The sequence below is a fragment of the Microplitis mediator genome, chromosome 3 (assembly GCF_029852145.1).
Source record: "Microplitis mediator isolate UGA2020A chromosome 3, iyMicMedi2.1, whole genome shotgun sequence".
Lineage (NCBI taxonomy): Eukaryota > Metazoa > Arthropoda > Insecta > Hymenoptera > Braconidae > Microplitis > Microplitis mediator.
The window spans coordinates 18559771-18848128 of record NC_079971.1 but is presented as its reverse complement, the minus strand read 5'-3'; the positions used below and the strand labels follow the sequence as shown (position 1 = coordinate 18848128).

Genomic DNA, 288358 nt, shown 5'->3' with positions numbered 1-288358 from the left:
AAATATAAAATTAGCCGATTAGCCGGTTTAACCTTTAGCTAATTAGCCTAGCTTATTTCGGTTAACCGGCTAAGCCAAGCAGTCAGCCAGCTAAATAGCCAGGTTAACTTCTTTAACCGGCTTAACCGGATAAATTGTACAGCTCTACTAATTAATAATTTAAATTAATGTTTCAAAAAATGATTTTTGAAGACCTAGTTTCTAACACTCAAAATTTCCTGTGCTGTAGTTTCTGACACTGAATAAGCCTAGTTTCTGAATGCGATATTAAAGTTGTTCTCAGACAGCACCCCCCACTTTTTAAAAATTTTCAATGACTTTCAACTGTCATAAGTGTATCAAAATTTTATCAATTAATTAAAAAACAATTAAAGATTAAATGAAAAAAGGACAATTTCGCTGAGAAATAGATTTTTGAAAAAATTACTTACAGTTGTTATCAATTAGGATTTAAACTAAATTTGTTTATTAAATTTCGTTTAAATCCTAATTGATAACTGTAAGTCATTTTTTTAAATTCTATATCTAAACGAAATTACGACTACGTTGTCCTTTTTTCAATTACGGTTTTAATTTTTTTTTTTTTAATTTAAAAAAGTTTAATACAGTTATGACAGTTGAAAGTCATTGCATATTTTTAAAAAGTGGGGGGCACTATATCTGATAATGCCCTTAAAAATATTTATTACTTGTCAGTTTAGATGATATTAACTCTAAATAAATTATAATTATTAATTGAAAAAGAAATTAAATATTTATTATGAACAAACACAGTTTTTTAAAGCCAAACAATTTCAATATTAATTAATATAAATATTCATGTAAACAAACGTATTATTACTAATATTGAAAATTATGATTGTTGACTTTTTTTTCCTTACTTTTTTATTCTTCGTTTATTTTTTTAATTTTTTTCAGCTTCTTTAATTATGTTATTTTTCAATCTTTTTGCTTTTTTCGATTCTTTCTCATTTACCAGTTTCTGTCCCTTTGCTTCTTTATTCTTATAATATTCCAGCCACCCTTTAAAGGTATAGGCAGTCCCTGATTTAACAACTGAATTCGACCGAATTAAAAATTTTAATTCTGTTATATTCTGTCGAATTCTGCAAAACAGAATTCAACTGAATTGAAAATTTGAATTTCAATTAAACAGAATAAAACCGATTTAAAAATTTCAAATTCGTTTTAATTCAGTTTAATTCGGATTCTGAACCAGAAATTGGAGAATTATTTTCGAATTAATCAGAATTAAACCGAATAGAATGATTTAAGTTCGTTTTAATTTGGACAAATTCTGGTTTTCCTGCCGAATTAGACAGAATTCATATTTAAGTTAGGTACCGAATTAACAGAATTTATATGAATTAAATAGAATTAAAAATTTAATTCTGTTTAATTCGATCGAATTCAGTTGTTTAATCAGGGGTGGGAACTTTTTCCTTATCTTTTCATTTTTTAAAGTCTTTATTTTTCGAGGGACAACAAAAAGTATTTTTGAATAGAGCCGGTACATTCGGAGGTGTTAGTTTAGCACTTGGAGGTGAAGATTTATTTACATTTCCAGATGAAACTTGCGGGCTTACTGTCTTTTCAATTTGATCCCTTGAAGAGATTTCCATAAATTAGTGATCTGCAGGTGTCAAAACTCCATTATCATTTACGGTGTAAACAATAACTACTTGGGTTGGCTGTGATTCTAAAAGAAATTTATCAATTTATCCTCTCTCTCTACACTCTCTAAACTGTTTTTTACAATTTATATACAAAAAATTATGTTACAAAAGTGAAATAAATTCAGTAAAATCCTTGGCAAAAATGTAGTATTATAAATTGTGAATATTATTTATAATAGAGTTAATTACAAAAAAAAATGATTGGCTGAAAAAAATAGATATAACGTTGAATTTTTTTCCAAAAGTAAGGTAAGTGATCCCCTTATTGACCACTTAGTCGAAAAATCGATATATTTCCATCATAAGTACGGATTCATGCGTGAATAGTTTTTCAAAAAAAAGTAAAATTAATCTAGTTTAGATGAAACGTACTTTGATTATTGTAAAAATTCATTTTATAATTAAAAAAAAATAGTGGTGCGTCAGGTGTGATTTCTTATCGGGTAGATTAAGGTTTCTTGTTTTTTCAATAACCGATTATTAATTAAAAATAAAAATTAGTCCGATTTTTCGTTGTAATCTTATTAGCTCATTTCATCGTAATTCTAGGAGTTAAATATTTAATGATTTTTGCCTAATTTATATTAAAAATAGGGTGGCCGAATATAGATACAAGAAAATTACCTCTGTATGCATTATCGGCCACCTTAGTTTTATTTTTTTTAAGGTTATCAGTATTTATATGCAAAATATTTATATAATTTACTTTGTTAATGTCAAAATAAATAAACAAATTGATTGAGTTATATTTCAAAATAAATATAAATATTTAGAATAGATATAAATAAATTATATACATCTAAGCAGCTAAAATTTTATCTATAAGGTGGTCAATAAAGGGGGTCTAAGCAGACCTATAGAGGGGACAGCTAGGCCGATAGAAGGGACATCAGAAATGAACGTTATTTTCATTTATTGTTTAATTTGTGGTAAATATTTTTACATATATTTTTTTTAAATTTGAAGTTAAATGTATAAGCTTCAACGTTCTGTCATTGTTTTATACATGAATTGGTTTTTTATATTTTAAATCTTAATTCGAAAAAAAACTACGCTTAACTGGCCGATAGAGGGGTCACTTACCTTATCAACAATCTGTTTCCATTGCTTGTATATTTTCAGATACATCGCTACTGTCCAACGGGACCGTGTTTTTTGTTAAATTATTACAAGATGTCATTTGTTTGATCTTTTGCCAAAACAAAAACAAACTAGTGTCTTCTAAACTCCCATTCCATTGATCTGATTTTTCTTGAGCTTTGAACTGTTCTAGAAGCTCATTCTCAATGTGACTTTCAATAAATCTTAAATGTTCAATTGTTTCATCATAAATTATCGCAGGTACAATTTCTGCAGTACTTTCAGGCTCAGATGATTCAAAAAATTTTTTATAGTCAATAGCGTCAGGAGAGAAAGGATGTAGACCCGTCGACTTGAACTCGTTTTGTAAAATTTCTTTGACATCCAACGTCGCCAGAGACTTTTCTAGAAGTGGTGCAAAGTTTTGACGTTTGATAGCTTCACCGTTATTTTCCATCCTCCAATTCCGTACTTCTGTGCTCCAAGCAGCTTTCAGAGGACGAAAGATCGCGACGTCCATCGGTTGAAGGACGTGAGTAGCATTGGGATACAAAGCAATCAATTCAATGCTCTTCTCTCTGCAGAACTTTGTCAACGGATACGACAAATAAGAAGTATGTCCATCTAGATATAAAATCACTGGAAGCTCCACGTTATTCTTTAATAACCAAGGATGAAACACGTTGGTTATGTATTCATAGAATGTTTCTGCAGTCATCGATCCACTGTCAGAGCATCCGATTGCCCAATCCTCTGGCATACTGGTTGCAATGTTTCGTGGAACTCGTTTATAAGGAAATAATACCATTGGTGGGGGCATTTCTCCAGCTGCATTTCCACAAATCAGAGTTTTTACGCACTCTTTCTCATCATTATCAGCGATATTATCAACAATCTTATCGTCTTTTGACGCGAGAACTGAATTGCACTTTGGATTGAGCTTGAAGGCTGATTCATTAAGGTTGAACTTTCGTGTTCCATCGATGTTCAAAAGATCCAATGGCTCAAGATGATCCTGGACTTCTTTAAACCAGGCTCTGATTTTTTCTGCTGACACTGCAGCTCGGCTGTTAGTAAAATTTTTAGCTATTTTGTCTTCTATTTCTGGATGACGACGACGAAAAGCATTGTACCAGTGACGACCAGGCATATTATTTGGAAAAACAGTTTTTTTCTTCATCGTATTCAACAACATTCGTACACTATTTAATAGCTGTACTTTAGTAATAGGGAATCCATGGTTTTTCATATAAAAGATCCAATCGACAAGATGTTTTTCATTGTCTTGCCCTAATACACATTCCGGTCCAGGTTTATCAATTTGTGACGATAATTGTCCACGGCTTTTGTATATTAAAGTTGTTCTTGGAATATTAAACTTTAAAGCAGTTGTTTTTACAGGCTTACCAGCTTTTACTTCTGCCAACGCTTGCTTCAATTGTTCATTATCATAATTTACTCTTTTTTTTTTTGAACTCCTATCAAAAAAATTAGGTATTTGTATCATCAATGAAAATTATAATTCCATTAAAATAAATAATTATTATATGAGTATGAATGTAGCAGACATCAGGCTAATTTAAAATTATAAATAAATAGAGTAAATAATTTAAAAAATAACATTTATAAAAAATGCACTTATTAATTTTTTAGTTTTTTAAATGCGTATTTTTTTTAATGATCCGAAAGTTAGCAGACAATTCAAAATTTTTGGATTTTTTTTTTAACAATTAAATTTGAAGAAAAAAAAAAACTAAAAATATGCACATGTAGAAAATTTAAAAAACTACAGGTGCAATTTTTTCAAATATTTTTATTCTTCTGGTTTATCGTCTAAAAAAAAAATCCAAAAATTATTAGAAGTCTGCTAACTTCAGTATCATTTTTTTTTTTAATTTTATTTTATTAATTATTTACTCCATTTATTTATAATTAAAAATAAGTCTGATGTCTGCTACATTCACACTCATAATTATTATCGATATAAATATTTAAACATTTTATGGAGATATCAAAAAACAAATAACCTCTTTTGTAATAGGTTAGAATTTGAGGGTCAATAAACTGCGACATACTTATAAAATTGAACCGAGTTATTGACACTCACATTTTAATAATAAATTGTTTTTTAATATGATACATTTATATTTAAAAAAAAATTAGAGTTAATTATTAATCTATCTATTTATTTTCTATTATATTTTTATACTTACATGGTGATAAGATTACAGGTTCAATTCTAGAACGCTCTTACGTACACTGCTTACACTATAACTAAAAAATGTCTTCCACAGCCACGCCGGCTTAAAAAATTTTTTTATTGGTATTTTTTTAAAATTTTAGTTATTGATATTTATTAGGTACAGAATGACTTTTTTAAAATTAAAAACGAATTTATTTATCTATTCGAGTCAATTTTTGTTTTTTTTTTTATTCAAAATAAAAGTTGAAAGTGTCAGAAACTGGGACAATGTCAATAACTGGGCCCTTTACCTGATATTGACATATTAAAACTTCTATGTACTTTATGATTACATTAAAAAATTGAAATATTATTAAAAAATTTTGCCAAAAGCCGAAAGAAAGTTTTCATGCTCATAAATAACTTGAATTTTTCGAAATCTTCGAAACCCTGATTAAGGAAAATGATTTAATCCATGCTTAATCTATATATTAGTCGATTCAAATTGTTTTGAATCATTTCAAATCATTTTTCTTAATCGGGGGATTCATGATACTGAAATTAGCCGAGATTTAATAATTTTTGAATTTTTTTTAAACCGTAAATTATAAAAAAAAAATATTTGAAAAAATTGCATCTATAGTTTATTAAATTTTCTACATGTGCATTTTTTAATTTTTTTTTTAAATTACGTCGTTAAAAATAAAATTCAAAAATTTTTAACTGTGCTAAATTCAGGATCATTTGAAAAATTGTACTTATAGTTTTTTTAATTTTCTACAAATGTATATTTTTTTTCGTTTTATTTTTTGTAATTGATTTGTTGAAAAAAAAATCCGAAAATTTTTAACAGTCTACTAACTTCAGGATTATTCAAAGTTCAACAATAATAATTATATCTAATATCGGTTAAATCGGGGTCTAATTTGAAAATAATTTTAAGAAGGTGTTTTTAATTTTATCATATTTTGAAGTCAGCTGGTTTAATTGATAATTGACTTCCGCGCCGCTATTATAAATAATACTGTCCTCAATTCCTTGGACAGTGAATTAAAAATTGTTTAAGAATTGTAAACACACAATAAATTTTGAAACTATAAAACTAATTGTACGAATTTATTGTAATTACATTAACTAAAGACATGCTAATATTTATAAAATGGTAAAATTAGCATAAAATTTTTTTTTAAATTGATGATAATGAAATTAAATTTTTTGAAAATTTTAAAAATCACAAAATCTTGAAAAAAGTTTTTATTCTTAAAAGAATTTATTAAGTATTCATTTTATGATATCTATAATAGGGTGGGTTGAAAAAAAACTTTTTTTTTGTTTTTCTTAGCATGGGGGTAGAATTTGTACCTTATAAAAAAAAAAAAAATTTTCAAGAAAAAAAAAATTTTTTTACTCAACATTTTGAGGTGGCCCACTCGTTTTCAAAATAAATAATTGATCAAACGGGGTAGTCCCAACGAAAAAAATTACATGGTGTTCTAATCTGTAGGGTGTCCCCTTGAAAGCTAATTGAAAGTCAGGAGTTGAAAAAAATTTTTTCCTATTATTTTTGTAATTTAAGTAAAAAATCCAAAAATGAAAAGCATTTTCTTTTGAATTAAAATGAAAGTGAAGTAATAAAAAATCACATTCGGCAATTATTAGATGTTTTCCACGATTTTGGACAAAAAAAAATTTTTTTCGTTGGAACTACCCCAACTTTTGTGTGTGTTGATTCGCGGTTGAACTGTCCGCGGTTGAGTGGTCGTGGCACCGTTTAATCAATTATTTATTTAAAAAACGAGTGGGCCACCTCAAAATGTTGAGTAAAAAATTTTTTTTTTTTATAAGGTACAAATTCTACCCCCATGCTAAGAAAAACAAAAAAAAAGTTTTTTTTCAACCCACCCTAATCTATAATGTTAATAAAAATTTTTTAGAAATAAATCTTTTATTTAAAAAAAAAATAATGAGAATTGATTAAATTTAAGAATTAAAATTAAAAAAATTTCTTTAACAATGCAATTTAAAAGTAAAAATTGTTTGCCTACGAAAAATATTTTTTAAAATCTTAACAGTTTTAAACTGAAACAAAATATTTGTCTTGACAAAAAAAAAATAGTTCAAAGCATACGGAAAAAAATAAACTATACAAATTGAGAATGACAAGTGATATAATGATAAAGCTATCAGTAAATACTATCACTCTAAGTAGTAATTTTTTTATTTATGATTAAAACGTGAATAGTTACAGAATAAGTATGAAAGAAAAATTGCTATTTAAACTTAAAAAATCGTAACTGATACTTAGAAAATTGAAGATACGTATTATAAAATTCATTGTTTGGAATGTTATAATTCCCCATATTGACACCCGGGTTCCGGGTTATAATTTCAAACACTAATTTTTAAAATTTATTTTTTTCCGTGTAAAATTTTTCATTCAGGAAAACAAGACTAGGATAAATCGACCAATAAACGAATGTCCCCCAATAACTAGACGAAAAATATTTTAATTATTTTAACTGAGAATATCTCTGTTGCCCAACTTCAAAACACAGTAGGGGAGAAATTTTTCAAAATTGATATTTTTAGTTCCAGTGGAGTCTTGTGAACATGATTCACTTCATAATTCAAAAATTTTATTTTTATCAGTTACTGAGATTTTAAAAGTTGGGCAGCTGATCTTATAATAAGAACCCTATTTCTAATTAATTCTTATAAAAAAAATTGTATGAGAATTTATCGAAATAATTAAACAGGGCGTGTAGTAAAGTGTTCTATCTATTTAATAAGAATATTAGTTTTCTCTTTTTTTAAATTTTTATCGTTCTTTTTTTAAATTCCTTATGAGTTTCATGTAAATACAAGATAACATTGCAAAATTAATCAATATTTTATAACATTATTCCTTAAAAAAATCACGAGGAGCAGCTTAATCATCCATTTATTGGTCAACTTTCCCTTACTCTATCATGCGAAACAAAAAAAAAGTAACAGCACAATTTGTTGCAGAATGATCCTTTCGAATGAAATTTATATTAAACGCTAATGAAGTTAAATTACGATGATGGAATGATCCTGAAATTAACAGACAATTAACAATTTTTTGATTTTTTTTTTTAACAAATCAAATACAAAAAAAAAAAAAACTAAAAATATGCACATGTAGAAAATTAACAAAACTATAAGTGTAATTTTTTTAATTTTTTTTTTTTTAATTTACCTTTTCTATAAAAGTCCAAAAATTATCACACGTCAGCTAATTTCAGTATTATGATGATGGAACGTTTCATTCTTCGATATAAATTTTAAATTCCTAGTAATCTTTGTTCAAATGAAATATTAAATCAAAACAAATAATAATTAATAGTTTTTTAATTATACACATTTTTTATTTAGTAATTTAACTATTTCACTTGTCATCATTACAATGTTTTCATTAACAATAATATCATTTAACATTGAAAGATAATACTTTACTAATAGCAAATAATCAACTATGTAATAGTATTTCATTCTAATGAATCGGCTAGATGACAATTGTATTCGTTTAACATGAATTTTTTAATTATTTATAATATCCTACATTTTTTTAAACACATTCAAATTTATGGATTTATTTAGTATGTATATTATGTAGTAGTCTAAACATTTATTATTACTGATATAATTTTTTCAATGATTGATTTAAATAATATTCATTAACTATTTTTAAAATAATAATAACGTATAAAAATGACTGATGCAAACAATTTTCTATATAAAAAAATTGATATAATTAAATAATTAATATGGAAATATTTGCAATAGTTACACATTTAATTACTATTTTATTTAATTTACAATTTTATTTCAGACGACACATCCATCAAAATATTTGCACTTTTTTTAAAATTAATTGCTTTCTAACATCAAATTTACATCGTGAACAATAATGAGGCCTTTTTTTATTTTACTTCATACTGGTTGTAATTAACAATAAAAGAAATCATATAAAAATAATAACATTAATCAAGTATTATTTATATTGCTCCGATATGTTTTATCGTATTGTAAGTTCATAAAAATTTATTCTTTTTATTTTTTTCAGACCATAGTAGTTTTATTACAGAAAAAATAATTTGTCTTCAAGGATGACATTTATTTATACTTTTTTTTTCTTTTTTAATACTTTCGTAGCTGAAAATTTGTCAAATAGTAACAATTTTATAGTTATTAAAATTAAGTATTACCAAACATTGTAATGTTTTGCCTTAATTTATATGAATTTACACCGAAAAAAATCATTTCTTGGCATTCAAAATTTTTACTCGTCCTAAGAAATTTTTTACATTTCAAATTGGAGAAAAAAATTTTATTGGGGCGAGAGAAAATTTTGTTGAGCTGAGAAAAAATTTTTTCTAGCCCAAATAAAATTTTTGTTTTCATTTCATACTGAAAATTTTTTCTTGCGCCAAGAAATGATTTTTTTCTGTGTACAATGACAAATTTATTAATGATAACCAAATTGTAATATACATTAAATTATAATATTATATTTAATTGTTTATAATAATAATTATACAAATGAACTATAAATTAAAATATTCTATAAAATTGAGTACCACTAGCTAATTATGATTAAGCCTTCAATGACTTTAATTTATTAAGCCTTCTAATGAAGTAAGTAAATAATATTATTTAATGATTTGAATTTTAATATCAGTCTCTACAGATTAGAGCTGTAAAATTTTGTTGGTAAAACGGCTGGTTAATTAGATTCGCTGATTTCACCAGTTAATCATTAGTCTGAATAACAAACTATTAGCTAACGGCTGTATGATTCATTTAATTGTTTATCAATGAACTACGTACAGTAAATAAATAAGTAGTATAAGTCATGGTTACTTCATTTTTTAAACTGAGAAAACCATTAAAGGATAACTCATTTCACCGCCACAAAAACTAACAAGTAGTTTTTATTATCAGTACACAGAAAAAAAGATTTTTTTGGTGCAAGGAACCCAGGAAACCAGAGTTCCAGCTCAGAAATTTAAATGAAACTTTTGACATCTCGATGACGTACAGAATATCAAAAATTGTAGTTAAAATTTTGAGCTCTATATACGTAAAATAATATATAAATTTGACGTAAAATTAAAGCTGATAATTTACATCAAGTTTATATATAATTTTACGTGCGGGAGAGAGCAAAAAATTGAAATAAAATTTTTTATGTGTACTAGAGATCAGTGAGATGTCAATGTTTCATATCAATTTTCGAGTTAAAATGTTGATCATCAGAGTTCTCGTGAAAATTTTTTCTTGACCCAAGAAAATTATTGTTTTTAATTTATAATGCAAAAAATTTCTTGAGAGAATTAAAAATTTTCTTAAGGCGAGTAAAAATTTTTTTCACCAAGAAATCTTTTTTTTCTGTGTAATAATATTTTCTAATGTTAAAAAAAATTGCTCAGACGGTGTACTTGATGCAGGAATAGACAGAAATCTTATAAATTGGGATAGCACTGAGAATTCGTGCCGTTTTAAGTGCCACCGGAGCAAAGAATCTTGCACCAAAATAAGTTTTATTGATTATTCTAAATTTAAAAATAAGTTTAATAATAATGTCAAAGAGAAAAAAATTCAAGAGTTGATCCTCGGCTTTCACTGGTTTCTTTAGCTTAAAAAATTAAGTAAATATAATTTATACTACGTTTTTATTTAACGTAAATAGTCAGTAAATAATTAAATTTACCATTTAGTCAGTTTAGCTGTTGGCCAAATTAGAAGCCGTGAGCTAATGAGCCCATTTAACCCCTTTAGTCAATTTAATCGACTAAAAAGTATAGCCCTACTATTTACCTTGACTGACAATGAGATTTTTTTTCACCATGAAAAGATCCAAGTATATATTTATTATTACTTGTGAAAAATGATTCCATTTAAATAAAGACAAAAAAAATGATCACAAACACTTTTAAAAATATTCGAATAACAAATTAAATTATATTTTAATATATAAAACATAACTTGAGGAAAACTTAAAAAACATTGTAGTCTTTTGTTCTTAATAAATATTAACGTTAATGATAAACCTAGAGAAATAACGGAATGCAGAGGAAGAAAATGCTGTTGTTATCAATATGGTTTTTCTTTAAAATTTTTTTTTAGAAATTCTAATAAATTTTAGAGTCAACTAATATTCAACTAACAGAATTTAAAATAAAAATATTTAAAATTTACAAAAAAGTTTTGGCACGCTCACTCGTTGTTCTTAAAAAAATTTGAAAATATAGTAAGTTACAAAAAAAAAACTCATGCTAAATTAAATTGATGGTTTTTAAATTATTTGTAATGTTCCATTTAATTTTACTCAGTAGTGAACTTGAAATTTTAGTATTAATTTAAAAAATTTTAATCGTAATAATTTTTTTGGCATAATTACTATTGGAAGATATTATTATATTTAAAATTAATAAAAAGTAAACATTGTTTTAAAAAAATGTAACTTAAAAAGTACAAAAAAACTCTTATCGAGATGACATCAAAGTAAATTAATTAAATCTGATAAATTTAATACAAACAAAGATCAGCGGTTCTCAGAGCATTAATGGAAATAAAAATAATAAAAATAAAAATCAAACAAAAAAGTTCTTAAACGTTAATTTAAATCTTTTAACTCTGAAATAATTTTAGTTTAAAAATTTTCTTCGAATGATTTGTGCCATAAAAACAGGAAATTAAATGTAATGGACGACTAGAGCAATAATTTAATCTATCACGAATAAAAAATTTTATCGTTCGTCTGCATTATCAATTTTTTTTTTATCACCAGAAATAAAATAAGAGCTAAATAAATATTTACTGTTGAACTTTTTTGTTCTCATTCATTCCTTTGCCTCCATTTATACATTACGTCTATCTGATGCTTAAAATTACCGCAACATTTTTTTTATTTTTCAAATCATCAAACATTACTATCAGATTTAGATGTAAATCCCATAGGCTCTGCATTTTCCACTAAATTAGACTTCATACTAGATGATGGTATTTGAGGATTAACTGCTGCTGTTCTCATTTCATCAATGGGAGCCCTAAAAATATTAAAATAAATTTATTAATTTATAAAATTAAAATTAAAAAAAAAACATGCTTCTAAAATTTCAATTAAATAAAATTAGTATAAAAAAAAAAAGGAAAAAAACCTCAATATTAATAGTATTATTAATCTAATTATTGTGGCCGTGAAACCAAATTTAATATAAATAGATACTAATTTTTATAATTTGATAAAATAAAGACAATTGTAATTAATATCGTGTGTCACTACTGTACTTAAAAAAAAAAATTATAATATCAATACAACGGACAAAATATCTACGACAAAATATTTCGCGACAAAATATTTGTGAATAAAATATTCACATTTACTAGAGAAATTTAAAAAAAATACTCATATTTTAATATAATTTTGGAATTTAAATTATCTGATGTCAATAAAAAATTGGCATTTCAATACATAAATGTATTTTTTGATTGATAATTGATCCCTAATTTACTATTCTATGAAAACTGATCCCCAACAAGTGATCACACGACAATAGATCTCACAGCAACTCCACTTACAATTTCATAAAATAATTAATCATTAGTTAATTACTATGATATGAGTATTCAAAATTCTGTTATAAATATAAAAAGTTAAATTATGTAAATTAGTTGTTAATAAAAATCAATTGTCAATGGGATCAGACGTCGGTGGGATCAATTTATAGGGATCATTTGTCGTGGCATAAAATTGTTGAAATTAGTTGACGGCACACCCTAATTTACACTCATACTATTGTTATATATGATTATTTTACACACATAATATTATTTTATTTGGTTACTTTGTCTGCAGACATTTCGTTTTGTTTATATTTTGTCCGTAGAAATTTTTTTTTTTTATATTTTGTCCGCAGATATTTTGTTACGGAACCATAACTATTGTTATTACCAAAATGTATCTTATTTGCTAATTAAAATGTAAATCTTATCTAATCAAAAAAAAAAAAATTTATTTGCCTCAGTCATGTTGTCTTAAATTTATAATTTATTTGAATTACGACTAGTACACACAGTGCAAGCAATGTGATATCCACCAGGAAATAAATAAAGGAATTGATAACATTTAAAATACATGCATAAAAAAAAAGAACTAAATATATAATTAGGTTTATTATTGCCTGATTAGCAGAATAGAAGAATTAAATGGTAGTTTATGTTGGTCTCCAGACATCTGGATCCTCCATCAAAGTAGTATGATGATCCGTTGATGGAACATTAGCTTGAGGAGAAGCCATACCTGATGGTGATGCCATTCCAGCTGGGTCTGGCCTTGACCCTCTGTTATTTATTGTGTCAGTATATTAATTATCCGTCCACTTACTTTTATTTTTTCTCTTTTACTTGATTTTTAGATATCAATTGTTACGAAACACAATAAAACAAACGTGACAATTTCATTTTAAATAAATATTTTTTTTTGTCAACCAAAAATTTAGTGGGCATTTGAAAATAAAAATATTTAAATTTGTGATTTTAATATAATTGATAATTAATAACTTAAAAACAAATATTAAGTAAATAAGCAGTGAAAATAAAACACAAAAAACACGTTCACCCTCAAACATGTAAATTTGTATTAGTGTTAACACATAAAACCATATTTTATCCCAATTATTAGTATTTTTTAAATTTATTATACTTCTACTTACTTTTTGCCAAGTGACATAAGACCATATATTATTCCCGTTGTAAATATTAAACCACAGCCAAATATACTGCTCAGTGATGGGCATAAGAAAATTGACGGCAACGCTATTCTATAAAATAAAAAATAAATAAATAATATTTAAGGCCATTCTCAGACAGTGCGCCTCCACTCCCCACTTTTTAAAAATTTTTAATGAAAAAAAAAATTAAAACCTTAATTGAAAAAGGACAACGTAGTAATTTTGCCGAGGTATAGATTTAAAAAAAAATCACTTAGAATTTACATCAGTTGGGAGTTAAACGATATTTGAAAAATAAATTTCAGTAAAATCTTCATGTCAATCTTACAGTCGACTACCCGTCCTAAGCCTGCTCTAGGGGATGTAGGGGAAATTTTTCTGGAAATTCCAATCTTCCCACTACCGTGCGTTTAGTTTTGTTCTCGACTATCTGTTATAAGCCTGTTTTATTTTAGATGATTTTAAACGTCATACTTATGTTTTGTTACAAACGCGACAATCCCGATTTTTCTGGTACTTTAAGCGCTAAAATAAATACTTATCTTTTTACACAAATAATAATTATACTGCAAAAAATTATAATGATATTGGTATTGATTACAGTAATAATAAAAATAATAATTTTATTGATAAACATAATGCTCAATAAAACTTTTCAATTGTAACAGAAGCTTTAAATTTCATTCATGATTATAATTATGAATAATAAATTATTTTTTTTTAAATTTTATTTATTTAAAGTCGCATCAACCAGACGGTCCTTAGCAACTACTATACATAGTTTTATCGTAACATGATCGAAAATTCAACTAGAATAACTGGTCTTATAACTTTAAATGTCTTGTAAGTATTTGAAATGCTTGATGATATCCTTGATGGGTGTCAGGTATTTCTTGTCATTAAGTAGACTTCGTAGATCTGGCGGAAGCTGTAGGATCCTTCTTTTAATCTCAAGGTAGGTACAGTCAAGACATGTGCGACAGTTACCGTCTCATTACATGCTGGGCAATGGTTGGGTTCAGTTTTGTTCATGATGTGACCATCCGAAAAGGACGTGTGTCCAATTCTGAGTCTCGTATAAATACATTGATTTCACCTAGAGTTGAACTGCGGTTCAGACTCCCAGATAAAGGTGCGGATGTTACTTAGTTTGGAGACAGTGGAGGGCCATATTGAATTCCATTTCAAATAAATTATATTTTACTTAATAATGATTAAATTATTCTCCACGAAACATATATAGTAAATTTTCATCATTAATTTGTCTATTTTTTCCTATTGTTAGTTTATAATTTGGACAATTTTCTTGGAGGCTTATAACGGGTTCTCTGGTACGAAACTCCTTAGAGTGGTTAAATGGGGGAAGCAGTTTGGACTCAGTAACTCCCGATTGAGGGAAGAGGCTTATAAAGGGCAGGCTTATGACGGGTAGTCGACTGTAATTTGAATTTTTAAATTTTGTATTTCAAAATTTATTCAAATTTTGTTTAAGTTCTAATTGATAAGAGCTGTAAGTAATTTTTTTTAAATTCTATCTCGGCGAAATTGCTACTGCGTTTTCTTATTTTCAATTAGGTTTTAATTTTTTTTTAATTAATTAATAAAATTTTAATACAGTTGTCATTGCATATTTTTAAAAAGTGAAGTATCTGAGAATTTCCTTGAATTTAAAAATTCCAATATACATTTTTTTACAATACTGAAGGTTACCCGACGTCTAATAACTTTTGTATTTTTAGAAACGATAAATTATAAAAAAAAAAAATCTAAAAATTGCACCAGTAGCTTTTTTAATTTTTTACATGTGCATATTTATATTTTTTTATTTTTTGTAATTGATTTGTTAAAAAAAATCAAAAAATTGTTAATTGTCTACAAACTTGAGGATAATTTTGTTTTATAATTAAAATATAAATTTACTTACATACAATAACCAGCAGCACGATTCCAATAAGGTCTTTTTTCGACCCAATCACTCAAGTTTTGTACAAAATCAATAAACATACAGCAACAAGGTGCTTCAATAGTCACGACTAAAAATCCAGCAATCATTTGTAGAATACCACTAATAAAACACATCACAGAACCAAACACTATACCAATACAATTCCATGCTCCTAAAAATATTGCAACTAAAACAGATCAATATAATTATTTAAATATTTATTTATTTGAATTAACAGTAATGAGTATAAAAAAAAATTGTATTTATGGAAATAAAAACTTACTAAGGCTTCCAACTGTACCCAGACCTCGACCGGCATACTTCATCCACCAGGGAACATCGTCCTTGGACACAGGATCTTGACCAGGTCTCTCCATTATGGAGGCTATTTTTTCTCCGAACGACTAATAAAATTATGTTTCATTAATGTTTATTTAATGGGTGTAATGTTAAAATAAGACATTCAGAAGATTTAAATAAATAAAATAAAGCTAAAACTATAAATTAATATATTTTATAAATACCATTATTGTAATAATCCGAAAATAATCGGATGCTTGTCAGCTGACACTTATACTTCAATTTTCTGACACTTCGAAACTAAAATCAGAGGTAAGAGGATTGAATTCTATCCTCTCTTTTTTACTCGAAAAAATTTCTGGTACGAACAGAAAATCGACCCACAAGCTTTTCGTTTTTATCCCTAGAGGACGTTGTTGTCTCGTAATATGACCGTAGTGAGGTAAGAAACAGAAACTGTACATGAGGAAATGAAATTGAAAATGTTTCAGTTTTAAAAAAGTAATTTAATTTTGCTAATTCTTTATTAGATTTTTTTTATTTGTAAAAGGAAAAACGATTTTTGAATTTATTTATACAGTAAACTTTTAATAAAGTTACAAGGATGTATCTTTTTTTTTCGAGTGACTTATAGAGAAATTGAAACATAATTTGACTAGAACTTTTGAAAGTTTACTGTGATGTAAAAATTTAAAAAATGGAAAACTCGAAAAAATTTTCTTTATTGGTGTCCATTTTTTAAAAATCAAAACAACTATTTTTTTAAGGACATCGCAGGGTCTGCGTATTTGGATCGAAATCTCGAGAGAAAAATTTATTAATATTAAAAATTATTCTAAACTGCAAAGATCTAATAATTTCTGTAATCACAAAATATATTTGAAATTATTATTTATTTAATTGGCATAAAACGCAAAAATTGTTAGCAATTTAAAAACAAAATTAGATTTGACAATATAGCAAATTAATGAATTGAATTTAATCGATTTATTAACATCGATCGATAGAGTAATTTCTGGATTATTAAAAAATAAACTATAGAAGGATTAATTTACAGGGTGATTGGTCCAGTGAATAAATCCGACCATTGATTTTAATCTCAAGTACACAAAGAAAATACTATGTACAGTTTAATTGACAACTTTTATGACTTCAATTGTAATTTTGTTGCATCCTTCTATATTCAAATATTTATAAATACGGCCGTTCATTCACTGGTTAGCGTTTATTTACTGGCTCAGTCACCCTATCTCAAAACTTATCGATTGCGAAATTGAATCTAATGCAAATCTTAGATAAAAAATTTTTGTAATTTAAAAAAATATAATTAATAAAATATTCGTAATATCATTTTATTTATTTAATGAAAATTAGAAAAATAAATACGATTTCAGTAATCGTAGCAATCAAAAATGGTTTTTTATGACGATCATATCATAAAATTTTTTAATTATTTATTACGGAAAAAATCTTCAGTGGAACCAAGAAAAATGTCGACTTTTTATAATTCAATTGAAAGTTATTATTAATTTATTAAATTGAAATCCACCCCAAAAATAGATGAGGAATTGAAAAATTTAAAACAAACACACGGATAAAACAAACGAGAAAAATTACAGTTTCATATAATATATAATACCCCAGTAGACAGACAGTTAATAGTGGGGTATAAACACTGATTTTTGACACTACACCTAAAGTGAATAATTGAGATAATATTGACTACTATTTCTTTAATTAATTCCTATACAGTTTTAAATTATCATGAGAAAATTGATTATGTTTTGGGCATACTAAGGGACCACTTTTTGAAGGTGTCCTAAATTGCTGGTATAACTATAGATACTTTTATGAACTTTGAAGCATTTTTTGAATAATTAAAATCAAAATACTATTTTTTATGTATTTATCACAATCTTTATACATTTATAGTTTTATTATATCTATAACTATATTAAATAAGTTATCAATTTCCTTAAAGTGTCTACAACGGGTGATTCTACCCTAAACTATTTACAAATTTTAAACAATTTTTACATCAATATAGAAATCCTTGATTAAAAAAAACAATTTACTCAATAATGAATGTATATCTTATATAGTATTAAAATTGAATTGTTTTGAGTCATTTCTAATCACCCTGATTAAAAAAATTCATTGAAAAGAATTGAAACTAATTTAATACTTTTGAATTCATTTTAATTCTCAAAGCATTTACTGATTGGAATGAATTGAGAAGAATTCGACGTCGTGAATTCATTTTAATTATTTTTAATTATAGAAGAGACCAGAAATTTAGTTTTATTTACTGATTGAAATGAATTCAGAGAAATTTAGAATTTTTAATATATTTTAATTTTTTTTAATTTTCTACGAGACCACAAATTCAATAATTATTTAGTCATTGAAAAGAATCGAGGTGAATTAGTTTCATCGATGCAGAGAAAAAATCGAGGAATTGAAATGAATTCATATTTTATGTTTTTCAATTCTATTCAATGAATTTTATTAATCAGGGCATTTTGAATCGTTTCTTAAAATCAAGGATCGTATAGACTATCGCTGACATTAATCTTTGAATGATAGAAATGTTAAAAAAGATATTAATTGTCAATATTTAATCATTTTTATAACAAAATGTCTATAAAAAAACAATTTCTATTGAAATTAATGTGTACCAAAATCACATGTTATTGCATAAGTTATACAAACTTTCATATATTTAATTATAATTATGCGGTACACGTTGAATGACTGATGGCTGTCCAGAATCTATTCATCAAGTGTATAGTCAAGTATTGGAAGGCAAAAGGTGTAGTGATGAATGCTGAAGATGTGAAGACCAGTTTGGGGATCATGAAATTATCCGAAAGACGCGTACTAACTTTTACCTTCTTTTTCAAGGCAGTAAACAATATGATTGATTCTCCAGAAATATTGTCAGATATCAAGTTCAACATCCCGAATAAGAATCTAAGGGAAAATAGACTTTTAGAAGTACCATACTCCAATAAGTCATTTATACAAAACAGACCCAGGAACAGAATATTTGGACTAGTCAATGAATACTCAAAAACTTTGAATTTCTTTGGTGGGTCTCTTAATTCGTTGAAAAAGTCAATTCAAGTGGAAATGGAAACCAGAGTGAAAGCCGACTCCAACAATTGAGAATAGTTAGAATATGCAAAATGATTTATTGTTATTTTTTTAATAATTTATTCCTCAAGATCATCTGTTATTTATTGTAGTTTCTTTTTTGTTTTATTCGCACTGTGATAACGCAACCCGGGAAAAAATGATTTTGCCTAATCATATATGATCATGCATAATTGTCTATATATGATCAGATCCAAAAATTGGCCAGGTCTGATCATACATAACTTGATCTGTTTATACATGATCATATATGATTATATATAATCATGCATGAACGAATATAGTCATTTTTAGAATCTCATTTAGAATATCTGTAAATTATTAATTAAGTAGTTTAATTAGGATTTATTGTCTTCATCAATATCAATGTTGGTTAAAATTAAATAAAAAAAAAAAAAAAAAAATTATTAACCATCGACAATTATTTTACTACGAGGTCACCCATCCAATTAATGACCAACGCCGATGCTGCTTAACTTTGGTTATCGATGGTTTGTAGTCTGATCCTCTAGTCTGTTATACACTTACAATTAAGAAAAGTTTATGGCATTACTTAACTCAAATAATCAAATTGATACTTTATACTTTTAAATTACTGCCGAAACCTTTGAACATTTTTTAAGTATTGGGGATTTAAGTTTGATTGATAGTTGACAGAATAAAAATTTAATAACATTGATATTAAAAAATTGTCATATTATTTAATATATATATATATATATATATATATATATACATTTAAATATTTATAGGTTTCATATCAATGAAATCTGATCAGATTTAATCATAGACATATATAACTACATATAGGTTTATATCAGTCACGTCTGATCAGATCTAATTATATATAGGCCTATATCTAATTATATATGGGTTTGTATCAATCATGTCTGATCAGATCTAATCATGTATAGACTTATATATGATCATATATGGGGTTATAACATCTAGGTATGATTATATCTAATTATATATAGACTCATATATGATCAGACCTGATCATATATAGACTTGTACATGATTATATATGGGGTCATAACAGCCAGGTATGATCAGATCTAACTATATATAGACTTATATATAAATAGATCTGATCATATATAGACTTATGTATGATTATATATGGGGTCATAACAGCCAGGTATGATCATATCTAATTATACATAGACTTATATATAATCAGATCTGATCAGATCTAATTATATATAGACTTATATATAATCAGATCTGATTATATATAGACTTATATATGGGCTTATAACAGCCAGGTATGATCAGATCTAATTATGTATGGGGTCATATATAATTATATATGACCCCATATATAATCATGCATGATTATATATAACTTCATATATGATTATATATAATCATATATGATCATATATATGAACATATATAATCATATATGATTAGGCAAAATCATTTTTTCCCGGGTAAATGTAACTGTAAAATTTTTAAATTGCTGAAAGCGTAAATTAATTTATTAATTAATAAATAATAAATAATTATCTTTCTTATTATAAAAATTCATGTCAGCGATAGTACATTATTCAAAAAACAAAATAAAATAACAATTATCCCGCTATTTGACCTTTAGCTAATAGTTCTATTACCATAAATATTTTATAAATAAAAAATTAATTTTCTCAAAAATTTTGAAAATAATTTCCGTCTTCTTACCTTTTTACGACCATGTCCACTAAAAAGTCCCTAGATATTTTCCAGTTCTACCACTTTAGTAATTAAAGAAAATAAATTTTATAACTACATATATATACAAATATAAATATATGTAGTTGATATGTTCTATTATCAAAATCAGTTCGTCAAATGAGTTAAATAACAAATGATTAAAGATTAAACGCGCTTGCGTTACTCGTCGGTAGCATTTATCTGTCAAAACTTGTTGCGAGTCGTCAATGGTCCTCGATATATATCACACGAGAGAAAACGCGAGTGTTTCAACCATTTTATGTTCCATAAATTATAATATTTATAAATAATAAATTAGTTATACATTAATCAACTTGTCTACCTAAAAAAAAAAATTTAACTCGACAAGTACATAAATAAAAATATATAAATTATATCAAGCGTATATTTTTTACCAAATATATACTTTTATATAAACATTTATATCATTATATTGGAAAAATCTAGTTTATATTAACCTCAAAAAACTAATTTTGACTGAATTTAATAAATATCAACACAATATCACGTCAAATGCCTTAAAAATTCATTATTATTATCAATAATATGCTTAAAGGTTATGTGATAATTTTTTAAAAAATTAATTTAGAAAATTTTGAAAAAAAAAAAAGCTTTTCTAATTACAAAAACTAAAAATGTTAAAATTATCCTGGTTTGTTATTCTTGCCCTGACATTTGGAGTTAATGCTCGTAAGTAGATTTTTAATTTATAATTTTTATTTTAAATTACGCGCATTTTTTTGGTAAATTATTTGTTGAACTTTTTTTTGTGACTGAAATATTTATGATAGAATAGAATTATTTACATGATCCTGAAGTTAGCTGACGTTTAATAATTTTTGAATTTTTTTTAAAATGATAAATTTAAAAAAAAAAAAATATTTAAAAAAATTCCACTTATAGCTTTTTAAAATTTCTATATGTGCATTTTTTTAGTTATTTTTTTTTTTTGCAACTGTTTTGTTGAAAAAAAAAAACCTAAAATTGCTAATTGTTTTCAAACTTCAAAATCGTATTATTTATGAGTGTGAATTTATCAGACAATTGGAAATTTTTGAATAAATTCAAGAAATGTACGTAAAATAAAATAAAATATGTACTTAGACAATTGAAAAATCAGTACACAAATTTTTTTAAATTTCAATATTTCAATTAATTAATTTATTTATTTAAAATTTAAAATTTGTTTGATGTCTGCTACATTCACACTCGTTTTTATACACATTAAAAAGTATAAAGAAAACATTAATTGGAGTATATTAGAGTATCAATGATATTTATAAACATAAATGACAAATATTTGTTTTTAGTATGATTTAAAAATCAAATTTTATAAATAAAAATGACGATAAAGTTAGCAGATATTTTGAGCTTTTTTTAACAAAAAAATAAACATTAAAAAAATATTTTGAAAAATTGCACGTATAGTTTATGAAATTTTCGACATGTGCATTTTCTTAGTAATATTTTTTTTTCATTATTTATCTGTTTAAAAAAAGTTTTTTATTTCAAATGCCTGCTAACTTTACTATCATAAATAAGAGCATTTTACAGTTGAGCTATCGATGGAAAAAATCCGATATATATTTAATAAAAAAAAATTTTATAATTGGAAAATAATAAAAATAAAAGATTAGTAAAAAGAAAGAATGTAATGATGAGAAGAAAATAAGAACGATTGTAAATAAAAAAAAATAAGTAATAGACAAGTAAAAGCAATTGAAATCGTGAGCAGCATTAACGCGTCGTCAATGGTAACAATGTGATTCGTCATTGGTTGTCGTTGTAAATATAAAATTGCTTTGTCCGTTTATTCACTCTACCGAGTCTCGACCCCTATTTATATTACATACCGACATTACTATCATCTAACATCCCCTCAAACTCAGCCGTACAATCTAACAATATCCAAGGCCTTTTAATATACAAGCTAACACAGGCTCAATCGTCCAATCATCCACTTCCGTTTCTCATTGCTTACACCGATAACTATAATTTCATTTAATTATCATCATTTTTTTATTATTCATGTATTTTTACTATTTTGTTTAATCATCTAAGAGCTTTTCTACAGTTTATAATAAAAACATTAGATTTTATCGGAGTTTATGTTATTTTATAAAAAAATACTTCTTTATATTTTAATTAAAAAATTTCATCTTGTTAGAGTATTAGATAAATTCAATGGTCAAAATTAATGAGAAACATTTTCTGAAAAACAAAACTAATAAAGAGAATTTGTTGATAAAATAAAAAAAACAATGAGAAATACTTGATAAATATTTATTTAACCTTTTGAACTTGTAGTGTACCAATAGGTTTAGCGTTGAGTCCACATGTTTATTATTAAACTGCTCAAGTGAATATATATATATATGTTCTGCTTTTCTGAGTACGTTTGGTTGTGTATTATTATGACTATTACTTTGACTTATCAGTTCAAAGTAACTTTGAATAACTGATGATTCATACAAATTATGATACAAGACTATTAATTTATTTCAAATAATCTGTATTATCTAGATTAAACGCAATTATGAAAATTGAATTATTCAGAAGAATATATTTTTAAAAATCTTAAAACTTTTTAACGAATTTTTTTTTTTAGGTAAATTAGTATTTGAAAAAAAAAAAATTTAGACACTCTAATAGAACGTCTAATACTTTTTGGATTCATTTTAAATCGATAAATTTAAAAAAAGAAACATATCAGAAAATGGCACCTATAGTTTTTTTAGTTTTCTACATGTGCATATTTTTATTTATTTATTTTTTTTTAATTAAATTGTGGAAAAAAAATCCGAATTGTTGTTAATTGTCTGCTAACTTCAGGATGATAAGAAAAATTTATAATTGAATTTTAATAACGAGCAACCTGCAGTCACTACGTGACTGCCCAAATATCATTACTAAATTTATAGAATACGCAGAAAAAAGGATTTCTTTCCGCAAAAAATTTCAATTTGCACCAAGAAATTTTATGCATTATTAATTAAATACAAAAATTGTCTTGGAGCGAGAAAATATGTTTTTGGTCAAGAAATAATTCCTTGCACCAAGTAATTTTTTCTAGTTCTAAAAAAATTTTTGTTTTCAATTCACAATGCAAAAAATTTCTTGGGGTAAGTAAAAATTTTCTTTAGGCGAGTAAAGATTTTTTGTGTCAATGAATCCTTTTTTTTTCTATGCACACTTTTTTGGCTTTGAGAAGCTCCTAAAACCAAAAGGGAGTATAAAACTCTGTCATTTTGGAATAAGTAACGCGATATAAATAATATAGCTATAGATTCAGTGACATTCAGTCATATTTAGTGACAGAATAATTAAAGTATTAATTTATTTAAAGAAAATAAATACGATCGTCTTTTTTCTCGCGTAATTTAAATGTAATTCAAATGATATAGATAAATCTATTTATCTTAATACTTGGCAATTAAAAAGAGTTTAAACTATGAAAAGGCACAAATTCAAGTCAAGACCTATCTAATGAGACTATTTTCAATAACATTAACTAATTCTATCATATAGATATGGCGGGAATAAAATTTTCATTATTCTCTTAATAATATAGATAATTTTGAAGTAGATAATTTAATATTTTAGATTGATTTATTTAATAAAATATTTTTTTTTCTTTTTCAAGATAATATTACAAAATTAGGAAAAAAATGTGATGCTAATAAGTTACCCGTTGATTGTGGAAAAAATCAAGAATGTGTTGGTAACATAAATCAAACATTCCACTGTTACTGTGCACACGATTTTGTGGAATCCGATGGTGAATGTTTAAAAATGTCAACAACTGCTGCTGCGTCTATTGATCCAACAGATCAACAATCTAATAAATCATCAGGTATAATCATCATCCTATCTTTAGTATTTATAATTAGAAATAATTGAATTTTTTTTATCAAGCAACTCCACTTGCTTGGCCCTCAAAATATAAAGTCAGTAGTGGGTGTGTGTTTTTTCTAGCTCTCCATTTTTCTTTCGTTGCAATAAATATTCGGTGTTGATATGAATCAGTAAATAAAAATTCTAGAGTTCTACAAACACTGAAAATTGCATAAAATCGAAATAACTTTTGAAGATGTTAAAAAAAGTTATATATAAAAGTAAACAATTGAAAGAATGAAGTGTCAATAATTAAATCTATAAAGAAATTTTATAAGGCCATTATTGCTCCGTTGCAGTTTAAAAAAATTTTTTTTTTTTCGGGCCACTTAACCTCAAATTCTCATTTCTGTAATTAATGATATATTACACACCAAGAGAGGAAAGTAGGGTATTCCAACTCAGATAGTATACAGTCCTGTCTTTAGCAGTAACCGTTGACATCTACAGATCAACACACGTGCCATCCGCAGATAGTATCTTGTAATATCTTGGAAATGCACCTACACTGATAGAAAATTTATATTGACTCAAGAAATATTTTCTTGAGCCAAGAATTTATTTCTGAAGAAAACCAATTGTCTTGCTTCAAGAAATTCTTGTCTTGATTTAGATTTTCTTGGCTCTAAAGATTTTGTATCTTTGATGGATAACTCTCGTGTCTTGACCCGAAACTCTATTATCTTCAATCGATACTATCGAATTCTTCAAGCAAGACCACTTGTCTTCAACTAAAAATGTCGTATTATTATTTTAAAAACTTTAAATTTTTAGTTCAAGTAATAATTCCTTGATGGATGATGTTTTTAAAGTAATGAAAAAAAAAATTTTTTTAAAATAAATTTCTACTTTAACATATCTGAAGTAAATGAATGTAGTCCTAATAAATCACTTTAAAATTTTTTATTTTTAAAATAAAAAAAAATTTTTTTTTTTAAGCTGAGTAAATTGATATCTTGATTTAAAAATCACGCCATTCTCAAAACGAGTCGATAATGTCTTAAACCTACATTTTGCCTATCTTAATCCAAGAGCAAGAAATTCTTGAACGAAATATGTCAGAATTTTGTTTCAAAACAAAAAAGGCTTCATCGAAAAATCAAATTCTCAAACAAAGAATTTTTTTTCTCCATCCGAGAATTTCAATTTTTTGGTTCAAAGACATTTCTTGAATTAAAACAATTAAAAATTTTAAAACAAGAACCACATTTTGAAGAAAAAATTTTTCTTGAATCAAGATAGTTTTTCTATCAGTGTATACTTTCTGGCAGAGTACTCATTACTTTACATATGCCACTGACTATGATCCAAGAGCGTACTATACGAGATGTTATTGGTTACTGTCTGGGATAGTACTCAGTACTATTCAAAGTGTAGTGGATACAATCTAGATAGCATACAGTACTTTCTGAAATTTTTTTTTTACAGAAAGTACTCAGTACTATCCCAGAGAGTTGCCACTACTATATTGTTTTATCCGTGTAGACTATTAATCTGTTCTTTTATTCATAAACGCGTATCAATAGACGATAGGCATAGAAATCCAGATACCAATATAAATTTCTCACAAAGAAATCCATATATCCAAGTTCCTACGTCAAGTTCCAATGCACAGAAAGAAAAAATTCTCGACTGAAAATAAATATTCTTGATTCAAGAAAATATTTTTGTAAACCTTAATTTTCTCGGATAAAGTAGAAATTTCCTCTGACCAAGAAAAATTCTCTGGGTTTAAGAAAATCTTGACTTGGTTCCCGAAAACGGTTGTCTTCCAAAATGTATTCTTGACTCAAGATAACGTTTTTTTCTGTGTATGGGAATCCAGATACTCAGGGCTTCGAACATGCATTCTTATATAAATTTATACACTACTATATTAATTCCTATGGATTCTTACATAACTCCATATTTTCTTATATGGATTCATATGGGTTCCCATGCAATCCCACATGGATTGTTTTCATAGGGTACACAATATCCTGGCTAAAAAAAAATCGTTCCAAGAAGGTACTGAACAGTGAATTTTCGAATTCGAAACAATTTTAAACTTCGAGGAAGATTTTTAGAGCTTGAAAAAATTTAGAGTAGAAATTTTCCTTCTGATCTCGTTCTTGAACAGTTTTAATAAGAGTAAAAAAAACCCACAATTGGCTTTAAAGTCTTTTTTTTTTAATGTACTCCGAACCATCATTTTCAAACCAGATTATTTTCGCTTAAAAAGTTTCGAAAAATCTGCCAAAAAAGAACTCACACGGAAAAAAATAGATAGGAATGGTTACTGTGCTACACAAGAATGATCGTAAAGTATGTAAAAATTAATCTTAGCACATTACTAGTTTTCGTTATAATAGGAACGGGTCGTTTTTACATACGACTGAGTACGATCTAACATACCAACCATTACTATGTTACACATTATGTCGAAAACATGACTGGTTATCGTGTTCACAGTCACCATTCGATTTCCAGATAATACAGGCTCCTTTCAGCAGTCGATGTGTTGAGATGCGAGACTCCCTGGACAAATGCGTTCCATTATTTTTCAGCACAGTAACCATTCCTATGCTGGACAGGAACTGTTGCTTTCAGTCACATGTCTGACTACTGTTTAGCGGGAACTAATGTTGTAAACAGCACTCTGACATGTGACTGAAAGCAACAGTTCCTGTCCAGCATAGGAATGGTTACTATGCTGAACGACAATGGAACACATTTGTCCAGGGAGTCTTTCGCATCTCAACACATCGACTGCTGAAAGGAGCCTGTATTATCTGGAAAGCGAATGGTGACTATGAACACGATAACCAGTCATGTTTTCGATATAATATGTAACATAGTAATGGTTGATATGTTCGTACTCAGTCGTATGTAAAAACGACCCATTCCTATTATAACGAAAACTAGTGATGTGCTAAGATTAATTTTTACATACTTTACGATCATTCTTGTGTAGCACAATAACCATTTCCTATCTATTTTATTCCGTGCAGTTAAAATTGTTTTCTACACTTGAATTTTTTTTTAAGTTTGATCTTTCTTACATGGAATATTATTACACTAAATGTAATGTTAATTTGTATAAAAATTATTTTCAGTTATACTAAAAATTTATCTTATTATTTTAGGTAGTTCGGTTGCCATTGGATTATTAATACCAACATTTTTAATAATTTTTGGTGGAATAGGATTTTGCTGTGCAAGACGATATCGACTATTACCATGCCGACAAAATATTTATGGTAATGTTTTGGTAACAAGAGATGAAGATGATGATGATGATCCACCGATCGCGTAAAATAAAACAAGACTGATATAATTAATATGTTTCGAATTCTTTGTATGTATCTTTTAAATTTTTTAAATTTAATTAATTCTTATATTTTTTTTAAGTCGAACAAAGTAAAGTGAGTATACTAAGTAAGATAATGGATTAAAAGTTGGGCATTTTTTTTAACTAAAAAAAGTTTGTTAGTCACTTACAAGCCATTTTTATACAATTAACGTAAATAATGTATAAATAAAGTGTGTATATGTAATAATTTTTTATATGATTATAAAATTGAAAAAAAAAGAAAAAAAAAAGAAAGAACAAGGCCAAATGTGTAAATAAAGGATTAATAATGTTCATATTTATATACTTCATTACATTAATGATAATATAATAACTATAACGATAATGAACTGAATAATACAGACTAAAATTTATAAATAAAAAAATTAACTGTGAAAAATTTTTTCATGCGCATTTAATATGTGCAATTATTTTCGCTCAAATATAAACATATTCAATATATCACTGAGATTAGAAAATTTTTTACTGAAATTTATTCTTGCCAATTGTAAAACATAAAAAAAAAATAAATGTTTTTTTGATATTTATTAATATAATTTTTATTTTGTTTCTTACAACCGATTTTTGGAATTAACTTATGTTTATTTGATTCAGTTAAGTTATGAGCGCAGCGTTGCAATTTTTATATTTTTATTAACCCTTCGTCGGTCACGTGCATTTTCCAGCTGAGTTAGATCGTATGGCGAGCGTGGCGCCACCGTGTTAAATTAGCCGCGCTGTTGCCAAACATTGATTCGTTTGGCACCTTAATAGGTCTACCCGAAAAATCTCTATATATCACATTTAAAACTGTATCATTTTATCATTTATTATACTTTCAATAATGTTCAGTTCAGTCACAAGTTTTATTTACTTTATATTATTGAACAAATAAAAACTTAACAATAATAAAGTCTGATGTACGGCGCTCACATTACTCACACAGATATTATATATTTCACTACACAATCCTTGATTACTGAACGCGCAGCAATTTCATATACAAGCATTTGAATTTTCAAATAAGTATTATGAAATTTCAAATGGAATTATTAAAATTCAATATGTCTTAGAATTTTCGATACTTGGTTTGAAAATTAAAAAAACAAGTATAAATTTTAAGTACGTTTATTAAAATTCATATTTTTTATCTTAATTTCAAATGCCAGCTTGAATATTAAATTACGTATATTAAATTTGGAGCTTTTTTTTTATTGAAAATACAATTCAAATATCAAGCTATGAAAATTTAATACCTTTTGTATTGTACTTTTCAAATTATTTTTAACAGTGAGTATTAAATGTGATATACAATGTTAAAATAATTGTTCGAACTTTCAAAACATTGTATATAACGCAATAAACACATACAATGGTGTTTGAAATTTCATTGTAACGATCGTATAGAATTTAAAATACATGTTTTTGAATTTTCAAATAAACGCTTCAGATTTTCAAATACATTTATTTAAAAATTAAAAAGAAAGTATTTGAAAATTCAAAAAAAAGTATTTGAATATTAAAAAACTTGTATTTGAAATTTCAAAAAGAAGTATTTGAAAATCCAAAGTGTTCATTTGAAAATTCAAAAACATGTATTTTAAATTCTATATGAAATTAGTAATGAAATTCCAAGCACAAATGTATGTGTTTATTGCGTTATATACAATTTTTTGAAAATTCAACCAATTTTTTTAACAGTGTATACCTTACGACAACTGAACCATAACCAGGCCTACTGCAAGTAACTGTACCACACTAACTATTCCACATAACTATACCAGTTTCAAACACTACCTGGGAAAACCTCAACCAATCAACAATTCTAACACTTTTGAAGAGATTTTCGCGGGTAGTGTTTGAAATTGGAATAGTTGTTGTGTGGTACAGTTACTTGTGGTAGGTCTAGTTATGGTTCAATTGTCGTAAGGTAGAGATTTTTCTGGTAGACTTATTAATGTGCCATGCGCTTACCCAGTATTAAAATTTCTTGTTGTTTAACAAGAAAACTGTTTACAATTATTTAATATAAATAAAATTAGTAATATTAAATAACAATTAAGTTGTAAATAAAATAATAAAAGCAAACACTAACCTGAAAAATCACTTTACTTTTATTAGGTGTACCCATTCCACATACGATAAAACAGGCTAAAATAGTGGCGGTAAAGAAACTTGGCGACAGCGCAGTTTGAAAAGGACTCGGGTACTCACTCGCACCGGGCGGCGTAGCACCGTAGTTCTTAAAAGTTGTATATTGTACTTTAATTAAAAAATAACTTTTAATTCGTCTCACCAACGTTTCGGTCTCGTGTCAAGAGAGTGAAACGAATTTTTTTTTAGTTCATGGAGGAGGAATGTCTCCAAGAGAAATATAAGTCGACGGACTCATAACGAGCAGACTCATAACGCGACTCGACTGTAAATCGGTTCATGCATTAAAAAGATATGAGAGGTTTACATCCACACCCACACACATACAGGCATCTCTCTGAAAATGTCAGAATGGCATCCTAGCACCTTCAAACGTTGACATATGATGAAGACCCGATTTTTGAAAATTGGGGTGAAACCAATAACTTTCCTAACTTTTTGAAAATCGTCGGTTTTCTTAGCAGGAAGTTAAAACTTTTTTTTTTCTTAATTATTGCAATAATTTATTACTTATCGTCACAGACTATCTCGGGATCAAATTAAGATACGAATTTAATTCAAATTTGTGTTTACACAAAACGCGATATTGAATATTTTACGTAAGCGATATGTCGATCGCGATTTTTTCTGAATTATAAGCTTTTTTAATTTTCATGCAGGTGTTTATGACCGCAGTCAACTCGTAAAGCTTATCATGGTAATCTATTGTCACGATTTTTGTTAAAGGCGTCCGATTCATATAAATTTGGTTTCTATATCTGCGAGACTCTGAGTTTTTACTTTTCTTCGGTTGCTTACCAAAGGCGCAGATTCATTTCAAAAATTTCCCTAAGTATTTGCTTAATTTTCTGACCGTAATTATTATAATGAACAACATAACGAAATACAGTTTCCCAGGTATGTTTGAGTGAGTACGCTCATGAACTACGTATCATTTTCAAAAGGTTTTTAAGCTTGTGAGCGTCATAGTAGACTAATTGCTCTTGGTCCTTTAAACGGTAGTGCTTACAAGCCCCACTACTTGTTTGTTGACTAATGACCTTAATTTTATCCCTCCTATGCATCCTCCAGAGGAAGTTTGTCCTTAGTCCCTACAAAATTATATACAGTCAGTCTAACTTTGGTTACAGTATAGAGAGGATCTTGAATTATTTTCAATTTCATACACCAATTTCCCAAATAATCTAACTTAAAGTGTATTTATTTAACTATCTATAGTCTTCAGTGAGTGATATTAGAAATTTTTTACATCGAAAGAACAGATATTATGGAAGGTAAGTCAAACTATTTTTTTTTTCTAATATTATTTGTATAATTAAATATAATAATGATAATAAGAATGATGAATTCTGAAATCTCTGATTTGATTCTATGGTTCAAAATATATTTTTCGTTTCGAGTTTAACTTTTTCATTTAATGTGATCATAATTTCAATCAAAGGCATCATTTTCACAGTCTAATACGAAATTTATTATCAAAAATATGTTTATCGGTATATATTATATATTTCTTCGACCATAATTTTATCAAGAAGTACTCAAATCTCGGATAAAACAGTGATTTTTCAAATTTTGAAATATGTAATTGGATTTGTCTTGAAAACTACTAGCTCTACGGTAATGGCTTACATACCTTTTTTTGTAGCAAATCGAACCCCCTTTAAAAAAGTCCTTTACGAATTTTTTTTAAATTTAGTGGTTTGCAAGTAAAATTTTAAAACTATGAAATTCGAGAAAAAATTGGTTTTAAGATTTTTTATCATTGACGTCGTTTACAAAACATAAATAAGCTACAAGCACTTTTAAAGAGAAAAGATTCCTCTGAAATTTCCACCTATTGCTGATTAAATATCATGAAATTCCGCGAAGATATAGATAATTGAAAAAAAAAACTTAAAATTTACGTAGTAATTAAATGGGAAAATTTTAACTTCATTAAGCAAGTACTTACAACTAAAATTAAGAGGTCATCTTTGATGAGAATTTTTTTTTTTTTTATATGTTTAGGACATTATTCCGTGCAATGCGGAATCTCTTAATGTTCATAGTGAGAGCTCTACTTATCACAGGTGTATTTTTATATCTAAATGATACTATTGAACCTATTTCCTAAAAAAAAAATTTGTTTCTTTTGAAAGACCCTAGTACATATATTATATAGGTCTATAAATCAAGAATAAATATTAATAGCAAAAATAAAAAAAACTTTTTTTTTCGCAACTTCAGAGCTCTGTAACTTCTTTCTTAGCTCAATGAGAATCACCTTATAAAGATCATTTATGTAATCAATTAAATTTTCGATAAAAGATCTGATTGCAGAATAAAAAAAAAAATGTCTTGTTGATTAACGAATAAATAGCAAAAAAAAAAATTTGTTTGAAAATTTGATTTTGTTTTTCCATAGTTTCGTCCCTTGTAGCTTTATTTCTAATATCAACTCTTAGCATATATGACCCAATAGACCTTTTTGTAAAGAATTTTGATTTCCGATAAGATCGAAATTCAAAATTGGAAAAAAAATCTGTTTCATAGAGTTATTTATAAAATAGAAAAAAAAAATTTTCCAATATATTTTAAACGGGAGAGCCCTCCTCCCCCTTATATTTTTCATTGACAACAAATACAAGTTTCTGCATTTTAAATATTAAAATAAAATTGTTTACTCATTTTTATTTACATAAATTAATAAATTTTATTATTCTGTTTAAGTATATTATATTTATTTAACATAATAAATATTCAAGTTTTCACTTACTAATAAATAGATTTTAACCATTGAAGGAAAAATAAATAAAGAAATAAATACAATCACAGAATCTTTAACAAATATATTTTATTTCAATTTATTGGGTTATTTAAAATACTTAACAAATTACAAACCATTAAAAATCGTTTTACTTTCAAAATTTTAGCTTAGTATTGCCTGTTAGTTATTGAAAATTCAGTAATGACCCAATGCATTCACCTATAATTACTTTCACTTTCACATTGAACTACAAGTATCTTTACCCTTAAGTTGTTGACCATAAACAATTCATTTAAATTGTCAAGATTTAGACCCTCATCTTTAAAAGATTACATACTTACATTACAATACTAATTGCTAAATTTTATTCTTGTACCTTGACTCTTTCTAAATGTATAGCTTTAGATAAACTTAGGATTGCCGTCATGTTTAAATTTAATTTAAAATACAGATTTGTTATAATTGAATAAAGAATGTAAAAAATCAACATTTAAAAATGTTTGATAGTAATCAGATTTTGAATTGACAACATTTGTGACTAGAACTTAAATATCACAATTTAGTTAAAATAAATTACTATAAAACTTATTAATATTTTAAACTATACTATAAAATTTAGTATACTAGATGAAATAAACAACGTTGGTATACCCTGATTGAAAAAATCGATTTAAAGGGATTCAAAAAAAAATTTTTTCAATACTTTTTAATACTTTTGAATGCCTTGAATATTTTTGAATTTCTCTTCTTATGAGCATTTAACATTGCAAATTCCTTTAAAACGATTTTTTTAATCAGGGTAGAGTAGACAGTTTGTATTTAAACACAACGGAAATGTCACTTATAACTTAACTTACGCTATCGGTATAAGTTTATAGGGGAGGGTGGGGCAGAGCGGCCCCCCTAAGCCAATTATTATTTTTTGTGGCTTTCAACCATAAGATCACTTTACTTTTGTCCTATTTCGAACAAATTTATGGACATTTTGCCAAAATTCTGAAAAAAATTTTTTTTTTTTGTGGGGCAGAGCGGCCCCCCTCCAAAAAGTGATAAAAAAATTTTTTTTTTCGTTTTTTTTTTTTTTTAAATTGTTTTCATCATTAAGAATGTATTTCTTTCTCTTGACAGCTATTTTTGGTTTTATATTACTCAAAAAAAATTTTTTAAAGTGTAATAAATCGTTCACTCTCGATTACCTTAATTACTAATTGTTATTTAATAAAAAAAAAAAAACAAGTCTATAGTTTTACTCTATTTCAAAAATTTATCAACTAAAAAAAAAAATTTTTTTTTTATATATTTTTACTGACCAAATTTGCCTCTTACGTATAGAAACGGCCGAAAAATATGAAAAAATAATTTTTTCGGAAGTTTCGGCTGGTCCATTTTGCCCCAGGTGTTATGCGTAGGGCTAGAAATGTGGGATTATAATAATTTTTTTTTAATTTGACGATAAAAATATGAAAAAATCACTTTTTCAAAATTTTGGGCTTGTCCATTTTGCCCCAAATGTCATGCGTAGGGGTAAAAATGCGCAAACATATCGGATTTATAGTAATTAGTCGAAAAAAAAAAAATTTTTTTTTTTATTAAAATTTCAGGGGGGCCGCTCTGCCCCACCCTCCCCTACCGATTAGTACATTGTAAAAGAAAAGCGGTTTGAAAATAGTCTTACATCGGTGCAGCGGTACTACTGACCGGTGTTAAAACATTGTACATGCTGAGTAAATTATCTATGATCGAATAATGAGGGTATAAGTATAAGTGTGATAAAATCTATACATACAAAACAGAAAAAAATCATTGTAATACCATTCTAATATTTCGTTATAATTACAAAATTATCGTGAGGAACAATACAATAATTTTTTGTTTTATTATTTTGATGTTTATCATAATAGGGTATCAACTGATATAAAAATGATAAACTAATCATCAATGATTTAATTTTGTTTTTCTCGCTTATGTAGTTTGCAAAGAGATTTTTGAATCATAAAAATCTGTTTCTCAGACCAATAGGTTGAATAGAAAAAAAGTTATGACCCGGGCTGACTGTAAAAACGTTGTTTCGAGATATATCGCGATATATGTTTATAAACTCGTTTAAAGTTTCAATAACATTCGACGCGCAACTATGAAGCGCTTATTGTCTTTCGAATTAAGCAAAGAAAATTTTTCGATTTTTTCAATCCCAGTTACCAGGCTTCTACCATAATCCGGGTTCGATGGTTCGGGCATTTCGCAGCCAATTTGCTTTTTAAAAGTTTCTGGAGTAATTTTACTGCGACTAGTTGCTTTTTCTGTATTGGTTCTGAATGTCATTTTTCAAACGATAATTTGGGAAATTCACTGTAAAAATGCGGTTATTCCACCGCCAAAACATATAGCTTTAAGAGAACTTTACCAAATTCACAGAAAACAGCCGACAAGTTTTAAACCTTTGTATAATTGTGTATTGTTATTTTGTTTTAGATACTAGAGACCATCGATTTTCTGCTAGTGAGAGATCCAGACAGGATCACAGTGGATCAAATGAGAGAGTGCCTAGAGGCAGTGATGAGTCGGATCAACGCTTGATGGGTCCCTGCGCACCTGATTTGCCGTCAAATTCGACAGGTTTGCCTGAAGAATCCGGGGAGATAGAGGAAGAAATAAGACCATCTTCGCCGCCATTGGAACAGCCAGTTGTGGTGGAAATAGTTAACCCGCGGTGCGGCTTTAGAGGAAGAAGGAATAGGAGAAGACGAAGGAACATGTTTGCAGGGCAGATTGATTTTGCTGAGGCCGAGATTGTAAATGGTGGATCGGCAAGTTCAGACGAGTCGGGAATTGATGAGGTCCCAGTGTTTGACGACCGCTTCATTAATGACCCAATCGATTCCGATGATGAATATGTGATGCATGATGAAGGAGTAGGCTTCGACGATGCGGATCTGTAATCTTCCCTATGATCGTCGTTAATATTTTTACTCTTTTTATAATATTATTATTTATTTATTTTTTAACGTCCCTGGCGATTTTACAATATAAATGACAAGTGTAAATTATTATTATTATAATCACCATTATTATTATTATTGTGTGCATTATTATTATTAAAACTAATAATTATATTTGACTATTAATAAATATAACCTTATATATATATATATATATATATATTTTTTTTTTTTTATTATATTGTTATATTATTCGTCTATATTTATATATATACATATACCGTAATAAATTTTATTTATAACGGTATATAAAAATTATAAATATATATACCTAAACATATATATCGATAATAAAAATATTATTATTGTAATTAATAGCAAGATAAAAAACCACAAAAATTCGAAGTACCTGGGATAATTTCCGATAATGTCTGTCGATTTATTGCGCAAGAATTTATTTAACAGATAAGCGACCCATTTATCTAAAAAAAAAAAATTGGCCACTTCTTGCCTCATCCATCCATTATGTAATTTACTTCTTAAAAATTAATTAAATTTATTGTCATTAAAAATACGACTCATTCATAGATAAGTAAAAATAAAAAATATTCCACGTCATCACCAAAAATTCCCATTGTTAGTTCTAAGCCACGTTGTCGTAGATAAGCGACGACTATATTTGATGCGTATTTGATACGCATAGTCATCATAAAACAAAAATTGCGTGCGTTTTACTTAGACGTAATTTTCGTTACTGAACGTATGTTATTTTTTTTTTCGATTTTTCAATTATCGTTTCTTTTAAAAACGTTAATTATTAATTGCAACGATGATTTTGAATAATTACTTAATATTTACAATATTAATTGTTGCGACCGCTGTAAGATCCGACGAATTAGAGATTACTGATTACAGTAGCATACAAAAGTTTATAATAAACGCTTTGGTTATGGAGTCGAGTTATAAATTGGACAATTACACTCTAAGCGATGTTGAAAAAAAAAACATCACTAAGGAAATATTCAATGATTCGTTAAATTTAATGGCAGAAGTAAATAAAATACCACGGAGCGTTTGGTCAATTCCTCATGGATCGGAATATTTGATATATTTTTTCAACAAACTGGACCAATATCAGTCTATGAAGAATCATTTTCGCTGGAGTCAGTTTTCACGTAAACTAAACACTATAATTTATATAAGTGAAGATATTCGTTGGTACGTCGAATATTTATTTCGCATCCGCGATAATCATTTTTTCGACGATGATGATCTGATGAAATACTGTCCGATAATTACGAATAGTTCAAGAGCAATGATATTACGTAAGAGAAAAAGTATAGTTGAAGAATATCAGGAACTTATTACAAATCTATGGGACGTAATGTATGTAAGTATTGGACAGCTTCAAAAAATTTGGGACATCTTATTTCCTGGGAAAAAAATCTCTTAGTATTTATTATTATAATAAATTTTTCCTTACAAAGCTCACTCGAAGCTTCAAAAAACGTTTATGTTATATAGGTCTAGCTATAATAGGGGGTAAGATAGGAATTCTTAAAGTTGAGGCAGTGATCCTAAAAAATATATATATATATAGGGGAAGGGGGGGCAAAACGGGGTACCCTCAAAATTTTATGAAAAAAAAAAATTTTTTTTTTTCGTCTAATTAGTATAAATCCGATATATTTGCGCACTTTTAGCCCTACGCATGACACCTGGGGCAAAATGAACCAGCCGAAAATCCTGAAAAAATGATTCTTTCAGATTTTTATCGTTAAATTAAAAAAAATTTGATATAATTCCGCATTTTTAGCCTTACCCATAACACCTAGGGCAAAATGGACCTGCCGAAAATTTTGAAAAAATGATTCTTTTATATTTTTATCGTCAAATTAAATAAAATATAATACATTAATCCATTTTTCGGCTGATTTGTTATAGCTGGGGCAAATTTGGCCACTAAAAATATTCGAAAATAATATTTTATTGTTTTATTGATAAAATATTTTAAATAATGCAAAATAATCTGCTATCTAAAAAATCAAAAAACACGTTTTTTGGGTTCAAAATAATGACAAATAAAAAATACAGAATTGTTTTTTTTTTTATTAAATAGCAATTAGTAATTAAGCTAATCGAGGGGAAACAATTTATTACACTTAAAAAAATTTTTCTTGAGTATTATAAAACCAAAAATAGTTGTGAAGAGAAAGAAATACATTCTTAAAAATGAAAACAATTTAAAAAAAAAAAAAAAAAAATATCATTTTTTGGAGGAAGGCCTCTCTGCCCCACAAAATTTTTTTTTTTTGCCTTCGTGTCCACCAATGATGTGAAATGTAATTTTTCTTTATGTATATTACATATAAAAGATTCAAGTAATAAAATTTGATCAATTTTCAGAAATTTTTTTTTTTCAACTTTTTTTAAGGGTACCCCGTTTTGCCCGCCAAAAATAAAAATTTTATTTTTTAACAGCAGCTAAAAATTTTGTCTATTTACCTCGAATATCATTAAAAACAAAAAGATTTAGCGTATTTTAGTCCTCGAAAACTTAGTATTTCCTTAGGTACCCTCTTTTGCCCCCCCTCCCCTATTAGAGTAATCATTAAGTATTATAAGTAAGAAAATAATAAAAACTAAATAATCGGTTGTAGAGTGAAAATGCGAATAATTTTTGTGGTCAAACATGGTCATTCAATTTAGGGATCTATGATTTATATCGTCAAGTTATGATATCAGGTCTATACGAATTTATAATATTTCGTTATATGGACGTACTGAATCATCGATGTCGCAATCGTAAGTAAAAAAAAAAATTTCGATCGTAAAGCACTCTCTAATGCTTCGCATTACGAGTCGTGCGATTTCAATAATCATTCAGTCAAATTAAAAAATTACGCTAATATAACAATTTATGGTCTTAAGATGATACCTTGAATCAGAGAGGAACTGGAACAACAGATTTTATGACGATAATACTAAAAACTAAAGACTTGCTCGCCGATACGCGACATTATCTTCATACATGTGATATCGGAGAACCTACGTGTAATTATAATATTACTTATTTGTATGATTAATTGATACCAGTTATTTAGATCATAATTAATTCGCCCTAGCGGCTCCGAATTACGGTAAATTACCATAATTTACGGTATCCGGAACAATTACGGTATTATACGGTGTTTTACAGCAAAAGTATTGTATTTAAACTATAAATTTGCAGTAAGAGACCGGTAATTTAACGTAAAATTGCGGTATTTTACCGTTAAGTGAAGTATTGCAGAGTCAAACTGTAAAAAAAATAAAAAAGCATAAGGGGCTTACGGTAAAATTGCCGAAAATTGCTGTATTGTACCGTTATTCGGTGTAAAATACCGTATATTTGCCGAAGAAATGTCGCAGTTTATGGTATATTGCGGTAATTTACCGTAATTCAGACCTGCGAGGGCGTTGATTGATTGAAATTTCTTAGATGGTGAGGTATCTCATTATGAATTGAAGCGGATGATACAGACGATAATAATCAAAGAAGAAGATTTAACAACTACTGAGTCCTGTAGTCATAATTGTAATTTAGATTACATAGATACGATTAATACTACGGAATGTGATGAATATTACAATTGTCAGAATGTTGGTAGCAGTTATGATATATGCGAAGCGGTAATTATGTTAATTACTCACAAATATATAGATAACTATTAGAGTCATGTAGTGCAAATGTGTGCACACTTGCCTTATGTGATAAGGATGCGTTCCACTTGACGTTCACAACGCCACGCTCACGAATATTTAGATAGGATTTTGAGGCGTTTTGAGCGTTTTGAATGCTTAATGGAACGCACCCTAAGTAGAACATGCAGATACTTCTTGGCATACTCCAACACCATCTTGCTTGCGCGGTAGATAACTAAACATTTATATTATTTCAGAAAAGTATTTCAAGACGTTATCACTGGTTTCATGACAGCAATGGAATAACTTATGGTAACGGAACTGGAGGATGTGATTCCCCCATGAAATCAGTGTCCAGTAAACTGGCATTCTTTAAATTCCGTTACTGTGATTATTGCATGTGCACTTGTCGTAAAAAGACAGACGATAAAGAAACAATTACTGCGATGAGCTTCAGAGAACAAGTTTCCGATATCGATAATAACATGTTGAGTATTTAATATAAATATGAAAATAGATAGTGAATTTAATGTCATCAAATTGCTTCAATTTTACTTTCAGGGTTGTTGTAGGTGTCAGATTTATTGAGAGTAATCATATGATTCATGTTCAAATAAAAGAGAAACAAATAAACAGTTCTAATGATTATTATCACCAATATCCGTGGAAAGAATTGGAAAATATTCAATACAATGAAACAGGCAAAAATTTTTACAATTCTGATAACACTGTACTTAAACCGGGAATTGACTATGGGCATCCTAAGATTGTTAATTTTGATGACTTAATTGCACCGAAAAGTTATGTTATAACTGGGATAAGAGTACGATTTGCTGATGGTGGATTCAAAAAGCCAGACTTAGAAGCTGCAGCTATCGAACTGAACATCCGCGTCACGCCTTGTGATTACAACACAGGAAAACTTATTAATCTGACCCAGACTCACTGGATTGTTCCAGAATATACCTTGAGGTTTGTATATTTACGTCACCTCTTAGTCACTCAAGTTAACTCGTCCCTTGTCCGAGAGAGACTGAACCTCGGCATTCCCCCACTACCGAAAATCATTAGACTGCGCAAGCGTAACGGAAAGTGGGGGAATATTCCGTATACAGAATACCCAGAGTGGGAGTTAAAACCGAAAATGCCCGAGGTCACTCTTTTGCGGGGAGTATTTTAACAACTAAGTAATTATTGTAACCTCAGATCATGAGTATTCATTACTTTTAGGAAGGAATTGATCCTGACTGAACCAGACAATCCATTGAAATCACCAGTTAATGTAATTGATTCCAAAAAAGATCAGTTTATAAGATTCCGTAATTCGGATTTAAAAAAAGATGCTGGACAATCAACAGTACCGTTTTTTGATGCGCAAGGAGTAGAGGGCAAACGATTATATCCTTTAGGTGGAATAGGAGTAATTCATCGCGGCCGTGAGGGTTATGGTGGATTTTTGGCATTTAAAATTTATGATATAAATTTGGCTGAAGTATTAGATTATGAGTATCATTAAAATTATGCCAGAAAAATAATAAACCTCAAAATTTGCTCCTATTCCCGGGCATTTATAAACTGCGCATGCGCAAAAAATGTGGGGGAATTTGTAGTGCTCGGAATACCTAGAGTGGGAGTAAAAACCGAAAACACCCGAAGTAGATTCTCGTGCTTGAAAAATTTTTATTTAAAAAATATTGTACTTTTTTGTCGTTGTCGATAATAAAAAAAATTATTTCTTCATATATTTTTGATTCATTTATTAACAGTGATTATGTTTAATTACAAATTGTAGACTAAGACACAGTTACTGTAATTAATAAAAAAACTATTATTATTATTTTCATGATTATTATAATAATTAATAGCAATATAAAAAACCACAAACATCCGAAGTACCTGGGATAATTTCCAATAATATGTCTGTCCATTTACTCTCTGGAAAGACTTTACGGGCGTGTTCAGAAGAAAAACTCTCGATCCACAAAAGACTTGCCAGATGATTACCAGATTTGCATATTTTTCTTTCAGAGATAATTTCTAGGCATGTCCGCTACCCAATCATCTAACCCTGGCGGTTTTGAATCGCCCTGGAAACACCCTGGGAATGGAAACACGGTGGAATCACGGTGGATCCAGGGTGGTTACACGGTGGGTTTGTGCCATTTTACCACCGTGTATACACGGTGTTTCCACGATGGTTACACGGTGTACCCACCATGATTCCACGGTGTATTCACCGAGATTCCACGGTGTATCCACAGTGATTACGCGGTGTACGTGGAATCACGATGGGTACACGGTGTACCCACCGTGGAATCAGGGTGGGTACACCGTGGAATCAGGGTGGGTACACCGTGGATCCACCGTGATTCCGGGGTGTTTCCAGGTTGATTCAAAACCGCCAGGGAAAAAAAAAATTGCTTTAGTTTACTATTAAAAAATTAATTAAATATATTGTCATTAAAAATATGACTCACTTATAGATAAGTGGAAGTAAAAAAAACTCAATGTCATCACCAAAAAATTCCACTGTTAGTTCTAGGCCACACTGTCGTAGATAAGCGACGACTATATTCGATGCGTAGTCATCATAAAATAAAAATTACATGCGTTTTAGTAAGACAGTAATTTCCGTTACTAAAAACATTTTATTCTTTTCTCGAGTTTTAAATTTTAATTATTCTTGAAAACGTTAATTATTAATTGCAACGATGATTTTTAACAATTAGGGGAGGGTGGGGCAGAGCGGCCCCCCTAAGCCAATTATTACTTTTTGTGGCTTTCAACCATAAGATCACTTTACTTTTGTCCTATTTCGAACAAATTTATGGACATTTTGCCAAAATTCTGAAAAAAAAATTTTTTTTTGTGGGGCAGAGCGGCCCCCTCCAAAAAATGATAAAAAAATTTTTTTTTCGTTTTTTTTTTTTTTAAATTGTTTTCATCATTAAGGGTGTATTTCTTTCTCTTGACAACTATTTTTGGTTTTATATTACTCGAAAAAAATTTTTTAAGGTGTAATAAATCGTTCACTCTCGATTACCTTAATTACTAATTGTTATTTAATAAAAAAAAAAAATCAATTCTATAGTTTTACTTTATTTCAAAAATTTATCAACTAAAAAGAAAAATTTAATTTTTATAAATTTTCAGTGACCAAATTTGCCTCTTACATAGAGAAACGGCCGAAAAATATGAAAAAATAATTTTTTCGGAAGTTTTGGCTGGTCCATTTTGCCCCAGGTGTTATGCGTAGGGCTAGAAATGTGGAATTATAATAATTTTTTTTTAATTTGACGATAAAAATATGAAAAAATCACTTTTTCAAAATTTTGGGCTTGTCCATTTTGCCCCAAATGTCATGCGTAGGGGTAAAAATGCGCAAACATATCGGATTTATAGTAATTGGGCGAAAAAAAAAAAATTTTTTTTTTGGTCAAAATTTTAGGGGGGCCGCTCTGCCCCACCCTCCCCTACTTATAATATTTACCATATTGTTTATTGCGACCGCTGTAAGATCCGACGAATTAGAGATTACTGATTACAGTAGCATACAAAAGTTTTGGTTATAACCATATATGGGGTCGAGTTATAAATTGGACAATGACACTATAAGGGATGGTGAAATAACCCTGGTCAACAATAAAACTTGGTTTAGACTTGGTCGTCTTAAATCGTGACTAAGTAAGACCACTTAAGTCGAAACCAAGGCGAGTTGCGTGTGTTCTCCTTGGTTTCGACTTAACTGGTCTTACTTAGTCACGATTTAAGACGACCAAGTCTAAACCAAGTTTTATTTTTGACCCGGGAAATAACATTACAAAGAAAATATTCAATGATGCTCTCCCTAGCAGATCCGAATTACGGTAAATTACGGTAATGACCGTAATTTACGGTATCCGGCAGAATTACTGTAACTTACGATAATATGCGACAATCTACCGTAAATTGCGGCGTTTTACGATAATTTGCCGTAAATTATGGTAAATCCCAGAAATTACGGTAGAATACCGCAAATTACGGAAAAATACCGTATTTGACCGTAGTTTACCGTATATTACCGTAAATTAGGTAAATTACGGTAATTACCGTAATTTACCGTAATTCGGATCTGCTAGGGCTGAATTTAATTGCAAAAGTAAATAAAATACCACCCTCGCGGATTCGGGGTTACTGTGAAATCACAGTGAAATCACAGTGAAATCAATTTTACCGTAAGTTTACTGTGTATTGATGGTAATTTCATAGTGAATTCACAGTCGTTTTGTGCCATTTCGTCACTCTGGTTATATAGTAATTTTACAGTAATTTTACAATTAAATTACCATACTTTCATGATAATTTTACTGTCGATCAGCTATCGATTTATGGTAACTCAACAATGGTAACACTGAGGCTTTATCATGGGTTCACAGTCAGTTTATCGTGATTTCACTACGAATTCACTGTGATTCCATAGTAATTTGATAGTGTTAACTCTGTGACTTTACAATAGTTTCACAGTCAGTTCATAGTGGTTTAACCATGAATTTACCGTGATCCCATGACAACCTAGTAGTATTAGCACTGTGACTCTATGATATTTTCACAGCAAATTATTAGCGTTTTCTCCATGATTTCACTCTACTTTGATAGTGATCTGATACGGTACATCTATCATTAATCCAATTTCAAAATCAAAAATTTGAATTTTTAATGTCATTAATCGATAGAAATGGAATTAAAAAAAAAATAATATCAATTATTTCATAAATGCTCCTATAATTATTTGTAAGTTTAGCAAATACTTGGGCACAAATGTATTTTATTTATTATAAATTTAGCTATTTTAGGAATTTCCGAGCGAAACTTTATCTGTAATTGTCTAATTTAGTTAATTTTATAAAAGCTTAAGACGGTAAAATTCTTCAGAATTATGAAAAAAAATAAATAAATAAAAAAATTGAATAACTTTTTTTTTAAAACTGTATAAATTGAATTTAAACTACTGCAAAAAATAAAGAGAATATCATTTAGATTAATATTTCAATAGTAAATATTTATTATTTATCATAATTTAAAATAAAATATTCTTAAATTAAGAAAACTTGATGATTTACAAATGAAGGTAAAAATTTTTTTTTGATAAATATCGAATTCTTTTAATTTTATAGTATTTAATAAAATAATTTTTCTTATAGCTTAATCTTGAGTATATATAGTATTGAATAGCATGAAGTAACAGATTAAATATTTAGTTCCGAATGCGTGTGGTGGCCGAGTGGGCTAAAGTACATGACTTAAGCTACTCTCAATCGAAGGGTCGGCAGTTCGAATCCCATCATGCGTTAAAAAAAAATAAAATTCCTTCTTTACCGAGGGTAAAAAAATAGCATTTAATCCTCCAGAGGAATAATTACATGAAGTCGTACAAAGGGGGATGGATACTAAATAATTTTTTTAAACAAGAAAAATTATTTATTGAAAAACCAAGATTAGGATTATTGTTGCTATTATAATATTATTATTAATTTTATTATTATTATCTTTGAATCAATAAATATAGGATCTCAATATTGCCCCTAAATCTCGATGAAAACTAAGCAGATCCAGGATTAAATGATTAAGAAATCACAGTAATATTACTGTCAATTCACAGCGATATTATTGTGATTTCACGAAGAATCTATAGTAAGACTGCTGTGAAATCACTGTATGATCACGGTATTATTACTGAGAAAGCATGACTGAAGCACTGCAGATCCAGCATAAACTGATAGTGAAATCACTGTAAATACACAGTAATACTACTGTCAACTTACAGCTATACTACTGTAAATTGACTGTTATGCTATTGTGATTCTACTATGAATCGATGGTGAAATCATCATAAAATTACCATCGGATGATAATTATCACACAGTAAGCAAATGGCACAAAGTTACAGTGATTTCACTGTCATTTCACTATGATTTCACCGAAATTTCACCATGATTTCGGAGTAATCCCGAGTCCGCGAGGGCACGGGGTATTTGGCCAAGTCCTTATGGAACGGAATATTTGATAGATTTTTTCAACAAACTGGACCAATATCAGTCCATGAGAAATCATCTTCACTGGAGTCAGTTTTTACGTGAACTAAACACTATAATTTATATAAGTGAAGATATTCGTTGGTAAGGGAGCGCGGGGTCGTCCCGGTCAGCCAAATTTTGAAAAGTCTATCATATAATAGATTTTGAATTTAATTTTATTTTATACTCTCATTGAATTAAAGGTAATTAATGAGCCTTAACGTTAAAAATTAATTACTTATTAATAATAATTAATAAATTAAAATTTGATCGACTTTTGATCTAAAAATCAAGGACATTATCATAAGGTTTTTTTATATATTTTACGACTGACAATTCGTGTGTTTGTTTAATAAAAATATTAACCAATATCTTATTTAATAAGCAAATAATTAATTAAGGTAAGCTTTTTTAAAATTTAAGCTAAAAATTTATTTGTTCATCAGGGGCATTTTCTTCTACAAATAAATAAATTATAGATGCCTCGTAAGCGAGTACGGAAAAAAAGTTCAATGTTGTTAATTATTAATTTTACATTTTTTTCTTTACCCGATGAAAAAAGATTTTGTCTAATCATATATGATCATGCATAATTGTCTATATATGATCAGATCCAAAAATTGGCCAGTTCTGATCATACATAACTTGATCTGTTTATACATGATCATATATGATTATATATAATCATGCATGAACGAATAAAGTCATTTTTAGAATCTCATTTAGAATATCTGTAAATTATTAATTAAGTAGTTTAATTAGAACGAATTGTTTTCATCAAAATAAATGTCGGTTAAAATTAAATAAAAGAAAAGAAAAATTATTAACCATTGACTATGATTTTACTACGAGGTCACCCGTCCAATTAATGTCCCACGTCGATGCTGTTTAACTTTGGTTATCGATGGTTTGTAGTCTGATCCTCTAGTCCCCTGATTAAAAAAGTGATTTGAAAAGTATTGAAAATTATCTCAATTCTTTTCAATCCCTCGGCGGTTTTGGAAAGTATTGAATGGAATTGAAATTTCGATCGTTTGAATACTTTCCAATTCCAAAATGGAATTCGAAAGTATTGAAAAGAATTCAATCTTTCATCATTTCAATTTAGGTATTGAGAAGGATTCGGAAAGATTCAAAAATTTCAATTCATTTCAATCTTTTTCAATCCCACTCATGACCCGAAATGTGAAATTATTTAGGTATTGAGAAGGATTCAGAAAGATTAAAAATATCAATTCATTTGAATCTTTTTCAATTCCTCGGAAGTTCAGAAATTCTTTTATTATTTTGGGATTGAAAAGTATTCATTTTATGTCAAAATGAATACCTTGGGGTATAGAAAGTATTCGAAAGGATTCATTTCTCATCATTTTCAATACTTTTCAATTCACTTTTTTAATCAGGGTCTGTTATACACTTTCAATTAAGAAACGTTTTTGGCATTACTTAACTCAAATAATCAAATTAATACATCCTACGTAGATAATGCACCTAATGATAAATTTGGTTTTGCACATAAAATACAGTAGAATTCATTAGATACATAAAATCAAATCTATTTATTTATAAACTTATAAATATTCGTATATCAATCGATATCGATTTATACTTTTAAATTGCCGCCGAAACCTTTGAATATTTTTTAAGTATTGGGGATTTAAGTTTGATTGATAGTTGACAGAATAAAAATTTAATAACATTGATATTAAAAAATTGTCATATTATTTAATATATATATATATATGTATACATATATATATATTTTTCATATCAATGAAGTCTGATCAGATTTAAACATACATAGACATATATGACTACATATAGGCTTATATCAGTCATGTCTGATAAGATCTGATTATATATAGGCCTATATCTAATTATATATGGGTTTTTATCAATCATGTCTGATCAGATCTAATCATGTATAGACTTATATATGATCATATATGGGGTTACAACAGCCAGGTATGATTATATCTAATTATATATAGACTCATATATAATCAGACCTGATCATATATAGACTTGTATATGATTATATATGGGGCCATAACAGCCAGGTATGATCAAATCTAACTATATATAGACATATATAAATAGATCTCATCATATGTAGACTTATGGATGATTATATATGGGGTTATAACAGCCAGGTATGATCAGATCTAATTATGTATGGGGTCATATATAATTATATATGACCCCATATATAATCATGCATGATTATATATAACTTCATATATGATTATATATAATCATATATGATCATATATATGAACATATATATTCATATATGATTAGACAAAATCTTTTTTCATCAGGTACTTCTTATAGTGTTTGTATTTGGTAGTGTTCCATTTAATCCACCACCACCTTCCAGCACTTCAAACAATTTTAATAACGATCCTTTTGAAATAGGAGAATTTGCAGCATTTTCAGTTTCTAATCCAAGCCAACAAGAACTTGAAAATGCAATTGGACTATTAGATAAAAGATTACTTGAAATGAAAGTGTTGATAAATTATTTATATTTTACCCGTGTAAAAAAAATTCGTTCCAAAAAGATTCTAAAAAGGTTCAACACGTGGAATTGAGGCTGATTAGAACTTCGAGTGAAACTTTTGTAATTTTGATAGTAAAAAAAAAGTTTATCGAGGACTTTATAGAAGCAAATTTTTGAGTGAAAAAAAAAAATTTTCAAAACATATTTATACTATTTTACCCTCGTTCCGAAAAAAATTCTCATTAGAAACCAATAGCTCCATAAGAATCAAAAAACGTTCATAAAAAGTCCCGAATGGGAGGGTTTTGAACTTTTTCGAAACGAGGGTAAAATGTAGTAAAAATTTGTTGTGTGAGGTATGTTTGAAAAACTTTCTTCTTTGACTCAAAATTCAACTATATAAAGTATTATACTACACTCAGAAAATTAAATAATAGAAACTACTATCTAGTCATGGGAAATCTTTTACCATCAATCCGATAGTAGTGAATATTATCTAGATGATTGTCTAGATCATTTAGATTGTAATAATCACCATATTGCACGCCTCATAACGCGAAGCGTTTGAGGTTGTGCATTACTCTCAACATGTCCCAGTCAAGCAATTTGCCAGACTTAAATTGCGTGTGTTCCATTCATTTTGTATTTGTAAGGTAATACAAGTGTACTATTATCAAGATAAATGCTCTAATTATCATACTCAATGTGTTTAAAACACACATATTTTGTTTAACATTAATAAAAATATGATTAAAAAACTTCGACGTGTTTGTCCGGATGTCTGTACGTGTGGATGTGCCACAATCACGGCCGACAAACTTAACGTTTCAGGACCATTCTTGTTTTATTAGCTTCAGAACGACTCCGGATTTTTTGCTATTTAAAATGACTTTTTAATTCGCTGTCGTTTAATAATAATTAATAAATAATATTGAAAACACTGGTCTTTTATATATCTATATATATGGGTGTATTTCTATGAGTGTACGACTTCAGCCTTTGGCCACGTTCGGGCGCTGCTAGCCAGGCTGATAAATATGTACACGCATGCGCTGTACGTTTCTCATCGGACGCCAAACCCCCGAAAGAATGAACCCTAAAATTCAAGTAACTAAAAGTAATATTTAAAAAAAATATAACAATAAAAATAAAACCAATATCATTTATTTTTTTATTTTTTTTTTATTTATTTAATTTCAATTCCTTCGGTAGGATACTTAAATAATAAATTATTTTGTATTTTTGAATAAGCGTTATGAGGCGTGCACTTTTGGATTTTCCAAACTTTTTATAATAATTGATACAATTCTGTATGTTAACTAGAGTTAATTATTATTATTATTCTAAATAGTTATATTTATAATCCAGATGGTAACAGCTACCATCAGAAATTATAATTGTTACCATCCTGATAGTAACTGTTACGAAATTTATTGCAGAAGTTATCATCCAATAATTATTAATTCTATTAAAAAAAAAATTTAACACTAACTATTTTTAGATTGAAAAACGTTCCAATCATTCTAGATGATTGGAATTAAAAACTTAGCATATAATAAACAAAATTACTTAATTTTCTGAGTGTAGATAAATTTTTGGTTTTCAATCAGAATTACAAAAATTTAAAAAAAGTTCCACTCAAAGTTCAAATCTGTCTCAATTTTAAAAGTTCCACACGTCGAACTTCTTTAGAATTATTTTTACACGGGTATTCTTTCGTGTATTTTATTTTACATTAACAATTAAATTTTTTTATTTTCAAGGATGGATTTAGTCGAGGATTATCAATGGGTACTGATGATTTTTCATTAGAAAGCCCGGGAAAAAATGATTTTGCCTAATTATATATAATTATATATGATCATATATGGAATATATATAATTATATATGGCATTATATATAATTAGATATGGTTATATATACCTATATATAATTATATATAGCCTTATATATAATTAGATCTAATTATATCCCGGGACAAAATGATTTTGCCTAATTACATATGATTATATATAGAATATATATGGTTATATATAGACCTATATATAAGTATATATAGCCTTATATATAATTAGACCTAATTATACCGGGAAAAAAATGATTTTGCCTAATTATATATGATTATATATAGAATATATATGGTTATATATAGACCTATATGTAAGTATATATAGCCTTATATATAATTAGATCTAATTATATCCCGGGACAAAATGATTTTGCCTAATTATATATGATTGTATATGGAATATATATAATAGTATATACCCATATATAGTTAGACATGGGTCTATATATAATTAGATCTGATTAGACCTGACCTATTTAGACCCATATACAGTAATTTTTATTATATTTTAGATCTTTAGATCTAATAAATTAATTATTTATATATATATAAGTTAATATTTTATTTATAGAATATATTTAATATTTAGTTTTTCTTATTTAATATATTAGATGCTCTATGGTCTTTATTGATATTTAATAATCAATACTCGTTAAATGCATTATAGTTTTAGGTGTATATTTACAGAAATAATGATTACAATTTTACTATAAATTATAATTTTAAAATATTTACGAAGCGTTACATTATATTTTTCAGTCTGTTAAAAAAGTAATAAACTTATGTATAGTTAATAATACCCAGTTACCAAACAGTTTTTAAAGTGTTTGGTTTTTTGCATACATAATTTTCAACTCTTATGAGTTGTGTTAATATTTTAACATTGGAATAATTAATCAGCATTCTCCTATCACTTTCTTTTATAGGAATTACATGCTCAATAATAGATTTGGTTTTGATGCGATATGACATATATGTATTATACATAATCATATCTAATTATATATGAGTATATATAACTTATATATGATTATATATAATTAGACCTGGCCAATTTTCAGATCTAATTATATATAACGTATTATATATAATCATATATAACCTATATATAATTATATATAATTAGACCTGGCCAATTTTTAGATCTAATTATATATAAGGTCTTATATATAATTATATATAATTAGGCAAAATCATTTTTTCCCGGGAGTTTAGATCGACTACGAAATTAATGATCATCAAAATTTAATTTAACAAAAAAAAAAGAAAATTCTGATTTTACGAACAAGAAAAAATTTTTTACATTTAAAATAATTAATCAAATTAATTAATTTTACTAAGAGACGATTGAAAATTTTTATAATCAATCGTTTATATAAACCAAAATTAGTTTATTAACTTTTCGTAATTATGGTGTTAAAAATATTTTTGTTTATAAACATTGCGTAAGAATAATTAATATAAATAATAATTATCCATAGTAACATTTTTTTTTAATATTTCATCAAAAAATTTACGAAAAATCATTATTGTTATTTATTGTTTTTTTTTTTTTTTTCTAAAGCGATGCGGAAATAAACAAATTAGAGAAGAGATAAAAAAATTGCACAATTTTGTAATTATTTTCATAATTTTTATCTTTTTTTTTAGCCGGATATTTTGATATACTTTTAACTTGTTGACAATAATTTAATTATTATGAATTATTTTTCTGATAATATAGAAAGCGATAGTGAAACATAAGAAAAATGTAAATATTTATAAAATTTATTTTAATAATATTAATTATTAGCTTTTATTAATTAATTGTATTTGTTGCTACATTATTTAATTACATTATTAAACAGACATTAAATATTATACATAAATAAAATATAATTAAATAGTGTTTTTTTTCATTTAACAATCAAAATCTATGATATGATTATTAATGATACATTACTTTTAAGAAGGTACTGATCTTTAGGATAATAGTACATTTTTTAATTTCCCGCCATGAAAATTGAAAATTTTTAAATAACGGAAAGTTATTGCTTTCAGTCTGATTTTCGAAAAATCGAGTTTTCATCAGATCTAGAGATTTTGAGGTCCTAGGAAACTATTCCGACTATTTCCGGATGGACGTCCGTGTGTGTGTGTGTGTGTGTGTGTGTGTGTGTGTGTGTGTGTGTGTGTGTGTGTGTAAGCCCTTTTTGTTCGACGATATCTTTGGGACGACGATCACAAGGAAAATTAAAGGTCCGCGTCGTCGAGGCCTACTCCTTCATCATCATGCATCACCAATTCATCATCGGAATTCATTGGGGGGACATCAATGGAGAGGTCATCAAACGCTGGTATCTCTTCAATTCCCGACTCGGGTGATTTTGGTGATCCAGTCGGACATACCCACTCGGCGTCGGCCCAATTAAATTGCCTGTGAAACGTCTTCCTTCGCTTTTTCCTGTTTTTCTTCCCTCTATACTCGCGCCACGGGTCTACTATTCCCAGCACATATGGCTGTGGCGGTGGTGGCAAAAATGGTTTCATCTTTTCCTCTATCACAGCTGGTGGAGAGACTCGAATCTCGAGTTGAAGTTCTTCGGAGGGACGACTATTCTCCCCGGACTCTTCTGGCAAACCTGTCGAAGTAGACGGCCAATCAGGTGCGCGGTGATCCGCCAAGCGACACTCTAGTTGTCTGGGCGAATGAGCTACCGCGCGGGGACCCGTCGAGCGTCGATCACTGCCTCTGTGCAGTCTCTCATTCGATCTACTATCATCCTCTCGGGATCTCTCAGAGGCATAATATCGATGCTGATGTTCATCAGAGGGACGGCTTTTCTCCCTGGACTCTTTTGGCAAACCTGTCGAAGTTGACGGCCAATCAGGTGCACGGCGACCGGCCAAGCGATACTTTGGTCGTCTGGGCGAATGAGCTACCGTGCGGGGACTCGTCAAGCGTCGATCACTGCCTCTGTGCAGTCTCTCATTCGATCTACTATCATCCTCTCTGGATCTCTCAGAGGCATAATATCGATGCTGATGTTCATCAGAGGGACGGCTTTTCTCCCTGGACTCTTTTGGCAAACCTGTCGAAGTTGACGGCCAATCAGGTGCACGGCGACCGGCCAAGCGATACTTTGGTCGTCTGGGCGAATGAGCTACCGTGAGGGGACTCGTCAAGCGTCGATCACTGCCTCTGTGCAGTCTCTCATTCGATCTACTCTCATCCTCTCGGGATCTCTCAGAGGCATAATATCGATGCTGATGTTCATCAGAGCGACGACTTATCGCCCTGGACTCTCTTGACAAACCTGTCGAAGTTGACGGCCAATCAGGTGCACGGCGACCCGCCAAGCGATACTTTGGTTGTCTGGGCGAATGAGCTACCGTGCGGGGACTCGTCAAGCGTCGATCACTGCCTCTGTGCATTCTCTCATTCGATCTACTATCATCCTCTCTGGATCTCTCAGAGGCATAATATCGATGCTGATGTTCATCAGACCGATGGCTTATCTCCCTGGACTCTTTTGGCAAACCTGTCGAATTCGACGGCCATATATCGCTGGAGCAGATCCCAGGAGCACTCCCAGTGATCCGCGTCAGTGCCACTACTTGTGGAGTAGCCACGTGATGCCACAGTTTAACCAGCTCCGGTGTCATTTTTCCATTATTAGCTTCCAGAAGCGTTTGGTATTTCCGGGTTCGGAGTTCGTGTCTAATCAAGTTTTTCTTTTTTCTCTTATCAGACTGACACTCTGGTTGCCTGGGTGGATGAGATAGCGTGCGGGGACCGCTAAAGCGTCGATCCGACTTATTACTGCCTCTCGGCACTCTCTCATTCCATCCACTACGAGTCTTCCTAAATCTCTCACTAGCAGAAAATCGATGGATCTTAGTATCTAAAACAAAAAAAACAATACACGATTATACAAAGGTTTAAAACTTATCAGCTGTTTTCTGTGAATCTGATAAAGTTCTCTTAACGCTATAATACAGATCTTAATCTAAGCATTTTTGTTTTTTATCAAAGCGTTATTTATCGTCTAACTTATTACTTCCTGGTGGATCCTAATTACTGTGAATTTATAGAAAATTAACGGTATATTTTTACGGTAAGTTTACCGTGCCTTTACGATAGAATTACCGTGTTTTGGCGGCGGAATAACCGCATTTTCACAGTGAATTACCCAAATTCGTTTGAAAAATGACATTCAGAACCAATACAGAAAAAGCAATTAGTCGCAGTAACATTACTCCAGAAATTTTTAAAAAGCAAATTGGCTACGAAATGCCCCAGCCATCGAACCCGTATTAAGGTAGTGTCTGGTAACTCGGATTTGAAAAATCAAAAAATTATCTTTCGCTTAATTCGAAAGACAATATATTAAGAATATACTGTGAAAATTTCAAACTGAAACTCGAAATAGGAACGGAGTTACAACGAGTTTTCGAGAGCGCCTCATAGTTGCGCGAAGTTGCGCGCCGAAGGTTGCTGAAACTTTACACGTGTTTATCTTGATACAAGGTTTTTACGGTCGGCCCAGGTCATAACTTTTTTTCTATTCAATCTATTGGTCTGAAACTTAAACTGGTTATTCTACACACTTTTGTAGTTCTAGTCGGAACTGCTATCTAGTCATAAAGTATTGACCCTAAATTTAAAACAAGAATAACTTGAGTTTAAAAACATCGCATTAAAACGTGAAATATATAAATCGGTGTATTGAAGTCTCTTCTACTGCTATCAGAAATTCCCTATCTCTTCTACTCCTATCATAAGCCAGAAAAATGTTTTACTCGAAATAAAAACAATTGAAGGTTGAAAAAAGTGATTTTTGGGGGGTAGGGGAGCCTGGGGCACGAAGGCCCCCTTAAGCCGGTTTTTCCTATTTGTGGCTTTTGACCATCAAATTCGTTTATTTTCCGTCTGTTTCGGAAGAGTCAGTCGAAATTTTGCAAAGACTCGGAAAAAACAATTTTCTTCTGGGGCACGAAGGCCCCCTCCCCAAAAAATTATAAAAAATTTTTTTTTTATTTCCTGTCAAGTTATGACCTCTGCAATGTTTTTATTATATTTTAGGTGAACATGTGATATATGGGGTAAAATGGACCACTGGAAAAAAAGAATTGTAACGAAAAAATGATTTTTTTTTTTCATTTCCCATCAAGTTATGACCTTTATATTGTTTTTATTATATTTTAGGCCAATATGTGATATGTAGGGGAAAATGGACCACTCAAAAAAAAAGTTCTAACGAATAAATCAACTTGACGGAAAATAAAAACAAAAATAATTTTTTCGTTAAAATGTTTTTTTCAAGTGGTCCATTTTGCCCCACATATCATATATTGGCCTAAAATATGATAAAACATTGTAGAGGTCATTATTTGACAGAAAATAAAAAAAAAATTTTTACCTAATTTTTGAGAGGGGCCTTCGTACCCCAGGGGGCCTTCGTGTCCCAGGCTCCCCCATATAAGTTCAAGCACCAACTTTGATTGCTTATAACTTTGTAAATAATTTTCTGTTGCTACGCTGATTTTTTTGTTGCATAGTAAACCCTTTCCGAATAGAATTCACGAAAAAAAAACTATTTTTTTTTATAAATTATTGCAATGATTCATAATTTATCGTTACAGACTACACGGAGAAAATTTTATAGTAAAAGTTACCATCAAGTTATAGTACAATTTTTAAACTGAATTATATGATTGATAATATCATTTAAATTATTAAATAAACAATCTGAATGGTAGTGTGTACCATCGATATGGTAAAGTTTACAATTATTTATGATAACCAGAAATTATAACTGTTATTATCTTAAATAATTACTACTATTATAAAAAATCGTAATTCAATAACAAGAAGTAAATTTGAGTGCGAAAAGTTTACTTGTCGCACTCAAATTTACTTGTCGCACGCAGATAATCGTTTAACGCACACCAATGTCGTGGAAACAGTTGAATGGGCAAACAGCTATTTGGCGAACAAAAGAGCGTGCGCTAAGATAGCACTTATATTTCATGAATGATAAAAAATAATTAATTTCTCTCCGTGTAGTTTGGGATCTAATTAAGATACTAATTTGATTTAAATTCGTATTTACACAGAAAGCGATATTGAATATTTTACGTGAGCGATGACTGAGGCCGATCGCGATTCTTCTGAATTATATAAGCTTTTTTAATTTTCATGCAAGTTTTAAGACCATAGGCTAAAAAAGTCTTAAGATCATAGGCTAAAAAACTTTTTGAATATGATACGTAGTCCGTAGGCGTACTCACGCAAATATACCTGAGAAACTGTACTTCATTGTATTGTTCATTATAAAAACTATCGTCAGAAAATTTAGCAAATACTTAGAAAAATTTTCGAAATATATCTGCGCCTATGGTAAACAAACGAAAAAAAGTAAAAACTCTGAGTCTCGCTGGTATGGAAACTAAATTTTTAAGAGTAGGCGGGCGCCTTTAACAAAAATGGTGACAATAGATCATTATGAGAAGCTCTACGGGTTAACTGCGGTCATAAACACCTGCATGAAAATTAAAAATTTATATTTCGTATCTTAATTAGATCCCGAGATTAAGATAGTCTGTAGCGATAAATTATAAATTATTTCAATAATTTATTTTCAAAAAAAATTGTTTTTTCGTAAGTTCTATTCGGAAAGGGTTTACCATACACCAAAAAATTATCGTAGTAACAGGAAAATTATTTACAAAGTTATAAGCAATCGAAGTTGGTGCTTGAATTTATACCCCCTAAAAACCACCCCGAGTGAAAATTTAAGAATCCCACTCAGATTAGTTCTTCTTGTTTTTTTTTATTTTTATCCGTTTTGAAATATTTGTTTGATAATCTGTAAGAAAATGATCTTCTAAAACTACGTAACATTCCATTGAATTTTAATTTTTTTGTAAACTTTTATAAATGTCATAATAGTTCAAAATATTAATAAGTATTATAGTAATTTATTTCAACTAAATTGTGATATTCAAGCTCTAGTCACAAATGATGTCAATTCAAAATCTAAATACTATCAAACATTTTTAAATGTTGCTTTTTAAATTCTTTATTCAATCATAACAAATCTATATTTTAAATTAAACTTAAACATGATGGCAATCCTAAATTTATCTAAAGCTATACATTTAGAAAGAGTCAAGGTACAAAAATAAAATTTAGCAGTTAGTATTGTAATGTAAGTATGTAATCTTTCAAAGATGAGGGTCTAAATCTTTACAATTTAAATGACTGATTTATGGTCGAAAACTTAAAGGTACCTGTAGTTCAATGTGAAAGTGAAAGTAATTATAGCTAAATGCATTGGGTCATTACTGAATTTTCAATAACTAACAAGCAATACAAAGCTAAAGTGAAAGAAAAACGATTTTTAATGATTTGTAATTTGTGAAATATTTAAAATAACCCAAGAAATTGAAATAAAATATATTTGTTAAAGATTCTGTAGTTGTATTTATTAAATTACTTTTTTTTCTTTGTTAAAATTTAATCTTTCGGAAGTGAAAATTTAAATATTAATTATGTTGAATGAATATAAATTACTTAAACAGAATAATAAATGATTTGTTAATTTATGTAAATAAAAATGACTAAAAACTTTTTATTTTAATATTTAAAATGCAGAAACTTGTATTTGTTGTTAATGACAAATATAAGGGGGAGGAGGGCTCTCCCGTTCAAAATATATTGGAAATTTTTTTTTTCTATTTTGTAAATAACTCTATGAAACAGATTTTTTTCCAATTTTGAATTTAGATCTTATCGGAAATCAAAATTTTTTACAAAAAGGTCTATTGGGTCATATGCTATGAGTTGATATTAGAAATAAAGCTACAGGGGATGAAACTATGGAAAAACAAGATCACATTTTCGAAAAAAATTTTTTTTTGCTATTTATTCGTTAATCAACAAGATTTTTTTTTTTATCCTGCAATCAGATCTTTTATATAAAATTTAATTGTTTACATAAATGATCATTATAAGGTGATTCTCATTGAGCTAAGAAAGAAGTTACAGAGTTCTGAAGTTGCAAAAAAAAAGTTTTTTTTTATTTTTGCTTTTAATATTTATTCTTGATTTATAGACCTATATAATATATGTACTAGGGTCTTTCAAAAGAAACCATTTTTTATTTTTTTAGGAAATAGGTTCAATCGTATCATTTAGATATAAAAATACACCTGTGACAATTAGAGCTCTCACTATGAACATTAAGAGATTCCGCGTAGCACGGAATAATGTTCTAAAAATATAAAAAAATAAAAAAAAATTCTCATCAAAGATGAGCTCTTAATTTTAGTTGTAAGTACTCGCTTAATGAATTTAAAATTTTCCCATTTAATTAACACGTAAATTGTTTTTTTTTTTTTTTTTTTTTCAATTATCTATATCTTCTCGGAATTTCATGATATTTAATCGGCAATAGGTGAAAATTTCAGAGGAATCTTTTCTCTTTAAAAGTGCTTGTAGCTTATTTATGTTTTGTAAACGACTTCACTGATAAAAAATCTTAAAGCCAATTTTTTCTCGAATTTCATGGTTTTTATATTTTACTTGCAAACCACTAACTTTACGAAAAATTCATAGAGGACTTTTTTTAAAGGGGGTTCGATTTCCTACAAAAAAAGTTATGTAAGCCATTACCGTACAGCAAGTAGTTTTCAAGATAAATCCAATTGAATATCTCAAAATTTGAAATAAATCACTGTTTTATCCGAGATTTGGGTACTTCTTAATAAAATTATGGTCGAAGAAATATATAATATATACGATAAACATATTTTTGATAATATATTTCGTATTAGACTGTGAAAATGATATCTTTGATTGAAATTATGATCACATTGAATTAAAAAATTAAACTCAAAACGAAAAATATATTTTCAACCATAGAATCAAATCAGAGATTTCAGAATTCATCAGTCTTATATTTAATTATACAAATATTATTAGACAAAAAAATAATTTAACTTACCTTCCATAATATCTGCTCTTTCGATGTAAAAAATTTCTACTATCACTCACTGAAGACTAAAGATAGTTGAATAAATACACTTTAAGTTAGATTATTTAGGATATTGGTGTATGAAATTAAAAATAATTCAAGAGATCCTCTCTATACTGTAACCAAAGTTAGACTGACTGCATAAAATTTTGCGACTAAGGACAAACTTCCTCTGCAGGATGTAAGGAGGGATAAAATTCAGGTGATTGGTCAACAAATAAGTAGTGGGGCTTTTAAGCATTACCATTCAAAGGACCTATAGGGGAGGGTGGGGCAGAGCGGCCCCCCTGAAATTTTGATCAAAAAAAAAAATTTTTTTTTTTGGCCTAATTACTATAAATCCGATATGTTTGCGCATTTTTACCCCTACGCATGACATTTGGGGCAAAATGGACAAGCCCAAAATTTTGAAAAAGTGATTTTTTCATATTTTTATCGTCAAATTAAAAAAAAATTATTATAATTCCACATTTCTAGCCCTACGCATAACACCTGGGGCAAAATGGACCAGCCGAAACTTCCGAAAAAATTTTTTTTTCATATTTTTCGGCCATTTCTCTATGTAAGAGGCAAATTTGGTCACTGAAAATTTATAAAAATTAAATTTTTTTTTTAGTTGATAAATTTTTGAAATAAAGTAAAATTATAGAATTGATTTTTTTTTTTATTAAATAACAATTAGTAATTAAGGTAATCGAGAGTGAACGATTTTTTACGCTTTAAAAAATTTTTTTCGAGTAATATAAAACCAAAAATAGTTCTCAAGAGAAAGAAATACATTCTTAATGATGAAAACAATTTAAAAAAAAAAAAACGAAAAAAAAAATTTTTTTTATCACTTTTTAAAGGGGGCCCCGCTCTGCCCCACAAAAAAAAAAATTTTTTTCAGAATTTTGGCAAAATTTCCATAAATTTGTTCCCCTATAGGGGAGGGTGGGGCAGAACGGCCCCCCTAAGCCAATTATTATTTTTTGTGGCTTTCAACCGTAGGATCACTTTACTTTTGTCCTATTTCGAACAAATTTATGGACATTTTGCCAAAATTCTGAAAAATTTTTTTTTTCTTGTGGGGCAGAGCGGCCCCCCTTCAAAAAGTAATAAAAAAAATTTTTTTTTTCGTTTTTTTTTTTTTTTAAATTGTTTTCATCATTAAGAATGTATTTCTTTCTCTTGACAACTATTTTTGATTTATATTACTCGAAAAAAATTTTTTAAAGCGTAAAAAATCGTTCACTCTCGATTACCTTAATTACTCATTGTTATTTAATAAAAAAAAAATCAATTCTATAATTTTACTTTATTTCAAATATTTATCAACTAAAAAGAAAAATTTAATTTTTATAAATTTTTAGTGACCAAATTTGCCTCTTACATAGAGAAACGGCCGAAAAATATGAAAAAATAATTTTTTCGGAAGTTTCGGCTGGTCCATTTTGCCCCAGGTGTTATGCGTAGGGCTAGAAATGTGGAATTATAATAATTTTTTTTTAATTTGACGATAAAAATATGAAAAAATCACTTTTTCAAAATTTTGGGCTTGTCCATTTTGCCCCAAATGTCATGCGTAGGGGTAAAAATGCGCAAACATATCGTATTTATAGTAATTAGTCGAAAAAAAAAAAAATTTTTTTTGGTAAAAATTTCAGGGGGGCCGCTCTGCCCCACCCTCCCCTAGTCAACAAGTTCAAAATGACGAAAACTCTTGATAAAGCTCTTAAAAATATGAGCGATAGCTTATTCGTTTCGGGATGACGTCTAGAAAAAATGTTTTCGAGGATGTATTAGCACACAAAAAATTGCAATAGTTATTAACAAATTAAGAAAAAAAAAGTGGCACTTAGTTTTTTGTTAATAACTCAAAAACTATTAACATTTTTGAAATTAAAAAACAAATTCTTATTGAGCTCTGTTTGAAAATTTGATTTTGTTTTACCAAGTTTCTGCATTTTAAATATTAAAATAAAATCAAGTTCTCACTTACTAAACTATTGATTTTAACCATTAAAAAAAAAAACAAAGTAAATAAATAAATAAATACAATCACACAATCTTTAACAAATATAATTTATTTCAACTTCTTGGATTATTTAAAATACTTCACAAATTACAAATCATTAAAAATCGTTTTTCTTTCAAAATTTTAGCATTGTATTGCTTGTTAGTTATTGAAAATTCAGTAATGACCCAATGCATTCAGCTATAATTACTTTTACTTTCACATTGAACTACAAGTATACCTTTACCTTTTAGTTGTTGATCATAAATCAGTCATTTTAATGGTCGAAATTTAGACCATCATCTTTAAAAGATTACATACTTTTATACAATACAAATTGTCAAATTAGATTTATGTACCTTTATTCTTTCTAAATGTTTAGTAAATTTAATTTAAAATACAGATTTGTTATAATTGAATAAAGAATTTAAAAAATCAACATTTAAAAATGTTTGATAGTATTCAGATTTTGAATTGACTGCATTTGTGACTAGAACTTGAATTTCACTATTTAGTTGAAATAAATCACTATAATACTCATTAACATTTTGAACTATAATATAAAGATCAGTATAATAGATGAAATAATAAACAACGTTAATATAGAGTAGATAGTTTGTATTTAATCACGATAGAAATGTCACTTATAATGCTATAAGCTTATACCGATTAGACACTGTAAAAAAAAAGCGGTGTTAAAATAGACTTGCGTCGGTGCAGCGGTACTACTGAGCGGTGTTAAAACAGTGTAGATGCTGAGTAAATTATCTCCGATCGAATTATGAGGGTAGAAGGATAAGTGTGCTAAGATCTATACATATACTAAACAGAAAAAATCGGTCTATCGGTTGACCCTGCGGGCCAGCCCCAAAACTTCCCGTTGTTTTCGAGCTCAAGGACCCAGTCAACAAGTTCAAAAAGACGAAAAATAGAGATAAAGCTCTTAAAAATATGAGCGATAGCTCATTCGATTCGGAATGACGTCTAGAAAAATATATCTCGAGAGTTTATTAGCACATACAAAATTGCGATTGTTATTAACAAATTAAGAGAAAAAAAAAATGACATTTGGTTTTTTGTTAATAACTTAAAAATTATAAACATTTTTGAAATTTTGAAAAAAGATCCTTAAAGAGGAGGAAAATTCCAATAAAAAAGTCTTAACTCCCCGAACTCTACCTCTATTATTTATAATTTGAATTTAACGCCGAAATTAGAGCTTCGCGCGGCCGTTACGGCTTGGGCGCACTGCCGCTAAAGAGAGCGTACCACATAAAATAATTTTTTTATAGTAACAAATATAAATTTAAAAATTTAAATAGATTATGGTATCATCTAGACACTTGAAAGAATAAATCCCCGTTGGAAAAAAGTTATTTAGTCAATTTTTCAAAAAGTTGTACTTTTGTTGACTAACTAATTTTTTTCTAATCTCCGTTCTTATATATAACGACACAAAAGTTTAAATAATACGCCTATAAATTTTTAGCTTCGTGGAGCCCTTCTTATATATATACTTAACAAGATCAGCCATCAAAATTTATTAAAGTTTATTATTTTGTTTATAATAATTTTTTAAAGTTAGCAAATAATGAAAAATCAAACAAATGTTGTTAAAAAATTTTTTTTCGACAAATTTTATGTTATTGCTGTTTTCGCATCTAACAACAGCATAAAATTATGGTCGAAAAAAATTTTTAACATTATTTGTTAAAATATTTTTTATAAACAAATAGACAAATTTAATATTTAAAAAAATTTGTTTTTTACCATTTCATTGTCTTGGCAAAATAATGATTTTTAAAACAAAAATTTTTTCTTAAATAACTTTTTTAATTGTTTATAATCGTTTTTTTTACATTTCGATTGTTTAAATAATTAGTTAAGAAATTATTTTTTCTTTAAAAATCATAATTGGTGTTTCTTTATAAGTTAACAAAAAAAAAAAATTTTTTATAAATAATTTCATCGTTTGTTAGCTTAACAATTTGTTATAAACAAATTCCATAAACTGTTATATTTTTTTTGTTGAGCAAACAAAAAAAACAAAAACAGACATATGTATGACAGTAATAAAAAAAATTTTTTTCTATTTTTTAAAACACTTTAAAATATTATACGAGACCGAAGTTGAATCGCCCTCTTGATTTGTCAACTAACAAATTGATATAACTTATAAGCTATAAGAGATACGATAATGAACATTCAAGAGGTTTTTAGAAAGGATTAATTTATCTTTTAAATAAGCGAATGACCAAGTTTCTAACTATTATTTATCAGCCATTATATGCATTTGTTTGTAAAAATTTGAGATTTTTTTTACTTTTTCGTATCTTTTATGACTTTTAATTTGTTGAATAATAAAATTACAGCTTCGAACCTCAAAACAATTTTATGTAGTGATAAAATATCTACCAATGAACCTTTACATCATATCTGTATCTCATATAGTTAAAATTATATACGTGTTTTATTTATATTTATCGAACTTGTTTTCTTTTATATATTATAATTTTTTGTTTCTTTATTGCATCACTTACCAATATTTTTAATTTCTATATATTATATTAAGTTATTATAGCTTTTAATTCGAGGTACTTTTATTGTTTAAATTTAAAAAAATAGTTTCTTTGATCAAATCCCAACGGGGATTTATTCTTTCAAGTGTCTAGATGATACCATAATTTATTTAAATTTTTAAATTTATATTTGTTACCATAAAAAAATTATTTTATGTGGTACCCTCTCTCTAGCGGCAGTGCGCCCATGCCGTAACGGCCACGCAGAGCCCTATTTTCGGCGTTAAACTAAAATTATAAATAATAGAGGTAGAGTTCGGGGAGTAAGAACTTTTTTATTGGGAATTTCCTCCTCAGGATTTTTTTTTTAATTTCAAAAATGTTAATAGTTTTTAAGTTATTAACAAAAAACCAAATGTCATTTTTATTTTCTCTTAATTTGTTAATAACAATCGCAATTTTTTATGTGCTAATAAACCCTTGAGATACATTTTTCTAGACGTCATTCTGAATCGAATGAGCTATCGCTCATATTTTTAAGAGCTTTATCTCTATTTTTCGTCTTTTTGAACTTGTTGACTTAGTCCTTCGGCTGAAGAGGAGATCCTGTATACGTTTTGTTGGCACCGGGTAAATCCAAGCGTTTCTTACGTATTTTAGGCCAAGAATCACGAAAATCGGGTTCATTTTGTTCAAAAGTGGTGCAAACAATTGTTAATAACAATTCAATTACATAAATCTAAATAACTCCCGAACGGCTGGTTTGTTGGGACAGTGTACAGAAAACAAAATGTTCAGAATGAAAAAATACACAAAAAAGGTATCACATGTTTTTTTTGTATCTCAAATATTTCGCGAGATATAATAAAAAAACGAGGCGGCGCTCGGACCTCTCCCTCTCGCACTATCAGCTGCCTATGCGCAAGCTCTCTCTCCGCCGAATCGCGTCAGATGCTTGATAAGCCGGAATTTTTCTTAGTTTTTTACATTAAAAATGACAGAAAAAAAAAAATCGATAAAATGTCGATAGTACCAATCGACTGCAATTTTTCTGAAACGAATTTCTGTCGTATCGTCCAGAGACGTTTTTTTTTAAACTATTTTTATAAACAAATGGATTTTTTCAAAGTCCAGATTGGGTTCAAAAAAGTTTTTTGTTAATAACTCAAAAACTATTAACATTTTTGAAATTAAAAAAAAAATCCTGAGGAGGAAATTCCCAATAAAAAAGTTCTTACTCCCCGAACTCTACCTCTATTATTTATAATTTTAATTTAACGCCGAAAATAGGGCTCTGCGTGGCCGTTACGGCATGGGCGCACTGCCGCTAGAGAGAGGGTACCACATAAAATAATTTTTTTATAGTAACTAATATTAAATTAAAAATTTAAAAAAATTATGGTATCATCTAGACACTTAAAAAAATAAATTCCCGTTGAGAAAAATTTATTAAGTCAATTTTTCAAAAAGTTGTACTTTTGTTAACTAACTAATTTTTTTTCAATCTCCGTTTTCATAAATGACGATGTAAAAGTTTAAATAATATATCTATAAATTTTTGGCTTCGTGGAGCCCTTCTTATAATATATATACTTAATAAGATCACGCCATAAAAGTTTATTATTTTGTTTATAATAATTTTTTAAAGTTAACAAAAAATTAAAAATGCGCGAAATCTTGTTAAAAAAATTTTTGTCGGCAAATGTTATGTTATTGCTAACTTAGCATCTAATAATAGCATTGAATAACGTTTGAAAAAAATTTTTTTACATCAATTGTTAAAAAATTTTTTATAAACAAATTGACAAGTTTAATATTTTAGAAAATTTTTTTTTTACCATTTTATTGTCTTGGCAAAATAATGATTGTAAAAAAAAATTTTTTTTCTTAAAAACATTTTTTTATTGTTTATAATCGTTTTTTAAATATTTTGGTTGTTTAAATAATTAATTCAGAAATTATTTTTTCTCTAAAAATCATAATTCGTATTTCTTCATAGGTTAACAAAAAAAAAATTTTTATAAGTAATTTCATTATTTGTTAAGTTAACAATTTGTTATAAACAAAGTTTGTAAACTGCAATATTTTTTTTCTAGAGCTAAAAAAAATTTCAAAAACAGACATATACAGGAACGTACTAAAAATAATTTTTTTCTAGTTTTTAAAACACTTTTATATATTACACTCGAGAAAAGTTGAATCGGCATCTTGATTTGTCAAGTCATAAATTGATATAACTTATAAACTATTGGAAATTCGATAACGGACATTCAAGTCGTTTTTATAAAGGATTAATTCATCTTTTCAATAAGCGAAAGACCAAGTTTGTAACTATTGTTTATCAGCTATTATATGCATTTGTTTATAAAAATTTGAGTTTTTTTACTTTTTCGTGTCTTTTATGATTTATAACTTGTTAAATTATAAAATTACAGCTATAAACCGTAAAACAATTTTGTTTTCCCGGGTCAAAAATATAACTTGATTTAGACTTGGTTTACCAAGTCGATATTTGGAGACGTTTTTCACAAGACAAACTCGACTTTTTTTACGGAAGTATGAAATATATTAAGTTTTCGCCTTGGTTTCGACTTAACTGGCTTACTTATAGTCACGATTTAAGACGAAAAAGTTGAAATCAAGTCGAAATTGACTTGGTTTAGACTTATTCGACTTAAAATGTAAGGCGAAAAAGTCTAAATCAAGTCGAAACTGACTTGATGTAGACTTATTCGACTTAAATTATAAGTCGAAAAAGTCAGAACTAAGGTGAAATAATTTTTATATATTACGGCGAAAGTAAGGCGAATGAATGACTTTTTTTCGACTTGGTTTAGCAAGTCAAAAGTAATGTAAATGACTATCGTGCTCAAAGTAAAGACGAATAAGTTGAAACTAAGATGAAAAAAGTTCAAAAAGTTGAAAAAAATTAAATTTCAGTCAACTCCTAGAGCACTCGGCGCGATAATGAATTGGTCTGGGTTCGATTCCCAGTTCGGGCTATCTATATTTTTGTCAATTTATCTATAAATTGTCTTATTGAGAAGGTTATTTGCATGTTTGCATGTTTAGGTTTCCACTATATTTAAATGGTTCCATTTAACTGGATCACTAGTTGACTGGATCACCAAAATTACCCGAGTCGGGAATTGAAAAGATACCAGCGTATGACGACCGCTTCATTGATGTCCCCCCAATCAATTCCGATGATGAATTGGTGATGCATGATGATGAAGAAGTAGGCCTCAACGACGCGGTTCTTTAATTTTCCTTGTGATCGTCGTCCCAAAGATATCGTCGAACAAAAAAGGCTTACACACACACACACACACGGACGTCCATCCGGAAATAGTCGGAATAGTTTCCTAGGACCTCAAAATCTCTAGATCTGATGAAAACTCGATTTTTCGAAAATCAGACTGAAAGCAATAACTTTCCGTTATTTGAAAATTTTCAATTTTCATGGCGGGAAATTAAAAAATGTACTATTATCTTTAAAGATCAGTACCTACTTAAAAGTAATATATCATTAATAATCATATCATAGATTTTGATTGTTAAATGAAAAAAAACACTATTTAAATATATTTTATTTATATTTAATATTTAATGTCTGTTTAATAATGTAATTAAATAATGTAGCAACAAATACAATTAATTAATAAAAGCTAATAATTAATATTATTAAAATAAATTTTATAAATATTTACATTTTTCTTGTGTATCACTATCGCTTTCTATATTATCAGAAAAATAATTCATAATGATTAAATTATTGTCAACAAGTTAAAAGTATAACAAAATATCCGGCTAAAAAAAAGATGAAAATTATGAAAATAATTACAAAATTGTGCAATTTTTTTTATCTTTTATCTAATTTGTTTTTTTCCGCATCGCTTTAGAAAAATAAAAACAATAAATAACAATAATGATTTTTCGTAAATTTTTTGTTGAAATATTAAAAAAAAATGTTACTATGGATAGTTATTATTTATATTAATTATTCTTACGCAATGTTTATAAACAAAAATATTTTTAACACCATAATTACAAAAAGTTAATAAACTAATTTTGGTTTATATAAACGATTGATTATAAAAATTTTCAATCGCCTCTTAGTAAAATTAATTGATTTGATTAATTATTTTAAATGTAAAAAATTTTTTCTTGTTCATAAAATCAGAATTTTCTTTTTTTTTTGTTAAATTAAATTTTGATGATCATTAATTTCGTAGTGGATCTAAACTTTCTAATGAAAAATCATCAGTACCCATTGATAATCCTCGACTAAATCCATCCTTGAAAATAAAAAAATTAAATTGTTAATGTAAAATAAAATACACGAAAGGATACCCGTGTAAAAACAAGACTAAAGAAGTTCGACGTGTGGAACTTCTAAAATTGAGACAGATTTGAACTTCGAGTGGAACTTTTTTTAAATTTTTGTAAGTCTGATTGAAAACAAAAAAAAAATCATCTAGTAAAATACTTTATATAAGGTAAAAGCCCCTATACCTGCTCACTTTTCATTGGAGTGAGATTTAATTACTCAATATAAATGATTAAATAAAATGAAAATCCATATTTTTTTTTATAGTTATTTTTTGTAGTTTCAAGTGAATCGTTCATTTGAGATACATAAAGTCATGTTTTTTACGAAATTCGGTTTTTTGAATTTTTGGGTTCTTAGGATGTCACTCTATAGAAATCAATCAAAATATGCATCAAATCGGCGTTTAAAAAAAAAATTAACGGGGTGACAGCATTTTCATTTAATTGAGAAACCCCATAAGTCATTGACTCAAATAAACATATTATGCAGTTTTAGTTTTACAGAAATTATTATTTTTTTTTTTTAAATTCGCGCTTTTTGGGAAATTTATTTCAAATATTGTTTCATTGTTGACTGTTATATGACTGATTAAAACGTTTAAATTAATTATAATTTTTCGTAAGTTCTGAGTTTCAGAGTTCAAATACATATTTAATACTTCATTTTATCAGTGTAATAAATGATTTGGGTGGAAACATTTAAAAAAACAATGATTTTATAACTTTTTTTTTCCGTTTGGTTGAGAAACCCCATAAGTCAATCAACTTTAAATAATTTTTTTAAGTAGTTTTAGTTAATAAATTAAATTTTTCTTGTTGGAATCTTTTTCAAAGACGCTAACATTATTGTATTCAACTATTTATTTATTACTTGTATGTCAAGTTTTTCCAAAAAAATTTTTTTTGTGTTTCCTGAAAAATTTTGTTTTCTTGACTTATGGGGTTTCTCAAGTAAACGATTCAAGTATTAGATAAAATTTCAGTTTGAAGACTAATGTTGATAATTAATTATTATTTATTTTTTAAATAAGCTCCTTGAGTATACCCCTAGTCGCTCACTAAAAGTTGTCATGTACCATTACTCGATTAACACATGGCCCTATAGTCGCTCAAAAACAATATCAATTGAACTCTATGATAAATTTATTGATTTGGAAAATAATTTATAAATTATATTACTTTATTGTTTTATAATATAAAATTTCATGAATTTTAAAAATATATTTAATAAGATATAGTTACCAGAATTCTCAAAAATTTGATATAACCTAAATTTAATCTAACGAATGAACGGTCAAAGTAAAAAATGCCCGGCTGAGCGCGATTTTGAAAACAGTCATTTAATTTAAATTTATAATCTATTATAAAAAAATTTGATACATTATATTTTCATACATATAGATTCACAAATAATTATTTATCAATAATAATTTTTTTTAGCTGAACTTTGTGTTTATAAAAATTATAAAAAAACGCATTAAACAGTTAAAGTGAGCGACGAATAATATTGAGCGGGTATAAGGGCTTTTACCTTAGTTGAATTTTGAGTCAAAGAAGTTTTTTAAACATATTTCACATAACGAATTTTTACTACATTTTATCCTCGTTTCGAAAAAGTTCAAAATCCTATAATTTGGAACTTTTTACGAACGTTTTTTGATTCTTATGGAGCTACTAGTTTCTAACAAGAATTTTGTTTGGAACGAGGGTAAAATAGTAAAAATTAGTTTTGAAAAATATGTTTTAAAAACTTTTTTTTCACTCAAAAATTTGCTCATATAAAGTCCTCGATAAAATTTTTTTTTTACTATTAAAATTACAAAAGTTTCACTCGAAGTTCTAATCTGCCTCAATTCCACGTGTCGAACCTTTTTAGAATCTTTTTGGAACGAATTTTTTTTACTCGGGTAAAATATAAATAATTTATCAACATACCTTCATTTCAAGTAATCTTTTATCTAATAATCCAATTGCATTTTCAAGTTCTTGTTGGCTTGGATTAGAAACTGAAAATGCTGCAAATTCTCCCATTTCAAAGGGATCGTTATTAAAATCATTTGAAGTGCTGGAAGGTGGTGGTGGATTAAATGGAACACTACCAAATAAATCTTCTTTTATTCCGTTATGACGTCGTGAATCCTTAACTTTTGGTGGTGGCGCAACTATAAAATAGTTAATCAATTAATTAAATTTTTTATTTTTTATTTTAAGAAAAAAAAAACAAGATCGCCACAAATCTGGAATATCGAGAATTTAATGCAACCGGGGAATATCATGCAAATGTCAGAAAATTTCGAAAAGTCTCAAGAAATTTAATTGCGGGACACAAAAACCTTCAAATTTTAAAGTGATTTTCAACGGCTTGTAACTCAAAGGAAAATGATCGTACAACAAAAACAAAAAAGGAAAATTGTAGCTTTAAGTGTCTAGTTATCTGATCTGGTCTTGAAATTTTTTTATTATGCGCGGCCCCGGAGTAATCCTAAGAAAACCATTGAAAAAAAAATTTTCTAAAATTTTGCTTGTCTTACAAACGGTCTACGGGCTTCAATAAATTTTTTCCGATAGTTATTATTGATTTTATTATTATTCCAGGACCGTGGATAATTAACAAATTCCAAGACCAGATCTGAAAACTATAAACTTGAAGCTTTTGTCTTTTTTGTTTTTGTTGTACGACCATTTGCCTTCGAGTTACAATCTGTTGAAATCACTTAAAAATTTGTAATTTTTTTAATATCCCTTAATTTTTGTGGCTAGTGTATTTTGAATTCATGTCAATCATAAAATTTTTTATTAAATATTTTAACTTATATAGAATGAATAATTGTTCCAGTGTATAGCCGCATGTACGACCTTTTACACTTTTTGCCTTTACATCGCAACTGCTTCCTTTCTTTATCTGCTTTTCATTGTGCGGCTGTGGCCCGACTTGTGCTTATACTGTACTGTACCATTACGGTGATACCCTATCCTCCACCTTGGCTGTGGGGGTCTAGGGGCAAGGAAAACCACAGAGAAAACCATTGCCAGTACAGTTCGGTTTGGGTGAAGCTCCATTGGTCGATAAAATTCCCATTTTACCGATCACTGGATCTTCATCCCGCGCCTAACGGTCAGAGACCTTCGTTCGAACCCAACGCGTGGCTAAACGGTCACCCAGCCAAGTAATGGCCATGCTCAATGCTACTTAACTTCGGTGATCGCCCGAGCCACGCGTGTGCCGAACGGCTGCCTCAGCCGCTTATTTTAACTTATATATTTTTAATATCGAATAATCAAAAGTAGGCGATATTAATTTATTTTATTGACTTTTTTTTGGTTCCTCGCATGATTTAATCATCAAATTTAATTATTGGCAATGAAAATATAATGAAAACTTTGAATATCTTAATGATACGAATAAAATTTCTGAATCAGGGAAAAACTTTACTGGAAAACCGAGAAATATCAGGGAATTTTTAAATCATTTTTTTGCGGCCACTCTGAAAAAGTAAAAAAAAAAAGTACATACGAAGTGGTGGAGTTGTGCCATTCCCATTGGATGATACAAATGGACTAGTAGATTGTCCATTTGATAAAGAATTATTATTTTGATGATTCCCAAAACCATTGGCAGTAGTTTCATAAGCTCGTGGATTAAAATCTTCTTCAAATTCGTCCATAAGTAAACCTTCAAGTTTAGTACCGACAACTGGAGATTGAATCGATGGAGATGATTCGTTATTACTCATAAAATCATCATCAAAAGTTTTGTCAAAGTTTCTCGGTGGTACTGGTGGTGGTGAACGAGACTCATTAGCATTGTTACCATTTGTATCATTCTTATTTTGTACGTGACTAGTGCCATTCAGTCGTGGTCCTTCAGGAACTCCATCTGAATTCGTTGGCACATGCAGAATATCTGGAAGATTGTGATGTGCTAGATAAGATTGAACATCCGCCTGAAATAATAGAAGCCATTACTGCATTTTAGTTATTTATTTACTTATTCAAATAAAGTATATTTTATTAAAGAGATTTTGTTGACTACATAAAAAATTTTTGTTATTATTCACGGTTTTTAAAATATGATTTGGCAACATCATGATAAATGTCAAGTTCTTTTTGGCAATAAAATCAACTAAAAGCCTGAAGGTTAACGTGTAAACTTAAACTATAATTTATTTTTTTTTTCAATAATTATAAAAAAACAAAAACAATAAAAATAGAATATCGATGATTAAATCCCAAGTAGCACACTTGACTGTGAAATCTTTAAGATAGAAGTGAGGGTGTTTTTTGACTTATCGATAAGGTACCAAAATGTTGATAATGCGATCAGAAATTTATATCACCAAAATAATCTATATTATTAAGAGAATAAGGAAAATTTTTTTCCCGTCATATTTATATAATAAAATAAGTTAATGTTATTGAAATTGGTATCATTAGATAGGTCTTGACTTGAATTTGTGCCTTTTCATACTTTAAACTCTTTTTTATTGCCAAGTATTGAGTGAAACAAAGTTATTTATATCATTCGCAATACATTTAAATTAGACGCGAACAAAAAGACGATCGTATTTATCTTCTCTAAATAAATTAATACTTTAATTATTCTATCACTGAATATAGCTAAATATCACTGAATATACATCTAATATGTATATTATTAAGAAAAAATAAGAAAAATTTAGTCCATGCCATGTCTCTATTATAATAATTAATGATTTTGTAAAATTATGGGCATAAAAATTTTAAAAAACATTCTGAGATTAGATACTGGATTTTTTTCGTATCAATAAAAGACAACAGCCTTTTGGTAAACCCACGAAATTTAATCAGTTTTTTGTATTTTTCATCGTAGTTGATATATTTTAGAAAAAAAAAAAATGTATCGATGACATACAAAACAAATTAGATCGTGTAGATTTTTTTTTTAAATCCTATAATTAACACATTTTTGAAATCGATTGGTTTGCGAATTAATGAAAACATCTGAAAGTAAATTGTTAAGACCTTAATAAACGAGCAAATCAAATTTACTAAATTTGGTAGTGATACTCGGGCAGTCACGTAGTGACTGTGGGTTGCTCGTATCTGCTTAAAAGACTTGACACAAGTGACGACAAAATGTAAATTACAAATAATTGTCAAATAAGTCATCTAAACGTTTTTTTTAACTGAAATGACTTTTTTAAGACGGAAAAAAGAAGTCAAATTTCCTATGACTCTTAGGACCAACATTTGTACGCCTTATTTATTCAAGAAAACTTGGCTTTAAGACAGAATAAAGTTTGTCTTGTCCTTTTAAAAGACATCTTTATGAAATCTTAGAGTTATCTCTGTGCTACTTGGGAATTCGTTAAATAAAAATTTTATGTTGGAGTTTGAACCGAATATCCGGAATTTAAGAGCATTCTCAGACAGCGTCCCCCACTTTTTTAAAAAATATTCAATGACTTTCAACTAAATGACTGTATTGAAATTTTTATAATTAATTAAGAAAAAATTAAAGCATTAATTGAAAAAAGAGCAACGCAGTTACAATTTCGCCGAGATAGGGGAGGGTGGGGCAGAGCGGCCCCCATGGGGCAGAGCGGCCCCCCTGAAATTTTGACCAAAAAAAAATTTTTTTTTTTTCGACTAATTACTATAAATACGATATGTTTGCGCATTCTTACCCCTACGCATGACATTTGGGGCAAAATGGACAAGCCCAAAATTTTGAAAAAGTGATTTTTTCATATTTTTATCGTCAAATTAAAAAAAAATGATTATAATTCCACATTTCTAGCCCTACGCATAACACCTGGGGCAAAATGGACCAGCCGAAACTTCCGAAAAAATTTTTTTTTCATATTTTTCGGCCATTTCTCTATGTAAGAGGCAAATTTGGTCACTAAAAATTTATAAAAATTAAATTTTTTTTTTTAGTTGATAAATTTTTGAAATAAAGTAAAATTATAGAATTGATTTTTTTTTTTTATTAAATAACAATTAGTAATTAAGGTAATCGAGAGTGAACGATTTTTTACGCTTTAAAAAATTTTTTTCGAGTAATATAAAACCAAAAATAGTTGTCAACAGAAAGAAATACATTCTTAATGATGAAAACAATTTAAAAAAAGTTTGGAAAATCCAAAAGTGCACGCCTCATAACGCTTATTCAAAAATACAAAATAATTTATTATTTAAGTATCCTACCGAAGGAATTGAAATTAAATAAATAAAAAAAAAATAAAAAAATAAATGATATTGGTTTTATTTTTATTGTTATATTTTTTTTAAATATTACTTTTAGTTACTTGAATTTTAGGGTTCATTCTTTCGGGGGTTTGGCGTCCGATGAGAAACGTACAGCGCATGCGTGTACATATTTATCAGCCTGGCTAGCAGCGCCCGAACGTGGCCAAAGGCTGAAGTCGTACACTCATAGAAATACACCCATATATATAGATATATAAAAGACCAGTGTTTTCAATATTATTTATTAATTATTATTAAACGACAGCGAATTAAAAAGTCATTTTAAATAGCAAAAAATCCGGAGTCGTTCTGAAGCTAATAAAACAAGAATGGTCCTGAAACGTTAAGTTTGTCGGCCGTGATTGTGGCACATCCACACGTACAGACATCCGGACAAACACGTCGAAGTTTTTTAATCATATTTTTATTAATGTTAAACAAAATATGTGTGTTTTAAACACATTGAGTATGATAATTAGAGCATTTATCTTGATAATAGTACACTTGTATTACCTTACAAATACAAAATGAATGGAACACACGCAATTTAAGTCTGGCAAATTGCTTGACTGGGACATGTTGAGAGTAATGCACAACCTCAAACGCTTCGCGTTATGAGGCGTGCAAAAAAAAAAAACGAAAAAAAAAATTTTTTTTATCACTTTTTGAAGGGGGGCCGCTCTGCCCCACAAAAAAAAAAAAATTTTTTTCAGAATTTTGGCAAAATGTCCATAAATTTGTTCGAAATAGGACAAAAGTAAAGTGATCGTATGGTTGAAAGCCACAAAAAATAATAATTGGCTTAGGGGGGCCGCTCTGCCCCACCCTCCCCTATAGAAATTTAAAAAAATTACTTACAGTTTTTATCAATTACGAGTTAAACGAAATTCGTTGAATAAATTTTAGCTTACAAAATTTGAAAATTTTAATTATAAAATTGACATGAAGATTTTACTGAAATTTATTTAACAAATTTCGCTTGACTCCTGAATGACATCAATTGTAAACAATTTTTTTTTAATTTTTCTTGTAACTGGGTTGCTCTTTATTCGATGAATGCTTTAACTTTTTTTTAATTAATTATCAAAATTTTAATACAGTCATTACAATTGAAAGTCATTGAATATTTTAAAAAAGTCGGGAGTACTGTCTGAAAATTAATGGCCTTAATCGAATAATGCGAAAATTTACGAATAATTCGAAAACTTACGAATAATTCAAACTATTTGATTCGAATACTATTTACACACCTCCCATATTATAAACATAATGTACATTTTGTGCGCTTTATTCTTATTTTTATTTTTTTTGCAAACAAAAAACAAAATCTTTTTTTTTTTTTGCAAAAAAATATTAAAACTATTAAACTTGTTTTTACCGTTTCAAAAAATAATAAATTCTCTTAATAAATCAAGTTTTATTTACTAGTATTTCTGTTACTTTACAACTATTAGTGTTTTGTATAAAAATTTATTTAGTACGTCTCTATTTAGACCGAAACATAGAATATAGCAATAAAATAATTTGCATATATAGGCTTAAATTTAATACTATCGTAAATGGTTATCAATTATTGAAATAAAATATATAGCGGGACAACAAAGATGTATTTTATGCGCAATGTTTTTTTTTATGTTATTGACAATAAAATAAAAAAACATTACGCATAAAATACGTCATTGTTTTCCTGCTATAATTTATTTCAACTCCATATCAAGATGGGCGTAAACAATATAAATAGTTATCAATTATTTTTATCATACAAAATTTGAAGAATATTCTGTAAAAATTCCAGTCGACATTTTTCAGAATTTAAATTTCAGAGCTGCGTAATTATACCCGCGCGACAATAGAAGTCAATAGAACCCCATCAGCGACCGATCATTTTCACGGAATGGTTTTTTTTAGCCCAGGCATCAGTGAAATATTCATTTTTTAACCGGTCTCTAAAATTTCTACAGAATTGTAGTTTTCATTAGAATCCGCTATCATACAGCGCATCGATTTTCAATCATGAAATATCTTTTTATGAAAATTAATGTAAAAAAAAGATAAATCGTTTCAACACTTTTTTAAACTTGCCCTATCAAAAAAACCCATATGGGATTACATGGGAATTCATAGGAATGCATACAGGAAAGTGTGAATTTATATGTAAGAATCTGGAAGTGTATGGATTTATATAAGAATCCATGTAGGAAACCATGGGTTCCTGGATTCCCATATAGGAACTTGGATAAATGGAATTCTTTATGGAAAATTCATTTAGGAATCTAGATTTCTATATAAATAATTTCTATAGAATTTGGATTTCTATGTCTATCGTCTATTGATACGCAAATATGAATAAAAGAAGAGATTAATATTCTATTGGCAAGATATTTTTTAACAAAAAATTTATTTATTGATGCTCTTTATATCAGTATTTGTAATAACTAATTGATATATAAATTATCTCAAGAAGTATTACATCCTTTAAGAAATTACGAATAATTTTGATAAAACACTAAATTAGGAATCGTACAAAGATATAGTACTCCGGGAAAGTTTATGAAAACACATACACTTTTTATGGTATTTGTATCAATAACGCGACGTTTATTGTTAATTTTCCTATTTCCTAATCCGTACAAGATTTTCATATGGATTTTGAAATGGTGCAGATTTCCATGGGAAATCTTCGAAAAAATTTACATGGGAATCCATACTAGATTCCCATATGGATTTGGCATGGTGGGGATTCCCATAAGAACCCATGTGAGGATCAATATTAGGACCTATGTTGAATTCCCATATGGATTTTTTTGATAGGGTGAGTTTGAAATTACTATAAATTTTTTTTGCTTTTTTATTTTGTGGCGTGATCACTTAAATATTTAAATAATTTTTTAAATTTTTCCATTGAAATATTTCTGTAATTCTTTTGTTATCTTTATGAAGATGTCACTACCTCATTTAAATATTGATAAAATATAATTAAAACAATAAATTTCAAATACATAAATTATGCATCAATGGTAACCAGAAAGTTATTTTTAAAAATGTAGTGCTACTGAAAAAATTTTCTTATTCTAAATCAAGTTGTTATTGATCTAACGTTTTAATAAAAAAAATCTCTTCATAATAAAAAATCATAATTTTATAAACATAAATAAACTTACTGAGCCTTTAATAGCACAAATATCTTGTAATCTTTGTCTATATGTATTATTTTCATGCTCTAATCGGCGTATTTTTTGTTGAAGTACCATACAACGTCTTTGTGTTTCAAGATCTTTACCGGATGTTTCGAGAAATCTTCTGTAAGCTAATCCGAATGCTTGCCCAATCGTCAACGTTATCTCTTCAGCTAATTTGTCGCTTACGAAGACAAAACATGTATGCCGCTCAGCGTCTTCTTCTTTCGCAATGAAACTAAAAAATTTTTTCTCGCCTTTATCATCTGCGCAGTAAGATATTCTGTGAAGTGGATATTGATGTAAAATATGCTAAAAATAAACAAACAAAAAAAATGATAAAAAAAAATTATCATATTTATTTAGTAGAAATTAACGTTTATTTAATAAATATATATGTGATTTGACTGATTAAAAAAATCGACTATTTTCTTTTGTCGAAACCCCCTATTTAATAGCTGCAGGCAATTGAAATAAGATGTCTGTTAAAAGATGAGCTCTCAATATTAATATTTAAAGGTCACCTCGCAATTTTCTATTCCCCATTTAAATAACGTGGGAAAAAAAAATTTTAAGTTTGGAATTTTATACCTCGGCAATCCCTCATTGTAGATATAAGCTCAGGATCGAATTTTATAGAGAATTGAACGCTTTACAAAAAAAGTCTCTTATCATTTTATGATGAATTCATCTGTTCAAAAGTTATTGGAGCCTGAAGTCAAATTTATAGTAAATTTCAAGATCTTTTTACTTTTCCGACGAAACTATCAGACTTATCGCAAAATGTCATAGGGTATTTTTTGTAGAAAATTTTATTCCTTATAAATTATTCTTGATAAAGTTTTACAAAATTCCGTATTGTTTTCTAGTTATTCTCATTTTAATCTCAAGCTCTTGAAATCGATCAGAATACTATGTTTTTAAGAGCTTGACATTAAAATAAAAATAATAAGAAAACAATGCGAAATTTTGACAAACTTTATACAAGATAATTTGTAAAAAATAAAATTGTCTACAAAAAAGATCACATGACATTTTGTAATAGGTCTGATAGTTTCGTCGGAAAAGTAAAAAGATCTTGAAATTTACTATAAATTTGACTTCAAGCTCCAATAACTTTTAAACAGATGAGTTTATCAAAAAATGATAAGAGACTTTTTTGTAGAGCGTTTAATTCCTTACAAAATTATATCCTGAGCTCATCTGTATAATGAGCCATTGCCGAGGTATAAAATTCTAAACTTAAAATTTTTTTCCCATGTTATTTAAATGGTAAATAGAAAAGTGTGATGAGCGACCTTTATATATTAACATTACGAGCTTATCTTTTAGCAGGCATCTTATTTCACCTCCCTGCAACAATTTAATAGGAGGGTTTCGAGAAAAAAACAACAGTCGATTTTTTTGAATCAGTCTAATATATATACATCTGTACGTAAGCATGTCCGCTGTAATAAATCGGGAGTGAATACGCGTTTTATTTCAATCTGAACTCATTCTGTCACTCGGACTTTCGAAGTTTTTAAAAAAATCACTTCGTATACGAACTGAATAGGGAGTTTTTTTTCAGTGGAACGATTTCAGAGTGATGTGAATTTTATTTCAATCCGCATCCACTCCAATCTGAAGTTTTAATGTCAAAATAAAATCCGTTTCGGAGAAAATTTAACTCCAAGGGGATTAAATAAATAAATAAATCATACGCTCCGCACTCACTCCGCAGATTTTTAACAGTGTAGTACTGTTGGTTTTAGAATTATTCTTCAGAATCCAATTAAATTCAACAAGTAAGTAGACAATAATAAAAAAATCAAATAAAATTCCTGAAGAGCTACAGAGTATCAGTAAAATTTCGATTTCCCATTAAATATTGAGCTTGGTACTAAATCACAGGATTCATCGAATTTGTTAGTTTCTTGTGGTTCTTCAAAATTTGAATTGAATCTTTTTCTTTGCATTATTTACTAATATGCTGAATTCTATTACATTCTGAACAGTAGTTTTAAAACCAGCAGTAGTGCTTCAAATTATTTTATTAAATTATTTACCTTTGGTGTTGTTTTTGTTTTTGGCTCTTGTATAGCAACACCGTCAATACTTATTGTTAATTCAACTTTTGGTGTCTTAGTACCCTCACTTTTACGTAACTGCTGATTAAATTTTAATTTGCATATTGCTTCTTTCACTACTTCTATTCCTTTAGGTTGATCTACTTCTGTACTTCCTAAATACTACAAAAAAATTTTTTTTTTTAATTAAAAATGCAATAATATCGATAATTATTAATAACGCATGATATATTTTTAGATATTGTCCGCAATTTTCCGATTTTCAAGGATAATTGTCATGGATATGTAATAAAAGTTATTAGTTTTACATGACTATTAATTTGTTCACAAATTATAATTTAAAAATTATAAGATAAATTTTGAGCATTGCAGATAAAAATCATAATTAATAATTTTTAAGGATAGATAAAAAGGGTGTGGTGCATCCCTACAAAGAATTTCACTACATTATAAAACCTCACGTTTTTCCCTACACGAATCAACTCTACAGATAAATTTTTACATCGCAACAACTCGATCAACAGAAGATTATTTTCACATCGTTCCATCTCTACATGAGAATATCTCTCATATTGAAAATCTCTACACAGAAAAAACAGATATCTTGAGTCAAGAAAACATTTTTGAAGACAAACGTTTTCGGGAACCAAGTCAAGATTTTCTTGAGCCAAGAGAATTCGTCTTGGTTGGAGAAGATTTCTACTTTATCTGAGAAAATTTAGGTCTCCAAAAAAATTTTCTTGAATCAAGAATATTTACCTTCAGTCGAGAATTTTTTTTTTTGTGTGTACAGCGATCATTTTCACAAAGCGCTAAGTTCAAACAGTAGAATTTTTGTTTTGACTTTTTATTAATAAAGTAGGTTAATTATATAAAAGAATGAATGAATAAAAGGGAAATTGAATTATTCAAATATTACAAAAGTGATAATTCACCCCAACACAAATTTAGAAAATCTAGCGGTTGCTGCACGGAGAAAAATGATGCTCAAAATTTTAATAGTTTGTAGTTTATTTTTGACTTAAAATTAGTACATTCGATACTAATATCAAACCAGGATCATTATATATATTACATAATGGCTAGTATTTATACTAAAAATTGATACACATAGAAGAGAAAAATTTGTAATTTCGAATATTAAAATTAATATGAAAAAGAATCGATAAATTGGTATCTACAGTTATTACTATTCAAATAAAAATAGAAAAATTTACAAAATGAGGAACCGAAAAATTAGTAAACATACATATTAATATATAAAGATCTAGTATACTAATTTTTCATTTTATTATTTACCACTTATTCAATATATGTATATAATAAATTAATTTATAATAACGAATAAATAACATTTTATATTTATTATTAATCAATGGGATAGAATTTATAAAATAAGAGTTAAAAATTTTCGGAATTTTTATGAGCAAAAAAATCAGTATTTAGTATACTAATTTTTCATTTTGTTGTTTACCACTTATTCGATTTATGTATATTGTAAATTAATTTATAATGATGAATAAATGATATTTTAAGCTAATAATTGATTAGTGATATCGAATTTATAAAATAAAAGTTGGTAACTTTTGCAACTTCGGTTGAAAAAATCAGTATCTAAGATACCAATTTTTAATTTGACAAATCATTACTTTTTAATAGATTATGCCATAAATTAATTAACTTTCACTAATAAGTCACGTATTATGCCTAAAAGTAATAATATTTGCTTACTTTTTGAAATAATTGATAGTAGTTTTTAGGAATCTACAAAAATTAGTAAACTACTTTGCATTAAGTGCATACTAGTACTAATTATTGATAACAGATTCCACTTTTTACTATTATTTATTCATTTTTAATATTCTGTTTTTTCCGTGTGCTTGTAAACTGTTGGTCTTGTGTTAATTTTCTGTATCAATTATTATTTAATTAATATTCTTTGTTGTCTTTATACTTTTATTTTTAATAAAATATTAATTGTCGAATAAGACAACCGTAGTAATATTAAAAAATGATTTAAAATTAGTGAAGATACAGCACTTGTTGCTGTATATCAACCAAAGTGGAAATCAAGTTCACACAAAAAAAATCAATTCACAGAAAAAAGTTATCGAAATTGATATGAAAAGTTAAGACGAGACCACCAGTTTAAAAGCAGCAATCGCTGGTTTTTCTAAATTTGCGTTGGGGCCAATCATCACTTTTGTAATATTCAAATAATTTAATTTCACTTTCATTCATTCTTTTAAATAATTAACCTACTTTATTAATAAAATGTCAAAACAAAAATTCTACTGTTTGAACTTAGCGCTATGTAAAAATGATCGCTGTAACGATTTTCAATATGAGAGATATTCTCATGTAAAATTGGAACGATGTGAAAAAAATCTTCTGTTGATCGAGTTGTTGCGATGTAAAAATTTATCTGTAGAGTTGATTCGTGTAGGGAAAAACTTTGTGAAGTTTTATAATGTAGAGAAATTCTCTGTAGGGATGCACTACATCCGAATTATTTAGCAAGCTATTGGTTATTATTATTTGTATTATTTATATTCTTTAAAATAAAAATGCTACAACTATTAAATTTAACACGAGGTCAAGAAAAATTCTCATGCGTATTTATAATTTTTTTTTTCATGTAAATATTATGTGTTATAGCTATTGTCATTTTTATATTCATGACACACTGATTGCTTTCACGAATGTTTTTACAATTGTGAGAAGTGGGACAAAACATCTTTCGTAAATTATTTTTATTTTTTTTTCAACGAATTTATGTTATAAATCAGCAAATATATCTTGTGAATAGTATACAATAAATAATAAAGAATATATTTCGTAAAATTTTCATTACCTTGACTAGGTATGCTATATGACCTTTCTGAAGAGCATCCGGTGGATGAATCCAATTTCTATTAGTTCCTAATTTAAAATCGTATTAATTAGTATGATATGTATTTATATTTTTACAATAAATATTTACTTTATTTTTATGTTAATTATAATAAATTAAAATTACCTCCATTTTTACTTGATTGATTTTTATTGTTTGTTGTTTGGGCCCATTTTAATAGCGTTGAATTCCTCATACTTAGTTATTTATCAATCACCTAAAAAATTAATAATAAATTATAAACTCGTTGTCTACACATGCATTATTTTTTTTTTTAATAAAAATAATAATTCTTATAAATTTTTATTTTTATGGAAAATTTTTTCCATGAGTAAACGAGTCTCGTAAATATTATAATATTTAATATACTTTAGTTAATAAGTATTGATAAAAATCAATAAAGTCATTACTTTTACTACTTATTATAAAATGTATGATAAAAATCGCAAACTGGTAATTAATACTATATGTTTATTTTTAAATCGAGTATATTTAAATATTACTAAACATTTAGTTATACCCTTCGTTATATGGTTTAACGATTTTTATTCTGTAAATATATATACATATATATATTAATTAACTATCACGAAAAAAATTCCACTATGTGGAAAGTAACTCAAAATCATTAGTGAATCTGATAGTTTTTACTTTCGGCATAAGTGAAAAATTACTATTCCTTAAGGGAAAGACACAAACACTTATTAAAAAATACAAATGCTTAGTAAGTTTTAATTTTTGATAGGCTATCATAAATTAAATATTACTAAGCATTTGTATTTTTTTTACTAAGTGCTTGTATCATTGATAGCATATTTTATTTATCAAATAGTAATTTTTTACTTTTGTCAAAAGTAAAAGCTATCGGATCCCATCAGTGGTTTCAGGTTACTTTCCACATAGTAAATTTTGTTTACTTTTTTCCGTGTAAAAAAGTATGTATAAAATGCTATACAATATGCAAGAGTTACTATCTGTCTATAGTGATTCTTCTAAATTGGGAAAAGTAATAGATTTAAATATTATACAGCAATCAACAAATTACTAAACACTTGCAATTTTTCAAAGTAGAAAGATAAAATTAATCAACAATTTTTAGAGATAGCATATAAAAATATATATTAGGAATTCAGAGATTTTTGTTCAAAGGAGACATCAGACTAACAGACTGAGGACAGAATGGGTGGAAGAAATACGATCGATTTTAGATCATTTCGAGCGATAGGTTTTTTTTTGAAAATATATCAAACTGCCGAAAAAGAATACAGTATACAGTAGACGCTTTCCCGGGTCAAAAAAATAATCAAATTTGACTCTTTTGACTTAAATTTAAGCCGACAAAGCTAAAAAAAACCATTTCTGATTTGCTTTTGGCTAACTTGATCTACTTGGTATTTATTTAAGCCAAAAAACTCAAATTTGACTTGGTTTCGGCTTATAGCTGATTTAAAATTAAGCAAAAAAAAATCAAATTTACGTGATTTGTTTGACTTGGGCTACTATCAACTTTAGGGCCCACCGCAAGCGAATATTTGCTGAGTCATCTCGTTTTGCTTTTTAAAGCCTTCTTTTCCTCAAAAACAGAAGAAAAATGACCGATTTGAGATCATTTAGAGATGGGTTTTTCTTCTTCAAATATCAAACCGCCAAAATTTAATCCAGTGGATGCACTAACAACGAGTCTGAAGTCGAATAATTTAAAAAAAGAAACTGACTTCAACACTAATACAAAGGCCGGAAATAATTATCATATTAATAATAAAAAGTGGAAATGTGATAAAATTTTAATTTTATTTAATTGTATTCTAAAAAATTAAAATTTACTTTATTAAATAGATAGTCAAGTTTACTAATGGAGCTTACATTTTTGTTGCATACCCGAATAATAAAAATTACTAAATTGCCGAAGTGAGGCGAAAAAAATTTTTCGATCGTACAGCACACTCTGATGCTTCGCATCATGAGTCGTGCAATAAATAAAAAAAAAATCCTCAAGATAGTGAAAATTATACATTTTTAACTTTTCAATACAAATTTAGTAATTTTACTCCATATTTTCTAGCAAAATTCTCTAAATATTTTTCTCCATAGACTACAAAATCTATAATTAAAAAAAAAACGAAATGAATAGATAAAAACAGTTTTTTAGTTTAACTAAAAATTTTTTTAAAATTTGAATATATTATTGAACTATAAAAAATAACTTGACATTAACTTAAAATGACTTTTAATAGCTCTTTTAACAGTTATAATAGTCTTATTGTAAAATGTGCCATTTAAATGATCAATACATACTAGGTCAATTCCATAAAGCACAAATCTAAGTCTATTCATGAGTCAATTCTATCACTATCTACATCGTTATATAAACTATAGAAAAAAAAATTTATCAAATAAAAAGTAGAATAAGAATTAAAGTAAAAAAATTTTAATAGTACGATTAAAGTTCTATTTTTTTTTTTGTAATTAAATGGAAAATTTTGCTTAAATATTTTATTTTATTCAAATGTATTCGTTATTATAAACTCATAATTCTAACTAATTATATCGTATGTAAAATAAATCGGCGACTTGATATGCGGAGGAAAAAGAAACAAAACAAAGAGGTCGGCCATGTGGGTTGGTCGTGTCGTGCGAAACATACACCGTTAACAAGAGTACAGAGACTATTCAACAGGTAATGCACAAATAAAATTACATATGTGCATTATATTTCATTCATACTATTCATAAATGTACATATAAACTTTTAAATTTTAAAATTTATTTTTTACTTCCATTCCCATCTCAACAATCTTTTAATTCTTTACTTTGTAACTTATTATTCTTACGTTATACCAGAAATTATTCTATAGTTCAAAGTTCTTTTATAAAAAAAAGGCAAAAAAAATGTATTTCTTCTATACTTGTAATTAATGACTTTTTTTATAAATTTTTTTCGACTTTTAATGAATGAATATAAAATATTGTAATAAGAAAAGTAACGCTAATTTCTTAACTTTTTAAATGAAATTAATTAAATACTTTCTTTTATTAATTTCCGTTTCGATAATTTATTAATAATTAACATTATTGTAACTGTATCAGTAAATAAAATAGGTTGTTAAAAGTTAATTTAGTAATTATTTAAAAAATTATAATAATTCAAATTTTAAAAAATAAATTTTTGTTATGAAATTTTCAACTGATAAATTTTATGTTCATATAATTATAAGAACTTATTTGTTATTAGATTGGAAGTTGCAATCTTCACAGGGAAATTTATGAAAAAGATTAACTCAGCCCAGAAAAAAAGGATTCTTGGCGCAAGAAATATTTTGCATTATGAATTGAAAACAAAGATTTTTTTAGGACTGAAAATAATTTTTTGGTGCAAGAAATTTTTTCTTACCTCAAGAAAACTTGTTATTACACCAAGAAAATTTTTGTTTTTAATTTAGAATGCAAAAAATTTTCTTGGGGCAAGTAAAATTTGTTCGCGCCAAAAAATCCTTTTTTTCACTGAAAAAAAGATTTATTTGAGCCAAAGATATTGTATATTTAGATATGGCCAAATAAATATTTAATTGTAAAAAAGATATAATATATTTGAGAAATTTAATTGCGTGAAATAAGTGATTTATTTGTGGTAAAAAAATGGTCCAATTGCTATAAATAAATAAGGGCTTCAAATATATGTATAGTATCGCCAAATTTTAGGTTGCTTGTCACAACTTTAATATCTTTTAACACAAATATATCAATTACTTACCACAAATAAATAATGTATTTCCGTCAAATTATAAAATTATTTGAATCAACTGTCATATTTAGTTGTACCAAATATATTTATGTGTCATTAAGAAATATTTTCAAAAAAGCCACAAATAAATTGATTTATTTGGGCCAAATATTTCTTTTTTTCAGTGTTCTGTGTATGTGGATTTTTTTTTTTTTAGATGAATAATGTACAAAAAAAATGTACTTTTTATGAAACAAAATTTTAAAAAAATCATCTATCAATAGGATAAAAAAGTACGATCCGAAATCCTTTAGGACGAAACAGATTTTGAAATTGAAGAAAAATTTTCTAGTTTCATAAAGAAAATTAGACGAAATCAGGATATAGTGAATTTAAAAAGTTTGAATTTAAATTCATTTCATAATAAACTTTAATATGTATTACATATTATGACATTATGAATTTTTATCAAATATCTTCTCTAGGTAAATTAATAAAAATATACATTCTTTTAAATTTTTAAAAATCAAAATTTTTAATCAAAAATAAATTCGTTTAATTCAAGTAAATAAAAATTATTATTAAATAACTTTTGAGTAATTAAAGTATTTTTAATACTTTGGTAGATTTCGTTATGCTTACTTAATTTTGAAAATTAAAACTACACAGAAAAAAAGATTTCCTGGCTCTAGAACAATTTTGCATTATGAAATGCAAAAAAAATTTTCTTAGGACTGGAAAAAGAAAATTTTCGTTTTCAATTCATAATACGAAAATTTTCTTGAGGCGGTAAAATTTTTTTGCGCCAAGAAATAATTTTTTTCTATGTTCGTAAATATATTTACTCAATTAAAAACTTATTTTTTCGAATCTGCACTGAGAGAAAACATAACTTTTATAAAAAAAATCCATACTTGATTCAAGAAATTAATTTATCGAAAATTTGTAATATTTTTATTTGACTAAAAAAATTACAATTTATTTTACATAAAATTCTTTGTAAAAAAAATTTGACCCCGAAAGAGAATATTTTAGAAAAAAACTGCCAAATTCTTCTATTAAAATTTGAAACCTTTGTCGACACAAAACTTATCATGCATCTACATATTTTATTAGTTTCGATGATATAAGTTTTGATGAGAGAATTCAATAATTTTTTTTTTATATTTTATACTGCAACAAGTAAAGTTTTTTTTTTTAAAAACGACTACAAAAAGTTTGTAATTTCTTCAGTCTAAAAAAAAACTTTTTTGCAAGTTTACAATAAATTAATTGCTTGGATCAATAATGTATTTTTTTTTTTTTTATAAAAAGTAATTTTTTTCGCAGTGAACAATACAGTTGTGTTACGACATTTGTTAATTCTATTTATAAGAAATATAATATGCTTGGAAAAAACCCGAAAATATTATTTTTTAAACTACATCGTAAAAATTCATTCCTATCACGTTCCTTCAAAAATAATCGTGCAGATGAACAAAAAAAAATCAAGTCCCAGATCATATACCTTTCTTGTAAAAAGTTTTAACGTAAGTAAAAATAGAAAAAAAATTTTATTCAATTATCCAATTGATAATAAATATAAGGCCAATTACATAATGGTAATTTTATATACAAAACAAATTAGTTAGCAACTAAATTAGATACAACAGTTACTAAATAAGAAACTTGGTAATGACTCATATTAGAATGGATGCTTAAGGACAAATAAAAAAGAAAATATCATGAATAATGTAATACAATTTATTGCGTTGTAATTTAATTACAAAAATTAAATTTATTTTTCTAAAATTTAATTAACGAAATCATCGCCATAAATCGAGATCAATCTCTGATGTCAAAGAGAAGAAAAAATGATAAATGAAGAAAAAATTTTTAACGAACTTTGTAATTATTAGTAAGTAATGTTTTATATTTATCTTCAACTTGAATATTATTCTCAATTCCAAGTGCTAATCACAATGTTACCTAACAATATTCAAGGTAAAATAACTCAGTGCTTCACTGCAACTTTTCTTAGCCTTCATAACAAACCGTCCAATGCACTAGATTACTAATTTATAATTAAACAATTATTTTTTTCTTTTTTTTTTAAATCCATATACAGATCTCATATTTTATAAATATCTATTTATATTAAATCTTTGAACTATATTTTATAGATAAAAAAATGTTTAAAAATAAAACCAGTTTTCTATATGTTTGATATCTTATACCGGTTCAATGTCATTAACAGTTACATTAATACTTTTTAATTATTAATAGTGCATTAGTAAAAAAAAAAAATGATTTGAATAAATTTAAAATTGATAACATTAAAAATCAATTAATGTAGAAAACCTATTGATTGAAGTTATAAAAACAAAGCAAAAAAAAGAACTTAATTGAAATTGGAGAAAGATGTTGAGAAAGGAATCGGCATTTTTCCAAACGGATGCGGTCGATTAGAAAATGGCGGATCAGGTCAGAGCCCGAACTTTCTCTCTTGACTACATATATAAATTATAAACTCTTGCCTTGAAATATTTATCTAGTCACTCTATATTTATTTTTATCAAAAGTATAGTCTCGATCTATTTTTTATTTCATTTTAAGTTTAATTCAATGTCAAAGATTAGCGATAACCTCGTTATTAAAAATCATTAATCGGCAATTAATATCTATTTTAGCTGAAAAATTTGGGGTCTATTCGATTAATAATTCTTATCAATATTATTTTATATTTAAATTATTATTTTATGTATAAATTATAATTAGTAACGATATAATTTAAGTTATAATTTTAAATATTAAATAAATATGGTTATGGTCGAGACACTTGAGCCCCCTAGTTTAAACCGGTCAGCTCTTGTAATCGTTAAAGCTCTTTTATACTAACTTCACTTTAAATGACAAATTACAATCGACACGACTATTCAATTTAATGTATATTAATATACACACTTATATTCTTTGAAATATATGATTTGATAATCTCTGTTTTTAAGTAGATAAAATGGACAAAAAAAAAACAAAATATTTACATTGGAATTAAAATTTATGATGTTGAAGGTGACAGACATTAAGAAATTTGTTTACTTTTAGATGAAAATATTAAATACTGACAGAAATAATTGATTACAAATTCATCTGAAAAACTTAGTAATATTTCGCATATATTTTTGATAATTTATTTTAATAACAAATCTCTGATTACAAGAATCGATTCAAAGCGATTAGAAACGATTCACAACAATTCAAAAAGATTCAATTTTACTACTATATTATACATTCATCATTGAGTGAATCGTTTTGTTTAATCAGGGGTAACTCGTTAATAGAAACATGGAAATTTCAGATGTCTGCTTTTTTTAGCGACATAAGAATTTAAGTAATAAATAGTAGTTTATATATCGAGTGCAGTTGTGTATAGATGCAAGTTTTGACGATTCAATACCGAACCGGAGCTGAAGTTGTCAACATAACGAGCGTCTTTTACGGAGTTGTACTAGATTAACATATTAGTTTTTGTATGAAACACTTGAAAAGTGTTAATTAATGCCTATAGAAGGCAGGTAACAAAGAGCGCTAACAAATATGATGATAAATTTTGTCACAAAATTACTCAATGACACTTCGATATTTTTCGCACACTAGTTATAGTACATGCAACTAAAAAATAATATTTTTCCCACGGTTGACGTCACGAATTGAATTACTAGGTATCTCTATTACCCACTGTGTTATCTTATTTTCAGCTGCCGACTATAGGCGTTAAATAGCGTAAATTTCGAGTGTGTTACAAAAATTAATATTTTTCTGTATTCTTCTTGATTACTTATGGAAAATTTTAACAATTCTTAATGATTGATGTTTTTATAAAATTATAATTTTTTTGAATTTTCTATTTTAAATAAAAAATCTAAATTCTCTGTAGTTGTCTTGTTTCTCAACTATAATTTTTTAGTTTCAAAATATAACAAAATAATATATGATTTTTTAAAAATATTCGTTGCATAACTTTCATTGTATATACTTTTAATTTTCAAAATCTTTTATGTAATTTAACGACATACAATTTTAAATACATGACATTGTAACAATTAATTAATATCATTTTCAAATTATTTATTTTTACTATTTAAAAGTTAAGATAAACTGATATTTAAAACTGAAAATAATTTATTTTACTTATTATATTTGATTGGAGTAATTATTAAAAAAAATTGAAATAAATTTACAGTGTCGACATTATAAATAGTAAAAAAAAAGATGATAAATACAATCTGATTAAATAAATTGGTCTTAATTACAGAAAAAAAGTTTTTGTATTTTAAAATATTACTCAAGTTTGCCGATATCTAGTAGTTTTTTAATCTTTTTAAAAACAATAAATTATAAAAAAAAATTTTTTTGTAAAATTGCACCATTAGCTTTTTAAATTTTCTACACGTGCATATTTGTAATTTTTTATTTTTTTTAGTAACTGATTTGTTTTAAAAAAACTGAAAATTGTTAATTGTCTACGAACTTTAGGATCATAATTTAAACTGATTTTGAATATTTTTTAAATTGAAAGTCAAAATCATAAAATTTTTTTTCTTTCTAAAATTCACATTTGAATTATAATTTTTTTTTTTAATTTAAAAGGTTTCAATTTCTAAACAATGCAATCTTGGAAAAAAAGTTAAATGCCACATTAAATTTATATAAAAAATTAATGAATATAAAAAAATATAAATTCTTATGCACCCTAATGAAAACTCTAATGTAACAAAAATAATTAAAATTGCAATAGAACTTACCGATATTAATTGTTAAATAAATATATAGTTTTAATAATTTTTTACACCCGCCCGAGGCACAATGAGTATTAAAACAAATAATTAGTTTGTTAATAATTAACTGAAAAATTTATTAATGACTTTTAAAATTTTTTAAATATTTAAAGATAATCACAAACACAATTAATATCGAATCCAAATAATAAAAGTTAAATAATAAATTGCAAATTATTTTTACAAGCGTAATTCTGACATTTGCATACAGAGACCACCGAGACACTGAGAAAGTGTTTTAAAGCGTTCGTAGTCTGGGGAAGTGGGTTTTTACTGTCAGTGAGTAGGGGAAAGGATATGAGCAACAATTCTATTCAACAAGACAGACAAGAGACCAAGAGTTAAGTTTACCTGTTCATATCATCATTTTATATTTAATGTACGGAAAAAAGTCCTTTACTTAAATTAAAAAGGAAATTCCTAAACTTAAATCTGGAAAATAAAACTTTGACATGTATATATATTTATATACGTATAAGAAATTTTTTTAACAGGTAAAATAGAATTAGATTTTTTTTTTCTTTTTCATTGATGATGAACATGTATAAAGGACAATTTATAAAGTAAAGATTGAAAGAGAGAGAGAGAATGGAAGAGTGAAACAGAGAATGGTAGTACCAGTCACGGACGAGATCAGAGCGTGTACTATTACAAACACTAACATTCGATCTATTCTGTATGTTATCTATTTTATCTAGACAAAAATTAATCATCAACATCAGCTTTAACATTAATTTAAAATTTATTATTATTTTTTTAATTTTAATTCCGTATAATTTGATATCTTAATTATTTTGTTACAATATTCCTTAATATATTAATATTGTTAACATCGAGTAGAATTAAAATTTTTTTTGTTATTTTACAGTTTATATTTTTTTATTTGTATTAGGGTACGGTATTTATAGCTTCCGGTTAAATTAATGCTGGGCGAAAGTAGGGAAAGTATAATATCATTCTTGTGTTGTACTATTTGATATTTTTTTTTATACGACTAGTATAAATAATCACGTGTCTTTTTCTTTCACCTTTTAATTTCTTTACTTAAAAAAATTTTTTTTTAAAAACTTTTTTACAAAATGTTATTCGATATGTATTAATCAACTCAATTTTATATTTATATAATATACGTAGATAAATATAAATATATAATATTTCATTTTTGTTAAATTAAGATTAAAAGTGTTGAAATACAAAACCCAATTGATAATTTCGATTTAAAACTCATATAAATATAAAGTAATATAAAATTAATATATTAATATTCGATGGAAAAATGTTTTATATATTTTATTATAAATTTTTTAGAATTTCGAATTTCAAAAAATTAACATTACTCTTTAGTTCTCACATGTAATTTAAAATTTTTTTTATTTCATTGTATGAAAAAATGATTTTATGGATAATAAGTAATTATATGATTCATTAAAAATGTAACCATTGACTTCAACTCTTGGGAGCAGTCTTAGAAGTTTTCGCTCCATTTTAGATTTTTTAAAAATTTTATCTAATTACTTAAAAATTATTCGTCTCTTTATTTTTTTTCTTTACTTGAATGCTATTTGACCGATTGATCTCAAAATCTAATTAACCATAAGAAGCCTTTCAATTTAAATTCTAAAAGAACTATTTTAATTTATCTAGCTTCGAAACGTGTTGATGTAAATTTTGCGCACGCACGTTTGCGAATGTTTAAAAATTATTTTTAAGACTTCAAAGTAAGAACATTTGTTGAGAAATATTGTTTTTTTATTTCGTAATTAATAAATATGTCTTTAAACTATTAAAATATATATAATTTCCAGAACAAAAAATACAAATTCATTATTTTAATTAATTATCAAATAAACTTCTTATAATATAAATTTTTACAATAATTGTAAGGCAATTATTAAAAATAAAGCATTCAAATTTTTTTTTAAATTCCCGCTATAAATTTTTTTATTCATATTGTAATAAAAAAATTATTTAAAAAAAAAAAAAAACTTGAATTCATGATAGGAAAAAAAAACGATTTCTAAATTCAAATTACAATAATAATCACCTGTGCGTGAGTATTTAAAATAGTGTTTTTTTAGAGCGCTTATGAAAAAAAAATTATTCAAATAATCGGATTACAATAACCATTATTGTAATAGCTACGATTTAAAGAAATTTTTCTTTCGATCAATTATTTTATCTTGAATTTTTTTCTTTCAAAATATTTATGTTTTTCATTTTAAAATAAAATTCAACTATCAAAGTGCCACACGAAAAAAAAATAAACTATATAAATTGAGAACGACAAGTAGTATAATGATAAAGTGATCAGTAAATACTATCATTCTAAATAGTAATTTTTTCATTCATGATTAAAACGTGAATAATTACAGGATAAGTATAAAAATTCATTGTCTATGCAAGAAAAATTACTATTTGAACTTTAAAAATCGTTACTGATATTTAGGAAATTAACGTCACGTATTATAAAATTTATTAATTGGAATGTTGAAATTCCCCATATTGACACCCGGGTTCCGAGATATAATTTCAAATACTAATTTTTAAAGTTTATTTTTTTCCTTGCAAGAATTATACTTATATTATATTCTGAAGTTTTAATATAATAAAGAAAGATTGACATGTTCTAATATTAAAAATAATGATACGTAAACTGGTGTCAAATACGCCTACGTAATAATCAGAAGGCGAATAAATGATAAAATACGCCCACTTTGATAACAGTTGAAAGTTTATGTCTTTATTGCAATATTTTATGTCCTGTAATATTGGGAGTAAAGTTTAACCCATTAATTCATATATATCCATGAATTTTAATTGGAAATTAAATCAATTCCTCTATTGTTATTTTTATTATATAATAATTTTTTTAATTTTAGATTTCTATATTTTTTAATCTCGAGCATGACAGATCAAACACTTAGATACCAATAATTTTAAATACTGCAATAGAATACATAAATTTTTATATTATTTACAAAATAATTTCGCGAAGTAAAACTTTCGCGGGTCAAATGGCTGAAATACAGTAATATTATATAAGGTCACAAAAAATATCGTTTAATTATTGATACTTAAATAAGTCATACATTTATAATAGAGCATAAAAAAATTGTTTTTATTGGAAATGAATTTATTGCACGCAACGAACGCGAAATTTTAAAATTAAAACTTTAAATCGGAGTAGATGCAGATTAAAATAAAATTCACAGGACTCCAAAATCAATCTGCTGAAAAAAATACTCTCTATTTACTTCGTATGTGGAGTGATTTTTTTAGAACTCCAAACCAGGACTTAAAACGTGTCGACTACTCCGCAACTTCAAATCAACTAAAAACTATGTAGCGAATGATTCACTAAGTAAATAATGGAATTAAATGTAAACCGAATAAAATTAAAAAAATGCTCATTTATAGAATTTTAAAATCAGTGTGTGCATTTTTTCATATTTTTATGATTTTAATTGTTCAATTCGTATATTTGTAATTTGAAATTTTTCTCATATCCGCTATATTTACACTCATATAAATAAATAAACAAGAACACTGCATTCACATGTGACAGAGTGAATTCATCAGATTAAAAATTCACATCGAATTTTTAACAGTGTACTTTTTTTTCTTGGCTGTAACGACTATATTTTTTTTAATTATTACCAACTTTTTGCTAATTATAATATATGATAATAAAATTAATTAAATCTTACATTAAATAAGATCAGAAGCTTAGTTAATGATTTTGAAGTTAGCAGACAACTAGTAATTTTCGGATTTTTTTTTCAGCAAATCAATTACAAAAAATCAAAAAACAAAAATATGCACATGTAGAAAATTTTAAAAACTACAGGTGCAATTTTTTCAAATAGTTTTTTTTTTATAATTTATTGTTTAAAAAAAAATCAAAAAAATATTAGACGGCGGCTAACTTCAGTATCATGCTTAATTAAGTAAAAAAGACTCAAGTTAGTGTGGACCACTTAATAACTCTTTGATTTCAATTGCACATTTGCTTCTGCATATAGAATTAACGCGATCTTGAAAATAAATAAAAAAAAATTCACGTAGATAAAAAAGTTTTTCATTATTAAGAATTTAAAAAACTCAAGGGAAAAAAACCTGTTCAAACATCCCAATTACTAGGACATCCGGGATGTCCCGGATGGATGACAACCCTAAATCTAATAGAATTATAAATTTATTTCTTAAGAGTTAAGTTCTTATTCATTGAAAAACATTTCAACAAATAAAATAAAATAAAAATGATTGCAATTCGATGAATTTGCTTTTTTTTTTTTAATTTTCACTTTCCATTTCAGAAAAAAATATGATATTGAAGTTAGCCGACGTCTAATAATTTTTAAATTTTTTTCAAAATGATAAATTATAAAAAAAAAAAATATTCAAAAAAATTACATCTATAGTTTTTTAAATTTTCAACACAGAAAAAAAGTATTTCCTGGCATAAGAAATTTTTACTCGCTCCAAAAAAATTTTTACTTGCCCTAAGAAATGTTTTGCATTATAAATTGAAAACGATAATTTTCTTGAGTCGAGAAAAAATTTCTTACGCCAAGAAATTTTTTCTAGTTCGGAGTAGAATTTTGTTTTTATTTCACAATGCAAAATTTTCCTTGCGCCAAGAAATCTTTTTTTTCTGTGTACATGTGCATTAGGGTGAGCCAAAAAAACCAACCTATCGAATTTATGTCTTAAAAAGGACCTATAAATCGAGAAAAAAATTCTCCCATTGGGCAAAATTTTTAGCTCAATTTTAAAAGATGTCGGTAGCCATTTGAAATTTCCCATTTAAATAACATGCAAAAAAATTTTTTTTGATTAAAAATATTATAACTTTTGAACCGTGTGAGACAAAAATTCGGCTCTAGAATATTCTTGTAGGGCATTAAATTTCTTTAAAAAAAGTCCTGGGAGTCGAATTTGTAAACTTGATATTTCGTATACTAACAGGCCATCAAAGTCTAGAGTAAACAGAATCATACAAATTTAAGGCTTCATTATTAAAAATATCAATACTACGAGAAAATTTGTTCTACATTTGGTGCAATGAAATCACCAACAATATCCACGTTGTAACAAATAATATTTTGTTATCGATCACAATAAAAGAAAAGTATTTGGAAAATCCAAATAAAACCTTACATTTGTATGATTCTGTTTACTCTAGACTTTGATGGCCTGTTAGTATACGAAATATCAAGTTTACAAATTCGACTCCCTGGACTTTTTTTAAAGAAATTTAATGCCCTACAATAATATTCTAGAGTCGAATTTTTGTCTCACACGGTTCAAAAGTTATAATACTTTTAATCAATAAGAATTTTTTTGCATGTTATTTAAATGGGAAATTTCAGATGGCTACCGACATCTTTTAAAATTGAGCTAAAAATTTTGCCCAAAGGGAGAATTTTTTCTCGATATATAGGTCCTTTTTAAGACGTAAATTCGATAGGTTGGTTTTTTTGGCTCACCCTAATGTGCATATTTTTCGTTAAAAATTTTTTTTGTAATTGATTTGTTGAAAAAAAAATCCGAAAATTGTTAATTGTCTACTAACTTCAGGGTCATAAAAAAAAATGATCCTGAAATTGATGGACAATCAACACTTCGGTTTTTTTTTTTTTTTTTTTTTTTTTTTTTTTTTTTTTTTTTTTTTTTTTTCAACAAATCAATTGCAAAAAGAAAAAAACTATAAATTTGCACGGTTTGGAAATTCAAAAAATAATGGGTGCAATTGTTTCAAATGATTTTTTTTTATAATTTACTGTTTGAAAAAAAAAATTCAAAATTTATTAGACGTCGGTTAACTTCAGTATCATAAAAAATAACTTGTTCTTGTATTTATATAATTAACATTCATTGAAATTTGTATATATTTTTAAACTTTGATTGTCTGATAATTAACATGATAAACTTCAGTTGCACGTAACGTGTTTTTTTTTAATTTTGAAAACCTGTCTAACTGCAGAATAATTGCACGGAAATGAATACCAATTCCATGATCATCAGAATAATTATTAGTCGAAGGTCACACATAAAACTATTATATTATATTATAAAAAATTATCAACATCGTAAAATTTTAAGTCGTTAAAAAATGATTTAAAATTAATCATCTCTTTTTATCAGACAAATTATGAAATTATTTTTTGCGAAAACATTAATAATTTAAATCCTTCTTTAATTTTATATTTTTATCTTTTTTGTTTGTTGATGATAATAGTATACCGTTGTGAAATGTATAAATATTTATTATTTTCTTGGTAATGAGTACGTATATGTACACACATTTATTTTATTGTTTATTATTTACGTACATACATAAAGTCAGGAATTAAAAATATACACAAAGGATTTTATTCCGGTTCAGATTTCAATGGTACATTACAAAGAGAAATTCCGAAATAGAAAGTTTGTCTAGGAATATTTCTTATTGTCTATACAATCCTTCATTTATATTAAAATTTTTTACATTCAAAAACTTAAATGGTTAATAAATTTTTCTAAAGAAAAAATTTTACTTACAGAAGAAAATTTTCAGACTCCAATTTGTTACTTCTTGAAAACTAAGTAATTTAAAAAAATATTTATCACTTCTTTTACTGAACAAGTTTTAAACCACTTTATTATTGAAAAAAAAAGTTATTTACTTCTTGAAAAGAATATATTATTATCTTTATATTTTTAAAATTAATTTAAATATGATTCTGAAATTAGTTTTTTTTATTTGATTATTTTATTTATGTTTGTTAAAATTTTTACAATGTATTAAATTTTGTATCCGACACAAATCCCGGTTTTCACATACAACGAAAACTGAAGAAAAAAAAACTGTATTTAAAGGAAGAATAAAATTAACAAACTGAACCACCTCAAAGAAACGAACCTGTACCGGCTGATCTAAGTCGATGTATATGTATGAAATAGTGTTATAAATATATAAATAAGTATATATTTATGTATGTAAATCGAGTTTTTGATGTGTCTGTAGTAGTCGCAGATGTCCAGTCGTTTTTATTTCTACTAACTAAACTGTGCGCTCCATCTCTGTTAAACTATTCAACGGATTAAACAACTGTTGAGTTTTTAATAATAAAATAAAACAAAACAATAGACTGATATTTTGAAGGGGGCGTACATATTATTTTCCCGAAGACCAGAATGAACATCTTACCATTAAAACAGAATGCCAGGGAAGTTTAGAATTTTATTAACAGATGGAACTGTCAGGCAGATTGTGAAATATAATTTATAAGACCGGTGATCGTGATGATCATGACCGAACGCTCTAAGGCGTAAGACTTAGGTTTTTTTTTTTTTATAAAGTTTATTTGCCTTATTCAAATACAAGTAATACAATAAATGAAAAATATATTGTTTAATTGGCTGCAAATAACTTAAAAAATAGCCATTGTTTGTATCTATGAATTAAATACGAATTGTTGGGCTCTTTGAGAGCAGCTGGCAATCCTGGAAATCGTTTTGGAGATGTTTCTTCGATGGTTTATTGTAGTCTTTAGTTGATAGGCTCATTTAAGCTGGTGATGCCATTTTCGTTTAGTTTTAGTATCATGATGTAAAAATATAATAATTTTATAAAAACTCATCTGGGATTTTGGTCTTGTTGTTAATTTATATATTAATCTTATTTACAATATTTACATTATGGACAGTAGGGTGTCCGTTATTTACCAAATTAGATTTTTTTACTTGGGTATGATATAAATCATATATTTGTGATCCAAAAATAATAAAAAAAAAATAAAAAGTTTATTCTAATGCCGTTTAACCCTGCCTAAGTAATGATCCATTCTCATTTCAGTACAATGAGAAAAATGTAATTACTTGCTTAAAAATGAGTGCACAGTAATGACTAATACATATTTTTGTAGGAAATTTCCCGTATCTAACACTTTTTCCTTAAATCCAACCATTTGAGTGATATCGAAGCTCAAAGTTGATAGATTTAAAAATGAATGTTTTTCACACAAAATTTTGCTCTGATGATATAAAAAATTTCTTTTTTTTCGAGCTTAAATATCTCTTAAACGGTTGAGTTTATCGAAAAAATTACAGAGACCTTTTTTGTAGAGCGGTAAATTTCCGACGAAAAACTGTTAATAGCCTACGTAAATATTTGTTTGCTGAAGAGTTATAGAATTTTAATCGAAAAACATTCATTTTTAAATCTATAGATGATATATCAACTTTGAGCTTCGATATCACTCAAATGGTTGGATTTCGGGAAAAAGTGTTGGATACCTTTTTTGAAGAGCAATAAATTTCCTATAAGAAAGTTTATAGCGCTTAATTTTATGTCTAGGTGTTAGAGAGTTACAAAATTTCGAACAAAAACGCAAATTTTTTTAAACAAATCTAACTTTGACCTTCAATATCTCTTAAATAGTTGGATTCACGAAAAAAACATAAGAGACCTTTTTTGAAGAGCGGGAAATTTCCTACAATAATATGTATTAGTCATTACTGTGCACTTATTTTTAAGCAAGTAATTACATTTTTCTCATTGTACTGAAATGAGAATGGATCATTACTTAGGCAGGGTTAAACGGCATTAGAATAAACTTTTTTATTTTTTTTTATTATTTTTGGATCACAAATATATGATTTATATCATACCCAAGTAAAAAAATCTAATTTGGTAAATAACGGACACCCTAGTGCGCATGTGTACATGTGTGCGGGTAAGTGTGCGCATGGATGCGCGTGTGTGGAGGTAAGTGTGCGCACGTGTGCATATGTGCGGGTAAGTGTGCGTATGTGTGCGGGTAAGTGTGCGCATGTGTGCGGGTAAGTGTGCGACCCCGTATTTATGTACATGTGTGCGTGCATGTGCACGTGCGTAGATATATGTATGTATGTGTGTATGTGTGTGTGCGAGTGTGTGTGTGTAAAATTAATCACTTTCCCAGTTAATCAAATTACACATAGACAAGCGACGATTTGTCGCAGAGATATCAGCCTTCAAACAGAAAACGATCCTTTTGGCTTTGATCATCGATATTTAAGGTACCAATGATCGCACAGAAAGTTGAAGGGTGGCGTTGAAAACTTGAATAAATTCCCAACTAGACCCTGTCATCATTTTTTGGAAAAAAAAATTTTTTTTATTTTTAACATCCATTAGAAGTAAGTACAAAAAATTACTTTTTTTGGTTTTCTAGTAAATCAATCGCAACTCTGCAAATATCGATAAAAAAATTAATGTTGCCAGGGACTTTTTTAGCTTAATGTACCCCCAAGACCTCTGTAAATTTTTAAATTGATCTATCGAACCGTTTTTTGGGAATCATCGATCAGTTTTGCTAAACAATTAAAGGAGCAAGTTTTGTTCCTTTCATTGTGTAATCATAATCAAAATTAAAAAATTATTTCTTTAGGACTTTTCTCAAAGTTTTGCATTGGTGACTCAGCAAATGCAAAGAAATGAAAAACAAAATAAAAAATTTCCAAAAAATGTCAAAAAAAAAATTTAGAACACAAAAAAAAAGTTTCAATTTTTTATTTTTCTTCGATTTTTTTTGACATTTTTTGGAAATTTTTTATTTTGTTTGTCATTTCTTTGCATTTGCTGAGTCACCAATGCAAAACTTTGAGAAAAGTCCAAAAGAAATAATTTTTTAATTTTGATTATGATTACACAATAAGAGGAACAAAACTTGCTCCTTTAATTGTTTAGCAAAACTGATCGATGATTCCCAAAAAACGGTTCGATAGATCAATTTAAAAATTTACAGGGGTCTTGGGGGTACATTAAGCTAAAAAAGTCCCTGGCAACATTAATTTTTTTATCGATATTTGCAGAGTAGCGATTGATTTACTAAAAAACCAAAAAAAGTCATTTTTTTGTACTTACTTCTAATGGATGTTAAAAATAATAGTATATTACACACCTAGGGAAGTAAAGTAAGAAATGTCTCAGATCACATGTAATTGTTGGCCGAGGCGAAGCCGAGGTCAACAAACATGTGGTCTGAGGCTTTCTTATTTACTTCCCGAGGAGTGTATACTATTTTTCTCCTCGACGGAGGCGGAAAGCGGCAACTTCGTTTTGCACAGCGGGACGAAAGTTGACGCTTTCCGCCCGGAGGTGAGAAAAAAAATTTTTTTTTTCCAAAAAATGATGACAGAAGCCGTGTAGGGAATTTATTCAAGTTTTCAACGCCACCCTTCAACTTTCTGTGCGATCATTGGTACCTGAAATATCGATGATCAAAGCCAAAAGGATCATTTTCTGTTTGAAGGCTGATATCTCTGCGACAAATTGTCTTACGGGGTTAAAAAAAAATCAAATTGAAGCTGAATAAATTTGCTTAACGAGCTATGCATTCGTTTAGTTAAAAGAATTTTTCCGCGGTTCGTGGGCTCTTCGGAAAAAAAAAAAAAAATTTTGAAACTTTTTGTCTCGCGGTAATTCTCATGTTTGCGCAATAACTGGAGCTTTTAAAAAATTTTGAAAAAAATGCACCAAAACTAGAGATTTTAAGCTATAAAATGCTTTTTTTTAAATCTCAATATGATTATTTTTCACCAAGTAACAGCCTTCCAAAAATCACTAAAAAATTTATAAAATTTTTCTGCTCCTTTAATTTTTTGCATTAGTGTATTAAAAAGTATTGGTGAGTTCACCGTACCTTGTTGCAGCCTTTCATATATGTTAAAAGTTAAGGATGAGAAATTTAGCACGTCCCAGGTCTTGAAAGTTTTTCCCTGGATCATGTCATATGTTAATAGAATAAGCCAAAGGTTAAACACATCTTATCATAGTGAATGTAAGCCCTGTGAGCCATACAGAGTCGAAAGCTTTTTCCAGGTCTATGAGGACAGCAGCTGTGAAGTCATTAAAATGTAGTCCTTTTAGTATATCCGTGATAACCTTCTGTGCAGCATGACAAGTTGAGTGCTGTCTTTTGAACCCGTTTTGTTGGTCTGGGATAATTTTTTTTTTCTTCGCAGACCGCGACTATTAGTTTGTTTAGGTTTGTTTATTACAATTTCATAAACTTTGCTAAGATTGGCGGGTAAGTTAATGGGTCTGTAGCTTGCTGGTTTAGAAGCGTCTTTATTTTTTTTGAGTATTGGGAGTACCTTCACCTCTTTCCAGCAACTTGGATAGTAGCAATTATTTAAAGCGTTGTTAATGACGATTGTTAGTGCTAGTATCATGGAGTCCGGTAGATGCTTTAACGCAATAGCTGATACCTCGTCTGGGCCACTCTACAGCTTGTTTGGTAGACATTTTAGTATTTTTGTGAGTGAGTAAAAGTTGTAGAATTTGAGTTGATGTTCTCCCTGATTCAGAAATCTAATTTGAAATAATTCAAACACGATTCGAAACAATTCAAAGTTGGCAAAATTGACTATATATAGATATACACTTTAGCATGGATTGAATTATTCCAAATTAGATTTCTGAATCAAGACTTCGCCGTTTGAAGGGGAAGATGCTTTGTTGTTGAGATTTAACGTTGTGAACGTAGTGTTGCTATTGCTTTAAGTATTGCTCTAGCTTTGTTTCGATTTTTTCAGCTGCTGCATTGACTATTTTTTGTTGAGGGGTTCCAGTGTTAATGTACCGTGGGGAGTTAATGGCTTGGTAATGCTCGCCGATAATGTTGAGTTTATCAGCGGGGTCTGTTATTAATATTTTGTTGTTTGTTATAACTGCTCTTGTCAAATCAATTAGATTATTCGTTAATAGCTTTGAGTTAGGCTCAATTTCTTGAGCTTCTATTTCTAGAGTTCCTCTTGGACATATAGGAAATTGTTTAATTTGGGAACGAATTCGCTTGATTTACGATGGTTAATTTGCTTGAGTAAGTTTTCCCAGTAGCTGATTACTGCTTTGCTAAACTCTTTTTTAATTTCTTATATGCCCATTGGTTACTTTTTTTTCATTTTATTTATGCACTGATAGAAGGATTTCTTAGTATTTGAGAAATCATTTCTTAAACATCATTTTATTGTATTTAACAAATATTTCTTACTATTTAAGAAATCTGATACAGTCTACTCTGAGATATTTGAGAAATACGAAAAAAAAAAAAAATTTTTTTTTCGTTTTTTTTTTGGATATTTTTGAAACTGTTCAATCGATCGATTCCAAAATCTAATCAGCTCTAGAACTCGATAAAACCTTTCGATTGCCGCCAACAACGTCTCAATCAGATAATCCGTTCGAAAGATATCGTCGACGAAAGAAATAGTAGAAAACGGTTTTTTGTAAATATCGTCGAAACGACTGAACCAATCATTCACAAAATTTTATAAGCTCTAGACCTCAATAAAACGTGCCTATTGCCACCTCAACCGTCTCAATCGGATAATCCATTCGAGAAATATCGTCGACGAAGGAATGGAAAAAAATTTTTTTAACTTCCCGCTAAGAAAATCGACGATTTCCGAAAAAGTTATTGTTTTCACCCCGATTTTCGAAAATCGGGTTTTCATCATATGTCTACGTTTGAAGGTGCTAGGATGCTATTCTGACATTTTCAGAGCGATGTCCGTATGTCCGTATGTGTGTGTGTGTGTGTGTGTGTGTGTGTGTGTGTGTGTGTGTGTGTGTGTGTGTGTGTGTGTGTGTGTGTGTGTGTGTGTGTGTGTGTGTGTGTGTGTGTGTGTGTGTGTGTGTGTGTGTGTGTGTGTGTGTGTGTGTGTGTGTGTGTGTGTGTGTGTAAACCTCTCATATCTTTTTAATGAATGAACCGACTTAGATGCTTTTTGCGGCATTTGAAAGATTTCGTCTGAACTTAGGATTCCAGAAAATTTTAGATCATTTAGTCAAATAGACTCTGAGATATTCAAGAAAAACGAATAAAAAAAAATCTGGGCGTCGGTTGACCCTGCGGGCCAGCCCCAAAATTTCCTGTTGTTTTCGAGCTCAAGGAGTTTGAAAACATTACTCTGAATATATTTTCGAGCTCTTCTAGATCGAAAATGCTATTACCTGCGATTATTTTTTATGAGCTTTTCAAGCTCTACCAAGTTGCGTTTTTTGCTAAAGTTTGACAAGTTAAGAATCGAAAATTGTTAATGAAGAAGCGGTTGTTAAATTTTTATTCTCGATTATGTTCTCTGAAATAAATATGTTGAGGCAGAAATCAATGTCAGTGATCAAAATCAAGATTTGAATGAGTTTTGACTTAGGTCAGAGCAATAATATATGGAATATCCGAGAAAAACATTAAAGACTGGAGTTATAAAATTTTTACTGACAGTATGTTTAAAACTAAGGAACAAGTTATATGACATTATCTGATGATCGGAAGAGACTATAAAGAGAAAGATTTGGTATGATTTCAGACACATTTTAGCACATTATATTTTGATTTATCCGGAAAAAATAACATTTTATGTTATTTTTGTAACTTTTCAGCGCCGATATCTTTTGAACTAATGAACCGATTGTGACTTTCGAGGTGGCATTCGGCGCGTTTTATTGAGTTCTCGAGCTGATTAGATTTTGAAATTGATCAGATGAGTCACTTCAAAGATAATCGAAAAAAATCGTTTTTTATCATTTCTTTCGCCAACGATATCTCTCGAACAAATGAACCAATTGAGATGGTTGAGGTGGCATTCGACGCGGCTTATAAAGTTCTAGAGCTGATTAGATTTTGAAGTCGATCGTTCGAGTCGTTTCTGAGAAATCACTAAAAAGCTAAAAAAAAAAATTTATTTTTTTTCGTAATTCGCCAATATTTTCGAGTCTGCTTGATCAAATGATCTGAAATTTTCAGGAAAGTTGAGGGCCAACAAGCTCTTTCGATTGCCACTTCAACCATCCAAATCGATTCATTAGTTAAAAAGTTACAAAGAGTTTACACACACACACACATATATTTTCGAAAATCGAGTTTTCACCAGATGTCGACGTTTTGGGGTCCTAGGAAGCTATTCTGACTATTTTCAGAATGATGTCCGAGTGTATGTATGTATGTATATGTGTGTGTGTGTGTGTGTGTGTGTGTGTGTGTGTGTGTGTGTGTGTGTGTGTGTGTGTGTGTGTGTGTGTGTGTGTGTGTGTGTGTGTGTGTGTGTGTGTGTATGCGTGTGACCAGTCCATAACTTTTCAACTAATCAACCGATTTGGATGGTTAAGGTGGCAATCGAAAGAGCTTGTTGGCCATCAACTTTCCTGAAAATTTCAAATCATTTGATCTAGTAGACTCGAAAATATTGGCGAATTACGAAAAAAAAATTTTTTTTTTTTTAATTTTTTATTGATTTCTCAGAAACTACTTAAACAATCGACTCGAAAATCTAATCAGCCCTAGAACTTAATAAAATGCGCTGATTGCCACCTTAGCTATTTCAATCGGTTGATTTGTTCGAGAGATATCGCGGGAGAAAGAAATGGTAAAAACCAGTTATTTGCGAATATCTTTGAAATAACTCTTCCAAACAATTCTAAAATCAAAAATTTATGTGACCAGTGTATAGTGTATATACTTTTTTTTATCGGGATAAGAGCATATGAAAATCTTAACTTTTAGAGATCAGTTAGATATATCCGACAAACATTTAAAAGTTACGATTTTTATCGCTTGAAATCCAGAATATTATCTGAAAGATATCAGAAAGAACTCTTATATGAATGAAAACATGCCCTTAAAATTTTTTTTGGTGAATAAGAGCTTTTTATTAATTGATAAAATACATTTATAAGTCTTCACTGTAGTGTTATATTTTTTCTCCTGCTGTTACAGGGAGTAATTTGTCGTATTCCTCATTGGTTATGCATATACCTTGAGTATCTACAGTAAAAAGAGCGGTGTTAAAAATGGACTCATTTTAACTCCGCCCGGTGTTAAAATAAAATTACACCGGTGTAGGAGGCGTAATTTGGCGGTGTTAAACCGGTGTAAAAGCAGGGTAAACTGCGTCTGCTCGGAGTATTAGCTTTGGGAAGCTTATAAAACACAAAAAATATCTTGAAACACACACACGCACTCAAATACGCACACCCACACACTCACACACAAGAGGGCACACACACGCAAGCGTACACGCACGCGAGTGCACACATACACGAGTGCACACACGATCGCACAAATGCACACACACCACGCACAGACACGCGAGCGCACACGCACACTCTCACACACACACGTACACACAGGCTTGCTCGCACACTCACTCAAACATGCGAGTGCACACACGCACACACACACACACACACACACGAGCGCACACTCACTCAAACACGCTAGCGCACACACACGCGAGTCAAACTCACATCCACGAGCGCACACACGCGTACGTGCACACACACTCAAACACACATGCACACACAAGCACACACATATGCACACATTCCCAAAGTAAAATATTTTAACACCGGTAAAGAATATTTACACCAGCGGCGGCGTAATTTTCTCATCGCTTACGGGGTTAAAATTTACCGCCAATTTTAACACCTACACCGCTTGGACTTACCCCAGAGTTTTTTTAGAGTGTAATACGAAATGCATTTATGTCCTTCACAACAGTTGTTTCCTTGTGATGGATGGCACTACAGAAAAATTATAGTTTATTGAGAAGTCAAAACAATAAACTTTTTTCTATTAACTTTCAAGCATCGTACTTATAGGAAATTAAAATTAAAAAAAAAAAAAAAAATTAAGCCCTTAGCTGCAAATCGTTAAATTTGGAATTTAACAATTAATTAGGACTTTAAAGTGAAAAGTATGAAATATTCAAATTTTTTAGTCTTGCCCGAGATTTAATATCGACTGTAGTTTATTAAATGTTCAATTTGAGGGTTAAAAGGTAAAAACATAGAATTTTATCAGTTTGAAATTATTGATTAAAGTTTAGAGTTTTTCCAAATTATTCATGTCTACTTCTAATTTTTTTTTTCACTGTGTTATAATAATTACTTACCCAATCGCCAGGACATGCTGCTGGTACAGCGAGTAATTTGTCGTGTTCCTCATTGGTTATGCATGTACCTCGACGATACACTGTAAAAAGAGCGGTTTTAAAAATGGACTGATTTTAACTCTGCTCGGTGTTAAAATGAAATTACACCGGTGTAGGAGCCGTAATTTGGCGGTGTTAAAATACCGGTGTTAGACTGGTCTAAAAGCAGGGTAAACTGCGTCCGCTCAGAGTATTAGCTTTGGGATGCTTATAAAACGCAAAAAATATCTTGGCACACACGCACACACACACACACACACACACACACACACACTCACTCAATCTCACGAGCACACACACGCGAGCGCACACACACGCATATGCACACATTCGTAAAGTAATATATTTTGACACCGGAAAATAGTATATTACACACCTAGGGAAGTAAAGTAAGAAATGTCTCAGATCACATGTAATTGTTGGCCGAGGCGAAGCCGAGGTCAACAAACATGTGATCTGAGGCTTTCTTATTTACTTCCCGAGGAGTGTATGCTATTTTTCTCCTCGACGGAGGCGGAAAGCGGCAACTTCGTTTTGCACAGCGGGACGAAAGTTGACGCTTTCCGCCCGTCGAGGAGAAAATTTCTTTTAACACCGGTAAAGAATATTTACACCGGCGGCGGCGTTATTTTCACACCGCTTTCGGGGTTAAAATTTAACACCGCCAATTTTAACACCTACACCGCTTGGACTTACCCCGGTGATTTATTACAGGGTAATACGAAATGCATTTATGTCCTTCACAACAGCCATATCCTTGTGATGGATGGCACTACAGAAAAATTATATTTTACCGATTTTTCATTTTTTTAATAGAAATTGTTGTAGTTTATCAAGAAGTCAACACAATAAACTTCTTTCTATTAACCTTCAAGCAACGCACTTATAGGAAATTAAAATTAAAAAAAAAAAAAAAAAGTCCTTAGCTGCGAATCGTTAAATTTGGAATTTAACCATTAATAGGACTTTAAAGTGAAAATTATGAAATATTCAAATTTCTTAGTCTTGCCCGAGATTTAATATCGACTGTAGTTTATTAAATGTTCAATTTAAGGGTTAAAAGGTAAAAACACATAATTTTATCAGTTTGAAATTATTGATGAAAGTTTAGAGTTTTTCCAAATTATTTATGTCTTCTAATTTTTTTTCTTTTTCACTGTGTTATCATAATTACTTACCCAACCGCCAGGACATGCTGCATACGCACCAGAATAGATAACAACCAATACGAAAATTGATAATATTAAAGTTATTTTCGACATTTCGTTATTTTATATCTAGAAGCAAAAAAAAATAAAATAATTAATCAATTTAAATATTACAGCTAAACTATTAAGGTACCATAACAACGGTACTGTAATTGATTCAGAGATTATAAAACTTTTTATAAAATATATTTTACTTTTTTATTCGTAAATTCAATAGCACAAAAGTTATAATTAAAAATATATAAGCAATTAGTATTTATTACCGATTATTCTGCAAGCTTTTATGTGATTGATCCGCGGATTGCTGACTTTTATACATTGACTGTTATGTCTTCCGACATTTCCGATGATAAATATTTTTTTCTGATAAAATTTATCTTATAAACTAATAAATGTAAACTACTACTTTGCAAAATAAATTACGATGGAAAATTACAACACGGAAAATAATGTGTAGTATCATTTACTACAAGATTGCAGTAAATGTTTTTGTATTTAAAAATATCATATAAATGATAACAGTTACTAAATATGCGTCAAATTTTACTGTTAATAAGTTGAATTTACTCCTATCTTGCGGTTAATTCTACTGCACACTGCAGTAAAAAATACTCCAGGCGGGAGCTGAGAGTACTACAGAAGGAGCAGTTCCCGCTATTTCACCATTTCGAGGTTAATCTGTTGTGTATACTCGTTTATTTACAGAGTCTTATAAATAATCATCTGACAATTTATTGAAAATTAAATAATTGATTTTCAATATCTCAGTGAAATAGAAGATTTTTTTTATTCTGCTTGTTCTTATGCCGCATTTATGATAAAAAATTAACCATTCCCTCGCGGTTTTCATGATACGGTTTGAACACTGTATTAAAAGAGCATACACGTAGTCGATAACAAGTAGTTTTACCGTATTTATACGGTATGTTTGTGAAATTTAATTACGGTATTCCTACAGAGCTTATACTGCGTTTATACGAAGCTTATACGGCATTTCTACCGTATTACTGCGTTATTTCTACCGTATTAATACGGTACTTCTACTGTATTAATACGGCATTTCTATAAGATTAATACTTCATGTATATGATATTAATACGAAATTTCTACCGTAATAATATGACATTGTTAGCGTAATAATATGGCATTTCTACTGAATTTATACGGCATTTCTACCGAGTTCACACAACAATTCTACTGATTTAATGAGGTGTTTATACGGAATTTATCCAGTACATGGTAAAAAAAAACTATATATAATTATTAATGATAAATGGCTCTATATAATTATTTATATTGCTTTACAATGTATTATGTCACTCGTATATTTTTAATCATATAGTAGAGATTCTATAGACTTTTGATTAAAATATTTTTGTTAAAGCTCAAGTTCAAATTCAGAGATAAATTATTTATGGAAACATTGATAATGAATATTTTTGTCATTATGTAATATAGGTTGTACTATATTACCATCAAAAAAGGTACTTATCACTCTATCAAATAACGGAGGAGTACCCGCGCCAGAATGGTCACAATTTCGGAATATAAGACTTCTGAAATAAGTTTCTTACCAGGGACACTACAAATCGTAGGCGCTACCTAGTGGCGCGCACCGAACTATTCTCGCTGCTGCTGCCTAGCACCAGTGACTTCCCTCTCTTCCATATATATCTTTTCTCCCAAGAAATTTTTCTCTCGGTTTGAGTAACTTTTTTTTTTTTGGTTGGAGCATACGAAAATTCTTTTGTTAAACAAATAGTAATTATTCCAAGAAATTTTATTTTTTTCAAACAAAAAAATGCAATATTGCTACAATAACCTGGCACGGCTTTCTTCAATAAAATATCTCTTATTTTAAGAAATAAAAACTTTTAAAACAATTAAAAATTTTTCGACTAAAGCATAAAAATATGTTAACTTGAGGAAAAAAAATTTTGATTCAAAGTAAAGATTTCAAAATAATTATTTATTTGATGTAAAAAAATTTTTATTTTCCGAATCGTTAAAAAAAATTTTCTTGTATCAAGAATATTTTTCTTAGTTCAAGTTAACTGTATTTTCTGTGTAGAGAAACTAAAATTTAAAAGACGCGTGAAGGTTTTTATAATGTACAAATAAAGAACTTTATGAGCTAAAAAAAGACTTTTATGTCAAAATACCCATACGACATAAACACTGCAGTGTTTAGACATGTTTCAATTGAAGAATGTAATTTTTAATCATAAAATAATCCTAGTTATTAATATTGATCCTAAATGTATTTCAAAATTATCTGATGTTCTTGCGAATCATTACTACATAGAAAAAACAGTTAACTCGAATCAAGAAAACAATTCCTGATTCAAGAAATTTTGTTTTAACGATTCGGAAAAGTAAAATTTTCTTGCACCAAGTAAATAATTATCTTGAAATTTTAATCTTGAATCAAAATTTTTTTTCCTCAAGTAAACATATTTTTATGTTTAAATTGAAAAATTTTTACTAGTTTCAAGAGTTTTTATTTGTTAATGAGAGAAATTTTTTTGAAAAAAATTTTTTTGTGAAAGTAAAAATAAACTAGTTCATTTTTACAGCTGTACATTTTTATTGAAAAATTGAAAGCAGAACATAGTGAAGAGATGAGCCATTTAAGAATGCAAGTAGTAGTAAAACATATTGTATCTGTTATAGAATCTGAAGATTGTTTGTTAATAAAACTGAAAGATATGAAAAGTATTTTTCAGCCTGTAAGAGTGAGACGGCATAATTACTGTATAAATGCGGCATAACCACCATATTTATACCGCATAAATACCGTTTAAATACGGTGCGAACATTATATGAATACCGTGTAACCACTGTTTAAATGAGGTATAGCAACCGTATAAATACGGTATAACCGACGTTTAAGTACAGCATAAAAACCATATAAATGGAGTATAATCATTGTACAAATACGGTATAGCGAGAGCGTAAATACGGTATAAACATAGTATAAATACGATACAGTCCCTATATAAATTTGGTATCAACACAATATATTTACGGTATTAATACGGTAATAAAATTTCACAAACATACCGCATTTATACCTAGGGTATACCGTAATAATACTTATACCCAAAAAATACTCGGAAAATACCGTAGAAATACCGTTATGGCAATTCCGCGAGGGTTATGCCAAATCGCTTACTTGAAGGCTGATACTAATTGTATTTGTATGCATACAAACAAACTTAAGAAAATTGAAAACCTCAATTTTCCCGGATTGTTATTTTCACTTACATTCTTTTGTTTGAATAAGAAATGTGTGAACTAATATAATAAAATATAAAATTTTACATTTTGCACATTTTCGATGATTCTAAATGCAGAAGCGAACAAAACAAAACCAAATTTTTCACAATTTTTCATTATATCAGGATAAATCTGCCAAAATCGCAGCATATCTACGGTATTATTACCAAAAAAATACGATTTTATTATTATAAAATTATCGTATTATTACGGTATTTATATAGAATTTTTTCGGTAAAAGTTCGGCATTTTTATAGTTTTTTTACAGCATTTTTTTGGTAAAAGTGCGGCATTTTTATAGTAATTTTACTGTAGTAATATGGTAACTCTACAGTATAAGTACAGGAAAAAACTGGCCAATATAACCATATTACTACCAAATTATTACGGTAAATTTACGGCATGTGTATAAATGCCGAAAATTTTCGGCATTTATACACATGTGGGGTGGACCCCACTTGTAAATAATTACCATTATGTTTAGGTTTCCACTATATTTAAATGGTGTATTACCGTACGATGGACGGTGTGGCTCAATAAGTTATAGATCAAATTGAACGGAATATAGTATAGTGCCGGATAGCTCAACTGGTAGAGCACTCGGCGCGATACCGAATTGGTCTGGGTTCGATTAGTTTTATTAGAAAAATATTATAATAATTTAATTATTTATTGAAAATACATTTAATTAATATTTTGTTGTAAGTAAAATTATTAATTATAAATTATTAATATAGAGAAAGTCAACAATTATCTAAATTAAAAATATTAAATCCAGCGCTTTGGAATATAAATTTTTCCGTTTACAACAGTGACGATACGTGTGGTAGAATAACATTTTAAATCAGAATACAATAGACAATGATACTTGTCAAATAATACTTAAATTTCGTATGATTGATAATGTTCATTAAAATAATATTCATTGATATAAGTAGTAATTAAGATTAACATTTGTTACAATTATGGTCATGTCATAATTTATATATTGGACGTATATACTATATAGCAGAGCTTAATATTTAAATTGCTTTCACGCTATACAGCATGGGACTCAGTACCATTCTAACATGACTTTGATTACTATAATCGAGGTAGTTGTATATATTAGCAAAATACTAACAGAGATAGTATAGGAAATGTTGCCGTACGGTCATATATTTTATGTATACGTGAGCATAATCTTCACCTTTTTGGCTAAATCGTTTACGTTAAAGTGTATCAAAGAGTGTTCATCTCGAGATTTTTTAAAAATTTTTATTCTTGTGATTAAATTAGTATATGGCTTTTATGTTATCTCTCCCCGGGAAAAAATGATCAGACCTGATCAGACATGAACGTGCATGAGTCTTTAGGTCTGATCAGACATGAAAAATGACCATGCCTGACCAGGCATGTTCAGGTCTAATCAGGTCTATTCATGCCCAGCAGAGTAAAAAAATTGTGGATAAAAAATGGCCCTATATAATTATATTTAATTATGTATAACTATATACAATTGTATATAATTATTTATGTAAGAATTGAAAAAAAAAAAAATATTTCGGGTGTGTGCAGAATTCGAACAGTGGACCGCACGCTTGAAAATTTAACCCGTGACACGTTGACCTTAGAGACTGACTTGCGGAGTTGATTTCATATGAACGTCAAGTAATAAAAATCTTATACGTGATAGATTCTTGGTCAACAAGATTTTATATCTTATCCATGATAGATTTTTAGTCAATAAAATTTTATATCTCATTTATTATTATTGATTTATATTTATATGAAAATATATATAATTATAACTACAGTAGATATATATAATTCTTACTAAGTTAGTTATATTTTATTATAACTAAGATTTTAAATTTAATCCCATATTTCAGGCTAGATCATATCTGATCAGGCCTGAACGTATTTGACGATTCAGACATGAACAAACATGAATAGGTATGAACAGGCATGGACAGGTATGATCAGGCCTGATCATATCTAATTTCAGTCCTGATCATACATGAACAGGCATGATCAGGTCTAAGGTAATTGTTTACAATCACGGCTCCACCTATTTTTAGCCATAAAAAACCGAACAATTATGCGATCAAATTTTTTTTTTTCGAAAATATTCTACTTTTCGGCGCATTTAAGGATATGATTTTATTAATTCGTGAAAATTTCATTTTCTATTTAATGCCAAAAATAGGTGAAGCCGTGATTGTAAACAATTACTTTTTTGAAATATTTTTATTTATTCATATTTTGAGAAAATTAGGTTATATCTTCAAATACGTCAAATTGCGTCGAATATATGACTTATGTTTATTTAAATGTTTACAATGTATTAAATTTTGTATCTGACATAAATCCCGATTTTCACATACAATGAAAACTGAAGAAAAAAAACTGTATTTAAAGGAAGAATAAAATTAACAAACTGAACCACCTAAAAGAAACGAACCTGTACCGGCTGATCTAAGTCGATGTATTGGCAGGGAGCGCGACGAAAACGACATCTGATGGCTACAAAAAATCATGCTCGAGAATTATAAAAGATATATAAAATCAGTGTAAAAAATAAAAATTCGTTATAAAATCAAAATATAAAAATTTATAATGATATAAATAAAAAAGTGTAATTGTATTTTTGATAGAGAAAATTAAATTGAATATATTTCGATAAAAAAATTAAGTATAAAAAATTTTAATAAATAAAAACACTATTATTTTAGAATAGAATAAGGTTAACCGATAAAATCAAAACAAATAATATATGACAATTACAATGGTAATGGTTTAAAAAATAGTAGAATAGTCAATTGAGTTATTTAACAAAATTGAAGAAAATAATTTTATTTTAATTCATGATAATTTGCTTGTAAATCGTAACTAAAAAAACATAATGTTTTTTTAACCTTCCGTTACACGCGCTTTCTCTAGTGTCTCACTCATATTCACGCCAACTCTATTAGCTTAAGTAGTCTTGTACAGGGAATCACCGTATAGCGCGAGTAACGAAGGGTTAAAAAATAATTTTTAGGCAATGATAAAAATCATTATCCAAACCGGATTTGAATCAATAAATTATAAAATATTATTTTAACCTCAAGCGATGAGCAAAGGCAAACATTAACGACACAATAACTATTATGAACTATTTTTAAACTTAATTTTCATGTGTTTATATTCAAAGAGAGCATGATTTAACGAAATTGTATCCACAGCGAGCGCTGCGATCGTTTCAGTTGTCCCCACCATATACTGGGCTCCCTGCCAATATGTATGAAATAGTGTTATAAATATATAAGTAAGTATATATTTATGTATGTAAATCGAGTTTTTGATGTGCCTGTAGTAGTTGTAGATGTCCAGTCGTTTTTATTTCTACTAACTAAACTGTGCGCTCCATCTCTGTTAAACTATGGCACGCCGTTTTACTATTTAATGCCATAAAATTTTTCAACTAAATAAAAAATAATTCTATTTTTAAAATTTGAAGAAATGTTTAAAATTATATTTTTTTTATGTGGGGACATAATGATATATAAATTTTATTATGTCCCCACATAAAAAAAAACATTGTATTATAATTATGTGTAGACTAAATATCTATTGGGTTCGGCAAACTTTTCAACAATAGAAATATTTAAAATTATGCTAGTACATAATAATAACTTGAACATTAAAATTTTTTTCCCTACATAAACGAAATGGTTCAATTTTATTATGCGTTGATATAAAAAAAAAATTAATGAAAAAAATTTATGTCACAGCTCATAATTTTAATTTAGAATAATATGTACAGTCATAATTTAAATTTAAAAATTTCTATTATGTACTAACATAATTTTTATTGTCATGTTCGAATTTTTTTTATTTTCCCACATAATTTTAATTCCAACTAAAAATTTTCCAATGGCATGAAAATAACTAAGCTAATAGAAATTATTGTGCTACATAATAATAATTAGGTATATAAATATTATGATAGCATATAAATATAATTATTACATTTTTATTATGTACATAATTTTAATTCTCGCATTTCAATTATGTACATAATTTTAATTCCGAATTTCCATTATGTACATAATTTTGATTCTCGCATTTTCATTACGTACATAATTTTAATTCTCGCATTTCCATTATGTACACAGAAAAAACAGTTAACTTGGTTCAAGAAAAATATTGTCTTCCGAATTTTCTTTCTTGATTCAATAAAAGTAAAACACTTGATTCAAAAACTTTTTTTTGGTTCAAGACAGTAAATTCTTTTGATCCAAAAAATTTTATTTTTGAAGCGAAATTGAAAATTTCTCGGTTTAAGAAAAAAAATTCTTGGCTAAAGAAAATAAGTCATCTCTTGCCAAAAAATCAACGTTTTGAACGAAAAAAAGTTTAACCGGCCAAAAAACTTTTTCTTGCCCCAAGAAAAAAAATTTCTTACTCCAAAAAATCAAAGTTTTGAACGAAAAAAAGTTCACTTGGGCTAAGAAAAAATTTCTTGGCCCAAGGAAAAAATTTTCTTGCTCCAAAAAATAAACGTTTTGATTGAAAAAAAAAAAAAAAAACCCTTGGGCCAAGAAAAAATCTCTTGGCCCAAGAAAAAAATTATCTTGCTCCGAAAAATAAATTGCTTAAGTGAAAATAAAAGTTGCTTGGGCCAAGAAAAAAAAATTTCTTGCCCCAAAAGTTTGCTTCTACAATAAAGACTTAAATTTTTCTTAGTCGAAAATGTATTCTCTCTCCGATTTTCCCTTTCTATTCGGCTATCCGGCCCTATACTATATTCCGTTCAATTTGATCTATAACTTATTGAGCCACACCGTCCTTCTTACGGTAATACACCATTTTTATATAGTGGAAACCTAAACATGCAAACATGCAAATAACCTTCTCAATAAGACAATTTATAGATAAATTGAGAAAAATATAGATAGCCCGAACTGGGAATCGAACCCAGACCCATTCGGTAACGCGCCGAGTGCTCTACCAGTTGAGCTATCCGGCCCTATACTATATTCCGTTCAATTTGATCTATAACTTATTGAGCCACACCGTCCTTCTTACGGTAATACACCATTTTTATATAGTGGAAACCTAAATATGCAAACATGCAAATAACCTTCTCAATAAGACAATTTATAGATAAATTGAGAAAAATATAGATAGCCCGATTTTCCAAAAAACGAGACCAAACAAGAATTTTTTTACATTTTTTTTTTTTACGTTTTATTCGGGGGGTTATTTTTTTTTCGTTTTTCGGAAACAATTTTTTTTTTTCCTCTTTACCTTACATTTACTGAATAACTAACGCAAAAATGAAAGAAAATCCGAAAAAAATTAATTTTTTCATTTTGGTAATGATTACACAATTTAAGGATCAAAACTTGTTCCTTTAATTGTTTTGCAAAACTTTGAGCAATCGGACCGGACAAACGGTTCAATGGATCAATCTGAAAATTTCCAGGGTTTTTGGGGGTACATTAGGCTGTAAAATTACCTGGCAACATTATTTTTTTTATCAATATTTGCAGAGTAGCGATGAGTTGACTAAAAAACCAGAAAATGGCCATTTTTTGTGGGTTTTTCAAATGGATATCAAGGATGAAAAAAAAAATTTTTTTGAAAAAATCGAAAATGGAGCTTGTAGGGAATTTATTCAAGTTTATTAAACTGCCCTTTAAATTACTGTGTGACCATTACTTGCTGAGATATCAATAATCAAAGACAAAAGGCTCCTTTTTCATTTAAAGGCTGATATCTCAGCAGCAAATTGTCGTACAGAGAAACAAAAAAAAGCAAATTGTAGCTGAATAAATTTCCTAAACGAGACATGAATTCGTTTTTTTTTAAAGAATTTTTCCAGGCCCCGTAGACCTAAAAAACAAAACCAAAAAATTTAGAAAAATTTTGTCTCGACTTTTTTCTTATGATTTCGCAAAAACCGTGGCTCAAAAAAATATTTTGCTGGAAGATCTTCAAACTAGAGATTTCAAGCTTCAATTTGCTTTTTTAATTTTTTCGATGCGATCATTTTTCACGAAAATACAGCCTTCCAAAAATCACTAAAAAATTTATAAAATTTTTTTGTTCCTTTAATTTTTTGGATAAGTGTATTATCAGTATGATGATCATAATTTTAATAGAACTCATTACAATTATGTCAGTACATAATAATATATCATGATTAAAATTATCTGAACACATAATGATAATGTAATTCATTTTTATTATATGGCACCATAATTCTAAATAATCAAAAATATTTATGTCAGAACATAATTATAAATAGCCAGATTATTATTATGTTATCAGGAGATAATAATTACTTTCAATAAAAATTATGCATGATCATAAAATTAATGTGTCGCATTTCAATTATGCCTCGATTAAATTTATTTCAATTTTTTTATGACAATTAATTTTTTCTCTAATTGATTTGTTAACATTAAATAGTACAACGGCGTGCCATATTAAAGTATTCAACGGATTAAACAACTGTTGAGTTTTTAATAATAAAATAAAACAAAACAATAGACTGATATTTTGAAGGGGGCGTACATATTATTTTCCCGAAGACCAGAATGAACATATTACCATTAAAACAGAATGCCAAGGAAGTTTAGAATTTTATTAACAGATGGAACTGTCAGGCAGATTGTGAAATAGAATTTATAGGAACCCGATAAGGACGACTGGGAATCGAACGGTGAAAAGGACGTTTGCTTACGTTTTCTTTTTTATAAGTTATTTTCTCAATTAATTTCTTGTATACGGTGTACTTTTACTTTGAAATTCTTTAGTTAAATTTTTTATATTGATTTTACAAACATATTTATTTCGTTTCTTTTAATTCTTTTTATTCAATTAATCTAACCTTAATCTTGGCGTCATTTTTTACGCAAGATTGTGGTGGAGGCCCTGGCCTCCACGGAGTTCACCAGAATTTTGATCATCTTATGAAAGATTATATTAAACGTAGATTTGAATCATTGGATTGTGATTTTGCTGAGTTTGCTGGAATGAAGAGTCGTTCAAAAGGAAATTCTAAGGAGGGTGAGGAGGATGACAAGGTAATGAAAAAGTTTAAGACAAATGATGATACTTCTGAACTTGACAATGATGTAAATATGGTTGAGTCTCCGACAGAACTAGAGACGTCACAGGTGCAAGGAAACGTTAAAAACACGTTTGAGTATGGACACCGAGAAAAGGGTCCCTATTGTGTTTTTGTTAGAATCACTGATGAGAAGTTAAAGTCAAAACCGATTAGTATTATTGAAATTGCGCGTAAATTATCTAAGATTCTTATCCGTTTTGATGATATTACACTAAGTGCTAAGAACACGTGGCGTTTAATGTTTAATTCAAGAGCAAGTGCTAACACGTGTTTGACTAGTCCTAATCTTGGTAAATGTGGTTTGGAAGCGTTTATCCCTAGCTTTTTACGTTATAAAAAAGGCGTTATTCGTGATATACCAGTTGATGTGGGGACAGATGAGATCAAAAACTGTCTTACTTCTGAAAATGCTGATGTACATATCGTTGATGTTTTTCGTCTTAAGAAGAAACCTAGTATTTTAGAACGCTCTAAAGATGGAAAAACTAATTGGACCGACTTCAGTCTGTATCACGGTTCAAGCTACTCGACTACCTGATAAACTTAAACTTTGGGGAGTTTTGTTGCCAATAACTGACTATGTAGCACCGATACGTATTTGTTATAACTGCGGTCGTTTGGGTCATATTAAATCCAAATGTAATAATCAAAAAGTTTGCTTAAACTGTAGTCAAGTTCATGATCAAGAAGAGGGTACTGTGTGCAATAAGGATAAAAGATGTATTAATTGTCATGGTGATCATAGTACATTGGATACTTGTTGTCCTAGTAGAAAAGAAGAGATGGTAATTAAGAAGATCATGGCTCATGATAATTTGTCTTTTATGGAGGCTAGAAGATCGTTGAGATCTTTTGGTTCGGATGATAACGTACCAAAAAAGAGGTTTGAAAGTTTTGTACCATCTTCAAAGGAATTTCCTTCTTTACCGGGTAAAAGTTCCTCACCTTTGCCATCATCACCTTCTGTTATTAATAAGAAAACTTCATGGAGTCAAGCGACATTGAAACCCAGTAAGCCTATTTCTGGTAGCGTGGCTGATATTTCAAAAGATCAACTGTTTGGACTACTGACCAACGTTCTACAAGAGCTTTTAAAGGCATTATTGTGTTCACCAGATATTAGTTTATTGATAAACCATATCTTGAAGGCTGTTGAGCTCCACTTCCAACATCATGGCTCAAAAGAAAAAGGAAAAGAATAATAATAATGTACAGTCTTTAAGTATCGTCCAATGGAATGCCCGTAGCATTAAGTCTAAGTTACCTGATTTGACTCATAACTCTATTAATGTTGATTTATTTATTATTTTAGAATCCTGGCTTAAAGAGAGAGATTCAATATATATGAAAGGCTTTGATATTATAAGAAGCGATCGATCTTATGGTAATGGAGGAGGAGTAATGATTCTTGTAAGAAACACTTTAAAATATTCCGTGGTTCGGGGTTTGTTTAATTGTGACGGTAAGATTGAGGTTTGTGCAATAAAACTGGGTCTTGATATTGGACCTTTAACGATTGTTTCTTGCTATAGACCACCTTGTTCTTCTGCAGCTATTGATGGTGATGATTGGTTACGTTTTTTAGATCAATTTTCGGGTAGAATTTTGGTTGCCGGAGATTTCAATGCACATCATTCCTTTTGGGGTGATGTGAGGGATTGTGCAATCGGTAAGTCCATTGTTGAAGGGTTAGATTTTCGCGACTGGGTTTGTCTTAATGATGGAAGTCCTACTCATTTGTGTGCCGCTACAGGGTCTGAATCGGTAGTTGATCTAACGTTCGTAGACAGTAGCTCAGCGTGGTTGTTTGATTGGAAAGTTGGGAATGATTATTGGGGTAGTGACCATATTCCAATTTTTATTAGCTGTAAAACTCGAACTCAGGCTGGGATCAATCGTAAAAGTTCGAATCGGATTTATAATAAATGTATTGACTGGGATCTGTTCAAAGAAGAATTTAATAAAAAAATTTTCGATTTAGAGGCTTTGCTGGCCTCTGATGTGGATATACAATCTAAATATTCCTCTTTTGCTGCTTCTGTGGTAGATTGTGTATCATTCGCTTGTCCTAAAGTTAAGAAAAAAAATGTTCAATCTTCTGTGGCTGCTCCTTTAAAATCTAAGTCTCTCCCATGCGTATGGTGGAATGAGGAATGTGATAAGTTAATTAGAATTAGAAGGGCTTGTTTTTTAAAATTTAAATTTGTCAGGTCTGCGGAGAATTTGTCTGCTTTTATGGAGGCCCAGGCTAAAGCTTCTGCTGGTTTAAAACGTATCAAAGAAGAGAGTTTTAGGAAATTCTGTGAAAGTTTATCTCGCGACACAAACCCCAAATATCTTTGGAGTAGGATTAAAGGATTTCAAAACAGATGGAATTACAAAGAAAATTCTAATGAATACTGTCCGGACAAAATTAAAAAAGTAAATAAACTAATTGATGAGTTATGTCCATCTTGGGTTAAGGGTCCAACTCCTTCTTTTATTTCTGACCACAACGATGCTTTCTTGGATCTCCCTTTTAATATCGATGAGCTTAACTTTGTTTTAGAAGATTTGAAGTTGGCTTCTAGTCCTGGTTTGGATGGTATTGATTATAAAATTATTTCGAATTTACCACGTGACTCGAGAACATTGCTTTTGGATTTATTCAATCAGATTTTTACATCTCAGACTTTCCCAGCTGAATGGAGAAGATATTCTATTTTTTTTATCCCTAAACAAGAAAGTGATAAATTCCGTCCGATTTCCCTAGCTCCTTGTTTAACTAAGGTTATGGAAAAGTTAATTTATAATCGTGTGGTTTGGTGGTTGGAGCATAATGGTACATTACCGGATTCCCAAAATGGTTTCAGAAAAGGACGTTCGTGCTCTGATAATTTATCCATCTTATGTGCTAACATCATTAAAGGTTTTAAGTCAGGTGAATCTACTGTGGCCTTGTTTTTAGATATCAAGTCGGCTTACGATAACGTTCTCCCGGATATTTTGATCGAAAAACTTAGATTTTTAGGTTTTTCCCCAAATGTCATTGCCTTTATATATAATTTAGTTTCCGAGAGATGTTTAAAGTTTCAATTTGGGGATATAGACGAATATAGGTGGGTTTTTCGTGGATTACCTCAAGGGAGTGTTCTTAGTCCTATCCTATATGCTATTTATGTCCTGGAGCTGGAGAGTATAACTCTTAGGAATGTCAATTGCGAGATTCTCCAGTATGCTGATGACAGTTGCATTTTTTGTCGTCATAAAGATGTTCCCACTGCTGTTAACAACATTGAAAAAGTCATGATTGATATTTGTCGTTACCTTGATCAACTCGGGCTAGAACTTTCAGTGGCTAAAACTAAACTTTGTGTTTTTAATAAAAGGAATCGTGGTAGAAAAGCTCAAAGAGAGAATTGGAGCATTAATATTAGAGGAACTGATATTTTTAAGTGTGATGTTGTTCGCTTTCTGGGTGTATATTTTGAATCGTCATTGAGTTGGAAATTACATATCGAAGAACTTGATAAGAAATGTCGCAACTCTCTTAAAACTATTAATTGTTTGAGAAGGACATGGTGGGGTGCTGATCCCATGGTGCTACTGAGAATTTATAGAGCGATTATTAGATCCAGGTTGGAGTATGGGGGTCTTGTGTTTTTTAATTTGACTAAGTCAGAGAAAACTAAGTTAGATAGAATTCAATTTAGAAGCTTAAGAGCTGCTCTGGGGTTTTCTGCCTCTACTCCTACAAATGTTATTCTGGCGGAATCCAAAGAACCTCCTCTGAATTTGAGATTCAGGTATTTAACGCGTAATTTTTTGATTAGAGCATGTTCTAGGAAGGATCATAAGATCTTAGGATTGTTGAATGACATTCAGGAACTGGAAGATAACCCAGTGTTAATTAATAAAGAAGGTCCTATTAATCTGGTTGAGTGTTATCGTGACATTGATAAGGTTCAGCATTTTATCAAATACTCTGGTAGTCCTTTATGTTTTTGTTATGATTTCGATGCGTACTGTTTTTGTCCTGATGTTTCTTTTACTGAAGGTGATGAGATTAATAAAGTTGCTGAGTTTATCAATTGTCAAGAGCTATTTATGGATATCTTTCATGACTTTTTAGTAGGGTGGACATGTTACTATACGGATGGTTCCAAAGGTGTTGATTCTCCTTTTGGAGGCTTTTCTGTGATTGAGCTTGAGGAGTCTTTTGAACTAGAGTTTAGGGCCCCTAAATTCGCATCTATTTTTACTCTAGAAGCCATGGCTGTGGTTGAAGCCTTGAAGTTAATTGAGAAGTCTCCATTTAAAAATAATGTTATTTTTTCGGATTCCAGGAGTGTGCTTATGGCTTTGATCTCCAATAAACATCATGGTAAATTATCCTTTTTGATTTATTTTATTAGAAGTATGGTTTTCCGTCTAAAACGGTTGGGCAAAAGGGTTAAATTTTTTTGGATTCCAGCTCATCGTGGTTTGGTAGGTATAATGAGACAGCTGATAGAATTGCTAAAAGAGCTATTTTTTCGGGTAAGGATACTTCTCTTAGCCTTCCCAGTAGTGATTTTAAAGGACTGTGGAAGGCATGTCTGCGGAATGAGTTTATGAATTGGTTCTTGTCTTCGGATTTAGATAAAGGTTCATTTTATCGTAATAACTTTTTTTATGACAGCTCACAACCATGGTTTGCGAAAATTCGATTGAATAGACGTGCGACTGTCTCTATCAATAGACTCAGGAGTGGTCATCATAGTCTAAAGTCCAGTTTAGCTAGGCTGGGTATTATTCAATCTGCCTTATGCCCGTGTAATATGGCTGAAGAAGCCCCGAATCACGTTTTTTTCCAGTGTTCCTTGTATGAAGAACCGAGAAAAATCTTAATGAATAGCCTTGTTAAGTTATTAGGTTTTGCTCCGTACTGCATAGAATTACTTCTTTGCTCTTTAAGCCAGGATATCTTCCGTGTCATAGGCAAATTCCTGATCTCAATTGATCTTTTTATTTAAGATTTAAAGATTTTTGTTTTTAAATTTTATTTAAACCTTTTATTTTTGTTCTGTATTTTTTGCATTTCAGTATTTCTAATTTTTAGGTATAATTTATGATATTTTGAATATTATATTATCTTATATATCTTATATCTGATATTTATAAGTTAAGTTATAAAATTGTTATTGATGTTACTTTGAACTATTTGAATATGTGCCTTAATATATATGTTATATTGGTGATATTTTTAGTTTGTAAGTTAGTTTATAGAAACTACTATAGATGTCATAAATAAGATATTACTTTTGTATTTACTATTGTTAAGTTGGCTAGATTGGGTTCGCCCAAGGCCTGTATGCTTTTCTTTATTTTTATTCAATAAAAAAAAAAAAAAAAAAAAAAAATAGAATTTATAAGATCGGTGATCATGGCCGAGCACTCTAAGGCGTAAGACTTAGGGCTCTCGAACTTGATCTTGCCCGGCGTGGGTTCGAATCCCAGCGATTGCTGAAAAAATTTTTCACACAAAAAGTATGAAGTCTTTTGGACCTGAGATTCATTCTGTCACCTACTTTGGAATTTGACTGGTTTAAAATAAATCTGAATTGATTTTAAAATTGAAGTTGACTTAGTGGCTGGATATGGGATTACCTGAAACCTAATAATATATATGTACACCTTAAAAAAAAAAAAAATAGAATTTATAAATTTGAAAAGAAAAATCTTATAATGGATGTGTTTGGCCGAACCAACCAGTTACATCTGGTATGTTTTCATTGAATTACACATCATAATCATTTTTTCCATGTAATACGCCCAAGTGAGCCACTTGTTGACCAGCATCCTCATCATTAAGCATTTACCTGGGTAACGACCATAACCTTACGTGGGGTAACACTATAGAAAAAAAAATAAATTAATTTCATTAATTTTTTCATGATATCATCATCGAAACTTGAAGTTTCGTGTCTCTACAGCCCGTCGAAACAAGCTACACGGAGAAAAATGGGCTTAAGAAATCTACGAATTTTTATTATGCTGTCGACGAAACTTGAAACAGGAAGTTGAGTTGCCAAAAAATTACTATGCTAAACTACAAAAAATATTATACACTTACAAATTACTGATAAATTATAATGAATATCATTTGCCTCAATGAGGAATTATAGTAGAAAATACAAAATTTCTAGAGGCTCAGAATAATAATTATAGTGCAGCATAATAATTTTTTGACCACTCAACTTCCTGTTTCAAGTTTCGTCGACTACATATTTAAAATTCGTACATTTTTTGTCTTCATTTTTCTCCGTGTAATTTCAATACGATGCTGCAAACAACTGCTAGCGAATTCGTAATTCAAAAATACCTTCATACAGCGGGCAGAAACATGCGTGTTTCTTCCCGAGGGAAGACGGTGTCAGTTATATTTAATGTTCATTTGCAGCCTTATTACTCTCATTTGTTTACTTGTCACTTCAGTTTACTCATTTCATTTTTTAAGTGACAGTTTTAATTAACCAAATAAAATTACTAAAAAATCAGTGAGAATAATATTTTTGTCTTATTTACTATTTAATAAGTAACTGTAAATCACAGATTTCTCATTCTCTAACAGTTTTCCGCATCATCGACTTGAAATTAACTTGTTTCTTATAATAATTTCTAATAATTTCTAATATTTAAATATTTGTAAATTAATTCATAGTATAAAGATGAATTAATCAATGCATGATCAAGTTCTCTCAGTGTACCCTGTGGAAAAGCTCTCATAAATTCTGATAAGATATTGAATATTTTTTATGAGAATCTATGAGTTTCGAAAGTATCTATGAGATTTAAAAAAATTCTCATATGAATTTTTATGAGAATCTATGAGTCAAAGCTTTTGATGTTTTCCTATCATGATTTCCGTACTAGATTTTTAAAAGAATGAGTAAGATTTTTTAATTTATGAGATTTTGTGACTCGAATTCCGCCAACAATTATGAGATTGAATAAGTACTTTCACTTCTATAAGATTGTTAAAGTTTATTCTAATGTATTTTCAATAAGAATTGATCAGGCGAATTCCGATGTTATAATACTTACAAAATCTCAATAAGATTATTTTTTTATACGAAATTTTCAGAATTTATAAGTTTTAGTAAGAGTTATCCTAGGAGATAATATCTTATTGAATATCATAAAATATTTGTCATATTTAATGAGAAAATATTTAACATGTATTTCTTCGAAATTTTATGAGACTGAATCAGGAATCACATGGACAAATGCAGACCTTTTTCTCATAGAAATTTTATGAGAATTAGTAAGAAAATCTATAATCGAATTAACTTGTAAAAACTTAAAAGATTTAATTTTAATTTAATAGCTATGTGATTTATGAGTTTTTGTAAGTTTTAGTTAGAAGGCTATTACTTATAAAATATTATGGAGTACTTATGAGATTTTATAAATAATTTCCATTCACATAAAATATTAATTTTATCAGATTCATTTAAAAATAATTGCTTAACTTCATTTTTTTTTTACAAGAATTTACACCAGAAATACTAATATTATCACTTTTTCTTGTACTTTGAATATTTTAACCGTTCGGAGATGAGTGAAAATATAAGTTTTTATGTGATTTTTTACAAACCCAGTAATGTATCTTGCCCCATTTTTTTTTTTGGTGCACGATACATTATTTTTTTGTAGCAATATTGCATTTTTTTGGTTAAACAGAATAAAATTTCTCGGAACAAGTCCTATTCTTTTTACGCAAGTATTTTTGTATTCTCCGACCAAAATAACAAAAGTTGCTCAAGCCAAGAGAAAAAATTTTTTGAGAGAAAAGATCGATATGGAGAAGGGGAAAGTCACCGGTGCTAGGCAGCAGCAGCGGGAGTAGTTCGGTGCTCGCCACGAGATCGCGCCTACGATTTGTAGTGTCCCTGGTAAGACATTTATTTCAGAAGTGTTATATTCCAAATTTCAATATGATTTTATTCGAGTACTCCTCTGTCATTTGACAGACCAACAAGTACCTGTTGGTTGTACTATAGTATATCCCATAATACATCATGACTTTAATATTTAATATTAATGTTTACTTGAGTAATTTTTGATGAATAAATAAACTGACTCAATTTCATTGATTCTTCGTGAATAGATTGCTAAGGATTTTCGGCATAAATACTCATAAAAATATTCTTGAGTATACATAATAAAAACTTTTTGAATTCATGCTAAAAAATTCAATAATTAAGCATATAAACCTTACTCAATCTCATAAATTTTTTTATTACTATATGGAAAATTACTGTAATCACATTGATTAATCAGTATCAAATCTTGTATGATTACTTCAGAAATCGTCTCATACAATCTTATTCATTTCCAAAATCTACTCAATTGTAACCTTTACATTTTTCGAAAACTTATAAATACTTATAATCACAATATTACAGCTTCTGTTTCTTATAGATTCTAATGATTTATATGAGAATTTTAAGAAAAATTTTTTTTTGATGCACCATCTATGAGAAAATAATTGTATAAGAATTTTTGAGATTTTTCGTGGACAAATACTGATCGTTTTCTCATAGCCAATTTTTTTTATGAGATTTTATAAGACCTTTTCCACAGGGTACTTGACTGATAGCCTGAGACATATTTATATATAAATTAAATAACTTTTAATTCTCACATTGTGAACCATGAAACAAGAAAATGATTTATTCTAACATGTGTTAAGATTTTCACTTTATCCAAAGATGGACAGAAAAAAACCGTTAACTTGATTCAAAAAAATTATAGTCTTCCGAATTTTCTTTCTTAAGAAAGAATTGAATCAATTGATTCAATAAAAATGAAACACTTGATTCAAAAACTTTCTTTTTGTTTAAGATGGTAAATTCTATTGCTCCAAAAATAAATTTATTTTTGAAGCGAAATTGAAATTTTCTTGGTTTAAGAAAACAAAATTCTTGGCTAAAGAAAATCAGTCATCTCGAATCGAATTACATATTAACTGGTACTTCATCAGCATGATCATCATCCTTAAATCTAGAGAAAATATTTTATGGATCAGGCATATAATATTTATTAAAAAATTTTTATAGTTTGCAACCAAACATTGTAGCAAATGTTAGTTATTTATCTTGTTCGATCAGTATTGCATTTTTTAAAATTGTTTACGATAACTTTGTTATCGAGTTGACATTTGAAATAATAACGAATAAACTTTTATAAGCATCATTTCTGGAATATTTTCTATGATATTGTGACACTTAATAATATTTCACAATATTGCTGCTTACGACGTAAACAAGTTCTTAGGTAAAAAAATGTCCACTTTTAATAATTGTTTGCGATAACTTTGTTCACGAGTTAATTACATTTGAAATAAAAAATAATAAACTTTTATCAGCATGTTTGCTGCAATATTCTCTATGATATAGAGTGACCATGATATTTGACAAGGTTGCTGCTTACGTAGACAAGTTTTCAGGTAACAAAAAGTCGATTTTCCAATGGTTGGTACGCAGAAGCTCATAGAAATTCAACGAAACATTACTGGTAAGAAATAATTGTTTTTCTTTAATTTTTAACAAAATAAAATAATGTTTTTTTTTTCTGCATAAAGAATAATAAATAGTTTTGTTATATATTTTAGTAGTTATAATTTATCGTTGCATATTTGTCTTTATATAGATATGTTTTATGATTCCCCTGATTAAACAACTGAATTCGACCAAATTAAAAATTTTAATTCTGCTATATTCTGTCGAATTCTGCAAAACAGAATTCAACTGAATTGAAAATTTGAATTTGAATTAAACAGAATACAACCGATTTAAAAATTTCAAATTCGTTTTATTTCAATTCAATTCGGATTCAGAACCAGAATTATTTTCGAATTAATCAGAATTAAACCGAATAGAATTATTTAAATTCGTTTTAATTTGGACAAAGTCTGGTTTTTCTGCCGAATTAGACAGAATTCATTTTTAAGTTAGATACCGAATTAACAGAATTTATTTGAATTAAATAGAATTAAAAACTTAATTCTGTTTAATTCGATCGAATTCAGTTGTTCAACCGGGGTTGTCAATTTTAATAATTTGTAATAATATTTCTCATGGTAGAGCCCTGAAGAAGTCAACAAAGTTGAAATAAAAAGTTTTACATCAGCTTTTTTTTTGTTCATCTTTCCTTTTAAACTAACCAGTATTATTATAATGGACTCAGAGTAATATAAAGAATATCCGGGGATTTTAGTGTATAATTTATATTTTAAATAAGATTTGATATGTCTATATAATATAATCTATATGATATATCTATACTAATATATAAATCTTCAGGCTCTGAAAATGAAATTAATAAGTAAAAAGTTATTTTAGAGTGGTTGAGTACTACTTTTCGATATTCATATTGTATGCATCTTTACCATCTTGTTCGTATTTTTCGAATGGTGGTGCTACTGGGCTTCTAAATTAGCTATAGTTTGCCACCAAATAAAAGACCAACTGCTACCAACCGAAAAAAGTCCAAAATTCTGTAGCCAACTTCGCATTAGCAACTTCATAAAAATTTACCATATAGTCTCCATAAGCGTGACATTTGTATCCATACACCATACGTAAAATTTTACACTTATGCAAGTGCAACATCTGACATATGACATCTAGAAAAGTCTAAAATATTGTAAGCGTGACATTTAAGAAACTTATTAATCTGAAAATGATACATTTGACGATAAATAAATCAATAAACTTACCAAGTATGTTATGTGCCGTTTAAAAATATGGACATCTTAACATAAAGACAACTCATACATTGAGACAATTGTAAAATGAGACTTTTAAAGGGCGCCATAAGAGGGCCCTAGCGTACAATATGAAAACTATATGGGAAAGTATGGATTTATCCAAGAATCGGAAGAATCCATAGGAATTAATATAGTAGTGTAGGGATTTATATAAGAATCTATGTAGAAAACCATGGGTATCTGGATTCCCATATAAGAAACCTACATATCTCATTTTTATCGTATCTTTGTTAGTTAAGTCGTTACCCTGATTAAACAATTGAATTCGATCGAATTAAACAGAATTAAATTTTTAATTCTATTTAATTCAGATAAATTCTGTTAATTCAGTACCTGACTTAAAAATGAATTCTGTCTAATTCGGCAGGAAAACCAGAATTTGTCCAAATTAAAACGAATTTAAATAATAATAATTCTATTCGGTTTAATTCTGATTAATTCGAAAATAATTCTCCAATTCCTGGTTCTGAATCCGAATTAAACTGAATTAAAACGAATTTGAAATTTTTAAATCGGTTTTATTCTATTTAATTCAAATTCAAATTTTCAATTCAGTTGAATTCTTTTTTGCAGAATTTGACAGAATATAACAGAATTAAAATTTTTAATTCGGTCGAATTCAGTTGTTTAATCAGGGAATAATTAATGAAAGTAATTATTATATTTTTACAGAACACATTAAGAAAAATCGAAAATGCCGAAATATATTTTATTGTTAGGTATCCTCATATTTCTGGGCCTTTATGCCTATGCAGATGAAGAAGGATGTAGAGACAAATGGGTAAGAAAATATCACAGTACAGTGATGAAAAAATTTTAACATTAATTGTAATGAACTTAAAAAAAATTCCCATTTTACCGATCACTGGATCTTCATCCCGCGCCTAACGGTCAGAGACCTTCGTTCGAACCCAACGCGTGGCTAAACGGTCACCCAGCCAAGTAGTGGCCATATGCTCAATGCTACTTAACTTCGGTGATCGCCCGAGCCACGCGCGTGTCGAACGGCTGCCTCAGCCGCTTCCCTTGTAATATACTATTTTATACTTTACTTTTAAGTCTCATGACTTTTTGAATTTTGAATTTACGGACTCGCGGGTAAGGACTTTTTGTAAATTTTATTTCCTATAAAAAAAGTCTAGTACCGCGAGTCCGTAAAATGGAAATGAAAAAAGTTATGGATCAAAATGTGAATCTCGTGAAAATATGTAAGATCAGAGAATTAATTTTCCTGATAGTTTTTATTTAAAAAGTAGAATTGAAGGTTTTTTTTTTTTTTTTTTTTTTTTAAATACTATAATGTCATAAATATAAAAGAAACAAAGTGAATTTATGGCTTTATAGATTTATTCAATTTTTTTCCCTACACGGAAAGAAAATTATGGGAAGTTTTGCTATGCATTATGGGAATGGTTCCCATAATGGTATGGGAATAGTACCTATACTACTATAGGGATGGTTCCCATATATTATGGGAACCATTCCCATAATAGTATGAGAATAGTTCCCATACCATTATGGGAATGGTTCCCATAATATTATGGGAATGGTTCCCATACCATTATGGAAATGGTTCCCATAATATTATGGGAACCATCCCTATAGTAGTATAGGTACTATTCCCATACTATTATGGGAATGGTTCCCATATTGGTATAGGAACTATTCCTATAATATTATGGGAACTATTCCCATAATGTTATGGGAACCATCCTTATAATATCATAAATTTTTTTTTTTTTCACAATAGTGTAGAAATTTCCCAAAATTTGAATTTTCTTGAATGTTTTGTGCTGACAAAAAATTCTTGTTAAAAATTTTAATGTTTTTTTGCCAAATACGATTTTTTTTTTCAATGTTCGAATTTTTGTTTTTATGTTTAATAATATTTCTGCGAATTGTAGAAGTGATTACCACACTTCTTTAAAATAATTTTTTCATGATAATATGGGAACCATTCCCATAATATTATAGGAATGGTTCCTATAATAGTATGGGAACTATTCCCATAATATTATGGGAATGATTCCCATAATAGTATAGGAACCATTCCAATTGCATTATGGGAATCATTCCCATAATATTATGGGAATAGTTCCCATACTATTATAGGAACCATTCCCATAATATTATGGGAATGGTTCCTATAATTTATGGGAATGGTTTCTATAAATTATAGGAACCATTTCCATAAATTATAGGAATGATTCCCATAATATTATAGAAAGTATTCCTATAAATTATAGGAACCATTCCTATAATTATAGGAATCATTCCTATAGTGTTATGGGTATCATTCCCATAATTATAGGAACTATTCCTATAATTATGGGAAACATTCCTATAATTATAGGAACCGCTCCCATAATTTATGGTCGTAATGCCTATGATGGTATAGGAAAAAATTTCACAAAATTATGGGAACCGCTGCCATAATTTTCTTTCCGTGTACAGTGTCATCCGGTCATGTACCACAAATGCTGTGATGGCTACGGATGTAACAATGGACATTGGTACCAAGGACACTGCTTACCATACAGGGAAATCAAAAAGTAGAAAATCCTGAAAAGTAGAAAAAAAATTGCATCAATTGCATGAATAAATAAATGTTATTGCACAATAATAACAATGAAATAAATTAACCCATGAAAAAATCTTTTTATGAAATTTTATTTATTCCCATACAAAGTCTCCGTTAATGGAAAAAATGCTGTAGGTTGGCCGATGTCTGACTGCCGTCGCTCGGCCAAGCATTGGCAATTAGTAATGGCCCAAACCTGGTTAATCATCAACAGCCGTTTAACGTTTTACCAAGATAGCGTAGTAAAATCGAAATGAATTTTTAATAAAATTTTTGAATGTATATATTATGGTATTACTGGTTTCATATCAGAATATGATTTTCCATAAAGGAAACGCCAGTCATACAACGCTGCCGATGGCTGGCCAATCAATGGCTACTTATGACTGGTCGATTATCGGTTCGCAACGTTGGGCTACTGTTGGTGAATCAGTGTTTCATGATTGATTGTTGTTCAATGAAAAAATCTACTAATCAATTATTAATTATTCAACTAACTTGTTATTATATAGTTTTCTTCAATTAATAATTATTTATTTTTGAAGTAAACTAAGTTTTAATTAATAAATATTTCAATTGTCCGATTAAAGTTATTTACAACTAACAATTCATATATATTTTAGTTCGATATTATTTGCAATCAACGACCGAAATTTTATAACTTTACATACAAACATTAATTTAATTAAAAACTAAGTCATAAAATTTTATAATAAATGTCATTTTTAATAATGGTGGTAGAGCAAGATAATTTAACTGGGTTCTTGATAAATAATCAATTAAATTTAATAAGTTTTATTTAACAAAATTATGTACTTAGAATAAAAATAATACGAAATTATTTTTTTTTTCTTAGTCAAAAATATTCATTAAATTGCTCATTATATTTCATAAAACCGAGTGTTTGAAGTAGACTGAATAAGTAGATCATATAAAAATATCAGTTTAACATTATTAGGTTCGTCCAGTAGCCAGTGTTCAGACCCAGCAATCAGAACGATGGCAGTTCACGACTAGAGCCCAGCAGAATTTTCACCGAGTTTTTTTCACATCATTTACCCCACTTAAATAGTTTAAACGTTAATGATCACGAATTCTACTAGGATTAAAAAAAATAAATTTTTTTTTTAACAGGGGTTATCAGATATTTTCGGCTGGGTTTTTTTCGGAAATAAAATCTCTCAATACAAAACACAGAGCGCACTTTGATGCATTACTGTCTAATCTAGCGAAGTGCGCTTTAATTGTTTGACAATATTCGTTTGTTTGAGAGAAAAACTCGGCCAAAGTTTCCATTTACTGCACAAGTGCAACAAAGATAGTACCGTTCGTGGACTTGAGTGTAATAGAGAGAAAAGATTTCTGGCTACCATTAATCGGCTGATAGTCGAGCGCCATTAATGGGCTGGGGTTATCATCCCGGCTATAAGCCGTTTATCGGCCAATAAACATTACCATTGTTGAGCCATTAATCGACTTCTTGCCCCAGTAATGGCCCGATCTAGGGCCGATTTCTAAACTTTGTATGGGTTACCCAAAATCTACGTCCACTATCGGATGTCAAAATGACAGCAAAAGTTAAAAAATAAAATTTGTATTTAACTTGCTGTCAATTTGCACTATTATTATAGTCAAAAAACTAAACAGCAATAAATTATGTATGTTTGAAAAAAAATTTGGTTATCAAACGGGATTCAGGTTTCCCAAAATTTACTCCCGGTATTGAATATCAAAATGCAAGCAAACTTTTGCTAAACAACTCTGAAGATTTTTCCCCTTCAAAATGAGAGTTTCATAAAAACATAAAAACATGATAATAATTATAACACCGGCACACAAAAAAAATTAAGTAGAATGTGCATTTGACCGGACCTACCTACGGGTACGTATTTTGGTCCGCTGAATCCGAATTCGAGGTCAGTTTGACCCCTACACCCTCGAAATTTCGAAAAAACTTCAAAAAACCGTAAAAATGATGAAAATTGGCAGTTTTAAAGATAAAAAAATGTTTTGGAACTAAACTAAGCGTGATTTGCATGTATTTCGATCCGCTGAATATGAATCGAAACTTTATTGAGACCACGAGCCATTTTAAATGTGAAAAAATCACACAAAACTCTCGAAAATTCCGAAAAAATATAGTTTTCATGATAAAAAAACTTCTTCTGCTCAATTCAGATAAAATTTTATATTTTTTGATGTCTTCAATTCGCATCTTAATTTTTTTAGTCTATTCACCCTCTAAAGCTGGAAAAATTCGAAAAAATTGTAAAAATTACCATTCATAACAGAAAAAAAATTGATTGAACATGATTTAATGCCTAAAATAAATACTCCTGTCCCTGGGTTAACGGCACACACACCGTTAACCCAGGGACTCTGCCAGATGTTCTGTTGCCCACCGTCACCACGTGGAGGTGCCCTGGTTACAGGCACAAGCAATTAAGTCTTCAAAAGTCAAAAACGAGAGTAAAAAAACCAAAAAAATTACTTTTTTCGGAATTTTGGAATGTTTGTGTGATTTTTTTACATTTAAAACGGCTCGTGGTCTCAATAAAGTTTTGATTCATATTGAGCGGATCGAAATACATGAAAATCACGCTTAGTTTAGTTCCAAAAAATTTTTTTATCATTAAAACTGCCGATTTTCATCATTTTTACGCTTTTTCGAAGTTTTCTCGAAATTTGGAGGGTGTAGGGGTCAAACTGACCTCGAATTCGGATTCAGCGGACCAAAATACGTACCCGTAGTTAGGACCGGTCAAATGCACATTCTACTTAATTTTTTTTGTGTGCCGATGTTATCACATACAGATGGTAATTATTCCCTATTACAAGATGATGATTAGGGTGCTTCGTTTGAGATGACTATTTTTTTTTTCCAAGTCTCATGTCAAAATATCATTGTACACATTGAAAAAAAAATTCTCACCAAAGATGAGCTCTTAATTTTAATTTTAAGTACTCGCTAAATGAACTGGAAATTTTCCCATTTGATTAACACGTAAATTTTAATTTTATTTTTTCAATTATCTATAGCTTTACGGCATTTCAAGATATTTGATTGACCATAGGTGGAAATCACAGAGGAATCGGTCCTCTTTGAAAGTGCTTGTAGCTAATTTATGTTTTGTAACCGACCTCACCGGTCAAAAATCTTAAAGCCAAGTTTTTCTCAAATTTCATGGTTTCTTTTATTTTACTCACAAACCATTAACTTTACGACAAAATTGTACAGAATTTTTTTTGTAGGGAATTTGATTTTTTACAAAAGAAGTTATGTAAGCCATTACCGTAGAGCTAGTAGTTTTCGAGATAAATCCAATTAAACATCTCAAAATTTGAAAAATCGCTAAAAATCTAAAAATTCCCATAGAATCCAATCAACTGCGACAAAAAACGCATAGAATCCCATAGACTGTATTGGTTTCTATGCGGTTTTTGTCGCAGTTGAGTGGATTCTATGGGAATTTTTGGATAGGGTAAGAACAGTCTAAATAAAAAAAATTATAACTATGTCGCAATTATTCAACGGAGTTTCTTTTTGCTATTGGTGCTTTTTTTTTTAATCAAGTGCTATATAAAATAGTGATGATGATTGAAGTTGACCGAAACTCAGTTTTAAAATTTGGTGACAGTAGAGCACTACCTCTCCGAGGTGTGCAATACATTCACTTTTGAAAAAACAAAATAGAACTTAATACCTGTTATTAGTAATAACGAAAACATTTCTTTTTTTTTTTGCATTATAAGATGCTGTATGTAAGTAATTGTAATTGTCAGCTCGAATTTATTTTCAAAAATTTGTATTCCTGTGTACGACCTTACGACGTCAACAAGTTTTTAGATAAAAAAATGTCCACTTTTAATAATTGTTTGCGATAATTTTGTTGACGAGTTATTCACATTTAAAGGAATAAATAATAAACTTTTATCAGCATAATTGCTGAAATATTCTCTATGATGTATAGTGACCATGATATTTAACAAGGTTGCTGCTTACGTAGACTAGTTTTTAGGTAAAAAAATGTCCACTTTTAATAATTGCTTGCGATAACTTTGTTAGCGAGTTAATAACATTTGCAATAATAAATAATAAACTTTTATCAGCATAATTGCTGAAATATTACCTATGATGTATAGTGAATATGATATTTGACAAGGTTGCTGCTTACATAGATAAGTTTTCAGGTAAAAAAATGTCCATTATTCAATGGTTGGTACGCAGAAGCTCATAGAAATTCAACGAAACAGTACTATCCTCAAAGTAACTTTGTACCACCCTGCACTGAAAAAAATAATCGCTAGCTGCTAGCGATTTTTTTCTTTAGCAGCTAGCGATTTTTAATCGTTAGCTGCAAGCGATTATTTCGCTAGCTGCTAGCGATTTTTTCTTTAGCAGCTAGTGATTAAAAATCGTTAGCTGCAAGCGATTATTTCGCTAGCTGGAAGCGATTTTTTCTTTAGCAGCTAGCGATTAAAAATCGCTTGCTGGAAGCGATTATTTCGCTAGCCGCTAGCGATTTTATCGTTAGCAGGTAGCGATTAAAAATCGCTTGCTGGAAGCGATTTTTTCTTTAGCAGGTAGCGATTAAAAATCGCTTGCTGGGAGCGATTTTTTCGCTAGCTGGAAGCGATTTTTTCGCTAACACTGACTTATTGGTTACTTGTATAAAAAAAAGTTAAGCATCGGTATAACTCGAAAATAAAACAAATACTGTTTTTATCATTAAAATAATTTATAAATATACATATAAATAAAAATATATATATGTATATATATGTATATATATGTATATATATATATGTATATATATATGTATATATGTATATGTATGTATATATATATATATGTATATATATATATTTACATATATATATATACATATATACATATATATACATATATATATATTTATTTATATGTATATTTATAAATTATTTTAATGATAAAAACAGTATTTGTTTTATTTTCGAGTTATACCGATGCTTAACTTTTTTTTATACAAGGAACCGATAAGTCAGTGTTAGCGAAAAAATCGCTTCCAGCTAGCGAAAAAATCGCTCCCAGCAAGCGATTTTTAATCGCTACCTGCTAGAGAAAAAATCGCTTGCTGCTAAAGAAAAAATCGCTTCCAGCAAGCGATTTTTAATCGCTACCTGCTAACGATAAAATCGCTAGCGGCTAGCGAAATAATCGCTTCCAGCAAGCGATTTTTAATCGCTAGCTGCTAAAGAAAAAATCGCTTCCAGCTAGCGAAATAATCGCTTGCAGCTAACGATTTTTAATCGCTAGCTGCTAAAGAAAAAATCGCTAGCAGCTAGCGAAATAATCGCTTGCAGCTAACGATTAAAAATCGCTAGCTGCTAAAGAAAAAAATCGCTAGCAGCTAGCGATTATTTTTTTCAGTGTGTAAACATTTTTGGGGCATATATTATAATGTATAAGGTTAAAATATATGAGTGATCTGTTAAAATATACTTATGATCAAAGAAAAAAAGTACAGGGTAAACATATAGTTTTTAAAATTTCCAATAGTCAAAATTATTATATTGAATTGTATAGTTCCATTGGCAGGATGATGTTTTTTAGACTGACTATAGTAAAAATTAAAACGTAGACCATAAATTTTAAAGTTTCAAACAATAAAAATCTCCAAGTCGATATATATAATTTCACAGTCGATCGTTATTTTATCTTATGCAACCATAGTAATAATTTTTGTTCTGAACCCTCATTTTTATTATTTCAAGTAATAAAAATATATTTTTTTCGTTCTATTTTATATTTTTTTATTTTGAATTATTTATTTCCGGCTTTTACCGTTGTTTTCGTAGTACAAGGTTCTATTCGGGTTTCTGATTTCACCCCTTCCCTCTCCCTTCTGCAATTGTCTGTTTTCTCATCGTCGTGCATCTAATTGATTGCATCCTTGTCTGTATTATGAATAACTAATTTAGTCGATACAGTATATATTTGTTCAAATTTTTATTTTGGGACCTCTCATATCAAGAAATAAAATTTCTTGAAACTAGTACACGCTTTTCGATTTAAGCGTAAAAACATCTTAATTTGAAAAAAAAAATTGATTAAAGATAAAAATTCCAAGATAACTATTTACTTTATTTTAATCCATATCTGAAGCTAAAAGTTGAGGATTTATGATAACTCACTAAAAATCGTAACATAAAGTCTCATAAGTAAAATAGCATTGGAAAATTCATTCTGTTTGCTATGCCTTATTGATTTTAAAATTCATATAACCAAAAGTTATCGAAGATCATGCATATCATGATAATTACTATTTTTAATTATCGAGCTTAGGATCTGCCCCTGATTGCGTAAATGGGGATAAAGCGCCGACTGCAAAATCTTTATTTATAGGCGTTGTTATGCGCAGATAATTATCATTGAATATTTTGTACTAAAGTTGCAAATATTTAGATCGTCTTTAGATACGTAAGACAATTATTTTTTATAATAATTTTATTTTAGTAATATTTTCAGTTTATCTAAAAATCGTAGAGACAGAATAATTTATTTTTCTGTAATCAAAGAACCAAAATGTCGAAAGTAATTTTATTATTGTTATCAATTTGCTTAATAATTGGCCTCTGTACTAGTGCAGTTGAAGGATGTCAGGGCAATTGGGCAAGTAAACTTTTATCGGTGACTTGGAGCTTTAATAAAATTTATAAATTAATAATTTTTTATAAATTCAAATAATTAATATTATATATAAGTAACTGAAGTTTTGCAATAAAGGTTCTGAAACTTTCAGCAGTATAATCAATATTTAATTATCGGGTAAAAAACAAGCAAAAAATCAGTTGATTGTTTATGTCTTGAAGAGATTAAAAAAAAAAATTTTGATTTTTTAAAAATTTATTATTTTTTTTAGTGCCACCCTCCGCAAGGTTACAAGTGCGGTTGCGATGGTTATACACTAATGCAAAAAATTAAAGGAGCAGAAAAATTTTATAAATTTTTGAGTGATTTTTGGAAGGCTGTAACTTGGTGAAAAATAATCGTATCGAGATTTTAAAGCAAGCATTTTATAGCTTAAAATCTCTAGTTTTAGTGCATTTTTTTTCAAAATTTTTTTAAAGTTCCGGTTATTGCAAACATGAGAAATACCGCGAGACAATAAATTTCAAAATTTTTTTTTTTTTTCCGAAGAGCCCACGGACCGCGGAAAAATTTTTTCAACTAAACAAATGCATAGCTCGTTTAGCAAATTTATCAAGCTTCAATTTGTTTTTTTTTTTTTTACCTCGTAGGACAATTTGTCATGGAGATATCAGCCTTCAAACAGAAAATGATCCTTTTGGCTTTGATCATCGATATTTCAGGTACCAATGATCGCACAGAAAGTTGAAGGGCGGCGGTGAAAACTTGAATAAATTCCCTATAAGACCCTGTCATCATTTTTCAGAAAAAAAATTTTTTTTATTTTTAACATCCATTAGAAGTAAGTACAAAAAAATGACTTTTTGTGGTTTTTTAGTAAATCAACCGCTACTCTGCAAATATCGATAAAAAAAAATAATGTTGCCAGGGACTTTTTTAGCTTAATGTACCCCCAAGACCCCTGCAAAATTTCCAAAAAATGTCAAAAGAACAATTTAGAGCACGAAAAAAAAGTTTCAATTTCTTTTTTTCTTCGATTTTTTTGACATTTTTTGAAAATTTTTTTTGTCATTTCTTTGCATTTGCTGAGTCACTAATGCAAAAATTTGAGAAAAGTCCAAAAAAAATAATTTTTTCATTTTGATTATTATTACACAATTAAAGGAACAAAACTTGCTCCTTTGATTGTTTAGCAAAATTTTGATCGATGATTCATAAAAAACGGTTCAATAGATCAATTTGAAAATTTACAGGGGTCTTAGGGGTACATTAAGCTAAAAACGTCCCTGGCAACATTATTTTTTCTATCGATATTTGCAGAGTAGCGGTTGATTTACTAAAAAACCAAAAAAAGACATTTTTTTGTACTTACTTCTAATGGATGTTAAAAATAAAAAAAATTTTTTTTCCGAAAAATGATGACAGGGTCTTGTAGGGAATTTATACAAATTTTCAACGCCACCCTTCAACTTTCCGTGCAATCATTGGTACCTGAAATATCGATGATCAAACCCAAAAGGATCATTTTCTGTTTGAAGGCTGATAACTCTACGACAAATTGTCCTACGAGGTAAAAAAAAAAAACAAATTGAAGCTTGATAAATTTGCTAAACGAGCTATGCATTTGTTTAGTTGAAAAAATATTTCCGCGGTCCGTGGGCTCTTCGGAAAAAAAAAAAATTTCGAAATTTTTTGTCTCGCGGTATTTCTCATGTTTGCAATAACCGGAGCTTTAAAAAAATTTTGAAAAAAAATGCACTAAAACTAGAGATTTTAAGCTATAAAATGCTTGCTTTAAAACCTCGATACGATTATTTTTCACCAAGTTACAGCCTTCCAAAAATCACTTAAAAATTTATAAAATTTTTCTGCTCCTTTAATTTTTTGCATTAGTGTATATGTTCTGCTTGGTGGTCCCAAGATCACTGCATAACACTTGAGGAACATGCGAGGATATATGGAAAATTAAGGGCCGCAATTGGGTAAAAAGAAATGATTTGATACATAATTCTATGAAAACCATATTACAACATGCGATAATAATAGACGGACTATTTCTAAGACAATACTTCAAGATTTTTGTGTATTTTTATGTCTCATTCTCTTTCTGTACATCTGTAATATTATAAAATAAATAAAAACGCAATTAACACACCTAATTTTTTGTTTATAACTACGAAAATTTTTAAAACGTAACTCTTTCGCTAGTAAGATTCTAAGGGAGTTCTTATGTAAATTTATATCTTAAGTCTTAAGCAAGTCAGCGACATCAGTCTTTTGGAAAGTCTGAAGCGAGACCTGGATACAAGACAATTTTTCGTGGTCGAAAAAATAAACTTAAAGTCTGTGATTCATAAATAATTAATTATTATTGTTATTATTAATAGTCGAGAAAAATTTTAATTAAATAATTTTATCTAGGTTAAAAAATATTGTCATTAGCCATTATCATTTGCGCTCGTAATTTCATGGTAAGAAACATTTTTAATATGATTATGAGAATTATTCCAGAGTGTGAACTTGGCAATTAGTGCTACCAAAAGACCATTTAATGAAAAAAATATGTCAACTGGCAAAAATAGTGGGAGGTAATTTTATCCAATAGCCACTTTGTATACAAATTGACATCAATTCGGTAATCTAGCTCGAAATGGACGCAAGTCAAGTTTTTGAAGGACGAAATGCCAGTAAAGGTGCAAATTAACATTTGCTGTCAATTTGCACTCATATTGTAGTCAGAAAACGACAACAAAAATTGACGTTTTATTTGATGGAAAATATGACCAGCTAACTCAGGATTCAGGTTCCCCAAAATCTATGTCCCAAGGGAAGAAACACGCATGTTTCTGCCCATTGTATGAAGGTATTTTTGAATTACGAATTCGCTAGCAATAGTTTGTAACATTGGCTTGAAATTAGCTTGTTTCGACGGGCTGTAGAGACACTGAAGTATACTGTATAGTTACAGTAACAATACGAAAAAGTTATCTACTAGATTGTTACTGCAACGATCTACTGTATCGTTCTGACAACAATACGGTAGATAGCTCTGAGACATATACCGTATCGTTCTGACAGCTAAACCGTATCGTTCTGAGCCCTATCTGACGTCACGTGCGTTGCAAATGATATGAGACGTTTAAAAATCTTTATCATGTCTGCTAGCAATAATTATACCCGATACACAAAATAGACGCGAAAATGGATACTTAAATAAGTTAGGTGGTGCCGTGTGAGGTGGCGACTACGAAAAGTCGTATTCGCTATGAGTGTTACTGCAGCGCCAGACAAAATATGAACTACGGGAGGCTGTCAGAGTGCGTTTTTATACTTATGTCAATAGCAAGAAACATAAAAATAAATAAATATTATAAATAATAGTAAAAAAAAAAGTTATAAAAAATATGTGACAGTTTTATAGTAATTGCAGTTTTGTTTTTTAGTTAAACGAATCAACAACAATTAAGTATAATGATAAAAAATAACAAAGAATGCAGTAAACATTTAGGTTTAGTTGTTTGAAATTCATATCAAAGTCAAAAAATGATACTAAAGAAAAAATCAAAATGAAAAATAAATAATTAAATAATTATCTCAATGCAATATATAAATATTTATTTAATTATAATTTAGTCATAATAGCCTCCCGTAACGCCGAAAGTAACCACTGCGAACGCTTCAGTTGATTTAATTTCCCCTACCATGGCTTCACTCAGAGCGAATAGGGCTCACAGCTATCTAATTGGCAGGGAGCCTAGTATATGGTAGGGACAACTGAAACGATCGCAGCGCTCGCTGTGGATACAATTTCGTTAAATCATGCTCTCTTTGAATATAAACACGTGAAAATTAAGTTTAAAAATAGTTCATAATAGTTATTGTGTCGTTAATGTTTGCCTTTGCTCATCGTTTTAGGTTAAAACAATATTTTATAATTTATTGATTCAAATCCGGTTTGGATAATGATTTTTATCATTGCCTAAAAATTAATTTTTAACCCTTCGTTACTCGCGCTATACGGTGATTCCCTGTACAACACTACTTAAGCTAATAGAGTTGGCGTGAATATGAGTGAGACACTAGAGAAAGCGCGTGTAACGGAAGGTTAAAAAAACATTATGTTTTTTTAGTTACGATTTACAAGCAAATTATCATGAATTAAAATAAAATTATTTCCTTCAATTTTGTTAAAAAACTCAATTGACTATTCTACTATTTTTTAAACCATTATCATTGTAGTTGTCATATATTATTTGTTTAGATTTTATCGGTTAACCTTATTCTATTCTAAAATAATAGTGTTTATTATTTATTAAAAGTTTTTATACTTAATTTTTTTATCGAAATATATTCAATTTAATTTTCTCTATCAAAAATACAATTACACTTTTTTATTTATATCATTATAAATTTTTATATTTTGTTTTGATAACGAATTTTTATTTTTACACTGATTTTATATATCTTTTATAATTCTCGAGCATGATTTTTTGTAGCCATCAGATGTCGTTTTCGTCGCGCTCCCTGCCAATAGATAGTTACAAGAACGATACGGTATTGTTACCATAAGTATTGTTGTGGTATAACGATCTACGAGTTGCTATACTTTAGATCGTTCGAGGAGCTATATTTTTTTCTCCGTGTATCATGAAAATTATAATTTATTTTACAAAATTAACCTACTTACATTTTGTTGTTACTTAGTGACTGCATGTATGTTGGCCTATTGAATGCACCTAATCCATTTTTTTTCAACTTTCTTTTATTTACAATTTCTTCTTAACTTATTGCTTTTATTTTATTTTCTACAAATATTTTACACGATATTATAATTTTGCATAATCAATTAAGATGCAGCTAGTCAAAATTTATAAAATATAATTTGATTTGGTGCCTTGTGAAAGTTACAATGCACATTATGAATTCTGTTTGATGTATTTGAAAAATTTCAGTTATGAGTAGTTTTTATCATAATTTTATATTGTCCTCATGCTACTATTATCGTTGTATTTTGTCTATAAATTTCTGATGTGAAAAATAAAGTAAAATTCTCTTGTGTAGGAAAGAGTTCACTTACAAATAGTATTTAAGGATGGTCAACTACAATTATTTCCTCACCAGCCTTTTGCAACCTTTCCACCAATTTAACCGCAAGGTTTTTATGCCCATTAAGAATAGCAACTTGGACTAATGAATTTCCTTGACGATTTCGAGCATTTGCAGCCGCAAGAAGATCATCTTTTTCTACTTCCAGTCTGTTGATGATTTCGCCGAAACCTTTTCTAACTAATAAAAACAATTGATCGACAAATTTAAGAAAGCCAACGACTTCATGGTCTTCAGCGAGATCAATAGGCTCCTTGCCATCTTTGTTGTCAATGTCGTAAATGGCGCCATGTCTCAACAGAGACTTAACAACTTCCAAGTAACCATTTTTAGCGGCGGTATGAAGCGACGTATTGCCACCAAGTGTCTTAGTATTGACGATACTATTCAATTTACCGGGACTAACATTTTGCAGTAATAGTTTAACAACTTCTATGTGGCCTTTCGAAGCAGCCAAATGCAGTGGCGTGTTGCTTTTGTTACTCAGGGTAACTTGGGCGCCACTTTCTAACAAGGCGTTTACAATATCTACGTTGCCGTCGTAAGCAGCCCAGTGCAATGCTGTCCTTCCATCGTCGTCTTTGAAATCGGATACCATTTGATTGCAATTCTCAACCGTGAGATTATCATCTTTGATAGCCTTGTATGGAGCAGCCTGCAATCTCTGGTTGACTGATTTTAAGAAGTTTTTAATCGGAACGTCGATGTCACGTTCAACCATTTGTATAAAGAATCTCACGTCTTCCGCCAAGTCACTGTGTAATAAGTTGTAGTACTTGGTGCCTTGTCCTTTAGATACGAAGCATTCGGCCCTTCCACCGTAAGCTTCGTCTGTGTATCCTGATGATATATGTTTTGGATTAAATTCTAGTGATGTCAACAACTTATCCACTGGTTCCAAGTTTTCGTCTAGTGAACCCATGCTAATTTTATGTTGTTGAACTAAGTGATGAGCGTTTCCTAGATAGTAAGATCCTTCTTTAAGAGTCTTCCAAGGAAAAGGGTTTTTCTCTGGGCCATATGGATGTGACAAGCTCCGTAACATACGAAGATATATATCAGAAAACTTTAAATGTGATTCTGCCCATCCTTTAAGTATTTTAAGTCGGTCTAACTCAGAAAGCTGTTGATCTAGTTTTTGGGACATTGTTAACAATTGCGATAAAACTGTAAATTTTTTAAAATAAACATCATTAAAAAAACTTTAATTGTTTCCAAGTTATTTTTTTTAAATAATACAATTGAAAAATTAAAACCCACCAGAATGAAATTTTGATTCTTTTATTTAGATAATTAGTTAAAATGATGGTGAATAAATAAATTAATGTACTAAATACACACGTATTAGGACGAGGAATAAAATCTTACTGTGAATCACATGCAATTAGATTAGTAGATTAGACTGCGATGACTGTTCTGTTCATGGAGACTAAACCTACTCACTCACTCACTTTTGTGATGTCCCATCGCGATCCACCTGCCCGATCGAAATGACCCCTCGCGGAGTTAACAAACAATCTCTTACGCGGGTTATTTAAATATAATTATATTTAAATAAATCGTGGGAAATTCTTGGGTTTTTCGGAAGTAATAAATAAGAGTAATAAAACATCTGGTCACTCGAAGCTTGTTTAAAATAAAATTATAAACGAAAAACCATAAAAGGAACTTATGTTTGAAATCCTTTGTTCGTTAAAATTAAGAGAAAGTTTTGTAGACATTTGTAAGTTATTTATAAAAATTCCGTGTATTTTGTAGTTAAGTAGTTTTAGAGATTCAAGTACCCTGCCATAAATTTTAATAAGAAAATTTCTTAAAACTGTTATGTATAAAAAACTTGAGTAATGGAGGGTAAGCCGATTAGAGACCGCAATAAAATTCGAGCGGTCCAAACATCTGTAAGGGTGAAAGCCTTGGACCTAATGGCGGGAAATACCACATGACTCCAGACAACGTAGCAACTGTAGAAAAGGATCGACCAAGCCACGGAACGGAGGATTCAACCTCGAGGGGCGGAGATACTCTGTGACGTCATGAGGCCCCGACTACGTCCCCACATCAGCCAATAAGAAAACCTTACCCCGCCATAGTCTCCAGGGCTGACGCCCCTTCTAACTTAGAATAATTTTAAGATTGATTTTGTAAGGCAGAATTAGCCAGAAGCTCGAGCGCGAACGTCGTTGTACTAAGCAAAGATATACTTACAATTAAAAATTGTTCAACCAACTTAGAAAACCTCGTTTTTTCTGAACAGCCTTTCACCAATTCATAATCAACCTACCAGAGCTGAGTATTTAAATACTCCCGGGCGAAGTGGCCCTAGTATACGCTAATTAATTTATAGAGAATTAATTAATCGACCTCCCGATAGGTGGAGGTCATAACAAAATTGGTGTCAGAAGTGGGATTCGCCGGCTTTGGTACGCGATTCAAATTGGTGAATAAATAAAATAATCAAGTTGGTGAAAATATACAAACAATAAAAAGTTAAATCAGTGACTGTGGAAGTGAATAAGTGTAATAAACTTTGAGTGTTTTAAAATAAATTACTGCGGACTCATATTAAAGACAAATAGTTTATTTATCAACATTTATTTGTACATTAGATCAGTGAACTGCTAAAATAGAATAAATAAAATTAAGTACTTATTAAAAACAATTTTTTAAATATAATTTCTTGAAACTGAAAAGTGAAAAATAATTAGTTTTATCGTGAAAAGTTAAAAGTGAGAAATAAATCTGAAGATAAATTATCAATTTCATTGTAAAACATTTTATCATCAGTGACGTCAATACAAAATTGCAGTTACCATTGACCAGCCACCACTCTCTCAGGGGTTTTTTGTGCGTTTCCCTCTGAGCGAAGGACAGATGTCGGAGTTGGGTGATTCCAGTTGTCGCACAAGTAAATCTCTGCGAATCACGGGCATTTAAAAAGACTAAAAATTTTCGATCGAGTTAGACACTTCAAATCCAAGTCAAACGAGAAGGAATATTTAAATGTTAACATCCGTATTCAGCTTCTATAGGCAATTCTCAATTACCATCAAAAATATCTACAAGCAGGAGTTCATCGCCACCTACAATATCTACAAGCAGGAATTCATCGCCACCCACAATATCTACAAGCAGGAGTTCATCGCCACCGACAATATCTACAAGCAGGAGTTCACCACCATCCAACGATCTACAAGTGCCACATCTACTACATCAGAATAAATTTCCATCGCAGTATTAACATAAGTACCTTAAATATTGTAAACCATAGATATAAGAATTGTCGTAATTTTAAATTTCTCTTGAGTGACCAGTAGTAAATAAGTAATTTACCGTAAAATCAATTTCAACCCATATAAATACATAGATATATATATACATATTTACCAATCAAAATGCCACCTGCACGTAGTACACGTAGAGCAAGTCGTCGTAACGATCCCGTCGCTACCCCACCCGTTCGAGTCACGCGTCGGCAAAATCGTAATAACGACAATGATAGAGCCGAAGTACCAGATAATCAATTAAATAACGATCCGGTAATTGTCCCCCCACCTCCTGCGCCGGCTGCCGTATCAATCGCATCGACCAGTTCAGACGCGGGTTCGTCTAATTATAATGTCCTATCGAATGCTTCAGATATTGAAATCACCGCTAATTCATCATCATATATGAACTTGAAACTAGCTATCGATCTTGTCCCGCGATTTGACGGTAGATCTAGTACATTGTCAAAATTTATTAAGCAAAGCAAACTTGCAGATTCTTTAATCCACCCCCGGGATAAAATTAATTTACTCGCGTTAATCCGGAATAAAATTGAGGGTCAAGCAGACCAGTTGATCGCGAATCGAAACGACCCTGAAAATCTTGACGAACTGATTAGCCTCTTAAAAAACTCTTTCTCACGGACATTTGACGTAGAACATATACATGATGAACTAAAGGGTTTAAAACAAAGAGACAATGAGACTATCGAGTCATACGGAGCTCGAGTCAGTGAAATTCTGGGCCGTGGTATGGAAGCCATAAAAGAAAAATATAAAACTTCGGAAGCCGTCGGTGTTAGGGTTCTTTTAAATCACGCCGCTATTACGGGATTCACGCGCGGACTTCAGAGTTCACTTTTAAGTTCGCTTATTACTCGAGATGAGCCGGACTCGTTAGCTAAAGCAATGAATATCGCGTCACTTCTTGAACGAGAAGCAGAAAATCGAAAATCCTTATTCGGTTCGAATCAACATCAACATCCACCTTATATCAGAGCTCATAACCGGGGAGCTAGAGTCAACTCCATTATCGGGAACAGAATATTAAAATGCTTTCATTGCGATCAGCCGGGTCACTTGAAAATAAACTGCCCTGATTGGAAGCAGCAGAAACAGCGTGAACCGCGAGACCAGGTATACTGTGACTTTTGCTCTAGACGCGGTCATATCGAAGACAATTGTTTTAAGAAAGATCCGAGTAAACGCAAGACCAGTAAATACTATAGACCCAACACTGAACAAAATGATTTAAACGCGAACAACGTTCCGCGGACGAACGCAACTCGGAACGGCGAAGTGATCCTGCGTTCACAATCAACCGGATTAATTACCAACTAAAAACAGATCAAACTGCAGAATTACCGGTAATCACTCTGAATAATAATCATCTCTTAAATAATCAAGCTTGTTTTCTTATTGACACGGGAGCTCAATTAAATCTAATTAAAACAAATGCCATCAGCTCGGATATACGCATCAATTCTAATATAATTTATAATCTCACCGGGATCGGGTCCGGAACGATACGTACCGTCGGCGAGACAGAGCTCATGGTACGTGAGATACCGATAAAATTCCAGGTAGTTCAGAGCACGTTCCCGATCGAACAATCCGGTATACTCGGTACTCCATTCCTACGAAAACAAGAGGCTCAATTAAATTTTAAAAACGATTTATCGGGAAATTTAATACTAGGTAACGAACAGATAGACTTTTACGGACATACATCACATTATTTACCTCCTAGAACAAAAAAATTAATAACTATTAAGATAAAAAATGACAGGAAAGAAGCTGGTTATATCGAAAAAATAAATGCTGGACCTGGAGTTCATCTAGGTGAAGTTCTAGCTACGCCAAAGGACGGATACGTCAAAATTTTTGCGATCAATACCTTGACCAGCGCAGTCGATCTAACAATTCCGTCGGTAGAAATCGAAGATTTTGAAGCGTTGCCCCCGTCTCCTCGAACGGCGCGTACGGGATCTCCCAAGAACGTAACTGACCAAGCAGCAGCTCAACGATTCGCCTTGTTAACTGAATCTCTTAACCTCGACAATCTAAACGAAATAGAAAAAATAAGTATTTTAGAAATAGTGAAACAATTTTCATACCAATTTCACCTTCCGGGCGACAAACTTCAGGCTACAGACGTGACGAAACATAAAATTATTACGACGGACGAAGTACCAATAAATACAAAACAATATCGGAATCCGCAGGTACTCAAAAATGAGGTACAGAAACAAGTAAACGAGCTTCTTTCGTCTAATATAATTCGAAACTCAGACTCTTCCTACAACTCACCGGTTTGGATTGTTCCTAAAAAACCCGATTCATCAGGTAATCCGCGGTGGCGCATGGTAATTGACTACCGCGGGTTAAATGATAAAACGATCAGTGACGCGTACCCACTTCCAAATATAACCGATATCCTCGACCAGCTGGGTGGCGCGAAGTATTTTACCATCCTCGATCTTGCTTCAGGGTTTCATCAGATACTGATGGACCCCGACTCACGGCATAAAACAGCATTTTCTACCCCCTACGGTCATTATGAATTCAATCGCATGCCATTTGGGCTGAAAAACGCGCCCGCGACATTCCAACGGCTTATGGACCGTGTACTCACCGGGCTCCAAGGAGTCGAAATGTTCGTGTACATGGACGACATTGTTGTATATTCCATTTCTCTGGAAGAGCATTCGCGGAAACTAAAAAAATTGCTAGCTCGTCTACAAAATGCTGGTCTCGCTTTATCACCAGAAAAATGTCACTTTCTTCAAAAGGAAATAGTATATCTGGGTCATCTTATCACACATGAAGGAGTTAAACCTGATCCGCAAAAAATTCGTGCAGTTAAAGATTTTCGTGTCCCTAAAAACAGAAAAAATATCAAATCATTTTTGGGATTAGTGGGTTATTATAGACGATTCATAAAAGACTTCGCGAAAGTAGCGAAACCATTAACGCGTCTTTTGAAGAAAGACATAAAATTCGACTGGGGCGATGCCCAGCAAAAATCATTCGAGACTCTCAGAGACACAATTTGTACTCAACCCGTACTCCAATATCCTGACTTCCAACAACCGTTCGTAGTAACTACCGATGCGTCAAATTTCGCACTCGGTGCCGTATTGAGCCAAGGGCCAATAGGTAAAGACCTCCCGATCTCTTACGCGTCACGGACCTTATCAAAATCGGAAATTAATTATTCAACTACCGAGAAAGAACTTCTCGCGATAATTTACGCCGTTCGACACTTCCGACCGTATCTTTATGGACGTCGATTCACTTTAGTAACCGATCACCGGCCACTCCTGTGGCTCCACAATACTAAAGATCCCGTTTCTAAATTGTTAAGATGGAGAATCAAATTAAATGAATATGATTTCGAAATAGTTTTCAAACCAGGTAAAATTAATTCAAATGCTGACTCTCTTTCACGTAATCCAGTTGACAGCATAACAGACGAAACTTTAAAAGCACAAATTAATTCAGATAAAATACTTAAAATCAGCTCTAGAGGTCTGGAATCGGTACTTGACTGCGCAGACAAGATACCAGTTGTAGATCTCGCCACGAGTGAAAATGTCGAGACAGAAAAGAATTCATTTTTAGCAGAGGCATTTGTTGGTTCAATTTTTCTCGCGGAGAAACCCTTTTTGACTGATGTAGACATAGAGATAACGAGTAAAAACAGTTTAAGTGCAACTCCAACGTGCTCGAAATTAAGTAAAGGGGTCCAGCACACATATCCGGAACCTCGATACAGCAGAGATCGTAACAGCGGAATGTGGTGCGGACCAGGTTCATGTAATAAGGCTCTCCACGTTCGTTCGGAACCTCAGCTCTTAGGAGACTGTAACAGCGAGCTCTCGTGGAAGTCAAATTTAAGTAAAGATGGTTTACACACATATCCGGAACCTCGATACAGCAGAGATCGTAACAGCGGAATGTGGTGTGAACCAGGTTCATATGATAAGACCTTGCACGTACATCCGGAACCTCAGGCCACAGAAGTCTGTAACAGCGGAGTACGGTGGTGCGAGGCAAGTGATAAGAGCACGCTGGAGGTTTGCCAGGCAATGTATAGAAAAAGAAAACTAGATGACGTAATTGACGATAGTACAAACCATAAGCAGACGAAAAATACTTACCTGGAGATTCGAAAGATCTTAGCCATAGTCCCATTACGATTTTCCTATACTAAAGACAGTTTAATTTTGCGTAAAGATAACATCATCCAATTTATATCAGCAGACTGTACACATATACCTAAATCGAGTAGAGAGTTACTCCAGCAAGGCGTGTTTACTGTGGAAGAACTACTCCAACACCCGAGAAACGTGGGAGAAGCTCTTGCCACTCGGTGGAATGTAAATTACATTTTTCATTTAATAATTAAAAACACTAGAAACGAGCGCGCGGATATTGGTAACGTAGAAAGTAGTATCGCAGCCTTAAAACATCTAATGGAGCATGTAAACGTGAAAACCGCAAGTCTTTCTAAAGCACAAAATGAACACTCTCAGCCTTTCTGGAAATTGTTAGAACAAAACCTCAAAGATAAATTCGCGAATGAAAACTATAATTTCACGATTTGTACGGGCGAAATCAGATTCCCGCCGGTAAACGAGCAAAAGAATATTATTAAAGAATATCATAATTCGGTAGTCGGAGGACATTTTGGAGTCAGGAAGTTATACAATCGCGTTCGGGAAGATTTCTACTGGAAAAATATGAAGAACGATATAGAAAATTTCGTCCGAACTTGTAATAGTTGCCAATCGAACAAACTAGTACGCGTAAAAACTAAACAGCCAATGAGGATAACCGACACCCCAGAGGAAGCGTTCGATAAAATACAAATGGATATAGTGGGTCCCCTACCTGTAACCCTTGACGGAAACCGCTATTTATTAACTATCCAGGATAACTTGACAAAGTACTCTGATGCGATCCCCATCCCGAGAATGGACTCAGTAACGGTCGCTACCACCTTTGCGAAACATTTTATTGCACGGTTCGGATGCCCAAAAGCTATCCATACTGATCAAGGTAGTAATTTTACCAGTCAGATGATGAAGACCTTCTGCCAAATCTTTAAAATCAATCAAATTAAGTCCACGGCATTCCACCCGCAATCACTAGGGTCTCTCGAGCGAGCCCACCACGTATTCATCCAATATCTAAAACACTATTGTAAAGATGAAGATTGGGATCAATGGATAGTGTTTGGTATGTTTTCATACAATACCTCAGTTCACGAATCCACCGGTTTTACACCTCATGAATTAATATTCGGGAAAAAGGCTCGTATTCCTTCAGAATTCGCCAAAGAAAAGATCCCAAAGACATATATACAGTATTTTGACGACCTTTTTAATAAGATTACTATTACGCAGGCCACTGCCGCGGAAAACCTTCAAGCCGCTAAAAATCGTTCCAAAGCCTATTATGACAGAAACCAAAATCCGAAAACCTTCAAGGTCAATGATCTCGTATATTTATTAAAAGAGCCGAGACTGTCGAAGTTCGATCGCCAATGGGACGGTCCCTATGAAATAATTGAAGTATTTGATGACTTAAATGTAATGATAGCTCTAAACAATAATAGAACGAAAATAGTACATACCAACAAATTAAAACTTGCCCATATCCGCCTCGAGGATAACCCAAATAGTTCAGACGAGAGCAATGACGAAGCGTAAAATAAAATAAATTGTAATTCGCGTAGATTAGGAATAAACTGTTCTGAGTGCCTGCGCGATATCATTTGTATCTGTGTGTGCAAAGTAGTTAAATGTAATTCATCATACACGGGATAAAAAGCAATTTTGATGCGACCTAAAAAATAAAATTAATTTAATTTAGCCCTAAGTAAAGTAGGAAATTAATAAAAAGCAATATCTTAAAATTAAAATAAGCTAGGTGTTTCGACAAATGTAAACAAATGTTCAGGTTATGGTATTTAGACAACAACATTGTAATTAAAAACAAATTAATTGTACTAACCTTATCTTTAGAACATGAAACGTAATGTTAAGATATACATTTAATCTTCATTTGTGATTTTTTTAAATGGATGTGCTTTTGTGATCAATTGTAATGTCAAGTACATGTGTATGTTTTGATCTCTCGAGAGAGTATAAAGCTGTTACTGTATGTAACACCTTTAAAATAAGGGGGAAGGTGTGATGTCCCATCGCGATCCACCTGCCCGATCGAAATGACCCCTCGCGGAGTTAACAAACAATCTCTTACGCGGGTTATTTAAATATAATTATATTTAAATAAATCGTGGGAAATTCTTGGGTTTTTCGGAAGTAATAAATAAGAGTAATAAAACATCTGGTCACTCGAAGCTTGTTTAAAATAAAATTATAAACGAAAAACCATAAAAGGAACTTATGTTTGAAATCCTTTGTTCGTTAAAATTAAGAGAAAGTTTTGTAGACATTTGTAAGTTATTTATAAAAATTCCGTGTATTTTGTAGTTAAGTAGTTTTAGAGATTCAAGTACCCTGCCATAAATTTTAATAAGAAAATTTCTTAAAACTGTTATGTATAAAAAACTTGAGTAATGGAGGGTAAGCCGATTAGAGACCGCAATAAAATTCGAGCGGTCCAAACATCTGTAAGGGTGAAAGCCTTGGACCTAATGGCGGGAAATACCACATGACTCCAGACAACGTAGCAACTGTAGAAAAGGATCGACCAAGCCACGGAACGGAGGATTCAACCTCGAGGGGCGGAGATACTCTGTGACGTCATGAGGCCCCGACTACGTCCCCACATCAGCCAATAAGAAAACCTTACCCCGCCATAGTCTCCAGGGCTGACGCCCCTTCTAACTTAGAATAATTTTAAGATTGATTTTGTAAGGCAGAATTAGCCAGAAGCTCGAGCGCGAACGTCGTTGTACTAAGCAAAGATATACTTACAATTAAAAATTGTTCAACCAACTTAGAAAACCTCGTTTTTTCTGAACAGCCTTTCACCAATTCATAATCAACCTACCAGAGCTGAGTATTTAAATACTCCCGGGCGAAGTGGCCCTAGTATACGCTAATTAATTTATAGAGAATTAATTAATCGACCTCCCGATAGGTGGAGGTCATAACACTTTATTTTATGGCTTGAACTATTTAGTTCATATAGCCGTTTGTGTATTGTGCTTTAGATCGCGCGGGATTTTTAAATGTCGAGTTTTGATTTTCTTAGGAAGTTGTAGGATGTATACGTGTTGTGCAGATGGAGTTTTTAAAATGGAATTGATGTCGATAGGTGGGATGAATTTAAGAATTTTTAAAGTCTTGAGGAGCACTGGTTGATTGGTTTCGAAGCGGGGGCATTCCCAGAAGATATGATTAGAGACTAGACCTAGAGTAGTAGAGGAGTAAGTAGTCTAGCATTCATGGTTCTGTTATAGGTTGTACTCAAAATAATATTCTAATATTGGTAGATGTCGCAGAGTGTACTGAGTATACTGTGTTCTCTTGTTCTTTAAAATGTTGAAATTACATGAATTTAAAGGCATCTTAGCAAAATTTTTCTGTTTTTGAAATTTATCACTAGTTAAATTAATAATTAATTGATGTAACGGGATCGAAGTCCAACTCCGTTTTTCAAAAGGACGTTTCTCACCTATTTCAGGTATACACGCGCTGCGAAACCTCGATTTCCTCCCTAGACGACATCCTTAATCGAAAAATAAAATCAAGTGACGCAAGTGACTCAAGGTCCCAGACAGTATTCAAATCAGAATGACTGCTTAACGACGTCTTTTTAAAGGCGTCCTCAAGAAGTCTTATGATGACTTCTTAAAGGTGTCATTTTTAAGAACTCTTAATTAAGAGTTCTTGAAGACTCCATAAATAAGACGTCAGTTTTGTGACGTCTAAATGTATTCTTTTTTAAACTTCTTTATGAAGTCAAAATTAGGAGTTCCTTAAGAGGTCATGGTAAATTCATACTGTAGTCTTATTTCCCTATCTAAAAATTCCCATAGAATCCACTCAACTGCGACAAAAACCGCATAGAAACCAATACAGCCTGTAGGATTCTATACAGTTTTTGTCGCAGTTGAGTGGATTCTATGGGAATTTTCGGATAGGGCTGCGGACTCAGAAAAAAGAACTCTTTGAGAACTCTTTTTAAAGACGTCTTACTGAGTTCGACTCTAAAAAAAAATCCTCTCCATCCCAGATTAAAAAAATTCATTGAATGGAATTTAAAAAGATGAAATATGAATTTATTTCAATAATTTCAATTCCTCGATTTTTTCTCCGCATCGATGAAACTAATTCACCTCGATTCTTTTCAATGACTAAATAATTATTGAATTTGTGGTCTCGTAAAAAATTCAAAATAATTAAAATATATTGAAATTCCTGAATTTCTCTGAATTCATTTCAATCGGTAAATAAAACTAAATTTCTGGTCTCGTCTATAATTAAAAATAATTAAAATGAATTCACGACGTTGAATTCTTCTCAATTCATTCTAATCAGTAAATACTTTGAAAATTTAAATGAATTCAAAAGTATTAAATTAATTTCAATTCTTTTCAATTAATTTTTTTAATCAGAGATTCGTAACCATTTACCCAAATAAACCTTTTAGCTAGACCAATAGTCAACGTAAAGCAGATATTTCACGTATGCGTGAGATCAAAAATTGACTTCGATGAGAACTCTCTAGGTGATCAACATTTTAACTCACAAATTGATATGAAACATTTGACATCTCGATAACGTCTAGTATACATCAAAAATTTAATTTCAATTTTTTTTCTCTACCCCACACGTAAAATTACATATAAACTTGATGTAAAATAGCAGCTTTACTTTCACGTCAAATTTATATGCTATTTTACCTATAAGAGAGCTTAAAACCAACTGAAATTTTTTATATATACCGTACGTCATCGAGATGTCAAAAGTTTCATTTCAATTTCTGAGCTGAAACTCTGGTTTCCTGTAGTTGCGAACGAGCTATTATCCACATGTTCAGTCCCTGATGAATATTCTACTCTTTGAGCGTAGCCTCTTTGATTTTATGAGACAAATCAGACATGGATTCCTTGTCTGTCAGTTAAATTAATAACTATTCAACTTTTCAAATTATTTCATCCAAACACCATTCGCACACTAGTATTAAAAAAAAGAAAATTAACGATAAGTAAATCAAAATACGCTAATTAAAAATATTTGTTTAAAGAATTTCATATAAATATTAATTATTAAAATATAAGAAAATCAATACAAAACAACATAGAAAGTTTTAATTATTTAGTTATATGTAATAGTAATAATAATAATTATATTAACAGTAATATCTTTTTACGTCCTTTGCTTTGGATCCCACACGTACATATCTTCACGTTTCAATCTTCTTTTTGGTATACAACATTGATTTTTCCTACATTGATTTATTTTCAAATTACTTGCACTGCTGCCATCAATTTGTCTTCCAATGTATACGTATTTTACTATACCATTTTCTTTATCTCTTGTTCCTTCATCATGGGTTATTTTTTTTCTCTTCTGTCCTCTTTCTTTACTTTGTAAGTTTGAATTATCCATCCATATATTTGAGACATTTGGTTTAATATCATCGTCGCTATCCACAACTCGAGACTCTAAATAAAAAAAAAAATTTTCTTCATCATTATCATTAACAATATTAATTTTATACGATCCTGAAGCTAGCAGACAATTAAAAATTTTTTGATTTTTTTTTTTAACAATTAAATTTGAAGAAAAAAAAAACTAAAAATATGCACATGTAGAAAATTTAAAAGACTACAAGTGCAATTTTTTCAAATATTTTTTTTTTCATAATTTATCGTTTTTTAAAAAATCCAAAAACTATTAAACGTCGGCTAATTTCAGTATCATTAATTTTATTACCTTTATGTTGTGAAGTATTTGACAAAATGTCCCAGACAGTTTTATTTTTATCGTCTTCTTCATCAATTGATTTTCTCTTCCTCGTTTCAGGCTCTTGCTTTTTTCCATTATCAGCATCAACTACAAAATTATCACCTGTATCTTTATGTTTATTTTTACGTAATCTCTCAATTTCGTTTTCACGTAAATTAACTGCAGACTTATCTGTTTTTTTATTATCGATTAATTTATTTTTTTTTAAGGCTTCTGGAATTTCAAAATTTCCATCATCCATTTCAATGTCATTATTTTTTTTTGCACGCGATTCTTTGACTTTTATTTCAGCTGATGATTTTTGTACTACCGCTGGCTCGGCAGTTTTTTTATTTTTATTATCATTAGCAATTGATATTTTATCCAACGATTCGGGAGTTTTATCTTTACCCCCAACATCATGATTCTTCTTACGTAATTCTGTATTTTTTAAATTTCTTGAAGATGATTCTGATATATCTTTAAATTTATCTATTTTTTCAAGATTTTTTTTTTTACCATCAACGTTGACATTTAATTTATTTTTTGGTACAAGTGGATTCTCAATTACTGAAGAATCCAGTGGCACAGATTCAGGAATAATTCGCTGACTTTTTAAAACTTTAGGTAAAGTATCCAAGTCCTGCGTATCCTGAGCCACAATAGGAAATTTCTCTTTATTTTCTTCAGCTGTCGATTTTGTCGATTTAAATAATTTCCTGTATTTAAATTTTGGATTACAATATTTTTCAGTTGAACAATAAAAAATAGCCAGTGCGATTTCAGTTGATGGAATCGTACGTAATTTATTTCGCGCCAATTCCATGGAAATTTTTTGAAAATGTTCAAAAGAAGATGACTGAGTTTCAATATCATCAGATGGCTGAACAATAATAACATTATCATCAACAGTATCTTCTACTTTAACTGATTCATCAAAAACAAAAGATCTTCCACCGGCTAATCTAATCATAGTTGAATACAACTCGCGCTGTATTTTTTCAAAATGATAAAAAATAAGACCATTAAAAATTTTCTTTCGCTTTAAATTTGGCGACAACGTTGCTTGTTTATCATCCAAAAATGAATTATCTAAAGGCGGCAAATATTTTTTAAAATCTGGAATTGTTCCTGTTTCTTCATTAGCTTTCAATACATCATCCCAATAATTAATATTGACAATCGGAATTCCTGATGCTAAAGCACAAGCAACTTTTTCAGTTATTCCTGTTTTAGTTGTTGTCAAATGTGTGCACTCATCAGACCACGAATTTAAAATTTTACCGCCGATTTTTTCAAATGTATTTTCTAAATTATTTTTATCATTACCCTGAACACGTGAAATTAATACATGATATTTTATTGCTGGCTTATAAATTAATGAATAAATATGATTACGTAAACCAAAACGTATTTTATCATTATTTTTTATATTATAACCTTCATTGGTAATTCGGAATGGTTCACTTTTTTCATCATCATTTAATAAAAATGTACCGTATTTTGAACCGATATCTTCTATAAATAATTTTTCAGTATTATCTACTGTAATAACTTGTAATTTAGCATGATTACGACTTATTGAAGCATCGTTTGACAATACGATATCTGTATTACTGCGTCCAAATGTTATTGTATCTCCACTGTTTAGTTTTTTAATATTTTTACTGCTATCGACTAATAACCACATGTTTTATCATTAATTTTTTAATAATTGACAGCTTGATTAATTTTATTATTTGATATTTAATCGATAATAATTTAAATGTATAATTGTTTGTTTACAACACGACCGATGTAATGGAATACTTGGAATATTTCTAGGTTAATAACAACAGAATGTGTAGTATAAAATTTATTACCAACTGAAGATCAATTTGTTGATTTATAATTTTCTTAATTATCAACATTTTAAATTTCAAAAATTTTATGATGAATGTAAATGTAGCAGACACAAGAACAATTTTTTAATTACATGTAAAAAAATTAAATAATTAAAACAATAAAATTTAAAGAAATGCATGTACTGATTTTTGAATTGTCTAAATGTGCATTTTTTTATTTTTATTTTATAAACATTTTCTTTTATTATTTCAAAATTTTTAAAATTGTTGAATGTTCGCTAAATTTACTGTCTTATTTTATGAGTGTGAAATAGCTGACATTTGGTAATTTTTAAATTTTAGAATAAATAAATAAAATGTAAGTCCAATAAAAATTTGAAAAAAATTGTAATTAAAAAAATTTTAAAAGTCAGTACGCGCATTTTTTTAAATCTCATTATTTTAATTTATTTATTTACTTTAAATTTATAAATTGTCATGAGTGTGAATGTAGCAGACATGACAATTTATTAATTTTAAATAAACAAATTATGAAATTGAAAAAAATGCGCGTACAGATCTAGCATTTATCTAAATATGAATTTTTTATTTTTACTCCACTTAAATTTTATTCATTTATTCTAAAATTTAAAAAATTGCTAAATGTCAGCTACATTCTCACTTAGAAATTATCGCACATCTACTACACATTCACACTCATATTCTTATATTTTATGAGATTGTATACAAAGATATATTTTACTTATTTGTAGAATGAACTATAATAAATTTTTATCGTGTGTTATTTTAACGACAGTAAAAATAACAAATATCTAATAATTCTTTCATCAATAATTTTCAAATAAAAAAATTAAATATTTAAACTGAGTATGAATGTCTGATACATGAGATAATTTTTAAATTTTGAATAAATAAATAAATAAATAAAATATCTAAATACGCAGTTTTTAATTTTCAATTTTCTTACATTTTATTTATTGATTGAAAAATTTTAAAAATTGCCAATTGCGTCAGCTACATTTTCAATATTTAATAGAAGTTTTTAAATGCATATATTTGAAAATTCGTATTCTTTTAATTATTTGTGCAAAATATTCTACTTTTACATGAAAACTTCAAGTATTATAAATTTTATTGTAAATTAATAAAATTTGAATTATTATTATTCTGATTGAACTTTCAAATAGAGGCAACCAAAAATTTTTTTGATTTTCAAAAAAATAAACACAATATTAGAAGAAAATAATTTAAAAATCAAAATATATAACCGAAATCTAAAATCGAATCTAAAATATACAATTGAAATAAATATCAAAATATTTATTAACAATTTGATTTTAGTAAATTTTTTAAATAAAAAAAAACTTGTGAATTCATTGAACAAAAAGAATATTTTTGAATAAACAAAAATTTTTATATTTTACATTTTTGAATTTGAAATATTAAATAATTTGAAATTTCTATTTTTTATATTTTTAAATAAACAAAACTTTTTTAATTTTATTGAATTTTTTTAAAATTATTTCTAACGAACGAAAGAACATTGATTTTTAATTCAATTAATTTATAGATCAAATAAATTAGTAACAGATAAGGGGAGAGAGAGAGAGAGAGAAAGAGAAATAGAAAGAAAGAGAGAGAAAATTCATATTCCAACATGGCCACCTGACGTCTAAAGTCAATGATACAGGTGGCTATGAATATACTGTAAATAATAGTACTTCAATTAATATAAGTTTTAATTAGTGTAATTGATAATAATATAAATTAAATAATAATAACAATAATAATAATAAATGAATTATGAGTGAACGTAATCTGACAGAAAGTGCCAACGATGATGACAAAGTCGATGATGCAGTAGATCCTCGAGTGCAAGTAATAAAAAAAATCATTATTTTGTGAATCTAATAAAATATTATTTGTTTTAATTATTTTATAGATTTATATTTTATGACAATACTTGAGATACATTTTTTATTAATTACAATGTATATTTTTTAATTTAAGATTGAACTTGAAAGATTAAATACTGCCACTGACAACATTAATAAACTTGAGGTTGATTTAGACGTAAGTATTTTTTTTTCATTCTTATAATTTAAATAATAATAATAAAATTTAAATTACATATTTTTTACAATTGATTTTAATCGGACCATTATAATATTTGTAAAAAATATACTTTTATTTTTCAACTATAAGATTATTATAAAAAAATTCGAACAAATTTGCAATTATTATTGAAAATTTGAAATTCTTTCGTAGCATTTAATTACTCGTAATTGTTACTGAATGTTAAGTAGGAATTACAGTCCAAAAGTTTAAAAAAATTGAAAGTTTTTAATTATTTAAGTGTATTCTCAGACAGTGTCAATTTTTTAAAAATATGCAATGACTTTCAACTGTCATAATTGTATTAAAATTTTATGAATTAATTGAACAAAATTGAAACTTTAATTGGAAAAAAGACAACGTGTCGTATTTTCGTTGAGATGTTGAATCGTTTATTTGAGAAACTCCATAAGTCAAGAAAACAAAATTTTTCAGGAAACACAAAAAACATTTTTTTGGAAAAACTTGACATTAAAATAATAAATAAATAATTGAATACAGTAATGTTAGCGTCTCTGGAAAAGATTCCATCAAGAAAAATTTAATTTTTTAACTGAAACTACTTGAAAAAATTATTTAAAGTTGATTGACTTATGGGGCGTCTCAACCAAACGGAAAAAAAGCTATAAAATCATTGTTTTTTTAAATGTTTCCACTCAAATCATTTATTACACTGATAAAATGAAGTATTAAATGTGTATTTGAACTCTGAAACTCAGAAATTACAAAAAATTATAATTAATTTAAACATTTTAATTGGTCATATAACAGTCAACAATAAAACAACATTTGAAATTAATTTCCCAAAAAGCGCGAATTTAAATAAAAAAAAAAAAAAATTATTTCTGTAAAACTAAAACCACATATGTTTATTTTAGTCATTGACTTATGGGGTTTCTCAATTAAATAAAATTGCTTTCACCCTGTTAATTTTTTTTTTAAACGCTGATTTGATGCATATTTTGATTGATTTCTATAGAGGAACATCCAAAGAACCCAAAAATGCAAAAAACCCAATTTCGTAAAAAACATGGCTTATGGGGTTTCTCAAATAAACGATTCATACAGAATTAAAAAAAATTACTTACAGTTGTCATCAAGTAGGAGTTAAACGAAATTTGTTGAATAAATTTTAGCCTACAGAACTTTAAAATTTGAATTATAAAATTGACATGAAGATTTTTACTGAAATTTATTCAACAAATTTAGATGATCCTGAAGTTGACAGACAATTAACAATTTCCGGACTTTTTTTTCAACAAATCAATTACAAAATAAAAAAAAATAAAAATATCGACATGTAGAAAATTTGAAAATCTATACATGCAATTTTTTCAAATATTTTTGTTTGATAATTTATCGTTAAAAATCAAAAAATTATTAGACGTCGGCTAACTTCAGTATCATCAAATTTTGTTTAACTCTCAATTGATATCAACTGTAAGGAGTTTTTTTTAAATCTATATCTCAGCTAAATTGCGACTACGTTGTCCTTTTTTCAATTAATGCATTCATTTTGTTTTTAATCAATTGATAAAGTTTTGATACAATGACAGCTGAGTCATTGAAATTTTTTAAAAAGTGGGGAACACTGTCTGTGAATGGTCTTAAGCTGATTATCTTTTATTTTTATAGGAAGCAAGAGCAACATTCAGAGAATTATTATGTGAATCAACAATGACAATTGATAACTTATCAAAAAAACTTGGTACCTGTATTGAAAAATCTCGGCCCTATTATGACGCTCGATTTAAAGCTAAAGAGGTCAGTGAATATATTAAACAAATTATTAATAATTGAATATTAAGTATATATTGATCGAATCTCCAATAGAATTATAAATTATACATACGTCAAAATTAGTTCCCCAGACATTCTGTATAACATTTGCTTTAATTTATCATCAATTATTTTTTGCAACTCAACAAAATGTTTTATAATTTTATTAATTTTGTCCTAAAGAAAAAAAATAAATAAATGAATCTCTAATTTTTGTTTGCATAATTGTCTAAGTATAATATTTTTAACTCATTTATTTTAATAATTAATTGTTTAATTACTTCAATGGTTTCTATTTTTTTAGGCACTTCGAGATGCACAAAAAGCAGCTATTAGATTTGAAAGAGCCAATGGGCAACATGCGGCAGCTAAAGAAATGGTATATCTTGCAGAAGAAGGTCTTAGAATGGAAGGAAGGTGTTTTGATCACGCGTGGCAGGTAATCGATTTCATCAAACAAATAATTATAATTGTTTGTTCATTTATAAACGCTTTCTACAATTTATATAAACGTACAATATATTGTAGCACCATCACAGTGCGAAAGAAAAATTTTATAATTAGTTTAATTCCTAAGCTCAATTTTTACTTAATCTTTAATTTTCAAATGAATTGTCTTCTTAGAAATATTCAAAGAACCGCTAAAGAAGTTTACAGAGATTGAATAATCATTTACTAGCCAGAAGATTCTATTCCTGCGTCTATTTCGTATAAATAATTCACTAGAGAATATCTTATGGTGGCCATATTTCTGGAAAACCTGGAAATGTCAGAGAATTATACATATAAGGTAGAGGTACCATTTGTGGCCACTGCTCCATTTCTGGACACTTCATCCTTTATTTTAATGAATGAAAAAGTGAAAAATAAAATTTTCATTTTAGTAGTGGGATAGACATATTTAAAAAATTGTTTATGTTATTGGGTCTTTGATAGATTATTTTGTTAGAATTTTTTAAATGTCCAAAACTGGCCCTAAAGTGGCCACAAACGGTGCCTCTACCCTACTGGAAAAAATAGAGGAAAGTCAGGGAATTTTATCACAAAGCTGGAAAAAATTTTACTTTTTTTTTTTTTTTTTGACTGAAAAAATCCGATAAATTTTTTTTTTCTGTCAAAACTGTTCAAAAAGTGGCGCAGCGCGAATGCGATTGTAATACCGTCTTGAAATAAAATTAGTTGAAATTGATTCCCATAGTGAAAAATTGAAGCAGTTAGAATTAAAAAGGCTGTTAGAAAAAAAAGTCTTAGTAGAAACCAATCGCCAGGATCTTCAAGCTATTAATATGCATATTGACGAGTTAAAAAACCAAAAACATTAAAAGTATACATAAGTATTGAACTAATAAGTTTCACTACATTTATTATTCGCGTACTTGATTAATATTTTATTAATATTCTATAAAACGTTCTTATTTATGAAAGTTATTCTAGTGAAATTGAAAAGTTTATTTATATTTTATTACAGAGTAAGTTATGTGAAAACATAGATTTAAAATAAAAAATTATTCATTTAATAAATAAAAAAAACTTGTCAATCGGTTGGCCCTGCAGGCCAGCCCCAAAACTTGCCGCTGTTTTCGAGCTCCTTAAGCGCGAAAACATTGTTGTGAATACATTTTCAAGCTCTTTAAGTATAGACTTATGTGCTCCTCGAAAATACTTACGTGTGCCATTGTTTTCGAAAAAAAACCTTTTTTACCATTTATTTCTTCAACGATATCTCTCGAACAAATTATAACCTATTGAGACGGTTGATGTGGCAATCTATACATTTTATTGAGTTCTAGAGCTGATTATATTTTGAAATTGATCGGATGAGTCACTTAAATCATAATAGAAAAAAAACTGTTTTTTCGTAGTTCAGAAATAATTTCGAGTCTACTTGATCAAATGATCTGAAATTTTCAGAAAAGTTTATGGCCAACAAGTACTTTCGATTGCCGCCTGAACCATCCAAATCGGTACATTAGTTAAAAAGTTATAGACCGTTCACACATACATACACACTAGAGTGGTTAAAATAAAAAATTTAATTTTGTAACTTCCCGCTAAGAAAATCTATGATTTTCAAAAAATTCGGGAAGTTATTGTCCTCATCCCGATTTTCGAAAATCGATTTTTCATCAGATGTCGACATTTTGAGATCCTAGGAAGCTATTCTGACTATTTTCAGAATGATGTCCGAGTATCTGTATGTATGTGTGTGAATGGTCTACAACTTTTTACTAATGAACCGTTTTAAATAGTTAAGACAGCAATCGAAAGAGCTTGTTGGCCATCAACTACTCTGCAAATTTGAGATCATTTAATCGAGAAGACTAGGAATAGATTGTGAATTACGGAGAAAAAAAATTTTTTTTTTAGTGTTTTATTGATTCCTCAGAAACGAGTTGAACGATCGACTTCAAAATATAATCAGCTCTGAAAATTAATAAAATGCACAGATTGCTACATCAACCGTCTCAATCGGTTATAATTAATTCAAGAGATATCGTTGAAGAAATAAATGGTAAGAAAAGTTTTTTTTCGAAAACAATGGCACACAAAAGTATTTTCGAGCTCGGAGAGCTTGAGAATGTATTCGCAACAACGTTTTCGCGCTCAAGGAACTTGAAAACAGCAAGAAGTTTTAGGGCTGGCCTGCAGGGTCAACCGATGGACAAATTTTTTTTTTTCGGAAAGGTTAAAAAAAATTACTATCTGAATTAAATAATTTGAATTTTTGAATGTCAGATTATTGGCAAGTTTAGAAAAGTGATAAGCTATGATCGCATATTTTTATCAGAATAAAATAAAATTTGGAAACGAGGATATTGCAAAGCCGATAGAAAAGTTTCGAATTCCGAATACTAGGTTCGAATGTTGACTCCAATAAAATTATTCCATATGAACAGAATTAGCACACCCCGATTGTATTTATTACAATAAAATTCTATAGTTATAGAATTAATTCATTTAATTGTTCATAATTAATTATTATTGGTTATCGATGACTATTTATTTATTTGTTTTATCTCAAATGTATTGTTGGTTAAATAAAAATAATACACGAGTAAAGGATTATAATAAAATGATATCAGCTACATCTAAATTCATCTAATCTTCATTACAAGTTTTACTGAAACAATTATAATTACTATCTTCTAATATCAATGCATAACTAATAATTATTACCTGAGAGAAATAATAAATAATAATGAAAAATTGACTTTTAAGTAAATATAGATCTGGGCTATCGGAAATGAAAATTTTGATAGAATTTAAAAAATATTGATGCCGGTGAGATTATTTTTATAAATTAATTAATTATCATATAAAATCTATCATAAACATTTAACGATAATAAAAAATAGGACTGATTTTTTTTTTTATCAGTATATTGTCAAGAAATCCGTACTTAGAAAAGAAAATTTTTATTTTATTATATAATATGTGAGTCTCGAATTGCAAACCTCAAGCGCGAAGCTGCTAAGTGTGCTTGCAATCGCTTTATTTTATAAAAAATAAAAAAATTAATTAAATAATTTAGAAACTAAAGAAAAAAAAACTCAAAAAATAACTTTCCCACTGAAAGTTTTTAAAACAAGTCTAAAACGTTTGAAATGACTGCATTTAATTGAATATTTGTTTTAAAAATCCCGCGTTGTCAAGAGGGCGCATGTACTGGACTTTCCTTAAATGTAAACCTTCTTATAGGGTATAAATTTGGTAGCGTAAAAATATAAAAAACTTAAAGAAACAATATTATATAGTAATAAATATATAAAATTTATTCAATTTACATTGGTATTTTATTATAAATATAATTAAAATTTCTTAAAAATAAAATAAAAGTAAAAAATTAAATCGATATGTATAAAATCTGATTGATTTATCACTCGTCAATTTCAGAAATCGGTCAAAAATTTAAAATGACTTGTTACGTTCTGGCTTTAATTACATTTAGATAAAAATTTTAGAAATTTTTTTTTTGAAGTCTCGAATTATTTATCCGCCGCGGTGGGCGAATAAACGGTTCGACACTTCTTAGAATCATAAATAAATTAATAAATCGTTACTTTGTTGGCGAAATTATTTCTTTTCACCGCCAACAATGTAACGGAAATCTCTTGCGATAAGAGAATCGCCGTGGCTCGCGAATAGTCCAAACTCATGACGATGCATGAGACTCGGGCCACGATGGTGTTCACCAGAGTAACCTGAGATGCAACGTCGCAATAATTAATTTTTATATTTCATTGTACTCTGGATAAAAATCTAGAGCAACCAGTCAGCCGATGAACATCTTAGGCCCCGGACATACGTCCGGAGACCGACTGGCTCCAATCAAAATTTTAATATTTAAAATATATTCAAATTCTTATAATTAAAATGTTTTATTTTAATTCTCGAACCCTAAAAAAATACATAAAAATTAGAAAGAGCTCAGCAACGGGTGCACCTGGGGTCGATTGACACCCTAACGCCACCAACCTGGTAATTTTTCGTAAGCCTGGATTTTCCAGTATGTAACAGTGGTGCTGTGACCAGGATGTTGCAAGCTCTCTCCCTCCAGGAAAAGGGTTCAAAGTAAAGAAAATTCCGCTGAACTATAATTTTCAAAGTAAAAGTGAAAATTTTTGCTACGGACTAATATTTTATAAAAAAATCAAACGGTGCCGCATGACAGATTAATTGCTACTGCCGAACAAAATTAAAGGTTGATTTTTAGTGAACTGATCAGTGTGTTACTTTAAAATATGCAGTGAAATATGTGTACAGTGAGCGTGTATTATTAAGCAAAGGATTAATTACTCCACTAGATCTCAATCAGTAAGATTATCCTAATTCATTTTACATTCCAATCCACGCGCAAGAAGCTTTCTAGCTGTCGGCAGAAATCTGTTTTTTTTTTGATAATCAAATATGTTCTGCATTAGACTCAATAACGTTTTTTTTTTTTAAGTGTTGCTACGGACTCAATGAAATTGTCACATGCTTACGTGCAAATATACGCGATATTGTGTGACTTTATAATTTTTTATATAACTTATTACGAAAATATTCGTGATATTTAATTACAAATATTCTTATAAGCGTCGCTGCGGTCTTAATAAACTTGAGACGGATTTACTTGCAAAAATACGGCGTTATTCCGCAAGAAGATATATTTCTAAAAGTGGTACTATAAAAAAAAATTGTCATATGGTGTATCGTGAATATTTTTGTGATTTCGCGTTATTATTACTCCTGAATAATTACATTCAGTATTAGCAGTGAATTTTTATAAATATTATGTTTTAATTTGAAATGAAGCATCTTAATTGTGTTAATTAAATTTTTAATTACTTCTTTACTGAATGAATACTTTATAATTGTAATACATGCATAAGCTGTATGTAAAAACTAATTTTATTTTTATTTTTTTTTTCTTAAAAAATAATTATTCGAATTTGACAATTGTTTTCGAAACGTCTACGGAGTTCTTGTAAATAAATTTTGAATTTGGTTTTATTGTAGCCGAAACGTACATTGGTTGAGTTAATTATGCACTATTATTCATCTGACGCCATTAGTAATGTGGTTACAATTCTAAATATTTTATTAACTAAATTGGAGGATGTTAAATAACCTGTCAAACGGATAAGTTCTGAATTTAAACGCGATTTCATTTCGATTTTCCTCAAATAGAGTTAATCGATAATTACTGTGCAGGCCATTTGTTTGTACCCTATAAGTATCGGTGTGTCAGGGCATTTAGTCAGACGCCGAGAAGGGTTTTGTAAACTAGGAATTGCAAAACGAAGGTATTTGCAATCTCTGAAAATAATTTATATCGAAGCGAATCCGTGTGTTGGTCGACTTCGTAGATTTATCCGAGGCGTTTTCGGATGGGTACGCACAAGACATCGAGATTAATTTTATTGTGGTTCGATATTATTTTAATTTTGAAGAACTTATTCGAGAAAGTTGACAGGTTACTTAACAAATTTGTTCACATTTATGAGGGCTATTTATTTCTTAATCGATTATTTAATTATTGTTAAGGTGCATAACTAATCGCTGTTGGCAGATAAAATATTTGGTTTAATTTGGAAACTATTAATTTTTATAATGTTTCAATTATCAGTCACGAAGGCGCTTGCGCTTATTCCTGATTTTGGCGGTTCAAGCGCAACTGTTCTAAATTTTATGAGCTCTTGTAAGAGAGAATGTTCTATACTTCCACCAGCAAGCCAATGTATATTTTTGCTACTGGTCCGGAATAAATTCAAAGGTTCTGCGCGCGAAATAATTGAAAATGTGTATTTTACTGATCTACACGATTTTGAAAATGTAATGAAGTCATTATTTGTTTCTCAAGCGTTATTAATTGATTGGGAAACGACTTCCAAAAACGTTACAGATTTGATAGCAGCATTATCAAAGGTTGAGCTCACCACTGCGAGAAAAAGCGATAAGGTTGAGCCTTCAAACGTACCATCAGAAAACAATACTATTAACATTTTGTGCAACTTGAATCCAGTAATGAAAATGTGCTCACTTGATGAAAGTATTACTAGTGAGGTTAAAATTGTTAAGAAAAATACTCTGGGCATAAAGCAACCCGCGTTAATTATAAAGCTGCCTGCACTTGTGAGTTCAGGAGCTTATTTTGACCGATCAACTCGATCCACGTGGGATACCAAGTTAATGAATGGCCGTATCGACGAGCATAATGTACTCGCAAAGACGGAAGGTCCGGTATCGTCGGTTGAAGACATCGAGCTTTTTAAATTCGGGAAAATTTTTGACATTGATCGCGTTAAAACTGGGGATTCACCAGTTAAAAATGAGTTGCCTTATTCGCCAGAGGCTAAAAATATGATTAAGTTATTGGATTCGGAATATTGCTTGCCGTCGTGGGTTACTCCTAAAACAAGTAACTCCCAAGATAATTTGAATTGTAATAATAATTTCTTCAAAAATTTTGATGGTGCCTCAATGTTTGCACGCTCAACTTTGGTAAAATATATGATTGTAATTATATCGTTAATCAATGATGTTCTGGTAAAACTTATGATGACGAAAAAGTGCTTACGGTTTGGTTTTCGCATTATGAATTTTAAAAAGGGGAAATTTAAAATTAAGTTAAAGGTTCCTCCAGACAAAAGGAGTTTATTAGCAGATCAAACTCGTGTAAATGCTAATTATTTTAAACTGGGCGTTTCTATTGACCGTGAACGACGAAAAATTATTAACCGAAATTTTAAATTGCTATTTACAGTAAAAATAGGGTTTTTACATACTGATTCAGTTTCGTTGACAAGATGTGCGACTCACGGCCAGTCTTCAGAGAACGTCAAGAATTATCAAATGACGCCTGTGTGGAAGTTAAATTTGGGGTCTGTCGTGCAACCGACCGCCGCAAGAACTTTGAGTTCTATCAATGATGTTGTGGATATTATACGTTTTAAGTGTACAAAAATAAAATTTGTACACATTGAGATGACTACACTGATGCAGATCATCGGTTTCCACTGGTTGTCAGAAACAGTAGGAAAGTCGACTGCAACTACGACCAACTTCACATTAAGGTTATGTGACCTGGGATGCTCCCAAATGGGCCTGATACATTCGAGTTGCATCCAAGGACCAACAGCAATTAGATATCAACCTCAGACTTTAAAATCATCAAGACAGATCACTTGCCAGCCAACGTCAATAATTCAACTAATACAGCTGTCGATCTCCAAACTGAATCAGTCCTACTAAGAAACTTATATTTCCTTAATATTAGTTCAAGAAAGTTCATGTAAGCGTTGTATCTCAGGTTTAGGTTAAAATACTAAAGCTAAGAACTTTTTTTTTTATAACAGTATTCAAAATCAAATTTAACCTTTAGTTTATATAGAGTCAGTCATATTATTAATTTAAATTTATATCGAGCCACTTTATTTATGATCAGAAGTCGCACCGATTTTATTAAAGCGCCGCGACTTACTTAAGTCGGGAGGTGTTACGTTCTGGCTTTAATTACATTTAGATAAAAATTTTAGAAATTTTTTTTTTGAAGTCTCGAATTATTTATCCGCCGCGGTGGGCGAATAAACGGTTCGACACTTCTTAGAATCATAAATAAATTAATAAATCGTTACTTTGTTGGCGAAATTATTTCTTTTCACCGCCAACAATGTAACGGAAATCTCTTGCGATAAGAGAATCGCCGTGGCTCGCGAATAGTCCAAACTCATGACGATGCATGAGACTCGGGCCACGATGGTGTTCACCAGAGTAACCTGAGATGCAACGTCGCAATAATTAATTTTTATATTTCATTGTACTCTGGATAAAAATCTAGAGCAACCAGTCAGCCGATGAACATCTTAGGCCCCGGACATACGTCCGGAGACCGACTGGCTCCAATCAAAATTTTAATATTTAAAATATATTCAAATTCTTATAATTAAAATGTTTTATTTTAATTCTCGAACCCTAAAAAAATACATAAAAATTAGAAAGAGCTCAGCAACGGGTGCACCTGGGGTCGATTGACACCCTAACGCCACCAACCTGGTAATTTTTCGTAAGCCTGGATTTTCCAGTATGTAACAGACTATTAACATTGGTGTCTATTTTTCAATTAGACTTAAAATTACAAATACTTACAAGTAATTGATATAAAAAACTAAGTTTCAAAAATTTGTATACAAATATGATAATTACTGAGTACTAATTAGTTAAGAAATCGTGACTAAATCATTATTATAAAGGGCTTAAAAATACTCTTTAGTATAAATAATAAAACGTAATTAACAATTTAACGAAATAATTAAACTATTACTTATTCTCTAAGATTTAAACATAATAAAGGCGCACGTAACTTGTCGACACCAATAATTCGCCATCGAAGAATTTCGTTTCAATAACGACATTTCCACTGTAACAAAAAAATATAAATATTTAATAAATTTTTTTATTCAATAATTTAATATCAAAGAAATAGCAAAATTTTTCGATCAATTGAAAATACTGGAAATAATTTAAGCGGAAGAAATTAATAAAACGAATGTAGGTTTTGTTTTGGAACAAAAGTATCATATTTTTTAGTAAATTTTTTAGAAACTACGTTAAGAAAAGTATTGCAACTAGACTTTCTCTACTAATGTTATACGGAAATTTACTCGAAATAATAAAGAAAATTTGATGAGAACATGAGATGAAAGTAAGCAAAATGGCGCCTTAGATAAGTCACGTATTGTAAAATAATAGAAGATTACCAACATTTAGCCCTGGTTAAAAAAGAGAATTAAAAAGAATTAATTTTTCAATATTTTTAATCCATTTTAATACTGCCAAACCTCTCTTAAATGGCCACGTTACATGGCTTAATCTTTTTTAATTCTCTTTTTTGACCAGGGAGGTACTGTATGAAATTAAATTCTTTTGAAGCAATGCATTATAATAATTAAAAATAAAGTACGAAGCCATTTTTCTAAATATGATTATTAATTATAACTAAAAAAATAAAACATACCTTAGAACATTTGCCGGCATCATTTGGCACTCACGCGCAGACTGAATTAGAAACTGCCACGTGTTTGTCGTGTCTGGAATCACGAACCCGAACTTAGAAGACCATTCCTCTAGAAGAAATCCTTTGTAAAAGACCTTCTGCTCTAATCGGAACTCCCGCAATGGCTCAATGGAACTGAAATTAATCTCCCTTATAACTGCCGCGCAGTTCAACATTTGCTTGGGAACACGTGCTTCGTGCTCTACATCCGGATTAGATCTAGAGAAGAAATGAATTTGTTTGATTACTAAATTATTATCGAATAAGTTTGAAGAAAAAATATATAATTATAATTAAGAATTGATACTTACAAATCCTGATTTATTTCCCATAAAATTTTTCCCGTCTCTGCATCTCGGAAAGTCATCCAATTCCTGTAAAAATCCGTTATATTAATTAACATTTATCTTAAGCATTTACAATTAAAAATTAAAAAAAAAACGACTATCAAAAGAAACTTACACTTGGAATTTGTCAAGAATATTTTTGCTTCGACACGACATTTTGATGAAAACTTTCGAATTTATAATTTCGAAAACTGAACTATAACTTTAGTTTTTAAGTAAGTAAGTACGTGATACTGCACTGAGTGTCTAAAGAGAATTGACCGAAGATTACGCTTCGAGTTTGTAAAAGAACATGGCTGCCCTGGTGGCCAAAATATTAAGCTTTGACGAAAGAGGGGGTAACCAGGCGCTGTTTTGCGGGCAAAACCTTAACAATATCCAAATTCCATACGCAATTAAAATTATCAAAGCTGCCGACATGTCGCTGAAACCTGTATCCTCCATCTTGAAGCGACTATCGAAAAACTTTCAATGAAATAAAATGTAGACCTGTGACGCGTTTAATTTCCGATGACGAAAAAGAATTTATTATTTTAAATCTCAATACAATTTCGTCAAAAATCATAAAAAAAGAATAGAATATAAATGTTTAAAAATTCATCAGTCATCTGATGTTACTTGTCAATGTATTTTTGCAATATTGTATCTTTTTTTATCATTAAAATATTACTTTTTACAGAACTTAAAAAAAAATCCGTACATATAATTATTCTACACGCTCCATATACTTTCATCTCTTGGTGTGAAATGTACTAGTTTGTTCTATAAGTTACTAAATACAGAACTGTAGTTGAAGCGACAGAATCCTTATCACGCATCATGGCCATCACCGAACTGAGATAGACGACATTTACGCACGGCATCGAGTTGCATACAGAAATCTTGCTGTCAAGTTTTGACCATTTTATAATCATAGTACGTAATTTATTAAATACAAAAAAAATTTTTAACTATCAAATAATATTGTCTCTCGGGATATATCCCAGATTCCATTATGTCCGCGATTTGACGTAAATTTGCTGCAGAAACTTGACAGCAAGATTTCTGTATGCAACTCGATGCCGTGCGTAAATGTCGTCTATCTCAGTTCGGTGATGGCCATGATGCGTGATAAGGCTTCTGTCGCTTCAACTACAGTTCTGTATTTAGTAACTTATAGAACAAACTAGTACATTTCACACCAAGAGATGAAAGTATATGGAGCGTGTAGAATAATTATATGTACGGATTTTTTTTTAAGTTCTGTAAAAAGTAATATTTTAATGATAAAAAAAGATACAATATTGCAAAAATACATTGACAAGTAACATCAGATGACTGATGAATTTTTAAACATTTATATTCTATCCTTTTTTTATGATTTTTGACGAAATTGTATTGAGATTTAAAATAATAAATTCTTTTTCGTCATCGGAAATTAAACGCGTCACAGGTCTACATTTTATTTCATTGAAAGTTTTTCGATAGTCGCTTCAAGATGGAGGATACAGGTTTCAGCGACATGTCGGCAGCTTTGATAATTTTAATTGCGTATGGAATTTGGATATTGTTAAGGTTTTGCCCGCAAAACAGCGCCTGGTTACCCCCTCTTTCGTCAAAGCTTAATATTTTGGCCACCAGGGCAGCCATGTTCTTTTACAAACTCGAAGCGTAATCTTCGGTCAATTCTCTTTAGACACTCAGTGCAGTATCACGTACTTACTTACTTAAAAACTAAAGTTATAGTTCAGTTTTCGAAATTATAAATTCGAAAGTTTTCATCAAAATGTCGTGTCGAAGCAAAAATATTCTTGACAAATTCCAAGTGTAAGTTTCTTTTGATAGTCGTTTTTTTTTTAATTTTTAATTGTAAATGCTTAAGATAAATGTTAATTAATATAACGGATTTTTACAGGAATTGGATGACTTTCCGAGATGCAGAGACGGGAAAAATTTTATGGAAAATAAATCAGGATTTGTAAGTGTCAATTCTTAATTATAATCATATATTTTTTCTTCAAACTTATTCGATAATAATTTAGTAATCAAACAAATTCATTTCTTCTCTAGATCTAATCCGGATGTTGAGCACGAAGCACGTGTTCCCAAGCAAATGTTGAACTGCGCGGCAGTTATAAGGGAGATTAATTTCAGTTCCATTGAGCCATTGCGGGAGTTCCGATTAGAGCAGAAGGTCTTTTACAAAGGATTTCTTCTAGAGGAATGGTCTTCTAAGTTCGGCTTCGTGATTCCAGACACGACAAACACCTGGCAGTTTCTAATTCAGGCTGCGCGTGAGTGTCAAATGATGCCGGCAAATGTTCTAAGGTATGTTTTATTTTTTTAGTTATAATTAATAATCATATTTAGAAAAATGGCTTCGTACTTTATTTTTAATTATTATAATGCGTTGCTTCAAAAGAATTTAATTTCATACAGTACCTAAATGTTAGTAATCTCCTATTATTTTACAATACGTGACTTATCTGAGGCGCCATTTGCTTACTTTCATCTCATGTTCTCATCAGATTTTCTTTATTATTTCGAGTAAATTTCCGTATAACATTAGTAGAGAAAGTCTAGTTGCAATACTTTTCTTAACGTAGTTTCTAAAAAATTTACTAAAAAATATAATACTTTTGTTCCAAAACAAAACCTACATTCGTTTTATTAATTTCTTCCGCTTAAATTATTTCCAGTATTTTCAATTGATCAAAAAATTTTGCTATTTCTTTGATATTTAATTATTGAATAAAAAAGTTTATTAAATATTTATATTTTTTTGTTACAGTGGAAATGTCGTTATTGAAACGAAATTCTTCGATGGCGAATTATTGGTGTCGACAAGTTACGTGCGCCTTTATTATGTTTAAATCTTAGAGAATAAGTAATAGTTTAATTATTTCGTTAAATTGTTAATTACGTTTAATTATTTATACTAAAGAGTATTTTTAAGCTCTTTATAATAATGATTTAGTCACGATTTCTTAACTAATTAGCACTCAGTAATTATAATATTTGTATACAAATTTTTGAAACTTAGTTTTTTATATCAATTACTTGTAAGTATTTGTAATTTTAAGTCTAATTGAAAAATAGACACCAGTATTATAATGTTAATAGTCATTTTAAATTTATGACCGATTTCTGAAATTGACGAGTGATAAATTAATCAGATTTTGTACATATCAATTTAATTTTTTACTTTTATTTTATTTTTAAGAAATTTTAATTATATTTATAGTAAAATACCAATGTGAATTGAATAAATTTTATATATTTATTACTATATAATATTGTTTCTCTACGTTTTTATATTTTTACACTACCAAATTTATACCCTATAAGAAGGTTTACATTTAAGGAAAGTCCAGTACATGCGCCCTCTTGACAACGCGGGATTTTTAAAACAAATATTCAATTAAATGCAGTAATTTCAAACGTTTTTGACTTGTTTTAAAAACTTTCAGTGGAAAAGTTATTTTTTTCGGTTTTTTTCTTTAGTTTCTAAGTTATTAAACTAATTTTTTTATTTTTTATAAAATAAAGCGATTGCAAGCACACTCAGCAGCTTCGCGCTTGAGGTTTGCAATTCGAGACTATCATATTATATAATAAAATAAAAATTGTTTGTTCTAAGTACGGATTTCTTGACAACATACTGATAAAAAAAAAATCAGTCCTATTTTTTATTATCGTTAAATGTTTATGATAGATTTTATCTGATAATTAATTAATTTATAAAAATAATCTCACCGGCATCAATGTTTTTTAAATTCTATCAAAATTTTCATTTCCGATAGCCTAGATCTATATTTACTTAAAAGTCAATTTTTCATTATTATTTATTATTTCTCTCAGGTAATAATTATTAGTTATGCATTGATATTAGAAGATAGTAATTATAATTGTTTCAGTAAAACTTGTAATGAAGATTAGATGAATTTAGATGTAGCTGATATCATTTTATTATAATCCTTTACTCGTGTATTATTTTTATTTAACCAACAATACATTTGAGATAAATCAAATAAATAAATAGTCATCGATAACCAATAATAATTAATTATGAACAATTAAATGAATTGATTCTATAACTATAGAATTTTATTGTAATAAATACAATCGGGGTGTGCAAATTCTGTTGATATGGAATAATTTTATTGGAGTCAACATTCGAACCTAGTATTCAGAATTCGAAACTTTTCTATCGGCTTTGCAATAACCTCGTTTCCAAATTTTATTTTATTCTGAAAAAAATATGCGATCATAGCTTATCACTTTTCTAAACTTGCCAATAATCTGACATTCAAAAATTCAAATTATTTAATTCAGATAGTAATTTTTTTTAACCTTTCCGAAAAAAAAAAATTTGTCCATCGGTTGACCCTACAGGCCAGCCCCAATACTTCTTGCTGTTTTCAAGCTCCTTGAGCGCGAAAACGTTGTTGTGAATACATTCTCAAGCTCTCCGAGCTCGAAAATACTTTTGTGTGCCATTGTTTTCGAATAAAATCTTTTCTTACCATTTATTTCTTCAACGATATCTCTCGAATTAATTATAACCGATTGAGACGGTTGATGTAGCAATCTGTGCATTATATTGAGTTCTAGAGCTAATTAGATTTTGGAATTGATCGGATGAGTCACTTTAATCATAAAAGGAAAAAAACCGTTTTGTACCATTTGTTTCTTCAACGACACCTCTCGATCAAATTATCCGATTTGGATGGTTAAGGCAGCTATCGACGCGTTTTATTAAGTTTCAGAGCTGATTAGATTATGAAGTCGATCGTTAAACTCGTTTCTGAGGAATCAATAAAACACTAAAAAAAAAATTGTTTTTCTCCGTAATTCACAAATTATTTCTAGTCTACTCGATTAAATGATCTGAAATTTTTAGGAAAGTTGATGGCCAACAAGCTCTTTTGATTGCCGCCTTAACCATCCAAATCTGTTCATTAGCTAAAAAGTTATAGATCTTTCACACACACACACACACACACACACACACACACACACACACACACACACACACACACACACACACACACACACACACACACACACACACACACACACACACACACACACACACACACACACACACACACACACACACACACACACACACACACACACACACACACACACACACACACACCCACACACACACACACATATGCATACATACAGACACTCGGACATCATTCTGAAAATAGTCAGAATAGCTTCCTAGGATCTCAAAACGTCGACATCTGATGAAAAATCGATTTTCGAAAATCGGGGTGAAATCAATAACTTCCCGAACTTTTTGAAAATCATTGATTTTCCTAGCAGGAAGTTAAAAAACCTATGAGCATTGACAAAAAATAACATAAAGTTTCATTTAACGACAAGGATTGATTATTTATTGAACTGACTTGTACCATTTTTTTTTTAATTTAATAAATATTTCCTATGATTTAATATCACTACGTATGGTCCGGGAATTTTTTAATTATTTGACTGGAATACCTGGAAAAGTCTGAGAATTTCAGTTTCAAAAATCTGTGGTTACCATGTTTCTATTTAATTAATCAGCTATAATTTAATTATCCGTTATATTTATATTTGTTTGTTTGTTTGTTTTTTGATCATAAAATTATTTTCAGGAAATGTTAAATCATGCAACTGAAAGAGTTAATGAGTCTGAGCATGAACGGGCTATTTCAGAAGCTGAACACCGACATATGACTGCACTTTATCACAATGCAGAATACACAGTTCAACGATTACAATCAGAACTGAAAAGATCAGTTACTAAATCAAGGTCAGTTAATTTTATAATATTAAAAACTCTATCATTTCATTTTTTAATTATTTTTATTATTTATTTAAAACGTTTTTTGAATGCTTGCATGTGGAATTATAAATAATAAAATTTTGTTTTGTTTTCAAATTGACAAAAAAATTAAATGTACTTTTAGTTTTTTTTATTTATAATTAATTAGTAAATGCTGTTTGGTTTTCCAAAAAAAAATCAATTATGCGACATTTTTTTCTGTAGAATATATTTGATTTATTTCTTTTTGTTTGTTTTTTTTTTTTTTTCGTTTATATATTCATCTTGACAGTTTGGGTGCACGTCGCAGTTTGCTTCTGATAAATAGTATCGCCTACCAACACAACTTGCTATTATTGTAAGTAGAATAGTAAATTATAAGCAATTAAATATTATGGTAAAAAAAAAACAATATAATTTTTCGCGTGCATTATTCACCATTTTTATTACATATTTATTTTTATATTTTGTGCCGCATGATTATATTTATCTAGTCGTTAAAAATTTTACTAGTACTGTCTAAAAATTATTTTTTAATTTCAGTCTTGATGGTAATAAAAAAAAAAAAAATTAAGTAATAATAATGATTACGTTATTATTAAATATTTTCGTTTATTAATTTTATAGACCTTATTATGAAATGAAAGCGCAGTTCCATCAAGCGTTAGAGAAACAAAAATTACGTGTAAGTGAATTAGAACGTTCAGTTGGTGAAGCTAAAATGACTTATGCTGAAGCGCTGCGTAATCTAGAAAAAATAAGTGATGAAATTCATCGAGTAAGTGTTTAATAATAATATAAATTAATAATTATCACAAAGTATATAATTGATAATCCGTAATATGATAAACTGAAAAGAATTATTTTACAAGGAAAAAAGAAAAGTGGAATAGTTACAGAATAAAATGTAAAAACAAGCCCGTCGTATTAAAAATTACAAAAGTTAAAATGTATACTGTGATTTTTAAATTTCATCCTGTATAAAATTATTTGCAAATTAAGCAGTAGTATTTACAGTTTGAAAATGTAAATCGAAATCAACAAAATGTAAAATAATTATGACCTTTATTTGCTCACAGAAAGTTCTTTTCTTTAAAAATCATTTATTCCTCTTTAAAACTGTAAAAATTACAGTTTAGCCGTTGTGTAAAAATTAAAGTATCAAATAAGAAATTTGGTGAGTGGTTCACGAACTTTTACTATTTAAAATGTAAAAATAGTAAAACTACATTTTAAAATATCGTTAATAAGTTTCATAAAATTAAAAATTTACTTTTTTAACTTTTGTAGTTTGACAACCATTCATTAAAGATTGAAAATTGAAAATTTGTGTTTCAATTCCATGAAATCACTTGCATTTGAATTTGTAACTTTTACATTTTAGATATTGAAATTTTAGACCGTATTACGGCAATTAGCTGAATGTACGAAAATACTAATCCTATTCAATTGTCCGTAAACATTTTTGAAATAGTATGTGAGTGCGCGTTGCACTAAGCCAAGACCCATGCCTCAATATTAGAGGTTATACACAGAAAAAACAGTTAACTAGAATCAAGGAAAATATTCTTGATTCAAGAAATTTCTTTTTGATCGATTCGGAAAATAAAAATTTACTTGCACCAAGTAAACAATTATCTTCAAATTTTTATCTTGAATCAAAATTTTTTTTCTCACGTCAACATATTTTTACGCTTAAATCAAAAAATTTTCACTTGTTTCAAGAGTTTATATTTCTTAAAGTAAGAGATATTTTTTTTGGAGAAGGATATATTATTTCTTTATAGCAATATTGCATTTTTTTGGTTAAAAAACATAAAATTTCTCGGAACAAGTACTATTCTTTTCACGCAAGTATTTTTGTATTCTCCGACCAAGATAACAAAAGTTGCTTAAGCCAAGAGAAAAAATTTCATAGGAGAAAAGATCGATATGGAGAAGGGGAAAGTCACCGATGCTAGGCAGCAGCAGCGGGAGTAGTTCGGTGCTCGCCACTAGATCGCGCCTACTATTTGTAGTGTCCCTAGTAAGAAAGATATTCTAGAATTGTTATATTCCAAATTTCCGAACGATTTTGTTTGAGTACTCCGCTGTCATTTGACAGAGCAACAAGTACCTTTTTGAATTGTACTATAGTATATCCTATAATTCATGATGACTTTAATATTTAATATTAATGTTTACTAGATTAATTTTGTCGAAACAAAAAAACAAAGAATTGCGTTTCAGATAGAAAACAATAAAAAAATTTACATTTCGTAGTGGGTTCTATCACTATTTAAACTAGATTATTGAAAAGAATAAACACAAATATTACTAACTGAAAATGTAAAATTTACAGTTTATAGCGGTAAAATCGTTATTTTGATAATTTTCATCAAATATTATAGTGTGAGAAAGTAAACTTAATACATTTTCAAACTGTAATATTTCATACTTATTTATTTATTTATTTATTTATTAGATCATGAAGCAATTGCTCCCTATGATCACATATCAAAAGAATAATACAGTTAGTTATTAAGTATAATCTTAACTATATAAAACATATATATTAGGGTGTTTCATATTTAGGCGATGTTTTTTTTTTCTGTCCTACCTGAAGAACTAACAATTTATAGAACAAAAAAAATATTCCTGCTTGAAAAAAAATTCTAAGTCAATTAAAAGCTTAGCGCATCGAAAAATTCGATTTCCCATTTAAATAACATGGGAAAAAAAATTTTTTTAGTTTGGAATTTTTTACCTCGGCAATGGCTTATTGTACGAATAAGCCCAGCATACATTTGTGTAGGGAATTGAACGCTCTACAAAAAAAGTTTCTTATCATTTTTTGATAAATCCATCTGTTCAAAAGTTATTGGACCTCGAAGTCAAGTTAGAGTAAATTTCGAGATCTTTTTAATTTTCCGGCGAAACTATCGGACTTATCATAAAATGCCATAGGATCTTTTTTGTAGACAATTTTATTTCCTACAAATTATCTCTGATAAATTTTTTTTTAATTCTGCATTGTTTTCTAGTTATTTCCATTTTAATGCCAAGCTCTTAAAATCGATCAGAACACTATTTCGTGTCATTCATACGAATTCTGTACAGCGCATAGGCAGAACGTTTCTTAATACTAGATATTTGTAAATACCACGAAAGTGTGCTGTTAAATATTACTCCTAAATATTTAAAAGAATTAACGATTTCAATTAACTCACTATTTAAGTATAATTTAAGGTTACTTAAAATGTAAATTTTACTGCGCGGTACCAAACTGTAACTTTTAAAGTTTTGTTTATGAAGCGCTGCGGTACTATTTGAAAATGTAATAAATGCTCGTTCGAACAGCAATTATTCCTGTTTTCTTTTTTCTATGTAAAATTCTAAGATAATTCAAAATTATTTTTATATATCTACGAACTATAGACTAATTACAATATTCATAATTAATGTTTATTTTCTACAACTAGACAAGGCAATACGACAGCGCAGATTCCAAAGAAAAAAATTCAAAACATAGTAATACAAAAAAAAATCCCGAATCTTCTTCAGAATCAAGCATAACAGGATCACCAGACAGTACAGATTATACAAGCGATGAATATCTTCGTCTTCCTGATAAAATAAGTCCTACATCTTCAATATCTACTAAAGTAATTATTTCAATTATCTATATTATTAAGAGAATAAGGAAAATTTTGTTTCCACCATATCTATATGATAGAATTAGTTAATGTTATTAAAATTGGTATCATTAGATAGTTCTTGACTTGAATTTGTGCCTTTTTATAGTTTAAACTCATTTTAATTGCCAAGTATTGAGATAAATAGATTTCTATATATCATTCGAATTACATTTAAATTACGCGGAAAAAAAGACGATCGTATTTATTTTCTTTAAATAAATTAATATTTTAATTATTCTGTCACTAAATATGACTGAATGTCACTGAATATATATCTATATTATTTATATCGCGTTACTTATTCCAAAATGACAGATTTCTATACTCCCTTTTGGTTTTAGGAAGCTTCTCAAAGCCAAAAAAGTCTGTATAGAAAAAAAAACAATTCCTTGACACAAATAATCTTTACTCGCCTAAAGAAAATTTTTACTTACTCCAATAAATTTTTTGCATTGTGAATTGAAAACAAAAATTTATTTAAAACTAGAAAAAATTACTTAGTGCAATGAATTATTTCTTGACCAAAAAAATCTTTTCTTGCCCCAAGACAATTATTGTATTTAATTCATAGTGCATAAAATTTCTAGGTACAAATTAAAATTTTTTGCGGCAAGAAACCTTTTTTTTCTGCGTATTTTATAAATTTAGTATTGATATTATGGCAGTCACGTAGTGACTGCAGGTTGCTCGTTATATTTATATTAAAAATTGAATGTTTAAAATAATAAAAAATAATTTTTTTTTAAGGTTCAAGACACAACAGAGTACTTAGGATTAAGTAATTTAAATTTACCATCAACGGAACCACGTAAATATATAAAACGTAAAAGGCCTCAAAGTATAGCCTCATTATCAACTATAAGAAACACTCAATTACCACAAAAAACAAGTGTATCAACTTCACGTTTATCAGAATTAATAACATCACCGTCATTATCAGTAACAGCATCGTCATCATCATCAAATTCAGCACAAACTGGCTCTAATGAATTGAAATCATCAAAATCATCAGAAAATAAATTTAATCAGGATAATAATCATTTAGATAAACATACAAATAATAAAAGTAATGATAATACAGAAAATAATGAAAAGTGGACTGAAATAAGTTTAAATAATTCACCAGATGATATTTATTATAATAATGATGTTTATTCTGATGATGATGATCAAATTCCATACAAACCATTGCCTAGTGAATTAAGTCCAGAATCAATAATTGCTGGTGAAAATAAAGATCCTGCTTACGTTAGTAAAAAACGTCTAAGTCATCAGCAATCATTGCCTGCGACGGTACAAAATAATGAAATGACTATTGGAGATCTGAAAAAATCAGAAATTACACGAAGTCCTTCGACTAAATGTCGGGGAAGATTAGATAGTAGTTTAACAAATTGGATTACAAGAAATTCAGCCGCTTATGGAGAAAGTTCTTGTGCTCCTGGTAAAATTTTTAATTTTAATTTTATTAAGTAATGTCATATTTATATTTGAAATTTTTTAGGTAATTCCGCAAGAAGACAGTCATTAGATATGCTGTGGAATACTGGTACTGGCGAACGAATGAAAGAATTATTAAATCATGGAATGATGATGCTTAATATATCGAGTTTAACGGAAAGACGATCGAGTGAACCAAAATTAGCTGATAAAGATGATAAATTGGTAGAAAAAAATGATAGTAAAATTGCTGAATTAAAAGGCAAAAAAGTTCCTAGTCCATTAGAAAAAACTATGAGTTACTTAAATCCTGATGAAGAAACATCTGACAGTGAAAGCTTAGCAAGGTAAAATATTTTCACATTGATTTTTATAATTCAAAAGATACTTGGACATAAAATAGATTTTTTTTATTATCAATTTTTTACAATAATCTGTTAAGATTTCTTTCAATTTTTAACGATAATTGTCGTGAAAATTAAATAAAATTCATGAATTTTACCTAAGTTTCGATTTGTTCATACAGTTAAAAAATTGAAGCATAATTTTGTATGAAAATACAATGGGATTATTTCAAAATGTACACAGAAAAAAATGATTTCTTGGCACGAAAATTATGAATTCGAATTATGAAGTGAAAACAAAAATTATTTTGACTAGAAAAAATTTCCGGGCGCGAGAAATTTTTTCTCCCTCGAAAAATTTACTCTCGTCCCAAGAAAATTTCCGTTTTCAATTCATACTCCGAAAAATTTCTGAAGGCAAGTAAATATTTTTTGCGCCGGGAAATATTTTTTTTCTGTGTATGTCGGGTGTAATTAATTATAAAAAAAAAAATAATTCGAAAAATTGCATCTGTAGTTTTTTAAATTTTCTACTTGTGCATATTTTTAGTTTTTTTGTAATTGATGTTGAAAAAAAAATACAAAAATTGTTAATTGCCTACTAACTTCAGGATCAATATGATTTTAATTCAGAAAATTTTTAAAATACACCACTAACTTTTTTTTAAAACCCTTAATTAGTTTTTGTTGATTGTAAGTTTATTAAAATCTTCCTGTGAGATTGATCGTATTTTAAAATTAATTGTACTTGTGAAAAGAAAATTTTCAATTAAAATTATGGTTTTTCAATAAACAATTATCGTTAAAATAAATATTTAAAATTAATTGACTTATGGACAGTAAAAAAAACCAATTATCAAAATAGAATAAAATAAAATAAATTTTGATTTGAATTTTTATGACAGTTATGTCTTGAAAATTTGAATTAATGTAAAGTAAAGTATATAAATAAGTTGCGATCCATACAAATATTTATATTTTATATTTTTGACTGATTTTAACTTGTTAATAATTTCAAGTAATTCGATTTTCCTATCACCTGCATTGAAACCGTGAGTTTCAATGCCTTGGTTGTCAGTCGAAACAACCCAATTTCAGACTAATAAGATTTAGCGGACAGAAACCTATTAGCCTCCGCCCGCAAAATTAGTTTCTGACGTAATTTCATCCCTGTCAAGATCAGGTTTATTATAAACCTCTAAGTACATATGCCATGTTAATAACCAACCAAACTGACAGTTGTGTCTGGAAAATAAAAATAATTTCAGTTCCAATAAAAAAAAAAAATTATTAGATTAATAAAAAGCCTTTTTTTTCTTTGTTAAATTATTTGAATTTGCATATTTAAAATACAACATTATTTTTTTCCCGCGCTACCAGTCAATAATTAGCTTGTTTTGACTGACTCCAGACATGAATACTCCCATACAGATAATACGAAAAATATGAAACGTGACACGGGATAAAATACAATTTCAGACTTAAGGTGGTCAGCCCTCGCTCTCGTCTAAAATCATCTTATTTCATCCTTTGCAACGCAATATAATTATAAATCTTAAGAAAAATTTTTAACAGTAAACGCTTAATCAAAACTCCGATTGAATCCTATTGGAAAATTCTAATGGAATTTAATCGGAAAGTTCCGAATGAATCCGATTGAAAAGTAATCAGAAATCAGAAAAAAAACTTATTATTTTCCAATTAAATCAGATTCAAAAATTTTAATCGAAAAATAAAATTTCTTATTTTCCGATTCAAAAATTTCAATCAGATCGAATCGGAAACTAAGAAATATTTTTTTCCGATTAAATCCAATTGAAATTCAGTCGGATACTTGGAACGTTCCCGAGCAATTCTTATTGAATGTTTGTTCCCGATTGAATCTGATAGAAATCCGATTGAGTTTCAATCAGTTTTAATCAGGAAAGTCTACATTAAATTAATTTTATTTTTCTTAGTGTGGAAATGTTATCAGAAGATCAAATTTCTTCGTTAATGATGGAACCGGATATAAATCAAGTATGTCAAGAAGTACTCGGTACACCATTGGTTGAAGTTTGTCCACTTTTACAACAACTCCAACAATAACAATAGAAAAAAGATATTTAATTATTTAAGTAAAATTTTTTTTATCATTCCATCAAAATTAAATATAAATAGTGTTGTGCATTACAATTTTTCTGAATATTTTATTTTTAATTTGTATTATATTTTGATAGACAATTTTTAAAATCTATTTATTTACTATTTAATTTAAAGCTGTTGAATTTTATTTATGGACATTGTTTATTTTTTTATTCTTTATCTTGCCAAAAACAAAAAAAAAACAATTATATTAGACAATATATTTCTGCCGGTCAGTAATTAAATTAAATTAAAAAATAAAATTTTCTCTCATTAATCTACCAAATTAAAAAAAACAAGCAATATAGTTAATAAAATTATTTATTTATTTATTGAAACAAAAAAAAATTAATCATCGCTTTTAGAATTCAAAAATATTCCATGGTCATTATTATGTATATAGTTTAAGAAAATAATTATTTGAATAATTAATTTAAATAAATTGAAAGAAAAAGTAAATTGAAATTTAAAAACAAATAGCAATGAACCTTATTTTAATCAAAAAAAAAAAAAATGTTAATGAATTTGTGATTTGTGACATAGAGTACCTTATAGATTAACAATTAAAATATCATTATTATTATTTATTTATTTATTGTAACAATATTTTGAATATTATTAAAAAATAGTGGAAAAGCTAATGATATTTAATTGATATTATGAATTATCATCAAATGAATAATTAATATAAATTAAATTTTAGAAAAATTATATATGTAGAAACAATTAATTATTATTTCCAAAAATATCTACACAGAAAAAACGGTTTTCTTGACGCAAAAAATTTTAGTCGTTCTAAGAAAATTTTCACTTGCTCTGAGAAATTATTTGCATTATGAGTTGAAAACGAAAATTTTCTTGGAAAGACTAAAAATTTTCTTACGCCAAGAAATTTTTTCTAGTCCTAAGAAAATTGTTTCCATTTCGCAATACAAAATTTTTGCTTGCGCCAAGAAATCCTTTTTTTTTGTGTACATTTAAGTTTGAAATAAATTTTAAGTATATTAACTATGTTATGAGGTAAAATATCTAGTACCGAATCAGGGAACTAGTACTTGACTATTCCGTGTATTTGTATATCTATATTTGGTAGATCTAATAAATATAAGGGGTGTGCGATTCGAATTTCGAATTGAATTTTTGAATTATTCGTAACTTTTCGAATAATCCGAATCTTCGTATTATTCAAATCTTTTCGAATTATGCGAAAGTTTTTGAATTATATACTACTATTTACTAACTTTTAAATTATTCGATTCAAATCGAGAAAATTTTGATCAGCTTTCAAATATTCAATTTTTATTAAACGAAGAGCTCAGTTTTTAAAGTAACCAATAATAATTTTTTTGTAGATTCATGTTCAAGTTCTATTTACCTCTGAAAAAGTTTGAATTATTAGAAAAAATATTGCAATTTTAAGTGATTCAAAAAAAAAATTTTTGGAATTATTTGTAAATTTTCGAATAATTAGAGAATGTATGAATAATTCAAAGAATCTGAGTGCGAATATCTCGATTCGATTCGATGCAAATAATTCGTAAGTTCGAACTCTTTGCACACCCCCTAGTAAATGCAGATATACAAATACATGAGTGATTGGGTACTAGTTTCCTGATCGGGTACTAGGTCTCTTACTTGACTAAATTGAACGAATTGATATTATTTAAAAATTATGTATTAATCGTGCACAGTGATCATTTTATGCACCACATCATGAGTGATTGATATTTGTATTATATTGTATGATATGTAATTATAATTAAATGTATATATCAGCATCTTCATTAATTCATCATAAAAAAAAAAATTTTTTTTTATTTTGTTTCTTTAAAATACCTTTTTTTTTATTTATAAATAGAAAAAGTATTCTTAATGTATGGCTACTTATTTGTTTGAGAAGAAAATATCACTAATTTACAGAAGTCAATAAATAAATCGAGCAAATATCAATTTTCACAATTATTTACCTTTACTTTTTCATTAATAAATAAAACAATTTTTTTTTTTCATAAATTTTTTGTCAATATACAAACTCTTTTTATTTATGAAAATATATAAATTAATAGTTCTATCTATATCTATAAAATAATAGGTATTTTTTTTAACGCCCATCACGCAAAAACTACTGAATATTTTCACACGAAATTTGCACGAAAATTTTATCGATTTTCGATCGTTCTTTTCGAGTTAATTGTTTGTTCTACGTAGTTATAATTCACAAAAACATCAGATAATTTCAAAACACATTTTAAATCAATATTAATAGCTGAAATTGTTTTGTAATATAAAAATTATAAAACTGCTTCAATTTAAACAGTTTTCATGTAGTCTGGGTATTTTGCTATAAAAGGTTTTTATTTCTGCGTCTTTCATTATTTTACTACAAGAAAAAAATTTATTAAATAAAATTATTAATTTCTTTAAGTCCGCAAGTTTCTAGATGGAATGATTTATCATTTTTGGCGACAATATCGCTCCCACCTTTTATTCATATAGCAATAGCATCCTTCACAACAAGGTTTTCTATTATTACACTGTAATTAAAATTTTTAAATTAAATTATAGGAATATCATATTAAATTTTATCAATTGCGTCTTTGACATAATAATTTTTTTTTTTTTTATTTTGAATTTAACTTTGTTGTAGAAAATTAAATTTTCTACAAAAGAGGTCCTTATCTACGAGTCTTTATAAGTTTAAGAGGTATTGTCACTATCATTAGGCGCGTAATGATAAAGTAGTGGGCCTTTTGTAAAATAAAGTATAAATACATTTAACAGTAAAGAGAGCAATGAACTTTCTCGATAAACTTATTTTTAAAATTTATTAATCAATCGGAAGGTTATATTACAAACAACCAAAAATTGATGAACTTATTGCTAATAAATAGAGTTTAATATTTGAAAATTATTTAAGAAGTTGGATCATTATTATCAATGAGTTTTGTAGAAATGGCAGCGGAAAAACCTCCCGCTTCTTTCGATCCATCGGTAACAAACGTCAGAAAAATTCTTTTCATCCGAGAAGCTACTTCCAAGTAGTCGTTTTTACCGCAGTACTTTCCAATAATTGGCGCATTTTCATTTCTACCCTCTTGTACTTTTACAAAATCATTTTTACAACCTTTACTTTCTTCAAGTTCAAAGTAATCAAATTCAATTACTATATAATGCTTGTAAGGAGCCTTGATGTTCCAATGGCACTGTTTATACGGTTTGTAGGACTCTGGGTAATTTGGTGATTCTAAGTAATAAGTATCATTACTTTCTAAATGAATATCACCGCCGCAAATAGCCTCGTATTCCAATATAAACCCCGGACGATTGTTTTCTAATTGAGATCTCGCGAATTTTACGGTTACAAAATTACTCGCAATTATAGTGGCCGATCCAACATCTTCACAGTAGCGACCTAAATTGAACAGATTACGTATTTAATTGTAACAAAGATTGATATTATTTCTACTGAATACTGTCAAAAACGGACCTAAGGCAGTACTATCAGCCTGGTAGCCATTCCGAATCTCCAAATAATCAGTAGAACAATTAGGAGTTTTGCGAATATCTAATAGTGCGATGACGAGTTTAATTCTTTCGCCTTGAGCAGCCCTGATTGTCCACTGACAATATTCGAAATCTACCTCCGAATCATTTAGTTTTGATGGTGGACTGAAAATGCCCTTAGCTTCTAATAATGTACCTCCACATCCTACTCACCAAGCAAAAATACAAAACAATTATCAAGCAGTACTATCGCAGATAAATTCAAAACTTTACATTTTCAAATTATGCTCCTGTTATTAGTTCACTAATTTGCGATTTACCAAAATTATTTGAAAGGTAAAGTGTTTTTATCAAAAAAATGCAGAAAAAAATATTAAACAACAAAAATACAAACTTGGACAATTGTACAGTAAATTTGTTGCAGCAATATCACCTCGACTGATTCCTTTTCTTTGACCAATTTCCGGTGTTCGCCCATCAACTTTTTTTTTCGGTACAATGACATTGATATTTCCGGCGTTCGTTATTTCGGCTGGTGGGTAATGCATTATTGAAAGATAATCATAAGGCTGATCCAAAGTATGTACAGTCCTCGCGTTGAATTTTTTAAAATTGTGTTCATCACCTACAGGATGGCGTACGAACCAGCAATATATTTATTTCTTCAATGAATATTATTCATTAACTAATGTATGTATGCATATATAGGTGCTCAAATATTACCTTTTTCAATGACAGCTTGATATATTTCAATATAATCATCACGATCTGGACGGTTATGTTCATGAAAAAAACCTATTGCATGACCCAATTCGTGAACAACCGTTCCAAATATATCACATCCATTAGCTAGACTAATATACTGTATTCCATGGCCTCGTTTGCCGACCAATGAACAGCATCTGATAATTTCAGTTTATTCATAATTACAAGGAAAGAAAATTATGGTAACGGTTCCCACAATTCTATAAAATTTTTTCCTATACCAACATAGGAATTATCACCATAAATTACGGGAGCAGTTCCTATAATTATACCCGAGTAGAATTCTGGCTAATGAAGATGAGTTTAGAGCCAGTCACTAGCTCACCATTACTAGCTAGCAGATTTAGCTAATAACGAGCTCACCGTTGGCTAATTTTTGTTTCAAGAATATTTTTAGCTCATCGATATCTCGTGAGTGAACAATATTTATTATTTACAGATGGCGCTGTACAAGAATGAAATCTTGACTCACTAGTGCCTCACAGCTAGCTCAAAATAATTATTTATAGATGGCGTCGTTTTCAAGTCAAAAGACGACTCACTACAAACTGATAGCTGGCCATTATCTATGATTTAGAAATGGCGCTCTATAGAAATCTAACGCTGACTAATCATTACCTCACAGGTAGCTCAAAATAATTATTTATAGATGGCGTCGTTTTCAAGTCAAAAGACGACTCACTACAAACTGATAGCTGGCCATTATCTATGATTTACAAATGGCGCTCTATAGAAATGTAACACTGACTAATCATTACCTCACAGCTGGTTCAAAATGATTATTTATAGATAGCAAAATTTTCAATTCAAAAGATGGCTAACTGTAAACTCCTGGCTGGTCACTACTTATTATTTACGGATGGTGCTATAAAAAAAAGAATTTACTGATTTGTTATTGGTTTTTATCTAGATAATACTTATTGTTTTAGACAGAAAAAAAGGATTTCTTGACGCAGAAAGTTTTCAATTGTCCTAGGAAAAATTTTACATCATGAAATAAAAATGAAAATTTTCTGGGAGCGAGAAAAACCTTTTTGGAACAAAAAATTTTTTTTAATCTCACGAAATTTTACGATCCATTAGTTAGAAGGTAAAATAATATTGTAACCAATTTATACTCAGCTTAATAAGCATCAACTTAGTAAATAATAATAAATCAACCTAACCTCAAATAAGTATAGACGACGCTACATAAAAATGTAACTAGAACTCACCAGTATCTCATGGTTATCCAACGAAAATTGGTTACAGATGAAGCTGTACAAAAACTGAAATTTACCTCATCAGTATCTCATAGTTATCTTGTCGCTAATAGTTACAGGTGGCGCTACATAAAAATATAACTGCAACTCATCAGTATCTCATGGTTGTCTAGTTAACATTAGTTACAGATGGAACTGTATAAAAAATAAAATTCACCTCGCCCATATCTCATGGTTATCTTGTCGCTAATAGTTACAGGTGGCGCTGCATAAAAATATAAATGTAACTCACCAGTATCTAATGGGTGTCCAGTAATTATTAGTTACAGATGGAGCTGCTTAAAAAATAAATTTCACCTCACCAGTATCTTATAGTTGTCTAGTCACTATTAGTTACAGATAGCACTGTATAAAACATACATGGATCATCAAATTGTAGTCGATTCCAACGAGCAGTAGCAGCCCAGTGGATAACACGCGAGACTCATCATCCCAAGGATCCGGGTTCAACTCCTGTCACCGACCAACTGGACATCACGATTAATTCGATGATAAACTCATAATAAAATTAATCTAAATACCAATTGTAAAGCCAGTGTAAAAAAAACAAAAAAAAATTTTTTTTTTTTTTCAATTTTCGAGTCATTGTGAACTCATATTTTTTAGCTAGCCACTGGCTACTTTTCATATCTTGTCATTAGCTCATTTTTTTAGCCAGCGATTAGCTATTTATAATTGCACACTTACTACCTCATTGTTTTAACCTAGCTATTGGATATATGTTTGAATCTATCTACTGGCTTGTTTTGATCAGTCAGCCATCGGCTAAGATGGCGTTACATAGTGAGGTTATGGCTGGCCAATTCTATTAGGCAGTGATGAGGTATAACTAAAATCTGTTAGCTACGGGCTGGCCACCTATGAGTTTTAATTCTACTCGGGTAGGAATAATTCCTATAATTTATAAGAATTGTTTCTATAATATATAGGAATGAACCCTATATTTTATAGGAACCGTTCCTATATTAATAGGAATGGTTTCTATAATAGTATAGGAACAATTCCCATAATATTATAGGAATAGTTCCCATAATGGTTTGGGAACTATTCCCATACATTATGGGAACCATCCCTAAAATAGTATGGGTACAATTCCTATACCATTATGGGAACTATTTCCATATTGCATAGCAAAAGTTCCCATAATTTTCTTTCTGTGTACTTACTATCGTATAATTTTTATTTTATTTCTACCAAAAATCGTCAACTTACCCACAGTCTAATTTAGTGAACAGTAAATAATTACCACGAGCGTCTTTAATTCTTTCAACAAATTTTATGCAAGTCGATTGTTCCCAGTGTCTCATTGCTCTCTTAAATAATTTCCGTTGTTTTCCATTGAATATGTCTTTGAATTCATACGGAATAATACCGTCGTCCCATAGGAATCTTCTCTCTTTGACAGCCAATGACCTTCGAGTTATATTAATTGGTTGTCCCGGTTCAAAATAATTTGTTGGATCAAGCTCTCTATCTATTGTCGTTTCGTGGGGTGATATTACATATGAATTTATCGTTATTAAAAAAAAATTCAGTACTTTAATAACAATAAATGTGTGTAATATTAATTTCATCGTTGGTGTAACCGAACAAAGAACTCGTCAAAAATTATTTACAGCCGTAATTGAGCCAAAAACTGAACTTTAGCCCAACGTACGTCTTGGAACTGATTTTATTCTGTCAACTGTTTAATACAGACATTAAACTACAGAATATAACCGTTATGATAAGTTAAGAGAATTTAATTGCTCTGAGTTCAGAAATAGCAATTTATCAAAGCGTAACAATTTACGAATAAGATTAATTGAAAAAACTGAAAATTAAAGTTGGTAAGAAATTTGATAAAAAAAAAAAAAAAAAACCCATCACAAACAATATTTTTGGTGCGGAGATATATTGCATTTTGACAAAATACGATGAATATTAAACGGAGAGAATTTTATGGTAAAAGTTATCATCGAGTGATAGTACAATTTTTAAACTGAATTTTATGATAGAAAATATCATTAAAATTATTAAATGAACAGTCTGAATTGTAGTATCTACATGGAAAGAAAATTATGGAAATGGTTCCCATAATTCTATAAAAGTTTTTCCTATACCAACATAGGAATTATGACCATAAATTATGGGAGCAGTTCCTATAATTATGGGAATGCTGCCCATAACATTATAGGAATGGTTCCCATACTATCATGAAAAAAATTAATTTAACGAAAAGTGTGGTAATCACTTCTACAATACACAGAAATATTATTAAATATAAAAACAAACATTCAATGATTGAAAAAAGAATTCGTATTTGCCAAAAACATTAAAATTTTTAACAACAATTTTTTTTTTTTTACAAATTTAACGTCGATTAAACTTGATTTGAATCTCTTCATATCATGAGGGAAATTTCTACACTATTTTGCAAAAAACAATTTTTATGATATTATGGGAACTATTCCCATACCAATCTATTCTGAAATCTTAACATTAAAATAAAATAACTAGAAAACAATGCGGAATTTATATAAACTTCATTTCAAATAATTTCTAGGGAATAAAATTGTCTACAAGAAGAGTGCTATGACATTTTTTGATAAGTCTGATAGTTTTGCTGGAAATGTTACAAGATCTGGAAATTTATTATAGATTTGACTTCCAGCTCCAATAACTTTCGAATAAACGGATTTATCAGAAAATGATAGGAAACTTTTTTTGTAGAGCGTTAAATTCTCTACAAGAATATTTTATGAACTTATTTATATGAGGTGCAAATGCCGAGCTAGAAAAATTAAAAAAAAAAAAAAATTTTTTCCCATGTTATTTAAATGGGAAATGGAAAATTAGAAATAGGCACCTCTAAATATTAATATTAAGAGCTCCGCTTTGAACAGGCTTCTTTTCTCACCTTCCTACAAGTTTGTAACAGGGAAAATTGAGTTATTTTATTGACCAAAATCGCGATTTTTCGCTGATGGTCATTTACCCTGCCCGCAACCCCAAACGAGCAATTTAATGAGTTTTTCGACTTGTCGCCGGGCGCGCTGATTGAAAATACTCTTACGCTAGGCCCAATCATAAATTAGTAGAGGAGTGGTTTTCCGATAGCCACCGAAGATACTCGAGCAAAATTATTAAAAACGCAAGACAGCAGCAGAGGAAACACAGAACCGGCAGGGCCGGGAAGCTATCAAGACGTAAAAACACAGAACCGGCAGGGCCGGCTAACCGTCAAGACGTACAAAGGCAGAACCGGCAGGGCCGGGTAGCCATCAAGACCTACACATACAACTGGACAGATCACCGAGGATGGAGACGCTGAATTAACGCAGTAGAGTACAAGTAAATTTGGAACTTTGACGAACAAGACGGAGAGCCAAAGGAACCTGACGAGACGAACCACCAGACGGAGACAAAGCTACCGGAAAACATCAAAAATAAAATCAGGTATTAATGAAATTAATTGTTCTAGGCCCAAGCCAGAATATTAATTTAACTCACGTAAATACTTAGTCGTTCGTCGGGTAAATCCGCGTCTAGGCCCGTAATAGATTAATTAGTGTAAATTTTGTTAAAATTAATTTAAGCCAGACGTTTGTCTAACCAGATCCAGGCCCTTCAGCCGAATCCAGGGTGTCGTTCATAATTCCAGGCCATTGCCGGAATTATTGCGTCGTAGAAAATTCTAGGCCTATTGTGTGACAACACAAGCCAGAAATTTCGTGGTCGAGTCCGCGTTAAATAAAAGTAATTAATTAAAATAAATAAATAAAATTAAGTAAATTAATTAAAATAAATAATTTAAATTTATAAAGAGACCGTTAAATAACTGAATAAGACAAAGTTAACAGACACGAAAGGTCTGAGATAAAATTTAATTAATCAATAATTAACATTATTAAATAATAGTAATTAATAAATTATCGTAATTTAAGTTAATAACAATAAAAGAAAATCAAGTGTCTGAACGGAACAGAAAAGAATCAAGGAAAGTCAAAAGTAGTCAGTGACGCATACTTTGGAGGATCGGGTAAATGTGGTATTGGAAATTCTGACGTAAATTTATTGTGGTTACAGATAAAATGAAAATGGAAATAAAAGTAATAGTGAGACAGTTGATTAAAAATTAATTAATTAATAATAATATCTTTAAACTAAATTTTAATTAATTAATTTTATTGTTAATGAAGGACGGTTAATTGGTTGTATATTAATTGATTTGTAATTTTAAACGGTGAATTGAATTGGAGGATTTTAATATTGGTCAAAGGAAAATTGTTAAAAGAATGTGTGGGTTAAAAGTGAAAACAGTGTTAGTGATAGTAAAATTGTTAGTGGTAAAATCACGTTGAGGGTCAAGGTGACCGCGTGAATTATTGTAAAGGTTTTAGATCACGTAGAGGGTCCAGGGGACCGCGTGAATGAATTAATTGTTAAGGTAAAAGTCGCGTAGAGGGTCCAGGGGACCGCGTGAAAATAAAAATAAGGTTTTAGCCACGTAGAGGGTCTTGGTGACCGCGTGGACGATTGTTAAGGTTTACTTAAGTCGAGTGTGTGTATTATAGTCCAGGGGACTTAGTGTGAGTGTGTGTGTGTTATAGCCAAAGGTAGTTGGCTTAAATAAGTTTTAAAACGTCAAAGGTAGTTGACGGTAGTAATAAGGTTTATAAGTGTTACAAGGTATAAAAGGTTTATAAAGTCATACAAATAAAGGTAAAAATTATTATTTAAATAAAGTGTTAATAATTATAAATTATCCTTCCTCTTCCTTCTCTTACAAATTAATTAATTTACAACGACCCTGATGATCTAAGATCCGGCTCTGGGAGGCCGTTATTACTTCCAGTGGCGCCCTTAAAAAGGACGACCAGAGTAGCAGCATAGCCCTGTTATATTTGGCGCCCAACTTTGAAAAACCCCCGTAAAAATTTGTAAGAGTAAGGTTGAGGAGTTTAATTATAATTGGCAAATAAAGTGGATGGTTGTGCGGAAAGAAAAAGCAAAATTTTGAGTGTTTGAGAAAAATTTTATTAAGTCAAAAATTGGTGCTAAAAATTAATTTTGAAAAAGTGTGGTCATCGTGGAAAAAGTTTTATATGAAAAATATTTTGGCGGTAAAGAAAATTTCGTGGAAAAATGTAATTTTACAAAATAATGATAACTAATATAAAACTAGAAATATTTAGGATAATTATCACGGAAAATATGATTAAGTAAAGTAGTCGTTGGCTTAGACTTCACTTAATTTTGGGACACGTCATAATTCTATATTTAGAATAATCCTCGGACATAAAATCGAAAAACAAAAAGATTAAGTTTCTTTGGACTTAAAATTTATATCGAAAGATTAAGATTTGTCATACTTAAACGATCAACATTCTTTTGAGTTGAAAAAATTTTTGTTTTAAATTTATAAATTGTCAAACATTGTAAACATCAAAATGTTTACTCAATTACAAGATTTAGACAATATTGGAGTCATGAAGACGCGTCGGTTGTCAGCAGGAAACGATTGCAGCTGCTTGACAAACACACCCAACTCAAGTGCATCACTTACATCATCAACAGTGCTTACATTTTCAACATCAACGAGAACAACACCTTGGGTGACTTCAAGAAGTAAGACTAATTCATTAACTCCAATTTTAAATAGAGGTAGCCATGAATTGTTCATAGCCGCTGATGGATCGGATTTTCCACCCAGTACGCAGGCCCAGGACATTCATAGGCAAGTACTTTGGCAAAAGGAAGCAATAAATGATCGATTTGAAAATAGTGGCGGAATACATCAATTCGGAGGCGATATTCCATCAGAAACGCAACGATTATTCAACCAATTAGACAATAATATGCAGCAAATACGTCAATCGTCATCTAATCAAAGAAAAATTAACGAAGAAACTGCTGCATCAATAAATCGATTGTCTCAATTGGTTAGAGAAGTTCTAATTTCAAATAAAGAAATTACAGACAGGTTGAATTCATGGGAAAACTCCTGGTGCTCAAATTCTTCAGTAAATTCGAGAGCAGCTGAATTTAAGTCAAACGGTTCAACCTTTGCCCCGATGGGTCAAGGTTTGGCGAGGGGGGAGTATCCAGCTGCGATAAAACCACCAGGATATGAGCCTCAATACCAACAACCATTTGGAATTCAACAATCTCTGATGCACAGTCAACCAGATAATTATCAGAATGATAGAGCTGATCAAAACAGCCAGATATCGATGGGAGATCGTATAAGTTACCTCCAAGATCAAATACGCCAACTGCAATTAATCCAACAACAAGAAATGGGTCAACATTGCCAGATTCCGTTGTCAAATCAAAATAGCAACAATGATTACCGGAGAACAAGAGCAGGGGATTATCCTCAGGCCCAGAGTTGTTTTGACAATTCGCCGAGGGTACCCGCTCCTACTCCAGCTTTTCAACAGAATCTAGGCAGGTCCAATGAGTCTTATCCTGATGGAAAAAGGTGGAAAAATATTCTACATAGTCTAAAAATGGGCAATTTGCATTTTCCGCAAGAAAATATGACGGTAAATGACTTCCTGCACGCAGCTGAAGCCAGAGCTCACAGAGAAGGATGGACAGAACAAGAACTGTTGAAAGCAATGAGCTACATTTTACGAGGAGCTGCAGCACGTTGGTTTGATGTCAACTATCTTCGTTGGGTGAACTACGCACATTTTAAACAAGAGCTTAAAAAGGCGTTTGGGAGCTCTGCAACTGACCAACAATTAATAATGGAGATTAGCAGGATGAAAATGAGACCTGAAGATAACGTCACCGAATTTGCGCTAAAGATCCAGCAAAAATACCAGGCGATGCAGAGACCTCCACCAGTAGCTGAACAAGTTGAGTGTATCCGTAATCGTCTAACAGACGAGTTGAGAACTCTAGTTTTCGCCAGACCCGTTACTACATACGAAAATCTACTCAATGCTCTACACGAAGCAACTCGCTGCATTGAGGAAGCTCAACAACCTACTATCGGCACTCAACTAGTAGAATATCCAGAAAAACCCAGACTTAACATAATGCAGTCTCCAGTCAATGACGTGATTTATAAAGAAGAGTCAGAACCCTCTAGTTGTAATCCTATGAGATCTAAATCATCTGGAATATATGAGAATAAATATGGAGTTCAGACTACAGCTAACAACATCAGTCATCAAACTCAGCAGAATTCAGCTCAGATTAATTCCAGTCAAAGCCAAACAAAATCACAGCAACGTCACCAGCAAATTAAATGTGTTTCCCGATTTAAATCCAGGTTTGGTGAAGCTTCGTCAGCTTTTCCGAGATTTACCAAACCGTGTTTTAACTGTGGGATATACGGTCACCTGTTCAGAGCTTGTATAAACCCAAGACGGGAAGTTTGCAACGTGTGTTTTGAAATTGGTCATTCCAGACATAACTGTAATCAACTGGTGTTCGTAAAGAATAATCTACCTGAAAATTCGTTGCAAAATAATAAAATTCCAAGTCATCAAGAGGATAAAGACAGCCCTGGAAACAACTGGAAAACGATTAACACCAGGACTGAACTCCCCGTCGGCTCAGAATATCCATGGAATAATAAAAGGGGTTAAATAAACGACTCTAGACAGTAATATTAGCCGGTTGAGGATATTGCAGGCCGATGAAGTCTCGACTTCGCCGCAGTGTTCCCATCCAGGCCCTTCTTCATTACCAGATAGCCGGTATGAATTATTGCAGGCCAACGAAGTGTCAACCTCGCCGCAACATTTCATTCCAGGCAATAACTTGCATCTAGCTACAATGCCAACAAATGTCGTAACATCAAGAGAATATTTTCTAGCACCAGAGATGATCAGTCACTAAGTTGTATGGAAGTCGGAAGCCCATCAGTCCACATAATAGAAAATTAAAATTGTATCAGTAGATCTAGGATAGCTAGATCGGAATCTCAACTGTAATTTGGTGGCCTCGATAGTTAGGCAAGAGAAAAATAATTAAAGACTCAGAAGTAAATAACTCGAAGACCAAATCTAAACCAGTGAAGAAACCAATTTATTCAGAAGCTGACATGTCATTTCCAACCTCTGTAACTAGGCAGTCCAGCGAGCCAGTTACAGAATCACAAGTAGTAGACTCGATTTCAACTACATCATCTTTGTCTATCGAAATAATAATATCGGAAACATCAAGTCAATTTCAAGGCCTTCATGTATGAACACTAAGTTGGACCGGTATTTTCAATTATCGCTAACCCGGGCAACAGTCTGGCAGGGGGGAGTGTAACAGGGAAAATTGAGTTATTTTATTGACCAAAATCGCGATTTTTCGCTGATGGTCATTTACCCTGCCCGCAACCCCAAACGAGCAATTTAATGAGTTTTTCGACTTGTCGCCGGGCGCGCTGATTGAAAATACTCTTACGCTAGGCCCAATCATAAATTAGTAGAGGAGTGGTTTTCCGATAGCCACCGAAGATACTCGAGCAAAATTATTAAAAACGCAAGACAGCAGCAGAGGAAACACAGAACCGGCAGGGCCGGGAAGCTATCAAGACGTAAAAACACAGAACCGGCAGGGCCGGCTAACCGTCAAGACGTACAAAGGCAGAACCGGCAGGGCCGGGTAGCCATCAAGACCTACACATACAACTGGACAGATCACCGAGGATGGAGACGCTGAATTAACGCAGTAGAGTACAAGTAAATTTGGAACTTTGACGAACAAGACGGAGAGCCAAAGGAACCTGACGAGACGAACCACCAGACGGAGACAAAGCTACCGGAAAACATCAAAAATAAAATCAGGTATTAATGAAATTAATTGTTCTAGGCCCAAGCCAGAATATTAATTTAACTCACGTAAATACTTAGTCGTTCGTCGGGTAAATCCGCGTCTAGGCCCGTAATAGATTAATTAGTGTAAATTTTGTTAAAATTAATTTAAGCCAGACGTTTGTCTAACCAGATCCAGGCCCTTCAGCCGAATCCAGGGTGTCGTTCATAATTCCAGGCCATTGCCGGAATTATTGCGTCGTAGAAAATTCTAGGCCTATTGTGTGACAACACAAGCCAGAAATTTCGTGGTCGAGTCCGCGTTAAATAAAAGTAATTAATTAAAATAAATAAATAAAATTAAGTAAATTAATTAAAATAAATAATTTAAATTTATAAAGAGACCGTTAAATAACTGAATAAGACAAAGTTAACAGACACGAAAGGTCTGAGATAAAATTTAATTAATCAATAATTAACATTATTAAATAATAGTAATTAATAAATTATCGTAATTTAAGTTAATAACAATAAAAGAAAATCAAGTGTCTGAACGGAACAGAAAAGAATCAAGGAAAGTCAAAAGTAGTCAGTGACGCATACTTTGGAGGATCGGGTAAATGTGGTATTGGAAATTCTGACGTAAATTTATTGTGGTTACAGATAAAATGAAAATGGAAATAAAAGTAATAGTGAGACAGTTGATTAAAAATTAATTAATTAATAATAATATCTTTAAACTAAATTTTAATTAATTAATTTTATTGTTAATGAAGGACGGTTAATTGGTTGTATATTAATTGATTTGTAATTTTAAACGGTGAATTGAATTGGAGGATTTTAATATTGGTCAAAGGAAAATTGTTAAAAGAATGTGTGGGTTAAAAGTGAAAACAGTGTTAGTGATAGTAAAATTGTTAGTGGTAAAATCACGTTGAGGGTCAAGGTGACCGCGTGAATTATTGTAAAGGTTTTAGATCACGTAGAGGGTCCAGGGGACCGCGTGAATGAATTAATTGTTAAGGTAAAAGTCGCGTAGAGGGTCCAGGGGACCGCGTGAAAATAAAAATAAGGTTTTAGCCACGTAGAGGGTCTTGGTGACCGCGTGGACGATTGTTAAGGTTTACTTAAGTCGAGTGTGTGTATTATAGTCCAGGGGACTTAGTGTGAGTGTGTGTGTGTTATAGCCAAAGGTAGTTGGCTTAAATAAGTTTTAAAACGTCAAAGGTAGTTGACGGTAGTAATAAGGTTTATAAGTGTTACAAGGTATAAAAGGTTTATAAAGTCATACAAATAAAGGTAAAAATTATTATTTAAATAAAGTGTTAATAATTATAAATTATCCTTCCTCTTCCTTCTCTTACAAATTAATTAATTTACAACGACCCTGATGATCTAAGATCCGGCTCTGGGAGGCCGTTATTACTTCTAGTGGCGCCCTTAAAAAGGACGACCAGAGTAGCAGCATAGCTCTGTTATAAGTTTTCAGCCTGTTTCTTTGTTGAAAAAAAAAGTCGCCTCAAAATGGCATACCCTAATATATATAATGCCCATCTAATTGTAACATTTTAAAAATAATAATAGCAGTATATCCTGTGATAGAAATACTTTGGTAAATTTTGTGATAAACTCCAAATTAAACGTCCGATGACCTGCTGGCAATCATTCTATAATAATAAAATAGTTGACTTTTGAAGCCTAAAGTATAAATACATTTAACAGTAGAGAAAACAATTAACTTTATTAACAAGCGTTTCTTTCAATTTATTGATTCATCGACACGTTGAATGTAAAAAACGAACAAAAAATTGATCAAACTTATTGCTCCCGGGAAAAAATGTTTTTATAAAATTTTCTAAAATTTTCTAAAATTTTATACAATTTTATAAAATCTTATACACTAATGGAAAAAATTAAAGGATCAAAAAAAAATTCTAAATTTTTAGGCGATTTTCAACAGGCTCTAACTTTGAGAGAAATGGTCGTACAAGAAAAAAGAAAAAAGGAAATTGTAGCTTCAAGTATCTACTTTTTGGATTAGAACTTTAAAATTTTTTAGCGTCAGCGGTTTTAGAGTAATCTTAGAAAAACCAACGACAAAAAAATTTTCAAATTTTTTTAATTTTTTTTCTTTAGTCTCCGGGCGTGGAAAAAATTATTTTTGCTTAACCACTATGAGGTTCGGATAACTTGATTATTCAGCTTTAATTTCTTTTTTTATGGACCTTGATACGTCCACTTCTCGCCGAGATATCGGTCTTCAAATGGAAAAGGATCCTTTTGTCTTTGATTATCGATATCTCAGAAACCAATGATCGCACAGAAAGTTGATGGTGGGTTTTAAAAACTTGAATAAATTCCCTTCAACGATTAGCCATTGCTTGTCGAAAAAAAAAATTTTTCCTATCGTCACATGAATTTAAAAATGCAACAAAAAAAGGGCTTTTTGTGGTTTTTTAGAAAATCAAGCGCTGAAACGAAAATATTGTGGAAATCGATAATGTTGACTGTGCATTTTACAGTTCAATATGTCCACAAAAACCCTGCAGAGAGCCAGATTAATCAAACCAGCCGTTTTTTTGTTTCACGCGATCAAATTTTTAAAACAATTAAAGGATCACGTTTTTTGCTCTGAAAAGCTCATAATCTTTAACAAGATGAAAACAAACATTTTTTCGGAGCTTTGTCCACAATTTTATTGCAGACAGTGCTTAAATTTCCAAAAAAAAAAAAAAATTTTTTTCAAAACAAAAATTTCAAAAAAAAAAAATTTTTTTTGAATTTAATGACTGAGAGATCAGTAAAATCACGGAATGCAGAGACGTAAACGTGTTAAAAATTATAGGGTGTTGGTTTTGTAAATTTCCTAAAGTTATTCCGAAAAAAAATTTTTTTGAAAAAATTTTTTTTTTGAAAATTTTTGTTTCGAAAAAAAAGTTTTCTCTTTTTTGGAAATTTAAGCACTGTCTGCAATAAAATTGTGGACAAAGCTCCGAAAAAATGTTTGTTTTCATCTTGTTAAAGATTATGAGCTTTTCAGAGCACAAAACGTGATCCTTTAATTGTTTTAAAAATTTGATCGCGTGAAACAAAAAAACGGCTGGTTTGATTAATCTGGCTCTCTGCAGGGTTTTTGTGGACATATTGAACTGTAAAATGCACAGTCAACATTATCGATTTCCACAATATTTTCGTTTCAGCGCTTGATTTTCTAAAAAACCACAAAAAGCCCTTTTTTTGTTGCATTTTTAAATTCATGTGACGATAGGAAAAATTTTTTTTTCGACAAGCAATGGCTAATCGTTGAAGGGAATTTATTCAAGTTTTTAAAACCCACCATCAACTTTCTGTGCGATCATGGTTTCTGGGATATCGATAATCAAAGACAAAAGGATCCTTTTCCATTTGAAGACCGATATCTCGGCGAGAAGTGGACGTATCAAGGTCCATAAAAAAAGAAATTAAAGCTGAATAATCAAGTTATCCGAACCTCATAGTAGTTAAGCAAAAATAATTTTTTCCACGCCCGGAGACCAAAGAAAAAAAATTAAAAAAATTTGAAAATTTTTTTGTCGTTGGTTTTTCTAAGATTACTCTAAAACCGCTGACGCTAAAAAATTTTTAAGTTCTAATCCAAAAAGTAGATACTTGAAGCTACAATTTCCTTTTTTTTTTTTTTCTTGTACGACCATTTCTCTCAAAGTTAGAGCCTGTTGAAAATCGCCTAAAAATTTAGAATTTTTTTTTGATCCTTTAATTTTTTCCATTAGTGTAAGATCTTATAAAATTTTATGGAATTCAATAAAATTTTATAAAGTAAGCTCTGAGTAAGGAACGTAATAGATGAATGTAATTTTATAAAATTGTATGACATTTTATAAAATTGTATAAAATAGAATAAAATTTTATAAAGTTTTACACAATTGTATAAAATTATATAAAATTTTATACAATTTTATAAGACTGTACAGCGAAATTTTATAGAATTTCATATAATTTTATATAATTCTATCAAATTTCATAGAATTTTATAAAATTTTATATGGTAAGATCTTAAAAGGGAAGTAATAATTAGATAAAATTTCATATACTTGTACGAAATTTGATAAGATTTTATAAAATTGTATAAACTTTTATAAAATTTCATAAAATTATATAAATTTTTATACAATCTTATACAATTTTATAAAGTAAGATCTTAGTGAGGGAAGTAATAATTAAATGAAATTTGATATAATTGTATGAAATTTTATAAAGTTTTATACGATTTCATAAAATTATATAAAATTTTATACAATTTTATAAAGTAATTCCTAAGAAGGGAAGTAATATTTAGATGAAATTTTATAAAATTTTATAATGTTTTATACAATTTCATAAAATTATATGAAATTTTATACAATCTTATACAAATTTATATAATTTTATGAAGTAAGTCCTTAGAAGAGAAGTAATATTTAGATGCAATTTTATAAAATTTTATAATGTTTTATACAATTTCATAAAATTATATAAAATTTTATACAATAATCTTATAGGGGAGGGGGGAGGGCAAAGTGGGCCCCCCTAAAATTTGGAAGGCCTCAAAAATTTGGGGGCAAAGTGGGCACCCTGAAATTTTTCATGAACACTCTCATAACAAGTCACCTTTACTTTTTGACGACTATTAATTTATTACATATTATTATTATTACATATATTAATATTACATATTAGCCTATTTATGTCTTACAAAATTACTTATAACTAATTAGGTTATTTCTTTTTTAACAAAATAAAACAAATACAATTATTATTTACATTTATTTACATATATCGCACGTGTAGCTTCGAACGACTTTATTTTTTACTCCACCACAAGAATCATGGGCCCAATTTTTACACTGACCGCATTGAATCCGTAAATAAAGAGCGCTGTTTGAAAAATTTCAATTCAGCATGCATTTAAATAAACTTAAAAAAAGTAAAGCAAATGAAAAAAAATTTCATGACAAATTTTTGGAGGGGGCCCACTTTGCCCCATACTTTAAAATTCATAACTTCTTATGATCACAGCTTATTCGTAACACTTTTGAAGTGTAGAATTTAAAAAAAGTAAAATGAACAATAAATTTGTCTTACACAATTTTTTTAGATGGCGGCCCACTTTGCTCCACATTTTAGATTTTTTCATTTTAATGGACACAGCTCATCAATGTTAAATAACAAACAAGGGTCTATAAAGTAGTGTAATGAGTGAAAAAAATAAAAGATAATCCCATTTTTAGCTTACGGGGCCCACTTTGCCCCCCCCCCCTCCCCTACAAATTTATACAATTTTATAAAGTAACATCTCAAAAGGGGAGTAATAATTAGATAAAATTTTATATAATTGTATGAAATTTTATAAAATAATATAAAATTTTATAATATTTCATAAAACTTTAGAGAATTTGATGTCACTATTGGATCTAGTGTGGGGTAGCATTTTGTAAAATTTGATAAAATTTCACACAATTTTATAAAGTTTATTACAAATGATTATAAACTTTATAAAATTGTGTGAAATTTTATCAAATTTTACAAAATGCTACCCCACACTAGATGCAATAGTGACATCAAATTCTCTAAAGTTTTATGAAATATTATAAAATTTTATATTATTTTATAAAATTTCTTACAATTATATAAAATTTTATCTAATTATTACTCCCCTTTTGAGATGTTACTTTATAAAATTGTATAAGTTTGTATAAGATTGTGTAAAATTTTATATAATTTTATGAAATCGTATAAAACTTTATAAAATTTCATACAATTATATCAAATTTCATTTAATTATTACTTCCCTCATTAAGATCTTACTTTATAAAATTGTATAAGATTGTATAAAAATTTATATAATTTTATGAAATTTTATAAAAGTTTATACAATTTTATAAAATCTTATAAAATTTCGTACAATTATATGAAATTTTATCTAATTATTACTTCCCTTTTAAGATCTTACCATATAAAATTTTATAAAATTTTATAAAATTCTATGAAATTTGATAGAATTATATAAAATTATATGAAATTCTATAAAATTTCGCTGTACAGTCTTATAAAATTGTATAAAATTTTATATAATTTTATACAATTGTGTAAAACTTTATAAAATTTTATTCTATTTTATACAATTTTATAAAATGTCATACAATTTTATAAAATTACATTCATCTATTACGTTCCTTACTCAGAGCTTACTTTATAAAATTTTATTGAATTTTATAAAATTTTATTGAGTTCTATAAAATTTTATTGAAGTTTATAAAATTTTATAAAAACATTTTTTCCCGGGCAGATATACGAATACATGAGTGATTGGGTACTAGTTTCCTGATCGGGTACCATTTTATGCACCACATCATGAGTGATTGATATTTGTATTATATTGTATGATATGTAATTATAATTAAATGTATATATCAGCATCTTCATTAATTCATCACAAAAGGAAAACTTTTTTTTTTTTCCTTTAAAATACTTTTTTTTTATTTATAAATAGAAAAAGTATTCTTAATGTATGGCTATACTTATTTGTTTGAGAAGAAAATATCACTAATTTACAGAAGTCAATAAATAAATCGAGCAAATATCAATTTTCACTAGTGTTGAGCAAAATCTGTCTTGGTCTTGCAGTCTTGGTCTTGGTCTTGCGATTTTGCAAGACCAAGACCAAGACCGAATGAACAAGAACAAGACTGAAACCAAGACCGAGAATGCAAGACCAAGACCAAAGTGCAAGACTAAACTAAAAATTATAACTTCCGTTGTAAATAGGATAAATGAGAATGAACAAGTTTTTGTCGAAACAAAAAATTTTGTGTGTTTAAATTTTCTAGTTTCTTCCACTAAATTTAAACATCGAATATAAAAAAGGCATTGGTAAACCTTACCATTGTCTAAAAAAAAGGGTCTACAAGAATATTCTTGAAGTAACTATTCTTTTCCGATGTCTGGTTATATAACACATGGTTGATGTAGAGCTAAGCTAATTTTTTTTATATTTTTACTTTCTCCGAGTACTTTGTACTTTTTTTTCTTACACTAAAAGGTCAATTTATGCGTTCAAGAATTGGAAGAGTAAGTTTTCTAGTTTTCGTTACTCTTAGAACTATTCATACCATTTTCTTAGGACGATATGATAAGATCGTAAGCATCTAAGAACAGTTGAGAAGTTATTTGAAGAATATCGACTTCAAGAGCCAGTAGGAGGATTATCAATGGATATAAGTGAAGAGTGTCAGGAAGATGAAGACACTATAGATTTCAATAAATTATATTCAGCTCCATCTTCTTCGTCAGCTTCTCAACTCTCGAGAAAAGAGTTAGAACAATACTTGAGTCAGCCTACAGCATTGAGCAACGAAGATACACTACTTTGGTGGAAACGTCGTGAGCTTCAATATCCTATTTTGGCAAAAATGGCTCGATATTTTTTGTCAACTTCGGCTACATCTGTCCCAGCTGAGAGTTTGTTTTCGACAGCATCTCTTGTGATACGAAAACATCGCAATAGATTGAATAACGAGTCGGCTCAATGGCTATTGTGCATCAATTCTTGGTCACCAAATAAAAAATAATAAATATATGCGTATAAGTAACGTATATTATATTATAATAATATATGTATTAAAATTAATAGAATACGGTAAAATTTTTTGATTATTGTAAAATAAAGCTTAATTAATTATAGATATTGATTATTGATCATTTATAATTTATATTTATAAAAAGCCTTGAAAAATTTCCAAAACGAAGTAAGTAATAAATAGCAGACTATTTGAGCAAGACCAAGACCAAGACTGAATACGCAAGACCGAGACCAAGACCAAGACTACAAGTATTTGAGCAAGACCAAGACCAAGACCGGACAAGCAAGACCAAGACCGTTACCAAGACTGTCTTAGTCTTGGTCTTGGTCTTGCTTTGCTCATCACTAATTTTCACAATTATTTACTTCTACTTTTTCATTAAAAAATAAAACATTTTTTTTTTTTTTCATAAATTTTTTGTCAATATACAAACTCTTTTTATTTATGAAAATATCCTCTTCTAAAAAGTTGATGGCCGGATGTCGTATCGTTTCGCGTCACTTCTGTGACTATTTTATTCGCTTGTCGATTGGTCGACTGAGATAGTGGCGGGATTTTTGAAAGAATGAAGGCGAGCGAAGCGAGCATGTTATGTCTAGTATAAATAAATAGTTCTATCTATATCTATAAAATAATAGGTGTTTTTTTAACGCCCATCACGCAAAAACTACTGAATATTTTCACACGAAATTTGCACGAAAATTTTATCAATTTTCGATCGTTCTTTTCGAGTTAATTGTTTGTTCTACTTAGTTATAATCCACAAAAACATCAGATCATTTCAAAACACATTTTAAATCAATATTAATAGCTGAAATTATTTTGTAATATAAAAATTATAAAATTGCTTAAATTTAAACAGTGTTCATGTAGTCTGGGTATTTTGCCATACAAGGTTTTTATTTCTGCGTCATACATTAATTTACTACAAGAAAAAAATTATTAATTTCTTCAAGTCATTTATCATTTTCGGCGACAATATCGCGTCCAATCGTCAGATATATAGCAATAGTATCCTTCACAACAAGGGTTTTTTCCACTACACTGTAATTAAAATTTTTAAATTAAATTATAGGAATATCATATTAAATTTTATCATTTGCGTCATTGACATAAAATTTTTTTTTTTCTATTTTGAATTTAATTTTGTTGTAGAAAATTAAATTTTCTACAAAAGTGACCCTTGTTTACGAGTCTTTATAAGTTTTAAACTTAAAAAGTTATGGGACTTTAAAATAAATAATGTTTTAAAAATCTTAATTCCATGGATTTTTATTTCTTGAGTAACTTTTTAATCACTAAAGTAATTGACTCGCGGTATTGAACTTTTTTGTAGGAAATTAAATTCCCTACATAAAAGATCCTTATGCGCGAATTGATAAATTAAAAATTTAAAAAGGTATAAGAAATTATACATTCAAAAAAATTTTTATTTCGTGTTTTTAATAAAAGGCCGGACTTTTTTCAAAGTTACAACTAACGGACTCGCGGTATAGACTTTTTTTTGTAGAAAGTTGAATTTTTTGTCTTACTAGAGTACAATTTCACCAGCAGAGGGACAATAATTGTTCATTTGCTTAAATGAAAAAAAAAAACATGTATAATTATAATTTGAAATTTTTTTTTTCGTAAATTGTATCTATTGAAATCCATCTAAAAAATATTTTTAAACCAGTCCCGCTGTAGGTCTTATTACCTCAGTCCTTGGAAAAATAAAAAAAAATTCGCTTTATTTGTTTTTTAAATTTAGTTTTGATTTTGGTGAAATTAAATGAAATTCGGACTTGCGACGCTCGTAATCAAAAGCTCTTATGTTGAAAAATTTTAAAACTTACCGGATCACCCCAACATTTAGCAGCATTTACCACGACCCCAATCATTAACATGAATATTGATAACATCATAATAATTTTGAACATTTTAATTTATTTTGTCGATTTTTAAAACTAAAACATTTGTTTAACTTTAATTAATAATTCCGTTGAAACTATTGCATTTACATGACACATCTTAATGACCTTTTTTATAGAAAATTTGATTCTTTACAATCTTGATTCTTATTATTTTTCTTATATCTCTGATAGTTTATCCGTAATTTTAAATTAAAAATCAATAAATCGGCTCAAATTCAAATTTTCTGTTCTCGTTTATAAAAATTTTAAATTACAGGGAAAATATCGAAGATACATAAAAAAAGTACTGAAATGAATTTGTAAGGAATAAAATTTCGTAAAAAACAAGTCGTTCAACTTTTTTCCATAAGTCCAATAGTTTCAAAGTTATAATTAAAAATATAGAAGCTAAAATAATTTCTTACCGATCGTTGATGTTCGTCAAGGTTTTGATAACTTCTGTCGTCTTTTGATCAATAGGAGCAGCAAGCGAACTTTAAATACCTAACACCTGCCCTCAACGTCAAATTCAACAAATTTTTTATCTATAAACCGGTTGTTAATTGTCCTATAACTTGCGTCAGAGACGGCAAATAAAAGTTATCAATTTCAGAACGATTATTTTGTGGGTAAAATTTTATCAGACAAGTTAATTGCCTGAGCTTATTGGCCGTTTGTCGATATCGGGATCGAGTGTTTTCGAGTACAAAGTAATTATAAGCAAAAACAAATTACATAAAAAAATAATTATTATATTTTCTTATACGCTTTGAATTTTATGTTAGTCAATAACAATAGATATCTCTACTACTGCTATTTGAAAATAAATTGATAAGGGGGTTAAGAAATCGCTTATAATCTGAGCCTTAATTTGAGAATATTATTTAGTTTCAATCTCCATAAGCTTCCAAATAATAAATTTTAGAATTAAAATAATCGATCATTTAAAAAAATTTTGAATTATTTCTCACATCAGTCTATCCATATTAGGCTGTATGAAAAAAATCGACTATTTTTAACTTCCCGCTAAGAAAATTGAAAATTTTCAAAATTTCGGGAAGTTATTAGTTTCGGTCCGATTTTCGAAAATCGAATTTCTAAGAGATTTTGAGGTTCTAGGAAACTATTTTGACTAATTTCACGATGATTTCCGAGTGAATGTATGTATGTACGTACGTTCGTACGTATGTAAATATCTGTAACTTTTGAACAGATAAACCGATTTTGATCGTCAAGGTTGCATTCGACGTGGCTTGTCAATATTTAAAAGATGTAAAAAATTCACGGAAAAACGAAAACTGGAATAGTTACAGAATAAAATGTAAAAACAAGACTGTCATATTCAAAATTACAAAAGTTAAAATGTATCCTATAATTTCTAAATTCTATCCAGTAAAAAATTAGTTGCAAATTAAACAGTAGTATTTACAGTTGGAAAATGTAAATCGAACACAATAAAATATAAAATAATTATTACCTTTTGCTCACAGAAAGTTTTTTTCTTTAAAAATTATTTATTCCTCTTTAGAACTGTAAAAATTACAGTTTATAGCCGTTATGTAAAAATTAAAGTACCAAATAAGAAAATTTGTTGAGTAGTTCGATTCAACCATTCATTAAAGATTGAAAATTGAAAATTTGTGTTTCAATTCCATGAAATCACTTGCATTTGAATTTGTAAGTTTTACATTTTACACATGTTACAATGGATATTTTTAATCGGGAATTTGAAATATTTTTGGTAAATTACTAAATTTACAAATAGAATTAAAACGAAAATATCAATTTATGGATAATAAACATAAAATGTAATTCTTTGTTTATGTGAATGTGTAAACAATCAAGGTTTTAGTAATTACCATTATAATAATTAATAATTAGGAAAGTTTTTTAAAAAATAAGTAATCGTTATTTTGTTCGATCGTGCAATAATATATTTCACTATAGATCATAAGGTTCTTTATTAGTACGTTTTATGAAAACCTAAACGCATCTTTCAAATTTTAGTTTCTCTCGTTTCTCTATACAGAAAATACAGTTAACTTTTGAACTAAGAAAAAAAATCTTGATATAAGAAATTTTTTTTAACGATTCGGAAAATGAAAAGTTTTTTTACACCAAGTTAATAATTATCATGAAATTTTTATCTGGAATCAAAATTTATTTTACTCAAGACAACATATTTTTATGTTTAAATCAAAAAATTTTTGCTTGTTTTAAGAGTTTGTATTTCTTAATATATAAGAAATATTTTTTTGACGAAAAATATGTTAGTTTTTTGTAGTAGTATTACATTTTTTGTTTGAAGAAAAGAAAATTTCTCGGAATATAAGTACTATTCTTTTTACCTGAGAAAATTTAGGTTTCCAAAAAAAATTTCTTGAATCAAGAATATTTACCTTCAGTCGAGTATTTCTTGTTTTCTGTGTGGAAATATAAAAAAAATATAATAACAATATCTTTCAAATATATATTTTTAATTTAACTAACAACATAAAAAAAAACTGTCTATCGATGTCCACTAACAATAATGATGTAACAGAGGTTGAATATAAGCTTATTAAATATTATAGTAATCTATTTTGTTCGATGCAATTTGGTTGCATTGAATAAAGATTGATTTTACTACATACTCAGAAGCAGCAATTTATTAAATGTAAATAAATATTATTTGATACAAAAAAAAAATATATTTGTAGTTTAATAGCACCTATTGGCATCAAAACAATGATTAATTGTCATTAGAAATACTACGAATCTAGCTGAGCTGAACGTCAACATCGTGCAGTGAAAACGTAACAGGTTATATATTTTTACTATAAGATTTGACTTATCCCACACGGAGAGAAAAATATACTTTTTGAATGCTACAAGAACCATCTGAATCGGTTCATTCATCAAAAAGATATGAGAGGTTTACATCCACACACACACACACACACACACACACACACACACACACACACACACACACACACACACACACACACACACACACACACACACACACACACACACACACACACACACACACACACACACACACACACACACACACATACATACATACATACATACATACATACATACATACATACAGACATCGCTCTAAAAATTTCAGATTAGCATCTTAGCACCTTCAAACGCCGACATATGATGAAAACCCGATTTTTGAAAATCGGGGTGAAACCAATAACTTTTCGAATTTTTTGGAAATCGTCAATTTTCTCAGCGGGAAGTTAAAAAAAGAAAAATGTATGATAAAAGTATCAAGAACAATTTAGTTATTTAATACACCAAATTGGTCTTTATAAATAATAATATTAATCCTTATTAAATTCTCTATCCAATGATGTGTAACTTGATTAAGCTCCGTGATCTAACCAGAGTAAAACAGTAAAAACAGTAGCGATAAAGAGGCAAACTGAATTTTTCGATCGTAAAGCATACTCTAATGCTTCGCATTAAGTCGTGCAATATAATCAAATCATATATTTTATATATATTTGAAATACATTTATTTTATATATTCATACATGTACTTTTCATATATTCTAAGATTATATTTCAATTACATTAAAGATATATGAAATACGTTTGAAAATCGGCCAAAAATTAGCTATTTAAAGTATATTTTAACACATGTTTTGTATATGAATTTTCTTTTTCATGAAGGTATTTATTGTTGAAAAAAATTATTAGATTAAAAAAAAAAGTCAATCAAATATTCTAAATACATAGCGTATGTATTCAAAAAGATGATCTGTGCAATGCTTCGTCTGAATACAGGAAAATTAAACAGAAGAAATTATTATTTTGAAAAAAATTTATCTTTCTCCGACTAAAAATTGGTTTCATTAACGAGGAAATTTGTAAATTACATCAAACTCATAAATTGAGACCAGAAAAAAAAAATTTTCCTGTTTCTAAAATTAATTAACTTTTTTTTGTCAGCGCAGTAGATCGCAGCATTTAGACGCAGCCTTTAATGCATCATCCTTTAGAACACATATGTATATACTCGGAACATTCGATTGGTTTTTTTTTAATCTAATAAATTTTTTCAACAACAAATACTGTCTCTAAAATTTTTTGGAATTCAATAAAAACTTATGGAATTTTATCAGACCATTTTTAGTACAAAATATTGTAAAATTATTCTTTCACCGAATGGATTTCCATAAAACGTTTGAATACTAACTTAATTACCGATTTCTCACTATAGACGCCAGACAGATGAAGTATTTAAGTTATATACAAGGGTGCTTTGTATATGTATACATGTATTTTAGTCAACAGATAATATCATATAAACAATATACTAAATATTTAATAGTTTTAAAATATCATTACCTTCAACGATCTATACCTATACCTAAATACACTGCACTCTTTGCTAAAGGAAGCAGCAGACATACGGGCATATTGTCTCCGAATATTCCCTTTTATTATCTACGCAAATCCTTAGGATTAATATTAAAATGGGTCCGAATAGGAAAGTGATAAATGTAAAGTATTTTACTGAGCCTTACCGTAAAGGGTAAACCTCAAAGTGTCCTGGAAAAACCCTGAAAATTTCAAATCGCAGCGATTTCTCTTTCTTAGTGTCCCGACCCGAGTAGAAAATACCTGATGTAATGCCTGACACTATATCTGGGCCGGGTCAGGTACCACTACGGTATGCCGGAAAGGGCATGCCGTAGTCTTACCTGATCAGTTTCGGACAGGGCATAGATCAGGATAGCCCAATATTAAAACTATTCGAGTAATCTAAGGTTTGTCGGAAGAGGACCGGATGGAAAACGGATTTGGAAAACCCTCGGCTAAAATTATAGAGCCGTGTGAGGCTTTCCTGGTCAGGAACTGGACAGGAACACTTCAGGAATACCTGATGTAAAAATGAATTTTTTTTTTTTAGTTGACAGAATTAAAAAAAAAAAGTTATTCTTTAAATACGATAGAGATTTATTTTGTAAAATTTAAGCTCAATTTTTTTTTCTTTTAATAAGTTATTTTACAAGACTAATATATTTTTTGCATTCTGGTTTGCAAAAAATTTTAAAGTCCCACGACTAAAAATATTCCGAAATCTTAATCGTATTTGTGTCATAAAAAAAAATCTGAGCGAAATTTATGACTACAATTTGAATGTAGTTTTTAATAACAAATCAATGAGAAAAATAATAACTTTTTTGGGACTGTCAACTACATTTAATGGGCTATTTCTATAATTAAATAAATTATTTTTTTATATAATATAAAGATCAAAATAATTTACTTCAGCGTATTGGTTCTGATTCTCATGCTTCAATAGCCTTGTCTGTTTCACATAATGGAAAATTTCCCGGGCGTCTGTGATTGCAGACTGTACTAAAAAAATAGTAAATATATATATACCTCAAAATGATAAGCTATTACTGTTATGGGTTTGAGGATTAAGAGGCTTGACAATGTAAATTTATTTTTATCGGTAGAATATTATGGTATTTACTTAAACTGGGTAGTATATACGGGTACTCATATTCGTAGTAACAATGAAGTTCTTTTCCTTGTCTTTCTTCAAGTACAGATGGAAAATCTATTTTTTTTGCTCTCTTGCGTTGTCGGTACAGAAGGTTACTGGCTTAAAGTATAAAGTAAAGTACTTTTACTTGCCTACGACCTTATTTTATTTTAAAAAATTGTGGAGTGCACATCGATATTTTAAAATTTCGTGAACGTTCAACAATCAGTGTGTACCAATTCAGGTTAGTAACTGTATTGTTATAAGAATGAACAAGTTTTACAATTTTTTAAATTGTACTATTAATAATTATATCTAATAACTGAGTTTTGAAGAAGAAGCCGAAGAAAGAAGTGAGAGAGGAGGAGAAGGAGAAAAGGAAGGAATTTTTCACTTCATTTTCCTCTTGAAAATGATGAAGATTTTAAAAAATTTAATGCAAAAATTTTAAATAGCCATAAATTTCTTCATGATTTAGTAAGTTGTTATTAATTATTAAATAATTTATAAAAAACATTATATTAATTGCTTCAAAGAACTACAGCTGATATTATTATATTTTTCAGGTGACCCGATTATTCTACATAGTGGGCAACAAAAAAAAACATCAAAAAATATCGGCTCAATTTTGCGAGTTTATCTGACTCGAGATGTTGTATTATTATACGTGGCGATAAAAAACACGACTAATAATAATAAAAAAATCTTCAAAGATACACCGTTTTTTTTATGTATAACAGGTAAATGAATTAATTTTAAATTACTAAATAGAATTTTTTTGAATTTTGAAGTGCTATCATTTTATTTTATAATCTAACAAAAAAAAAGAAAAATTGTGTTAAAAGTATATAATTTTCTGTTTTAGAAGTAATAAAAAGAATTTTACGTAGTAGTTCAAATACAACCTTAGATGATAATGAAATTCAGGGAGGTTTATCATCAGCGACGAATAATGCTAGAGATTGGAGTAGACATCGATTGATGCGATTAGAAGAAAGTAATAAAAAAAATCGATTTATAAGGATGTATAATGTATCAGTAATAATAAAAAAAAAAAAAATTAAATTAAATTCACTTTACATTTTTAAAGCCCCATTAATCCATGGACTGAGAAAAAAATTACTTTTAAAAAAACATACATTCTCGATCAAAGAAATTAATTTATTGCAAGTCTTCAAATTACTTATTGCGAAATGAAATACTTTTGAAAAAAATTCTTAATGTTTGTAAAACGTAAAATTTTTTGATCGAGAATAGTTTTTTTTTTTATAAAAGTAATTTTAACTCCCGATGTAACGATAAGAATTTGGTCAAATAAATTTCTAAAGGGGTTGTGCCAAGCTTGCCGGAGCAGTTTCATAGCCGGCACGCCTAACAGGGCCCGGGCCAGGCATGCCGGATTGGGTCCGGAGTACTCATCTGCGTTACATGCCAAGTCAGGTACGAAGCAGGAAAGCCGGATCCGGCCCTGGCTAGTGTCAGGTCAAAATTTCTACTCGGGGAAGCTTTAAATTTAGCGATTTTGTCAAAAATCACCATAATTGGTAGTTTCTCGGGTTTTATTCATTTTTTCGATTTGAAAATGTTTTTTTACCGATAACTTTTATTTCCTTGATCAAAAAGATTGATTGTCGAAAAAAATTGAAAATAAAAAAAATTTTGAAAAAAATTGTTTTTCTTTGAAATTTTTTTTTTTCAAAAAGTTTTTTTATTCAAAATTTTTTTTTTGTTGTATCCGCAATGATTTATCATTGTCAAAAAAATTCCTCAAATTTTTTTTACCGCCGGCATTGGCGTTACCCAAAGCGTATGTTTGTTAAGTTGACATTTAAAGCAGATGCAGTTACAGCGGTAAAAAAAAATTTGAGGAATTTTTTTTGACAATGATAAATTATTGCGGATACAACAAAAAAAAAATTTTTGAATAAAAATAATTTTTGAAAGAAAAACAATTTTTTTCAAAATTTTTTTTATTTTCAATTTTTTTCGACAATCAATCTTTTTGATCAAGGAAATAAAAGTTATAGGTAGAAAAAAAAAATTTCAAATCGAAAAAAGGCCATTCGGCAGCCGAAATAAAAGGTAGATTTTCCAATTAATCTATATAAAAAGTTTCATACATACATATCTTGTGATTCATATTAGTGTATAGTCATGATATGAAATTAGGCTTGTTTTCTAAGAGTGAGGGTAAAAAAAAGACAACGACTATTCTCGAGAGAGAACTTCAGATAGTTGATTTGACAAAACATTATATACGTAATGTACCAAACTAACCTTCACGTAAACAAAGTATATAGAAAATTTAATTAATATGATCATAATTGTAATCGCTATTACGATGGCAAGACCAGTTATAATTATAGGACGTACAGGTACGTTTGAAACAACATAAGTGATGAAAGAAATCCTTTTAAAATATAAAATAGCTGTGAAATTTGCAGGTTATTTTGTTCACAATAAAATACAACTGACAAAATTGTATTATAATGGAAAATACATATAAGTTATGTGGAATGAAAACCATATTATCAACATTTTTGGATTTCATTAAAAGTTTCAAGGCTATCAAATTATTTAAAAAAATGGTCAAAATATAAAGTTTAAGGTCATAAATTAAAGCTTATTAGTCAAGCTTTAAAATACTTTTTACAGAAATTATCTATGAGTTTAAGTTTTAAAGTTATATGAACTTTAAAAGTGAATAAAAACTGATTTTTTCGAAAAATCATGAAAATTTTAAACAGCCATAACTTCCAAACTATTCGAACGATTCAGCTCATCTTTGAACTTGATCAAGATAATCGCCTATAGAAAAAGTGTGGAAAATTTCATTAAGATCCGATAAGAACTGTGGGTGCTATCGTAATGACAAGACCAGTGATAATCATAGGGAGTAGAGGTACATTTGCTACATCATAAGTAATAAAAGAAATACTTTTAAAATATAAAATGGCAGTGAAATTTACAGGTTACTTTGTGCACAATAAAATAAAGCTGACGAAACTAGATTATAATGGGACAAGCATAAGTTATGTGGAATGAGGCCCATATTTTGAACATTTTTTGATTCCATTAAAATTTTCAAGGCCGTCAAATTATTGGAAAAAATGGTCAAAATATAAAGTTCAAGGTCATAAATTAAAGCTTGTTAGATAAGCTTTCAGATACTTTTTACGGAAATTGTCTATGAGTATTAGTCATAAAATTATACGAACTTGAATGTGGAAAAAAATTTGTTTTTTCAAAAAATCATGGATATTTCAAAAAGCCATAACTTCTAAACTAATTAACCGATTTTGCTGATCTTCGAACTTAACCGCGATAATTGCCCGTAGAATGAGTGTGAAAAATTTCATTAAGATCTGATAAGAATTGTAGGCGTAATCGTATCCTCAAAACTGCGTTATATCCCATATATATATATATATATATATATATATATATATATATATATATATATATATATATATATATATATTAGGGTGGCGCAAAAAAACCGACTATTTTTTTTTTTTCCATCTCGCATGAAAATTTGTTGGTTTACGATGTTTTAAGAAGCCTCTCCACAAATCAGCTCGATAAAAAATTTTTAAGAGGTCGCTCACGAATTTTGAAAATATCAAAAATGATCGAAATTCGGATTTTTATTAAAAAATTTTTTTTTTTCTCGTGGCAGAAATAGTTTATATTTGTAAAATCATGACTATGCTGAAAATTTCAGCCCAAAATTTAAATATTTAAACGGCGCTCAAGAATTTCGAATATTAACTGATAATATGTAACTAATAGTTTGAATTAGTTTTTATAACTCAATTATTGTCATTTCACTTAAATATTACTTTTGCATAACCAAAAATATACAGGACAGTCTTAAACAATAAAATTTGGTAAGTTTTGAATAAGCGAAAAAACCTACAAATTGGATTAAAAAATAAAAAAGTATGTAAATAACTTATTATTTCTATTTCTCGGGTTATATTTTCATTCATTGTCATGCAAATTCATAGTGAAAAAATCGAGAAGCTTTATTATTAATATTTAAGGTTCGCTCAAAAACGTCCAAGAGATTGCGCTCGGAAACATTCAAAATTCTTGAGCGCCGTTTAAATATTTAAATTTTGGGCTGAAATTTTCAGCATAGTCATGATTTTACAAATATAAACTATTGCTGCCACGAGAAAAAAAAAATTTTTTAAATAAAAATCCGAATTTCGATCATTTTTTATATTTTCAAAATTCGTGAGCAACCTCTCAAAAATTTTTTATCGAGCTGATTTGTGGAGAGGCTTCTTAAAACATCGTAAACCAACAAATTTTCATGCGAGATGGAAAAAAAAAAAATAGTCGGTTTTTTTGCGCCACCCTAATATATATATATATATATATATATATATTAGGGTGTGCCAAAAAAAATCGATAATTTTTTTTTTTGACTCTCCCACAAAAAATTTGTTTGTCAGCCCTAAAAAAAAATTCAGTTAAAATTTCAGCCCTTAATTTCAATTTTAAGAGGTCCATCATCGATCTCAAAGTTTTCCCATTTAAATAACATGGGAAAACTATTTTTTTACATTATTTATGGCTGCAAACTGTGAAGATTTTTTTTTTTGACATTATTGATCAGTGAACCTTTTAAAGCAATAAATTGTCTACAAATAAGTCCAAAGAATCAAATCTGTGCACTCAATATTTCGTCTATTAATGACGTTAGAATATGCGAATTTCACGAAAATTCGTTATTTTTACATCTGGAAACTAAACTGTTGGTTGTAGAAAAAAAAGTTAAATAGTAATTTTGTAGTACATTTGATTCTCTACAAAATTTCCATTAAGACCTTTTTTGTATGATGAACAGATCAATAGTTGTGAGCTCTCGAAGTCTTATTATTTAAATTATTTACTTATAACAATTAAAATATTGACTATAAAAAAAAAAGTTGAATGGTAATTTTGTAGTACATTTGATTCTCTACAAAATTGTCTTTATGACTTCTTCTGTATGATGAACAGTTCAATAGTTACGAACTCTTGAAGTCTCAATATTTGAGGTAATGGTACCGAAATCGGGTCCACACATTTTTCCAAAGTTCCAAGTGCTCACACATCTAAGATCTATAATTAAACTTTTTCCACGTGTTCTACCACACGGCGGATTAAATTTTCTGTATGCATTTATGTCTATAACATAAGATATCTATCCGAACCTTGTAACTAAAGTGTGCAAAATTGATAAAAAATGGCAGAAATCATGCAAATTTTCCAAAATAAATTTAATAAATTTCTAATAAATACTAATAATTAATTTTATTAATACCGTAAGATGGACGGTGGCGATAGAAAGGTCTAACTAAGAGTTAAAATATTTTTTGAGCTCTTGTATAGTGGAAAATTGGCATATTTCTGTTATTTCAATACTTCAAAGGTGTACAACAGCTCACCTAACATTTTGTTGCAAGTAGTTTGGACGGTATCCGCCTTCCTTCACTAGTATAGTGTCTGGCTGAAGCCCACAACACGGTTTTACGCCGGTTCGTACTAGTAAGAGATGTAGTCTAAGGCATGAGTGCGTTAACATAGCCTTACTGACGAGTCCGTTAACGTACTTAGGACGAAACTACAGAAATTATGGCAAATAGGCATATATCTTAAGTTTTGGTGATTGACTTAAGAGTCAATACATAGAACATAAGAAAAATATGTCAAATGGTGCAGTGTAGCACGGAACTGAAAAATTCAAACAAAAATCTTTGGAATCAAGCTAATTTTATACCTTTGGTATACACGTACAAATTATTTATGCTTAAATAACATCTAAATAAGCAAGTATATCTTTAATCCGCCGACAAATGCCAGAGAAGGGAACAAGTCCCTTGGCAATTTGAATATTTTTGGATTTATGCTTGATAAAAATAGGGTGGCCCCCACTTGTAAATATTTACCATATTTGAATTATTTACTTATAACAATTTAAGTATTGAGTATGGAGACAACAGTTATTTGAAATTTCGGTAAAAAATACGGACTTTCTACGAGTTTTTTCATATATTTAAAATAGTGCTAAAGAATCTTGATTCAAATTATTCTCAACAGATAATAGGTTCAACATAATTTAAATAACTCTATAATTGAGACTTTTGGAGCTCAAATTTATCGAGCTGTGGAAGATAAAATTTCCGCGTATATTCGTAGTGTATGGGATTTTTTACCGAAATTTCAAATAACTGTTGTCTCCATACTCAATACTTAAATTGTTATAAGTAAATAATTCAAATATTGAGACTTCAAGAGTTCGTAACTATTGAACTGTTCATCATACAGAAGAAGTCATAAAGACAATTTTGTAGAGAATCAAATGTACGACAAAATTACTATTTAACTTTTTTTTCTACAACCATAAGTTTAGTTTCCAGATGTAAAAATAACGAATTTTCGTGAAATTCGCATATTCTAACGTCATTAATAGACGAAATATTGAGTGCACAGATTTGATTCTTTGGACTTATTTGTAGACAATTTATTGCTTTAAAAGGTTCACTGATCAATAATGTCAAAAAAAAAAATCTTCACAGTTTGCAGCCATAAATAATGTAAAAAAATAGTTTTCCCATGTTATTTAAATGGGAAAACTTTGAGATCGATGATGGACCTCTTAAAATTGAAATTAAGGGCTGAAATTTTAACTGAATTTTTTTTTAGGGCTGACAAACAAATTTTTTGTGGGAGAGTCAAAAAAAAAAATTATCGATTTTTTTTGGCACACCCTAATATATATATATATATTAGGGTGCTTCATTTCAGAGCAACATTTTTTTTTCTAAGTGCTTGTGAAAAAAATCATAGTTCAACACAAAAAAAAAATTTTCGCGGAAGAAAAAAAATTCTATGTCGACTACAGACCTAGCTTATCGAAAAATTCGATTTTCCCATTTAAATAACACGGGAATCATTTTTTTTTTAGCTTTAAGTATTGTTAACTCATTAAACAAATCAATAGATCGAATAGACTAATACATATTTTTGTAGGAAATTGAACGCATTACAAAAAAGGTCTCTTATCATTTTTCGATAAATCCATCTGTTCAAAAGTTATTAGAGCTCGAAGTGAAGTGTAGAAAAACGGCCGAAAAATATGAAAAAATAATTTTTTCGGAAGTTTCGGCTTGTCCATTTTGCCCCAGGTGTTATGCGAAGGGCTAGAAATGTGGAATTATAATAATTTTGTTTTAATTTGACGATAAAAATATGAAAAAATCACTTTTTCAAAATTTTGGGCTTGTCCATTTTGCCCCAAATGCCATGCGTAGGAGTACAAATGCGCAAACATATCGGATTTATAGTAATAAGACGAAAAAAAAAAAAATTTTTATTTGATCGAAATTTCAGGGGGGCCGCTCTGCCCCATCCTCCCCTACATACGTACATACGTACGTACATACATACATACATACATACACTCAGACATCATCTTAAAATGCGTCAGAATAGCTTCCTAGAACCTCAAAACGTCAAGATCTCTTAGAAATTCGATTTTCGTGAATCGGACCAAAACCAATAACTTCCCGAATTTTTGAAAATTTTCAATTTTCTTAGCGGGTAGTTGAAATTAATTGTTAATGAACAATTATAAGTAATAAAGAAAAATGTATAATTACTAAAAATTTATAAATTTCTAATGTTGATAATACTATTTGATAATTAAAAATTAAGCTTTTTTTGAACTTCCGATTTCATTGTATAGTTACGCAGCTCAAATACAATTTTTATAATAAAAAAAAATTTGATAAAATAATTTGATTATATATTTATTAATCATTCCAATTTTACCTAATTATAATTTGATTCTTTCAGACTCGGGAATTATCATTCGTTTTTTTAACTCTCACGTATAAGTTATTTAATGGCTAATTCTTGTTAATACTGATTTTGGATATGTATCATGGATTCTAATAATTTATATCGTGGCAGAAAAAATTTTAGATAAAAATTCTTCTATTTTAATTGCAGTTAAATCATAAGACTAATAAATAATTAAACTTTATGGAAACAATTCTATTTCATACTCGATGTTTTGTTTTAAATTTTATAAAATTAAATTATTTAAAATACTGTTCATGATAACAGCATTGATACTCAAAGTTCAAACGTCTCTACAGTCAGTCGAAAGAAGTTAAAATAATAAATAGACTTTATAGTTTTTGCTTAATGATTAATTGCAAATGACAATTAACGTTTACTTATTATAAATGGACCTTCAAACTTACGATTACTTTCTTTCGCTAATTATTATTTATTAACTTATACTACATACGTTTCAATTTTTATTGTAAATTTTGCCAATAAAAATTTTAAATATTTATTTGAAAGTGATGTTTAAAATGAAAATGTAATTATCCTTTTTTTCTATTTGATGATTCTATTTTTACTTTACTTATTTTATTTTAAAATAGAGAATAACGAAAACAAAAATCAAATTAAAAACAACTGCAGAAATTCGAATTAAATAGATTAATAAATAGTAGTAATGAAAATTATAAAAAATTAAATATTAAAATAAATTGTGACAATTACCCAAAATTAAAAAAACAAAGTAATTTATTTTTGATATATACAATATACATATATGTAATATAAATAAATTAATTAAATTAATAATTACAATTTTAAATTACGACTTATGATCTACGGGTTTATTAAAAATAACTTACGTATTAAAAAATGATTTTTCAAACCAAACTAAGATTAATTTTTTCTTTTTATTTTCCAATGACTTTACTTCTTTGGTATCAAAAAACTTAAAAACAAATATAAATGATAAAAATACAACTTAATTGATTTAATTATACACTTCTAAGATAAGTGAAACATTTATGTCATATACAGAATATATGTATTAAAAATGAAAAAAATAAATAAGTAATTATTTTACATCACTACTAATGAATATCACAAATTTGTTAATTATCCTTATTAACACTACACCGGTTCCAAACTTAATAATATTAATTAAAAATATTCCTATAAATATTTAATTGTAATTTTTCCGAATCTCCATTAGTCAGTAAATTAAAAATACCCCTCGTAAAAGTACTTGGAAGTATACATAAAACATTATACAATGTAACATTATTCGTACCAATAAATGTTTTCTTCATTTCTTCAATTTCGCTTATGCAGTTGATATTTATTGGTGTACTCAAATTATAAAAATTACTAAATATAAACAAAAATATTATTTCTAAAGATAGTAAAAATTACACAATCTTAATGGTGTTTTAAGTTTACAATATCAATTTAAATTTGATAAAATTTTAGGAAACATTGAAGAGTAGTTTACGTTTTGAAAAATTTGGTGGCCCTGAAAAGGGCCGTTTGGTTTATTGAGGATTAGAAAATCTAATATAATATTCTATCATAATAAATCACTTAATAATATATGTACAAATAATTACTAACATCAAATTGTTTGAAAAAAATTATACGTATTTACATTGCTTAGCACGAGAAAAAATACTTTCAATATTAGTATCATGTTTCCGTTTACGATCATTACTATCAGCAATTTCACTGATGCTGATTTTAAGATCTGCTGATATACCATTTATGGTTGTCGGTGTTATATCAATACTTTTACTTCCAATGGAAGAATTATCTTGCAGATCGTTAGTGGCGTTAGATGAGGATGTCGACGATTCATCATCCGATTTAGCTAACTTTTCTGGTTTCTTTCGATCTAAATACTCTTGATAACTAATCGTCCGCCGAGTTCTCGATTTTTGTTGTCTAGCTGCCCGTGGAGGTGTCACTTCATTTAACGATCTTGTAGATTTTGGAAGCTCGCTGCTGCTATCTGGATAACTTGCCAGAGTCACTTGGCCACTAGGACAAACTTTAAACAAATTCATCACTCTGCTTCGAATTCGAGGTGAAACTTTACCTAAAATTTCCCTGAATTCTTTTTCCATTTTGATTAATAAATCACACGTAATTTCGGGACCAAAAAACCAAAACCAAGGTTTCTCTTGACTGACTCCTATAATCTTCCACTGAGACGATTGTGCAGTAAAATAGATGCAGAAGCATGCGACAACTGCCGGTTTGTACTTTAAGCACATCGGCGTCAGCTGTAGAGAGTAGGTCGCCATGTATAGAAAAACTTTACGAAGTTCTCTACTTGCATCGACTGTTCTGCAGAACTTCAATATATAATCATGTGGATGATTTATTTCTATATTAAATCCCAATATGAGCAGAAAGAAGCACTCATTACAAATTATGGTGTTAACCTCTTCCTGGTACTCAGCAGTGTTGATGTCTAGCGTGTGATTTTTGTCTTTGTTCAGGCAAGTATGTAAAGCTCTAATCACATCTTCGATTTTTTGTGGCACTTTCTTCACTTTTGCTGCCAAAAAAATAACCGTCGTTGCTACCTCATATCTATGAAACCTAGACAATGACTTCTGGGTATAGAATCTGTGCATAAACACCGTTGCAGTATTTATACAGTCTTGAGATAATTTGAGCCACGTGCCCAAATCGTTGATTAAGTAAGCGGCCTGTTGCTTATGATCTAATTCTTTGTCTGCGTTGATACCGTCTCTAAAACTTGGAGAGTTTATCAATTCTTCGTTGTTGAAATACCAATTGCTGCGAGCCATGATGACACAGTATTCAAAATCGACTATCACTTTACTGTAAAGTTTATATTTCACCACAACAGTTGATATACTTTTGACTTTACACAATTTTTTTTTTTCGTACACTTGTAATTTATTCTCGAACGAACTGTACGGTATGGAGTTCAAGAGTAAAATGATGAATATTGACAAGACACTTAGATTTAAGGTATTTTCGAAAAAAGCAGTTTAAGATATCGTGCCAATGAAAGTGTCGCTTTTAAGAGTATGGGGATAATGAGTAAGTAATAGTTGGGGTGGGAAGAAATGTACCTGAGGTAACAAAGGTAAAGGTCATTAAGCTAGTGACGTTTATGAATTTTAAGGTCATGCGGTCTTATCACGTGCTGAAAGGTAAAAGGGCTTATAGCTAAGGGTTAATAGGAATTTGTGGTGAAAGGGCGCATAAAAAAATTTTTTTTTGCCATTCGGTTTGAAATTTTCTGAAACGTAAAAATCTGTGAAAAAAAAAAAGTTGGTATCCTAAAGCTGAAAGGGCGTATCTCAAGACATACGCCCTTTCACCTTTGAGAAAAGTACTACTTAAAGGTAAAAGGGCGCATAAAAAAAAATTGTATTTTTTATACCAAATGTTGAACAACGCATTACTAGAACCAAAAGAGCGTATAAAAAAAATTTTTTTCGCTCCAATCAATGTAAAAATGTTGAAAACATTAAAATCTATGGAAAAAACAAAAAAAAAATTTTTTTTGTTATACGTTCTTTTAGCTTTAAGAAAATTTTTTTTTAAAGTCATAAGGGCGTATCCGGTTTTTTCGGTTGTTATCAATTATAGGTCAGAGTAAGAAAAAAAATTGCAAGGGTAATAAAAATTATCACTCCATAACTTAATTTATCTGAACAAATATTTATTTAAGTAAAAAACCAAATTTCTTTATTTAATTTTGATCGAATCTTAAGTTTGTTATAATTTTTTTAATTCAACGATTGATGTACAAAATATGTATTATTTGAGAATGAAAAAAATGCATTTAAAAAATTCTAAATTCTATGAGTGCAGTGAAAATTGATTTAACCAAATTAATAAAATGTACTTTTAGATTTTTTAATTTTTCAAAGCTGCATTTTTTCATTTTTCAATCAAGGTTTCATTTTCTATTTTCTGTTTTTTTTTTTTTTTTTTCATCGGTATTATCAAAGTCCAGTTTTCAGTGATGATAATAGTTTAAAAATTTTTTCATTATTATCAAGTTATGTTCTAAAAAAAATTAAAAAATCTTTTTTTTTATAATCTTAGGTACAGATGATCCTGACGATGGCGATGGCCATCTCTGTCCTATAACTGATACTAAATCGAAAAAACAGGATACGCCCTTATGACTTTAAAAAAATTTTTTCTTAAATTTTAATGTTTTCAACATTTTTACATTGATTGGAGCAAAAAATTTTTTTTATACGCTCTTTTGGTTCTGCAGAATTACGAATTTTTAAACTACGAATATGTTCTTTTGTGAGCTGGCCGAAAAAAAAATGATACGCCCTTTTACCTTTAGATCACCAAAATTTTGAATTCTTAAAAGTAAAAGGGCGTATAATTAAAGACATACGCCCTTTTACCTTTCAATTTTTTTGTTTTCAATTTTGAGCGTAGAATGTGTCTACTACTCGATTGGCAATAAAAAAAAAACTATGCGCCCTTTTACCTTTGCAAAGGTAAAAGGGCGCATAAATTGTGATAAGCCCTTTTACCTTTAAGCACGCCTTATAATATGCAGTTGTTAAACTAATTTATATTTTTGGGGATAACCGACTCTGTATCTGCGAACCAATAAAAAAATAAACAATTTACGAGAAAAATTACACAATTTAAAATAAATTTATGATATGGATTTTAAATTTATGATTGATGATCTTTATAAAACAGTTTCCATACTTAAATTATTAATAAAAGATCAATAATACACTGTTAAAAATCCGGAGTGAATCCGGATTTAATTTCAATCCGAATTCACTCCGCCACTCGGGTTTCCGGAGTTTTAAAAAAAATCACTCCGCATGTTGAGTGAATTGGGAGTTTTTTTTAGCGGAGTGATCTCGGAGTGACGCGGATTTAATTTCACTCCCAATTCAATGTGTGTGTGCGAGTGCATGTTTGCGTGCATGTGTGTTTTCAGGTGTGTGCGGGTGTTTGTGTGTGTGTGTGCAAATGTGTGCTTGTGTGTGTTCGGGTGTGTTTGTGCAAATGTGTGCGTGTGTGTGTTCGGATGTATACGTGCGTGTGTGAAAATGTGTGCGAATATGTGCGTGTGTGTGTGTGTTCGGGTGTGTGCATGTGTGTTCGCGTGTGTGTGCATGTGTGTTCGTATCAGCTGATCAATTATGTAATACGCGAGTTTTTACTTCAATTTTATTGAGTGGAGTTATTTTGTATCAATAATATTTCCAAAACTCCTCTCTGGAGTGAATTTCACTCCGGAGAAATTAAATTAATAAAAAATTATCTACTCTCTGAAATCTCCCCTTTGGAGTGAATTTTACTCCGAGGGGAGTGAATAATTAAAAATTCATTCACTCCGCATTCACTCCGGATTTAATCCGCATTCACTTCGCGAATCTTTTACAGTGTACCAGGCAGGATTTTGAACTTTAAATTTTATTAAATCCGGAGTGAATGCAATGTAAACGCGATGTAGATGATTTTTTATTAATTTATGAATCTTTCCGGAGTGAAATTTACTCCGATGAGGAGTGTTGGAAATATTCTTAATGAAAAATAACTCCACTGACTAAAATTGAAGTAAAAACTTTCGTTTAATATTAATATTCAGAGCTCAAAGTTTACCAGAATTTTTAACTTCCCGCTAAGAAAATTGAAAATTAAAAAAAAAAAGAAAAAAACAAGGAAGTTATCGGTTTCAGTCCGATTTTCGAAAATCGACTTTCTAACAGATCTTGACGTTTTGAGGTTCTCGGGAGTTATTCTGACTAATTTTCACAATAATGTCCGAGTGTATGTACGTATGTAAATATTCTGTAATTTTTTAACGGATGAATCAATTTTGATCTCTAAGGTGGCATTCGACGCTGCTTCCCGTGTAAAAAATTTTTTATTCATAATGAATTTAGATCTAAATTTCATCACGAAATTCAGATCGTGACACAAAATATGACTTTCATCATGAATTTGTATCAACAATTTCAATCACGACAAAATTATGACTCAGTCAAATTTTTACCCAAATGATCCGAAATTCATTCACTAAATTAATTTTACAATCGAAACTGATTTACGATAATCGAGTACTTGATAGAAGAAATTTATTTGTAATTTCTGAGTCGATAAATTTGACAAAAGGTTTAATTCAGTCAAGTTTCTATCGAAGTCATCCCAAGTCCAATTCAAAGACATAATAATAAATTTTTAGAAGTGATACGGATTTACTAGACGAAAAATTGTGGGAGCAAATTCATGATGAAAGTCATATTTGTGTCACGATCTGAGTTTCGTTATGAAATTCAGATCTAAATTCATTAGGAACAAAAATTTTTTTTACACGGGTTGTTACTTGCCACAAGCTGTGAAAATTAAGCTTATAAATATTATTCTTTATATTATTTACTCTGTTTATTTATCGTTTTAAATTTCTCTGATGTCTGCTACATTCACACTCATATTTTTTGAAAATAATGAGCGCAATTAGATCGTGAAAGATCTTCCATATGTATTTAAAAAAATTTTTCTTTCTAAGATAACACTAAATTTTGTAATTTTAAAAAATACGAACATTTCTTTTTCCCTGCGGACGCAAATATCATAATTGTCTAGACAATTTCTTAATAACTCAATAATTATAGGGGAGGGAGGGGCGAAAGGGGGTACTTAAGGAAATACCAAGTTTTCGAGGACTTAAATACGCTAAATCTTTTTTTTTTTAATGATATTCAAAGTAAATAGAAGAAATTTTCAGTTACCGTTGAAAAAAAAATTTTTTCATTTTTGCGGGCAAAGTCGGGTACCCCCTAAAAAAGGTTAAAGAAAAAAATTTCTGGATTTTAAGCGAATTTGATTAAGTTGAATTTTTTTTAAAGTAATTTACATGAAGAAAAATTATATTTCACATGTTTATTGGATACAAAAGAAGAAAAAAAATTTTTAATAGTTTTTATCATAAAACAAACGTCATTAATATTTTTCAACTGACAATTGATTTTTGAAAAAGTTTACCAAAAAAAATTCAAAGTAACGTTTAATTATATTTACAGAAGTGATTTTGGAATGTTTAAAAACCATTTAAAATATAAAATTTTTTTTTATCAAATTTTGGGGGTACCCCCTTTTGCCCCCCCCCCCCCCCCCTTCCCCTAATCCTAATACTTAAAATATTTATGGTTCATTAATAAACATTCTAGACTATATACGAGTTCTCGATAAGTTAATGATTTAAGCTCTACCTGAAATAATCATCAATAAATACATATATTTTGTAATACTAATTTCAAGCACCATGCGGGTGCATTCAGGATAATGAGTCTTACGCGTTAACTTTATACCTGAAAGAACTTCCACGGTAAAATTGTACCTGCATCCTAACGACTGATGTGTCATATGATAATGTGAGTGTTGTACTTATCGTCATATTAAAATTTTAGCTTAATTTTAACACCTGGCAAATGAATAGGCTTCCAATGTTTATTAAATCGTCAAGAATGGGTCATAAATTATTTAAATCTTAAGAGTACACTGATAGAAGGATTTCTTAGCATTTGAAAAAGATTTCTTAGTATTTAAGAAATCATTTCTTAAACATCATTTCTTTGTATTTAACAAATATTTATTACTATTTAAGAAATGATTTCTTAATAGTTAAGAAATCATTTCTTAAGGCATGATTTCTTAACTATTAAAAAATGATTATCTTAAATAGTAATAAATATTTGTTAAATACAAAGAAATGATGTTTAAGAAATGGTTTCTTAAATACTAAGAAATCCTTCTATCAGTGTAGAAAGATAATTATATATAGTTATAGAAAGTTAATGAGAGATAGATTGGGGAACTATAATAGTCGAGACTATGGAGAGTATATAGTCTCCATAGTCGAGACAATTGGGAATTCCGTATTGTTAAATGGACAATTAATTTTGGTAGAAAGAAAAAATTTCTAGTATCTTTTGCCCCAAATTTATGAATTTTTAATTTTCAACAAACGTGGGTTATTGAGACCAAAATTAAGGGTCCCCACTCCCCTCTACCCCTATCTAAGCCCAGAGAGGAGAGTACCGCGGGCCCCGACTTGGCCCAACTTTGTTGAACCTTGGGCCAGGCTTGTAAGCCAGTCTTGGCTTAGTTATGGTAAAAGTCTGGAATGATAATCTCGGGCCGAGCCTGGTTGCCAGATCTGGCCCATGCTTGGTTACCAGACCTGGCCCATACTTCGAGGAAACGAATAAATTTAATTAAAAGAAAACTTTATTATTATTAACCTCGTATTTGGTATAAAAAATACAATTTTTTTTTATGCGCCCTTTTACCTTTAAGTAGTACTTTTCTCAAAGGTGAAAGGGCGTATGTCTTGAGATACGCCCTTTCAGCTTTAGGATACCAACTTTTTTTTTTTCACAGATTTTTACGTTTCAGAAAATTTCAAACCGAATGGCAAAAAAAAATTTTTTTATGCGCCCTTTCACCACAAATTCCTATTAACCCTTAGCTATAAGCCCTTTTACCTTTCAGCACGTGATAAGACCGCATGACCTTAAAATTCATAAACGTCACTAGCTTAATGACCTTTACCTTTGTTACCTCAGGTACATTTCTTCCCACCCCAACTATTACTTACTCATTATCCCCATACTCTTAAAAGCGACACTTTCATTGGCACGATATCTTAAACTGCTTTTTTCGAAAATACCTTAAATCTAAGTGTCTTGTCAATATTCATCATTTTACTCTTGAACTCCATACCGTACAGTTCGTTCGAGAATAAATTACAAGTGTACGAAAAAAAAAAATTGTGTAAAGTCAAAAGTATATCAACTGTTGTGGTGAAATATAAACTTTACAGTAAAGTGATAGTCGATTTTGAATACTGTGTCATCATGGCTCGCAGCAATTGGTATTTCAACAACGAAGAATTGATAAACTCTCCAAGTTTTAGAGACGGTATCAACGCAGACAAAGAATTAGATCATAAGCAACAGGCCGCTTACTTAATCAACGATTTGGGCACGTGGCTCAAATTATCTCAAGACTGTATAAATACTGCAACGGTGTTTATGCACAGATTCTATACCCAGAAGTCATTGTCTAGGTTTCATAGATATGAGGTAGCAACGACGGTTATTTTTTTGGCAGCAAAAGTGAAGAAAGTGCCACAAAAAATCGAAGATGTGATTAGAGCTTTACATACTTGCCTGAACAAAGACAAAAATCACACGCTAGACATCAACACTGCTGAGTACCAGGAAGAGGTTAACACCATAATTTGTAATGAGTGCTTCTTTCTGCTCATATTGGGATTTAATATAGAAATAAATCATCCACATGATTATATATTGAAGTTCTGCAGAACAGTCGATGCAAGTAGAGAACTTCGTAAAGTTTTTCTATACATGGCGACCTACTCTCTACAGCTGACGCCGATGTGCTTAAAGTACAAACCGGCAGTTGTCGCATGCTTCTGCATCTATTTTACTGCACAATCGTCTCAGTGGAAGATTATAGGAGTCAGTCAAGAGAAACCTTGGTTTTGGTTTTTTGGTCCCGAAATTACGTGTGATTTATTAATCAAAATGGAAAAAGAATTCAGGGAAATTTTAGGTAAAGTTTCACCTCGAATTCGAAGCAGAGTGATGAATTTGTTTAAAGTTTGTCCTAGTGGCCAAGTGACTCTGGCAAGTTATCCAGATAGCAGCAGCGAGCTTCCAAAATCTACAAGATCGTTAAATGAAGTGACACCTCCACGGGCAGCTAGACAACAAAAATCGAGAACTCGGCGGACGATTAGTTATCAAGAGTATTTAGATCGAAAGAAACCAGAAAAGTTAGCTAAATCGGATGATGAATCGTCGACATCCTCATCTAACGCCACTAACGATCTGCAAGATAATTCTTCCATTGGAAGTAAAAGTATTGATATAACACCGACAACCATAAATGGTATATCAGCAGATCTTAAAATCAGCATCAGTGAAATTGCTGATAGTAATGATCGTAAACGGAAACATGATACTAATATTGAAAGTATTTTTTCTCGTGCTAAGCAATGTAAATACGTATAATTTTTTTCAAACAATTTGATGTTAGTAATTATTTGTACATATATTATTAAGTGATTTATTATGATAGAATATTATATTAGATTTTCTAATCCTCAATAAACCAAACGGCCCTTTTCAGGGCCACCAAATTTTTCAAAACGTAAACTACTCTTCAATGTTTCCTAAAATTTTATCAAATTTAAATTGATATTGTAAACTTAAAACACCATTAAGATTGTGTAATTTTTACTATCTTTAGAAATAATATTTTTGTTTATATTTAGTAATTTTTATAATTTGAGTACACCAATAAATATCAACTGCATAAGCGAAATTGAAGAAATGAAGAAAACATTTATTGGTACGAATAATGTTACATTGTATAATGTTTTATGTATACTTCCAAGTACTTTTACGAGGGGTATTTTTAATTTACTGACTAATGGAGATTCGGAAAAATTACAATTAAATATTTATAGGAATATTTTTAATTAATATTATTAAGTTTGGAACCGGTGTAGTGTTAATAAGGATAATTAACAAATTTGTGATATTCATTAGTAGTGATGTAAAATAATTACTTATTTATTTTTTTCATTTTTAATACATATATTCTGTATATGACATAAATGTTTCACTTATCTTAGAAGTGTATAATTAAATCAATTAAGTTGTATTTTTATCATTTATATTTGTTTTTAAGTTTTTTGATACCAAAGAAGTAAAGTCATTGGAAAATAAAAAGAAAAAATTAATCTTAGTTTGGTTTGAAAAATCATTTTTTAATACGTAAGTTATTTTTAATAAACCCGTAGATCATAAGTCGTAATTTAAAATTGTAATTATTAATTTAATTAATTTATTTATATTACATATATGTATATTGTATATATCAAAAATAAATTACTTTGTTTTTTTAATTTTGGGTAATTGTCACAATTTATTTTAATATTTAATTTTTTATAATTTTCATTACTACTATTTATTAATCTATTTAATTCGAATTTCTGCAGTTGTTTTTAATTTGATTTTTGTTTTCGTTATTCTCTATTTTAAAATAAAATAAGTAAAGTAAAAATAGAATCATCAAATAGAAAAAAAGGATAATTACATTTTCATTTTAAACATCACTTTCAAATAAATATTTAAAATTTTTATTGGCAAAATTTACAATAAAAATTGAAACGTATGTAGTATAAGTTAATAAATAATAATTAGCGAAAGAAAGTAATCGTAAGTTTGAAGGTCCATTTATAATAAGTAAACGTTAATTGTCATTTGCAATTAATCATTAAGCAAAAACTATAAAGTCTATTTATTATTTTAACTTCTTTCGACTGACTGTAGAGACGTTTGAACTTTGAGTATCAATGCTGTTATCATGAACAGTATTTTAAATAATTTAATTTTATAAAATTTAAAACAAAACATCGAGTATGAAATAGAATTGTTTCCATAAAGTTTAATTATTTATTAGTCTTATGATTTAACTGCAATTAAAATAGAAGAATTTTTATCTAAAATTTTTTCTGCCACGATATAAATTATTAGAATCCATGATACATATCCAAAATCAGTATTAACAAGAATTAGCCATTAAATAACTTATACGTGAGAGTTAAAAAAACGAATGATAATTCCCGAGTCTGAAAGAATCAAATTATAATTAGGTAAAATTGGAATGATTAATAAATATATAATCAAATTATTTTATCAAATTTTTTTTTATTATAAAAATTGTATTTGAGCTGCGTAACTATACAATGAAATCGGAAGTTCAAAAAAAGCTTAATTTTTAATTATCAAATAGTATTATCAACATTAGAAATTTATAAATTTTTAGTAATTATACATTTTTCTTTATTACTTATAATTGTTCATTAACAATTAATTTCAACTACCCGCTAAGAAAATTGAAAATTTTCAAAAATTCGGGAAGTTATTGGTTTTGGTCCGATTCACGAAAATCGAATTTCTAAGAGATCTTGACGTTTTGAGGTTCTAGGAAGCTATTCTGACGCATTTTAAGATGATGTCTGAGTGTATGTATGTATGTATGTATGTACGTACGTATGTACGTATGTAGGGGAGGATGGGGCAGAGCGGCCCCCCTGAAATTTCGATCAAATAAAAATTTTTTTTTTTTTCGTCTTATTACTATAAATCCGATATGTTTGCGCATTTGTACTCCTACGCATGGCATTTGGGGCAAAATGGACAAGCCCAAAATTTTGAAAAAGTGATTTTTTCATATTTTTATCGTCAAATTAAAACAAAATTATTATAATTCCACATTTCTAGCCCTTCGCATAACACCTGGGGCAAAATGGACAAGCCGAAACTTCCGAAAAAATTATTTTTTCATATTTTTCGGCCGTTTTTCTACGTGAGAGGCAAATTTGGTCACTAAAAATTTATAAAATTAAAATTTTTTTCTTAGTTGATAAATTTTTGAAATAAAGTAAAACTATAAAACTGTTTTTTTTTTTTTTCATTTAATAGCAATTAGTAATTAAGGTAATCGAGAGTGAATGATGCATTACACCTTAAAAAATTTTTTTTGAGTAATATAAAACCAAAAATAGTTGTCAAGAGAAAGATATACATTCTGAATGATGAAATCAATTTAAAAAAAAAAAAAGCCATTCGGCAGCCGAAATGGAAGGTAGATTTTCCAATTAATCTATATAAAAAGCTACATACATACATATCTTGTGATACATGTTAGTGTATAGACATGATATGATATTAGGCTTGTTTTCTTAGAGTGAGGGTAATAAAAGACAACGACTATTTTCGATAGAGAACTTTAGATAGTTGATTTGACAAAACATTATATAGGTAATGTATTAAACTAACCTTCACGTAAACAAAGTATAGAAAATTTAATTAATATGAGATCATAATTGCAGTCGCTATGACGATGGCAAGACCAGTGATAATCATAGGGATTAGAGGTACATTTGGAACATCATAAATAATAAAAGAAATACTTTTAAAATATAAAATATCGCGTGCTTAAAGGTAAAAGGGCTTATAGCTAAGGGTTAATAGGGATTTGTGGTGAAAGGGCGTATAAAAAAATTTTTTTTTGCCATTCGGTTTGAAATTGTCTGAAACGTAAAAATCTGTGAAAAAAAAAAAGTTGGTATCCTAAAGCTGAAAGGGCGTATCTCAAGACATACGCCCTTTCACCTTTAAGAAAAGTACTACCTAAAGGTAAAAGGGCGCATAAAAAAAATCGTATTTTTTATACCAAATGTTAAATAACGCGTTACTAGAACCAAAAGGGCGTATAAAAAAAATTTTTTTCGATCCAATCAATGTAAAAATGTAGAAAACATTAAAATCTATGGAAAAAACAAAAAAAAATTTTTTTTTGTTATACGCCCTGTTGGTTTTAAAAAAAAATTTTTTTAAAGTTACAAGGGCGTATCCTGTTTTTTCGGTTGTTATCAATTATAGGTCAGAGTAAGAGAAAAAATTGCAAGGGTAATAAAAATTATCACTCCATTACTTAATTTATCTGAACAAATATTTACTTAAGTAAAAAACCAAATTTCTTTATTTTATTTTGATTATTATCTAATGTATAACTTGTAAACTACATGACCGATTTACCCCAAAATCTAATCAAGACTAAGTTTTGGTGAGCTCTTTCGATCGCCACCAAGTACGTTCAAATCGGTTCATCCGTTCCAAAGATATCGTCGGACAAAAAAAAGTTCACACACACACACACACACACACACGGACGTCCACCCGGGAATAGTCAGAATAGTTTCCTAGGACCTCAAAACGTCGACATCTGATGAAAACTCGATTTTCGAAAATCGGACCGAAACCAATAACTTCCCTTTTTTGAAAATTTGCAATTTTCTTAGCGGGAAGTTAAAAATAGTCTTCATCTGATCGATTTTAATAGCTTGACATTAAAATAAAAATAACTAGAGAACAATGCGGAATTCGAAAAAACTTTATTTAGTATAACTTCTAGGGAATAAAATTGTCTACAAAAAAGGTCCCATGATATTTTGTAATAGGTCTGATAGTTTCACCGGAAAAGTAAGAAAAACTCAAAATTTAATATGAATTCGACTTCAACCTCAAATAACTTTTGAACAAATAGATTCCTCAAAAAATGATAAGAATCTTTTTTTTGTAGAGCATTCAATTCCCTACAAAAATATGCCTGCCAATTATTCCTATGACACATCGTTAGCTACTTATAAAAATCAGAAGACGTAAAAAAAATTTTTTCCATGTTATTCTAATAGGAAATAGAAAAGTGCAATGCGGACAATGTTAATATTAATATTAAGAGCTCTAATTTTCACAGGCGTCTTTTTTTATCCATACGAAACTTTTGAACCTGTTTGGAAGAAAAAAAAAAATTTGTTTGTTTTTTGAATCACCCTAATATATACATATTTAATAAATTCTTCTATCAGTGTTCCTTTGTATCCACTAATTTTATAAAATGTAAGTTTTCTTTATGGAAATTACTCAAAACGAAATTCAATTCAATCAAATTTATTTAATATTCAGAAATTTTTTTTTTACCTTTTTCAAGGGGTGCCCCATTTTGCCCGCAAAAAATAACATTTTTTTTTTTTTTACGACAACTGAAAATTTTTTCTATTTACTTAGAATATCATTAAAAAAAAAAGATTCAGCGTATTCGAGTTCTCGGAAACAGTATTTTCGCAAGTACCCCGTTTTACCCTCCTCATACCTATATTTTGTTGTAAGGTAAAAGCACCAATTATTGACGGGGGTCCAATTATTGACGCCCTATTCTATTTTGGAACATATTTATTTACCTACTATATTAATAATGATCGTATACATTTTTAAACAATCTATAAAATTTAACTAATCGAAAAAAAATTATTGTTAGTGAAAAATACTAAAAATTAATTAATAAAAAAAATAAAATTCATTCGAGTCTATCGAAACAGCTTGTGAGCGTCAATTTTCTTAACTATTGCGGTTAGAAAAGCAGTCTTTTGAAACGATGGTTTTTAATTATTTTTTCCATCTAATCACATCAATTTTTTTTTTATAAATAAATAAAATATAAAAAATTAACAACATCTTATTTATTTTGTATTTTAAGTGAAAAGAAAAAATCTATCATTTTCTTGTAAATTTAAAAATCCCGCTCCAATCAACGCCCTCTGTGCATCTCGATTTCAAACGTAAGTTGAATTGTTCGTGACAAAGAATCGAATCGTAGACATGAAAGAATCGATTCCAGTGAGAATCGATCTTGAACCTTAGGTGCGAAATAAAAAAAAAATATATTTCCAATGGATCCAAAAAAAGACCAATAGAAGTAACTATACAGTGGAATAGTAATAAAGTTGTCCAAAATGGCGTTGGTTGCCGCAAGTTTCTTTACTTGTAATTCACGTAAACTCCTACATTTTTATTATTAAACGTAATAAATTAACAAATTAACATAAAACTATCCTTCATAAGTGAAAGTCATCTTAAAATAACTTAATTTATTTATTAAATTTAAAAATATCAGCTTGTCAAATTTAAATATATCTCATATTTTTTTTTTAAATTTATTTATTTCATTTTTTTACGTCTACAGGTCTACAGTTTGCGACAAATAAATTTTTTGTTAAAATATAAATAACTACATCATTAACCCTAACTAATTCAATTAAATAACAGTAATTAATTATCAAATAATAAAATTATTATTTTATTTACAGTGAAAGTGTTTTTAAAATAAATATACAAAAGTCAAAAAAAAATATTTTTGAATCAAGTGATTGCCAAAATACGTGAAATATTCGTTCATAAAAGTGTGTATAATTTTTAAACATAATTACCAATCAAAAGTATTAATTAATAACCAATAATATTATTTTTAAAAAATGTCTTATCCTTAATAATTAATTAATTAATTAATAATATTTTTTTTATCCTCATTAGTGACCCAAATAATAATTATGTTGTTCAATTGAGGCCATAGATTCGGTCTCAAAAATAATTTATTTATTTATTCGAAGAAAATGAAACTTAGATAAAATAATGACATTGATAATTGAGTAACAAAAGTAATTATAAATTAAGTGATTAATTAACGTGTGATTATAATTGTGTGATACAAAAAACAAGTTTTTTTCGGCGGTGACGATGACGTTAAATCCTAGAGATATGGATGGCTTTATGCCTTTACTATCAACTAGCGATATTAAAACAAAAATGATTATTGGTAACAATTTATTAACGTATCTTGGTGATTTAAATAACAGCATTGAATGTCAAGACATTGGATTATTTATTGATAATGTTATTCCTTGGTTAAATAATGGAAATGCTAAGGTATTTATATTTTATTAATGAGTGTGAATGTAGCAGACATCAAACAAATTTTAAATTACAAATAAATAGAGTAAATAATTTAAAGTATGAAATTAAAAAAAAACGCGCATTTAAAAAATTTAAAAATTAATAAGTGCATTTTTTAAAAATTATTTGTAATTTTAAATTCGTCTGATGTCTGCTACATTCACACATATTTTATTAATCATTTATTTATTTTTAATTATGACTCATTATTGATTATACATTTATGTCATAATATATATTGTTATTATTAATTAGTATTCAAAATAATATTACAGTAGTTAATTAATTAAATATTATAGTTAATATACTTTTTTTTAATGACCTAGAGTAACGTGTGATTCCTTATATGTAACAGTTACGTTTTGTTGTACTAATAAGGAATTAAAAACTTTCACACCATTTTTGTTGTAGAAACGAAAACTTGTTTTCAATTTATTTTTTTATTTTATTTCTTTGTTTCATTCATTTTTTAAATTTATTTAATAATTCAAATAAATTTTAATTAAAACGTTTATTTGTTTAATAAAATTTTGAATTTATTGTTGTAAGATTTCTTAATTATCGATTCAAATTTATGTGATAAAAAAATTATTTTTCAAAAAATGTTATTTGAATTTATTAGGAAAATGGGATTTTGTTTACTCAGTCTGAGCAAATTGAATAAAATTTAAATTGTCAATGAGAATTTAAACTTGAACGTAAGACCAGGACTGAATGGTTTTTAAATTATTAAATTATAAATGAATTTGTCATTTAATTTAAAAATATAAATTTGTTTATTTGCATTTTTAGTTGATTGGATCGATGTCAAGGTTATATAAATAATCGTATTGTCCTTGTAGTACAGTTGCGAATCATTGTCTTTTTTTTCGTCTTATTTTTTATCTTAGTTGTCATGTTTCTTGTTTTCTTTGTTTTTTCATTTTTATTTTATGAGTATCACTATTATATTATTTGTGTGACATGTAGAAGTGTTGTAATTAATTTTATTTATATAAGATGGATAATTATTTCAGTGTCTCAAAAGACAAATTCTAATGCTTATTTAAGGGCCAAAGTAAAGTAAAAGGAAATAATAAGAAAATGTTCGCATTCCAGAACGTTTACCCCGAGATATCTAAAATAGGCTTCACTTGCTGTATCTTTTTTTCTTTCTGTTTTCGAAATCATGATAAAATTACTGTATAAATAATATTAAACATTATCTATATTTTGAAATAATAGTTTATTTTTAAATACTATGACAATTTAACTACAAAAAATTTTTTATTTTTAATATTAATGTTATAAAATATGATACTGATGTTAACCGAGGACTAATAATTTTTAGATTTTTTTAAAAGCGACAAATTATAAAAAAAAGTATTTAAAAAAATTGCACATATAGTTTTTTTAATTTTCTATATGTGCATATTTTTTTTGTAATTTACTTGTTGCAAAAAAAAAAAAAAAAATTGGGAAATTGCTAATTATCTGTTAACTCCAGGGAAAGTAGAAGATATAAAATGATATAATTATAAATAAATATGAAAATAATTTATTTTTAATTTTTTAGATCGTTCAAAATGGATTGGAGATACTTACACAAATTGCTGATCGTATGGGACATGATTTTAAGCCATATATATCTTCAATCATCCAACCTACAATTGATAGATTAGGTATAAATTATTTTTATTAATATATTGGCAATCATTTATCAATAATTCAGATCGCTAGTGTATTTGATTGCACATGGTGGCAACATTTCTGAAAAATCTGGAAATTTCAAGGATTTGCATTGGACTTTATATGAGCGAATTTCGAGTAAAAAAATAACGTTTTAAAACATATTTTTCAAAACGTTTTTTTTCTACATCCCTGGTTAAAAAAGAGAATTAAAAAGGATTAAAAAGAATTAATTTTTCAATATTTTTAATCCTTTTTACTCCTTTTTAATTCTCTTTTTTAACCCGGGATTTCACCCTCGTTTCGAAAAAGTTCAAAAACCTCTAATTTGGAACTTTTTATGGACGTTTTTTTATTCTTATGGGGGGCTATTGGTTTCTAATGGGAACTCTTTCGGAATGAAGGTAAAATGAAGTAAAAATACGTATTGAAAAATGTATTTTGAAAACGTTCTTTTTTTACTCAAAACTCGCTCATATAAAGTCCTAAACATGGTGGCCACATTTCTGGAAAACCTGGAAATGTCAACGATTTATAAATATACTGGAAAAGTCAGGGAATTTCGTTACAAAGCTGGAAAAATTTTTACTTTCTTTTTTTTTTTACTGAAAAAATCCGATAAATTTTTTTTTCTGTCAAAACTGCTCAAAAAGTGGCGTAACGCGAATGCGATTATAATACCGTCTTGAAAAGAAATTAGTAGAAATTGATTCCAATAGCGAAAAAATGAAGCAGTTAGAATTAAAAAGGCTGTTAGAAAAATAAAGTCTTAGTAGAAACCAATCGTCAAGATCTTCAAGCTATTGACATGTATATTGACGAGTTAAAAAACCAAAAACATTAAAAGTATACATAAGTATTGAACTAATAAGTTTCACTATATTTATTATTCGCGTACTTGATTACTATTTTATTAATATTCTATAAAACGTTCTTATTTATGAAATTTATTCTAGTGAAATTGAAAAGTTTATTTATATTTTATCACAGAGTAAGTTATATAAAAACATAGATTTAAAATCAAAATTGAAAAATTATTCATTTAATAAATAAAAAAAACCTATGATCATTGACAAATATTGAAATAAAGTTTCGTTCAACGACAATGATTGATTATTTATTGCACTGACTGATACCATTTTATTTTGAATTAAATAAATATTTCCAATGATTTAATATCACTACATATGGTCAGGGAATTTTTTAATTATTTGACTGGAACAGGTGGAAAAGTCAGGGAATTTCAGTTTTAAAAATCTGTGTTCACCATGATTACTTTAAAAATTAATAATTAATTGTTGATAATTTATTTTTTTCAGGTGACAGTAAAGATTTAACGCGAGAAAAAGCAAGACTGGTATTGTTAAAAATTCTAGAAAAAGGAAGTATGGTACCACAACAATTATTGGATCGTATTCATCCAGCATTTAGTCATAAAAACGCTAAATTAAGAGAAGAAGCATTATTATTGTTAACAACTATTTTAGCTGAGTAAGTTTAATTTTATTTAATTTTAAATTAAATTTGATTTAATACTCTAATGAATAATTAATTTTATTCGTTTTATTATTTGATAATTTAGAATATATTTTTAATATTAATTTAATGCATTTTATTAAAGGCACGGTGCTGATTTACTGTCACTATCTTCATTAATACCGAGTATCGTAAAATTATTATCGGATCCTAATGAAAAAGTTCGTGAGACTGCCGTTAATACAGTTGTCAATATTTATAGACACGTTGGTGAAAGATTTCGTAATGACTTACAACGTAATCATAATTTGCCTTCAGCTAAGTAAGTTCTTATTTTAATATTTTTATTACAGTGAACAAAATGATGTGAAATTTTTGATAATAAATTTAAATTATAATTTTTATAAATTCAAGATGGCAGTTACTGGTTGAAAAATTTGATCAAGTCAGGGCTGAAGGCGATCTTTTTCCACATGCAAATGCAATGGATGGTAAGTTATATTTTTTTAAAATTATATAATAATAATAATTTAAGTAGTAATTATATACAATACTAGCAGATCCCGCACGCTTCGCGGGGTGATAAAAAATTATTAGTAATATAAAATATGTTCTTTATATTAATGGGAAATTTTTTTTAAATAATTGAATAATTTTCTTCAAAAACTACATTTGAAAACGACAATTTTGAAAAAGAAAACATCCTGATAAGTCAATTTTTGAAAAAGTAATAGCTTATTAAAAAAAAGCCTTTTTTTTTAATTTCATAATTTTTTTTGGTTGGGAAAAAAAATTTGACAAAACTATGAGAAATGTTTTTGATCGAGTAAAAAGAGAGAAAAAATTTTCCGTTAAATCGTAGGGGGTCGGGTTCCGTCGATTTGGCGTGGGATGCTCTTTTGTTTTATTTGAAGAAAAATAACGATCGATAATCGATGAAATTTATTGAAATCAAATTTGAAAAAATTATTGTTCTTATGATCAAAATGATAATAATATACACCCAAGGAGCACACTTGCCTTTGTGACATGTACAAGATATCAGTTTTTAGGCTACTTTTTGACATATCGATAAGGCATCGATATGTTGACAAAACGATCAGAAATTTATGTCACCGAAATAATGTCTACTTAAAAGACTTAACACAAGTGACGATAAAAAGTAAATTACAAATAGTGGTAAAATAATTCATCTAAACGACTTTTCAATTGACAATAGACAGGAAAAACAACACAACTCTTCTCTGTCTTCGGAACCAACATTTGCATCTCGTATTTATACAAAAAAAGGTGACTTTGGAGCAAAAAAAAATTTGTCTTATCCTTTTAAAAGACATCTTAAAGTTATGTCTATGCTACTTGGGCAGCTAAAAACCTTTTTTGAAATACGCAGAAGTTTATGGTGCAATTTTCGTATCAAATTATTCAGTAGTTTTTGCATGATGGGCGTTCGAAAACTACACCTATCATTTTATAGATATATACATAAAAAACAATTAATAAAATTAGAAGTATAGATAAATTTATATACAATTTAATATAACTTTTAGGGATGTATGAATGATTTAAACTTATAAATTATTCGTATCGAATTGAATATTGATATTCGGATTGAACAATTCGAATTATTTATAAATTATTGTAAAAATTTGTATAATTTATTATACATGAGAAACGATTTAATATTAAAAATTCAAGCCGAGTATTTGAATTCTCATCGAATAATTCGGATTTTTCTAAATATTTGATTCAAATATCAATATTTGATTTGGTCGAATAAATTTATATTGCTATCTTTATTCTAAAACGTAACCCACGAGTTTTTGAAGTTTTTTTTCATCAAATTAAATCTTTATGATCTTTTTATGCATATTGTGAAATATCATAATTTTATGTACATTTTATCTATTTTATTAGTCATGCTTTTTGTCTCATTCATTATGATTTTCAACACCTCATGTAATTTCCTAGATGTGGGTTACGTCTTTTTGAAAATAAGATAGCGATATAATATGTTTATTAAAATTTATAAATTGATCATTTTTTGAGCCTTGAAAGAAATATCATATATTTTTGCCCGTTTTTTTTTTTAATAAAAGATCGTAACATAAAATTCCAAAAAAAACGAAAGTATTATACCACGACTTAGTGTCGTTTTTTTGTTAGTTCTAATTTGTTCATAAAAAAAAAGTGGACAAAGTTTCCATTGATTGTTTAAGTGTAATAAGAAAAGTACCAGTCATTTACTCCAGAGCGAAGGAGAGATAAAAACGAACAGTCATTTAAGATTGAATTTAAATTATCTCCTAGTATGAGTAAGAAAATTAGCATACTTACTTATGTACTAAAAGCAAGTCAAGGGACTTGTTGCGGAGGTTTTAATTATTTTTATTTTTTAATTAAATCCCACCAATTTGATCATTCTTAAGTCGTAAAAATTAAATAATTTACCGACTATAATATTCAGTATTCTTTTTTTTTATTTATTTATTTATTTACGCCAATCGACATTACAGTAAATTTAAATAGAAATAAAAAAGTAATTAATTAAATTGATCATAAGAAATTTTGCACCTAATTCTACTTGTAAAAATTAACATGCAAACTTAATTAGCAGAGTAATTTTTAAAAATTTGCAGAAAACGACAATAAATTATTTTTATCAATTACTTCTTTATTAGTAATCATCAGATTATGGATTTATTTCAAAAACAATTAAATATTTTCTATATAATCAAGGCTTAATATTAATAAAATAAAATTATCTTTATTTACTCGAAAAAGATCCAACATTTCACTGTTTAAATAGAGAATTATAAAAATAAACATTTGATACATATAGAGGACGGGAGAGGAGGGGGGGGGGGGGCAAATGAGGTACCCCAAAAATTTTATAAAAATTTTTTAAACATTCCAAAATTACTTGGAAATGTAATGGAGCATTCTTTTGAATTTTTTTTGTTCAACTTTTTCAAAAATCGAGTACCAGTCGAAAAATGTTAATGACTTTTTTTTTATGATAAAAACTATTAAAAATTTTTTTTCTTCCTTGGCATCCAATAATTATGTAAAATGTAATTTTTCTTAATGTAAATTACTGTAAAAAAATTTAATTCAAACAAATTGATTTAATGATTCTGAAGTTAACAGACAATTAGTAATTTTCGGATTTTTTTTTTCAACAAATCAATTAAAAAAAAACGAAAACTAAAAATATGCGCATGTAAAAAATTTAACAAACTACAGGTGCAACTTTTTGAAATATTTTTTTTTTTAATAATTTATTGTTTAAAAAAAATCCAAAAATTATGAGACCCCGGCTAACTTCAGCATCATTTTATTTAATATCCAGAATTGTTTTTTTTTTACGGCAACTGAAAATTTTTTCTATTTACTTTGAATGTCATTAAAAAAATAAAAAGACTTAGCGTTTGAGTCCTCGAAAATTTAGTATTTCCTTAAGTACCCCGTTTTACCCCCCACCCCTCTCCCCTATATATATTTAACAAATATTATTAATATGATTAAGTTTAATTTAATTAAATTATAAAAATATTTTTACGCAAATTCTAAAGCAAATATTATTATTTTTTAATTTTATTTATGGATATAATCGCTTGTAATTATTTTTAATTCAATCAAGTAAATTTTCTTCAGATTTTTTTTTTTTTTTGCAAAAATTGCTTTTAAAATTTTTTTTTTTAATTTTTTTAATAAATCTGACCGTGTCGAAGACATTCTAATAATTTATTCTCATGTCTTAATTCGATCTACCGTAACGAGTAGGTTTGATTTCATCGTACAAATATCAAGTATCGAATTTCGCAATTGAGTAAGTCTAGATGCAATTTAATAATGTTAAAAACAGGACTATACTTATATTTTTCAATATAACCGTATTTTTATACTAATATTTTCAAAGTAAATATATAATATAAAAAGAACGGAAGTAACAGAGATAAAAATAAAGTAGATAAAATTTGATTTTATGAAGATAAACAAATAATAAAGATCACACACGTTATGAATTCAAGGTAAATAAGTTTTTAATGATTATTAAATATTTATAATCATATATCAATTATAAATATTTAAATATTATTAATTTAAAAAAAATATTTACAAATAACAAGTTGATGTTTTATTTATTATTTCATTAAATTTATTTATTTTCTTAAAAATTTAATCTTAAAAATCTCTAAGTAACCTTGAAATTATTTCTGTTTTTTTATTTCCTCATATTTTGAATATTAATCACTTCCGAAAATTTTTTTATTAATTATTTTAAGAATAATAAATTACGATTTTAAAATCACACGTAAAAGTTTCGTTTTAATTTTAAGCGCAAAATTTTTTTTAAACTCATGAAATTCTTATCAATTTAAAAAAATATAAAAATTATATAATTTTTATTGAGAACAGCTGGTACACAATTGCACATGTGTGCTCACAATTTATACTTAATAAAATATTTTTCATGCAATTTGTGTCTGTCATGCATATATTTTATGTGAAATATTTTTTTTACTTTATTTTCTTTCTTTCTATAAATTACCTTATATGTCAATTTATAAAATGTAAATATATCAATAGTAATGTTTGCAATTCTTAAAAATTTTTCATGGTATGAATAATAATTGAGCGTTAAATTTATCATTTTAAAGTCACGTAACTGTTATTCGATTAGATCACAACATGGGGCTTGGTAGAATAATAAAGACAAAACAAAACAAAAAAATATATAAAAAGAAATATAAGCAAGAAAAGAAAATAAGTTGGTCAATTACAGTCGCATAAAATGACTCAGTTGATTTCATATATATTTTTAGAGCTTTAAGTAGCCGTGAAGAAAATAATGATTGTGGTCGGTAATGAAGCATTCAAAATTACTTTAAAATCTTTCATATTTTTTTTTTTTTTATAAACAATAGTTACAATAATCTAAATATTTTTTTCAAAATTTTAAATAAACAAAATCATTAATGATTAGTTTAGATAAAAAATTTAATTTAATAGATTAATTAAAAACGTATATAACAGGATGACCATAAACCGGGAATTATCAGGGAATTTATTTCAACCGGAAAATGTCAGGGAATTTCGAATAGGATCCGGGATTTTAATTGCGACAGTTCAAAATTTGAAAATTTTATTAGTAGTACACTAGTCACAAAAATTAAGGGATATTAAAAAAATTTCAAATTTTTAAGTGATTTTCCCCAGGTTGTAACTCGAAGGAAAGTGGTCGTACACCAAAAGCAAAAATGACAAATTGTATCTTCAAGTGTATAGTTTTCTGATCCGGTCTTGACATTTTTTAATTATACACGGAGAGAAAAGAATAGTTCTGATTCCTATTCTAGAACGGTAACCATTACTATGTTACATAGGAATGGAGATTTTTGTGAAAATCCATGTGAATTTGCTGGAAAAAATCTTTGGAATTGTGGCAAAAATATGAGTGATAGCTCATTCGATGTGGAAATAAATTTTGAGCAAGATGCATTTTTTATTTTTTTTTTTTCAATAAAATTTCAATTTTTTATTAACAAAAAACATAAACAAAATAAAGAATCTTAGCTTTTTGTTAATAATAACTATAAGCGATATCGAAAATCTAAAAAAAGGTCTTTAAAGAGGAGGAAATTTCTGAAAAAAAGTCTCGACTCCCTAAACGACTCCATAAACAATTATTTTCATTCAATGTTGAAAATCGGATTCCGCGCGGCTTCTGTAATTTGGGCGCATTGAGGTTAACGTAAGACAGCAGCGCGCGGAATCCGATTTTCAACATTAAATTAAAATTACTCTTTATGGAGCTAAAATTCCGGGAGTCGACACTTTTTTTCAGAAATTCACACAGGATTTTTACAAAAATTTTCGTTACTATGTAACATAGTAATGGTTACCATTCTACATAGAAATTAGAACTGTTCTTTTCTCTGCGTGGACACGATCCCGGACTAATCCTAAGAAAACCATCGAAAAAAAAAATTTCCAAATTTTTGCTCGTCTTAAAAACGGTCTACGGGCTTCAATAAATTTTTTTCGATAATTATGATTGATTTTTGATTACTCCGGAACCGTGAAAAATAAAAAAAAAAAATTTCAAGACCAGATCAAAAAACCGAATACTTGAAACTACAATTTGTCTTTTTTGTTTTTATTGTACGACCATTTTCCTTCGAGTTACAACCTGGGAAAAATCACTTAAAAATTTGAAATTTTTTAAATATCCCTTAATTTTTGTGACTGTGTATTTTGAATTTATTTTAATCATAAAATTTCTTGTTAAATATTTTAACTTACATATCTTTAAGATCGAATAATCAAAAGTAGGCCACATTAATTTATTTTATTGACTTTTTTTTGGTTACTCGCATGACTTAATCATCAAATTTAATTATTGACAATGAGAAAATAATAAAAACTTTGAATATCTTAATGATGCCAATAAAATTTATGAATCAGAGAAAAATGTGAAAAACTTTTCTGGAAAACCGGGAAATATCAGGGAATTTTTAAATTCTTTCTTTGTGACCACCCTATATAACCATTTATTAAAAAAAAAATAAAATTCCGTTAAAAATATGTAAATTAATAACATGAAATGTCGTAATTTAAAATTTTTGAAATTTCACTCAGTATAATTTATGCACATAACAAGTTTTCAAAATATAAGTAATTAACATTTTTTTAAAATATAAAAAACTGTAAACTAAAAAAAATATATACATGTTCTTTAACTCTAACAGAAATATCTTAAAATAAAATAATTAATTATATAAGTCTGATAAAATATTTAAATAAATCGTATAATTTATTTAAGTAAAAGATGATAAAAAATTAAAATTTCCAATTTAATTTAAATGAAGTCGTGTGGTTTAAAAGTTACCTCAATAAAACGTTTAAAGAATAAAAAAATTACTTTTATATTCCAAAAGTTGTGATATTAAAAATTCTCAACATGCTTAGCGGTAAAATTTATTTACTTTTTTTTTTATAAAAATTATTGTGATGATGACTTAATAAGATGGCATTAAAGCAAAGAAAATAATTAAATTATTGACTTGGTTGCCATTTATCCTGTCCATGAGATACGATTGTCATTACAATCCTCAACTATCTCTCTCCCTCATCTTGTATGAGATCTGACTTCTCTAGTATTTCTTCTTTTCTTTCTCATCTCAAATTCCCCTCCCTTTAAATTACTAGAGAGTTTGCATGTGAGAAAAGTGAAAGGTTTATACTATGCATTACTTAGCGCAATTTTAACTTTTCGTAACAAAAATTAATTTTTTAAAAATTTATTCAAATTTACATTAAAAAATTTTGTAAATAATTAAGAATAATTTAATTTTTTTTATTGAGGGAAAAAAATATGAATTAATTCCTCTATTTATCATAAGCAAATAAAGTTTTTTTATCAAAGTGTTTTTTGAATAAAATTTGTTCAGAAATTTTTTCGTAGCAAAAAAACATTTTCTAGTAAAAAAAAAAACTTAATTTATTGAATAAATAACTAAAGTTATGTAATAATAAGTAATAAATTCCTATCTATGAGCTATTGTAATAGTTGATAGGTATGTATTTTGTATATAAACACACATGTACTTGGTTTAAAGTCCTCGTAAAGTGTCCGTGTATTTCTTAGAAAATAAATAGCCGCTTATCGACATATATTTTAAAACAATTTTATTAACAAACTAAAAATATAATTTTCTTATATATTTAAATTAATAATTAATTATTTAAATTAAAATAGTAAATGATAATTCTTCGAATCATCTTAAAGGCCATATTGTGCTGCATCTTTGATTTATCATCGTAATTTCCGGTTTGAATTATCATTTATCGTTATTATATAAACCGTCTGCGTCAATTACTTTTTTACCTTGACAAAAAAAAAAATTTTAATAAAAACATTGTCCTACTAGTTTATTTTTTAACTCTTGCTCATTAATTACTGAAGTATCTTCTGATTACTTAACTGTAATTATAAAACATTTCATAAATAATGGAAAAAAATTTCAATTGTCCTCATAATTATTTGCAAAATATGAATTTTTTTTTCTTTTTTTCGACCCCTTGTTAAATAATAGACAGCAGCATAATGTAGAATAGATTCCTAGATGCTTTAGGGGAAGGTCGACCCTTCCTTTCCTCTCAATACACAAATATTACTACATATTTATATATGTACACACCTCGCACTTTATATATATATTATACAACATTCACAACACGACTAGGACAATCTACAGGCATTATAGTTTAACCGTTTGGCTTACTAGTAGCTACAAACTTACGTGATTCACGAGTAGAGTACGTTCAAGTTTCTTATTGAAGAGTATTCACTCGTGCTTTGTATCATAAACGTGTTTGTTTTATTTTTTATTACTCTCTTCATTAACAACTCATTAAATACGACAATTTAAAATTCAATATTTTTTTTTTTAATTATTTTTCATATTCAAAAAAATTCATAATTCATTTCATTGAAATAAAAAATTGTTTTGTGATTTTAAAAATTAATGGTGTAATAAATTTTGTGTGATTAATTATTTGTTTAATTGATTGATTATAGTTTATTAAGTGTAACTAATTAGTTGATTAATCGATTGAGGTCATTTTAATGTGTCGTTTATAAAGAGGAAGTGAAAATAAAATTAAAAAAAAAATAATTTATAAAAAAAAGAGGAAAAGAAACAATGAAATAAACTTTCTTGTTATTTACTCGTGGGATTTTCACACTTTCTTAACTCTCGACACTTTTACTCTGATTAATGATTTATGATGATTGTCATGTTGATTTATTTACGAGTGATTTAATTAGGAAATTACTTAAATGAATACTTTTGTTAATTAATTACGTGAATATGAATTTGTGGAGTGATGAAAAAAGCTTACATAGAAATTGTTGTCGGCGTGGTCTTGTTAAATATCCTAGTATTGATAAAAAAATATGGGATCCTAGTAGTAGTTGGATATTACAATGGGATAATATTGTTAAACATCCGGGTGCACGAGCACGTGGATGTCAATGTGATGTACATAAACCACCGTGGTTGTATCCTGATATAGGTATTACTATTCACCATTTACATAAAGTAGTTTTTTTTAATTATTTCAATAAACTGCACAGAGGGAAAAAAATAATGGAACTGAAACTAGCAGACATCTGACAATTTTTAGTGTTTTGATAAATATGTTACTTGCGAGTAGGAAAAACATTTATTGAGTATGCAGAAAAATATTTTCAAAAGTTCGTGACGGATTTTTAAAAATTTTTTTCTGCAGAAAATTGTTTTTTTAATAAAAAAAACAAAAAAAAATTTTGCTACTATCTGCTGGTGATAAAAATATTTTTGAAAAAACGTTAACTATTTTAAACTTTAAAACGTGATGAACTTTTTTTAAACTTTTGAAAATTTCAAAATTCAAGAGAAATATCAATGATTAATTTATAGGGTGGCCCAAAAAAACCGACTATTTTTTTTTTTTCCATCTCGCATGAAAATTTGTTGGTTTACGATGTTTTAAGAAGCCTCTCCAAAAATCAGCTCGATAAAAAATTTTCAAGAGGTCGCTCACGAATTTTAAAAATATCAAAAATGATCGAAATTCGGATTTTTTTGTTGCAAATTTCTTCTTTCTCGTGGCAGCTATAGTTTATATTTATGAAATCATGACTATGCTGAAAATTTCAGCCCAAAATTAAAATATTTAAACGGCGCTCAAGAATTTTGAATATTAACTGATAATATGAAACTAATACTTTGAATTAGTTTTTGTATTTTTTTATAACTCAATTATTGTCATTTCACTCAAATATAACTTTTGCATAACCGAAAATATACAGGACAGTCTTAAACAATAAAATTAGGTAAGTTTTGAATAAGCAAAAAAACCTAAAAATTGAATTAAAAAATAAAAAAGTATGTAAATAACTTATTATTTATATATCTCGGGTTGTATTTTTATTCACTATGATACAAATTGATGGTGAAAAAATTGAGAAGCTTTATTATTAATATTCAAGGGTCGCTCGAAAACATCCAAGAGACAGTACTCGAAAACATTAAAAATTCTTGAGCGACGTTTAAATATTTTAATTTTGGGCTGAAATTTTCAGCGTAGTCATGATTTCATAAATATAAACTATAGCTGCCACGAGCAAGAAGAAATTTAGAACAAAAAAATCCGAATTTCGATCATTTTTGATATTTTCAAAATTCGTGAGCGACCTCTTGAAAATTTTTTATCGAGCTGATTTTTGGAGAGGCTTCTTAAAACATCTTGAACCAACAAATTTTCATAAGAGACTCGAAAAAAAAAAATCGGTCTGTCAGTTGACCCTGCGGGCCAGCCCCAAAACTTCCCGCTGTTTTCGAGCTCGTTGAGCTCGAAAACACTATAGTGAATACATTTTCGAGCTCTACGAGCTCGCAAATACTTTTGTATGCCATTGTTTTGTAAAAAACCATTTTTTAGCATTTCTTTCTCCCACGATATCTCGCGAACGAATTAACCGATTTTGATGGTTGAGGCGGCAATCGACGCGTTTTGTCAAGTTCTAAAGCTGATAAAATTTTGGATTCGATTTATCGAGTCGTTTTTGAGATATTTCAGGAAAAATAAAAAAATTTTTTTTTTTTAATTCTTTCGACAACGGTTTCTCTTGAACGAATGAACCGATTTTGATGGTTGAGGTGACATTCGACGTGGCTTATAAAGCTCTAGAGCCCAGTCCATTTTGGAATGAATCCATCGAGCACATTAAAAGTTATCCAAAAAAAACATTTTTGAAAAAACTTTATTTTTGGAATATCTCTGAACGAGCCCTACCGATCAAGCTCAATTTTCTCTCGGCTTCAAGATATTGACAATCCGCGTCGAATGGCACCTTAAAGTTCAAAATCGGTTCATCCGTTCAAAAGATACAGGTATTTACATACGTACGTACGTACATACATACATACATACACTCGGACATCATCTTGAAATTAGTCAGAATAGCTTCCTAGGACCTCAAAACGTCGACATCTGATGGAAATTCGATTTTCGTAAATCGGACTGAAACCAATAACTTCCCGAATTTTTGAAAATTTACAATTTTCTTAGCGGGAAGTTAAAAATAGTCGGTTTTTTTGGGCCACCCTATTAATTTAATACTTTTAAAATGAACGCAAAAATAAAAAACGTCCAGAAATAGTTTAAAAACAGCTTTTTCTGACTGTATTTCGCATTGAAAGAAAATAATAAAATTTATCACTTTTAATGGAGAGTTGAAAGAAGTTTATAGAAGAGTTTAATAACGTTCATTTAGTATTAAATCAATTGTTTTTTTCTTTGTACTTTCAGAAGTTCGTAAATCGTTTAAAAAAATTCGTCATTGTGTCACGTTTTGAAGTAGAGAGTAGAGTTTTTTCAACGATTTTTTTTATACGGGTAAAAACGATCATGGTACTTTCAGTATCATAAAAAATACTATTGCTGAGAAATATTTCTTGAGACAAGAGTATAAATTCTCGATAATTATCAGCAATGTATATTCTTGTCTCAAGAATTTAAAAACATGACACAAACAATGTTTACTGTGATCAAGTTTGATCATTTTTGCATCCACCTGGAGATGTTAAATCAAGTATTAATTTTCTTCTCTCAAGAAATGATTTTTTATTTAAAATATTTATCTCAAAATTTTTCTTGAGTCAAGAAAATCTTTTTTGAATAATATTACTTCTATAAAATATGCATATATATATATTGTTGATCCAAGAAATTCATTTATTTTAAATTTTCAACAATTTTCTTTTTTTACTTAAGAAATTACAATCTCTTGTAGTAATTTTTTGTGAAAAAAAATTTTACTAGGAAATGAAATAATTTTTTTTTTTTTTAAATTAACAATATTTTAATGTTTGCTGACAAAAGACTTTTCATACATCTAAATATTTTATTGGCTTCAATGATATAAGTTTTGATAAGAGAATTCGTTAATTTTTAAAAGAATACTTTATTTTGCAATAAGTATAAATTTTTTTCAAAAAAATTTTCTACAACAGTTTATAATTTCTTCAGACAAAAAATTACTTTATTTCAAATTTCCAATTAAATAATATCTTAGATCAAGAATTTGTTTTATTTTTTAGAATAGTAATTGTTTTTCTCCGTGTCATTTAAATAATTTATTATTTCAATTTTTTATCATTGACGATAAAATTTTTGTTTTTCGTTTGTTTTTATTGTGTAATTATTGATGATTTTTTAAAATTAGTGGTTGCATAATTTAAACGTACAAAGTATTTTTATTGCTGCATTATTATAAATTTTTTTTCCGTCAACTTTTATGTAGAAATAATAGTTAAATTATATGAACAATTATTTATAATTATTTATCTAATATCTTATTAATTTTTTTTCTATAATTATTACCTGCATTAAATGCATCATTTCTAATATATAAACATAGAAATTATTCTATGCATTTAAGCATGAAATAATCTCTAGATACAGTTATATATATTTGTAAAAAAAAAAAAAAATTATCAATAAATTAATTAATTTTTGCATTTAAATTGAAATTTAAAATCAGTATCAATAGAATTGTTATTATTATTTTTTAAATATTCGACATACTTTTAATTATTTTATTTGTTTTAATTTATCAATATAAAATTTATAACGAAACGTTAGGTATTAATTATAATTTATGATAGTGAAAGTTTTATGTATTATTTAATTTAATTGCTTACAATGTAATAATTGTTTACTACATGTATTATATATGTTTATAATTATTTTTAAAAAACAAATTTGAAGGAAGTTTTTGAATAATTCATAGGTTTAAAAAAATGATAATTTTTTCTATCGATTTTGAGCTTTCGTGTCAGAGGTGAATAAAATTCAGATACAAATATACGGAAATATTATATTAGCGAAAAGCGGAATTTATTATCAATTGTTAGTAAACGAAATATTAAAACTTACACGGAAAGAAAGAATTTCTTGGCGCAAAAAATTTTTACTTACCCCAAGAAAATTTTCACTTGTCCTAAGAAATTTTTTGCATTAAGAATTGAAAACGAAAATTTTCTTGGGGCCAGAAAAAAATTTTTTGGGCGAGAAAAATTTTCTTGCGTTAGAAAATTATTTATAGTCCTAAGAAAATTTTGATTTTTATTCCAGAATGTAAAATTTTTCTTGCGCCAAGAAATCCTTTTTTTTTGTGTACTATAAAGTAGTAAAAAGTGAAATTTATAATCAATAATTAGTATCATTTAGTATTTAATGCAAAATAATTAACTAACTTTTGTAAATTAACAATCACTATTATAAATTATTTTTAAAAAAACTCTATTGCTTTCAGATATAAATTTATAACTTAGCAATAAAAGTTAATTAATTTATGATATACATCAATTAAATAAGTGATATTTAGTGACATTGAATATTGTTATCCCAAATACTGATTTTGCTACAGAAAGAATTACAAAAATTTCAAATTATTTTTTTTATAAATTCTATTCCATTAACTATAACCCAAGTCGAAATTTTAATCATAGATTGAACGTACTATACGTTGCAAGACAAGAAATAAAAATTTTTTTCACCTTTTGAAAAATATTTTAGGCTTTGCAGGAGATAAATTTACTGATGGCTCGTGAGCTAGTTTAGAGAGTATAGAGTCTAGAGTTATCTCTTGCAAGGCCTCAAAATAATTTTCAAAAGCCGCTAAAAATTTGTATTTCTTGTCTACTAACTTCTGGATAGTCTGTAAGACCCAATGTAGCATAAGAAATTAGCCATCAGTAGAGTACTACTGTCTCACAAGGCCCAAAATATACCACAGCTGTTGAGAATTATTATTTTCGTTCTCCAAGCTACTAAGTAGTCTGTAAAACCCAAAAAAGAAAATTTTTATTTCTCGTCTTCTGACTGCTAGACATGTTTTTTTGACAATGAAATGTTTCCGATATAGTTTAATTATTTTAATTGCAAGTTTTGAAAGGTTATATCTACGATTACGCATGTCTTATTTACGTTTTCGTACGTCAACTACGTCTAAAATACATTTTTACGGCTATTTACGTCTTCAAAAGTTGAATTTACGTTTGCAACGTCTAGTACGTTCAATCTACTATTTAAATTTCGACTCGGAAATTATATTCTATTTACTAATAATTGAATAAAATATAATTCACTCATCAACGAACATTAACTCAGTATATAGACTAATAAAATAAGTGATACTCATTAATTTAAATGTACAAAATTATAACTTTTTCTTTCTCAAATATTTTCAATTTCTATATAATTATTTACTATATCTTAATAAATTTTCAAGCCTCATTTTTTTCCGTATTTACTAGTGAAATACCTTCGACTAGTTCATTGTAATGAGCTGAGCTACCGTTAAATAAACATTTAATATTCAAAACCCGACCTGAATGTTCGAATTTAATTCCAAGTTTTCATACTCGCGATTTTTTAAATAATTTAAATACTCGTATTCCGAATTGTTAAACTTTTTTAATAATTAAACATGACTTTAATATTATTATACTGAGAAAACAATTTATTTGAACCAAATAAATAGATTGATTTGACTGAACAAAATCATTTATTTCATTCAAATATATTTGTTTGTAGCTAACAAATGGCGCTACACTGCCACCATTCAAATACAGATTTGTTAACTATAAACAAATCATTATTTCATTCAAATGAACCATATCTTTGTCTCAAATAAGTATTGATTGGGTCCATTCAAATATGGGATTTGTTTGCCTGAAACAGATCTTATTTGGCTCAAATAAATTGTTCTCTCAGGGATAACTTACTCCTAATAAATTACTTTTACGAGTATGTATAAAAATAAATAAATACATTTTCTTTATCTAATAAATATTTTTTCATTTTGTTGCAGTCGGAAGAGACACAGATGAGCTGGACAGAGCGGTAAATCCAAATGATAAAATTAATTATTAAATAAATATAACAAAAAAATGATGATATCATTAATTATACTATATAATATATAGAGGAATTGTATGTAATTTGAATATTTATTTTTAATATCAGGTAAGATCTGCACCGGCGAAAAAAATCAAAAGTGTTCTACCAAAAAAGAGCCAATTTGGACCAAGTTCTAAAATACCTCCCATAGGTAAACTAAAGTTATTTTAATTAATTTAATAATTATTTTATTTTTTATTATTTTTTTTTTTTTATTAAATTGTATTTATTGGTATCAGGTAAAAATATTCAAAATTAATACCCACTGACCAAATTATCCATCAGTTGTTTGATCGTGTCAAAAGAAATTCGTTTCAAAAAGATTCCAAAAAAGTTCGACATGTGGAACTTCCAAACTTGAGACGAATTAGAACTTCGAAAGGAACTTTCGTAATTTTGATAATAAAAACAAGTTTGTCTAGTATTTTATATGAGCGAATTTTGAGTAAAAAAATAACGTTTTTAAAAACTTATTTTTACTACATTTCACCCTCGTTTCTTGTAAATTAACAAATCTCCAATTTGGAACTTTTTATGAACGTTTTTTTATTCTTATGGAGCTATTGGTTTTTAATGGGAACTTTTTCGGAACGAGGGTAAAATACAGTAAAAAAACGTTTTGAAATTCGTGTTTAAAAAACATTCTTTTTTTACTCACAATTCGCTTATATACAGTCCTAAACATGGTGGCCACATTTCTGGAAAACCTGGAAATGTCCAGGATTTATAAATATACTGGAAAAATCAGGGAAAAGTCAGAGAATTTCGTTACAAAGCTGGAAAAACTTTTACTTTCTTTTTTTTTTTGACTGAAAAAATCCGATAGATTTTTTTTCTGTCAAAACTGTTCAAAAAGTGGCGCGGCGCGAATGCGATTGTAATACCGTCTTGAAACGAAATTAGTAGAGATTGATTCCCATAGTGAAAAATTGAAGCAGTTTGAATTAAAAAGGCTGTTAGAAAAAAAAGTCTTAGTAAAAACCAATCGCCAGGATCTTCAAGCTATTAATATGTATATTGACGAGTTAAAAAACCAAAAACATTAAAAGTATACATAAATATTGAACTAATAAGTTTCACTATATTTATTATTCGCGTACTTGATTAATATTTTATTAATATTCTATAAAACGTTTTTATTTATGAAATTTATTCTAGTGAAAATGAAATGTTTATTTATATTTTATTACAGAGTAAGTTATATAAAAACATAGATTTAAAATAAAAAATAAAAAATTATTCATTTAATAAATAAAAAAAACCTATGAGCATTGACAAATATTAAAATAAAGTTTCATTTAACGACAATGATTGATTATTTATTGCACTGACTGATACCATTCTATTTTGAATTAAATAAATATTTCCAATGATTTAATATCACTACATATAGTCAGGGAATTTTCTAATTATTTGACTAGAATACCTGGAAAAGTCAGGGAATTTCAGCTTCAAAAATCTGTGGTCACCATGACTAGATAAACTTTTTTTTTTTTACTATCAAAACTTACCAAAGTTCCACTCGAAGTTCTAATCTGTCTCAAGTTTACAAGTTCATTTTTGGAATCCTCAGACCGATTTTTTTTTACACGGGTGAGTCCATCAGAAACATCGTGATATTTGTGTTACCGAATATTCTTGTTGGGTAATTTTTCAATTGGATATTTTTACCGGTCACGTATTTTATTTATTACTGTATTGATTTTATTATTTTTTATAACTTTTTTTTTTGGGTTCTGTAATTTATTTCCTCCATGAAAAAAAGGAATAAAATTAAGCGAGCGATTAAATTCAGGTAGCGCCAGTGCTGGTGCAGTTGACGAAGAATCATTTTTGACAGCATTCGAAGATGTACCTCAGGTACATTTATTTTCAGCCAAAGATCTTGAGGAGCATTTTAAATCAATACGTGATACTATTGGCGATGACAAAAAAGATTGGAACCAAAGAATCGATCAAGTAAGTTTTAAAAAACAAATATATTTTTTATTACTGTTGCATACCACGTATTATTTTTTTATAGAACGTATATATGTATATTATTTTACATTAATTACGAAAGAAAGAATTATAAAGTGTAATTTTAGTCGTTACCTGATTAATTTATTGTTTAATAATAATTTATTTTAAAATTATATAATCATTTGTAAAAAAATATTTTATTTTTAATGATCCTGAAGTTAGCAGACAATTAACAATTTACGGATTTTTTTTTCTACAACTCAATTTAAAAAAAAAAAAAAAAAAAAAAAAAAAAATACACATGTAGAAAATTTAAAAAACTATACGTGCAATTTTCTGATGTTTTTTTTTTAAATTTATCGATTTTAAAAAAATCAAAAAATTATTAGACGTCCGATAATTTCAGTACCATTATTTTTATGAGTGTGAATTTAACTGACAAGTGGGAATTTTTGAAATTTTGAATAAATAAATAAAATGTAATTAGAATAAACATGAAAAAATGCGTTTTTAGAAAATTGAAAAATCAGTACGCGCATTTTTTTAAATTTCATTATCTATCCCAAGTAACACAGAGTCAACCTTAAGATGTCTTTTAAAAGGACAAGACAATTTTTTTTTTGTCTCAAAGTCATCTTTTTTGGTATGAATACGACATGCAAATGTTGGTTCCGGAGACAGAGACGAATTGTGTTGTTTTTCCTGTCTTAGTCAATTGAAAAGTCGTTTAGATGACTTATTTTACCACTATTTGTAATTTACTTTTTGTTGTTACTTGTGTTAAGTCTTTTAAGTAGACATTTTTTCGGTGACATAAATTTCTGATCGTTTTGTCAACATATTGATGCCTTATTGACAAGTCAAAAAGTAGCCTAAAAACTGATATCTTATAGATGTCACAAAGTCAAGTGTGCTACCTGGGATATTATTAAGAGAATAAGGAAAATTTTGTTTCCGCCATATCTATATGATAGAATTAGTTAATGTTATTGAAATTGGTATCATTAGATAGGTCTTGATTTGAATTTGTGCCTTTTCATAATTTAAACTCTTTTTAATTGCCAAGTATTGAGATAAATAGATTTATCTATATCATTCGAATTACATTTAAATTACGCGGGAAAAAAAAGATCGTATTTATTTTCTTTAAATAAATTAATACTTTAATTATTCTGTCACTAAATAAGACTGAATATCACTGAATATATAGCTATATTATTTATATCGCGTTACTTATTCCAAAATGACAGATTTTTCTACTCCCTTTTGGTTTTAGGAAACTTCTCAAAGCCAAAAAAGTGTACATAGAAAAAAAAGGATTCATTGACACAAAAAATTTTTACTCGCCCAAAGAAAATTTTTACTTACCCCAATAAATTTTTTGCATTGTGAATTGAAAAAAAAAATTTATTTAGAACTAGAAAAAATTATATGGTACAAGGAATTATTTCTTGACCAAAAAAATCTTTTCTCGCCCCAAGACAAGTTTTTATTTAATTGATAATGCATAAAATTTCTTGGTGCAAATTAAAATTTTTTGCGGTAAGAAATCCTTTTTTCTGCGTATTTTATAAATTTAGTATTGATATTTGGGCAGTCACGTAGTGACTGTAGGTTGCTCGTTTTCATTAATTTATTTATTTATTTAAAATTACACTTATTTATTCATGATCCCGAAGTTAGCAAATAGTTAACAATTTTCGAATTTTTTTTCATCAACAAATTACAAAAAAAAAAAAAACTAAAAATATGCACGTGTAAAAAATTGAAAAAATTATAAGTGCAATTTTTTTTTTTATAATTTATTGTTTTTAAAAAAATCCAAAAATTATTAGACATCCACTAACTCGAGTATCATTTATTTTTTTAATTTTAGCTGAAAAAATTACGCGCTATAGTAATGGCTGGTGGGGCATCTTATGAAAATTTTATGGATTTATTAAAAAGCTTACAAAACCCGTATGATGGTGCTTGTACTGATTTGAGATCTCAAGTTGTCAAAGAAGCGACTATTACACTTGCGTATCTGAGTCGACAATTAAAAAATAAAATTGCTCAGTTTATTGAAGGCTTACTTGGATCGGTAATGAATCTCATACAAAATAGTGCCAAGGTAATGTCATAAATTTTTTAATTTATTTATCAATATTTAACTACTAATTAAAATTAAACAATTACTATTTTTTTGTAGGTTGTATCATCATCAGGAGCAGTAGCGTTACGGTTTATATTTCAACATACTCACAGTCCACGATTTATTCCAATACTAACCGCATTTTTTACAAGTAAAAGTAAAGATATACGTCGGGCTGCTTGTGAATATGTTAGTCTAATATTACAGACATGGTCAACTCAGTTATTACAAAAACATATTAAAACATTACAAGATGCTATTGGTAAAGGAATCGGTGATCCTGATGCTGAAGCAAGAGTTTTTGCGAGAAAGTAAGTTATCATATTGCACACATCAAGCGCGAAAGCACTGAAGGTGCTGTACTGACACCATTTTTTTCGACTGGGGTAGAGGTACCGTTTTTGGCCTGTTTTGGACACTTGAAAAATTTAAATAAAATAATTTGTAAACGACGCAATGACACAATTGGTTTTTAAAATGTGTTTCAAAGATACTTTTAGCCCACTATTAAAATTGAAATCTTATTTGATACTTTTTCATTAATGAAAATAAATTATTAAATATCCAAAAATGGACCGGTGGCCACAAGTAGTACTGTTACCCTATTTCATTCACATGAAAACATTTCTATACTCTTTCCATTGCACAAAAATAGGTTTAATTGTATACTTTCAGACAAATAATTTATTAAGGAACCATTTAAACTCGATATTGAGTCTATTTGTTATTTCACACTTTAAAAAATTTGCGGAGTGAACGCGGATTTAATCTCGAGTGAATTTGGAGTAAATGCGAAGCGGATGACTGTGTATTTATTTAATTCCCTCAGAGTGAAATTCACTTCGAAAAGGAGTTTATTTTAATATTAAAACTCCTGATTTTTTTCTCAAACTCCGGAACTCTGAGTCACGGAGTAAATTCGGATTTAAATAGAATCCATAATTACTCGGAATCCACTCCCGATTTTGTACAGTACATTGATTTTAAATAAATTATTTCAATCCAAGAAACCAGTGCTGTCAATTGTTACGTATGAATTTTCGCAAACACGATAACTCTCGAATGAAATAATTAATCAACCTAATTTTTACTATTATTGTATTTTTTATTGCAAAAACCCTTTTGAAAATCACGCTCTAAGTCTTTCCCGTTTAATTAAGATCAATAATTTAACATTAAATTTACATGTTTTCATAAAATGTTTTAGTCTCCTTTCTTTCTAATAGCCCACTTCCTCTATCTATCTTTCTTTTTTTTCCGTCTATATATTTATCTGACTGACATTATAATTGGCGTGACAGTCGTAGAATAAAGTGATGACTTCTACGGGCAATACAATGCGTCCTATTAAAAAAAAATTTTTTTTTTGTTAATTAATTGATTCCAAATAATTGAATAATAATTAAAGAAAATTTTTGTCAAAATACACAGAAAAAGAGAATTTCTTATCGTAAGAAATATTTTTCAGTATGAAATGAAAGAAAAAATTTTTTTAGGACTAAAAAAAGTTTCTTAATGGAAAGAATTTTTTCTTGTCTCAAGATAATTTTTTCTTGCCCCGAAAAAATTTTTGATTTCAATCCATACTGCAAATAACTTCTTGGAGCAAGCAAACACTTTCTTGAGTCAAGTAAAAAAATTTTTGCGTCAAGAAATTATTTTTTTCTGTGTATAAACAAAAAGTATCATCAGTCTGCTGTTACAGACTCGCTGATGAAATTTATCCAAATGCCATATGTACAATACTGGATAGTTACTTATTAATAACAGATGTAGCTCACTTCTACATAAATACCAAATTTTTTTATATGTTAATAATTTATTCAGATACCAATTAATAATTAATTGAATGTGAATTAATATTGCTTTCTATTAACAAAAAAATTTTTTTTTAAACTTTATTAGAGCGTACTGGGCCTTTAGAGATCATTTTCCTGAACAAGCAGAAGCACTACTTAAATCTATGGATGCATCGCACAAACGGAATTTATTATCTCAAAGTAATAGTGGTAGTGTAAATAGTTTAAATGCTGTAACAAGAACACCAAGTATACCACCAAGATCGACGCGACCCACGATGAGTGCAGCAGGTATAATTAATATAATTGAATAGAATATTTTTTATATATTTTTTTAAATATAAGTATTTTTTATTTTTAATAAAAATTTTTGTTTATATTTTATAATTTGAATGAAAAATTCAACTTTTTATTTTAAAAAATTAAATTTTATTCTTATAAACATTTGTAGCCGTAAAAAATTAATTTACTATTAAATAAAATCTAAACAATAGATTAATTTTAAGAAAAAAAGTTTTTGATAATTTCGATAGTTTTTAAACTAAAATTAAATAATTTTTGAAATTTTGAAATAATCTTTCCATATAAAAAGATGAATTTTTTAAATGTTTATGTAAATTGTTATCGATAAATATATTCATAATTGTCTGTCTTTACTGTCACTGTTCTTTTGCTCTACATACTATTTATTTTAAATCGTATCAATTGCTTGTTCTCATGCTGCTCTTCATGTGCCAAATAAATATTAAATAAATGAAATAATTATATGAAAAATATAAAAATAAAAGGCAGTACGGAAAATTTACATCAAACTCAAAGTCCACCATATGGACCACTTAAACGGACACCATCTCTACCACGATCTTATCGTCAGTCTGGAATTCCAGTTCTACAAAGACCAACTGACAATTACTGTAATTCAATATGTTCTATCATTCACGATTATTTTTTTCTCATCCCGTGTAAAAAAAATTTTTTACAAAATTTTCCTTACAGTGAACTTTCGAAATTAAGACTAATCTGAACTTTGAGTTGAACGTTTTTGGAACTTTAAAATAATTTCAAGTGTGAAAAATATCAACTAGTGTGGACTTTTTTTGCAGGTTTCTATTTTTTTTTTAATTTTTTAAGCAAAATTTATTTGAATTGACAATTTTGTGAATTTATTATAAGTTCGTAATTAGTTCCAATTACTCATTTTTTTTGGACTATTTTTGAAGTACGAAAAGTGAAAAAAAAAACTGAACTTCCCATAAAGTTCTAATGAAAGTCAAAAAATTTTCAAACCATTAAAAATTTTTTTTACCATATACCTGAATAATTCTGGTAAAAGTCGTAAATGCTCATAATTTCTAATTAATCCTTTTTTTTTTTGTTCTTCAAACTCAAAAAATTGTCAAATCAAATTATTTTTGCTCAAAAAATTACAAAAAAAAAACGCGCAGGAAAAGCCTTCAGTCAAAAGTTTTTCACGCTCTAATTTGTTAAAAGTTCCAAAAATGTTCAACTTAAAGTTTAGAACCGTCTCAATTTCAAAAGTTCACTGCCATGAAAGTTTTTGGAAAATTTTTGGAACAAATTTTTTTTACACGGAGTTTATTTACTTTTTTTCATAACCATTTTATTAATTTTTTAAACTCTTTCATTCCATATAATTATTTAATTGTACTATCATATATAATTAAAATTTCATATTATTATTTTTTAATTAATCAATTAATTAATTTAAATGATCCATGGGTTACGGTATTTTCATTTATTCATTTGAAATTATATTGAAATATATTAATATTAATAATTTATTTTATTTAATTAATTTTTTATTTAATGTTTTTTTTTTTAAATTAAGGTCGAGTGTCTCCAGGACCTAGGTCGAATAGTGCAATAGACCTTCAAGCGGCTCGACGTGCACAATCAAGACTAAAGTATGCTAGTATAAACCGTACTAAAGCTACTACCTGTAAGTAACTATTTATGATTTCAATTAATTTAAAAAAAAAAAAAAAAAATCTATTAATAATTTGACAATAATTACTTTAGCTCGACCAGCAGCGAAAGTTGAAACCAATTTTTTTACAAGTCCTGAAAGATCTGCTAGAACGAAAACACGAGTCTCAGGAGTTTCACAATCTCAACGTAAATACAAATTTTTATAATTAAAATCAAATCGAACATTTTAATTTTTTTATCGCGCTTGATTTTTATTTATTTTAATTAATTAAGTATGAAAATTATTGACTAAGTTTTTTTTTTTTTATTTGTACTTTAATATATTTATGGTATTTAACAGAGGCGTGTGAATCGAAGTGAATATAAGTATTCGATTAAATTTTTGAATAATTCGATTAAATTTTCAAATTATTCATAACTTAAAGTTATTCGTCGATTGTCGAATTATGTGTAACTTTTCGAATTACTCGTTTTAAATCGTGAAAATTCTGATCAGCTTTTAAATATTTAATTTTATTTGATGAAGATTTTTGTTTTTAAAGTAACCAAGATAATTTTTTCGTACATTTGTATCTGAACTCTATTTATCTCTGATAAAAATTTGAATTATTGGAAAAATATATTACAATTTTCAGTCGTCGATAAGAAAGTTTTGGAATTATTCATAAATTTTCGAATAATTCGGAAAATTTGAATTATTCGATTCGAAGTTCGAATCAAATAATACCAATGATTCGTAAGTTCAAACTATTCGTAGACCCCCATTTATTTAATAATAATATGATCACATAAATTTAAACAGACCCCCAGTATTTAGTAATAATATGATCACATAAATTTGAACAGAAGTTAAGAAAAATTGCATACCGCGAACACGATGGAGAGGTAGTGCTCTACTGTTGCCAAACTTAAAATCCGGGTTTCCATCAACTTCAATCATCTCCACTTTTTTATTTTATACTTATCTGATACTTTTAATTCAAAAAATAGATAATATTTTACTACTCACTTGAGTTATTCCGAGAAAAAATAATTTAGATCTAATGAGATCTACGCAAATCGAATTGTTGAATTTTGTTCCATAGATTAGATCTACTTTGATCAGAGTAGATTTATTTGAACTAATTCAGATCTTTGATATGAAGGTTTCTTCAGATCTTCAATTTTCGAACATTTTTTTTTATAAATCTTTGAAATCTCCAAAAAAATCGAAATTTTGAGTTTTTTTTAGTTGAGTGATTTCTTGCTTTTTGTCTTGATCTTTGCAGATTTTAACTATGCAAGATTTAGATTACTGTAGATCTAAATTATTTTTTCTTGGGCATAAAAAAATTTTAATTTTTTATTTATTTCTCTTTAAAAATCTTAATTTTCATATTGAATTCCTTTATTCTAAATAAATTTCTTATATCCAATCTGATCATAATTTATTTAATTTACAGCAAGCAGTAGGTCATGTTCACCAGCATCACGAATGTCTTATGCATCTTATAATCGTGAAGGGGAGTCATTTATCGCTCGTCCAAGACGACTTTCTGGTCAAGGAATGCGAAGTAATGAAACAAGTCGTGATCCAAGTCCTCAACGATTTGGTTTAGATCGTAGTGTCAGTTCTAAGTTACGTGAACGTAATTTATATATGTCACCACGACCACCCGTGATGGCTCAAAAGATGTTACAGCAATCGCAAGCTGCAGAATCAGCTCTAGCTGACGCTTTGACTTTTGATCGTGACCATCTTCCAAAAACACCCAGAAGTAAAGGTGATCATAGTGATGATAGTGAGACTAGTAGTATTTGTTCTGAGCGTAGTATGGAAAATTTTCGTCGACCAAGTGATGTAAGTTTTTAAAAAACTTTTTTATTTGTTTATTAATAGTAATTTCTTTTTTTTTACAATAAAAATTATTAATTAGTATAAGGAGTTTTACATAATGTGAAAAAATTACTTTTAAAAAAGAAACATTCTTGATCTAAACAATTAATTTATTATTTACATGGAAAAATATTTTTTTTTGACTGAAGAAATCACAAAATTTTGGCGAGAAATTTTTTTTGAAATTTTACTTTATTACAAAATGAAATATTTAAGAAAAATTAACAAATTTTTTTATTAAAACTTATATCATTGAAGCCAGTAAAATATTTAAATGCATACTAAGTTTTTTGTGAACGGATATTTTAAGTTTTGATTAAAGAATTTGATAGTTTATTATTTCATAGTGGGTAAAATTTTTTTTTTTTTCTCAAAGAATTACTTCAAAAGAAATTGTAATTTCTTTAACCAAAAAAAAAAAAAATTATTTAAAATTTAGAATAAATTAATATCCAGAATTAGAAATGCATTTTTTTTTTATGAAAGTATTTTTTTCTCTCAGTATATCAATAATAAATAAATTCATTTATTAAATAAAATAACACAATTAGTCTTCAAAAATAAGAATTATTTTTTTTTTCAAACTATTATGTGAATTAAAATCATTAATAACGATTAACGCATGTTGTATATAAATTTTATTTTATTCTTTATTTATTAATACTGTCTATTTTATTTTTTATTGGATTATCTTGAATAATTACTTTTATTATCACATGTTTATTTTAATTCAAATTGTAATGAACAATTACTACACTGTTAAAAATTTAAAGGAAATAACTTCTTTGAAGGTATTAAAAAGTCCAAATTACTCAGAAAAATGCCATATAACTAAATATGATGATCAATTAACTTGAGTTACTTAAAATTTTACAGAAAAAAAATTAGTACTATATTTTTAAAATTTTTCGAATTAAAATCCAACTCAATATTTTAAATGATCACACAAAACATACATTTTTAATTACATGATATTTTCATTAAAAGTAATTTTTGAAGTCTTGCAAATATGTGGAAAGTGGATATTTATAAAATAAAATTAATAAATTTCAATGACAATTATCTTTGAGAAGAAAAAAAAATTTTTAACAGTGTAAATTATTAACATCATTCATCATTTTTTTTTTGTTTTTTTTTTCTTTTTGTCAAATTTCACATGTAATTGTGGACAAATAGTCTTTTTCCTGGAGCGGTTCGCAACAGCGACTCTATCGCGATACCTGGGATACATCTGGGCCGAAGGTGTGTTATTAAAAAAAAAACTTTTTGATTTTAATATATTTTTATTTAAGTTTTTAATTGTGACAATAATTAATAGGGGTGTGCGAATCGGGTTCGAATCAAATATATCTATTCGACTCGAAAATTTTCGAATTATTCATGACTTTTCGAATTATTCGTCAATTTTAAAATTATCCGAAAGTTTTTGAATTATTGGTAACTTTTCAAATTACTCGATTCGAATCGAAGAAATTTTGGTCAGCTTTCGAATATTCAACTTTTATTTAGGGTGCATTCGAAAATACTCTAGCTCTAGCTATCGCTACATGGCAACGCTTGGCTAGAATTAGAACTAGAGTAATTTACGAATGCACCCTTAACGGAGAGTATAGTTTTTAAAGTAATCAAAAATATTTTTTTTTCGTAGATTCATGTCTAATTTCTAATCACCTCTGACACAAATTCGAATTGGAAAAAATATAACAATTCTAAGTGGTTCCATACCTAATGAACTTTGGCAATTTGAACTTTTGTAAATTTTAACTTTGAATACTTTAGTATTTCTTTCATCAAAAATAATTTTTTTTAATATAATTATTTTTTTACCAATACACTTTGATTTATTTATGTTCTTCAGCATCATCATCATCATTAATATTTATAAGAATATTAATAGGTTGTTTCATTCATAAAAGTTTAAATTTACCAAAGTTCAAGTTGCCAAAGTTCAAATTTACCAAAGTTCAAGCTTACCAAAGTTCAAATTGCGAAAGTTCAATTTTCATAGTTCATTAGGTCGGTCACCTTTTAAGTCGTTCAAAAAAAAATTTTAAAATTATTCGTAAATTTTTAAATAACTCGATAATTTAAGAATAGTTCGAAAGTTTAGGAATATTTCGAAAACTTACGAAATTCGAAATTTCGAATTATTCGATTTAAAGTTCGACTCGAATAGTTTAATTTGATTCGATACGAATAATTCGTAAGTTCGAACTCTTGCACACTCCTAATGATTATGTTTTTATTATTATTTTTTATTTTATTGTTATTTTAAATTAATATGAAAGTATAAATCATATTGTATTGTCTTTTGTGCTAATTTTTAACTTAATAATCTTGACTAAATATTTAATAATTAAAGTAACATAATAATTAAAAATAAACTATAAAATTTTAAATAGATTATTTTTATAATTTGAATTTAGGATATAAAAGAAATAATAGAATGGTGCGGACGTAAACAGTGGGGCGAACGTAAAGAAGGATTAATGGACTTGCAACAATTCTTGATGAATGGAAACACATTGACAGCCACGGAATTACGTCAAATAACGGATATATTCACAAAAATGTTTATGGATTCACATACCAAAGTATTCAGTTTATTTTTGGATACCCTTAATGAACTTATTGCAAGTCACAGTGAGGATTTAGTTGATTGGCTTTACGTTTTATGTACACGGTTACTCAATAAACTTGGAATGGATCTTCTTGTATCAATTCAAACAAAAATAAATCGATCACTTGATGTTGTAAGGTTTGTACAATACACATATATATTATTTACCTTTTATTATTTTACGTCTAGTTTTAGTTATTGGATAGAAATAGATTTTCAACTTGTGGGAAATTGCAAATAATTAATAACACCGGCACACAAAAAAAAATAAGTTCTCTGTACTTTTGACGGGACCGATTTATTCCCATGTATTTTGACCCGCTGAATCCGAATCCGAAGTCCGTTTAACCCGTACACCCCCAGATTTTTAGAAAACTTTAAAAAACCTCAAAAATACACAAAAATCGACCGTTTTTTAAATTTATAAATTTTTTTAACCCTAACTAAGCATGATTTTTATGTATTTCGGTCCTCCACATACTAACCTGAAGTTTATTTGAAACATTAGCCATTTAAAGTCTGAGTAAATTCCAAAAAACCCCAAAAAATTGCAAAAAAGCAAAAAAATTCTTAGTATTGTGATGAAAAAAATTTTATAGGGCTAAATAAATAATTATTTTCATGTATGTTTATCTGTCACATATAATTCTCGAACATCCATGGCTCAGACATTTCTAAAATTTTAAATAAATGGCAAAAATTCCCAAAAAATCGAAAAAAATAAAATTTGGTATAACAAAAATCATTTTTTAAATCGAAATAAATAAAAGAAATCATATTGTTCGATCTGTGATATATATATAAAAAATATTTTGGCCTAAAACATAAAAAAATTTTAATATGCTTAAAAAAATTTTTTTCATCACAACACTAAGAATTTTTTTGCTTTTTTGCAATTTTTTGGGGTTTTTTCGAATTTACTCAAATTTTAAATGGCTAATGTTTTAAATAAACTTCAGGTTAGTATGTGGAGGACCGAAATACATAAAAATCATGCTTAGTTAGGGTTAAAAAAATTTATAAATTTAAAAAACGGTCGATTTTTGTGTATTTTTGAGGTTTTTTAAAGTTTTCTAAAAATCTGGGGGTGTACGGGTTAAACGGACTTCGGATTCGGATTCAGCGGGTCAAAATACATGGGAATAAATCGGTCCCGTCAAAAGTACAGAGAACTTATTTTTTTTTGTGTGCCGGTGTAATTAATGGTTCAGAAATCAAGCGGGACAAATCAATCATTTTAAATAGATGGCTGAGAAAATTAAATAAATCTCTTTTTCGCCCGATTTTTATTCAACCATTAGACTTTTTCGCCGTTTACAATCACGATTTTTTACTAAAAAAAGCTTAACTTATTTTTTTTTACCAGTTTGAAACGTTACTACATTACATACAAAAAAATTTTAAAACCACCTGACCCCGCGGGCCAGCCCCAAAACTTCCCGCTGTTTGCGAGCTCAAGGAGCTCTCCGTGCTCAAAAAACTGTTAGACCGACAAAGCAAACATTTCACTGAAAAAAAATAATTTTTGTCCGACAATATTTTTGGAACGAAAGAACCGAAGTGGTTTATAAGTTATACGCAAAAAACCTAAAAAAAAATAATTCTTTAATTTTTATTTTTCGTATAACTTGTAAACTACATGATCGATCGACTCCAATATCTAATCAATTTTAAGTCTCGGTGAGCTCTTTCGTTTTGCCGCCAAGAACTTCAAATCGGTTGATTTGTTCCAAAGATATCGTCGGACAAAAAAAGCTTACACACACATCTAAGACCTCAAAACGTCGACATCTGGTGAAAACTCGATTTTCGAAAATCGGATCGAAACCAATAACTTCCCTTTTTTTGAAAATTTTCAATTTTCGTAGCAAAAAGTTAAAAATCTGGAAAACGGTCGACCCGGTTTAAACTTTTCGTCGTCGATATTTTTGTTAACTAATTAACGGATTTTGATGCTCCATGTGGCAATCGACGCGTTTTATTGAATTCTAGAGCTGATTAGATTTTGACATTTTTTGGTCCAGTTGTTTCAAAGATTTTCGCGAAAAACCTTTTTTTACCATTTCTTTGTCTGATGATATCTCTCGAACGAATTACCCGATTGAGGTGGCTAAGGCGGCAATCGACGCGTTTTATTGAGTTCTAGAGCTGGTTAGATTTTGAAATTTATTTATCTAGTCACTTTTGAGAAATTAAAAAAAAATTTATTTTTTTCGTAATTCTTAAATATCTTCGAGTCTACTCAATCAAATGATCTGAAATTTCTAGGAAAATTGATGGCCGACAAACACTTTTGATTGCCGCATTGACCATCTAAATCGGTTAATTACTTCAAAAGTTATGAAAGGTTTACATACACACACAGACTCGGATATCATTCTGAATTTGGTCAAAATAGCTTACTAGGACCTCAAAACGTCGACATCCGATGAAAACTCGATTTTCGAAAATCGGGGTGAAAACAATAACTTCCCAAATTTTTTGAAAATTTTCAATTACCTCAGCGGAAAGTTAAAAATCAATAAAATAAAATGTTTTTAAATTTAATAAAAAAAAATTTGTATTCAGATTTAAAACCTACCGCTCGTTGAATTTCTTCCTGTTTTAAAAATAACCGTAGATTTTTTTAATGAATTTATGGAAATTAAATTGTCCTCTAAATTTAATTCCTCAGGCATAAGATAGAAGTCATTAAATAGAGTAAGAATTAAAAAAAAATTAAATTATCGTTTTTTTGTTAACGCCCGGTTTTAAAATTAGATGTCTGTTTATATAAATAATGAAAACCGAATTTAAAAAATATATTTAAATGAAAATTACTTTGTTTATTTCAGAGAATACTTTCCAAGTGAGCAATTGTTGCCTGTAGTTATGCGTTTCCTAACTGATCCCGCCCACACTCCAAACTCTCGAGTAAAAGTTGCAACGCTTACATTTTTAACTCACATAGCCGAGAATGCTGAGCCTTCATCGTTAACCCCAAGCTGTAAATCCGCACTCGTACGTTTATTAGACTGGACAAATGACGTAAAAAGCCAAGAAGTTCGTCGTCATGCTCAAGAAGCCATAATAGCCCTTTATAATCTAAATCCACCTTTATTTCCAATGATGTTGAACGAACTTCCTAAAATGTATCAAGATATCGCAATGCCTTTAATTCAAAATCATTTGAAGCGATCACCAGCTTCAAATCCAGCTTCACCAAGTGGTCAAATACCTCGAGTTCCTCAGTCTCCAGCTCGGATATTATCGCGTCACGATTTGGAATCTGATGATCACTTGAACCCAGAGGAAGTTTACAAATCGCTGCGACGTACAACAGCAGAAATTCAAAATTACGGATTTGAACGTATGGAAGGTGCGACTTCAAGTAAAGATTCTGGCATCAGTAATATGGCAGACGTTGAAGAAAAAATCGAATCTTTAACTCTATCGAATTCCGGAAGATCATCATCAGTCTCATCACCAACTCAACGTGGCCGCAGTGTCAGTTCTATTGCCGTGAATGGCTCAAGTGATACAATAGCTGGTGATTTAATTTTACCTGATCGTCGTAATAACGGATATGAAGGACATAATTCTGGTGTATCACCAGAACTTCCTCGTGGTCCGGAAGTATTTGAAAGAACATTAATTTTACTTCAGAGTCCAGAGACACATACTGTAGATAAAGCCAACGTTTTACGAGATTTTCAACTTTATATTCGTGAAGGTGATGGTGCAAAACACGTCATAACCCAATTTAAAAAATTACTTAAGACAATGCTCGATTGTTTGGCATTAGATGATAAAAGTCTTGAAATAGAAGTCCTAAAAACTTTAATTGAAATGCTGAAGTGTCGTGATTTGACAAACTACTTTGATGATTTCGCGGATTTATTGATTTTAAAAGTTTTGAATGAACATAAATCGGAAGCTTATGAGGGCTCAAGCAGTAGCCCACGACGAGGTCACTCGAGTGCACAGTGTGCGAAACCTCTTCAATTGCTAAAAGCTGCTGAAGATTGTGCTGCTATGATTGCTGCTGTTTTACCAGCCCATAAAACGATTCATTTAGCTTTGACTACAGCTAAAACTGAACCTTTTCCTAAAAATGTTGCGGCGATTAAGATGATACAGAATGTAGTTGAGCATCGAGGAAAAGAAGCGCTTGGGGCACAAATTGATGATGTTATGGGAACACTTATGCAGGTAAAATTTACATTTGTATGTGAATAATATTTTTTTGTGGTAGAAAATGAATGGATGAACATGAATAACTGGTTAAATGAAGCCGTATAAAAAAATCGACGAAAAAAGGTTGGAAATTGACTTTTTTTAGACGATTTTTAAACTTCTGAAAATGCAAAGAAGAAAACTACTGACTTGATACTACACAAAAAATGGGATTTCTTAGTGCAAGAAATATTTTGCATTTAGAATAAAAACAAAAAATTTCTTGGCTCAAGACATTTTTTTTTTTACTCAAAAAATTTTATCGTCTCAAGAAAATTTTTGTTTCCGATTCTTAATGCAAAAATTTTCTTGGGATGAGTAAAAATTTTTTTCTGTGTATAAATTGATATTTTTTGACTCTTCTGTAAACGTTTTTTAACTTTCCATTAAAAGTGATAAATTTTATCATTTTTTTCAGTGCTAATACGGTCAGAAAAAAAACTGATTTTGAACTAATTCTGAACTTTTTTTTTAGCATATTTTAATATTGTCAAGTCGATCATTAATTTTTTTCTTTCAATTTTCAAAAGTTTAAAAAAAGTTCATCATTGTGTCGTGTTTTGAAGTTTAGAATAGTCATCGCTTCTTTAACCTTTTTTCAACAATTTTTTTTCACGGGACATAATAGCAGGGTGGCCACAAACCGGGAATGTCGGGAATTATAAGGGAATTTAATGCAACCGGAAAATATCAAGGAAATGTCAGGGAATTTCGAAAACTATCCGGGAATTTAATTGCGAGATACAAAAATTAAGAGATATTAAAAAAATTTCAAATTTTTAAGTGATTTTGAACAGGCTGTAACTCGACGGAAAATTGCTGTAGTACAAAAACAAAAAAGACAAATTGTAGCTTCAAGTGTCTAGTTTTCCGAACTGGTCTTAAAATTTTTTTATTATGCACGGTCTTGGAGTAATCCTGAGAAAACCATCGAAAAAAATAATTTCCAAATTTTTACTCGTCTTAAAAACGGTCTACGGGCTTCAATAAATTTTTTTTGATAATTATCATTGATTTTTTATTACTCCAGAACCGTGCAAAATAAAAAAATTTCAAGACCAGATCAGAAAACTGCATACTTGAAACTACAATTTGTCTTTTTTGTTTTTGTTGTACGATCATTTTCCTTCGAGTTACAACCTGGGGAAAATCAATTGAAAATTAAAAATTTTTTTAATATCCTTTAATTTTTGTGACTGTGTATTTTGAATTTATTTTAATCATAAAATTTCTTATTAAATATTTTAACTTACATATCTTTCAGATCGAATAATCACAAGTAGGCCACATTAATTTATTTTATTGACTTTTTTTTGGTTTCTCGCATGACTTGATCATTAAATTTAATTATTGACAATGAAAAAATAATAAAAACTTTGAATATCTTAATGAGACCAATAAAATTTCTGAATCAGGAAAAAATGTGAAAAACTTTACTGAAAAACCGGAAAATATCAGGGAATTTCGAAATCATTTCTTTGTAGCCACCTTGGTTAAATTTACACACAAAAATTTGAAATTTTTAACACAAATTTCAACACAACTTTTCTTTGACACAGTTACGAAAAATTTATTATATACACTGGGAAAAAAATAACTTTTTAAAAAAAAAAAATATATATATTCGTGACTCAAAAAAATTATTTCATTGTAAATTTGCAAGTTATTTTTCGGCTAAAAAAATTACAAACTATTTACCTTAATTTTCTTTTTGAAAAAAAAGTTTTTATTATAAAATAAAATATGTAAAAAAAACTTAAAAAATTCTTTCATCAAAACTTATATTATTGAAGTCAATAAAATATGTAAGCACATAAAAAGTTTTATGAGTGTGAATGTAGCAGACAATTGTCAATTTTCAAAATTTTGAAATAAGTGAATTAAATAAAAATCGAATAAAATTACAAAAATACACATTTATAGAATTTGAAAATGAGTAGGTGCATTTTTTTATTTTTATATTTTTAATTATTTAATTGGTTTATTTGTAATTTGAAGTTTGTCTCATGTCTGCCACACTCACACTTATAAAGATTTTTGTCACTTTTTTTAAAAAAATGTTTTATTTTGAATTCAATTTTTTTTTTTTTATCAAAATTTAACCAAAGAGTTCATAATTTCTTTAGTGAAAAAAATATTATTGAAAACTAAATAATTTATTTTTTTGGTAAAAATGTAAATGTAATTTTTTTTTATAAGTCATTTCTACTCTCAGTGTAAAGTTGATAATTTAAAAATGACTTTATTATTATTAAAATATTAATTAATTTATAAAATTAAAATTAAATTATAGGCATATGAGAATCCAGAAAGTGTTGTACGTAAAGCAGCGGTATTTTGTATGGTAGCAATTCATGCCGCAATTGGTGAAGAAGCATTTAATAAATACCGTAAAAATCTTTATGGTGGAAAATTAAAGTTATTAAATATTTATATACAAAAAGCACAAGAAGCTGCTCAATCATCATCGAGTCCGCGAAGTAATCATAGTAAAAATTAACTAACATTTAAAAATAATAATAATAATAGTAATAGTAATTCAGAGACATTGAGAGTTTCAATATTGAAGCGGTTTGCAAGATTTCAAGAAAGACATGAGTCATTATTATTACGATTTATTGGTAAAAGTGCAAATCCGTAACATTTAATACGTAATAAATAAATAAATAAATAAAAAAAAATATTAATTGAAATAACAAAACACTTTTATTGCATTATTTCAAATCAGTCTTTTAAATTAAAACCTTTAATTCATTTTAATATTACTATTAATTATTAATTAATTAGTTACGTATGAAAATCACAATTTCATTTAATTGTGACATGAATGATTAAGGAAAACGAAGATGAAGATAAATAATTTAAAACTTATATAATGTAAATATATTTAAAAAAAAGAAAAAAAGTTTTAACCAGTCATCGATGTATTTTCCAGGTGAATATGCATTATTTGTCATTAAATTTATTTATTAAATCTATATATTTATCTATTAAAACAAACCAATTTTATTTCGGTTTATTTTTCACTTAAAAAATTTTTATACCGATAATTTAATTGCATAATAAAATAAATAGATTACAATAGTTATTAATCAACGCAACAATAATCAAAGGTTCCAGACAAAGAAAATAGTCCTTTTTTTTATTTCATACAAGTATTTTTTATTTTTGGCAAAGGACTTTGATATATTCATATTTTTAAATTTACTGATCCACATTAATTTTTATTTATTATTAATCCCGTTTTAATTTTATTTTTTCTTTAATTTAATTGGCATATTATTTAATACGAGTGTGAATGTAACAGACATCAGACCAATTTTAAAGTAGAAATAAATAGAGTAAATAATCAAAGAAATGTTTTAAAAAATTTATTAATTTCAAAATTTTTTAAATGTGCATTTTTTTAAAAGTTTTATTTGATTAATTATTTACTCTATTTATTAATAAATTTTAAATTTAGCTGATATCTGCTACATTGACACTTATTATTTAATAACATTTCTAATGATACTGAAATTCGCCGGCATCTAATAATGTTTGGATTTTTTTAAAAACGATTCAGTTCAAAAAATTGTTCCTATAGTTTTTTAAAATTTTCGACAGATGTATATATTTAGTTTTATTTTTATTGATCTATTGAAAAAAAAAAATATCCGAAAATTGTTAATTGTCTTCTATCTAATACTTTAGTAATTTTTAATAATTTAATAATTTTTGGATTTTTTTTAGAAAGAGTAAATTATAAAAAAAAAATATTTCCAAAAATTGCACCTATAGCTCCTTTAATTTTCTACATGTGCATATTTTTATTTTGTTTTTTTCTCATTAATTTGTTGAAAAAAAATATCCGAAAATTGTTAATTGTCTGCTAACTTCAAAATCATTATTTTTAATCTCCAAAAAATTGATTATAATTGTCCTTCTACGTGACTCACTGTCCGAGTACAAAATAAACGATAAAATAACTGAAACCAAAATAATCAATCAGCAAAATAACCGTAAATATAAATAATATATTAATTACCAATAATATTACATATCCTCTAATTTGATAAAGTTTAAAATATTTATAGGCATACATTGCTTCGAAAATTACGAAAATACGATTACAGAATTTTCTTACATTGATTTAATTAGAACACCCCCGTAAATTTTCTAAAAATTAAAAAATATAATTTTTAAGAGATTTAAATTTTCGCGCTATTGGACCTGGTTATTTTGCCACTTAGTTATTTTTGTTACGGTTATTTATTCTTAAGTAAATAATTACTGAATTTCGTAAAGTAAATTTTGATAAAAATATCATATTCATTGTAAAGTAATATCGTTAAATTATTTTTAAAAAAATAAATATCCCACAATCCTTATTTTAATATAAATTCTTACTTATTTTGATGTATATAAAAATATTAAATTACATAAAATAGTTTGTTTTTTATTATTTACGAGTTTTTTTTTAAAACCATAAAAAATAAATTACTAAATAACTATTTTATAATTTTTCGTTCGTTGAAAAAAATTTTTTTTGATAAAAATAAATTAAAAATACAAACTTTGAGGAAAGCGTTTTTTGGACGGCGCTCCCTACTTTTTTTGAAATATTCAGTAACTCAACTGTCATAACTGTATTAAAATTTTATTAATTAATTAAGAAAAATTAACGCATTAGTTTGAAAAAGAATGAATGTAATTAAAATTTTACTAAGATTATAGATTTGAAAAAAAAAAAAAAAAAAATTACAGTTGTTGTTAATTAAGAGTTCCATTAAATTTTTAAAATAAATTTCAGCAGAATCTTTATGTCAGGATTATAATTTGGAATGTCAAATTTTGTCCGCTAAAAATTTATTTACCAAATTTCGTTTATCTCCTAATTGACAACAACCATGAGTAATTTTTTTTAAAAACTATCTTGACGATATTGCAACTATGATAATTTTTTTTAAAAATATCACTTTAATTTATTTCGTTTAATTATTAAATTTTAATACAATTGTGACAGTTAACAGTCATTGAAAATTTTTTAAAGGGAGGAGATGTACGACTAAGAATCGTCTTAAAAAAATATAAAATTCATTTTCATAAACGATATTACGAAACAAATATTTTTTTACACTCAATTATAAAGCAGCATTTAAATTGAATTCCCTTATAAGTATCAATGCGTGAATTTTTCTTATTTAATTTAAATAATTAATTAAAAAATCAAATATTATTTAAGAATATTAGTTAGATAAATAAACAATTGATAATAATATTAATTCGTATCATTATTCGTTCAATCATCAGCACATTCGCTCTAAGTCTGATCCGGCTCGAAGGACCAAACTCTAAAATAAGAGTACTCTGGAAAATGGATCTGGTGTATAGGTTTATTTACTAACTAAAATTATAAGTAAAATGGATTAAACTTTTATTCACATATATTTATATTTATTCAACTTAAAACTGCCCCGTACGAAAAAATATATATCCCGGCAAAATAGTATATATCCGGCTTATATCTTTAGTATTGCGGTATGTATGCTATTTTGCCGGCATATATTCCTGGATATATATTTTTTCAAATGGAGTAGCGAATGCACATAATTTACTGAATATCCTTATTCGATATTTTAAAATAAATAAATGTGAATAACAATTTAATTAATTTTTCATACAAATTTCTGTGCCAATAATTTTAGTTAGCAAGCAATCACACCTACACCAGAACTATTTTCCTGAGTATTCTAATTTTAGATTTTGGTCCTTCGAGCCGGAAGAACTTGAAAGCAAAGGTGTTGATGATTGAACATTAATAAATTTTTATTAATTCTTTATTTATTTAAGAAAATTTAAATTAATATAGATCATTATAATTAGCAATATGAATATATATGCCTTTGTTATAATAAGATCGTGCCATTTTTTTTTATTACAGATAATAATATTAATATTGATAACTAATAATAGTATAAATAATAATAATAATAATACAATAATTATAAATTACATCTGAATTGTAAAACGAATTTTTTTACACGCATTAATTAATAAATTTTAATGCTTGAATAATTAATTAATATAAACAAATATAATATATTTTCCGTATAATTTGCGTGAAATCATAATCGAAATTTTTTTTTGCGATTAAAAATAAACGAGTAATATAAGTAATTGATCATTTATATTAATTAACTAAAATAATAAATATTCATAATTTATTTTCATTTGAATTTTATAATTATTACTTCTGTTAACTAATTTTCATTAATCAATAATTAGCTTCGTTAATTTCAGTAAAAAATAATGAATTTAATTTTTTTTATTTATCAGTTTAAAAAAAAAAAATTAATTAACTTTTTTATTTAACTTACATCACTTATTGCTTTTTTTGTAACTTACATATTAATTCTTACTGCATATATTTATTAATAATAATAATAATAATTAAACAACAAATAATTATAATATTAATATTAATAATAATAATAATTTTTATTGGTGTGATGTAAAAGCGAATGAAAGTGAAAGATTATCAAATGAGTGAAAGGATAAGTAAATAAATTAATTATTATTTAACATTAATAACATATAACACATTTGTATATTAATATATTATTATTATTTAACAATTCAAAAAGACGAATAAATTTTTTTTTTTTAATTTTCCGTATTATTTATTATGGGTAAAATAATTAAATAATAATAATAATAGATATGATAATTATTATAATGACTATAATGATAATAATAATGACAAAGAATAAATGAGATTTTAAAAAACTACGACAGAGGTGCGATTTATTTATATATAATAAAACATAAAATAATTTCTAAATGCAGATGGCGATTAAGTGTTTTTTTGTTTTTTAACTAATGACTATTACTTTTATAAAATATAAATAAATGTACTATTAATAATATAAATAATGTAATAACAATAATAATAATAATTTTAATTATAATTATAATAATAATGTAATTGTTAAATTGTAATTGCCAATTTGAGATAATAAATAAAAAATTATTTGCGACAAAAACAATTTTTGAAATTTGAAATTTTTAATATTTAAGATAAAGTACTTAATTACCAGTCCTATTCTTGATTTAAAACTTTGATTGAATTTGACTGATCCACAATTGATTCAATCGAACAATCGGAATGCTCACGGGAGGGTTCCGGATTGACCGATTGGATTTCGATCGGTTTCAATCTGATTTAATCAAAGTTATTTATCAGGGATACCATAATTTACCCTCCTCCCCTTTCGGGTCCCTTAATATATTTTACAAATAAAATGATTTCAAGACAGATTATTGTTCATTTTCATATTGATGAGATGAATTGATTGTTGGCTTACATGGGCCACGGCAAATTAATTAATAATATCGATCATTTTTATTATAAACACCGCTTGCATTTAATTACTACTCATGTTACGGCTATTGCTGACTCTCTAATTGCTTTTCAGCATGGGAAACATTGCAGCAACATTGCAGAAGATATTGTAAATTTTTTTGATCAATCGTTTATTTGTTCATTTATTAATTTACGCTTTCAGCAATTTACAAATTTTACAGTTACATTTGCATTATCATAGTGCGAATAAAACAATAAAGAAACTACAATAAATAACAGATGATCTTGAGGAATAAATTACTAAAACAAATAACAAAGTATTTGAATATTCTAATTATTCTTAATTGTTGGACTCAGCTTTCACTCTGGATTCCATTTCCACTTGAATTGACTTTTTGAATGAATTAAGAGACCCACCAAAGAAATTTACATTTTTTGAGTATTCATTGACTAGTCCAAATATTCTGTTCCTGGGTCCGTTTTGTATAAATGACTTATTGGAGTATGGTACTTCTATAAGTCTATTTTCCTTTAGATTCTTATTCGGGATGTTGGACTTAATATCTGACAATATTTCTGGAGAATCAATCATATTGTTTACTGCTTTGAAAAAGAAGGTTAAATCTGTTAGTACGCGTCTTTCAGATAATTTCATGATCCCCAAACTGGTCTTCACATCTTCAGCATTCATAACTACACCTTTTGCCTTTCAATACTTGACTATACACTTGATGAATAGATTCTGGACAGCCTCCAGTCTTTCAACGTGTACCGCATAATGCGGTGACCAGATAACCGTGCCATATTCCAATATGGGTCTAACTAACGTCATATACAGTTGTCTCAAGGCTGATAACTGCTTGAAATCTTTTCCCCGCCTTATTATACAACTTAATACGCTTTTCGCTCTAGCTATCACATTATCCACTTGACTGATAAAATTTAATTTATTGTCTCCTAAGATACCTAGATCCTTCGTCACTGCTAGTTCCTCTAGACGCGAATCGCCAATAAAATATTGCGCTTGATATTAACTAATTCATAAAATTAAATAAATTTAAAATACCATCTGGCAGCCAGAATGGAAGGTGGATTTCTCGAAAATTTTCAGTACTGCCCTGATTTTTCGCAAGCTCGCTCTTAGTTTAAAACGAAGGCAACTCTTGTTCATTTTTACTAGAATTGAATCAATTTTTTAAGGTCAGTTTTTTAATCTGAGATTCGTAATCCGCGATTTAAATATTGTCAGTAGACTTATATATTTATATACAGATGTACGAGTAATACTAATTTAATTACGTACTACTAAAATCTCGGATTGACAAACTAGCTTTGAGTAAGCGTGATTATAACTATAGACCGAGTTATTGATATTACATTTGAAGTCTGATTGATGTTTGTGTATAATATTTATATGCTGAAAAACGAAATTATACATACATAATAAAATGCATCACAAGAGTTATAATCATACGGCGTACAGGTACATTTGAAACATCATAAGTAATAAAAGAAATACTTTTAACATATAAAATAGCTGTGAAATGTACAGATCTTTTTGTTCAAAATAAAATACAACTGATGAAGTTGGATTCTAATGGAAAATAAATAAGTTATGAGGAATGCAAACCATATTTTCACAATTTTTCGATTCCATTAAAACTTTTAAGGCTTACAAATTATTGGAAGAAATGGTCAAAACATAAAGTTTAACGTCAAAAATTAAAGCTTATTAAGTAAGCTTTCCCTGTTTAAAAATATTGATTGAAAAGAATTAAAAATGATGAAATTCGAATTCTTTTCAATAATTTCAATTCTTTTGTTTGTATATATAGATATACAGTTTGCATGGAGTGACCACTTCTCAATTATTTTCAATCAGTATTTTTAACCAGGGTTGAGATGCTTTTCACGAAAATTGCCTATCAGTTTTAGTTTTAAAGTTATATGAACTTTCATAAAATTAAATAAATTTATAATTCTGTATCATATTCAAAGGCCAGCTGGGCATTAAAACCTAGCAAGAGTAAACCAAAAAACTATTCTGTCTCGTATAATTTACAGGTCACCTGAAAAAAAATGCTCAATTCGAGTTGAATTGATGTTGTTCAATTAATGACAAACACCTACGCTGGGAGAGAGAAAAAGATAAAAACCAGAGAAGACAACACCAAATACAACGCCATGTGGGATAAAATAAAAACAGAACTAAACGACGATCAACAAAATGTTGATAGATTAATATATTAATATACATAAATGATTCGGCATGTATCACAGAGTTAAATAATATGGCAAGAAAAAAATACTTAGAAAAATTTAATCAACATTAAAAAGAAAGAAAATGCAATATTTGAATTTGAATTTCAAGAAGACGAAGAGTACGAACGATTAGTCATTAATCACAATGCTTGTAAGGAGCTGATCGCTGCTTTAGCTTTCATAAATCGGATAAATCTGCAGAATGGTGGTGAAAAAATATTGTATGTCTATGATAGTGAAATTTGGAATATAACAATTCTAGAATATCTTTCGTACCAGGGAGACTACAAGTGGTAGGCGCGATCTCGTGGCGAGCACCGAACTACTCCCGCTGCTGCTGCCTAGCACCGGTGACTTTCCCCTTTTCCATATCGATCTTTTCTCCCAAGAAATTTTTTCTCTTGGTTAAAGCAATTTTTAATTTCTTAGTCGGAGTATACGAAAATATTTGCGTGAAAAGTAAAGTACTTGTTCTGAGAAATTTAATTTTCTTAAAACAAAAAAGTGCAACATTGCTACAAAAAATAATGTATCTTGCTTCAAAAAAATATCTCTTACTTTGTAATATAAACTTTTGAAACGAGTGAAAATTTGTTGATTTAAGCGTAAAAATATGTTGACATGAAAAAAAAATTTTGATTCAAGACAAAAATTTGAAGATAATTGTTTACTTAGTGCAAGTAAATTTTTATTTTCCGAATCGATCAAAAACAAATTATTCAATCAAGAATATTTCTCTTGATTCAAGTTAACTATTATTTCTGTGTATAAAAGATGAAAAAAAAATTTCTGGATATTAAATAAATTTGATTATTTTAAATTTTCTTGTAAATGACTAACATATGTAGGAAAATTAAATTTCACATAATTATTGATGCAAAGAAATAAAAAAAAGTTATTAATAGTTTTCATCATAAAATAAAAGCCATTAACATTTTTCGACTAAAACTCGATTTTTTAAAAAGTTTCATTGCCTACTTAAAATTTTTAATTTCTTATTTGTTAATCACTATTTATTATTAACTTTAAAGTAAAAGATTCAAGTTCGTTTCAATTCCAAACAAGATGTTTTTAAAAAAGCAATTGTATATTGCTTAAAGTAATAAATTAAAAAATCATTAAGAGTTAATGAAATTTAAAAAACTTTAAATATTTTCAAGTTGATTATTAAAATGCATCTAAAGTGATTTGATACTAGGAGTTCTTTTATTGTAAATTGATAAGAAAAAAAAATCAAATTAATTTTGTACTATTTTTTTTACAAAAACAAAATTTTGCGAAAGCGGTGAAAAAAACAATTCAAAATAATACTCAATTATATCTACATAAGTGATTTTGGAATGTTTAAAAAACATTAAAAAAAACAATTTTTTCATACATTTTTAGGGGTATCCTATTTTACACCTCCCGCCCGTTTTGCCCTCCTGTCTTCCATATATTAGATATAGATAGTCCACAATTTTTACTGGATATTTGAATCAAGTTCACATTTAGTTTAAAAATAATTGAAAAATCCGTAAAAGCCAATTTTTAGGGTCAACTGGACAATTTTTATAGTCGAGGTAAGTGTAATACCGTGTATATTAATATCGTTGTTTCTAAAAAAAAAAAAGTATTATTAAAGGTCCGTGTATAGTTCAAAGAGTACTTCTCATATTTCAGAAATAGCAGTAAAATTTCTTTTTTTAGTCACAAAGCTATCAACACATTAAGCTCTTATTCGCATAGGGGAGAATGAGATAATTACAATCACTTAAGAGCAAAAGTTAATATTAAAAAAAATAAATGGAACTCCGATTAAACTGTTGTTTTATTGGGATATTGTCAATTTTACGAACGTTACATATTTCGATAATTATTAATAAAATAAATATCTGTTGCATTTTCAAAATTCGTTATTTTAACTATCAAAATTGAAAATATTTTAAATGACCCAAATTGACATTAGTGGGGTGTTCGCAGACCCCCGGTGTGTCTTCTCATCAATTATCGTATTTGAGTTTATTATTATTGAACAAAAAATTTTATTTATAACTTATAATAATAATGATCAAATCGTTATTACTATAAGTTATAAATATCAGTATACTTGAGTCGCTCCAGGCCGTTTAAATAATGGTATACAATAGAAAAATTTATCGGAAATTATTTTTTAACTTCTGAATAAATAAAAAAAGCCATTCGGCAATCGAAATAGAAGTAGATTTCTCATCATTTATTTATTGGTTTCAAGCTTCCCGATAAAAATGAATTAAAAAACAAATTTTCTTTATCACTTTCTATGAATTTCACGGCCATCAAAATTCATGAAGAAATAATCCAAACGGCAAGTTGAGTAACATAAATTAAAGTTAATGACAAAAGATTTAAAATATTTTTAATGATAATGTACTATGATTTTTGGTTTCAAAGTTACTTGCAGATAAATCAGCAAAAGAAGATTTTTTTTTAAATTTGGAAAATTTTAAACACCTGCAACTTCCAAACATATCGACCGATTTGGCCTACGGCTCGGGCAGCCATCTTCACCCTACTATGAAATCGTTTTGATTCATCCCTTATCACACAATATACTTTTATAGTTCTTGGGCTGAAGAGAAGAGAGCCCGTATATATTTTGTTGGCACCGGCTACACTCAAGGTTTTCTTACGTATTTTGGGCCAAGGATCACAAAAATCGAGTCCATTTTGTTCAAAGGGGTGCCAACAATTGTTAATAACAATTTAAATCGGAATAACTCCCGAACCGCTGGTTTGTTGGGGTAGTTTATGAAAAATGAAATTTTCAAAATGAAAAAATACACAAAAAAGGTATCATAGTGTTTTTTTGTATCTCAAATATTTCGGAAGATATGATGAAAAAACGAGCCAGGCGCTCAGACCTCTCCCTCTCGCACGAGTAGCTGCCTATCGCGCGCGCTCTCTCTCCGCAAATCGCGTCAGATATGGCTAATTCTTGTCAAATAAAATTATATTTGCAAAATTTTTTCTTGATAATTTTGCAGCTATTATTACATCCAGTTATCGTCAAGTCTAAATTCGATATCTCGACCAGATATTATCTCATCCGACCAGATTTGACTATATTTCTTCAATATGTTATGAATAAATATACAGTAAATATATTAGTGGAAAAAACACTTTAGTTTAATTCATAGTACCAAATAATTAAAATTTATAAATAGTTTAATTCATTTATTTACTCATTACATCCCAAGTAGGAATCGCCAAGGCTGACCATAGGCCGAGCCTTGGCCCTGTTGTCACTTGCCAAGCTTCGGCAACTAACCATTGGCCCAAGTCTAGGCCGAGACTTGGTCCAATGGTTTCATTAAATTAAGCCGAGCCTTGGGTAGTGACCATTGGCCCGAGCCTCGGCCAGGGCCAGGCCCGATAGTTTAATTTTTGTTAAATCGAGCCTTGGCCGCTGACCATTGGCCAATGACTCAGCCTGGGTTAAATTTTTATTTAATATTAAAATTATCAATTTTACATGTATCTATATATATATATATATATATATATATATATATATATATATATATATATATATATATATATATATATATATATATATATATGTATATGGAGGAGACCAGGGCATAACGGTCTACCGAGTATACGATTAATATCAAGAGTTGAAATTTCCTAAAAAGTAAAATTATTTGATATACAATAATTTTCATTTAATTAGTAATTGCTGTGTACAAAACTTCAGTTAACATGAAATTTTTATTTTTGGCGGGCAAAATGGGGTATCCTTTAAAAAAGTTGAAAAAAAAAATTTCTGAACGTTGATCAAATTTCATTAAATTCAAATTTTTTATATGTAATATACATAAAGAAAAATTACATTTCACATCATTGGTGGATACGTAGGCAAAAAAAAAATTTTTTTTTGTGGAGCAGAGAGGCCCCCCTCCAAAGAATGATAATTTTTTTTTTATTAAATTGTTTTCATCATAAAGAATGTATTTCTTTCTCTTGACAATTATTTTTGGTTTTATAATACTCAAAAAAAATTTTTTTAGGTGTAATAAATCGTTTCCCCTCGATTAGCTTAATTACTAATTGTTATTGAATAAAAAAAAACAATTCTATATTTTTTATTTGTCATTATTGTGAACCCAAAAAACGTGTTTTTTGATTTTTTAGATTACAGATTATTTTGCATTATTTTAACAATTTTATCAATTAAAAAATAATAGATTATTTTCGAATATTTTTAGTGGCCGAATTTGCCCAAGCTATAGAGAATCAGCCGAAAAATGAATTAATATATTAAATTTTTTTTAATTTGACGATAAAAATATGAAAGAATCATTTATTCAGAATTTTCGGATGGTCCATTTTGCCCCAGGTGTCATGCGTAGTGTTAAAAATGCGCAAATATATCGGATTTATAGCAATTAGACGAAAAACAAAAATTTTTTTTTTTTTTTTAATATTTTGGGGGTACTCCGTTTTGCCTACCCTACCCTCTTTTGCCCCCCCCCCCCCCTTCCATAGTAGTGCTACTTGATCTTATTCTTAATTTATTCATTTATATCAAATCATAAAATTACAAATTCATAAAAATATGTCATTACTCTTCAGACAATTTTGTTCATTAAATAAAACTACATTTCACCTTATTTTTACGATTTAATATTTTTGAATTAAATTGTATTTAAATAATCAACAAGCAAAAAAATCATGATTATCTGGACATCAGATTTAGCACAGTGGATAGCGTCCCGGCCTAGTAATCAGAAGGATCTCAGTTCGAACCCCGGTAGCCCCCATATAATTTTATTCGTTATTTCCCATTACTTCAGTTATTAGTTGATTACACTCCAATGTAATGTCGATAAAAG

At 28.6% G+C, this 288358-nt stretch overlaps 17 protein-coding genes, 2 long non-coding RNA genes and 1 other non-coding gene across 34 annotated transcripts; 8 read left to right on the top strand and 12 right to left on the bottom strand.

Annotated features, from left to right (window-relative positions):
* Window positions 1-806: 806 nt before the first annotated feature.
* On the bottom strand, window positions 807-5105 carry LOC130665596 (uncharacterized). Its single transcript, XM_057466051.1, has 3 exons — window positions 4970-5105; window positions 2760-4234; window positions 807-1699 (listed from the first exon to the last, which is right to left on the bottom strand). Coding segments are annotated over exons 1-2 (1473 nt in total). The 5' UTR covers window positions 4972-5105; the 3' UTR covers window positions 807-1699; window positions 2760-2763.
* Window positions 5106-11881: 6776 nt separating this feature from the next.
* LOC130665604 (calcium channel flower) lies at window positions 11882-16328 on the bottom strand. Of its 2 annotated transcripts, XM_057466061.1 has the most exons (6): window positions 16164-16328; window positions 15923-16043; window positions 15619-15826; window positions 13677-13784; window positions 13146-13305; window positions 11882-12011 (listed from the first exon to the last, which is right to left on the bottom strand). In XM_057466061.1, exons 1-5 carry the CDS (start codon window positions 16164-16166, stop codon window positions 13179-13181), a joined length of 567 nt encoding a protein of 188 aa, XP_057322044.1. In that variant the 5' UTR covers window positions 16167-16328; the 3' UTR covers window positions 11882-12011; window positions 13146-13178. The 2 variants fall into 2 exon arrangements, with proteins under 2 accessions (XP_057322044.1, XP_057322043.1); XM_057466060.1 differs by lacking the exon at window positions 13146-13305 and having other exon boundaries at window positions 16164-16325.
* Window positions 16329-20906: 4578 nt separating this feature from the next.
* Window positions 20907-28564, top strand: LOC130665607 (uncharacterized). Its single transcript, XM_057466066.1, has 3 exons — window positions 20907-21501; window positions 24455-24664; window positions 27831-28564. The coding sequence occupies exons 1-3, from the start codon at window positions 21447-21449 to the stop codon at window positions 27998-28000; spliced, it is 435 nt and encodes a 144-aa protein (XP_057322049.1). The 5' UTR covers window positions 20907-21446; the 3' UTR covers window positions 28001-28564.
* Window positions 28565-31214: 2650 nt separating this feature from the next.
* On the top strand, window positions 31215-36087 carry LOC130665606 (uncharacterized). The gene is made up of 2 exons (XM_057466065.1): window positions 31215-31464; window positions 35409-36087. Exons 1-2 carry the CDS (start codon window positions 31458-31460, stop codon window positions 35873-35875), a joined length of 474 nt encoding a protein of 157 aa, XP_057322048.1. The 5' UTR covers window positions 31215-31457; the 3' UTR covers window positions 35876-36087.
* Window positions 36088-38565: 2478 nt separating this feature from the next.
* On the top strand, window positions 38566-41154 carry LOC130665599 (uncharacterized). Its single transcript, XM_057466056.1, has 6 exons — window positions 38566-38680; window positions 38807-38929; window positions 39357-39547; window positions 39817-40046; window positions 40121-40531; window positions 40790-41154. The coding sequence occupies exons 1-6, from the start codon at window positions 38611-38613 to the stop codon at window positions 41073-41075; spliced, it is 1311 nt and encodes a 436-aa protein (XP_057322039.1). The 5' UTR covers window positions 38566-38610; the 3' UTR covers window positions 41076-41154.
* A 10474-nt stretch (window positions 41155-51628) lies between these two features.
* Window positions 51629-59093, bottom strand: LOC130665595 (uncharacterized). Its single transcript, XM_057466050.1, has 2 exons — window positions 58956-59093; window positions 51629-53849 (listed from the first exon to the last, which is right to left on the bottom strand). The coding sequence occupies exons 1-2, from the start codon at window positions 58960-58962 to the stop codon at window positions 52198-52200; spliced, it is 1659 nt and encodes a 552-aa protein (XP_057322033.1). The 5' UTR covers window positions 58963-59093; the 3' UTR covers window positions 51629-52197.
* Window positions 59094-67469: 8376 nt separating this feature from the next.
* Window positions 67470-97679, bottom strand: LOC130665598 (PTB domain-containing engulfment adapter protein 1-like). 2 transcript variants are annotated; one of them, XM_057466055.1, is made up of 8 exons: window positions 97283-97679; window positions 82328-82418; window positions 82163-82230; window positions 79288-79470; window positions 77225-77551; window positions 71347-71776; window positions 69768-69994; window positions 67470-67798 (listed from the first exon to the last, which is right to left on the bottom strand). In XM_057466055.1, the coding sequence occupies exons 2-8, from the start codon at window positions 82395-82397 to the stop codon at window positions 67724-67726; spliced, it is 1380 nt and encodes a 459-aa protein (XP_057322038.1). In that variant the 5' UTR covers window positions 82398-82418; window positions 97283-97679; the 3' UTR covers window positions 67470-67723. The 2 variants fall into 2 exon arrangements, with proteins under 2 accessions (XP_057322038.1, XP_057322037.1); XM_057466054.1 differs by lacking the exon at window positions 97283-97679 and adding an exon at window positions 90707-90967 and having other exon boundaries at window positions 67471-67798.
* A 7715-nt stretch (window positions 97680-105394) lies between these two features.
* Window positions 105395-108303, bottom strand: LOC130665611 (uncharacterized). Of its 2 annotated transcripts, none has more exons than XM_057466070.1 (6): window positions 108174-108303; window positions 107881-107979; window positions 107399-107474; window positions 106664-106743; window positions 106217-106292; window positions 105395-105534 (listed from the first exon to the last, which is right to left on the bottom strand). In XM_057466070.1, exons 2-6 carry the CDS (start codon window positions 107962-107964, stop codon window positions 105461-105463), a joined length of 390 nt encoding a protein of 129 aa, XP_057322053.1. In that variant the 5' UTR covers window positions 107965-107979; window positions 108174-108303; the 3' UTR covers window positions 105395-105460. The 2 variants fall into 2 exon arrangements, with proteins under 2 accessions (XP_057322053.1, XP_057322054.1); XM_057466071.1 differs by lacking the exon at window positions 108174-108303 and adding an exon at window positions 108105-108162.
* Window positions 108304-116109: 7806 nt separating this feature from the next.
* Trnat-cgu (transfer RNA threonine (anticodon CGU)) lies at window positions 116110-116182 on the bottom strand. Its single transcript has one exon. It is a non-coding gene; the product is annotated as a tRNA-Thr (tRNA).
* A 7582-nt stretch (window positions 116183-123764) lies between these two features.
* LOC130665600 (poly [ADP-ribose] polymerase tankyrase-2-like) lies at window positions 123765-144865 on the bottom strand. 2 transcript variants are annotated; one of them, XR_008989561.1, is made up of 3 exons: window positions 144668-144865; window positions 142989-144574; window positions 123765-124168 (listed from the first exon to the last, which is right to left on the bottom strand). XR_008989561.1 is itself a non-coding variant. In XM_057466057.1 (2 exons), exon 2 carries the CDS (start codon window positions 144552-144554, stop codon window positions 143388-143390), a length of 1167 nt encoding a protein of 388 aa, XP_057322040.1. In that variant the 5' UTR covers window positions 144555-144574; window positions 144668-144865; the 3' UTR covers window positions 142599-143387. The 2 variants fall into 2 exon arrangements, 1 of the variants encoding a protein (XP_057322040.1); XM_057466057.1 differs by lacking the exon at window positions 123765-124168 and having other exon boundaries at window positions 142599-144574.
* Window positions 127580-131745, top strand: LOC130665622 (uncharacterized). Its single transcript, XR_008989563.1, has 4 exons — window positions 127580-127594; window positions 127686-127834; window positions 129762-129870; window positions 131544-131745. It is a non-coding gene; the product is annotated as an uncharacterized LOC130665622 (long non-coding RNA).
* Window positions 144866-155887: 11022 nt separating the features above from the next.
* LOC130665438 (nibrin-like) lies at window positions 155888-158428 on the bottom strand. Its single transcript, XM_057465825.1, has 2 exons — window positions 156591-158428; window positions 155888-156319 (listed from the first exon to the last, which is right to left on the bottom strand). The coding sequence occupies exons 1-2, from the start codon at window positions 158290-158292 to the stop codon at window positions 156021-156023; spliced, it is 2001 nt and encodes a 666-aa protein (XP_057321808.1). The 5' UTR covers window positions 158293-158428; the 3' UTR covers window positions 155888-156020.
* Window positions 158429-160080: 1652 nt separating this feature from the next.
* On the top strand, window positions 160081-185876 carry LOC130664808 (SH3 domain-binding protein 5-like). Of its 2 annotated transcripts, XM_057464911.1 has the most exons (11): window positions 160081-160324; window positions 160457-160519; window positions 162197-162325; window positions 162645-162779; window positions 177859-178016; window positions 178321-178386; window positions 178656-178806; window positions 181490-181672; window positions 182453-183149; window positions 183210-183492; window positions 185448-185876. In XM_057464911.1, the coding sequence occupies exons 1-11, from the start codon at window positions 160250-160252 to the stop codon at window positions 185575-185577; spliced, it is 2070 nt and encodes a 689-aa protein (XP_057320894.1). In that variant the 5' UTR covers window positions 160081-160249; the 3' UTR covers window positions 185578-185876. The 2 variants fall into 2 exon arrangements, with proteins under 2 accessions (XP_057320894.1, XP_057320895.1); XM_057464912.1 differs by lacking the exon at window positions 178321-178386 and having other exon boundaries at window positions 185448-185875.
* LOC130664810 (retinal rod rhodopsin-sensitive cGMP 3',5'-cyclic phosphodiesterase subunit delta-like) lies at window positions 170841-172792 on the bottom strand. Its single transcript, XM_057464915.1, has 4 exons — window positions 172341-172792; window positions 172190-172252; window positions 171840-172097; window positions 170841-171242 (listed from the first exon to the last, which is right to left on the bottom strand). Exons 1-4 carry the CDS (start codon window positions 172379-172381, stop codon window positions 171161-171163), a joined length of 444 nt encoding a protein of 147 aa, XP_057320898.1. The 5' UTR covers window positions 172382-172792; the 3' UTR covers window positions 170841-171160.
* Window positions 172567-175357, top strand: LOC130664811 (retinal rod rhodopsin-sensitive cGMP 3',5'-cyclic phosphodiesterase subunit delta-like). The gene is made up of 4 exons (XM_057464916.1): window positions 172567-174031; window positions 174120-174182; window positions 174275-174532; window positions 174996-175357. Exons 1-4 carry the CDS (start codon window positions 173991-173993, stop codon window positions 175075-175077), a joined length of 444 nt encoding a protein of 147 aa, XP_057320899.1. The 5' UTR covers window positions 172567-173990; the 3' UTR covers window positions 175078-175357.
* A 487-nt stretch (window positions 185877-186363) lies between the features above and the next one.
* LOC130664809 (protein tolkin-like) lies at window positions 186364-190368 on the bottom strand. Of its 2 annotated transcripts, none has more exons than XM_057464914.1 (4): window positions 189841-190368; window positions 189551-189742; window positions 189101-189322; window positions 186364-189025 (listed from the first exon to the last, which is right to left on the bottom strand). In XM_057464914.1, the coding sequence occupies exons 2-4, from the start codon at window positions 189663-189665 to the stop codon at window positions 188526-188528; spliced, it is 837 nt and encodes a 278-aa protein (XP_057320897.1). In that variant the 5' UTR covers window positions 189666-189742; window positions 189841-190368; the 3' UTR covers window positions 186364-188525. The 2 variants fall into 2 exon arrangements, with proteins under 2 accessions (XP_057320897.1, XP_057320896.1); XM_057464913.1 differs by having other exon boundaries at window positions 189512-189742; window positions 189841-190363.
* Window positions 190369-208366: 17998 nt separating this feature from the next.
* LOC130665327 (uncharacterized) lies at window positions 208367-209986 on the bottom strand. The gene is made up of 3 exons (XR_008989534.1): window positions 209828-209986; window positions 209346-209456; window positions 208367-208554 (listed from the first exon to the last, which is right to left on the bottom strand). It is a non-coding gene; the product is annotated as an uncharacterized LOC130665327 (long non-coding RNA).
* A 14395-nt stretch (window positions 209987-224381) lies between these two features.
* Window positions 224382-225563, bottom strand: LOC130665959 (cyclin-T-like). The gene has a single exon (XM_057466591.1). The coding sequence runs from the start codon at window positions 225561-225563 to the stop codon at window positions 224382-224384; it is 1182 nt and encodes a 393-aa protein (XP_057322574.1).
* A 6078-nt stretch (window positions 225564-231641) lies between these two features.
* On the top strand, window positions 231642-232823 carry LOC130665958 (cyclin-T-like). Its single transcript, XM_057466590.1, has one exon. It carries the CDS (start codon window positions 231642-231644, stop codon window positions 232821-232823), a length of 1182 nt encoding a protein of 393 aa, XP_057322573.1.
* A 5301-nt stretch (window positions 232824-238124) lies between these two features.
* On the top strand, window positions 238125-277438 carry LOC130664450 (CLIP-associating protein 1-A). 9 transcript variants are annotated; one of them, XM_057464351.1, is made up of 21 exons: window positions 238125-238245; window positions 238532-238624; window positions 238755-239147; window positions 240730-240835; window positions 242162-242333; window positions 242464-242640; window positions 242733-242809; window positions 257251-257282; window positions 257406-257490; window positions 259135-259298; window positions 261178-261414; window positions 261493-261746; window positions 263341-263525; window positions 264023-264148; window positions 265084-265194; window positions 265275-265370; window positions 266627-267024; window positions 268237-268302; window positions 269487-269818; window positions 272515-273871; window positions 276189-277437. In XM_057464351.1, exons 3-21 carry the CDS (start codon window positions 238959-238961, stop codon window positions 276393-276395), a joined length of 4371 nt encoding a protein of 1456 aa, XP_057320334.1. In that variant the 5' UTR covers window positions 238125-238245; window positions 238532-238624; window positions 238755-238958; the 3' UTR covers window positions 276396-277437. The 9 variants fall into 9 exon arrangements, with proteins under 9 accessions (XP_057320334.1, XP_057320331.1, XP_057320336.1 ...); XM_057464348.1 differs by having other exon boundaries at window positions 259105-259298; XM_057464350.1 differs by having other exon boundaries at window positions 238190-238208; window positions 259105-259298.
* Window positions 277439-288358: the final 10920 nt, after the last annotated feature.

Bases quoted from the DNA above. Each gene is read 5' to 3' on its own strand.
- LOC130665959 (XM_057466591.1), bottom strand. From the start codon at position 225,563: ATGGCTCGCAGCAATTGGTATTTCAACAACGAAGAATTGATAAACTCT.
- LOC130665438 (XM_057465825.1), bottom strand. From the start codon at position 158,292: ATGTGGTTATTAGTCGATAGCAGTAAAAATATTAAAAAACTAAACAGT. The intron at 156,320-156,590 runs GTAATAAAATTA...TTTTTTATTTAG, and splicing joins AAATACTTCACAACATAAAG to AGTCTCGAGTTGTGGATAGC.
- LOC130665611 (XM_057466070.1), bottom strand. From the start codon at position 107,964: ATGTCGAAAATAACTTTAATATTATCAATTTTCGTATTGGTTGTTATC. The intron at 107,475-107,880 runs GTAAGTAATTAT...ATTTTTCTGTAG, and splicing joins CAGCATGTCCTGGCGGTTGG to TGCCATCCATCACAAGGATA. The intron at 106,744-107,398 runs GTAAGTCCAAGC...CTCTTTTTACAG, and splicing joins CCCTGTAATAAATCACCGGG to TGTATCGTCGAGGTACATGC.
- LOC130664810 (XM_057464915.1), bottom strand. From the start codon at position 172,381: ATGTCGTGTCGAAGCAAAAATATTCTTGACAAATTCCAAGT. The intron at 172,253-172,340 runs GTAAGTTTCTTT...GGATTTTTACAG, and splicing joins ATTCTTGACAAATTCCAAGT to GAATTGGATGACTTTCCGAG. The intron at 171,243-171,839 runs GTATGTTTTATT...TTTTTGTTACAG, and splicing joins ATGCCGGCAAATGTTCTAAG to TGGAAATGTCGTTATTGAAA.
- LOC130664450 (XM_057464348.1), top strand. From the start codon at position 238,959: ATGACGTTAAATCCTAGAGATATGGATGGCTTTATGCCTTTACTATCA. The intron at 264,149-265,083 runs GTAATTCAATAT...TTTTAAATTAAG, and splicing joins AAGACCAACTGACAATTACT to GTCGAGTGTCTCCAGGACCT. The intron at 268,303-269,486 runs GTGTGTTATTAA...ATTTGAATTTAG, and splicing joins GGGATACATCTGGGCCGAAG to GATATAAAAGAAATAATAGA.
- LOC130665604 (XM_057466061.1), bottom strand. The intron at 13,785-15,618 runs GTAAGTAAATTT...TTTATTTTATAG, and splicing joins CGTGCTGCTGGTTATTGTAT to AATAGCGTTGCCGTCAATTT. The intron at 13,306-13,676 runs GTAAGTAGAAGT...AATAAATAACAG, and splicing joins CTTATGTCACTTGGCAAAAA to AGGGTCAAGGCCAGACCCAG.
- LOC130664808 (XM_057464911.1), top strand. From the start codon at position 160,250: ATGAGTGAACGTAATCTGACAGAAAGTGCCAACGATGATGACAAAGTC. The intron at 160,520-162,196 runs GTAAGTATTTTT...TTATTTTTATAG, and splicing joins AACTTGAGGTTGATTTAGAC to GAAGCAAGAGCAACATTCAG. The intron at 178,387-178,655 runs GTAAGTAGAATA...TTAATTTTATAG, and splicing joins CAACACAACTTGCTATTATT to ACCTTATTATGAAATGAAAG.
- LOC130665607 (XM_057466066.1), top strand. From the start codon at position 21,447: ATGTTAAAATTATCCTGGTTTGTTATTCTTGCCCTGACATTTGGAGTT. The intron at 21,502-24,454 runs GTAAGTAGATTT...TTCTTTTTCAAG, and splicing joins GACATTTGGAGTTAATGCTC to ATAATATTACAAAATTAGGA. The intron at 24,665-27,830 runs GTATAATCATCA...TTATTATTTTAG, and splicing joins ACAATCTAATAAATCATCAG to GTAGTTCGGTTGCCATTGGA.
- LOC130665599 (XM_057466056.1), top strand. From the start codon at position 38,611: ATGATATCAGGTCTATACGAATTTATAATATTTCGTTATATGGACGTA. The intron at 38,930-39,356 runs GTAATTATAATA...GAAATTTCTTAG, and splicing joins TGATATCGGAGAACCTACGT to ATGGTGAGGTATCTCATTAT. The intron at 40,047-40,120 runs GTTGAGTATTTA...TTTTACTTTCAG, and splicing joins TCCGATATCGATAATAACAT to GGTTGTTGTAGGTGTCAGAT.
- LOC130665598 (XM_057466055.1), bottom strand. From the start codon at position 82,397: ATGAGGAATTCAACGCTATTAAAATGGGCCCAAACAACAAACAATAAA. The intron at 82,231-82,327 runs GTAATTTTAATT...ATTTTAAATTAG, and splicing joins TCAATCAAGTAAAAATGGAG to GAACTAATAGAAATTGGATT. The intron at 71,777-77,224 runs GTAAGTTTATTT...CTATTATTTCAG, and splicing joins TTTGTGCTATTAAAGGCTCA to GCGGATGTTCAATCTTATCT.
- LOC130664811 (XM_057464916.1), top strand. From the start codon at position 173,991: ATGTCGTGTCGAAGCAAAAATATTCTTGACAAATTCCAAGT. The intron at 174,183-174,274 runs GTAAGTGTCAAT...TTTCTTCTCTAG, and splicing joins TGGAAAATAAATCAGGATTT to ATCTAATCCGGATGTTGAGC. The intron at 174,533-174,995 runs GTATGTTTTATT...TTTTTGTTACAG, and splicing joins ATGCCGGCAAATGTTCTAAG to TGGAAATGTCGTTATTGAAA.
- LOC130664809 (XM_057464913.1), bottom strand. From the start codon at position 189,665: ATGCATTACCCACCAGCCGAAATAACGAACGCCGGAAATATCAATGTC. The intron at 189,323-189,511 runs GTTTGTATTTTT...CTTGGTGAGTAG, and splicing joins TTTACTGTACAATTGTCCAA to GATGTGGAGGTACATTATTA. The intron at 189,026-189,100 runs GTCCGTTTTTGA...TGTTCAATTTAG, and splicing joins GGCTGATAGTACTGCCTTAG to GTCGCTACTGTGAAGATGTT.
- LOC130665600 (XM_057466057.1), bottom strand. From the start codon at position 144,554: ATGTCCCAAAAACTAGATCAACAGCTTTCTGAGTTAGACCGACTTAAA.
- LOC130665958 (XM_057466590.1), top strand. From the start codon at position 231,642: ATGGCTCGCAGCAATTGGTATTTCAACAACGAAGAATTGATAAACTCT.